The following is a 243,793-nucleotide window of genomic DNA, read 5'->3' as shown; positions in this document are numbered from 1 at the left end:
TCGGATTCAGGTTTTGAGAAATTAAAATTTCAGTTCGAACCCATCGCTAGTTTCCACTGTCGGAACTTTTGAACTGTATCGACTACTGGTAGTTGAACGTGACGAGAAAGCAGACATTTCCTCTTGTATTTTGCACATTTTAAAGGACGTTTTTGTGTGCCTAAAACATCAATGGGCATTTATAATTATGAGGGCACAGTATGTAAATTCACAGTCGCAAACGTTGGTAATTACTTTTTGATTCTGGATATTTGAAATTTCTATTTCTAAACTTCTAAATGTAGAAGTATGTTTTTAAATATATTTCTATATTTCCATAATCTTGCATTTAATTCATTTTCAATCTTTTGCGAATATAAAAATATAATATCTTGGCTTTTTAAATTGAAAATTTGGGAACGTGAAAATTAACAAATATTTTAAATTAATTAGTTTGAAAATTTAAAAAATTTCATTTTTCTGTTTAAAGAAAAGTTTGTGTAATAACAATCTATAGTGAAAGTTCTTTTGATTGATTTATGAGAACATTCTATTGCACAGTGGCTGCGTTATCGTAAATATGTAAAGACGCAAATATATAAAGATGCCTGGTTAGAACTATTATTAACAATTTTTTTCGAAGTTGAACTTACACTGCCTTTAAGGACATCGGCGATTTTGTCCATTTTCTAACTATCCAACTTTGTTAATTTGTGAATTTGTAAATTTGTAAATTTCTAGATGTACAGATTTGTGGATTTGTGGATTTGTGATTTTGTGGATTTATGAATTTGAGAGTTTGAGGATTTGATAATTTGGGGATTTGAGAAGTTGGAAATTTGAGAATTTGAGGATTTGAGAATTTGAGAGTTTGTGAATTTGTGAATTTGAGAATTTGAGAATTTGAGAATTTGAGAATTTGAAAAATTGAGAATTTGAGAATTTAAGAATTTGGGAATTTGGAAATTTGAGAATTTGAGAATTTGAGAATTTGAGAATTTGAGAATTTGAGAATTTGAGAATTTGAGAATTTGAGAATTTGAGAATTTGAGAATTTGAGAATTTGAAAATTTGAGAATTTGAGAATTTGGGAATTTGAGAATTTGGGAATTTGGGAATTTGAGAATTTGGGGATTTGAGAATTTGGGAATTTGAGAACTTGGGAATTTGAGAATTTGGGGATTTGAGAATTTGGGAATTTGAGAACTTGGGAATTTGAGAATTTGGGGATTTGAAAACTTGGGAATATGAGAATTTGAGCAGAAATTTTAGAATTAGAAAATTTTAAAATGTGGGAAGTTGGAAATTTGGAAACTTGGAGATTTGGAAATTTGAAATTTAGGTATTTGAGAATTTGGGAAATTGATAACCTGAAAATTTGTAAATTTGTAAATTGAAAATTTGGTGATTTGTTGTTTTGTAAATTTATTATTTCTGAATTTCAAAATTATAAAATTTCTTCATTTCTATATTTTTCATTTCTAAATCTCTAAATATAAATTCAAAAACTCCACACTCCATTTTCTCAATTTCTGAATTATCTTATTCCGAACATCTACACACATATATCTTTTACATTTTTTCTTTTATTAATCATCCATATACAAAAATGTGAAGGTGTAAGGTCTAGTGGCATGGGAGGCCAAGGAACTGGTCTCCCTCAATCAATCTATCATTGGAGATAGTATTCGTTAAGCCAATTTTTTACCTGTCATACGTAAACCGTTAGCAAAATGCATATCTGAGCATTCTTCGTACTGAAAATATTTTTGGCATTTTAAACGTCCTGTACTGTTACTTTACAAGAGAGAACGTAGGTGAAATTAACATAGTATCTGCAGTTATACTGACACGCAAAAAAAAAGTAAACATACCTTGGATCAACGAGTGGTATAAATATCACGTACTTTATATGAACTAAGAGAAAGCGTATGACTTTTCTATAAATTAACCATTTGCACTCGAAGATAATTTTATTGTTTGCAAACAATAACTTTAAAATATTAATTAAGATGTTAAATGAGTTCTTTTGAGGTTATTATTTCTCTACTAATAATTTCCACTATTGCCAATTTTGCTATGTTTATACATCACATGAGCACTATTATAGAATTAATTAAATAAGGTGAAGTGGGGTAAGATCGTAAACGGGGCAAGTGCGTATACAGACAATATGTATTTTGTTACAATATGAGCGAAATTTCTCCATTTGGTATGTTTGTTTCCTTGTTTTGTTTCACTATATCCGCTTTTATATTTCAGCTAAGAGTACTTGTTTGCAGTATAGAGTACTTGCATAATGCAGCAAAAAGCATTTCATAGCAGATTTGTTAATAATTCTGCTCTTGCCCCATTGCACATGAAATAAAGTTTCAAAGTATTTAACTTCAAGTTACGCTCTTACCCCATTTTCGGGGAAAGTGTAGAGTAGTTGACATTTTAAACAATTTCCTATCAAAATCAAAATGTACAAGGAAAATTAAGGTCCTAATTAATATTAATTAAATAGTAGTAATTGTGCAAAGCGTTCGATATCGACAGTGTTAAGTATTTACATGGCAAAGTGAAAATACTTACGTTTAAATACCAACTTTACAAAAACCAGTCTGCACTTATTCCACTTCACCTTAATGCATATTTCAAATTATTGTATTAAATCGAATGGCGCCTGAGAGACGCCTCTTGAGCGCAAAGGATTAATAATAAAGGACACAGTTTTGTAACAAATTAATTTTATTTTTAGTTGTTGAATAACTAACAGAATTTATACGTAAAGTTTCGAAGCATCCTATACCGTCTTTATTATATACATTGAGTATGGAAAATGTGCAGGAAATAAATTAGTACCAAGAATTTAAGTCAATTATCGTGATAAAATCTTGAATTGCATTTAATCAAATAATTAAAGAACGGGAAGAAGCAGGGAAGTCCTAAATATGTACTATTATTTCTGCAGCAGTGATCCTCAATTGTTGCATGAGTGCGCACGAACAAATAAAAATGCAAAAATTACTGTCAAGTAAACTACATGTACATAAGAATTTAATTGTTATTTATTAAACTGCGGTTGCTTATGCATCTGTACCCACAAGAAGCAAATAAATTAGATGTATTACGAGATGTCTATTAATTAACACTAAAATTATGGAACCCGTCGATATGACGGATTTTAGATTTTTCATTTCCAATTGCGAAAAATTTCGCTATCGCAAAATCTTGAGAGAAATGTACTAATAATCAAAACTTTGGGTAAAAATAAATCGTAGAGTGATCAGTGCTTGCACGAAATGTGACAGAAATATATTTAAGAAATTTAAACAAGTTAGGAAATTTGGGAAATTTAAGAAATTTAAAAGATTTGACAAATTTAAGAATTGCAGGAATTTGAAAAATTTTAGTAACTTGAGTAATTTGAGTAATTTGAAGAACTAGAGGAATTTGAAAAATTCAAGTTATTTAAGAAACTTAGGAATAAAAGAAATTTGAAAAACTTTGGTAACTTGAGAAATTTGAAAAATTTAAGAAATTTAAGAAATATAAAAAATTTTAGGAAATTTAAAAGATTTGAAAAATTTAAGAATTAGAGAAATTTAAAAAGGTTTTGCGATTTGAGAAATTTGAGTAGTTGGAGTAATTTGAAAAATTTTAAAGCTAGAAAAGTTGATAATATATAAGTTTTATAATCTAAAAACTTGTAATGTGAAGAATTAAATGTTTGAGAATTTAAAAAGTTTAAGTTCAAAAAATTAAAAAATTTACATATTTATTGAATTTGATAATGTCAAAATTAGAAAATTTACAAATTTGGAATTTTTCAAATGTAAAGATTTCAAAATTTGTAAATGTAAACATTCGATAATCAGAAATTTTTTTACATTTTAAATTTGTGTTAGGAAAATTTAGAATTTAAATCATTTTTAAGCTTCTCTGATTGAGAATCATTACTGCATACTAATAATATAAGATAAGAAATTAAAATATCAAATACTTGAATTTTTAATAGTGCCGTAGTCATTGTATTAAACGCAATAAAAAACAAATGCTTCAAAGAATAAATCAGATAAATGAAGTAAATTAGTCGAGAAACTATCATTTCAATGTATAATAATAAATAACGAACTAATTGTCTACACATTTCATTGTTACATAATGAATTTTATCTTTCTGTAAATTAAATGATTTCGTGTATTTGATTGCTATTGTATAACCGATTAGATATTGCAATTAAATAAGTTGTGACTCTTTAATCTAAAATATATTATGAACTTGTAACAAAAAGAGGCATGCGAAACGTTCCGCAAATCCACAGATTAAATTATTTTGTGTGAAATTTCATAATACAACTCATTATACAAAAATGTTTAGATGAAAAAAAGTTCAATGACTTATCGCACGCATATATGAATTTATAAATACGTGCTACTTCAGTTACTGAAATGATACAGCGATAAAGTTACAAAATAATTTCATACAAATAGTTATTATGTTTCGTTATGTGAGTAAAAATCCTTTCATTTGATATTAAATGTCTTATTAACGCAACAAGAATTTGTTTGAAATTCTTTTAAGTGGGTCACATATGTTCTTCATGTGTATTTTTACCGATTAATATAACATTAATTACTTATTGTGGTCTAACAAAATTATCATTATTTTTTTGTAATATCAGTAATAATTCCTAGTTTTAATTTAATTAATTTTATAATACAAAATTACTAGGGTGGATAAAAAAAATTTCTTCCTCACTCTTACCTTCTAAAAAGTTAATATACGATCAGGTTAGATGTAAGAAGAATTTCTCTCAAAGTTTGAACTAAAAAATTTTAATTTAAGAGGCCGTACAAAGCAATTTAAAAATTTGTAAAATAAAATTATAAATAGAATTTTTTAATCATTTGTTTATTTATTTAAAACTATTTATTTGTCGACAATTATCCTTTACATTAACCAACTACAAGTATTCTGTCGAATTTATAATCTTAATATATTTTTATGCACTTAATTTATCCCAGAAATTGACCTAGAATTTTTTTTTTACAAATAATCATTTTTGTTACGTGATAAATATTCTTCTCAGTGTTGTTGCACTACTTTTAATAAATATTGCAACTGATCCTCACTTTTTATTAAACATTTATTAAATTCTTCTATTGATGTTACTCCTCGCTATAACCAAACCTCACCTAACAACTTGCAAGCTTTTAAATATTTTTTGACAATTCTTCTAACTTTCATTTAAAATCTATAAATCAAGAAGTAAATCGAACAAATCATGTGGTAATTCAAACAGTTCAAATAAAATTAATGATTTCTTTGTCACAAAATCTTTTGTAAAAAGAACTTAACCTAACCTGATATAAGAACTTGCAAACTTTTTAATATTTGTTGACAATTTTTATAAGTTTCATTTAAAATCCATAAATCTAGATACAAATCGAAGAGACCGTGTAGTAATTCAAACAATTCAAATAAAATTAATGATTTCTTTGTCCTAAAGTCGTTAAAATCTTTTGTAGACAATGAATGAGTACTATTTGGCAGCAAGTAATATCAAAATTTTGAACAATTATCAAGATCACTATTTTCAAACACTATTCTTAATTAATTAACCTTACATATTATTTATTGATTTCTCAACTATACATATAAACATGGTTAAATCAGCTGATTCACATTACTCTCAAACTTAACACTAGTATTTGATATTGTACAATTTTATCGTAACATTTGTAATCGCTTAACTTGCAATTAAAAGTCAATATGATAAAAATAAAAAAAAAACGATAGAAAATTGCTGTGAACTACATCTTAAATTAAAATTGTTGAATTCAAATTTTTATAGGATTTTTTACATTATAATAAATCTTTAGAGGGTGTGGGGATGAAAACACTTTTTTGTGCTAACAGTCAAATAATATTTAAATATCTTAAAAATCTAGTAGTATACTACATACAACATTAGAGTCCTCACTGGTCCCAAACTAAAACATAAATCATAAAAAAGCAATATTCTCGATGAATTGGCAACATTAATATTTATTACAAAAAGCATAAATTTGTAATTTCAAACAAAATATATCGACCACAAGTTCGTTGATATTTCGTTGTCGCATCGTTCAAAGAATGTTTTATAAAGCCTGAAATTTTATATGCGCATGATCGAAGATGAAATTTAATTCTAAAAAGATCGCGGTCAACCAAAACCGGTTTCGAACTAGATTGTCCATTTCAAAACGACCCATCCCAGTTATTTCGCTAAATATTTCAATGATTCGCATTGAATGGCACTTCAGCGAATAAATAAAACGGTGGTCACAAGATTTCATCTTCCCACGTGGGCGAGATAAAAGTCCTTCCGCTGTTTCATCTGTCTTTCTGGAAGAAGCACAGTATAAAATTTGCATACACGATCAAGATAAATACGTTTGGAAAGGAACAGTACTGAAACGGGTGAAATATGAAGTACTTAATAAAGAGAAGTAATAAATTAGAAATAATTTTTGTGCGTTTTTTCTTCTGCGATAATTTCATTACTTTTTCAGTTTATATTTTTTATAACTGAAAGAAAAATTTTGACTCGAAATTTAACTCAACACGATTTATAAGAATTTTATATTAGGTGAACAACTCATATTTTATGAATACAAGGTAAATAATATTCATAGATAACCAGTTTTTTAATTAATTATTAATTCCATAAACTAAATTAACTAGGGTTATTTATATTGAAACTAGTTTTATGGAGAACAAATGAAGAATGATGCCAAATTAAATTGTTATAATATTTGATCATCTTATTCTAGGTGTTTGACAAGTTTTGCTATTAGCGTTTAATAACAAGTTTTATTATTAAGTTTTAATGATAAGATTTACTATTCACTCTTAATAACACGTTTCTTTATTTAAGTTTTGATAATAAGTTTTATTATGAAGTTTTAATATTAAGTATTATTATTCAGTCTTAACATTAAATTTTACTTATTACTATTATTTTAACAATAATGAATTGATTACTTATAAAATAAGCGTAGTATCACCTAATTCAAGAAAAGAGCAGTAACCGCTCTCTATCGGCCATATTGCGAAGATAAGCGAATGCAATTTTCATAATTGACAGAGATACTCCACAATATTCTCATCGTGACTACTCGAGAAATGCATTTTTTGAATTGTGTCATTTTTAAAATACAAGCGTAATAGACACTTCCATATAACATCGCCAATGAAAAGTTGTCGTCCTTACGTGAAACACGAAACTGCTTGCAAAACTATCGCCCGGTATTTCTGTACCAGCGAAACTAGACCCTGGCTTGAATTACACCAGACATCGTGTCGTACGATTTCTGGTATCGTAATGCACGATGAATACTGACCTGATAAAATACGCTTCCTATATTTGTTTCGAATTGTACGATTATCAAACGCCATATACTTTTCATTTACGAAAGTTTTAACTTTGTTCAAAGATTTAGTTTCACTAAAATTGCTGTTGTCGAAGTTTTAAATTCTATTAGAATTACAATTTTATGTTTATTGCTATATTTTGGCTATTTATATAGCGTAAAGTTTTAACTTTGTTCAAAAATTTAATTATATTATGTACCCCTGAAATTACTATTGTCAAAGATTTAAATTCTATTAAAATTATAATTTTATGGTTATAAATAGCGTAAAGTTTTGAATTTGTTCAAAAAATTAATTTTGTTATGTATTCCTAAAATTACTATTGTCTGACGTTTTATATTCTATTAGAATTACAATTTTATGTTTATAAATAGCGTGCCGGTTTTGAAGATTAAATGAGACGAACAATAAATTCATAAATCATAAATATCATTTACTGTCAAATTTATTTCATAAATAATTTTCATATGTATAATAATTTTCTTATTATAAATTTTCTTTTCTTAATATTATAATTTTCATATATATGAAAGTTATGAAATAATTTCTATAAATATATACATTCATAAATATTATGTTACATTATCAATAAAAATTATGTTACAATGAAGCGACACTTAACAATTCTATATAATGCTTAATGCTAAAACTAAAAGTAGTCATTACATCTACATAACACTCAACAAAAATGCTACTTATACTAATAAATGTGTTTGTAACGCGATCAGTGAATTTTACAATAAAAGTATTATTCCGATCATTTTGAAATGGAATTTCGAATAACTGAAGCTCAAATTTTCTTCACACGCACGTGTAGACTTCTGTGCGAACCGAAAATGCAAAGACAGCTTTCCTTGTTCGAGTCTGACATTAACATGAAATTTTGCAATCATTTCCGCATTCTTGAATCATGTACCACGGTGTAAGATTACAACAGAAAAAAATGCAAGTTTTACTATAATTAATTGAAAGTAATGAAGACGTGAGTGTGATCAACCATCTTGAAAACATAATTATATCAGAATAACACGTCACTCAATAAGTCTCCGGTCTAACTAAGAAAAACAAATTTTTTTTTAGAAATTCCACTTTAATCATCAATATACGTTTCTTCCAATGTGATACATTGATTCCAACGCTCCTCTAACTTCAATTCCCTTTATATTAAACGATTTGTCTTTGCCCCCAAAATAAGCTTCAATTTCCGCAATCACTTCTTCATTTGAGCCAAATTTCTTTCCCTGGAGCATTTTTTTCATATCTGCAAAGAGCCAGTAGTCGCTGGGGTCCAAATCTGGGGAGTACGGTGTGTGGGGAAACAATTCAAAACGTAATTCATTCAATTGAACCATCGTGTTCATCGACTTGTGACACGGCGCATTGCCTTCGTGAAACAGTAAACGCGGCATCCACTTTGAAAGCAATTTGCACATGCCCAAATTTTCATGCAAAATTGTGAAGACACTACCTTCTGATATCTTCAAGGCATCAGCTATCTCACACAACATAAGTTTACGGCCCTTTAAAACTATTTTGTGACATTTTTTATGTTTTCCGGAACGACTGCTGATTTTGGGCAACCAGAGCGTTCAGCATCATCGGTGCTTGTATGACCGCGTTTAAATTCAGCATACCAGTCAATGATAGTTGATTTCCCTGGTGCAGAGTCCCTATAATGCTTATGAAGTCACTTTTTGGCTTCAACAGTATTTTTTCCGATTAAAAAACAGTGTTTAATCAACACACGAAATACCTTTCTATCCATTGTCTTCAAAATTACGAAACTGGGGGTACTAAAGTGACTGTAACTTCTAAACTATTGGTCAGAATACCATGAAATTTTGACACGTACTGTTTGAAGGTTAGTATTATTTGAAAATAACGTGGGTCTGTCACCAGTGTCGCCATATATGTGTCAGACCGGGGACTTATTGAGTGACGTGTTATATTGCATTTATTGTAAGAAATTATTGATTTCTATGGGTATCTGCCATAATCCCCACAGCTAAAATCCCAACACCCATAATCTCGGTACCAATATGGCTACCTCTATGACTACTATCGTGGATTACCACTGCGGTATTGCCATAATGTTTCTTTCTAAATATTTTAAAACTATGACATTATTTTGATACTTTAACTATGTGCTTTTTGTGATAATTAAGTTAAATGTTAAATATATGTAATATGTACTACATCCTTTTAAAAATTAAGTATTTGTTTAGCTTTCAAATTTAATTCACTTTTGTAAATATTAAAAAGGCTAATAAAATATTAGAATAATGTCGGAACTATAGATATCGGAATTTTAATTATCAGAATTTTGGAGTGGACCAGATTTATAAACATGCGATATTACAAAAAATTTTTTTTAAACAGTAATCATGTATTAGTCTAACGTGAATTTTAAAAATGTAGATTTTAATGTTTTTTTCCAAAATATTGAATTTAATTCAGCATAAAATTTAAATATTTTAAACAACTATTTTAGACAAATATTTTACAAATATATTGAACTCTGTTACAATATCGTAATATTTTGAAGAAGAAATATAAATTACAATAAGTATCAGACAAATTATTCTATCAGAATATTCACACATTTAATTGAGAATAATTTTATCACAAATACGTATTCCTATGAATTTTAAATGAATCTAGTAAAATTGTTCGAACTACTTATTTCGAGAAATGTTTGACTGAGAAAATTGCAGTATGAAGTTTCGAAAAATAAACTGTTTATGTTATGACATTAAAATTGTTCAACTTCCCGAAGTACGTTTACCTCAGCGTCATAAATATACATCCTATAAATCAACTGCATCATCTTCCTCTTTTAAGCTACTTTTTGCTACGATTTGTTCCCTATGCTTTTCAATTGGTAGCAGAAATACGGAAATGCATTCTGCTACTTCCAATAAACAAAATTTTTAAAGCATCGTTTCCAAATTTCTCCTTCCCAATTTCAAGTTCCTAAATTGTCAAATGACTAAATTTCTAAATCTCCAAAATTTACAATTTTTGAAGTTCTAACTCTTTAGATTCCTAAATCCATAAATCTATAAATTTCTAAATTGTTAAATCTCTGAATGAATAATAAAAATTATTATTGATAATAAGAATAAAGATTTATTAATTTTAAATACAATGATAGTGTTCGAATATGTATTTGTTACCATAGACTATAGTCTTTCGCAGCGTACGCAAATTAACGATGGGAACAATAAAAGCCTTCCCTACAAATGTCGACTATGTTCTCAAGAAAACTTCGAAATTCGATTCAGCATGATACAATTTCACTTTCAAACACAAGTCAGAAAGTAATTCTAGTATACGACATTGTATAGGCTCGTTTGCGTGTTCGATAACAAAAAAGTTGCTTTCTGATCGAAATGTGATGAAATGTAATACTACACGTTTTCGATAAATAATTTATTTCCTGATGATACAAATTAATAACGATGAGAAAATTACTGACTAGACACTGTGCTCATCGAATGATGGATTGTCCATGTTTACGTTCACTTTAAACGATCTGCGCGCTAAATTACGCGTTCCATTTACTAAATGATTGATATCATTTAACAAATGTCTATGATTTATAGAAATCACGGTTGGAAATTACATTTTATTTTATATAAGTGAAAGGTAATAGTTGATACAAAAAGTAATAAGTACAAAATGAATACGAAATGATAAATCAATGTCCAGTTAAACCACATAGAGAAAAATAAGAATTGAAGGAATAATTTAAATAATTCTGTTATTTCGAATATTCGTTTAAACAGAATACATTGCAAGCTTTATTTGTATTCGTGAAGAAATACTTTTTCGAATAGTAGAAACTAGTTAATATATCAAACCTACTGATGTATTGGAAACATAAATATTACGGTGACTTTCTGCCCTGAATCACAAGAGTACTGAATCAAATTAACCCACTCAATATAACTGTGAGATCACAGTTGCAGTGTCATTGAACTTTCACATGAACTAAAAAATTATTCCGTTAAGCAATAAAAATAGCAGAAACAAATTAAATATTCAGTCATCATCATAAACTTCATAAGGAACTTATCCTTCTATTAGGATATTTCATTAATAAAATATGTTATATAAACCTATCATTTAAACATTCAACAATTTAATTAAGAATAGTAAACACGAACGTGCAGTTATGCAGTTTTTTCAAGAAAATATACTGTTACTAAAATAGTAACAAATTATTGAATATAAACATGAAGGCTGAACAATTTGTACTTAATATTCCTCCATATTTAGTTTCATTCACATCTTATTTCTAGTACCGTTTTTAAAATCTATATTATTTCGTCAATGTATAACTGAAAAGTATTAAGCTTATTCTATGCGTAAAATAACAATAAAGCCTTATCTATACTGCCTTATTACAACTCTTTTTATTGTTGAATATTTATGCCTTATTACATTTTCATAAAATGGCCTTACATAATTCAATTGAAAGACAATTGTTTATTATCTTGTTTATGTAATTTCTATAATCATGTAAACATTTTCTTAAAAATATATTTAATATATTATTTAATCAAAAGAACAATATCAATGTTATATAATAATTATATACATAAGTTTTATAATAAAATCCAAAATAAAATTTATATCAATATGATAAAGACATTAACAAACATTACAAAGTTTCTCATTCATTGATACATTCTCACTGATGAAAAGAACTTATGTTAAAATTCATACAATTAATTTGTGCTTGGTTGCACATCAAATTACAGTTGGATGAAAATTGAGATAACATATGGAATGTTTTCTTCTTGTATAAAACATCAATCAATATTCTAATGTTACTATCACAGAATTCTGTGATCCTGATGGATGGAAATACTGTATAACATTAGCCATTGATAGCAAGTCAGCACAAAGTGCTACGCTACAAACATATCAACTACAGCAAGATAAGTATTCATGGAGGTTGAGAATCAAGTCTGTTATTTTCATCAGGTAATACTAAATTAGATACTGGTTCATCTTCGAATATACCCTCATCTATTTCATCATCAGAAATGGTAAGTTCCTCTGGATATTTATAAATATTACTTATTTGACTGGATGGTACAACTTGTTCCTACAAATGAACATAAAATAATTTAAGTCAATACAGTGCAACCAGATTAAACGAGTTTCAATGAAAGCAATCCGAGATATTGTAAACCTAAAAGCATAATAATTGTGTCATATTTATCAATTTACCTCAGATTCTGTGCTTATATCTTGAATCAATGCATCTGCATCATAATCAAACATATCTTCTTCCAATTCTTCCAATGGATGAAGCGGTAATTCTGATGAACCAACGTTTAAACTCATAGTTACTTCTGGTCGACCTGTAAATGTATACAGCTAAACATAGCTTATTATTCATTATGATTATACAAATTACTTTTCTTGTATTTTTGCTTACTGAGAGGATCGTCCCTACGATTATCCAAAGTAACATATTCTCTTAATCTGTTGTTATTATTACTATTATCATATCTACAGTGAAATAGTTCATGATTATTCTGATTCTGTAACGCATCCATATTTCTTGCCTACTTCAGCCAACAATATATTCAGACTGGATGGTCTACGAAATATCTATATGCACTAAAACATTAATACAATTAATGAGCATATGCAAGAACTACATATACACTGGTATTGAATGATGCATGACAAAATATGATCATGTAAAAATTGTTTAAACACGAATTAGGGAAATTTACTTTGAACTGTTATATCTAGCTGTTGCGAGACAACAACAAATATTTCGTGATGAGGATCTCATAGATCCTTTTTCTTCTTCGAAATTCATCATCTCGAGTGGATGACTCCGATTAGATTGACGATATCAGAATTCTCCGTCCTTTGCTCTGTTATTGTTAAAACTTATTAATCTACCAAACTTTGTTTTAAATACATAGAACTATGAAAATCTAAGAATGTGCTACGTCACGACGATCGTCGGCACGACGAATTCTCCAAACATGAAGCTCACCTGTGACGTGACGAAAGTCGTATCCGTAATATCAGTAACGTGGAACAATATGAACTCTACCTAACACTTGTCCACTTCGTTATAAACAAAAATAATAATATTAATATTAAGAACAAACAGCAACAGCATTCCACGTTCGAATGCTATGAGCAGCTATGAGCTGACAGGTTATGCGCATGCTCTTTTTAAATTTACCATCATGAACCACTGAATGATGTCATGTTCAATATTACAATTCAAAGATAGCTAAGCTCTCTTCAGAGCACAATTTCATCATTCCAGAAATGATTACGTACGATCGTAATGGGGTTGAAATATTCTTAAATTATTAAGATCTTTTGTAATATAGATCTTTATACAATTATAATGAAAATTATTTATTTCCTAAGTTCGGTGTTGAATTCCAATTGTTTCTATCATGTGCAATTTTAGGATAGTACACATGACACTAAATATAGGTTCATGATTATACTGGTTTATAATTTATACCTGCTAAAAATAGAACATTTTTAAAAAAGGTAGAGTCCTATTATTTGCATGTTTCCCTTAATCAAATTTTACCGTCTTACTCCATTTCTCGTTCAGAGTAATTTAAAGTTCAATGAATAAAGCTTAATGCATGAAACAGACTTTAATTTGCTCCTACTACTGCTTGAAACGCTGATGTCGTTGATTTTTGTATTGTTGACTTTACAGGCAAGGTGACAAGATGAAACATTGTGATGTCTTGTTCCCGCGAAAATTTTTGCTACCGGCTTCGGCATGTTGAATTAAACGGACGAATTTTTAACGATTTTGAGGAAAATCGAAGAAAGTACAGTTTTGGCAGAAGAAAACTGCAGAAATGAATAGTCGCGAAAAAATAGAAGAGATGAGGCAGCAGCAGGCTGACATGAAAATGAAGAAGTAATTATTTTATCCAAAACTTGTAAGAAATTATAGGCAGCATTTTCTCGTAATGAAAAGAAATTATTTATAATTATAATTTTATTGTACTTATTCGATTTAAAGATTATACTTTGAGTATAATGAACTAATTACTAAAATTTGATTGTAGGATATAATGCTTCCTGAATAATTTTTGTAAGCTTAACATGTAACATGTGCTCATGAGTCTATGAAAATATAGGTATAACTTCATAGATCTTTGACTAGTATTCAGTATTATGTATGAATTATTTATAAAATATTTTAATCAATTATCTTTTACAATTACAGATAATGCTATCAGAAGAGATGAACACAAAAATGTACACACCGGACCATGTGGCTATTGGAAGATATACATTTTATAAAGGTATTAGTTTTTCGTAGAATATTATCTGCGTTATAAAATAATAAATTTACCATGCATTTAGAGTTGATACTAAACTTTTTGCAATAGTTCATGATTATGAAAGAACAAATCATAAAGCAATACAATGTTTAATATTTGAAAAGGAATGCCTTTCAGGGATCAAAAATCATTACAGCATAATATTGTTGTTATGGATGGAATCATACTGTATTTCATCTGTTTCATTTAGTAAAGTATATACAGAACAATTTGTTGTAGAAAGACTTCAAATTTATTTTTATGGATAATATTCTACAAGCAAGTAAATTATGAATTACCAAAAAAATTTTTTAAAATTGAAAGTTAAATTTGTACTCAAGTCTTTAGTTAATTCACTGGTTTTGTGATGACATGAGTCCCAATGAAGTTAAAGATATATGCAATCATGTATAATTAAAAGATTAGGCATCGTTCAATACATTCATCTTGTGAATGATATTTTTGACAGTGTTAATAGTAGTAAAGCAACCTCAGGAAAGGTAATAGCTACAGATTGTGAAATACTTCACGACATAAGATACATCAAAAGAGAAATCTGTAAATAAAGAGTGTACAAAGGTACCGCAAAATTGGATTAGAATTCTTAAAAATTTTTCGTTTCTGAAAGAAGTACATGACTTCAGTTTTTTAATTTTTATTATACGTAGCTATAGGCAAAGTGCATTTAGAAAACTTTTTCGGTCAAATGAGACAACACGGCGATAGAAATACTAATCCAACTTGCAGTGCCTTTCATGGATAGTAAGGGACGTTGTTCTTACATTCATAATCGCTGTTTGTATGTACACATACGATTTGCGAATGTGAAAAATTCGTCGGCTTACTGTTTGAAAAAATATTCATTCTGCATGTACTGATAAACAAAAACTGTTCTATTTCCTTGAATTGTAATGATACAGTAGTGTTCAGAATCAATTGTACATACATAAATTATTTAGGAAAAGATTATTTGTAAATTTTGTATTACTGCAATATATGAAATTGATAGAAATAAATTGTTAATATATTGTTGAATCAATTTGTGTCTGAAATATTCCAAATGCGATACTTACTCCTACCCTCACAACAACTTTTGAATAATTAATTTCGCAATATTTAAATTTGAATTATTCGCATAATTCATATATTTCTAATATAAAATATATATGCATGATATATGAAGGGACATATACATTGTCAAAAATTATATGAAAGAAATAAATCATATTATAATTGAATTTGAGAAGCTAATAGATTTAGATTCATTTTTAATCTTTGTTTTTCAAATATTTAAGAAGTAACATATGTATACTGTAATTTATAATGATTGTTTTTAAATTGTACTGTTTAGTAAATGAAAAGTAAATAATGTAAAAGATATTTTTAAAGTGAAATACATATTCTTGCCAACTGTAAATTGTTGTGAATAAATTTACAGATTTTTTCAATAAACATTCTTGAAACTCCCGAAAATATATATTTATATACTTCTGTTTTTTGAAAGCTAAATTATACAATCGGCCTTTTTAAGATGCTAAATAATTATACAAATAATATTTAGAAGTGCCTTTTTCATACTTAACGTGAGATAAATTATACATGAAATTTGTTTTAGCAGCTTGAGTGTGTTCAAAGCGTTTCACATCATGTCACAGGGCTTAGGAGTAAATGAATTAAAATATTTTATTTTTCTCAAATAATGCTTTTATTAATGCAATTATGAATTTTTTCTGTTTAAAAAAAATCCAAACAATATAATATACGTTGAATGATATTTATTTATTTAGTACTCGCAAAGTAGTGTATAAATTTTTATGAATAAATATGATCGAAATTACATCGCGTTTAGGTTTATTCCAATCAGAAAAATTTCACTAGCATATTAGTAAGTTTCGTTCAGTAAAAATATTTTACCGTACTGTTTTTCGAAATATGTTTTTTTTTAATTATTTGACTCCCTCATCTTTTTCCCTTTTACTTGCTGTCTCTTTTTATGTTTGCCACATTTCGAAATTCGCTAACTGCTTTAGAGGGAGGGGAAGGAAGAAGGAGATTAGGAAAAAATATATAAATTTATCATTTTCTAATAATAAATTTGAAATGAAATAATTGATACACACTATGTTAAAAAAAAAAACAATTTTTAAATATTACTTTATTATCTCAAAATATTCGCAAGTGAAGTTACAATTTTTATATTGTGATATAGCTATTCCATCTCTCCTTTAGAGTCCATATTGGAGAAATAAGGAGCGTTAATCCCTGTTTAGTGTTTCTCAGTTTCGCCGCGTGAGACCTCTAAAGTCGATTGAGTCTTGAATTTGACAACAATTGACTGTTCTTGTTTGTTTTGAGAATTATTGTATGAAAAGTGGGTCAAGATGACAAAAAGGTGCATCATATGTAGAAAAGAAGCATCGCGAGGTTATACGTTTAGCTGCAGTTTTCATACGTTAGTGTATTTATACGTTATAACCTATTTATATACTTTTCAATCTTTAATCCTTTAATCCTTGTTACAAATGTAGGTTTCCGAAAGATGAAATAAGACGGAAAAAGTGGATAGAAGCATTAAACTTATCAGATGTTTCATTCCTCAGTACTAAAATTATATGCAGCGATCATTTTGATAGAAAATCATTTTATTATTCCGATGAATTAAGAAGAAGACAACGACTACGTCCAGAAGCTGTTCCTCAAATAAGAAATTTTAATGAGTCTATTTTAGCTCAAAGTAACCATTGCAGACTATCATTAACCTCTCTTAGTAATCTTGAAAATATAAATTATAAATCACAAGAGCCAGATGTAATGTTAAATGAAAATTGTGGTAATGAAGAAACTGATGTTGATATTGAAATAGAAACTGAAATAAGTATTAAAGAAGAATCTGTAACAAGTACAGAAAATTCTGTTGATGAATGTTCTTCATCTGCGATCATGATTGATATTTCTAATCAAAGTAATAATGCTGTACCTGAACAGCATTTTTTGACTGAAAATGCAAGTAACAAAAGTGTGAATAGTGATTTAATTAGGAATGAAAGGTAACTGATATTTATTTTTAGCATAATTAAACTACATTAATATTATATGTTTTAATTATGTTAATATTATATGTTTTAGTAGGAAGTTCTTATTCCCCAGTGACAAACAACCGCAACAAGTTCGTTTTAAGGATGGTTATGAAACAAAATATATGTTTCGACAGGATTTTGTTTCCAATGAAGCTTGGGATCGATTTCTGCGATTGATGACTTATGAACGATCCAAACTAGCAATAGCTCATAACAAGAATTCACGTAAAGAGAAGGAAGTAAGAAGTTTGAAATTGTTGATAAAAGAGTTGGAGAAAATTATTAGTAATATAAGTCCTGTAAGAAATCTAGAAATGAATGCTACCGAAATTTGAAAACAAAGAAATATTTCTTAACAATATTGATATAAACTCTACTACTCAATGCAAGTCAGTCAGTCAGTTACAGTGATTTTGTTAGTACAAAGTTCAGAAATTTTATTATTTCTTTAAAAATCGTATTTAGTCTTATTAATCATGTAATACAGAATAATTTATTGCAGAATACTGCTAACCCACAAATGATCACAAAATCATATTAAAACGTTTTATTTATTTGTAAGAAAAACGAATGAACATTATAATAATCCGATCATTACTCAATATAAGACTGCATATAAAAATTATTACTTAAGAAAATAAGTATTATGATTTATATTATGATTTTGAAGTATTACTTATTCTGAATCATTAAATTCATAATTGGTTGTATTGCTCATGTACTAAAAAGTAAAATCTACTATAAAGTATTAGAACATATTGGATAGAGATAATAATAATTTCAAATCAAAATTAATAATTAATCGTGGTGTTGTTAGTTTGTGATTTGTGATTTATACAGTAAATGTCATATTTGTTTATGATATTAATAGTACGTATATTAATTACAGAAGTATAAATTGTATCAATTATAATTCTAAATGTTAATAAACATTGTGTCGTGTAATAGCCTTCTATGGATCATAGCAATAAGTTTATTTTACTTAATGTACAGAGATATATTGATATCAGTTTAAAATATCGTAATATTGTAAAAAATCAGTGCATGAGAATAAGGATGCAAAATGAATATCAATTATATTAGTTGATATTATTATTATCTAAAAAGCAGTAATAATATTTCGTACCTTTTTAATAATATTTAAGTTCTCCGATAAGTATAAATGGAAATTGCCAAATGTGCATTTAATAAATAAACATTTGTTAGTTTTAGAATGTACGACTAAGCTCTCGTATATGTATAATATACAGAGTAGAGCTACAATTTAAAATGTGCTATGTTCCTTTTCCTTCTAGACTACTCTAAGTATAATTAGTAATTACTTATAGAAAATAAAGAAAATGTAAAATAAAATTATTTAATATACAATTGTGTTTTCGAGAAAAGCATGTGAATGTAAAGCTTGACTTACCAGATTTTGTAACGTATATTTTTGTGTCTCTGTTTGTGTTTTAGGTAACAAGAATATATAATGAACTAAAATTTGCAGTGTTCTAATAAAATGTATACTCATTTGAATATTAATATCAAATAAATTGGCAAAAACATTAGATAACGGTGGTGGTCATTTTTAACATTTGTAGTTATAAACGTATTATATCAATTTATTTTTTGTTTATAATATTTATTCAATTATATGCTAATAAATGGTGTATACATTTTTTTGGTACATACAGGGTGAGTATTTTAAAGTGACATTTTTAAATAACTCATCATTCATTTTTCGAAACAAATTTCTTAACAAAAGTTGTATGATTTCCAAAGTCAAATATACCCTGTTGTAATCACTTTGTTATTACTTTTTTCTTTTATCCAAATATGAAGTTCTTCAGTTTTTTAAATAATATTTTTTGAATTTGGATCTAACATAATATGTAAAAGGACATTATTAGAGTTTATATAAAAAAGTATTAGTAAAGATGTAACTTAATACTTACCAAGAAACTATACAAACAAGTTTCAATTAAAAAAACTGATAGTATGTTGTCCAATACTATCAACACAGTTTCTGATTGTGAGTGAATGGTTAAATATTTCCGTACTCGAGTCACGTTCACAAATATTTCGTTGTCGCATAGAAACACCTTTACAGTTTCTTCTTAAATGCTTGTAAGCAGAAGATGTAAAGCCTTGCATTATTTGAGGAAGAATAGATTTATGTATGTGAAAGACTGGTTTTATTTAAATGGTTGACACTCGTTCAGTAATTTGAATTTTAAGTTCGTCTTCGGTTTAAAATGCGTATTTTAATGTCTCTATTTAGACAAATCGATTTTTTGAAGTTATGAAAGATACTTTTGTTATTTAAGCAATATTCCAATTTTCAAGAAAGTGCGAATTAATAATTTTTCATCTACATGTCTCGACTAGTCGCAATTTGTTTTTAAAGAACAAATATGTAATATTTAGTAAATTAATCCATTTGGTTTCTTAAAGGCTAAAATCGTTTATTTAAATTTTAAAAACGTTATTTTATTGTAAACATCATACGGATATTTTTCTACCGAGTATGGAAAGGTAGGACCTGAAACAAACTTGACTGTTTTCGTACATTTTAAAGAAAAGTAGCTCGCTGAAGATTACATTCTTCCTTCAAATGTTAATTATATAAAATTTACAGTTACTGACATATTATCATTTATTAAATAAGCTAGTTGTAGGTAACCAATATATTTCTCATTGAACGATACAATCTAATGTTTCCTAAGAAAAAATAATAATATCTTAACAGATCATAAATGTAAATTTACGCATTAAATCTTTTAATGTACTAAAGCATATTCATAAAGTCCCACATGTTTTCATATTTATATTAAAAAAATACTATACGAGAAGCCTGCACAAAAAATATATGACGAACATTAATTATTTATGATTTATTACAATATTAAAACATTTGTCAGAATCCATTTTCAACTTCGTTACTATGTATAATAAAATTTGGTACTTTGCTAAACTACATTGAAAGCTTTATACTAAAACATGTCATCAAAATATCTGTTATTGTGCTTAAAATATCTTAAAACATAATTAATGTCGATAATTAAGAAATTAACTGAAAAGAACACGTTCACAGGATATTGAATCTAACCAATACTCTTATCGCTTTATTGTCATGAAAAGAAAATTATTCGTGTGTGTAAGTTGTACAGAAATAGAGAAGTGTCCATACCTTAAAATTTATCGTAAGTACAAAGTGAGGTTCAGAAGTTAGTCTGCAAAAGTATAGATCAGAATTATAATAATACACACACCAATCAGTTTGAACATTACAGAAGAGTCTTAAAACTTTATTTTAGTTTCTTCAACCTAAACATAGCGAGACGATTAGTTAATCGAGTTAAGGAATTGGAAATTTTTCTTGGCCATAATACAATGATCGTTGTGCATGTCTTTTATTCCAAAAATTAGAACTGTTTTACGAAAGAAACGATCACAGATTTCTCTCCTGTATAATAAATGTTACCGAAGAAATAACGACAAAGTTAATATCTCTGCCGGAGTTAGTTAAAAAAATATCACTTATATTGATGGATCACCTTATATGTTTTCTCTCGATACAAGTCTCTATATTCTACATAATCCTCCGCGCCACATATTTTTATTTTCAATTTATTTACTTCCAGCCTAAAAAGTGGCTTTGCTGTTTTACAGCGTGGTAATACAAACACAACGAAACGGTTCATTTGAAGCTCTTGTCCCATTGGGTCCTCTTCCATCAGTACCTGCTCATATGACCAAGGTTTATGAAAATGTAAAACTCGAAGGGAAAGATTCGTGTTAGAATTCTTTGAAAGATTTTTTCGGGTTAAAGGAACTTGTCAAACATGTTTCGAAATGTTTTTTTTGTCTTTTTTTGGAGGGAATGGATGTTCTCTTTAACCAGGGTATTACGGGACATTCGTGCGTTGAATGTAAAATTAACAAGCGCAATCACAAGCACAACGGCGTACGCGTTTCTCACGGCGGTGAGTGAAAGCCTCTGGGATGGAGCGCACCGAACGTGGTTGCACATCTGTAAACAATTAAACACGGCTTATGTAGAATATAATTAACTATTGTATATGTCAAATGCAAATCTTCCATAGGAAAAATAGCGGCCAAGGGAAACAGATGCAGTAGGCATAAGAGGCGACAAAGAAACTACTTTCAGAGGGAGATGGAATGATACAATCAATTTAAATGCACATGCAAAACGAGGTGGTATATACGATGTAGTGTCCATATATTACATAGGTATCATGTTAACCCATGTCAACTGACTCATGTCAACCCATGAGTTGGCGTGTGGAAGTCGACACAAAGCAAAAGCCATGTTTATACCCATCGTGAAAACTTTCAGTGTCACATTAAATAAGTCACGGTAAATAAAAATAACAGTGACAACCACATCACGCAATTCCCACTGTCTCAATCAATTTCGTGATGTTTGCTAACTGTCGATGTTTCTGGTTTAATTGGCATAATTATTAGAGCTAATTGTACTACCGGTGAAAATATATGAGTCTAGGTATCTATTTTTCTGTTTTGACCAATTGGAGATGTTGCGATTTGAGAATGTAGCGATATGGAGAAGTATTGATTTGGAGATGTATTGATTTGAGAACGTAGGGATTTGGGAATGTAATGATTTGGGGACGCAGCGATTTGGGGATGTAGCGAAAAGGGGACGCAGCGAAATGGGGACGTATCGATTTGGGGATGTAGGGATTTGGGAACGTAATAATTCGGGAATGTATTGATCGGAGGACGTTTGGGTATGTAAGAATTTGAGAATATAGAGATGTAGGAATGGAGGAATTAGGAAATGTAGGTATTTAGAAATGTATGGATTCGGGAATATAAGCACTCGAAAATGTAAATATTCGAGGATGTAGAAATTTCGAGATATAGAAACTCAAGAATATGAAAACTGGAGGATATAGGAATATGTAATCCCTAGATTTGGAAATAGTATAACGATTTCGATACGTGCTCTTCTAGCCAACTAATGGGTTAATCGTAGTGCGCAAGAATAGCGTTCGGCAAAGAATGTTTATATCTGCTTTTTAATCTAAGGGAGCCATAAACCGAGAATTTTCTATAATTTCCGCACCTACCTCATACAAATGTTAGATTAGGTTATACAATATTATGTCCTTTCCCTGTAACACGTTTAATATCTATAATTTATTTATAACTTATTTATAAAAAATACTTTGTTATTTATTTGCAATTTGTAATAAGTAAATATTTTGCCCTTCCTTATAACACGTGCACCAGTCATTTCTTTGTAATAAACTTGTCATTTTCCTGCAGCATTCATCTCTATTTTTTTGTAAAAGTTTCACATTTTTTGATAAGTTATTTGTAATCATCATTTCTGTAGTATATATTTTTAAATATATTTTGTAGAGTAATCATTTTATATGCCTTTCTTACTCAACTTTCTATGTTGTAAAATTGATGTGAGTACTTCGAAAGCCAATATTAGTTACATACAGAAAATTTATGACAGATTTGTAATTATTAGAGGTCGAAATTAAATTCACTTGATTTAAATTTCCCGCTTGTATGATCAAGTCAAAGGGATGCGCTTTGCCAAACATCAAAGATACCGCCCTGTGTCGCCTTTAGTACTTACCCTTTAACAGGTCCCTAGAACCGGTAATAATATCTATGCATTGGCAATTTATTATGCCTACTTTTCAAGACATTATCCAAATCAATAAATGATGCAATTCTTATAAGTGCATGTCTATTTTTGAAAGAAAGCTGTTTTATTGCGTACTCTACGTTTTAGAAAGCTGATTCTAAGAACTACATTGGAATGTAAATTGATTTTCTCTGTATAATCGAATTTTACGCTCAAGTTTATATTCATAACAGAAATATCACGGTGCCTTGGTAATAAGGTATTAAAGACAATAGTTTATTATAAAGTACTTAATTTGGAAAGCTGAAAGCATTTTGGAAGCCCCATTCCTACATTGCTATCGCCATTTAGTGATTGCTCGCAGAAATATCGAAACAAATATTTGTTAATGTTTATAAATTATTCTACAAACACGATAAAGTTAGAGAAATGACATTACAATAAACTCGAAGCATTTTAGTCACAAATTAAAAAAATTGCATTTCATGGACTTCAAAGTGCTTAGCCATCTAGTGGCGAAAATAAGAACTAATAGAAATAAATTTTGGAAACCATCTTTTTTCTAATTTATATTTTTTCGACTTATGATCGCATATAAAACACTTCAAAGTCGTTTAATATTGCTATTTGAAGCATTCTAATGTTTAATAAGTAATAAAGATCAACATTTCAGAAGGTATTTCAAATTTACTTTCAACAGTTTCAATCTCCTATCGCTAGATGGCTAAGCATTTTGAGAATAATAAACGTAATTTAAACATTTTCGAAAGTAACACTATAAAGCCACTCTTTTTGACTTTGTTGTAACTGCAGAACAATTCCCAAGCGCTTATAAAACGAAGTACTTTATTTGACAAGAAAACGTTTTTCCTTTTATTCTTGATAGGGAGGAAATTTAAGACGTAGAAATCTTGAAAGATGATTTGAAAATTTAATTTTGTGAATCTGAAATTTGGAAATCTAAAAATCCAGATACTTTGGGATTTTTGAAAATTTAAAAATTCACGAATTTAGAGAATTAAATTTACATTTTAACTTACACTTTACATTTCTAGTATAATATGCAGAGTGTCCTTATTTCTTACCACCAAGCTTCATTAACATATTCTATATGCAAAAATCAGATGTTATACAAACATCTTATACTAACCTAATGTTAAATTATACTAACCTAACCAACATACTCTATATACAAAAATAAGATGTTATACTAACCTATGGTTAGAAGGCTTTATTGAAAAGTTATAATAAAAAAATATGTGTAAAAAAATTCGGTCAGGTCATTGATTTTAGGTATCACCGTATATTTCAAGGTCATCGAAACCAGTCTTTACTGATTTTTATAATGATTATGATGACTCTGATGATTGTGATGATGTTTAGATGACTGTGATGATGATTATAATGATAATGATGACTCTGATGATTGTGGTGACGTTTAGATGACTGTGATGATGATTATAATGATTATGATAGTGATTGTGATAATGTTTACGATGGTTGTAATGATGATTATAATGATCGTGATAGTGATTATGAGGATTGTGATAATAATTATAATAATTAGAATTATTAAAAGCGTGTGCCCTTCTATAAATAATAACCGCATTGAAAATATTTTTCCGAATACCTCTGAAATTATAAGACCAAACTAATTATAACTAATTATAAGACCAAACAGTAATGATATGTATACAGAAAAGTTGTTTTGAAATTCCAAGGTTATTGAAGTCAGTGAGGTATGACCTTTCTATAATAATAACCTCAACCTCTCTTATCTTACTATTAAAGTAATTAGTTATTATCAAGTACGATGACCCAACTACTGAGAAAATCACAGGTTAAGATATTAAACGAAAACGAAAACTTAAGAAAAGTCTACAAAAATTAAAGCAATTCTTTACTTACAGTGCGGACGACTCTCCTCTTCTTGTTCCTGTTGTGGTTGCTGTTGCGCTTGTTGTTGTTGTTGATGCTGTTGTTGTATCATCATATGAGTCACGTGTTGCTGTTGCTCCGGTTGTCGCTCTTGATCTTGTTCGGGCATTTGACCATCAGAAACTTCAGCACGAGCTTCCACTGGTATTTCCAAGGATTCGACAGGTCTCAATGGCAGGGCAAATCTTGGTACCGGGAAAGCGTTGCCTTCTACGACCTGAAAATCAAAAATCAATCGATCTATACTACACATATAAATATGTACATACTATAAGGATATATAATAAAGAAAACTAAAGTTCACAACAGTTATGTTAATTCGATTAAGCTTCATCTTTTCCTATTTCGAGTAATTGTCCACTTATTTTTGTCCCCGACTGTATGTATAAAGTATAAACTGAACAAGCTTATGTGTGTTTGTCTGCCTTTTGTTTAATTTTTAAGTATTACCGTTACACATGTGAACACAGACTGACCATTGAATGCATTCCAATCAATTTTTATAATTTTGGAAATCAATAAATCATTATTGTATTAATGTATAAGTAAACTAAATAAAATTATTAGATTAATATTCTAATCACAGAATTATACTTTTTTATAAACTAATTTCATTTACGCAATACCTTCAACCTAGTATTAGCAACTTATCTTTTTATAATAGAAATAAAGGTACATCCACGGCGTTTCTGACCTCATAAGACAAGCGAAAAGAATTTATAAACAAAAATAAGTTAAGAATATAGAATAACATTGATTCATATGTAGCTTTCTTTTTAAACAAAACTAAATTTAAACAATCTTGATGGATATAACAAAATTTGTTTGTAACATATAAAATGGCGAATGCAAGCACCTACGTGATCAGAGTTAAAAATTACATTTATTGATATGTATTTGCTAACAGTAGAATTAAAAAACAATTTATGCATTTTGTTATTTTCTAAATAAACTGTTTTATAAATACTTGAAATATGTTTAAATTCAATTTTGTTGAAAATGAAGAAGCATAGAAAAGAATTTTATTTTATATTTCTGACTTATTTTTTCATGTATATTTAACTTAAATTGTAAATATTTAGGTGTGCTATTATATGAGAAATTCTTTGTATGATTAAAAGAATAGATAGTAAATAAAAATGAATTTAAAAAAAATTTGGCAGCGGTGGGATTCGAACCCACGCCTCCGAAGAGACTGGTGCCTTAAACCAGCGCCTTAGACCGCTCGGCCACGCTACCTCTTGATGTACTCCTAAAAAATTGCTGATGCAGCGGTTCTCATTTAAACTTACACAATACTATACATGGATGTGCTTGACGACCATATCCGTCATGGAGATGTGGCAGAATTTCGGGTCATGACAACTATATCCATCATGCGTAAAATTTTGTTACAAATTTGATATTTAAATTGTAATTTTGGCGAAAATTAAATTATATTCGTAAATTGTAATATGTTTAAAATGTTTAGAGGTCAACACGAAATGAAATAAACAAATAAAAAGTGTAAATGATTTGAGATGGATTCATAAATTTTTGAGAGCTAACTCGTCATCGCTTGATTATCGTGACACACACTGGTGCGCGCTTTGCAAAAAGATTGCCACAGTTAACTGGTTAAAGATAAAATGTAGATAATGTGCTCTCACCTGGTGAATTATGTTTCGAATTTCAGCCGGTACTGGGAAGTTTCTTTCCTCTTCACTATCCTCGTCCGATCCAGAGTAAGATTTGGCTTCCTGTTGTTCGCTAGAACTATCCTGTCGTTGACGACTCTCCATGCTTCCATGCTCCAACAAATTTCGGACTTCTACTGGAAGTGGAAGTCCGAGAGGAATGGGTTGTGCTCCTTCCGGGAACGGTTTGAATTCTTGAACGTTCTACAAATAATTTAAGACATTTTTATAACATTACTTCTATAAAAATAATGATTAACTTCCAATAATGTTAAATTTAATCACTGTCTTCTATATTCAGTTGAATACTAGATATTTTAAATTAAAAATTGTAGAATGTTAATTAAATGCTTAATTTTATGAGAATACCTTTAACAAATTCTATTAAAAAATATCGTTAAAGAATAAACATACAGGGTATTTTATTTTGAAATTTTTATGAAGCCTCATTAAAACTGTAAAACGCGCTATGCCTATTGTAAATATGATTTCTGTATTTTCTCAATTATGAAAACGTAAAAATTTCGTATGTAATGTCAATGGTATTAAATTATAAATACCTGTAAAATATTTAAAGTCGAAAAGTGTGTTCTTTTATCAAAGCTTTGCCTAATTTTATCAGTAATTTTGCCACTCCGTGTTATTGCAAAACAGAGAATATTAGTACCACTGAGTACTACAACTAAATTCAATTAGTACCACTGAGTAATACCACTGAAATTACGTGTGAAACATCCTATATATTTTCATATTTAAACAAGATACTCGGTGTCCACATTTAATCCTTGGTCTACACTCTACACTCTACAATAACGTGTCACACTCGTGACGCACACCAAGTTGGAATACAATAAACCGACCTCATATTTTCACTGCAGTTGACTTTTTGGGTCAATCCTAATTAAAATCTGCATAATCAAGATTCACTGAAGACAAAATGCGCTTAACATTTTAACATTCTTTAGTTGCTTTCCCATTTTAGCAATAATTATGTGACTTTAAATGACGCAACTGCCTAAAAAATTGTAAGTTAACCCTTTGCCGTATGATTAATTTGTCAGGTGCGTCAGTCTGAAGTAACTAAAAAGTCTGAAGTAACTAGAAAGTCAAAATGTTATGCTATTTCGTATTCAACGGTCTTTGACTATACAACTTATAATTAGACTTGAACTTCAAATTGAAATGTATTAAATGTTGCGTCACGAGCTCGTCAAAATACTGTAAAGGGTTAAAGAGTTAAACGAGACACCCCGTATAGTCCTTGCTCCATACAATTTTCAAACGAAACATTGGAATTGAATTAAGAAGTAAGAAAAGCAAAATACAAGTGTTCATTGTAGTATTAATGAACAATTGTAATTTTCTTTTCTTACTTCTTAATTTGTATTTACTTCTGTATAATTTACATACATATGAATGTAACCTAACTTTTATACGTAACCTAACTGCTGTACTGATGCGTTGTAGTACATGTACTATTGTACTATACCTACTGTAAACTAACTGTAATGTATTAAATCTCATACGATTTAAGGCAATAATAATAAATAAATTTGAATTGAATTACCTCGCGGCGAGCACCTTCAGGTACTTGTACAGGGATGGGTCTCCCTTCGCCAGTGATATGTTGAATGATATTCTTGATCTCGACAGGCACTTGTTGAATGATTCTTCGAATTTCAAATGGAATGCCTTGGAAGGGAGAGCGCTGTCTGTCAGCAACCTGAGACTGTGGTTGCGGTTCAGGTTGAGGCTGAGCTTGAGGTTGGGGTTGCATCTGAGGTTGTACTTGAGGCGGTACTTGCGCTGGTCGCTGCTCGGTTTGCGGTATCAGCATGTGGGGAATCACTCTCTGTTCGTGAATTTGAGCTTCTGCTTGTGGTGCTGGAGGCGGCATCATTGCTGGACCCTGTTCTTGATTATATGCTCCGGGTGCTTGCTCGACTTGGTGATACATCATGGGCATTTGTTGTTGCTCCTGGGGCATTGGTGGTCGCATTCCTCTGATTGGGTTCACTGGGTAGTGATGCAGTTCGATGGGAATTCGACGGATCTCAACCTGAACCAGTTATATTATTTTAATATTGATTATTTTAACATTAAGGTGGTTTTTAAGCAAATTTCAACATTCAAGTTTCGACCGAAATTAATTTGGGGGGCAAGAAACTCTTTTGTATAATTTGGAATAAAATTTAATTTGAAATTAGCAATAGGTTTATAGATGTGCAGTTACTTTTCAAATGAAAATAAAATACAATAATAAATATACGAGGGACGAAATATAAATTCATTCGTACAATTACTCTTCGTCTCAACACAAGTTAACATACAGATCGGCAAAGGTATATTAATCATTTCTCTAATTTAAAGTGAGGAGAAACTAAGATGTTTTGACATGTTTCGTAAACTGTTTTGTTCAATTAAATGAATTATCTACATGGAAGTAAATTCCCAAAGGATGTCAAGAAGTTGTCACATTCCATGAAAATAAATAAATTTTAATTTTTCAGAAATTCTGTATATAAAAAGCAATCTAAAAAATAATATATATGCCATATAATTCTTATATAGATAAACAAAATCACTTATTGCGATGGCAAAGCTTCAGTGCTTTAAACGTGGCGCCATTTCAAAAAGTCTGTATCAGTAGATTAAAACAAGTTTCAAATTAACACAAAAGTCTTAAAATTCATTCTTAACATTCAATGATAATTCTGCTTTAACCTCGCCATTTTATTCTACTAATTTTGTATAAACTCATGTTTTATGTTTTTTGAACAAATTACTCTGTAAGAGCAAAGATAAGAGCATATGCAATTTTAATAATATTAACTCACTTGTGGTCCCATTGCAGGGTTCTGTGGTCCCATCGCAGGGTTCTGCGGTCCCATCATCGGATTTTGTGGTCCCATCATGGGGGCCTGTGGTCCCATTCGTGGTGGTCTCATTTCCATGGTAACTTGAGGAAGGTTTCGTAATTCCGGTGGAAGAACACCAGGTGGAATGTGATTCAGTCCACGTGGGTCACTAAGGGGCAACTGTTGCATGTCAGGAACTTGATATTGAGTGTGTATTTGATATTGATGATAACCTGGATTTGGCTCCTGAGATTGAAGAGGTACTTGAACGGTTCCCAAAGGAATAATGATCGGTGTAAGCATTTCCTGGTCCTGCTGTCTGCAATTCAAATAAACTTTTTAGCTTTATATTTTTTGATAATCCTTTAAATTAAATGTTAGGATGTTTTGAATTTTTATGACGAAAGGATGATAATCATTTTAGTTAATTTTATTGTAGTAAAAGTAGACTGATATTGAGAAATACTTGTATCAAGTTTGCAAAGATCAAATGTAAAGCAATTCGCAAATTTAACTTTCAGGCATTTATATGTATCTTGCAAAAGAAGTTACAGATTGCAAAACGATGAAAAACTTATATTATGCATTGCTTAACAGAATTTACAACTTTCACTATACCATTTATAAAATAACCTATTTAAGAACTTTAGCTTTAATTTAAGAAGCTAGTAGCTCATACATTACAGTTACATTAATAACTTTCATGAAACGAATACATGGAATAATTTTAATAAAATAGTTAAATGAAGGTAATTAACCCTTTGCACTCGAAAGATGACACACTCATTCGATTTAATACAACACTTTGAAATAAATATTATCTAATTGAATTTACTTAGCGTAATGTGGTCTACAAATATACTAAAACAATAACTACAATAAATAATAAAGAAATAACTTTAAAAGAACACATCAAACTTCTCATCTACAAAGTCATAGAGATCTGTCGACAGAAAAAATACTTTCTTATGCAAAAGATTAATAAAAATTAATCTTTTATTAAAAGATAAAATTTTTTAAATCGGTTATGGAATATTATACGTACTCTTGATGAGGATTGCCAGATTCACACAAAATGGCGACGCGCTCTCCGCTCAGTCTCTGGTAACGAGAGTCAGTGTTGTTCTCCACACTGTTATTAGCACCGTCCATCACTTGGTCAGCCCTTCGTCTTTCAACCACGCAAGATACTCGGCTGCGTGCCTCCTGAATCAAAGTCTGAAACATTATAAACAAAATGATATTTTAGATAAGTAATAAGGGAATAAGTGATTTCATTTCTACATAAAAAAATGATATTAAATATTAAAGTCTAATATTAACTCCTTGGGGTACAGATTTCGGAAAATAAGACCTAGTATTTTATTATATAAATTAAACAAAGTTGGTATATTAATATGGTTCATTAACGAAGGAACATAATATGAAAACATAGAAAAATAATAATTTAGTTTAATTTGTTGTTGTAGAGTACAACTTTAAAGCACCACCAAACATGCAATATTGTGGATCTGAAAATGTCCTACCATGCACCATACACCAACAAAGTGGGACATTTTTAATCCCACCGTGCTCCAAAGAGTTAACTATTTGTGTTAAAAATTTTTGTGTCAAAAATCTTAAGATTTTTGTGCTTGAAAACAAATATTTAAATATTTATGTCTATTGTAATAAAAAATATTTATAGCTTGTCTATAGAATGTAATATCGATCAACTCACGCCTGCAATTTCGTCAAAATCGAATTGAAGGGGTAGCTTAATGTGAACAGGAGGGAACTCGTCGTCATCGTAGTCATCGTCGTCAACGTCATGATCGCTGTTTTCATTGTCTGACTTCGAATTATTTTCATCTTCTTTCTGGATTTTTATGTCCTTGGTGTCTGGTACTACCTCTTTCTTAACAGGTGTTTGCTCAGCGAGAGTTTGCTGCGCCTCCTTCGTCTCGCTGGTCTCCTGTAACAAAAATTCCCTTTAAGTACTTTCCAGGGAATATTCTACTGTCAATTATATAATTTCTATTATGTAATGAAATTACAATAAATATTAACACTAATAATAAATCGATATTAGCTCTAGATTTTACGGAAGATGACAGATCTTAAATTTCTTATTTTCAATTATGAAAATTCTTAAGGTATTATGAAAATGTATTAAACTTCGTTGAAATAAAGATTGTATTAACTGGTTTACTTAATATCATTTAATTATCTTTGTAATTTACTTTCAATTTAAATATTTAGTTATAGTTAATAATATAGTTGACCTTAAACGTCCATAAATCTAGGGACCCCTTGTTCTGTAATATCATATTACATTTTGACGCATACTGCAATTCAAATGTAATAAACTATATACGTATATTCATCGCAATTGAATTAATTATAATTTTATTCTAATTATTTCTGCATTGACTTCTTGTAAAAGAATGACTTTCTTCAACGACACCTTTACAATCCTTTCTATAATATACAGAATACAATATATTCATGATATTAATAATTGTAAATAAATAAATTAAAAATGATAATTAGATTATGAGTATTTTTACAGTAATTTTCTCCTGTGTTTCTATGTTTTATAGAAATATTGCATTTATTACCTAAAAAAGTTTATATATTTTAAACAAATACTATTGATTTTTGAAGTACATTAATTTTAGTATATTTCTTTTATATGATTTCTTCCTTAGTACATAATATAACTTTATATCAATAAACAATTATCAATTTTATCAATAAATTGTTATGTAAAATTTGTTCTTTTAAGAATGAAGTTCTAAGAATAAGCATACATTACGTTACACAATACACAGGATAAAAGTAAGAAAGGAAGTTTTATATTTCCAACTGAAATTTAATACGCCATTTTGAAGTTATGCGAGTGCATAGAAAGTTGACTGGAATATAAGAGTACACTCCGGTGCAACATGGACTTCCTTTAAATAAGAATACATGCAACATTGTCAATTTTAAATTTACGTTTTCAAATTTCCAAATTTTTAAATGTTAAAATTTGTAATATTCAAATTTAAAAATGTTTAAATTGTCAAGTTTTCAAATGTTCAAATTATCAGCTTTTCAAATTTACAGATTACTAAATTTCCAAATTTCTAGATTCTCAAATTTCCGGATCTCTATGCTCCTAAATTCCTAAATTCTGAAGTTTTCTAAATGTTCAAATTTCCAAGTTTTTAAATCTTTGTTTTCCTACATTTTCAAATGTTTTGAAATCACGAATGTTCAAATCTCGACATTTCTAAGTTTCCTAAATTTCCAACATTTACCTAAATTTCCACATTTCTAAGTTAGCAAATTTTTATATTTATAAATTTCCCAGTCCCCAAATTTTCAAATTCCCAAATTTAGAAATTCTCCAATTCATACAATTCTAAATATCCAATTCCCAAATTTACCTACTAACAAATTCCTAAATTTCTTAATTTTCATGTTCTTAAAATCTCCCCAAATGTCAACGTCCGCAAATCTCGAAATTTCTAGCATCACAAATTCCGATGTTCCGAAATCTCTAGCATTACAGATCCATACACCCTAAAATTTTTAGGTCCCCAAATTCCTTCACTACAAAATCCCTACTTTTCCATACCTTTAATTTCCAAAATCTCAAAATCTCCAAACTCCGACATCTCCAAATTCCTATTCCCCAAAATTCCATTCCCAAAAATCCCTAAAAATCAATCAGTGACAATACTCCTTTCGTGGTCGCCATATTTTTATTATACATCAAAGTCAAATTTGTCCTAGACTCTACATATCGTGTGCTCAGCGAATTATTGAAGTCTCGTTTTGCGTGACGTTTAAAACACAAGTAAGTTTATAATAGATAACCCACGCCGGTTTGCCCGCTTCCCATTATGGAAATTCACATGTTTCATTCTTGAACAAGAGATAATATCAATAATGAGATTTACTTCTTGTAACGACTGGAATATTTAAATAACTGTTGTCTTTGGTAACTGTTGTCACAGTTAATTCTTGAAGTCTGACTCGTTGAATAACTTGTTTGTTCTGACGTCATGTTTTGTTGCCAAAACGCACGTGAAATTGAGGTGAAGGTTTTGTTGCTTCTCCAATTTTGATCAGCGCAAAACCAGTTCTAAAACCATCTACGTCATCAGATTTATCTCTCTGGAAAATTTTATGAAAAAATATTCAGTCGTTTTTGCATGGTGACACGACGTACATAAAACTGAACTAATAAGATTTATACATATACTAACAATAAGGTGAAGTGGGGTAAGTGGAAACTGTTTTTTGTAAAGTTGGTATTTAAACGTAAGTAATTTCAGTCTGCTTTGTAAATACTTAACGCTGTCGATATCGAACGCTTTGCACAATTACTACTATTTAATTAATATTAACTAAGACCTTAATTTTCCTTGTACATTTTGATTTTGATAGGAAATTGTTTAAAATGTCAACTACTCTACACTTTCCCCGAAACTGCACACTTTTACTGCATTATGCAAGTACTCTATACTGCAAACAAGTACTCTTAGCTGAAATATAAAAGGGGATATAGTGAAACAAAACAAGGAAACAAACATACTAAATGGAGAAATTTCGCTTATATTGTAATAAAAATAATCTGTATACGCACTTGCCCCGTTTACGAACTTACCCCATTTCACCTTATATGAAAGATAGCCTGGTTCAAGTGAATTGCTCATAAAATATGATCTCTTCATATCGCGACATTTTTCTATCGGATATCGCGATAGTTAATCGAACGTCTCATCATTGCCTGCGTTCGATTTCCATCTCTACCTCCGCAAATTTTATAGTGCGATAACACGAAGAGAGTTCACTTTCACTTACGACCCGATGTCGCGACCAGGAAGAAGAGTTGCATCAACAGATGATTACCGTGGCGATATTTATCCAGCTTTCAAAGGCTTAAGGAATACTGTTAGCTTGTTTTCGCTATGGTTGCTTCCCCGGATCTTCTTCGATTTCTCTTACTAGGAAGAGGTCGTTCTAAAGATGCGATCTAAATCGTCCCACGGTTATTATTAGGGATGGGTTCGAACTGAATTCTTAAATCCTTCAAACCTTTTTTATTAAGTTTCGAAACTTTAGAAACATGAATGATGCACTATAATAGATACATCACCAAAAAAGGACTATGTGGGTATATCTTTTTATAACTATTTCTCACAGTTTTCAAATCTTTACAAGTCTGTAACTCGATTTTGTAATAATTATTACTGTGTACTGTTTTCGATCACATTATTGAAGTTTAGATAAATTTATATTATTTATATCGTTATTACAGAACATAACTTCTATTCAGTACATTTCTCGTTCCTCGCAAAGTAACGTTGATGCAGTTGTAGTAATTTTCAGGGTACTCTTCGAATCTTTCTAGGAAAATGATAGAATTCATCGCTTTCACAGTTCCGGGTACTGGTAAAAGTTGCTTTATAGTTTTTCTTAGGACTCTGTGCGAATGAATCCTTCATACTTTTAACAGCAATGCTATTATCGTGGAATCTTGTGAATGTTCGAACAACCGGTGAAGAAGTTCTACGGTGTCGCGATAAGCCGTCTCGTTATACATTGGACACTCTAATAGCAAGTAGTGATGGGTTCGAACCGAATTTTCAATTTCTCGAAACTCGAATACGAAGCGTTATAAAATTTCGAAACTCTCACGACTCGAAACTCTCGAAACTTGCGGTGATTTTGTTTCGCAGGAGGTATATCTTGTTTCAAGAACCGATTTTTCGTTGATTTTTCACATTTTCTTATTTAGGTTTCGAGAGTTTCGAATAGTGAAAAAGATGCGAAGTTCCAAATTCTCACAACTCGAAATTTTCTTGTATTTCGAGGTTTCAATGTTTCGAGGAACTCATCGTTAGTCATGATTATCGGCCAGCTTTTAATTACATTTAATTAACGATGCTGATAATGGTAATAGTCAGGCAAGGCAATATATATGCGATATGCCCCAGTTAACAGAGATTATAAATTAATTAAATGATTTGAATGAATTAAATGTTCTATTGACCTTTGATACCCCGGTTATCTCTTGATACTTTTTATTAGAATATTTGCTCTATTTTCAATGATTATTTCTATGATTCATAACACAAGACCTATATACTGTGTTAAGACGGTTCTCTCGAAGTTTGTGCTGACTTTTATCGAGATCAAAAATTAATGTGTTTTATTACTATAAATTTTTGCTTCTTTCATTCGTCTATTTATTTTTCACTTTATTTTTAATTTAGGATTTAATATATATGATATTATACAGCGATAAATACAGAATTAAAAACTTGCAAATAACTATTTTTACCAAAATTAAAATTTACGTAAAACACTTAACAATTTCCATGAATTTTTCTTTTTATCACATCCAGCACTATCTAAAATTTGTTGTACAGTTTCTAATAATCCAAAATAATTTTGACAAAAAATTATCATATGCTACCTAATTTAAAAGGCATAATACTATTTCTAAACTCCTATTTTTGATCTCAATTTAAAATAAAAATAAGTCTTACAAAACGTCGAACACCAATTTTTTTAACGGTAAGAAAAATCGAATCAGGGTTTCTCTACCGTACACCCATTGTATTGCAATGCAAAACTCAGAAACACGCTAACTCCGTTCCACGGTAAATTAATCGTGTGTTGGTCGTTAGCTAGCTAGATTATCGTTTCACGAGGCAGTAAATCAGGAAACGATGCAAGATACGTATTTGGCGGATGGCGATAGGAAGGAAGTTGCCGTTTAATACTTTCGAGAAGCTAATTTGTGATCGGTCAGCAGGAAACCATTATAGTGCAAGAAACGTTAGTTGCATCAGGTTCTGGCTAGCAAAGACGTTTCGACCGGTTCTGTTTGGTGGCTCGAAAGAGAGGTTTCGCTTCACGTGAAGTGACAACTTTCTAGAATATCAGTGAACGTAATGAAAGGTAGCCAGAATGGTTCAGCTACCGATCTGCTTCTGGTTTTCGCAATTCCAGATATGCTGAAACAAACTTCGATCTTTTCACTATCGTTCAGAAAACGATCTTCTGTTTACCATTTTATCGTGAGTTTGGTTTACGAGAAAGTTTTACGTTCTTGTGTTTATGTAGCTAAAAAGAAAGTGCATATTCCAAGTCTTATTTTGTGGTTATTCATAGTCGTTTCTATTATGAATAAAATTTTGATTGTAAATAAAATTTCTTTATATAAAAAATTAACATTGTCGAGTATTAAAAAGTTAAGCCCTTATTGTTAGTAAAAATTGACATTTTTAACTAAATTTTAGAGTGACGTTGAATTGTGGTAAATTATTACTGTTATGTTAAATTGTTTATTTTTATTTTGACATTTCTATTGATTTTTATTTTACCTCAAGATTAAAATAAAAAATTACAATAGGTTAACACTTTGCTGTGTTTAGTTTCTTTTTATAAATTCAACAACAAATTCTCATGTCAGAACACTGTCTTTCTTCCATTTTATTTGTGTCCTTGTTATTATTTTGTTTAACGTTATTTCTTCAAAATAAACAAATTTGATGTGTCTTTTTATAACCTTGAACAAGTTAACCCTAAAGACATCATTTCATCTTCCCCTATTTTTAATAATAAAATCCCTTCGACTTTTTATCATGAAAAGTTTTGAACGAGAAAATGGCTACCCCGTATATTATATAAAGTACCAGCTGCAAATGGATGAAAAATGGCGCGTCGTGTCAATACCTTGTACAGTAAGCCTTACATAACTGTAACGAGTTTGAAAGAATGTTGAAAAAACTCTCAGATTTTGTACTAGTAAACTGTGTGTAATTATTACATACTTCGAATGATAATCAGATGTACACATCATATTATCTGTTCTTGAAATATAGCTGTTACGTCAACTGGGTTGTTGCCACTATTTCGTAAATAGCGATAGTAATGTTTGTATTCTCAGATCATTAAACTTGAACTGAAATTACAGTAATTATGTAATATTAAAGAATGTTATCTCTAATGATACAAATGAGGATGCAATACCACCTTGAATGAAACAGGTGCCTGATAAAACTTAATCGTTTTAGTGTCAACTTTGTATACTCAGAAATATAATTCTCAAGAAAAAACCAAAGTTTCATAACGTAATCTTATATCAAACAAGCAAATTAAAGAAAAGTTTACTTTGAACATTGTAAGAAATGTTTCACTGATTTGAAAGTTTCAATGTATTTTACCTAACAGGTTATGTGAGCGATTCGAGTAGTTTAATATTTTCGATCAGCCATGTACAATGTGTACAAGTAATATTTTATAATTTTGTAAATTTATATAAACTGCATTGTTTATGTTGGTAAATCTTATTTATTAAATCAGAGGAATACATTTTTAAGGAAAAGAATTTTAATTAAACAAGAGAAGAACATCAAACGTTAATTAAACGAAAGGAGTACATCAAACATTGTGTGCATGGATGAAATAGTCCTTTACTCATATATTATAATAAATATTGAGATCCTGAGAAAATTAGCAAATAAACATTGTTACTTAAATAAGAGAAAATATTTCTAAATTAAGTAACATCATAAATTGTAGAAAATTGTATAAAGTTTGCATGGATGAAATAGTACTTTGGTCATATATTATAATAAATATTGAGATCCTGAGAAAATTAGCAAATAAACATTGTTACTTAAATAAGAGAAAATATTTGCAAATTAACTAACATAAATTATAGAAAATTGTGTAAAGTGTGCAAGGATGAAATAGTCCTTCAGTGATATATTAATAAATATCCCGAGAAAATTTGAACGAAACAGGTTTCACATCCAATAGGTTAATCATATTACAATCCGTGTAACATCTATTTACATAATTTGAAAGAAGAGAGAGAAATCTAGTTATGATTTCAAGTAACTATATGCAAGCAGTACCATAACACAACTTTCCACTCGGAAAATTGCTTAGGATGTAGAAACAATTTTGCGGCGCTCGAGCGACAACCTGCATAATCGTCAAGCTAGAACGAGAAGAAATAGGTGAAACTTCTTAATGCTCAAAGTATAAGTGTTCGTGATTAACTGCCGTTTTCGTGTCACAGTATTTTCTACACTTTTTCTGAAAAAAATGTTCACGTAAGAAAACAACAGTAAAATTCATCAAGCGTAAAGATTCTGTTCCATGTAAAATCAGCTCTTACGAGTAGACAATAGCATGTGGTAGTTGCGTAATAACTATCAGTTTTGTAACGTGATTTCCAATTTCAATTACACCTGTACAATCGCGTGCTTGATCAAAAGATTTCGAGCATTGAACATTCGGTGTTGTGAACTGTATCGAATGCAGAATTAAAATTTTTTAGTTACGATATTTAAGATTGATTGTATTTTACTTCGCTCGATTAAATTCTATTTATTTTATTTGATTAAATTTCGATTGAATCTTGTTTATTTTATTTGATTAAAACTCGATTAAATTCCATTTATTTCGTTTGATTAAAATTTGATTAAATTCTGTTTACTTCATTTGATTAAAATTCGATGAAATTCTATTTATTTCATTTGATTAAATTTCATTTTACTTCATATCATAAAATTCAATTAAATTCTATTTTTTTTTTATTAAAATTCGATTAAATTCTACTTATTTTACTTGATAAAAATTTGAGTAAATTTTATTTATTTTATTTTATTAAAATTCACAATATTATATACTTATTTTTTGTTCGGTTGTAACATTAGAAATTCTATAAAATAATATCAAATTAATTTTGTGTTAATTTATTTAATTCTCCACTTGACTGAAAATTCACTTACACTAAAATCATAATAACATTACAAAATAAATTACAACTGATAATATTCAGAACTATTAAATTTTTAAAACTCAATATTTAATCCTTTCAAGATACACAAAAACATAATTTCGAATTATCACAATCAAACATGCATGAAACATCGAATAAATTTTTTCAAAATTACCTTTCTGCACCCTAATTTAAATACTTCCACGTTAATTAAATGCACGTCCGTTTCCCGCCTACGGTGATTATTTAGCGTGAACTCGTGAATTTATAATTATTTCGTATCATGGTTTCATGCAACGCTTTCTTAAAACGCGAGGCTCGTTTAAATTTTACTTTCGAGTTATTCAGAGAACTTGGTCATGTTGCTGAAAGAACCGGAAGGATTTCACGAGGAAAAGGAAATCGGCAGATTTCGCGTAGCGTGCAATACAGAATAACGAATCGCTATTGCAATTTGTCGTAGTGACGAGCTCACGAACGTACGTTCCCACAGGCTTTCTATAGAAATCCCTTTCTGCTGGCTGTCTATCAATTAGCGGGCCATTATGACGGGTAATCATCGTTGTCAAACGACCTGGCACGCTGTTAGCCTCGCGTTACAAGATACAATGTGTTCTCAATGATGTCGGGATGCACTTGCGTGCCTTCTCGCCAGATGGAAATCGACGACACACTTTTCCTCCTGGAGCATCGTTCCAATACGAGCAACCATATTTCAATGTTTTTATTTCGACCCTCATCAGATAAAAGCGTTTTACGCCGACGCGAAAGTAGCTGATCATCGAACACTTGAGTAGAGTCTCAAGTAACTGAGAGAAAATGCTCGCATTTATGATTTTATTGTATAGCTTTTATAATACCGTAAATTATTGAACGAGGTAAAAGTACCGTGACAGTTATTTCTGCGTACGTAAATGTCTACGTATCATTTGCATGTTTTCTTTTTTTATGTGAAATTATGAGATGTAGAAAATAATTTTTGTGACGTGAAATGAGGGATGATGATTATGGTTAGGTTAGGTGTGAATAATAGATTATTGTTCCATTTTTGTTTATAAAAAGTATGTTAAGAAAAATAAATTGACTTAATTATTTTTCAAGTTAAATGTTTAAAGAAATGAAATTTTGTAAAAGAATAAATATTGATTATTTTGTGACTAATTTTATATTGTAGGTGGTTATATAATGCATTATGGTATACCATTCTATTTAAAACTCTATGTTAATATTTTTCCCTATTTTTCTATTAAAATATTTTTTATTTGTCCACATAGAATATGTAGGTAAAGTTTGACAACAGAAAGCTGTCTGCATAATACGAAAATGATATTTGTCTTTCGGTAATTATTAGAAAGGTACTTGATTTGAGATTCGTGACACGTTAAAGAAAAGTGAAATTTAGAAAATTCCTGTGAGAGCGAGGACATTTTCTAATCTAAACAAGAGTCTCTATCACCACGCAGACGTAACGCGTGGAACGGATGGAAATCGTTCTTGATAATTGATAAGAAGTGGTTTCTGTCGTCAAGGTAATTCAGCATGTGAACAACGTCTCAGAATGGAGCAGGTAACAATACAGTTACTTTACGGAGAGAAAATCTTTTTAGAGAACGTTCACCTTAATGCTGGTTCGTGCAATGTGCAACCCACTTTCTGTTGTGCTACGTACCTTTCCATCGAGAGATATAAAAATGCAACATCCTCATCAATGCTCTTTAATCCCTTCGTGATCGTATTAACATTTTTAATGAATTTACACAATAGCTCATCTGCTGATTCTTGAGATGATTGTATTACAAACACTTCTTATTATGAAATTTCTTTAGAATTTTACTCAATGTAAGTAATGTTTATTTGTCATATTTCGAAAAAGTTAACTACGTTGATCTAAAAATAATTGCATTAGAAATTGTAATATTTAATGAAAAGCTTTTAATATAAAAAATAGATTTGTTGCAGATATATTTTCAATTATAACGTTAGAATATTTTATATTTTTTTTTAAGTCCAAATTTTACAAAGGTAAAGACTAAAAATTAGAAGAGGAATGGGAAAATAAGAATTCTACTGTCTGCAAAAAGGAAATTGTCTTTACGCAGAGTTTTTTATTTAGAAAAATAATGAAGTATAGAAAAATATATTTAATTATTTAAAACGAAAATAAAGATAAACTGCACAAATTTATAAATAAAGCAGTATGAAATATACAAGTGTTCTTTTTTTTAATATAATATATTATTGTACACCCAACAATTGATAAGAAAAATTCAATAAGTAGAATGTAAATGAAAGTGTAAGGTCCGAGGTAAATAAATTATTACTTGAGGTATTTTCAATTTCTATAAAATTGATTTGTAATACAATTTTTCGAAACAGAAATGAACGCGTAAAGTCTCGCAATGGCTGCATATTACTCTGCTTGCGTTTCTTTGCTTTCATGACCTTTCCCACGCATGTATCTAATACTTTCAATAGTTTTACCTTTTAGAAATGCAAAATGAGCGGATCTCTTAAGGTGGTTGTTTCACAAACACACTTTACCAAATAATATTAATATTTAAACACCAGTAATTGTTTATAAAATTTAACTATAAATTTTTAACCTTAAAATATTAAGATTTAGCTGGAAATATTTAGCTATATTAGACCAAACATGATTGTATTAAAAATCATAATATGTAGCATGTATACAATGTAAAAATCTTTAGTTTTTAGATTTTATAGATTTTATGACGGTGTATTTATAATTATATTACAAGAACGCTATTTGAAATTTTTGTTAAAAGCTAAAGGACTTTAAAACGTCACGAGTTATTTAAAAACAAAGTAATTATTGTTTACAAAGTGCAAGTTTTAAGAAAAAGGTAAGTACTTCTCGGGAACAGCCGGTATTAAATGATTCTGACAAGGTTATACATATAGGGTGTTAGGTCAATAGAAAGTTTGTAAGAGATGATAGAAAAAGTCATTTGGAACATATTTAGCTATCCATACCTTTATGCAAAGTATCATGGTTTTTGAAATATTGGCCACTTTGTTAATTTTACGTATTACCAGACATTTCTGAAGTAAACAATTGTAGAAAGTTTATTATGATTATTATAAACTCCAAATATGTAACAGGACAAAATGAAGAAGTTTTTAAAAACATTTTAATTTGATAGGAACTAGCTGTCTTTGAGGAAAGAGCGATTAAAAATTTACTTTAATTACAAGACACAGTATGCAGGTAGCTTCATTCGCTTACCAAATATTTAGAATCACATTCAGAAATATTTTATTGGCTGATTTAGATAAAACAAGTTCTGAAGGTGAGAAAAAATACAAAGGAGTTTATAATAATCATAATAAACTTTCTACAATCGTTACTTTCGGAAATGTTCGGTAATAAGCAAAATTAACAAAGTGGCCAATATCTTAAAAACCATGAAACTTTGCATAAAGGTACAGCTAAATATGTTGCAAATGACTTCTTCTCTCATCCCTTGCAAACTTTCTATCGACCTACCTAACCCTGTATATACGAGTGCATTAAATATTTTATTGCCAAACTTAGTGATACTTTTTAAACAACTTGATCATCATTACTTTGTCTGTACCATGCTATAATTTTGGATCTTTTGACTTGAAATTTTGAGAGTAAACACCTTTTTATTGTATATGTAGATTTTTATGGGGATCTAACAACAGAAACTTGTTGTCATCAAAGTCGATTGACGTCAAATCGATAAAAAAACGTGTTTTAGTATCGTTTTCAATTATTTTTGATGCATAGAATAAACTGGAACCACGTTAAAAACTCTATAACTCATCGTGACGGCAATGCTTGGTTGTCATTGACGTCAATCGTTGTGAAATTGAGAATAGTCATGTTTGGTAGCGTTTTTGATAGTTTCAGACACGTTTTATTGTTCGGAACGACTTTAAAATCTCTTCATCTCATTCTTGTTCTACTTATATTGCAGTAGGTAATTTTGAATACACATTCGAATTCGGGTAAGGCACCAAGGCTGCAATCCCTTGTACGCAATATAGGCAACTGTTGTTTGGAATTATTTCTTTGAGTAAGAACCATATAGCTTACTTATTTTCAATTTTGGTGCAGCAAATACATGTAAGTTTTAAGGCTTTCAAATCCCAAAATTTTCAAATCTCTATATTTCAAAATTTGTAAGTTTTCAATTCCTCGTATTTCCATATTGCCATTTTTTTGCATTTCTAAATTTCTAAGTTTTCAATTTTCAAGTCTTAAAATTCTTATCTTCTAAATTTACAAATTTGCAAATGTCTAAATATCAAAATTCTCAAATTTTTAAAATTCACAAATCTCCAAATTGGCAAATTTCCAGTTTCCAAATTCAACATGTTTCAAATTTGTGACTTGCAACTCTCCAAATCTTTAAATTGGTAAATTTCCAATTTTCAAATTTATAAATCTGCAAATTTACAAATTTCCAAGTCATATAATATATACTTAAATAAATTAATATAATACAAAGTATTCAATGTAAATATTCATATTATATAAAATATTCAACATAATTATTGATATCATATAAAATATTCAACATAAATGTGAATACAATATAAAATATAAAAATATAAATGAAATATTTTGATCTACTCTCAATTACTTGAATTATTTCTAATAAATAACAACTTCACTGATACACGAATTGGTATTCATAAACTAAATTTTACGTAACTATTCGAATGACCAAATTCGATAAAGGTAATTTCAGTTGGTTTCAAGCATTTTAAGTGTTCGATTAAGTGTGTTGTTAACTTTGAAGCAATCGTAAATGTTTGCGAAAGAAAGATGGCAGCGTGCGTTTAATAAAAAGGACAGTTGAGAGTGAACCGTGAAAGAGAGAGCTTGAGAAAATTGGCTGGCGAAATGCGGTCACACGAATTGTGAACAAGAAACCTCTGGAATATTCCACAAGTACATTTTTATCCACTTTTCGAATAAATAAAAAAGGTTTTTGAGTAGATCGAGTATGTACTTATCGAAATATTCAAGTTCGCCTTTGTTATTTTACTAACACTTCGTTACTTAATTGTGAATTGCAAATTATTGGAAACATCGTTAGATTAGTTACAAAATCCTATATTTAATGCAATTTTGTATAATAATTCAAATCTTATATTTAATATAACACTATATACCAGTGTATGTGCTAGTTAAACAAATGCTATGTTTGATATAATACTATTATATTAGTTCAAATCATACTCATATTCTATTCAAATCATATTCAAATTTTATACATTAGTTCAAATCCTACATTTGATATAAGGTGAAGTGGGATAAGTTCGTAAACGGGGCAAGTGCGTATACAGATTATTTTTATTACAATATGAGCGAAATTTCTCCATTTAGTATGTTTATTTCTTTGTTTTGTTTCACTATATCCCCTTTTATATTTCAGCTAAGAGTACTTGTTTGCAGTATAGAGTACTTGCATAATGCAGTAAAAAGTATTTTATAGCAGATTTGTTAATAATTTTGCTCTTGCCCCATTGCACATGAAATAAAGTTTCAAAGTATTTAACTTCAAGTTACGCTCTTACCCCATTTTCGGGGAAGTGCAAAGTAGTTGACAGTTTAAACAATTTCCTATCAAAATCAAAATGCACAAGGAAAATTGAGGTCCTAGTTAATATTAATTAAATAGTAGTAATTGTGCAAAGTGTTCGATATCGACAGCGTTAAGTATTTACATGGCAGAGTGAAAATACTTACGTTTAAATACCAACTTTACAAAAACCAGTCTCCACTTACCCCACTTCACCTTAATCTTATATATTAGTTCAAATTATTGTTGAATTAAAAACTCCAAATGTATGACTGAAGAATAGAGACTATGGGTTTGATGATCTAAACCCAAGTTAAATATCCAAACCTAGGTTTAAAATTCAAACCCAGATTAAATATCCAAGCCTAGATTTAATACTTGAACGTAGGATAAATGTCTAAACCTAGGTTATATATCTGTACGTAGGTTAAATGTTTAAGTCCAGGTTAAATATCCAAAAGTGTGTTGAATATTTGAACGTAGGTTAAATATGTAAACCTAGATAGTATGTATATCTGAACGTGAGTTAAATGTTTAAATCAAGGTTAAATATCCAAACCTATGTTGAATATTTGAATGTAAGTTAAATATCTACACCTAGGAAAAATATCTGAACCTCAGTTAAATATCTAAACCTAGATTAGCATCTAAAGCATGGAAAAATATTTGAACTTAGGTTAAATATCTGAACACAGATTAAATACCCACTCCTAGGCTAAATACCTAAATCAACGTATCATTTTTATTTGAACTTTGCTTAGTCAATCAACTACTATTTTGAACACCTCTGTACATAGTTTTGTTTGTCATCAAATAACTTTAATGGTATTTACGTATTCACCCAACTTTCAATAAATCAACAAAATTCTAAACACAAGGATGATTTACATCGTATCGATGATATTATACAACATGATTTTTACGTCTAGTTGCATCTATTCAGAAAGTGTTCTGCTTACTAAAGTATGACAGAATTGTATTCTCCGTGCAAGCATCCTTGCGAGGATAATAAGAATAGGAGTAATCAAAACCGAGAATACAATAGAAAGTAATGGAATCTTCGAAACGCCATTTTCCCCGACAAAAGGCTACGTAAACGCTAGATAATTTTCTTTCAACCGTTACGCAAAAATTAGTTCCAATCGAACGATTGGCGTGTAGCGGAACGTTTCACAATGTATTTCCCCCGAGAACTGGAAAAGGAAACGTGATATTGCATCGATTTATTAGAAATTTTTTCGTGGGTTCGTAATTCAATTAAAACTATAAAAACAAGCAGGAGATAGAATATAAGAATTAATTCATGAATTACTTTAAAAATATTGAATACTCAAAGTGAAAATAAATTATGCGTATCATGATTTCATCTTCGAAATTTCAGTTCCTTTTTGTTGTTGCGTAAATTGTGATGATTAATGTCAAGGCATATGACATCATTAGGTCGACAACTAAATTAGTAATCTTTTCACGTGCCTCGTTTCAAAACCATCCGAATTTTACCGGATGTGAATCGAGAAATAACGACAAACATAATAAAAATATTATCTGTTAAAATAGTATTTATTTAAATTAAAAGTCATTATTTATACTATTGTTTAACAGTATGAAAGCAGTTAACAGAATATTAAAAATATTAGTTACAAGTTACTAAGTTCTTAGATTTTTTATTACGAACATAATTTTATTTTTATGAAGGTTTATAAACATTTATATTATACATGATATAAAAAGTTAAAAATAAAAATAAAATAAGTCATCAAGTTTTTATCGTAGTAAAATAATCATATTTGATTTAAAAACTTCCCAGACTAAGTTTTGAGTATTGCATTATTATTTATTACTTGTTTAAGAGTATTTGTAATTTAACCTTTTCTATTCTACTTAAAAATATTCTTAAAGATATTTAATATCGAAAAATATTCTATTTTGTTAGTAAAAATATTCTATTGTACAATCTAAATTAGGGAAGAATAAACAACTCACTCTCCTACACAACAGATCATGTGAGGTGATAAAAAAGTGAGGTTAGAAATTTTCTATAAAGTAAGTACTTTATAGTTTTGTAAAGTATTTAAAATATAAAATAAATTGTTTTACTAGATAGTTACTTCTAACATACTAACAGAGGATTGTTTAATAAAAATATATGACTGCTTTCAAAATTTTGGACGATAGTGTATTGAAATTTTATAAATAATTTTTTAGAAAATAACTATGAAAGTTCATTGGCAAATTTGTAAAAATAGTTGCACAATTGACTGTAAATAAATTGTATACTTGATTGTAAATAAATTATATAATTAATTGTAGCAACATTATATTATAATAATATAATAATTATATTTTTATGTAAATTTACATATGATAGAAACGAAATTTTCTTCGTAAAAACAATATTAAATAAGATATGATATATTCATCACTACAGTAATTATTTTCAGTTATCATAAGTTCATTAAGGGAGTAATAAATTGCTTTTTCAAATGAACTGTTAAAATATCGTAGTTAAACCCATCCTCGTTAATTAGCTATGAAAGAGAAGATTAAAATCAACGTTGATTATTGTTAGAAAGGTGAATGCATGGCCTTTTCTGACGAACTTTCACTTGTTAACAGAGAAAAGAGAATAAATTGCTAATGTTCGTGATGAGGCGCTTAACTTTCAACGTGTGACCGATTAATTAACAAATATAAACTGTTACCCTTCCTAATTACAGCTAAAAGGAAGCAAGCTTGAAACACAGGAAACTACATTTGAGACAAGTTTTTCTTTTTTATTGATTAATGAAACTTTAAATATTAACTTTGTCGGGGCTCTCGTATGGATTACATGCTCAAATAACGTGGATGTAATAGAGTTTCCGGTTTACTTAAGGCAGCCAATAGAAAGTAAGATCGGCTTGCGTGATTAGAATTTCAATCTAACAACAAATGTATTAGTATTTATCTTATGATTCTAATGCGATAATGAACATTGATTATGAACATTTCACGTGGAAAATTATTGAAATTATTTAACCGTTAAACAAATTGAATACAGATCAGCAATTAACGGTGAGGAATTGGAAGTGTTTAGCAAAAACTGAATTTTGTTAAGCCTTTAATTGTACTTTTTATAAGTTGTCTATGTTAAACTGTCGATCGAAAAAATTTTATAAATTGTCTATGTTAAGTTGTAAATCTTAAAAATTTCTCAAATTGTCCAAATTTATAAATGTAAATTAACTTAGAGTAAATTTTTAATTTAAATAAATTTTCAAATTAAACTAACCATCTTAAAGATCTTATAAATTAGCTATCTTAAAATGTAATCACATGTTTATATTAATCATCAATGTCCTTTACTCTTGGTTTCATAATTGTATCTATTTTACGCCAGACTAAAATGGTCACAAAATTAAAAGACAGTAAACAAAATTAAAAAATTAATATTTATTAATTTTTCATCAATTATCTAAATGATAGTGAACAGCAAAATACAATGCAGTTTGTTCTTATTTATACTGCACAAACATATTCTTCAATTAAGATATAACATATGTCATTTTGATATTTCTATATCATATAGTAACATTCCTAAATTATAAAAGTGATATTAAAATATTTGCGTAATAATAATTAAAGATTGTGAAATCTTGTATTTATTTATATTCTTCGTGTATTATAACTTAAATCTTTTGGTACCACAAATTTCACATGTCAGTTTTATGTCAGACGTAAAAACATAATGCAACAAATCCTCAAATTAATTCTATTATATAAACATTAAAAGATTACATATTATATAATATGCATCACAATGATTACAATAGGGAGCAGTATAACATCTCAAACATAGCAAGTATGCTACAAAATGTAAATTTGTGCAGGAAAATTCTTACCTTTTTGATAGATATCGGTCTTTATTATGAAATGGAATATTAATACGTTTATCACATAGTCCCAAATCAAATGTGGTCACTAATAACCTAAGAAGGTGTATGTGACCTTAAACATTCAATTAAAAAAAAAAAATAATCAGCAAAATCTTATCTCACAAAGCTAATATAAATAATAAAAATGTATTGTAACAAATTTTATTTCAAATACTATATTCCACGCTTTATTTTAAATAACACAAGCTGGCATAAATCAGAAAAATTAAAATCGTGTTACATGAAAACACACCTTGTTCTTTATGTTATGCACCATGACAATATTTATATAAAGAATTAACAGTTTGTTTCTCATATGCAATGAACAACTGAACAGTGTACACTGTGCAGAAAAAAATTGCTCTCTTTTCTGAAATCAGCGAAGTGTATCTGATTATTAAGAAATCATTCCGGTAATTAGGTTTCAGTAAACGAATGACTTCGCATGTTTCAAACGTGCAAATCTGCAACAAGGTACCATAAAAGTTTGACAGCAAAATTCTCAGTATTTCGGTTTTTACTTCCTTTTGTAGTGAACGACATGCCATAATTCACAGGTAATTGAATTTTAAATGAGATTTCTCCGATACGTTTTTGTATCAGCAGTGCAAATGAACTAAAAGAAAGTAACTAACCGATTGATTTGAAATTTTAATATGTTATTTTACGTACCAGTGGTTTTCATTAGTATTAGAGTTACATGTATACATTTCTATCATAAAAATTGTATATCATATAACTGCAAAACTTTAATAAAAATGAGAACATTGCATTACTTCAATTTTAGATAGGCGCCATTTTGTTGAACGACTTTTGAGGAAATGGTCGGACATTAATATTTTTGTGGCAATTTTCTCTTGCACTAACCAAAAGTTATATCAGTTTTATTTTATTTATTTATATTTTATATTGTTCAAATGTTTACAAAAATAATTCTAGCATCCATATTTTTTTTATTTAATAAATAAAATAATATAATATAATATAATATAATATAATCAAATTTTGAATTATCTACTTGTATATTCTTAGACAAAATAACTTATATTATCAATTTTTAAGTCTAAAACCCCAGTAAGAGCTATTAACTAGAGAATTAACCCTTATTGACCCCAGAATTGTTTACTTATTGATTCTTTTATTTCTTCATGTCCCTAAAAAAATAAATACTTTAAAGCACCTTGTGCTCAATCTCACTGTTTTTGCAGAGCTTAAAACCATATACAAACTTAGAAAAAAAGTATTTTTAGAACATGAACTCATCGTGTTTGTTTATTTTTAGGACTCTCAGCAAAACAACAATGGCACATGTACTTTTTTGTAGATAATCCTCAAATCGTGCCGTAATGGATTCTAGTCAGTCCAGTTTGATGGAATACTACTGATTCCTAGATGGAAATTTTCTACAAACTTTTATTCAAATCTACAACGATCGTCGTCCTTGTCCTATAAGAACGGTCGAGTACGTCCTCGTTTTATTACGGTAATACGCGTACCTTTTATCATGTGTTAGTAACAATCGCCTCCTTTTCGATATATGTAACCTCGAAGAATTATGACGACTCTGCGTTCAAAGATCAATTTACATGTAGTATTTTATACTTGACAGATTTTTATTGAAAATAAGTGTCACAGATCGTTGACAATATATCATAGATGTTCAAGTTGCAAATAAAGACCTTGGAAATAAGAAGTAAAAGATTTAAGTTGTAAATAAAAAGTGATAAATGTAATTTGTTAATAAAGACCTTGAACATAAAAAGTAAGAGATTTAAGTTGTGAATGAAAAATGATAGAGTTAAGTTGCAAATAAAGACCTTGAAAATAAAGAGTACGAGATTTAAGTTGCAAATAAAAAATGATAAATGTAATTTGCTAATAAAGACCTTGAACATAAACAGTAAGAGATTTAAGTTGAAAATAAAGAATGATGGGTTTAGGTTGCAAATGAAAACCTTGAAAATAAAAGGAAAGAGATTTCAGTTGGAAATAAAGAAATAATGGATTTAAACTGCAAGTAAAATATATGCAAACAAAAAGTAAAAGATTGAAGTCACAAATAAAAAATAGTAGAGTTAAATTGCAATTAAAGTATAAAAAAATAAATAGTAAGAAATTCAAGTTGAAAATACTGAAAAATACAAATAAATTATTAATAATGTACTCAAAAGAAAAAATCATGTATTGAAGTTGAAAATTAATCTTACATATTTTATACCTGTGTTACAAAATAATTTAATGTCAGTTATTACTCTAACATTGTGATACTTCATTTGAACGATATACGTGTTACATAATTAGAAGGTATGTCAAGTTGTTCTAATTATCTTGTAATATGTACGGTATTTATCTAGACATGTCACTCTATGTTCATCACAGGTGTTATTACATTCTCAAGAGCACCAATGAGTGATAAATTGCAATGATTATAACAAGTTAAATATGCTTTAAAAAATCAATTTAATTACTGTATTTTTAACACTAATTGCAACAGTGTATACACATAATATGAAATTAGAAACAAAGTAAAACAATAAATGATGAATTAATTCTTTATCTCCACAGAAGTCTACAGATTTTAGAAGAAGTATCTAAACAAATCTCCTAACTGAATGTAAGAGTCTTCTAAATAAATTAAATGACTGATTCAGTAATTCTATTATTAATTTCTATATATATATATAATATTTGTAACTTTCCAGAAACCTTGAACTGCATTGACAACTAAATTCAACAATTTCACACTGTTTTTCTCTCTCAATTGATCAAGGTCCACCATTCAAATCAACTGTGGTCTACTAAAGTAGACTTTTACTTCCCCCACAACAGAACTCAAATTACAAAATAAAATAAGCAGTGACCACAAATTCAGCCAGCCTAAGTTTCCAAGAATCCCAGACAGAAAATAAAGTACAATATCTATTATATTTATATTACCACATCTACATTAGATCTTTTGAATTCATATTACTTTCTTAGATCTAGTGTATTTATATTACTGCATCTGCATTAAATCTATTGAATTCATATTACTGCGTTACCTATTGTACTTATATTACTGCGTCTTTATTATATCTAGTGCATTTGTATTACTACACCTGCGTTAGATCTACTGTATTTATATTACTGCGTTTTTATTATACCTAGTGCATTTGTATTACTACACCTGCATTAGACTTATTGAATTCATATTATTGCGTTAGATGTAGTGTATTTATATTACTGCCTCTTTATTAAATCTAGCACATTTGTATTATTGCATCTACATTAGAACTATTGAATTCATATTAATGCGTTAGATGTAGTGTATTTATTTTACTGCATCTATATTAGATCTAGTGCATTTGTATTATTGCATCTGCATTAGATCTATTGAATTCATATTACTGTGTTAGATCTATATTATATTACTGCATCTTTATTAGATCTAGTGCATTTGTATTACTGCATCTGCATTAGATCTATTGAATTCATATTACTGCATCAGATCTATTACACCGATATTGCATTTGCATCAAAGTGAAAGATGGTAAAATTTCATTCTATTCTTCTAACGCGCAATTAAGAATGGATTCGAAGTCGGTAATGGTAAATGTATTCATTGTTTAAACATTACAATCGCGTTAATGTTCGTATGATTTCCCATAGGTTCTAAAAACGAAACAGTGACACGATTCGTAGATGGAAAGAAGTAAAAAGGTGATTTCCTGTTTCACGTTAAGATCGTACGTCCATCGAGGAACGTAACCTGAATTACGTAAGTCACTGTTGCGGTTCTCCTTGAACGCAGCTCCTAGCACCGGTGCGCACCGTTTCTTGCGTTTCGTTCTACGGGTTTTATTCCCTGTTCATGGTACACGCTTCTTCTTCTTCTGTATTTCACCGTGCCACTAAATGCGGCATTAACCATCCTTCTCTTCCTACTGATAAGTCTTAGCGAACTGTCTATACTTTGCATTCAAAGGAGTTCTCCTCGAAAGCCGGCGATTTACGAACGGGGAAAGCGTTCAGGCTGAATGCGAGTCGGCTGAATACTCGTCCTTCGAACGATTAATCGATACTAGGATGGAAATCAACGACGAAACGTTCGAACGCGTGATGCTGAATAATTGAATCTGTAGCTGCTCTATCGATTCTCACGGTATTTCTCGTTTCCTCGAGATTAATTGCGTTTAGATTAGATCTTATATTTTATTTAATCGTGTTTATCATTTAATCGGATGTCGAACGAGGATCGTTTGAAGTTTATTTTGGTTGTGTTTTCTTTCTTCTTTTTTTCTTCTTTGAAGACTTTTTTGTTTTATTTGAATTTCGAGAATTTTATGCGATAAGAGGTTTTAATATTTAAACGAAAAGCTGCATTACAATTTAGTAATAAAATAAATCGAACCTTGCATATTATGTTTTAGGTTATTCCACCTTTAATTCTTTATAAAGAAGAACATAAAACGACTCGAACACTTACATCCATTTTAATGGCAATTAAATACCGAGCGAAGATATACGTCGAAAGTTAATAATTGGCTAGAGATTGTAAAGGTAATGCGAGACAAGAATTTAAACCTAACACACATTGCTCGAACGTTATGTGCAAATGAAATTTCTCGGAACTATACACCGTTCGTGATACTTTCTACAACATTTTCTCAACAATAAAGTTACTTTTATGCATTACGAGAGCAGAATCTAAAATTTGCGTGCTCAATTTTGATTCGCGATCTTTTCTGTCTCCTTTTCTTGCTCGCAAAAGTGCACAAGTGTAAGCGTCTTGTCTTGATCGTAATTCTACGCTTTCTAAGTTTCAGCCTTTTAATGTCTAATTCACTCGTTAACAACCCCCTTCGGCTATTATTTTCATAGATACTGGAACAGCGTGAAAAATCTAACGCATACTTTCTTTGTGTAACGTATCCTTTTTAATTGTTCTCTTATTTCAATGTCTCTATTAAATCACACCGACATTGAACATTTCTCTTTGAACTGAAACCTTCATGCTGTATTTATTTTAGTATTTATTTATGTGCTTTCGAATTATTTTAAATTATTTTAAAATTATTTAAAATTGTTTTATAATATAAGAGAATTTTTATTTCAAGTATTACAAGAAATTAAATATCAATTTTAAAGAATTACTTAAAATAAAAAAATGCAAATTGAAGTATTAAATAGAATTAATTATTAATTGTAAAGAATTAATTAAAATAACAGAAATTCAATTGGAAATATTAAATACAATAAATTATTAATTATAAAGATTTAATAAGAATAGAAGGAATGCAATTAGTATTATTAAAAGGAATTAATTACTAATTATACAAAATGAATTGAAATAAAAGAAATGCAATTTCAAGTACAAAGTGAAACTAATTAATAAGTATAAAGAATTAATAAAAATAAAGGAAATCATATTTCAATTATCAAAGGAATTAATTTTAGTTATGAAGAATTAATTAATATAAACAATGCCCAATTTAAAGAGTTAAAAGTTGTCAATTATTAATTATAAAAAATTGATTAAAATAGAGGAAATACAATTTTAAGTATTAATAGAAAATTAATTACTACTTATAAAGAATTAGAACTTCACGTATTAAAAAGAATTAGTTATTATCTAATTTTCAACTATCAAAATAACCAAAACAAATAATGTAAAATGCGAATTAATTTCATTTTATTGAAAATATTTAATACATCCGAAGAATTGAATTTCTGTCTTCTCTTTTCAAATATTTACTTCTATTTAATAGACACATGTAATTTATGTTCTATATATTGTAATAGAAAGTGTACCAATATTCTCAAGTGGTAAACTTTCTCGTGTTCAAGCAGAAGATATTACAACCTCTTAGCAACAGACATTTTAATTATAATAAATATTCGATAACAACTATATCGTGCAAAATCGATTCTTGTAAAAGTTCTCAGTTACACCATGAAATTGGTTTTGCGGCTTCACAAATGAAGAACTTCGCGATAAATCATCGTAAATCTCAGCAATCCGTTATTGCCAATAATATCGAGGCAAATACCACAAAGAAGGGCGTGATCGTAGATCGAGCACGATCCTTTCTTTTCATCGAGTGCCGTGAGAAGCGATTATTCTTTGTTGTCTCATCGCAACAAAAATGTTTCCAAGCTACTATTAAGATTCGCATTGACCCACGAATTGTTAGAATGGCAAATATTAATGATGTCAAGATACTTGAAATATTTCTGTTTCAAAATTCATTTTAAAAATATTTTTGGAATTTTTGTTCCAAGATAGTACTCTAAAAATATTTTTAGTGTTTTGTTTGAAGATTCTATGTATTCTAAAAGCACTTCTAAAAATTTTTGCTTCAAGATTCTATTCTAAAATTATTTTTAATATTTTTAACATTCTACTCTGGTAACACTTCTATTTCTGTTTCAAGATTTTACTCTAAAAATATTTTTAAAGAAGAAAGTAATGACTTACAAAAGTAGAGAGTATAATTACTTCATTAAGAGTATAATTATAGCAGAGCATTCATAAAGACATTAGAAGATTTCTAAAATGATCTCTGAATCTAATTACAAATTATATTTTCAAAATATAGAATTTAAAACTTCTCTTCAAAGCCTACAATTTAAAAAATATAAAACATTTAAAAAATCTTTTCAAACTCTTATGATTTGAAAAACATTTGTAATTACCATATGAAGCTTCCTACATCCAGAAACAGATAAATAAAAAAATTAATGTGAAACCCAGTTGAGTGCACCACAAAATTTACATTTTGAATAAATTACTCTATTCCTTTCACTTGATGCAAAATTAATTTACCTATTAAAAAATTGTAATAGTTATGAAGATTTTCATTCTACTTTCAATTTTATGTAAGGTGATCTATGAAGGATTACCTTTCGAATCTTTTTGTGCGTTTTAATCGCGCTGAAAAACGTCGTGATAGCAAAGGAAAAGCTATTCCGCTTTCTCGTTATGCTTTCACTTTCATTTTTGAACATAGATATACTTATGTTTTGTATTTGTTTTCGATCAAGAAACTGATATTCGAGTCCATTACTTTCTAACGACGTTTTGTATAAATTTTCAAGCTCTCAGATAACAGATTAGATTCGAATGCATTTGAATTGCGTGTAATTACTGTTTCTTGATCATTTGTGAACGTTGATGATGTATTAACTCCTCGTGTTATTTTGACGAATCTGACTCGTGATGCACTCATACTTTAGCTGTGACCAATTTTACTCGAATTTTTAATAAGGTGAAGTGTGGTAAGTGCAGACTGGTTTTTGTAAAATTGGTATTTAAACCTAAGTATTTTCAGTCTGCTATGTAAATACTTAACGCTGTCGATATCGAACGCTTTGCACAATTTCTACTATTTAATTAATATTAATTAAGACCTTAATTTTCCTTGTACATTTTGATTTTGATAGGAAATTGTTTAAAATGTCAACTACCCTGCATTTTCTCCGAAAATGGGGTAAGAGCGTAACTTGAAGTTAAATACTTTGAAACTTTATTTCATGTGCAATGGGGCAAGAGCAGAATTATTAACAAATCTGCTATAAAATACTTTTTACTGCATTATGCAAGTACTCTATACTGCAAACAAGTACTCTTAGCTGAAATATAAAATGGGATATAGTGAAACAAAACAAGGAAACAAACATACTAAATGGAGAAATTTCGCCCATATTGTAATAAAAATAGCTTGCATACGTACTTGTCCCGTTTACAAACTTACCCCACTTCACCTTACGTTTCAATTTAGAGTTTAAGTCCGATCATTTGCATAGTCGATTGATACCAAATTGACGTAATATCCCAACTTTCTTTCTTTGTTTTAATATTGTAGCAATAATTAGTTCTGACTAACGCAACTGACAAATCATAATGCAAGGAGTCAGACATTACATTGGCAAAACAAGTTTTGTCGTTTTTTCAAGGAAATATTAAATTACAAATCTAATTTGTGTAACTAAAATTTTCTTATAAAATATTAATTGTTTCTTTAACGTGTAATGAGAACTATTGATTAGAATCTTCATTTCTGATGAAACTGACACTTCTAACCATTACTGCAATTTCTATAGTTAGGCTACACATACATTTTACAAGTTTAAACAACCTTCTTATCTTTATGAAAATGTTATATAGTATTATGTATGTAAAAATTAGTCTTCGTTTATTTCATTTTTAACCATTTATAATTAATGAATTTATATTTGATAAAATATTTGTTGAATTTATATTTGGTTTTCTACTTTATAAATTTATATTTGCTACATTTATATATTATACTTGATACGTCTAATAAATTACTCTAAAATGTAAGCCTCACATACGTAATTGTATAACTAAAAAAACGTCAGCATACAGATTAAATAAAAATTATAAATTTGATCATAAAAGACATAACTTTTTACCAACTCAAACACGAAAATTTGCATAAAAGATGCAAACACGTGTGACATACGTCCGTGCATCTCAATGTCACTCGATTGTTTGGATGATTACTTAATACTTCCTCACCTTTAAACAATTAACACTTTTCGAGCCTTTCTTGACCGCGAGAGACGAATCGGTTTCTACGTTCAGCATGTAACTGCTAATCACATTAACACTATACTCACGGCGTTTTGCTTCCTCACTTTCCACCATAAACCTCAATAGCTCCATTCGTCTGGAAACGATCTTTAATAACCGATCGATCGATTACTATCTGTCGAGGATCGATCTTTTACGATCGGTTAAAATCAAGGCGAACATTTAGAAATCTTGAAAGCTGGCACCGCCTTGAACGAGCGAAACAAGTTACACGGAGGCAAGTTATCTTTTTTTTTAGAAATTTAACAGGGTGAATGCTTTTCTAGACTTGTACGCAGTGAATCAATATACTACTATTTTTCTCGAAAGATAGAATTACAAAATGGTTATCCGATAGTTTGCTAACCACACTTTGAAAGCATATTTCGTGATCAAAAGTGAGAGAGTCATTTTATGTAGTGTCGAACAGGTTTGCATGCAAAAGTTTATTATTATTGCTTTATTATTATTTATATTTCAAACAAATTTGGTGTAACTAATTTCTTATTAGCATGTTAATTGTTAATACCAGTTATTAGATTGTCTACTTTTTTCAATAAAATTTTCAGTTTAATACTGCGAGTGTAATATTAATATAATATAACATTAATATCATAATATTATAACATTATTAATATTATTAATAATCTAAACAGTCAAAATAAGAATTGATAGTAATATTTTTGGTTTATTGTTTAATTTACTCCACTTTTTTTATAATAAATGTTGTGTTCTATATTTATTTTCTTTTGCTATTATTATTATTGGAAAAATTAAACTCATCAACTGCTACTATTTTTATGGAACAAACAAAACTCATCAATTGTTACTATTTTTATGCAACAGATGAATAATAAACAATAATTATCATAATAATTTTTAACAAATCTTTTTCACTGAACTTACCTGGATCAGAGCTTCCGGCTGCAGATGCTTCAAAAATTCACCTTGCTGATAAGAGACTGAGGGTTGTTGCTGTTGTTGTTGGAACCTTAATTCTGCCTGCATCGCGGCAATAGATTCGGGGGTGCAGGATGCTCGAGCTTGAACCCAGGACGCTGCAAGTATGAAGCTTCCAAGGACCACAGACATAGTCACTAAGGTGACAGCCGCGATCCTTGCAATTTGGACCGCCGTGCTTTTTGGCCTCATGTATGCCTACAAATAAATAAACAAAATATTAATATTACGAAAGAATATTACAGACTGTAAATTGAGGTAAATATTTAGAATAAGAAAGCCGCATTCGATTTCTAAACATCAAGGTGCGTTTTTCAAAATTATGATAATTATGTATCCTTTGAATGAAAGTCTAAATGAAAACATGATTAATGTGTGTTTCATTTAGTATTCGACTGTATTAAGCTCATGCCTATGTACATGTAGAATGCGTTCATTAATTCCCACATATATTTTCGAAGTACTTAAAGAGTCTGTCTTAAAGGGATTTAGGGATTTTGGAATTTAAGAACTTAGGAGTTTTAGAATTTTGGAATTTTGGATTTTAGGATTTTAGGAACTTAAGATTTTAAGGATTTGGCATTTTAGGAATTTGGGAATCTTGGAATGTGGGAACCTTGGAATTTAGGAATGTAGGAAGCAAATTTAGGAATTTAGGAATTTAGGAATTTAGGAATTTAGGAATTTAGGAATTTAGGAATTTAGGATTTTAAGATTTTAGAAATTTGGAAATTTGGAAATTGAGGAATTTAGGAATTTAGAAATTTTTGAATTTTGGAATTTAGAAATGTAGGAATTTAGTCATTTAGTAATCTAGGGATTTAAATTTGGGAATTTGGAAACTAAATTGGGAATTAAGTATCAAAAGAACGATAATACTATTGTAATTAATAAAATTATAGCAAACTTTTTCCTTTAAAACTATTACGAATAAACTGAAAACTAATTTATTACGATGACTCTACTGACAAAACAGGAAGTAACAATAAATTTTTCGCCTCGTAATTATCATACATCCTCATTTTTATTTTGCTTCGTACAAAAAGTTACCTTGAATTTTGAACCTACTACGCACCTTCCAGCATACTTTCTACAAGATCACAGAACTAACAGTTTCACAAAATGTTATTGTCTTTGTTCGCAAAATTGCATGCCCTGTTTCCGGTTTAATTAAACAATATAACGCGTATGAATTACAGTTTTCGCAGTGCGAAATAGTTTCGTTTTAACGAGTGCCGGAACAAGTGTGCCTCTTATAATTAGATTCTAATTATCCGAGATTTTCAGTCGCCATTATTGTCCTTTCTATTTTATGTTAATCAAACGTGATTATATTGTCTATAGCAATCGGTCCCCACAGACGAAGAAAGGAATAGTTCAACTTCCGTGATGATCTCACTATGCAGAAATAAACTTACAGCGTTTCAACTACATTCCTATTCAGGTTTTTTAATTTATTCCTGCTCGGCTGATTTATCTTTCTTCTGTTTCTTTATTCGGTTTCTAATATTATTCGAGAGAGTTTCTGTTTTAAAGTCATTTTTACTCATTCAGTTTCTACAATTGTGTTTCACAAGTTGAAATAACGAAATCAATTTTATGCAATAAGAGGTTTGTGGACTGATATATGAAATCAAAAATTAACATCTTAAATACGAAATGGAGTTTAAGCAAAATAAACTTTTTTCGATAGGCTTTTATTATACTTGAAAATCTTTTCTTTGAAGGTCTTTTTATTTGAATTATGTTTCATAATGTCAAAGAAATAAATTGTATGCAATAATAGCTTTTGTTATTAATATTTGATAATTAGGGTTTTTTAAAATTTATACATAAAATGAAGTGGGGTAAGTTCGTAAACGGGGCAAGTGCGTATACAGGCTATTTATTACAATATGAGCGAAATCTCTCCAACTTTACAAAAATCAGTCTGCACTTACCCCACTTTACCTTAATTTGTAAGATGAATTTTACTTATACAATTATGTACAGGGTGTTTCATAAGTGGTGTAATTCCTGGATAGGGTAGTTGAGACGATTCTGAGGTGAGTCATTAATAATTTAAAAACGAAGCTTCGAACGCCATTTTTGCAAAGGGAGATCTTGTTCAAAATGGCGTCCTTTACCACCCATTTTTGGGAGTTGCACTAATTATGAAACATTCAGTATAAGAGGGTATATTACTATACAGGGTGTATGTATGCTTTATATTTATATGTAATGTTGCATATGTAATTACTAGTGTACATATACTATAAGCTAGTACGTATACTAGTAGTGAATAACACCTGTATATTACTATACCGGGTGTATGTAATGCTTTATATGAATATGTAATGCTGTATATGTAATTACTAGTAAATAAACTAGTACGTATACTACTAGTGAATAACTACTTAATTTTTATCTACGAATATTTCTCATCTTATTAGATCAAATCACCATATGTATGTAGTAACTTTTACCATATGTATGTAATAATCTCCCTGTTATTAACACGCACGTACTAATTATAACCTTGTTACTATCTACACTAAATACCAAAAAATACTGTTCAAATTCCTAACTTGACAATTTTTACCAATTTCCTTCAAGTAACACTTGCCGTTCTTTCCATTCGAACGTCGACTAGAATCTGCAATAAAGGTTGCACACATTCCTGCAAACGAGACAGCTGCAAGTAGCACCGAGACACGTGCAAGAATCATTATAGGATAATGAAGTCGATTTAAAGTATGCACGCAGAGTGCAATCACATGAATATGTGGAACTTCATGCTAGCTAACCACAAAGTCGAGGTCTTCTGTCGTTTCACGCTCTCCTTTCGCGTGTTCTCGTCCATTCCGATTTCACGGATTGAAGCTAATCGCGGGAAAAAAGTGAAAAATAAAATTGGATAACCTCACTATATCTCTAATACGTGTTTCTTAACACGCAAACTATCAAATTACCGTTTTACAAGCTACTTATTTTAAATTACATTTGCGAAGATGATTTTCTTCAAATCTGTGTCAATCTTCGGGACTGTAGAATTCATTTGTGTATTAAAAGGTTTTTTAACGTTTACTTATTTTTTAACTCAATTTATTATTTTAGAATGTGCATTATTAGGTAGATTTAGTTGATTGATAAAATATTTATGCTGTTTTTAAAATGTAGTCAATTATTATGTACGGACTGATTCTAGTACCCAGGTCAAACTATAATATTGTGCTACTACTCTGACCACCCAGTATAATTATAAATATTATATATATAATTTAAAAAATTGTTATTATAATGTATAATTGTAACTATATATTTTTATGTATAATTTGAAACTAAATTGAACTGCTTTTTCATGTAATCTGAAACTGAATTGAACTACATTTCCATAAAACTTAAAACTAAATTTCATATTTCAGTAGTCAGATGCCAATATCCTATTAAACCTGTATGGAAATCTATATTCCTCATAAAAATACGATAATAGTGTAATTCGATATTAATCCACTGATTTATCTAAAATCATTTTTATTACGAATCGAAGCGTCAGCTGTTAGTCTTGAAACGGAAATATGGCCTATAAAGTAAGTCCGATTCTCAGTAACTGTACCTTGACACTATTAATTCGAACTCGTTCTGTTACTTCAAAACCTTGAAACTCATAAAAATTCGTAGTTCTTGTAAATGCATCTCTGATTTTGTTCTTACGCTCCAATGGTCTGGATACGATCTGGTTCTGAACATCATTCGATATTCATAATAAAACAGGTATGGTATAACGTAATTAATAAAGTACGAAAAAGTACTTCGATTAATTTCATGTCAGGTTTATTAGATAGATAAACACGTGTAAATCTAATTAAAGATATAAATTATGTGTCAATTGACTAATTACGAGTGACAAAAATGATAAGGTCGGAATTTCCGTGGCAGATTAAATATCGTACCGTTACGAAACACGGAAAAAAGTGGACGGAGGAAATTTCTGGAAAAGCTTAATTTGAAGGCATGATCGCCGTCATTATTTCGGTATCCCGTAATTTACGAATAATAAGGAAGAATCTCGTTGAAGACAAAACGAGGTATCAGTTAAGATAAATTTGTATGAGATAAAAGTTGTAACCATAAATCCTCATGCGAATCGTGCATCAATATGCAAATAAGTTTGCACTTCTGCCACGTTCATTAACTGCGAATTCTTATAAGCACATATATGTATTTGAGTTTTTAAATTATTTGGTTATGAATGAAACTTTTTGTGCATTAGTAATACAAAATACAGATATGTATAATTTTATAAAGTTTACGAAAAAATGAGTAACTGAAACATACTTTTGTGAACATTATAAAAAATCAGTACTTTAAGAAGATTATAAAAAAGTCAGTAATCAAAATGTAATTTCATGATGTTTGTGAAAAAATCAATAATTGAAGCATAATCTTATGAACATTATGAAACAAGTAAATAATTGAAGTATAATCTTTTGAAGATTATGAAGAAGTCAATAGTTGAAATGTAATTTTCTAAAAACTATAAAAAAATACGTGACTGAAACAAAATCGTACAAAGTTTACGAAGAAATCAGTAACTGAAACATAATTTTATGAAGACTATAAAAAATCAGAAATCAGAATATAACCTCATCTTGAATAACTGAATTGACCTTGTCTTAAATTTCATTCTAAAACTTGTTGTTTTAACCTGGCCATCAATTTTACCTTAACATAACCTCATTATTCAAATTCAATATTGTTTATATTTCTGGATCAAAAAGGTATCGTAAATTCATATTATTATACATTACTCTTCCTACCAACTTTAAATTAAACTTCGTTAATATCTATAGTAACCAACAGATTAATAAATACAAATTTATTTTCACGAAAAAACCCACACGATTCCGATAAATGCAAATATAAACTTGAACATCCGCTTCCTCTAGAAAAGGTCAAATTCTTTTGTTGAATCATTATCATAATCTTAACAGCATATAGTAGATCCAAAAAGTGTTATACACCTTTTTGCAATAACTTTTTACAAACAAATAATACTCGAACAAAAACTACTATCAGCCTGTATACTCTGTTTTTATAAACAGAGAAATTATCAATTTCCAATAATTCCTTTCTCAAAAATAATCCGACTACTATTTAATTAATATTAACTAGGACCTTAATTTTCCCTGTACATTTTGATTTTGATAGGAAATTGTTTAAAATGTCAACTACTCTGCACTTTCCTCGAAAATGGTGTAAGAGCGTAACTTGAAGTTAAATAGTTTGAAACTTTATTTCATGTGCAATGGGGCAAGAGCAGAATTATTAACAAATCTGCTATAAAATGCTTTTTACTGCATTATGCAACTACTCTATACTGCAAATAAGTACTCTTAGCTGAAATGTAAAAGAGAATATAGTGAAACAAAACAAGGAGACAAACATACTAAATGGAGAAATTTCGCTCATATTGTAATAAAAATAGCCTGTATACGCACTTGTCCCGTTTACGAACTTACTCTGCTTCGCTTTATTAAAAATTTGTGTAAAATTTATCATGGCCCAAAAAATGAGTTGCTCCGATGTAAGACGACTTCAACATTTCCCAATTTATCAAGCGAAAAGGATACCACGTTTCACGCATCAGTTAACACGTGCTGCTTTAATTGGCAAATTAATTGAAAAGGGCAAACGCTTGTGACACAGACTGTACTTGTACATATTCGTAATGACCTCGATGTGGATGGACGACTCTAAGGTAAGAGGCCTCGAGGAGATAGTAGGCCATCCGAGGCTGCCTTTATGCTGCTCGATCTGCCAGACAAAAGTAAAGAGGCACTGTTGCCAGGCACTTCAGATGAAAGGATTATTATACATATATACAACATGACCAAATTTTTAAGCGTGTTTCCTTCAATACACTCTGACTCATTGTATTCCGTTAACATAACAACATGTCTCAAAAAGCCTGGATCAACGAATCTTGTTGGTGATTTTGCACATTCTTTGTTGTGGATGTACCGGCAGGATTGTAATTCTTTTTTATGCCTTTTAATGTTTTGCGACCTTCTGGTTGCTCTCAATTTTTGAGGAGTTGGAGAAAGAGTCAAATTTTTAGGTTTGAGGATTTTTGTATCGGAACACTGTTGGTGATACGAACTCTTTTTGGAGAGAAGGATTATTTAGATTTCAATTTATTTAACGTGTTACCTGGGGAATTTAGTTTTGAAAATTGGAATTTTAACATTTTTTTATTCTAAAATATTTGAATACCAAAGTTCCAAAATTCCTGTGTTCCTGAATGTCTGGATACTGAAATTTCTAAATACCATACTTGCTTTCACAAATTTCTAAATTTTGAAATTCCTAAACTTCCAAGTTTCTAAATTCATAAATTTTTAATTTGCTAGATCCTTGAGTAGATCTTTAAATTCCTAGATTTTGGGATTTTTTAATTCCTAGAATCTCAAGTTCCTAGTATCCTCAATTCCTAGATTCCCAAATTCATTGACTTCCAAATTCCAAAATTCCTAAATTCGTAGATTTCCAAATTCATAGACTTCCAAATTCCAAAATTCCTAAATTCGTAGATCTCCAAATGCCTAGATTCCTAAATTCCTAAGATCCCAAATTCCTCAAATACAGAATTCCTAAAATACCAAATTCCTAGATTCCCAAATTCCTAAAATCTCAAATTCCTCAAATACCGAATTCCTAAAATCCCTAAATCCCTAAATCCCCAAATCCTTAAATTTCTAAATTTCCAAAATTCTTAAACACCTATATCTTCAATATCTAAACTTCTAAATTCTTAAATGTAGAATTTCTAAATTTCTAAATCTGAAAATTAGAAATCTTAAAAAGGAAGGAAGATTCATCATACAGTACAGAACAGTGCTCACCGCGGCGGATATTTGATCCGTCCATCACTATTCCACGATATCTACTTATGTAGTCATGAAATACCGTTATCGGTGACTAGTCTCACTAATTATGCGAGGATCTCTTCGCTCAATTATTATAATTACTTTAATGTCCCAATAATTCTGCACAATTATTACAAAAATTTCTATTTCTTTTCTTTTCTAAATACAGCTTCATAAAGGTTGTCTATAAAATAAACTTTAATATACACTCATACAAAACTGTATATATTTATAATCTTTTATAAATTTGTATGTTATTTAGCATAATATATAATGTGTTAGGTAAGTCGATAGAAAGTTTGCAAAGGATGATAGAAGAAGTCATTTGCAACATATTTAGCTGTACCTTTATGCAAAGTTTCATGGTTTTTAAGATATTGGCCACTTTGTTAATTTTGCTTATTACCGAACATTTCCGAAAGAAACGATTGTAGAAAATTTATTATGATTATTATAAGCGCCTTTGTATTTTTTCTCACCTTCAGAACTTGCTTTATCTAAATCAGCCAATAAAATATTTCTGAATGTGATCCTAAATATTTGGTAAGCGAATGAAGCTACCTGCATACTGTGTCTTGTAATTAAAGTAAATTTTTAATCGCTCTTTTCTCAAAAACAGCTAGTTTCTATCAAATTAAAATGTTTTTAAAAACTTCTTCATTTTGTCCTGTTACATATTTGGAGTTTATAATAGTCATAATAAACTTTCTACAATTGTTTACTTCAGAAATGTCCGGTAATGCGCAAAATTAACAAAGTGGCCAATATCACAAAAACCATGGTACTTCGTATAAAGGTATAACTAAATATGTTCCAAATGCCTTCTTCTATCATCCCTTGCAAACTTTCTATCTAGGCCATGTATAAGTGTAAATTTAATATACACATGTACAAAAATTTATAAAGAAATTCTAATTTTATTGAATATTTTGATACACAATTATATTTTGAATATTTTGATTTAACAATTATTAGCAAAGAACTCTTCATAAGAGGTTAATTTCCTTCTACCATATTTATAACATAACTTCACGTAGCAGGAACTAAAGTAAATTTATATCTCTATAAATCATGATATCGTGTTATAAATAAATTGCTCTTGCTAAGGCGTTGTTAACGAGCGTTTTTACAGTTTATAATATGTTTCAACATACTTAAAATTTTTTCGTAAAATTCTCGTAACAGCGTTTCCTGATTGGAGAAACGTGATATTATTCCCGCTGTACTGTGGAAACTTTGTAATAAGTCTCTGCAACTGTTCACTGATCGTGAGGATATGTAACTAACCATTGTTTGGTGAAGCATGATAATAATCGTTTGTTATAATACGTCTGTATAAAATCAGAGCACAACGGATACTCCATTGTTTTCATATCACAAACGAGCTGAAGAGTGCCGAGATCGAGCAAGTCATTTACTTTGAATAAAACGCTACGTATTAACCCTTAACACTTCATCAGAATAACATACCTGTCATAGTGCGACGTTTAAGATCCACTAAAAATATTTTTACAAAGAAGCTACTTATTATTTTAGCTTGAACAAAATTATAAATAATCTTTGAAAGTTTTAACATAATTCACAACTGATTTCAGTAAATTTATAGGGTGAATATGAAACAAAATTCAGAAACGTGAAAACATTGAAGAATGTGGCTTTCACAGAAAAAATTCAAAACTTTTTTTGATTTTAACATAAAGAGCTAAAATTTTAGCTGAACACTATTGAGTTTATACTATAGTAGTTTAAGGAAAAATAGTAATTGTGTGTAATTAAGATGAAGAAAGAATGTTAGACTCGACCTCTGCAATTAAAATGTTACGTGATTTGATGTGGATGGATAATTAAAGATGCTAAGAAAAATCGTGACAATTATAGTAATTACTTGATACAGAATAATCCTGACCACTTGTCAATTAATGTCTTCCTGAAAATTTTGAAATGGATTTAATAAATATCCAAATTATCAAGTGAATTTCACCCTTTGCACTCCTTAATTTCTTTTATCTAACGACTCCTTAATTTACAAAGTAGATGAAAAAAAGGGTGCTCAGTGAAATGTATTGCAACAGGGTGGAGTATGTGACAAATACATTTTTCTTTTATTACAAGTAGTGAAGAGGTGATAATATACGTATTCAACCAATCTATTTATCTGAATTATTTGTAGGATCCAAGGAAATGTGATATTGAGTCACATTCGACATAGGAGTGCAAAGGGTTAAAAAATATATGAATTAAATTACCAAGTGGATTTAGTTAATATCCGAATTGAACTACCAAGTGGATTTAATAAATATCCGAATTAAATTATCAAGTGGATTTATTAAATACCCAAATTACCAACTGGATTTAAGAAATATCCTAATTAAACTACCAAGTGCATTTAATAAATATCTGAATTAAACTACCAAGTGGATTTATTAAATATCCGAATTAAATTATCAAGTGGATTTAACAAATACCCAAATTACCAATTGGATTTAGTAAATATCTTAATTAAACTATCAAATGGATTTAATAAATATCCGAATTAAACTACCAAGTGGATTTACTCAATATCCGAACTAATAAACTACTCAATAAATTTAACAAATAACCAAGCCACTACAAACTAAAAATAGTACTGTTACTACGATTATTTTTGCTGCAGCTATCTGCATTTTAACCGTCTCCTTCATAAAATTGCTTAAGAGGAGTAATTAAAATGGCGGAAGAGCTCTTAACTTCTACGCTTCCGCGAAGCGAGTGCTAAAGTTTATTTACACTTACATAATGAATGCTAATTCACAAAGTGTGAAACTAAAAATAAACAGTTGTCACGAACAGAGAAAATGTGATAATAGTTGCATACAAATAATTTTACCTTGTGACAGTTCTTTTATTTAAACGGTAGAGATTAATCGACAGAATTATAAATAAAAAAAGTCATTACGAATCTCAATACTACTTATTTCAGTATTTAAAGAAAAGTTCCGAATATTTTTTTACATCTTATTGACTTTCGTCCTGAAACATACAATCAAATATTTAAAATTTGTTTGTAATATTCATATCTGAATTGTGCTTTCGAAAAAAGTGTTTGCAACCAAATATTTGCGAACAGTTTTTATATTATGTTTATATAACATTTTTGTATTGCCTTTGAACGATTTTTAAACATATATTTGCGTATTTGCGAGATACGTGGATCCAGAGCACGAGATTATGCGATACATTTTATTAAAAACCAAACAAACAGAAAGATTAGACCTAAGGATTGAGTAAAAAAAAACTAATTGGCTGAAAGGTAGAATATATGCAAGAAATATTGCAACCGAATATTGTAACTCGCATTGAGTAACATCTTAAAATTTCTATTAAAACGCTAATGAAAATGTGAATATAATGAACGGATCATATTATGTAATAATACAGGAAATTTTAGTTTCAATTACTTATTCAAATAATAATAGGATAAAATGATTATGAAATGATTGCTGGCTATGCGTGTGTGTCGCTAACTTTATGCTTTATGCAGACCGCGCATTAAACTCACTGAGCCGACGTATTTTGCATGCAGTTATTTAGTGAAAGTGCCATATACACTGAAATTTCAAAATTTTAAATTTTTGAATTTTTGTGTATTGTAATTTTTGACGTACTGAAGCTGATTTACTTAAAGAATTTGAAGTGCATTTTTTTATATTAATCAGATGGTTTAGGCAGATTTTGTGAAAAAATCTGTTTAAAAAATTTGGAAATTTGGGGATTTGAGGAATTGGAAATTTGGGAATATTGGAATTTGAGAATTTGGGGACTTGAGGATTTAGAAATTTCGGAATATTGGAATTAAAGGGTTTGGGAATTTTAGAAATTCTGGAAATTTAGGAATTTTGGAATTTAGGGATTTGGGGATTTAGGGATTTAGGGATTTAGGGATTTAGGGATTTAGGGATTTGGGGATTTAGGGATTTGGGGATTTAGGGATTTGGGGATTTTGGTATTTGGGAATTTGGAAATTTGAGAATTTGGAGATTTAAAAATGTGGGAATTTTGGAATTTTGATATTTGGGGATTTAAGAATTGTGGAATTTGAGGATTTGGGAATTTTGTAATTTTTGAGAATTTGAAGATTTGTATTATGAAATACAGTAATTTTACAATCACATAAAAATATTAATAGTAATGTCAAGAATGAAAATGACAAATATACATATAAATTCGTCGAAAAAGTGTACCAAAAATATTAACATTGCAGTAATAATTTAATTATAACTTTAACGTTTTCAAAATCTAACTAAACTATTTCCTAGATAACTTGTGGTTTATTTATGTATTTTATTCAATCCATTCACAAGTTTTAAACGCTATATGAAAGTCAAATGGTGATTTCTACGAAAAGGTAATTGTCGAGATGCGACTGCGTTAACGCCGATCGGCGATATGCAAAACCGTAACTTGTGCATTCTGTTCAGTCTGAATAAAACGATTCTAGTCACGCTTCGATTGAAAAAGAAACGCAGTTTAAATTGTTGCAGGTGAAATCTATCACTCGTACAAAAGTTTTCAGTTTGCTGGAATTTATTTCACGTTGAACACTGTGCTTGCTAGTAAAAAATATATTACTTACTAAATTCGTAATCTTGTGTGTTACAAAAACAAACGGAATTTATATTAACTTTCTATAAAATAAACTAAGTAAATTTTTCAACTAAAAATAAATAAATAAACTCTATATAATATATAATAAACTATATTTTCAATTTTGTATTTTTATAACAAAGAATTTTTATAGATTAGCACTGTCACTGCTGATGTACGATGCATATTCATTTTCAAATTGACAATAAAATAGAATAATAAATAAATTATGGGATATAAATTAATATAAGGTGAAGTGGGGTAAGTGCAGACTGGTTTTTGTAAAGTTGATATTTAAATTACTAGTTGATATTTAAAGTACTTCCAGCTTGCTATGTAAATACTTAACGCTGTCAATATGGGACGCTTTGCACAATTACTACTATTTAATTAATATTAACTAGGACCTTAATCTTCCTTGTACATTTTGATTTTGATAGAAAATTGTTTAAAATGTCAACTATTCTGCACTTTCCCCGAAAATGGGATAAGAGCGTAACTTGAAGTTAAATACTTTGAAACTTTATTTCATGTGCAATGGGGTAAGAGCAGAATTATTAACAAATCAGCTATAAAATGCTTTTTACTACATTATGCAAGTACTCTATACTGCAAATAAGTACTCTTAGCTGAAATGTAAAAGAGGATATAGTGAAACAAAACAAGGAAACAAACATTACAAATGGAGAAATTTCGCTCATATTGTAATAAAAATAGCCTGTATACACACTTGCCCCGTTTACGAACTTACCCCACTTCACCTTGAACAATAATTCTTTATCTCGAAAGAAAACATGTTTTTTACAATGCGGTTCAAACAATTACGAGGTTGTTTTTATACCATAATGGGTTAGTAAGAGTGTTATATGAATGAGGTTAGTAAGAGTGCTGAGTGAGTAAAGTTGGTATGAGCGAGATATTTTATAGATTGGTATGAATCCTAAAAAAAAGAGAGAATCGGGGATTGCCGGGGTTCAGAGTGTGATTTGAATGTGAAAAATGTCCCATTGATATATTGAAAACGAATTAAATATTGATATTATATCTGTTAATTATTAAATATATATTAAATATTATATAAAAAGAAGTCATCAATATTTTTGCCCCACAGCAATATGTTTTATGAAATGTCAATTATTAATTTGTAATTTTTAAATAATTTTTTGTATTTATTTTCAAGTCTTATTATTTTTAAATATTATTATTTTCAAGTCTTATCGACTTCAAAAGATTCAGAATCTACTTTAATGAATGCAACATTCAGCTACATATAAGTCATATTAGTCATTTATTTTCTTTGAAGTAGCATGTCGATTGACCTTCATTCAAATCAAAATAATAAAAATAAAAATCCTTTTTTTTTAAAGTCATTTAACGTCGCATTAACTACTGGGTTATTAGCGACAAAAATGTTTTGATTATAGCAAACTAATTCGTATTTCCTTGTTTTTAATAAGGGAAGCATCATAACAAGATCTTCAATTTAAAATGAGACGGCTGAAGACCGGTTATTTGACCGGTTTGATGGCTTCAGTGTTAAATGGAAACGTAGAAAAATACAGTGGCCAGAAGATGTCCTTGTTCTTTATTCAACGTTTGAGCCGCTTATTTTGAAAGGCAAATTTATTATTCTGAGGCAAGTTCGTTGTTATTACGAGATATTTATGCATTTGTATTTCGATAAATTTAACAATATTGCTAAGCACTAATAAATAATATAGTATATTATGTTGACTTGAAGCGATTTCTAATAAACGAGTCTCACCGTTTATGGTCTGTAGAAACTCTGATTTTAATGAGATGATCGAATAACAAAGAGTGTGAACGTTCAAAATGAAACTATGATGTGGATGATTTTCGTGTAGAATGCGTCACGTTACGTTGGCAGAATGTGAAGGTTTAATTCGTTAAATAATTTGAATAAAATAGAATGTTCGGATCATCTACATGTATTTCTATTTCTGCTAAGCTCTGAAATTACGATTAATAATATGATATTGAGCTGTTTTCTGAATTAATATTAGTAATTAATAATTGGAAATGAAATTATTAACTGGAAGGATTTTTTGTAACTTTTGTGTAGTGAATGCTTTATTAAATATTAATACTTAAAATAATAAACTAAAATTATAAAATATTTACAACTTTTAGATGTTCAGAAAATAAGTATTTCTAATATTTCGCCAGCATTATAGCTAGTTTCAAGGATCTAAGAAAAGGTCATCAATCTTTAATTTTATTGAACTCTTGTTAGATGATTGCATACTTTCTAATAATTTCTGTAAAATATTAAGGCTTGTCACTAGACAATATTAAGATTAAATATACATTTATAAACTCCGTTTTAATGCATAAAGCTAAAAATTACTCAAGTTACATTAATAAAGTGTAGAGGTTTTATTAATATTTATAATGTACAATGATAAGTATTTCATCGAAATTATTCTTCTTTATTTTAAAATTTCATTTCAACATGAAAAAATATAATGGAAGAATCTTGTATCCATATTCTAATTATTTACAAAAGTTTAGTACTATATGAATAATATTTTTTGTAAACTTAAAGCAGCTAAATGTAACTAAATGTATCTTTACTTTATTCACTAAATAAAGTCTATTTATTGTTACTGTTAACCCCTTGTTATGTCTGTCTTTGTTGTACACATAACAATTATCATACAGCAGTAAATTCGTTGTTATGGAAATAAGATAGAAACATTTCCGCGAATTGAAATTGTTCATTATAGTTCCATACTACGTCTTCATTGCGTACCTTGAAAATGTAGATTTTTAATTAAACAGTAAAAATAAATAAGGCTGTAAATGCCAAAACTAACAAATTTTTTATTCATTTCAATGTTATTTACTGGGAGAAACATTTAAAATTTTTGGCTCATAAAAACTAAGTAATTATTATAATAAATATAGTAATTAATTTTTAGAATAATGCTTGCATCCATATTTCTTAAGATTGATTTCATATAGACACCCTCTATACAAAACAAAAATTAATGTTTTAAAAACTGAGGATTACACCTTTTTTTATTTCCATTCTTCAATTATTTCGTTATATATCTTCAGAATTAACAAATGTCTACACCTAATATTTCAATTACAACATTAAGAAACTGTATAATATCCTTTACAATCAAATTTTAAAATGAAAATGTGATAAGTAAGCTTATTTAATAAGTAAGGTTGTTGTGCATTTATTATTTCAGAATACAGATCTCCATTCATTAAGTCCAATATTTGCCAGATCTTTTTTATTAACAAAATGATTCGATGTTCATTAAAAAATACATTTTTCATTGCTAAAGTGTACTGTACGTTTATTCAAGACCCACAACGTCTGCCTAATTACGAATACACACAGTAGCACTTGCTATTATAATAATATTGTCCTTCATTATGAATGCATAATTCTCTTTGTTCCAGTCCATTAGGCAGCACAAATAATCGCACGAATTCTTAGAAATAAATTTACATAAATTTGTTTTTTTGCACGACACCTGTTGCGCTAAAAGGTATTTCCTGAAATTCTTTTCATTTTGCGTCGCCACAAATACGAAGTTAAAATAGTGTAAAGTTTTATTAATTTTAATAATTTTAAGCGTCTTGTTGTGTCCTTAATAAAAGATAAAATTAACACTTAAACTGTGAATAATAAATGTAACAAAATATTATTAAAATGTATGTTAAAGTTAGTTAAAAAAAAAATATTACCTAATAAAATTTTCTATCTTTACAGTTAGTCAACCTATTGAATATAAATTCTATATAAGGTTCATTTTTTCTTTTCGAGTTAATTTTTATCAAATGCAAGAAAAATACTAAATTATTGTAGATGAGTAAGAATTGTCATATTATCAATAAAAATATTACTTGTATAATATCTAAACTGAAATATAACAAAATCTAAGAAAATATTTGGCAAGATTTGTTAAAAATAAAAATACTACCTAATAAAATTTTCTACCATTCTAGTCAATCAATGTGTTAAATATTATAATATAATAATATTAAATATTATATTTAAGTTATTTTTCTTTCCTAGTTCAAATTTACCGAATGCAACAAAAATACCAAGTGCTATTGTAGATGATAAAAAGTTGTAATATCATTAATAAAAAGAAAATATTTGTATAATATCTAAGTTAAAATGCTTTTTCATAGCAGTAAGAACTACTGAATGAAAATGTAAATAGAAACTCATGCTTCCTGAGTACATTTATTTACGTATTTCTCTTTGAAGTTGATAAATACATCGAAAGTTTGATTAATGGTTCTGCCATTTTGTGCAGCGTATTTCCTTGCATTTTTATATTCAAGACTGAGAACCACTTCTTTTATTAGTATCGTACGTTCTTCAGGAACGGATTGACGGATGTACAGAAACCCCATTGTATTTTTGTTGCATAGGAAACAAAGTTATCATTGATGAAGTACTTACAGTTTATCAGTACTTTCTAAGAATTTTACTGAGTTTCAACAATTATACCAATTGTAATAATTATACCAATCGGCGTGTGAAGTCACATTAGCTACTTTCATTTTATGTCCTCTCATAAACATTCATATTTCATAAGGAAATATTTCTAATTGTATTACAAATTATTGAATAATTTTTTTGTAATGTATAAAAATCTTGTAAAACTTTATTTAAATTAATCAAGAAATTTAAATTCATCGATGTAATTTGTAACTACTTAACTGTGAACTTACATATTTTATTTAAAATATCTTTTTAATTAGCATTTGATACAAATTCAATTTTATTTAATAATTTATAGATGTCATTTTTATTTAATGATTTACAGATATCATTTTTACTTAATAATTTACAAATATAATTTTTGTTTCATAATTTACAGATGTCATTTTTATTTAATAATTTATAGATGTCGTTTTTATTTAATAATTTATAGATGTCATTTTTATTTAATGATTTACAGATGTCATTTTTCTTTAATAATTTATAGATGTCATTTTTCTTTAATAATTTATAGATGTCGTTTTTATTTAATGATTTACAGATGTCATTTTTCTTTAATAATTTATAGATGTCGTTTTTATATAATAATTTATAGATGTCATTTTTATTTGATGATTTACAGACGTCATTTTTATTTAATAATTTACAAATATCATTTTTATTTAATAATTTACAAATATCATTTTTATTTAATAATTTGCAAACATTATTTTTATTTAACAATTTATTAATAATTGTTAGATGTATTTGATAACCTCTAAGAACAGCCGCTAACATTTCCTCCCACAAAAATACCAAAACAAATTTTCAGTTTGCAACAAAATATATATCCCAACTTGAATTTTCTTTCATTATTACAGAAGAATGCACATATTTTGTCAGCAACAATTTAAACCTTCGTGTTCTAGATTGTTAGATAATGAGTTTTAAACTAGGCAACTAATTCGTGCTCACAAAGTGTCTCCGGTTAGTTTAAAAACAGTATTAGCTTTAATCACAACATGCGTAGTTTGTCTTATTTTTCGCAGACCAAACTCAAAGAAGATTCTCGCAGAATTTTTCCCAGAAAAGTCAACTGTTTCCTCGACTCCTTGTTAAGAAATTACTCGTCACTGACAATGCATTTATTTACAAGGAACGGATGTGCATACAAGCATCCACTGTAAATGTGAATTACAAATCATTTACGTCCACTGCAATCTTCATCCATAAAATAATTAAAAGTAAATAATGCGTGTTTTAAAATTAAAAACGCGAACTATTTTTTATTTTAAAACACGCATTATTTGTATCACTCTATTAGGAAACCTTACGCAAATGCTTTCCACTTAAATTGCACCTGTTTCTATCACACTTTCTAAGGTCAAGGAATTTGCAAATTCCAAGAAAAGACGCAAATTAAAATAACAAAAGTTATATGCAGAGAAAGTGTAGCACTGTTTAAATTGCGGTTTATTTTCGCAGTACCGGTTATTTTATTTTGTAGAAAAATTTATCTTGTCATTGAAACGAGTTCCAAGCTCGTTATCCTTATTCAAGTTAATGGAGAACATCACGATCACGGAACTCACAAAATGTAAAACGCGACAAGTACTTTTACCCGAAGTTGTCCGACTTCTTTCGTTTTTGCGCGCGCGATTTAATCAATCAAGCAAATAAACGAGCAGCCGTATGTGCACGTGATTTGCACAATTAAATTTATCCAGAAACTTTCACGGAAGTGCACCGCACGGATTTCCGCACTCTTTTATGAAAGACCCTCGAATAACGCTCTCGATTGGAAACATTTCGAAGGTAACACGATTTTGTCATGCAATAATTTATTACTTCCGTTGCGCTATGAAATATCTTGATCTACCCGTTCTGCTGTAATTCATAAAATGCACTTGATATGTAGATTAAACTTCACTTTAACCTTTTTTCGATACGATTACGACTCAATTTTTACCCTTCGAATATTTCGTAACTTTTGTGTAAGTTTTTGTTTTAATTTTTTCGATGTTTAGTTTTTAATAATAGATTTTTATGTACACATTTTTATTATTATGGAATTTCTTGAACTTTTTAATGTTACTATCATTAGATTCATTCATAGTGAAATTATTAATAAATTATAAAATTGCTTTTGAAAATTATTATTGAATCTACAATATAACCTTTGATTGACAAATTAAATGTAATATTATGAACTATTATTTAAACTGATATCATAAACGTCCTTGTAGCACTTTGAGCAAACTATTAATTTAATTGATTTTATTTTGTAAAATATATTTAATTTTCATTATCCTATAAATATATGAAATGTATTTATTATTTACTATTTTATAAATATATAAAATGTATTTATAATTTACTATTTTATAAAAATATAAAATGTATTTCTTCTTTATTACTTTAAAAATATATTCAAAATAATTATTGTTTATTATTTTGTAAATATATGAAATACATTTATTATCCACTATTTATAAATATACAAGATATATTTATTTTTTATCATAATTCACAGGTGATTTTAAATTAGTCATTTGCGTCACTGTTCAAAATCTTCTATGCAGTTCTATTTTCTCTCAAACCAAACAACAAATAGAATCGTATTCAAATTTTTATGCCAGCTCATTTTATTCTGCTAATTGTGGTTTGCACGACGGTAAACGTATCAACCGCGAACTCTTGCCTGAAGATCAGAATACAATCTACAAAGCAATAATAGTAAGATTTACATTATATAACATGACCTATGTACTATGTAAATACAAGAAAAATAGAGATTGCCAGTTACACGCAGTATCCTATATCCTTTGTTAAAATTTTCCCACTAATTAGCTCGGAATTATTTATGAAACATCTTCATCGAATATTTGAAATAACTTTCCGTAACTTTGTTTACCGACCTTGACACGCAATGGTCCTTTTTAAAAAGAGGTAATACTGTTATCGGAATAATAAAACGTTGTAGTCAAAAGAAACTAGAACGTAATAGATTATACAGTTAATTATTAACGATTCTGATCGTTGCAGCATGGTTATGTGTTAGCGGTACGATCCTTATCGATGCTTAAACAATACCATGTCTCGAAGTCACGCACCATGTTGAATTATTTTCAAACTGTGAACGCTATCTGGCACGTTTTCAACATCAAGTTGGCGTCTCTTGTCTCGTTGTCAAACACATTCATTGCGGGATCAAACTAACAACTGTTTCCAAATGACAACTTTGAACAATTAACTGATGAACAAAAATTTAGGTTACTTTGAAAGTATGCTAATAATGCTTTTTAGATATAGTGTATATTGTTTATTATATTTGAAAGTTAAAATTTGTTCAAGCAAATTTGACATATTCTACTGTTTAGATATTTTAGATATTTAATTATTATATTGTGTATAATTATTATTATTTCCAGATAATAAATTGATGTAAAACAATTTCACTATGAATTAATATTATCTCCAGATAATAAGTAGATATTAAATAATGCAACTTCAAAGGGTAATATTATTATTTCCAAATGATAAATGAGATGACAAATATTGTCATTTCTAAAAGTAATATTATCTCCAGATAATAAGTAGATATTAAATAATGCAACTTCAAAGAGTAATATTATTATTTCCAAATGATAAATGAGATGACAAATATTGCCATTTCTAAAAGTAATATTATCTTCAGGCAATAAGTAGATGTTAAATAATGCAACTTTAAAGAGTAATTGATTTCCAGATAATAAATAAGATAACAAATATTGTTATTTCTAAACGTAATATTATCTTCAGACAATAAGTAGCCATTAAATAATGCAACTTCAAAAGTAATATTATTTCCAGATAATAAATTAGATATCAAACAATGTCACTCTGAAGGTAATGTTATTCTCAGCTAATAAATATCAAACAATGCTACCTAAAGTATTAACAAACCCAGGTAATAAATTAGAATTTATCAAATAATGCTATTAAAAAGAACCATATTACCCCCAGAAATAATTCTACTCAAAAAACTTCAGGGGCCAATGATCCTAGCAGTCGAGGTCCTTATAAAATCAATCAATCGAAATTTCAACTTATAAAAAGAAATGAAGGATATTTTCCTCACCATCTGTGAAATTGCACTTCCCTATTCACATATCAATCCAAGTGACAATACACAAGATTAGCCTACTTTAAAAGCATATATACCGAAATCTAGTGTCAAATAGGTCCAAAGCTAGACAGTAAAATGCATCGGTCAGTTTCCGATCAGACCAAAAACTTTTCCAACAGACCAAAATTTTTCCAACAACAAATCCCTCCAGTTGCCTTTCATGAAAACAGATTCGTTTCCCCAATTTGTCCAGGTAACGGTAATATCTCAGATTTGATGCTTACCGGTGGTGGTTCGGCAGAGGAGTAGACCTCGCTGGGGGCGTAATTGCTGTGAGGCGGATGAGGCATCTTCTCCGAGACAACGGCTACCGTGGCCAAAGAATCCGGTTGTTCTTTCTCCATCTTCTGTACCTGTATCGGACACTGATTGACAACCGGTGTTCTTTCGTGCAAGGACCCTTCAATGACGATAAATCCTCTTTTTCTCGATCGACGAGTACACTCGATGTCGATCGCTCGGCGAATCGACGAGCAGTGAGTGCCCGGCACCGTCTGACACCGCTAGCTTACCGTTACCCCCACCAGCTGTGAAGCTAGTGAACCTTCTGGTACACCTTTCTGATGGGTATGTCTTCTGGTACCAAGGTGTACCTCACCGTGTTCTCGTTGTCGGACTTTCTAAACACCGACCACGGCCTGTGCTTGTGTGTCCGTGGGCGAGACCGAAATGTGTACACGTGAATCCGCTGCCGCTAACCAACCTCGTGTGGGGATCAACGTTCAAACACGAGTTTTGCAATGTTTTTCTTCTCCTCTGTCCTCTTCAGCCATGCCATCCTTCCTCGCTGTATTCCATTTTTCCCCTTCTTTGGCAAAATTGCAGCAACGAACCCTGCAACGAAGACGAACTTGTTTTTGAATGTACAACTCTCGCCGATCGACTTTTATAGGACATATGGTTGTTTAACGTATATGCACACGGAATTGTGAATGTACGTGGATAGATTTGTGGCAAGAGTGGCAGAGGTTCAGTACGTGTAGCCGGTGAGGCATTTAAAAGTTTTCACCTCGATCGAAGTGGCTAAGTTCTATCTTTATTTATGATAAAAACGTGCGTTTTCGAAACAATGACATCTTTGAATGTTTGTGGAAGATCTATGGAACGGATTTGACTTGTTGGAGGTTTATAGGAATGAGGTAATTAGTTCTGTATGACGAATATTGGAAGTAGAGACTTTGTCTTGCAAAATTTAGTAATTATACAAATATTGTGAATATACAATAAATTTACGTTTAATTTATTTATAAAAATGTTCTTGAATGGATAGTGCAACTACATGCGATGATTCTTTATAAGAATATGAGTGAAAAGTATTAAGTGACTTATTCGCAGCTTCGTTTTTAAAAAAATTTTTGGGAACTCTTCAAAATTTTTGTTATCTTATTAATTTAATAATTGATGACTGTTATAAATTAATACATATTGTTATTAATACCGTCGAAATATCTTATTAGTTAATGTCTTTCGTATTTTTATTCATGCGTGTGTATATTAAATACTTTCTAATATTTACCCTTGCTTCCCTTGCTAGGGAGCTCTTCAACCCCCAAACCCTAGCCATCTTTCGATACTTTTGACAATTTTTCTCGAGGTTTTGACCCATTTTAAGAAAATTTAATTCTGTGATAAAAAGTCGTATCTGTCATAGTTCGACCTGTACATTTTTACACGTGTGTGAAAGGTTAGATATAGTTTTATAGTATTTTGATTTCTTAATTTTCAACCAAATTCATTTTGATTTCAAGAGCAGTACATTTTAGCAGTATTTAGTAATTTATACTATCCATCAATTATTAACAGTAATCCATTAAATACTTAATTATGAATTATAAACAAATTTCTATCGAAAAATGTTCAAATTTAATTTTCTCGAAAACAAAGCAATTATAGAAGAAAATCGTTATGCCGTGTTCTCCACTTATTAATTTATTATGTTAATTCAGCACTATCAGAATGCAATTATCACTCATTTTGTACAAAAGTGTAGGTGATTATGAAAGCAGAATAAATTAAAATTCTTGTTAGAAAAATTGAACTTTCCTCTTACTTTGTATTATATCGATTAACTTCACTATGTTATGGAAGAATTTTTGAAAAATTTTTGTAAATAAAATTTTTAATAATGTTGGTCATTGTATGGTTGATATTTAGGTTGCATGTATTTTTGCAATGGTCATTTACTAATTGTTTAAGTTATTTTTATGTAATATAAATGTAGTATGTCAATATCCAAAATATCTACTTTTAGACGTATAAGTTTTCTAAATCTTGGTAAGGTTATTTTTATTTAAAGAAAATATTTTCAAAAGTATTTAATAATAAATTACTACAATATTACATAAATATTCTTATGCTTTTCTTATTTAAAACATATCGTTCAAATGTTATGTTTACAAAAATCTTCTACTTTTCAAAAATAACTTATGTTATCATTTACCATACAGAAATAACTTAAACAATCGTAATATCTTTTAACATTTCCAACAGATCAACTTTAACCCAAGAATTATCTAATAAAATATGAATCAAATACGTAGGATTTAGAAGCAAATGAAATCCATATATCTAAGTCATATTTAGTACATGATGCGTAAAGTCGATTATAATGTTCAACAGCCGTCAGAACATAATTTAAAGTAAAAAAATTAGAAATTGTGTAAGAAAGGCGGTCGAATCTGCACTTTTCATTCACTGACTTGCAACTCGTAATTTGTAACTCGTAGTGCGTAAAGTGCATCTCGCAACAATTCATATCTTTTTTTTGTGTACAAACCAATGAAAGCTACAGGCAGGCATGCCAACGTTTAAGAAACATTGAATTCATGAATAATACAGTGGTTTCTTTACATTTTTATTGCACGAAACATGCGGACAATAGGATATCTTAAAAGATAACGTTCGAAGTTTACAATTAATCTGACAGTTTAGATTGATTTATTTATCTGAGAATGTATTACTGGTTGAACAAAGTGAACTGGCATTGGATAAAAATCGATATTTTGTCATCAATTTTTCTCGACAATCGACGCAAATTTTTTGTGAATTTCAGTAAAAAATTATGCAGAAATAATTAGATAAACACTGTGTACATTTTATTCTTGCTTCTACTTTTCTGTTTTTCTCTTTTTAACATAAAATTTTGATTTTTACTTCTTTTATCAAAATTAAATTTAATTAGACTTCTTTTATCAAACTTAAGTATTTAATTATTATTTTGATTAAATTTATCAACTTGTATGTCTTTTGATTTTTCCAAAACTAGTGACAAATATAAAACTAAAATTTTACTGAATTTTGTCTTTTTTTTTTTAATTACGAGAATATAATTTTGGTATTTAGAAAACTTGTAAATATAGAAAAATAATTTTTGTAAATTTTGTTTTGTTTTCTTAATATGAAAAAATTGCATCTTTTGTAAGCCATTTTCGTAAACTTTGTTTGCTGTCAACAATAAGAAAGTTTGCTGATCAGACAATTGTTGGCGCCGTAATTATTCCGTGAAACAAAAATAAAAACACATTTCTTGCGACACTGCTTTTTTATATTGAATTATATTTTGTATTGAAGTTATTTTGTTTTTTGAATACAATCTCTGATCGCCAAGTGAGTTACTTAAGGTCTGTTAAACTAGCTGGTTGCTAGATAATCTTTAATAATTGAATAATATATGTATCTCTGTAATTATACTAAACTACGCTATTTATCAAATATTTTTATTTGTTACATTTAATACACTCTTTTTATTAATTTTCACCCGAAAATGCGAATCTATAAATCGTATTTTCCTAGCATTGTTTTTTAAAAGTTTGTTTGGAAGAGACATTTTCGGACTTTAAATACGTCTTCTATTTTAACAAAAATATTTAACAATACTATTTTAATAATAATAATTTAGTTGTATCTTACCTGAAATAATGTTATGGATTTTCCTAAATAAAATTACGTAAATCACTGTTAGATTATAAAAACACAAACTATATGTGCTCCAATAATAGCAAAAATAAACAGACTATCCAAAATCAATTTTCACAAATTGTCACGTAAGTTTTTACGATTATTTTTTAATACATGAGGATCTTAGAAAAAATCTTACAAACTTTCACAATAGAATATACACTTTTCTTATTGGAAACATCGATAAAAGTTTTTGTTGATTATTTTTATCAATTAATTAAGTAAACATTTATAACTTTGTCATATTAAATAAGTACATTTCATACTACATTTTATTATTTTACAAATGTATTTATCTTTCAAAAATATGTACATTAATAACAGGATTTAAAGTTATGAATTTAGTAATTCTAAAAAGCGATATAAAAAAGATCGACGACGGCCGAATGAAAGTATTTATCGTTTGTTATTATATAAATTAATCTTGATAATTTTGAGCCACCAGATCGAATCTTTCGATCTATCATGTAGTAGTAAAAAAAAGACGAATCTACAATGCTCGACAAGAAAAATAGTTATAAAGTGATTTTTTTACGTTGAACGTGGTTCGCAGTCAAGCAGCGTTACCTGTATACAGGAAATGCTGACCAGAGGAACCGCGGAAGTTCATATTACAGCGTTCGTTAATGGTGGAAAGGCATGTGTGCGTGACAATGACCAGAGAGACATTGGGAGAAATGATACAAGGAAGCGATATAAGTCCTTTATTTATCGACATCGTTTGAATGTATACAATACTTTCGAAATGTCACGTGCAATAAATTTTTAACTAAGTATGAAAGTTTTGTAATTTCACGTGCCGTTTATTTTGGAAGCGGACTAAGTCCATTTGTCAGTTACTTGTTGTTAACTATAGTAACATGTACCACTGGATATTACTCATAAAATTATCATAAAAACATTTTATGGTTAAGTATATTTCGAGTATACGATAATTTTTTACATATTTTTGCAGTTATTTTTATAGCTGAAAAATTAACTTTGAAAGTGGTCTAAATTCGATCTACTTTTGATAGAAACGGCGGATTTTTAAATGTTCAAAGGCAATGACGGTGGTAATTGCAATGAATTATTAATTAGTTAATATAATAATTAATTACTGTAGTATTAATGCGATATATGTATACCACTGAAGCACCATGGCTTCTTCAAATCCCTCCCGTACACTTAAAATGTAGATGAGCAGTAAATTATTATGTAATTTGTATAAGGTGAAGTGGGGTAAGTTCGTAAACGGGGCAAGTGCGTATACAAACTATTTTTATTACAATATGAGCGAAATTTCTCCGTTTAGTATGTTTGTTTCCTTGTTTTGTTTCACTATATCCCTTTTTATATTTCAGCTAAGTGTACTTGCTTGCAGTATAGAGTACTTGCATAATGCAGTAAAAAGCATTTATAGCAGATTTTTTAATAATTCTGCTCTTGCCTCATTGCACATGAAATAAAGTTTCAAAGTATTTAACTTCAAGTTACGCTCTTACTCCATTTTCGGGGAAAGTGCAGAGTAGTTGACATTTTAAACAATTTCCTATCAAAATCAAAATGTAGAAGGAAAATTAAGGTCCTAGTTAATATTAATTAAATAGTAGTAATTGTGCAAAACGTTCGATATCGACAACGTTGAGTATTTGCATAGCAGACTGAAAATACTTACGTTTAAATACCAACTTTACAAAAACCAGTCTTTATTTACCCCACTTCACCTTTAGTTAAAAGATTTCTTAATTAGGTAGCACTTTTGTGATTAGTAAATCTTACTAAACATATTTATCATAATATTATTTATATTTCGAAGTAATTAATACGAGTATTTTCAATTAGATAAATTAACAAATCCTTAATAATATAGATGACTGATGCTCATATGTGAATGACCTGGCCAGTCAAAGTACCTAGCCTAAAAGTCCCGAAGAACCACGAAGTGCTTCTCCGTCTGCTGTCCCTTACTTCTGGAGATGTTAAATATGTATGTCCCTCTCAGCGTTATACCGTTCTCAAGACGATACATACAGTAATCGTGATTTGATCAACACCAGTTCGCCGTAGCACTCCTGTGCACGGAAGAAGATTGCCATCCGGGTATCGTTTCTTCGAATTTTATAAACGCCATCTTGCTCGCACTTTCTCCGTTCGATGAACTTTACCGCTACCCTCACAATATCAAAACAATCGCACACAATTTTCATGACATAATAAATAATCATATTTATTTTACACTTAAATCAGACATAACTCAAACTTATACAATTTTAACTTATATCTAAATAAACTAGATAATTACGCTGGGAGTATTTAACAACTTTCGCGAATTTATCAGCTGCTTTGTATATTAGCAGGTTTTTTATCGATTACGCTTAACTCATTAGCTTAGAAGCTAATTAACAAGAGCTAATTATTGACATAGTAATCATTTTATGATTTTAACTTTTTGGACCTCCGATCTTAATTTAAAGTGTAAACTTAAAATACTTATTGAATGAATGAGATGATTGTTATGCATTGCTAGAAAACCTTGTTACGTACTGTTAAATTGAGAATCGAATTTTTATTTAAGATATTAGGTATTTTATTACAAAGTTTGTTAATTTTATTTTGAAACTCTGCTAAACATTTTGGGACACATCATTTCACATAACATGAAGACATTTTGTTTTAAATATTAATTAATACTAAATATAAATATTATTTTATTTATAATAAACAAATTAAATAAATAAATAAAATAAATATTATTTTTCAGCTATGCTTCTTTAAAATATTCGTCAAAAATGTTTAATATTATCTTGTTGATATATCTTGCTGATTTTATCTTGTTCTTGCAACTTTATGAAGTCAAGCTACACAGATTTCACAAATTTAAAACTCAAATCTACCGATATTTATTAACAAGACTATTCTCCTATAAGTTCCGCGTAAAATCAGAAATACGCGACGCTAGCATGCGATATTAAATTAAGTTATCATTTAGCGTGAAAATTATGCCCGCACGTTAAAGCAACATGTTCAACGATAAGTAGCAAGAATATAAATAACTGAAACAAAGGAATATTTTGTACCTAGAATTATAAACGAGCTGCAACTTGTTAAAACGTCAATCATGTGATAATAGCTTGTAATAATAAATATTCTGATGAAAAAAAAATTTATGTGAAAATAGATTATCTTAATAATTTATGAACAATTTTGTATTTTAGATTAATATTTAATACGAATCCAGTATAACTTATTCGCTTAATTATATTTTTATTCATTAATTCTTCGAGCGAGATATGAATTCTTATAAATATAAAGTACTTTCGCTTTTGAAAAAAATAACTGAATAATTTGGAAACGCATAAAGTGTTTAACTCATAATGAATTATTTGCTTTATTAAGTAGCCATAAAGTAGGGAAATGTTGAAAATTAAGACGGAACAATAATTAACGTCTGAAAGAAAAAATTATACTATATAAGGAGCTAATAATAAGACAGATGTGCTTCAAAAATAAATTGATTTGATCAATTTGCAGTGATAACTATAAATAACTTATCGCTGTAACTTCAAAATTAACAGTTTGCGAATTAGCACAAAAATGTTTTTCTCGGTTAACATGTCTATATATTTTCAAAATTCATCTTTACACAGCGTTATGAGAAAATGGCAGTTGCTTTTAAATTTTGCAATTTAACAGAAGTGTTATTTAAAGTGCAATAAAATATCGCTACAAGTAAATAAGTATAAAATATCATAAAAATGTAGTATTTTCATAGTACATACACTTAGGATTTAGTAAAACATCGTTACATTAAACATGAAATATTTGAAACTCAATATTTTATTTACTTTGTTTAAAGCAAATAAAATTGATTTGTTTAAAAGAAATATTACTTTTTAGTAAATTACTAATTATAATGTAATTATAATGTAATATATATTATTACACTAACATAATAATCGACTTGAAAGCATGTAATCTTTTTGCAGCAAAATGGTAAATATTCATATTTATTAAATAAATAAATAAATAAATACATATTAATAACTATGACTAATCAATATAATTTATTATATAATACATAATTATTCCTTCTTGTTATTGTTACATAATAGTCATATAATTATACTGTATGTACATATAATATGTGAAAATTTGTCAACTTTGCTACGAGCACGATTATTTAATAATTATTTATTACTGATTATGGTTATATACTATGTAAATATTTTAATAATCATGATCACTATTATTATATAATAGTTACATAATTATACAATATTATAATATTATAATTTTTATTATCAATTAATTATAATGAGCAGTAACTATTTATTCACTTATTGAATTATTATATGATCATAATTACATATATGTATTATAATTATAACTTGTAGCGAATAATTACAAAATTATTAGTGGCGCTCCTAGCAACATTGACAAGTTCTTGTAGTACTACCTATCCACAAAATATTTGATAAAAATCTACACGTACGTGGATATACGTGCAACGAGTACTTATGTCAGACAGCATTCATGGTCGTATTCATTGTGCAACTGCGTATCCAAAACAACGAATACTTTTTCGGCTGTTCTTTCTCGATTTTGAAGGTTGTTAATCATCCTGTACACGAAAGTTTACGGACTTCTTGTTAGCATAGTTTTCACGTAAAGGGTACTTATGCTGATAGTATGCACACTCTGGACAACGCGAAAATGCATTATCCTTTCAATGTCTTCAAACTGACGTAAGTACTTATTTGTTCGCACTATAAAATATTTATTAGATATTCGCTAGAAAATTCTGATAAAATAACATTTTTGAAATTTTTGTACGACGACCAATATCTTATTTAATTTTTTTCTCAAAAAATGAGAAAACTGAGATGATTAGGTTATTTAGATTAGAAAGTTTGCTTTATATATAAAAGAAATATTTATTATTTAAATATGTTACCGTAGATGTCCATAAAATTGTTAATAATAACAATAAATATTTCAGTTAAAGCTAACTAATTATTGCACTGTTAATATTATATTCTACTATATTATACAATTATTAAATTTAAGAGAATTCCATAAAATAATAAAATTAAAAAATTAATTATCTTACCTCTAGATAAATTTATAATATACATATAATATTTTGAGACCACACAACAAATAATTATAGACCCAGAAAATAAAAAAAATTTTCAATAATTCTTTAATTATGAAATTTGCTATTTATTGATGTTTAATAAAATACAAGAATTTCATCGTATTATGTAACATATTTTGCAACATATGTCCCTCAACATTATTAATCCTTCCTTGCATTATGTTATTTTCTTCATTACGGAAAATATGAAGCTTGACCTTTTTTTGAATGAAATTATTTAATACATTTGTGTCCGTTTTAAAACAAGAAATATACGAAAAATCAAAGGCATCGTATGCATACAAACATATCTATAACAAATGTGTTATTTTGTCATTGTTGATGACAGGAACGCGAAATATTTCATTTTAGTTGATAATTATCGGCATTTTTTAGTTTGCCGCGATTTGGTGTTATATATGAATAATTTGAGTTGTGAGGACGTTTGTAAAGAATGCAAGGGGGTAACGAGTGGAAATGTGAGGCATCAAAATTGTTAATTATTAATTGTTTATAATTTATTGTTATGTTATGGATTGGTAGGTGATCTCTTTGCGGCGCGGGGGCGCTTTATGTGTCTCTGTGGTCGAGAAACCGTGGCTGGGGGGGGGGGGGGGGGGGGGGGGGCGCGTTCTACGCTCCTCTGAGGCCTCCATGAAGCCCCGTGAGGGATGATGCTTTGCATCTCCTGTTGTGAGGGTCGACGGACGGAAATTACTTCGGTAATTTTCCGAGACGTACAGGCTAACCTAAGAGCAAAGCCACTAGGATTTTGAATCGTTCTCGGATCGATATCGTCCGTAGTGGGGGTAGGACCACGTGACTCGGCGGGGTCCGTGCCGCTACGTAACGATACGCGCTTATCATTCGCTCGATAGACGCCTCGCAATTCGATCGTACTTACGCCCTTGCCTCGCCTCATTGAAATTATTATTAGAATCATTTTTCAAAATTAATTTCTTTGTTAATTAGTTTATTGCGATTTCACGTTCCTTATACTTGTCGATTATTATTTATTTCCAAATTAATTCGTATTATTTAACATATATATTATTCGAAATTGTTTATTAGTGTTCGTACATTTAGTATATTATTGTACATATTATTCCTGTTGTTATTTTGTTTCGAATTGTATACTTTGTGTTTGTGAATAAATATGTTTAATTAATCCCCGTTCAATTTGTGTTTCTTTTATTTCCCTTACGTTCTCAACAGTCATAAATTTTCTAAAATTGAAAATTGTGCCTTCAATAATGGCCGTAAAAATCTGCTCGTTATAACTAACCTAACCACTTGTTGTTTCATGATAGTGTTTACATTAATCGTACATGTATTAAGCTAAGAAAATTTTCCGTGTGTAACGTAACTGGTAATTATTTATAATTTCCCGGAAATTCGAAAACTCGGTACAAAAACGTCGATCATGTTAATTATTCATGTCCATCATGACTGGAAGAATGGAAAAACGTTTCTATGCGCTTTCTTAAATTTCTTTTTACCAATAAAATTGATCTGTAATTATTTTTTATTATACTCACTGTTACACTGAAATCATTAATTAAAAATAATTTATATTAAATATAGGTAATAGAAACACTGTACATTGTATAGCATTAATTATAAATAAAATTTAATTATTTAAAAATATTTTGTTGCTTCATATTATGTATTAGTATCGCTATTTATTTTCTCCCATCGAAAAGAAATGAACGAGTCGAAATCAAAACAAAGCAATTTGAAACCACAATTTCACACGAGAGAAGAAAACATGTAATTCCTGCATTCTCTGACTTCACAGGAATTATGACATTATATAACTGAATTATACATAGAGCGTATTTTTTACTCTAATGCCCGATGTTTTTCACTTTCGTTGATCATTGACCATTTCGACGCTAACGATAATTGGCCAAAGGTGCAAAAACGTATCGAACCACGACAATCTTTACACTTTCTGCTTTCTTTCACTCGAAACAGTGATGCACGACGATCTGCTTGACGTATCATAGAACGCATTGTGATCTTAATAAATTTATTATGCTGGCTAAGTTCTAGCAACTTTGCTAGCAACGATTAATCAAGCGATGTTATCACTATGCACTTTATTATCCAGTTAGTGAATGAATGCATGCTTTACATTATGATCGTTTGAATACAAAATTTACATCTTATCTACGGAGCATTTCATAAAAGTTTTTAGAAGAATTAGAAAGCTCATTTGTTGAGGTTTAGTTACTTTCATAAACCGTGATCAGAATATAAGGAATTAAATAAATATGCTTAATGAGTATAAATTACTAGATTTTTAACACAAAATTTTGTCAACATATTCCGTACGCAAGAATAAGAAGATGTCCTCTTCATACAAGGTTTTATGTACATAATTAATATAGGTTAAAAACTATTATATTTTTGAAATTCTCAACTTCCATACATGGTACATCTCGTTTATTATAAAACATACTGACACATAAAAGGTTAATAATTTAATAAAAATATTATTTAATATATTAGATTAATAACACACGATTTAATTAAAAAACTCCAATAATTTAATTAAAGAATTATAATATTTAACATCGTTAACAACACACAATTTACAATTATTAATTTACCGATATAATTGTTATAAATAATAACCGTCTGAGTATTAAAAACTCATTGTTTTACATAGATGTACTTTTTCTGGTGTTCAACTTTTCACTCGGTAAAAGTATGACCGTCGACATGCAACATTTGTCGACTATCATTGAACAAAATTGGCGGTAACATTCATTTATTATAAAGAGTATAGTGCTTTCACTCCACTTCCCAATGCGTTGTCGGGGCTCATCCAATCAGAACCAGACTGTTTAGGATCGAGAAGACGAGCTAGAGTTATAAATACTCGAACTCTGAGGAACGAATCAGGGAGAAAGTGGGAAACGTACACCCGGCTGTCGTAAATTTTCGCTTTGTCTTCCTACATGATTCTTGCTTACTCCAGAAAGAGCATCTTGAATTATCGATACAACGTGTAATTCAAAAATGAAAACATTGCCACTTATTTCGGATAATGATCGAGATCCAAAATGACGACTTTGATACTTTGTTTTTGCTTGACACGAATCGAATTGATCGCATGTGAATGAAACTTTCACCGATTATACTGTCATATCTATACAGGTATACATTGAGATATTGCATAGAAACTTTGTTTGCTTTTTACGATTTATTTCTTTTATAAGTTTTGCGAAGTTTTTTCTATTGCCATTTTGGTAATTATGATACTATTTTTTAAATAAAAATCTTTAATATAGAAATTAATTACTAATATTGTTAACAGGTTTTAAAGTATTTTAAATTTTTTGGAAATTGTATGCAGAATATTGAACAATCTTTTCAGGTGTGTACTATTGAAAGGTAAATATTGGTGGGTATTTACTAAACTTATAATTAATAAATATTTCTGGCTTAAAATAATATATATTTAAAAAATATTTAATATTAGAAAACATAAACATTAAAAATATCAAAATTATTCTTTTTAACTTTACCATAATTAATATATTTAAGTGCTTTCCGCTTAAATAAAAATCAGATGTTTAATGATAAATTACTTTAGTAAACTTCTTTATTTTTTTGAATTGTTATATAACATGAATTATTATATTTGTTCGTTGGACTTAATTATTTTAAACCATTAAATATTACATGTGTTAGCAATTAATTTTTGATAAAAAATAAGTAAAAAGTAATTGAATCTACAATCTGAATGCACCAGGCAGCTTATGCAATGAATAATATAATTACAATTAATTATATTTGTATTGCATAATGTATTAGAAAGTATTAATATCTACCAATTAATATCACAATACTTACTATAATTGAACAGTTAGTACCATAATACTTCTAATAATAGAACAATTAATATAATTAATTTTCTATAAATGAATATAATTATTATTGCAACGTTCATTTTACAAATACCCAGTAAACAATGTATAATGTATGTAAAAGTGATCAATAAACACTCATAAAACAATAATGTTTTAAATACAATTACAAGTATAGCGTAGCAAATTTATAATGAAGAGTTAGTACTATATCAATCAATCAATGAATCAATGTCATTGCAACTTCAGCATTCTTCTTCAGCAAATTCTTCACAGTCACTCAAAATCCAGTAAGACTTCATTCCTCAAATTAAATAACAACAATACACTTTCAATGATGAAGTGAACGACAGATTTATTATGAGTAGCTTCTTCTTCCAGCATATAAAATGCCTCAAAATGGTTACTATATTGTGAAAGTCGTAGGCTCCATAACAAAATAAATCAAAATGTCTTTCACCATCCATCTCTAGCTAGCTTTTTAAAAGAGAAGAGGCTCCACTGAAGTTTATGTGTACACATCTGTTGATTGTCATTTTTATAATGTAACTACATTTCAGTTATTAATAACAAGGTTCAACGCATACTAGAATCATTAATATTCAACAGATGTTTCCTGTAGATTTTTATTTACTGAATATATACTTATAAATCAATCCTCATTAATAATTCTAATCCTTAGAAAACTTAATTTTGAATGAAATACAAAGTTTCAGCTTTGAAAATCTTCTGTGTGTAAACAGTAACTGTTAATATTAATTACTTTATGAATTTTTTCAATTGAAATGGAAAATGTATATGATAACATTACTTGTTCTTATATTAAAAAAGTGTAGTTACGTTTAAATAATATTCAAAGAAGTAACTGTCGAGATAGATTAATTCTTGCAAGTATTTCTGAATATATCTTAATCTTGTTAATGTCAAATATTGTTGTTAGCAACACTTTGTATAGAAACTGGATTCATATAATTACACTTGGTTTTCATTTATTCTCCCTATATTTTGTAATATGTCTCTTTTTGTAAATATGCTTACAATTTTTTTTATGATGTTTTTCTCAAACCTTACTGAATTTTGTTAGTGCCTTTTAGGCAAGGTATTCTTTGCTCAGGTACAATTATTTCGGTCGACACTAAAAGGGTTAAATAATTCCAGCTGTAAAAGGAAATCTAATTACATACATCGCGCGATAGAACAGACATTTTTAGATCCTCCTTTGGAAGATGGATGTAGTGTCTAGAATACGTAAAATGGTGGCATAACTCTTGCACTAAATACCGAACAGTTAGTTCACCTAATAGTCAACTAAGATGGCTGATTAATTTACAAATTAGTTTTTAATTTTAAATCAAAGAAAACGACAAAATTATATTTCTTATACATATTTCTGTTTCTAAAGTGGGTAAAATTGTTTCGCTAAAGTATTGTTTCTTTTTTAGACAAGAAATAAAACGTTTACAACCATCTTATCCTGCATAATACTTTTCGAAACGATATTTACATTCTGTAAATATTTACAACATGTATTTACATTTTGTAACTAACGAACCAAACGATAAAGTTCACTCGCTTAGGTTCTTTCTTATTTACATTTGACTGAATTTCTACTGTATATAGTTAGAAGATTAACTCGATGAAAAGCAATTACCGAGAAATACGGTGATTGTTTAAATACTGATACAATCTGTCGTGGATTTACAGCCGCAATTGCACGATTGCTTCATTATTGCTCATGTGATCACATCGCAGTGTTATTTAAAAAAACTTAAAAAATATGTTTCAAGGTGTACAGTAAAATAGGTAATACTATTTACAACTAAACTATGTTTAATTTCAATTTCAAGAATCAGCGTTAACACATATTATAATTACTGATAGATAAATTATATTGATAGATATTAAATAAACTCGGTACAATGCAATTATAATATTTATTTCTTTTTAATTTTAAGTTGTTTTAAATTTGAACATCATATTACTTTATTTTTCCTTCAACGTATCAGCACATTCGAATTACACTGTCCAACAAATTTTAACTTTTTTTCGACGTTTCTATTTTCGTTCAGTGATTCTTATAGCATTTTTCGTGCTGCTTACGAATCTGCAGTCCGTTTTTCTCCAGTAGGTACAGTTTTTGAGAAATTTGAGTTTGAAAAAAAAACACATCTTTAAAATTTGAACCAATTTTGTGAGGTAACTATAAAATATACTAAGATTCTGTTTACATCAAAAGATTTTATAGACTTTCCCGAATACAACGATATGTGCGTTTTATGCATTCTGAATGTTAAAACATGTTTAAATGGCCATTGAACGCCGAGAGACACGGATTATGCACCAATTTTTACGTATATTTTTCAATTTATTTTAAAAAGTAAGGGTGTAGTGGAAAATTGAACTATACCACGCGATAGAGCAGACTTTTACCTTTAAGAAGGATCCATAGAAAGTTGCAACGTCGTTTTTTTACGATGCCAGAAAGCAAAATAGCAACGCACGAGGCGAAGCAAGCAACCTTGGTGACGTGAGTGATGAACACGTTGAAAGATTCCATTAAAATATTTCCGTTATGGAGAACAGATATTGTGGCAAAGATAATGCTACAATGATATTAGATTACTAAATATACGTCACAAACGTCAGTCCAGAAGAAAACAATTCTAGGTAAGTTCGCAAGTTATAAATATCTGTTTTGTATCACTTTTACTTGAAAAATTTGTTTTTTTTTTTAAACTCAAATTTCTCAAAAACTGTAGGTGCTGGAGAAAAACGGATTGCAGATTCGCAATCAGCGCGATAAATACTATAAGAATCACTGAACGAAAATAGGAACGCCTATTGGCTGTTGAACAGTGTTATCTGTCTAACATAAAAAGTCAACAAAAAAGTTTATTAATTGAAAATTTAAACGTTGAAGAATTTAACATATTCAAACAAAATGAATAAAATTATATGTAAACGCAGTCAAAATATTAAATGATTTATATTAAGTAAAAAACAATATCATAAATTTCTTTTTTGTTAAATTACTAACATTCGTGGACATTTTCAATTTTTCTATCGACAGTCTTTTACATCTACACTGAAATTTTTTAACGTTCCAGGCTTTTAAAGATCTCAAAAAATTCGAAGTGTTTATTAAACAAGCTCCATCTAGTACATTGTACAATTGTTTCAACTAATTTCCAGAAAATTTTTCAGAAAAAATAAAAATTGAGGAGTAGCTAAAAAATAGAAATAGTTACAGAACGTTGCTACAGTATTTTTATTATTATTTATACTTTATAAATGGCTATTATTAAGGTACTAAATATGTTAATGTGAATATCGTAATATCTTACGCACAGTTTTATTCAGTGTAACATAAAGCATGCTCTATTAAGCCTACACATGAACCACTTTTCTTTAATGCAAAAAACACGATTATACTTTTAAACGAGGACTGCAAGAGTTGCTTATTTTTTCATTGTGTTCCATGATTTATAATTTTGCATTCATCTTTATACATTTATTGAATAATTCAAAAATTTGTCAACCTTCCCTAAATCCATTATTTGTTATTAATTCAAAAATTTGTCAACCTCTCCTAAATCCATTATTTGTAATTATTTAATATTTATTATTTATTATGAAAGTTGTTAATATTCATTGTGGAATATTATTTTTTCGAAAGTACAGAATTCCGTATTAATAGAATTTTGAAAGAAACAATTTGAATGAAGAATCTACAAAATTTACATATTTCGATATCTGCTGATTTACCAACATTTCGTAGGAAAAATATTTATATAATACTATTATATTTATTGTATTATTCTTTTGTAACATAATATTAGAAATGGTTAATGTACATATTATTTCTTCTTGTAAGAGGATATTAGTAGAAGCAATTATTGTTTACTTATTACTTATATAAATAAAGTTATTACAAAAGAAACTACTTGTACGAATACTTTTTGGACCCACTGTAAATAACGTGGACTACTTCTTAAACAAAGAAGCAAATCTAATTGTCAGAAAATATATGGTTATACCACACGTGAATACAGGTCGATGCATCAAACGCATAATGGTACTCGCTCAGAATCCTTTGATCTCCACTTATGCATAATGTATGATAAGTAAATGTTTGTATCACTGTTCGTAAATACTCGCTTTCTCCGACAGTAACGTATCCATGACCTTTCTCATGAAAGAGCCGGCTGTAGCAGAACATTAACTTATTTCAAATTACGAGCAAAAAGAATATGAAGTAACATTTTATCTATATTGATATTATGTTTCCATCATGATCCAAAAATTTATTAAATTAATCAGTAAAAAATTATTTTTTTCCTACATTCTTGGTGTGATATATTATTGTATATTTTTATAAATATACATATAGCTCTATTAAATAATTTTTTAATAAGGTGTTTTTTAAACAAAGTATAATTTTACATATTTACTGAAGCTTAATTTTTAAGACATACACTGAATAATTTAACATTATTATAATATTATGACTTGAAACTGTATCTTTTTTAAACAGTTGCAATTACTAAAAATCGTGTTAAATATTATTACTGCTGTTAATATTGCACAGTTGAGTGAAAGAAGAAACAAACTACAGTTTCATACGTAGGTATGTAATTTAAAGCAGGTAAATTGTTACAATTATTAAAAAATGTTGATTTGTATATTATTTAGTCTTAGGATATATGTATCTACAAAGACATCAGAAAAAAAAACAAATAAAACAAAAAATAAGAACAAAAGAAATGAAATACTTAAAATTTACATGCTTCTACATAATAATTTATTTATTTATTCCTTTCCTTTATTTTCTTTCTTTTTTTTATGAGAATAGATGTTATGTCTTTTTAGCGTTAAATTATTTGGAGCTAAAGTGTTGCATCTTTACGTAGAAAGTTGATCTTGTTTTTAAAAATGCATTAATGGAAATATACTTATGTTTGTATTAAGTCGTATGAGTATACTTGAAAACAAATGTATTTCTTTTTAAAAATTTAAGCTATGACACGTTAAGTAGAATAAATTATTATTCTCGTACAATTAGACTGAACTTGGTAAGTACATTCAATTGTAAATCTGGCTCCTTTGGGAAAAATGGCGACCAAGGAGAACAACTTTCGGAGAAACTTCGGAAAACCGTCATGCACCGATATGGACCATATTTTGCAAATAAGCTCTATTTTGCAAAAGAAGATATCTGTGAGAATAATATTTGGCGACTAGAAAGAAAATTTTTTATCATTCTTATGTCAATCCCTGTATCATCGACAAACTGTTCTGAACACAAAATTCGCATCTTCGGATCCACGGAATATATTGCATACAGCATAAAATCAATATTAAGAAATATATAATGAATTCATAGCATATTAATCAATAAAATCAATATTAATTGAATTTTTACGAAAATGGAACAAGTAGCGCCATCTCCCCGGCGAATTAGGTGAACTACACACTTTTGAAACGATAGTTTAATTAGTTCTTCTCTTCCACCCCCAGATGGCGACACAAGACAAAAATATAGGAATTCCTATATTTTATAATCAATTAATAACTTTACAAAAATAACTAATTTTATTGGAATTGATTCTGAATTTAATTTTAATACGTGTACTTAAATTAACCTCTGATTACAGAATGAATGAATAGCAAAACGATTTTGTTTTTAAAATAAAATTAAATACGATCAAACGACGATTACTTCATTTGTTCATAAATACAAATAGAACTCTTCTTGATCGACGGCTTTGATAGTAGAACTCTTCTTGACAACAATTTGAAAACAATTTGAATTTAATTGGTCTTGCACTTTGATGTAATTCGATTCATATTACAGCCAATTAAGCTAATAAAATCAACTATATTATTTTTTTTGCTTTACATTCTTTATTGTAAAAGAAGGTAGAGTAAAATTACATATTTTCGTTCAATTATAATAACATTCAATATTGTTTCGCCTTGTCTTTTTTTTAATAATATTGATGTAAGGCAACGTGGTGATATTTTTTGTATATAAAATATCGGGAATGACAAAAGTAAAAAAGGATTAATCTTTTTTCTTAATACTCAACTGCTATCAAGGATCTTAAAAAAGTACTCCACCTCCAGCATTCCATCTTCTGGTAAATCAGAACAATGTATAGCATTTTGTACTTTGTTTTTTCCATATTTTGCACGAAGAGTATCTGGTCTCACTTGTCTTGCAATATCTGGATCCATAGGACCACAAAGCTTTCTAAATTCTTCTTGAACATCAAACTTCTTGTCTTGATGCTTTATTTCCATAACAATGCATGGTCCTGATTGCAATTCTCCTACCATAGCCGCATAATCAGGAAGGACTCCTTTGTAAACTTCTAAAAATTCCTCTGCATCAAATGGATTCACATGAAATTGTTGCACTGCAGAAATAAGATAACCAGCTTTCTGTATATCGTCAATAATATCTCCAACTAATTTAGCTTGAACAGCATGAGGTTTAATAATGCAACAAGTACAATTCTCTAATGTTGCTGTATTAGGTGGTCCCTTCTTTCCACTTTTTGGACTAGGAAAGAAAAATTGCAATTCTTTTTCTGCAGCTTCCTCGTTTTCAGAGCCATGTATCGCGTTATGAATTTTATCTTTACCATAACATGCTCTAAGCGAAGATGGAGCTTTCGACCGAGCTTCTTCACTATCTTCAGGTCCTATTACTTCTATCCAACGTGTAATCGCGTTATCACCTAATAATTCTAAAGCCACAATTGGACCAGAAGTGAGATAATTTACAATGTACGTTATATTAGTACTATCTTCATCTTTGCAAAGGTCTGATGCTTCTTCTTTAGTTAGCTTAATCATTTTAATGTTTGCAATGTGAAAATTGCAAGAAATTATTCGTTTCAATAATTCACCCACTTTATCAATAACATTTGGTTTTAACATAGCAAATGTTTTTTGCATTTTAGTTTGCAATTTTGTCCGTGTAACGCAGTCTGCATAATCTGTTATGCTTATATTTCGTGAAAATATTGTTACAGTAGCTCCTACATAAAAATCCTTTGCTTGTATTCCTTCGCATTTTGTTCTTCTTAAAAATGTTTTTCTGGCCTTAATATCAAACAACTCTACTGTGTTGTCATATGGATAATAATATAAATAAAATTTCTTTAGAACGGTAGCTATTTTATCATACCATTCAGCTTCAAAGATATACTTTTCATTGTGATCTACCGACATTTTTTAAATCAAATTTATTTCAAACGTAATCCACCATACAACACTGAAAACAATTTTTCTCAAATCTCGTTGGGTTATGTATCGCATCAAAATCATTTGTTATAAGTTATGAAAAATAGTTTTCAATTATTATCATGTACACAGCGTTGTTATTGTGTATAAATTCTGACATATTTAGTTTCTATGGAAACAATGTTCCAACTATATTAGTTGAATTGAACAGTTTCAAATACGTGTAGTTCACCATGTTCGCCGGAAAGATGGCGCTACTTGTTCCATTTCGATGAAAATTCAATAAATATTGATTTTAACTCCGGAATGTTTTGACTTTACCAATTCATTATCAATTTGGACTTTCTTCAGAAAACTAAAATTTCCCTAAATCATATCAAATTTTGCAAAGAAGGAATCATCTGTGAGAATTGTTTTTAGCGACTTCAACAGAAATATTTTACTATTTTCATATTACTCCCTACATTACCGATGACACAATGAAAATGATGTCGCGTATAATGAACGTATGTGTATGGATATGCACATGTACGTTATATATAAAATTCATGTAGTTTTATTCGTTCCAATCACCAAAAACCGTCATCATAGATGTTTCCTTGTGAAAATAGGAGCTTGTTTGCATCCCTTGACCAGAATCGAAAAGTTTTTCTATAACTTCAATTTAAGTAATTATAAAACTGTATACACTTACTATATACATCAAACTAAACTGAAATAACACACACTAAATCGAAACAGAAAAATAAAACGTGTATAGCGAACTGTGTAAGGCGAAAATTCGAATCAGAATGCCAGTCTAAAAAAGAAATATCGTCACGAACATTTTAATCACCGGAAATGCACATTTCGGCGGGACGGCTACCCGGAAGCAGAGGTCGCCACGTGTCCATAAAATATAATTTAAAAAATTTTTGAATGTAATACTTTTAGTCAATTGCAAAATTATATTTGTGACTTTGCTATGCTCGTTGGATAATTTAAATGTTTTATTTTATGTAGAAACGCAATTTTCTACTTTAATAATTCCGTTCTCGATAATATTGTTACTCTCGTTATCTGAGAGTTCTAAAATACTTTCATCTTTTTATATTTATTGCTTAATTATAAGCTATTATCTTTATACTGCTTTTACATATTAAATCGTCGCAATATTACTCTGTTATGAATGTAAACTTTATTGTAAAATTCAATTATAAAAGATATTAACTTATGTCCTCACGTAGTTCCTAAAATCACTTTTCTATAACGTAAAGTGCGCAGTAAAGCAGCTTGCTCTTAAAAGTAAGCATATACTTGCGAAAATTTTATTATTTATCAATTTTCAAGATGTCTTTAATTAGGCATAATACAGGCACATGTTTTGTAATTGATAAGGACCTGTTCTCCTTGGTGTGCCATTTTTGCACTTGAGTGTGTAGGTATGTATATTAAGTATGTATGTGTGTAAATACTGTTCTTAAACTGTGACCATGTGGTTTACAGTCTCCGCCAGTTCTAGTGATTGTTGTTTATAAATACTTATAAAATTTCTAAGCAATATCAGTTAATTACTATTCAGTCACAAATAGCAATCAATAAGTTTTGCTCCTATTATACGGATTGTTTATGTTGAAACTTCGTCATTAAGATCAAGAACATTAAAAAGATATGGTGGAAACATAACCTTTTACATAACCAGCACCAACAATGGTATTTCTTTCATATTTTTTATTATAAATGTAACATAGACACAAGAATAATATTAATTAGTTGTAAATTATAATTATAACTTTATAAATATGTATTTCTTATCTCTAATCGTACAATAATTAGTTCACAAAAGTGTACAATAAAAACAAACTTATTAAATTTGAATTAGAATTATATCACTTAATATTTATACGTGTACTGTTTAATTTAAGCATGTTTATTAATTAAAGTAAAAAGATCGAATATTTGCAATTTCCAATCGACAATATTGATATATATTATATGTACATATATTTATACAAATGTAAAACATATGCTGTGCCATTTATCAAGTGGCATTTTAGTATTTAATAATGGATGGTAACCAAGTAATGGGGAAAAAAACGATAAAACTGGTTATAAATATATTTTTATAGTGAATGTCAAATTAAGAGATTATTGTGTCCATTTTTGTCACATGAAATCTAACATTAACATCAAACTTTTACATAAATAAATTCATTTATTTATCAAGAATTATATCTAATTCTTATACCTATATTCTTATATAGAAATGTATTACATGTATTTCATGTTACACATAATAGAACAAATATTTTTTCATTATCTACAATATTCAGGTAATTGTAATTAAACATTTCTATTAATAATAGAATTAATTATATTAAATATGTATTCTATGTTGGTATTTTCATCAATGTTTCCATATCTTTACATCTTCCCCCATTTTTCTAGTTTCATTAGTTGTTTATTTTTACATTCATGGTTTTTGTTTTTATTCTCTTTCATTACTCAATCATTGTCTTACAGTATTGAGCCAAAACAAATTAAATACTTAAACATTTAAATCAAACAAATATGTATAATACAAGTTATTCATATTTTATGAATAACTCAATTTTAAATGTGTAATTCTTTTATTTTGAACATTAAATTATTTTCATATAATTCATGTTGTTAAACTTAATAAAATTTGATAAACTCTTAAACTTATAATGTTAATATAATATTTAGTATTTGTTTTAAATTGTACCTAATACATATAACTATTTTACATTTGATTATTCATTTCTTCAAAGGAGCATAAGTTTGATTTTCTTCAAAAAAAACAAACGGCCCAAATACCATGAAGAACTTAACATCAAAACAATTACAAAGAATAGAAAAAAAGAGAAAGAAAATGGCTGCCCTTTTAGAAATTACTAAATTAAATGATAAAGACAGAGAAGCAAAAATACTTGCTCTTAAAACAGCAGTTAGTATAATCAATAAAATTGTACTATTTTCTACAAATTTTATTTGATAAATATTATTCTAGTCCATAGGATCAGATCACTCTGATAACACAGATAGTGAAATTTCTATGGAAGAGAACTGTAAACGTAAACGACCCTGTAATGAAGATTTAAAAGAAACTTATTCTGAGGATTCTAGTAAAAAAGATGTTGAAATCATGGAAGAAATAGATCCACTTGCCAATAAAAAACCTAGGTTTGTAAATTATTTATGGGTGGTATAATTTTTAGAAATATATTCTAACTCTTTATATTGCAGATTAAGTGGAGACGAATACTTAAAATTAAAACAAGAATTAAGGGAACGTAAAAAGAGACTTAAATCAATTCCTAGGTTTCACCTAAAAGCAGTTGGTGAAAGTGCTAGTATAAGTATTAATGCTAAAAGTGATAATAGGATTCCTATTTTTCTTAGCGATGTACAACATTTGTTACTTTATTCATTACATGGCCATCATTCACCCTATCTACCAACAAGATGGTGTCATCTTGAAAAGTATAATAAGGTAATATTAAAATATTAGAAATGAATCTAACTAAAATTAATGGAAACTCTGTTTATTACTGATAATCTCTTTTAAAAGGTATCACATACAGTGGTTCTAGTAATAGAAGGCCTTTCTATATACCACTTTATGGCTTATGAAAGTATGTTTTCACATATAACATCAAAATTGGAACATCGTGTAGAAGTGGTAACACCTATGATATATGGAGGATCAGTGATAGAAGATCTTGCAGCCGTTCCCATAACTGGGGTACAAAGTGATAAATTGATTAAACGTATATATATATTTATAACTGTAAATTTTGTATTAGTATATTGTGCTTAAAACGGTAATTATAAAAATTCTTTTCAGAGTACGGATCATTAGAAGGTGCATTACATAGTACTGGAGATGTAATAAAATTATTACGAACTGTTTTCCCGATGTCTAAAACAACGGATATCGAAAGTTCTATGAGCATGTTTGAATTACCTATTACTGACAAATTTCCTAGAACACAATTACTTTTATCTTTATGTCAAATGGTAGAAGAACATTATCCTATTCCTTTAAGAGGCGAACTAGCCAAGAAGTTAGTATTGATAATAAAAATATTTTTAATTATATTTATATTAAATTAATAAACGTTTATTTTGTAGATATGAAAGTTATATAATGACAAAAGATATATATGTAGAAGCTACTGCAAAATCTCCAATGTTTGGTTTAGATTGTGAAATGTGTAGAACAGTCAGTGGAGAATTAGAATTGACAAGAATATCACTGGTTGATGAAAAACTGAATGTGAGTTTAAAATTAAATTTATCTGCATCAAAACCAGTATATAAATTTTATTTAATTCTTATCACAGATTATTTATGATAGTCTGGTAAAACCGGAAAATTCTATCACGGATTATCTAACCCGATTCAGTGGTATAACAAAAGAAATGTTGGAAAATGTTACTACTACATTATCTGATGTTCAAGAAATGTTGCGAAAATTACTTCCTCCAGATGCTATTCTTGTTGGACAGAGTTTAAACTCAGATCTGCATTCCTTAAGAATGATGCATCCTTATATTATTGATACATCTATAATTTATAATATTACAGGTGACAGGTAATTATATATCAAAATACTCTTATTTTTGGAACAAAATTTAATCACAGAAATATTTATATTAAGCAAATTTTAATGAATATAATTGATATAGATACAGGAAAACAAAATTACAAACACTAGTAAGGGAATTTCTTGGCGAACGAATACAAGAAAGCAAAGCTGGTCATTGTTCGACCGAAGATTCAAAAGCTTGCATGAAATTAGTACAATTAAAATTAGCAAATAGCCTAGACTACGGAGATGCTGTCTTACTTGGCCGATGTGATATCGAAATATTAAAGATGGAAGTAGAAAAACGCGATGCTAATCATAAATCACTAAAAAGTGAAATACGGAAATATGCTACTTCAATCTTTAAGCATGTAACTAAAGATAAAAAAACTGCTGCTATCGTGGGAAATACAGAAGTTATGGATGAATATTCGATGTATTTAACGTCATCCATTAATATCATGGATGACAAAAATTTTGATAAGGATGATCAGGTATATATTTTATTGTTAAATTATAAGTAATTTTAATAAAATTTATTCTTTAATTTTTATTGCAGGTGCGACTTGTAGTAGCAAATAGTAATAAGCATGCCGTAACTCGAGCTTCTCAAATAGCGATGGAACACGCTTTTACTTTGTGTCACATTAGAATAAAAGAAGAAAAATTAGAAAATGACCGAATGGAAGAAACGTTCTGTACAGTAAATAAATGGGTACATAAATTGTGGGAACATATGGCAATAAATGGATTAGCATGTGTTATATTTGCGGGAGAAAACAATGCAGCAAATGGTGTATGTTTCTTGAATATAAAAAGAGAAGTACCTGAAAACTGCGTAATACGCGCTTGAACAAATAAGCATTTATTTGTACATTAACTTCAACGAAAATAATAAAAATTATAATTCTGACAACATTAAAACAAATTGTAAAAAAATACAAAAATCTAGAAAACAGTCATGTGATGATCAATTTTTGTTTCGATGTTTATTTACTAGAAATGTACAGATATTGTATTATTAATAAACTTTTGTAATCTGTAAATTTCAATTTAATAGGACCACTTACAATATATTTAAATATCTGTTGCTCAGAGCATATGAATCTATAAGATGAAAGTTAAATTAAAAGAAACTTTGTATTCAATTAGACTGATTTAAATTATTTTTAATTATTTTTATACGTCTAACATATTTCTATTATAATACATTACTGATACAGGTACAATAATATTAGGATTTATTTCTAAAAATGAATATTTATGAGTTTCTTTTGTCATCATTTATTTGCATAAATCAAACTTATCCTATAAATGACAAAGTAAAAAACAGATGGATTAAAAATGTACATATGGTGTTATAGTTTGTATTCTGTTTTTAAATGAAAATGTAGTAACAATTCACTGAAATATAGTAAGGATTTTATAAAATTTCTATTTTATAATCATTATCCTCACTTATTCTCATCATAAAACATAATATCGCAGTGATTACAATTATATTTAAATGCTAAATGTTTAATTATTTACCCTTCAAATTTTAAAACAACAGTAAATATATAAGTAATAGAATAATAAATATCACTGAGTGATTTTATTTAAGGAGGTTGGAGGACATTTAGAACATTTATATTTGTTCCATTATACAAACATAATTTTTATATATAACATTTTAAACCTATATATTTTTAAAACCTGCAGATTATGTTACAATAAAAATAAATTAAATTTTAATATGGTTTACTACAGAAATTATCGTTACCTGATACTTTTTGTTTCTTTAAACACATTAAATATGCAGAAATAGGTTGTCGTGAATTTCTAGCAAGCATTTTTTGCTTAAAAGAACCTATGCCTGGAATTTTTTTCTTCTTTTTAATTTTTTGAATATTTGCAACAGCGAAATTTGTTGTAGCTCCACAGGAACTTAATGGCACGAAATCATCTTCATACGTATCCTCTGTCTTATCCTCTAAATTGAACATTGTACGAGATGGTAATATTTTTCCTTCTCTCTTTGATATATTCTTCATTCTTTTTACTGGAATGTCCGAAAGATTTTCAAGCAGATCATCAGGAAGCCGTTTAATACCCTTCTGCATACCTATTTCTTTAGCTTTTATTTCTTGTTTTCTTAATTTTTGTTTTTCATTCTTAAGTTCTTTGTCACGTTCCATTTCTTCCATTCTTTCTTTTCGTTTTTTCTTTTTCATTTCTTTGTTAGCTTTAATACTATCAGCAGTATGCTTTATAATTTTTAATGCTTCATCTCGAGCTTCAGCAAATGTAACTACTGTTGGACCTTCATCTGAATCTGATCCTGCATCATTAAATGTAGCTTTGGCAGATTTTGCTTTACTTTTTTTCTCGTCTTCTACTAATAATTTATGCTTCTTCTTTGCTGCTTTTTCGACTAAAATATTGTCACTTTCTGAAAAATCATTTGATGACCAATCCTTCTTCCTCTTCCTAGACGGAACTTCATGTTCCAAAACAACATCTTCCGATAATTTTTTCTTTCTTTTAGGCAATTTTTCAGTCGTCCTTTCATTGCCTGATAAAGTAATGTCTTCTGACAATGATTTTTGTTTTTTCTTAGATATTTGTGTAGTTATCTCTTCATTCCAGACAGGTGTACTTTCTTTCTTTTTCTTTTCTAATATTTGATTTTCCGATTGTGTATCTGAAACATTTTCAACTAATTTTATCTCCTGTTTCTTTTTTACCTTCTTAGGTACTAATTTTTTAGTACTTTCTGGCTCTATATTTTCGTCTATTTGTTCCGTAATATCAGAAGGTGTTAATTTTTGTTTCTTCTTCTTCTTCTTCCTCTTCTTTTTCTTCTCTCCTTCATTCAAAACTACTTCTTCAATTATTTCATTTTTATCGGTATTAGTGGCAGAAACAATATTTTCACTATCAATTAAAACTTGTGGAGCTGTATCTTCATGAAAATCATCGTCTGCAATTAATTTATCAGGATTACTGTTTTCTTCTTTTTGCTTCCGTTTCTTATGTTTTTTCCGGCGATCAGCCTCTAAAATATTGTCAGCTACTTTAAGCAACTTCTGTTTTAACGAGGTATTTATTTCTTCTGTATTAACATCTTCACTTTCTTCTTCGAGCTGATTTAACGTTTTATTTTGTTCATCATCATTTATTTTTGTCAACTTACTATCCAATTTCAATACTGGCGCAGTGTCATTTAATCTGTCTTTTTTCAAATATTTTGTTGTGGGTGTTTCACTATCTAGGACTGCAATTGTTTTATTTAATTCTGCTACTTTAGATGGCAGTGGTTTTGAAAGTTTCACATTTTCTACTAATTCGGCTAGTTCGGATGGAAGGTGCTTATCCACGAGATTTTCTTTACTTTTTTGTTTACTTAGTTTTGTAAAACTGCTTTCTGCTTTTGAATCCTCAATTTTTCTCTTATCAATAGAAGTATCTGTTTTACTATCACTTGCAGTTTTAGTTTTTTCATCTGCTTCTTCTGTCGTAGGTAAATAATGACTTTTAGGAGTACTGCATTTATTAAGTTTTTGCCTTCCCTTATTAAACGTTGAGTAAGAGTCATTTAATGGTTGTTCTATATCTTCAACTATAAATTCACTTACAGCCCGCTTTTGTTTTGCTTTCTTCATTTTAAGAGACTGTGAAAGCGACGCGTCAGACAAACTGTGTTCTTTTTCATTTTGAGATGTATCTATCTTTTTGGACTTTTGCTTCTTATTATCGCTTTTGGCGTCAGACGTGTTCAAATCATCAGACATTTTTAATTTACTTTTACGTTTAACAGAAGTATCTACTGACACATCCGCTTCATAATTTTCTTTTTCATTTTCACTTGTTTCTTTCTCGACTGCATCTTCTTTTTCATTTATCTCGATATTTTCTTCCTCGTTTCCAGACTCTTCACTCTCGTCTTCTTCTTCTTCAACGTCATCATAAACTACAAAATCTGCAAGATCTGATCCATTATCATCTGGATCTGATGATTCTGTTTCTGATGCTCTACATTCATCTCCAGGAACATCATCATCAGAAAACTTACATGTATCTTTACCATCAAGATTGTATTCTCTTTCAATATCTGAGTCTATACTTTTATCAGATTCATTATCACTGTCAGTATTAGATCCTTCACCTAACAAAAATTTAGGAAGCTCTATTGTTTCATTTTGTGAATCATCAGAATTACTTTCACTGTCAGAATCTATAACGTTTCTTGTTAGCGAACGATTTTTTTCGAACTTTTTCTTTTTACTTTTCCGTTTTTCAGGAAGACTAGATTCTTTACTATCATTATCAGATTCCTTTAAACAAGCCACTTGCTTCTTCGATGAAATATTTAAGGATCGTTTCTTTTTATTCTTTTTAGCTGATGTCATTATGTCACTTCCGCTATCTAGTTCAGCATCTGCTGTTTCTTTTTCTTCTTCAGATTTATTGGATTTATTCAAAGATTTTTTCTCTGTGGATTCAGTTTCATCTACTTCTCGAACAGACTTGTTAAGTGATTTTCGTTTTTTCGAAATACTCTCGGACAAATTATTTTTATCCGATGACAAATTCTCTTCTGTATCTATTGTTTTATGTGATTCATTTAAGTCTTTTCCTTCAGTTGATTTGCGGTTCGAAACATTATGTTTAGAAGTAGAATGTTTATTCTGTTTCTCTGTTATTGATTTATTCTGATTTACAGCTTCAGAATCAGTATTTGGTGTTTCGCTTTCAGAATCTTTCGTATTTTTCGTTAAATTTTCATTATCAATATTACTTTCATTTGTAGATGCTTCTTTACTGATATTTATTTTGTTATTGTCTGCTGATGTATCTATTTCCATTTGTTCAATCTTTTGTCCTTTCCTAGAATCCCTTTGCATCTTTAACACAACTGTATCATCCGAATCATAATCGGAGGCTTCTGCTTCCTTTTCTGCTTTTATATTTTCAGCAGCTAACCATGCTTCCTTATCAACTAAAACAAGATCACATTCAGCTTCCGTTTCATGTTCCAATCTTTCAGTTGACACCGAATGAATTGAATTCTTATCAATATCGACGTTCTTCTCCTTCCATTCATTGGCTGGGATATCTTGAAATAAAGTTGCTGCATTTTTATCGGAGTCATTATCATCAACGTCCATACTTTCTTGATTCTTAGTACATGTTTCTTGAATAGATTCAGATTTCTGTTCAACTGATTTCTCTATAGGTTGGTCCTTTGACATTGAAGAGCCGCGCGTAGACAGGTCTTCTTTTTCTGGCTTTCCTTCAGTAACTTCGGTTGGCGTCTCTGCAACAGTAGAAGATAGACTACTTTTAACCATATTAGTTACACTATCTTCATCTGCGTTAGTAGATATAGAATCTTCTGGACAGATACTATCATTTGAAGGTTGTAATACAGTATTTGTATTAGAAGAAGTAGTATTTGGTTTATTTATACTTTCAAACTCAGATGCGTCTTTATTCTCTGAATCAGTATTCGTAATTAATGTCTTCTCTGGAGAAGTAAGAGATGAAGTGTTTTTACAATTCACTTCATCATTACCTTGTACATTGTCTGATGTACCTGGTTTAACTTCCTCTTTTACATTATCCTTATCATTGATGCTTGTTTCTTGTTTAGTATCTTTTTCAGAATCTTCATTTACATTCGTAATTTTTTCTACACTTGAAGTTGCATCCGTTTCGATTTCATTCAATTCTTCGTCTTGTATTTCTGTAGCTTCTTCATTACTTTCTGTAAGTTTATCACTATTATCTGGAGATTTCACATCGTCTGTACACCTTATAAGTTCAATACTGTCACAGGAACTTGAATCCGTACATATTTTTACAGAAATATTCCTATCTGGACTTGTATTAAGTGTAGTTCCACTTAATGAATCTGATTCTATAGCTAATTTTGGCATATCAGAATTATCTGTATCTTCTGCATTTGGTGACGCAGTCAAATTTTCTACTACCGAATTATTAGTTACATCGTTATCAACTTCCTTTACAGGAGAATCATCCATTGATTCTGATGATTTTGAATGTCGACTCCTTGGTAATAAATTGCAAGGAGATTTACATTTTTCTTTTATTAACTTGTTTGAGTTACTTACAGATAAAGGTTTTGGGCTTTGTACCGGTGTATTAGAACCAGTATTTTCGATATTTGGTTCATCACTAATAATATTTGCTGCTAGATTCTCCTTATTACTAAAATCTTCATGTTTTTCTATTGAATTGGTTAATAAATTTTCAATTTTTAATCCTAATTCTTTAGATGTATTTTGATCAGCCTTTTGTGAAAATGGTTCAGATGAATTATGTATAGAAGAATCCATTTCTGTTACTGCCGGTGTAGATACGGTTTTATTTTCTTCTGGCACATTTTTATCATCTGTAATCTTTTGTGAAAATGTTTCAGATGAATTAATTTCTATTACAGTAGATGTAAGTACATTGTTAGTTTCTTCTGATACATCTTTATCATCATCTGCAATTTTTTGTGAAAGTGTTTGAGATGAATCAATTTCTGTTACACTAGATGTAAGTAAGTTTTTACTTTCTTCTGACACACTTTTATCATTTTCTGTTATCTTTTGTAAAAATGATTGAGATGAATTTATATCTGTTAATGTAGATGTTTCTTCTGACACATTTTTATCATCATCTGTCATCTTTTCTATAGATGATTGAGATGAATTCATTTCTGTTCCAGTAGATGCAACTAAGTTTTTACTTTCTTCTAACACATTTTTGTCATTGACTGGTGTTACATTTTTATCATCAGTAGATATATCCTTTTCAACACTCTCAACAGATTTTGGAGGAGGATTTTCTGCAAGATTATTGCATTGTTCTATAATTGTTGTAAATTTATATACATGTTAGTTAATAATAACTTTTTAATTAAAAATTTGTTAACATATTTTATAAAAATACAAAATAATATATAAAAACTTACCACTAGTATTATCTTTATCTTCTTCCTCATTTACATTTTGATGTTTTGTGTCAGGAGTATTTTCTGTATTTGGTACTGACTCATCTGAATCTAAAATATAAATAATATGCAAACCATAAGTAAAACTTTTTATAAATTTATACATGGAACCATTATCAAAATCTGATTGTAGAAAGCAATGTACCATTTTCTTTTGTTTCACTAACGTTAGGTAATGTACGGTCTAATGTCACCATTAGAATTTTTAGAGTTTCTTCTTTCTCCTCTAGAACAGTTGCTTCTGAAGGTATTATTGATGTTCGTCTTCTTGTCCTAACAGGTGTACGTGTTAATTCATGTTCGTCCCTCTGTATAAGATTATTTTCTGCATTAGTTTCAGGTTCCATGGATGTAGCTCTTGTATTACGTGTAACTCTTAGTGGTGGTGATTTTGACTCTGAACCAGCTCTCGTAAGTCGTTTACTGTAAAAGTGAAAAATAGTATAAAATTATCTCAATGAGAAAAATTGTTATAATGGTAAATAATGAGTATACATACATTCTTTGACTACCAGTCCTATTAAGCATATCATTAACAATGCTATGTCTATTTCTTTTTGTTGGTGTAGCTGTAGTAGTAGCATCAACTTCTGGGGTTTCGCTAACATCTGAGGATACAGAATTTCTCCTAGAACGCAAGACTCTCTGCTTTTCAGTTGCAGTAGTATTATCCATTGTACCTGTTCGTTTCCTTGTAACTCTTGTTTGTGTATTACTCACACTACTATCATTTGATTCGGGTGAAGAATCATTTTGTTTAACTAATTTAATTCGGGTACTACGACGGAGCGATGTGTCGGCTGACCCAACATCAGTAAGACGAGTCTTGCGACCTAATATTTCAAAATAGATATAAAAACATAAAAAGGAAACATTTAAACTGTATAAAATTTAAATTGCTGATTTCAAAACGATTCAACAAAAATATTGTTGCACTTTAACAATATATGAAAAACGAGTATAATGGTGAAACCGAGATGACCGTTACAATCGATGATCGAGTGAACCGCATGGGTGTAAAACCAAAAACGAAAAATACAAACCGGCAGTTTTTACATCTACCTCTTCTTCTGAATCTTTGACAGAACGCGGCATTTTCTTTATGTACTAAATCATGTATCACAAAACAAATTATATCAAAAAAACACTCGATACGAAATTAATTACGAACACGTGTTATAGCCTGAATTTAAACTAGCGATATTCTTCTCGATACATTGTGCGCAGAACATTCATCGTTGAAAAGCATGCAGAGACCTCAAGTGACGAGACAGGAGAATGTTCCGATTTCTGAAATAACGTTCGTTACAAGGTTTTATTTAAATTAAATTAAATAATTGAGCATCAATTGACATTTCATTTAACATAGAAAATTGTAAAAATCCTTACACATAATAACTGAAGTAACATATCGTACAGTTTTAGTACAATTACAATTGTGTTAGAGTAGCAACGAAAAACGCGGGAAAAATGTAAATGAAACCGTTGAATTGAAGGAAATAAAATTAAATAAAAATTACAAGCGATGTAGAATTATTAAAAGTACAAATATAACGTTTTTTATGTTATATTGAATGTTAGAAAGCTTAGAATTGTTTTCTTAAATATCAATAAACGTATAATCGGTCCATATAAAATATAGTCTTAATAAAACTTGTTTTATATATATGTATTTTATTATATGTATATTAATTTAAAGTTATGAACAGTTAAAACTTTTTATATCTAAAAAATGTTAGATATATTAATGTAAATAACATACTTTGTGCGGTATAAAATATAATTATTAAAGTCTGTACATCAAGCCCGGCTAGCTCAGTCGGTAGAGCATGAGACTCTTAATCTCAGGGTCGTGGGTTCGAGCCCCACGTTGGGCGGTTTCTTTTTTTCTTTTTACGTACAATATTCTTTATAACATATGCATTATATTCAATATCAAATTAATTATATTTAGTTTAATTAAAAAATATCTGTTTTACTCAGATATTTTACACGTTTTGGATTTTGGTATTTCAGTGTAAGTAATGCAAAATAAACATCGAGTAAGTTAAGGTTGTTTACTATTAAAAATAAATTACTGGAATGTTAATTTCTAACTTAAAAATATGCGTTGAAATGGATTTATTGATCAAAAAGTTGGATATACTTTTAAACAGGGAAAATATACATCATAAAGTCGTTTTGGTACAAATGGTTGTTTTTGGTAGAAATCATATGTGTTAACAATAAAGCGAAAGATAAAAATGTTTATAATTAAACGTACAGTGAACAATTATATTGTCTGCATATATTAAATTCTTTGATTTGTTAAATAACATCAAACTCTAGACAATATCAGATATTACTAAAAGTTTGTAAGCTTAATTAATAATAAAATAATAATAATAAAAAAGTGAAATGCAATATTTTGTATTAATGTACGTACCTGTACAGATATTAAATATTTAATATATATTTTATTTCACCATTATCTTTATATTTATTTTCCATATGATTTATATGTAGAATAAATTATTCACGAGAATTCTAATTGTAATTGCAAAATCATTTTTATTTCTAATTCAAATCACTTTTTTTCCAAAATAAGTGTTTCTGTTTGTATTTTTGAGGGTTAATGTATGTGGATGGTACAAAGTGTTAGTCATTTGTACACAGTTTATAATTAACGAAATCTCCGCGTCTGACCATTTTGAATGCTTCACTACTTACGCAGCACGATCATATTATATTAGGTTGGTGCGTATGAAATGTCGGATTTTTAGGTGAATATATAAAACCGCATATCTTTTTTTAAAAATTGTTTATTCAATCAAAATATGCGCCATTGGCTTCAATACACTTTTCCCAACGAGATTTTAATGCATAAATGCCTGTCTTAAAGAAATTCTGATCTTTACATTCGATAAATTCTGATACAGAATTTTTTAGATTGTCTTCAGTTTCATATTTTTTGCCCCGTACAAACTGTTCTAAATGTTTAAAAAAATGAAAATCAGTGGGCGAGAGATCTGGCGAATAAGGTGGGTGTTGCAAAATTTCATACTTTAATTCATTTAATTTCTGAATCGTTTTGTACGACGTATGTGGCCGAGCGTTGTCGTGGAGAAGTATCGGCCCATGCCGATTAATAAGTGATGGACGTAAAATTTTTAATTTCTCGTGCATTTCCTCAATGTACTGGCAATACTTGTCAGCTGTGATTGTTTCGCCAGTACGAAGGAATGAGTAATGAATTACCCCAGTGACATTCCACCAAACCGTAATCAAAATTTTTCGTGGATGAAGTGATGGTCTTGCGGCATGAGCACAAGCTTCATCCTTGTCCAGCCATCGTGCACACCTCTTCCTATTATCGTACAGAACCCATTTTTCATCACACGTAATAATTCGATCCAAAAATGGCTCTCGATTTAATCGGGTTAGCAACGATGAGCACACGTTCAATCGATTCAGCTTATGTCGCTCCGTGAGTTCGTGCGGTATCCACTTGTCCATTTTTTTCACCTTACCAATTTCATTCAGGTGTCGTAATATTGATGTATGGTCAACTTCCATTTTGGTGGCAAGTTCCCTTGTGGATACAGTTGGATCCGTTTCCACCAATGATTTTAACGTATCGTTGTTCACAGTCGTTTTGGGTCTACCGCGTGGCTTATTTTGTAAGGAAAAATCACCGGAAAAAAATTTTTCAAACCAACGCTGTACTTTACGGTCGTTAACGGTATTCTCCCCAAATGCCTGGTTTATATTGCGTGCAGCTTCTGCAGCATTATGACCGAGTTTATACTCGTATAAAAAAATTACACGAATATCGGTTGAATTCATATCGGTGTAAAATTCAAAATAAATAACGAAAGGAAACACTTTTGACAAAATCTTCTTCGTTGAAATGTGGTTCTGAGAATGGAGAATACGACTATAAACAAGGTTATGCAAAACAAAAAAGCATAATGAAAACAGGGAGACAACTTTAAGCACCTAAAAAAGAAACGACATTTCATATGCACCAACCTAATATTTCTTGTTGTCAAATACGAATTCACTCATATTACAAAGCAATGGCAATTTAAATTGCAAGCTCATGTTTCAAAATATTGGGATTTTCAATTACAAACTCCTCGTGCAGAATATTTAGACAGAAAGCCATCGACTCGTATTGCAGTATTACAGTTTGTGATTTGGGACTCGTGTTAAAAAATATTAGAATTAAAAATAGCGCATTCGAATTGCATAATAGTACAAATTTTAGTTATAAGATTTATTACTAATATAATAGCACAAATATACAAATTTGAATTGGATAATAGTATAAAACTTTGATGTTTTCAAGTTGATGTTATTTGCAAGGAGAGTATTAACTTTATATATTAATACAATATATATATATGTTAATATTATAAATATAATATAAGTCAATATTAATGTAATATTAATATAATAAGTGTAAGGTGAAGTGGGGCAAGTGCAGCCTGTTTTTCGTAAAGTTGCTATTTAAACGTAAGTATTTTCAGTCTGCTATGTAAATACTAAACACTGTCGATATCGAACGCTTTGCACAATTACTACTATTTATTTAATATTAACTAGGACCTTAATTTTCTTTCTACATTTTGATTTTGATAGGAAGTTGTTTAAAATGTCAACTACTCTGCACTTTCCACGAAAATGGGGTAAGAGTGTAATTTGAAGTTAAATACTTTGAAACTTTATTTCATGTGCAATGAGGCAACAGCAGAATTATTAACAAATTTGCTATAAAATGCTTTTTACTGCATTATGCAAGTACTCTATACTGCAAACAAGTATTCTTAGCTGAAATATAAAAGGGGATATAGTGAAACAAAACAAGGAAACAAACATACTAAATGGAGAAATGCTCATATTCTAATAAAAATGCCCTGTATACGCACTTGTCCCGTTTGCGAACTTACAACACTTCACCTTCCTAGCTTTTTTGTAAGAAACATTTTTAGTGACAGGGGTCTTAAACGTCCTAGTATTTCAGGTATTCTGATGAAATGTGATCATCGAGTGTTCAACGAATAGTCTAAAGTTTCAAGAATGAAAATGAAAAATGATCAGGATTTAAATGTCAAGTTTTAACGTCTCAGTTCTTCTTCCTGTCGTTAAAAGTTCTAAGATACTCTGAAATGAAAAAGAATAGAGGTAAATTTCTATACAGATTATTGCATTTAGGTCAAGGGTTCTAGAGTTCAAGGGAGAACCCTACGTTCTGTTGACCCATTTTTCCCCCTTGATTCGGTGCAGCTTGTATATCGACCCTAGACAACTTTTAAGCCTGGGATCCCATAACTTGCCCTAATTTCCTTAAGTCGTATGTTTACTTAACGTGTCCTTGACTCGATATATATTTCAAATTTTAGTACTATGTATTTTATGAACAATAAAAACGGAATTAGAGCATCTCTTTAAATTAATCGTTTTGAATCTTAACAACATGGAAACTCTAACCATCATTCTTTAACAACTCTAACTAATGCTCTAACTTTAACTCTAACTCTAATTTGGTTCTATTTGTGAATTGTCAACAATCGAATAACCTTTAAAACAATATTTACACGTTCACTTTTTCAAGAGTGATCAGTAAGTACTAGACTGTAATTATTAGACTGTATTACGTAATTAAAACATCTTTAACGAAGACATCTTATAAGATAAGGAAGATATTAAAATATCTTAAAAAAGAAAAGAGATATTTTGTTATTAAGAACTTGACATAATATGTACTAACAAAAAGTATAAAAAAAATTGAAGTAAAAATAAACACCTGGTATGAGGAAATCTTAAAACAAAATTATAACAAAAATTAGATTTTGTTTTATTGATCATAAGAGATGTCGAGATGACTTCTAGCATAATATCAAAAACATGAGTATTAAATTAAAAAAATAAATGATTCGCATGTAAACTATAGTTTACTTTATACACTAGTAAACATTGTTTAACATTTTTTTATTTTTAATATAATATTAACAATTTATGCTATATATTTGAATATATATTTACGTATTAATAATTAGTATTATAATTAATAATTACTAAAGTAATTATAATATGTATAAGTGACTAGTAATATAAGTAATATAAGTAACTAGTATTATAATTATTAATTAATAATTAGTATTATACTTTTCACTATATTCTTTTTTAATATTGTATTGTTGCAATTTATTTTTTCAGGTTGGAAGAATGATTTAGTATCCTTCGAAGACTTTATTGGACTCTTTTAACTTCATAACTGCTGAACGAGACGTAATAATCGAAGTTGTGTAACAGCCACGTGTTCTGAAACCCGTTACTATAGTGACACGTACCATAGGGCCATAGGGGTTGCTGGCGAATAGAGGGATACCTTCGATATCAGCGGACGATCTAATTTTATTTAGCATTAAAGAAATATAATGATTTATCTCTTCAAACATAAATCAATGAAAAGCAGTTTATTTAATAACATTATGTTATGGTTATAACGTTATTATTAAGTGATTTCAAAGGTCTTGACAAGATTATAGACAGCAATTAATTCTTTGTTATACGATCCTTACTTTTTAATGTAAAGAAGGATCTTTATTTTTTTTAGCAATCTATTAAATTAAGAGTTCATTCTGGTGTAAATGTTTTTCAAAATTTTTTCTTCTATATTTTTAAAGGAAAATTATGTTGAATAACTGCATGTATGTAATAATTAAAAAATTATATTACATAACTGCACTTATGTGTTAATTAAGAAATTTTGTTAAATAGCTGCGCTTATGTATTAATTAATTTTAGAAAAATTTACATAAATTGAAAATTGTAAGTAGGGGTAAACTTGTACCACTTGCCTTTAATTTTGGAGGTTTGAAACATGTCAACTTAATGATCCTCATTTTTCCAAATTTTCAAAATAAATTTTTGAGGTTGCCATTTTTCTAACTATTACACTTAATTCCATTTCGATTTTAAATTCATTTCTAATTCTTAATTACTATATATCAATCAAATTTATTCTCAATTATTCCATAACATTATTTATAATCCACATGAAAATGTTGTACAAGATATTTCAAATAGAAAATTGAGCTATAATGATAAAATCATCTTCTAGTCATATTTTCCAAGATTTTATGACTACATTACTTTGTTTTTAATAGTACTATAAGACTTACATTTGATAATTTACATTTCTGTTACGATGGTCGTTACAAAACTACTTTGATGCTGCAGCGTTGATTCATGAATAAATCATTAGATACTATGATGCAACATAGTACTTATAAATAATATATGGTGCACTTATATAGCTCTATTACAGTTTATTATGGTACTGTAGTTGTTGTTTATAAAATTCCTTGAAACTTTCTGTTCAAAAAGATCTTATATCTGAATTCAAAATATTTTACAAACAATGTCATAAAAACCTAACCTAACATCAGGGTACAAAACATTTGGATGCTGCTTTCGACCATTTTTAATATTTGTATTAAAAGTATGTAAAAGAACAAAAATGTGTATAAAAAGAAAATTTATTCAGAAGAAGAAAGAATTAAAGAAAAAATTATATTAAGGGGTAACACCGTTCTAGGATTTTCAAAAAGACGATTTTTCTTTTTTTTGCTTAAACGATACTTTAGGGTCTTAAGAACGGAATGCCGTTTGATTTATAGTAGAAAACAAATTTTAAATGGTTCAATTATCAATTTTGCCGCAGCGCCTCAGAGCGCGCACTGAGTACTCGCGCGGTATGCTGCAATTCATCGCTTTCATATTATTGTTATCATTCAAAATAATAAGTTTACTTGTTACCTACAAAACAAACAGAAGCATCCAGAAAGCTGGAGAAGGTGGCAAACACTGATCTGGATAGCCAAATGTATGGCACAGACATTGCAGATTAGCGGTGAATTTGAGGATTAAAATGTTCATAAAACTTCAAACGCGTTTTTCTCGAAACCAGTTTCTTCATACTGGGAGGACGGATTTCTCGGTGGCTATTGCATGAATCGAATTAAAATTTTTACAGTAGTTGCACAACAATTATCCTTGGAAGTACGTAGCCGTTTTTTGATTGAATGTAAACTTTTCTTTTTATAAATAATTTAGTGCTCATTTTTCATGCAAAAAGTCGATTCATTCTTTAAAAAACGCATAACTTCCACAAAAATTGATTAATCAAAAAACCCCTACGTACTTCCAAAGCCAATTGTATATAGATTATAAATTCTTTTGATTTTTTATCCTACGACTTAAACATAACGAGAAATCCGTCCTCCCGTGGCGGTGTTTTTCCAAAATATGTTTCCGACGATGGGCTCTGTCGTCACCATTTTGTACGAAAATGACAATAAAAAAATATTTTTTTGTAGTTCAATATGTGTTAAATAAATCCTCTGAAAATAAATTCTTTTCCGTTTGTCGTTCTTCCAAAATAAATTGTCAAAGTTAGACCTCTTTTTCGGGCTTTAGAGGGGTGTTCCCCTTAATAGAGAATTATATTAATATTAAATATTAATAGAGGGTGCTGCAGTACTTATGTGTCAACCGCCATTGTTTATAAAACACCTTATTTTATTTTCGCAAATAAAACTACTTCACAAATAATGAAATAAGAAATGACAAAGTTAGGTCCACTCTGTACAAATTCTTTCCTCCTCTTTTCTAGGTATGAACACGTATTTAAACGTGTTTACTGACGCATTACACAGCATGAATCATGAAGAAATTCGAGAAGTTGATCATTCTTATCAGTTTCTTCGCACGGAACTATCTGTGTCTTGACTTCCGTCTCTTCTTTCACATTCTCTATTCGTGTTTTGCTTCGATCTGTCACTAGTTTCAAGATACGCTAAATTCTCCGAAATAGTGTCTATTCATACGAGTAAAATATGTTTGATAAACTGACTATATCTATCGTCATATTTAAACTTAATTTGAAATTAAAAATAAAAAAGGACAAAGCATAAATTAGTACATACATTGATATTTTTTATCTTGATGAAAAGTCGAATAACAAACAAACGACAAAGCACAAATTAGTACATACACTAATATTTTTTATCTTGATGAAAATTAATATTTCAGTCATTAACAAATTTTATAATTTTTAAAATTCTTTATCTCAGAATATTTTGTCATAAGTTTCTTAATTTTTCATAAGGTGAAGTGGGGTAAGTGTAGACTGGTTTTTGTAAAGTTGCTATTTAAACGTAAGTATTTTCAGTCTGCTATGTAAATACTTAACGCTGTCGATATCGAACGCTTTGCACAATTACTACTATTTAATTAATATTAACTAGGACCTTAATTTTCCTTGTACATTTTGATTTTGATAGGAAATTGTTTAACATGTCAACTACTCTGCACTTTCCCTGAAAATGGGGTAAGAGCGTAACTTGAAGTTAAATACTTTGAAACTTTATTTCATGTGCAATGGGGCAAGAGCAGAATTATTAACAAATCTGCTATAAAATGCTTTTTACTGCATTATGCAAGTACTTTATACTGCAAACAAATACTCTTAGCTGAAATATAAAAGGGGATATAGTGAAACACAACAAGGAAACAAACATACTAAATGGAGAAATTTCGCTCATATTGTAATAAAAATAGCCTGTATACGCACTTGCCCCGTTTACGAACTTACGCCACTTCAACTTAATTGAAAATAAAAAATTGGAGATTCTTTTAAAACTTGATTCTTTACAAAATTTTCAGATCCATTGTTGAAAACTGGTAAAATAACAAACTTATGTTTCATTTTCTAACAAACTCTCCCTACTTCATTGAGAAAAGTGCATTGACTCTAATCATAGGTGCGTTAGCGCAACGTTGAAGGCCAGCAGCGCGAAGAATCTATTGAACGCAAATTTTCTTTCCATTTTCGGCGAAACAATTGATTTGCACCTATTTGCGAATATAATGTAATCGACCAGCTGTCGTAATAGAAAAACAGGTTCTGTGCGTACGAAAGTGCTCTTTTATGCCGTTTGAAAAATATTAGGCAGGTCAGTCAGAAGGCTACGATAGAAATTCTATTTCTACGTGCTCTCTATCGTCACGAAGTCATTCGCATTTATCTGGGTCATTGACACGTCGAAAAAGAAACGAACTTCCCTTACCTCACTCTGGTGACTGTCATGTTTGTAAGAAATGAGTCAACTCATACTTGTGCAGGATTTGAAAAATGTGGATGTTTTTATTGATACACTGATTGCTTTCGTCAATCATTGGTACATTTCTTTTTAACAACTTCGTTTATTAGATCTGTGAAGGTCTTTGTTATATATTTCAGTTTTGAAGTTTTTTGAACTCTCACGAGGAGCTCGAATGAGAAAATTGTAATAAATGTATATATTTTAATGGAGAGAAATTATTTAAGGGAAAATGATATAATATTTGACATCATCTTTTACACCTGAAAAATAACATTCATTACATTTTTTCATTTAATTTCTCATTACATAATTTACGTATCAAAAAACGTAAGACTAACGAGTTGAATAAAAAACAGGTTATTGGAAGATGATAAAAATCACTATAATAGAAATATATTTATCCTATTAAAATTCTCTACACGAATCGTGAACAAAGTAATACAAGATACGAAAATGTGTAAACTTGTGGAGAAAACTAATCTACACAATAATTCATTGCCTTTTCTTAATTAATCGTATTAGACTTATGAACATGTCAGTAAACACCTTGATCAAAGTTAAATGTATGTGTAATAGTTAGTGCAAGCATGAATACATTTTTCTGAGTAGTTGCTGTTGTTTTTCTTCAATTAATCCATTAATATTCTCTTCAATATTATTACGTTAATATTATTACTGACTTCAATAAAATTAACCAATTGCTACTCTCTTTTTCTAATTTGTGCTATGAAATATTTCTAAAAAGTCCTCTTTCTATACAAAATTTAAACACGCGTATTCGCTAATATCTCGAAAACAAATGAGTATGTTATAATCATTGCTTGTTATTTATTATATTGCATTCTCTAATGAAGTGAATATTCTCATTTCAATATTCTCTCAACTACGTGGACGTAGACACGTACGCAACCTCTAAAACAAAATGCGGGAAAAGATCACCCTCTGACTCTGTTTCATTATTTCCACATCTTAAACTTTACATATCCCCTGATTCAATATACTTCAACTCTATATGTATAACTAGAATGACACCAGATTCTTTTCGATTAGAAACATCAACGCTAAAGTTATCGATGTATAAGTTACCCTTGAAATTTCAACTTGGAATTGCAAATAAAGGATAAATATAAATTAATAAATGGTAAAACATAAAGTCCTATATACATTAGTTTTTTATTCTTCACACAACATTCTTTATTTGTTACATACCAATTTTGTGTACTTATTAAGTTCTTTACATATCAATTTTTTATTTTATACATATCAATTCTTTATTCATCAATGCTCCGCGTATTTTTATTTTTTACACATTAATTGCTTAATTTTTACATATCGATTCTTTATTTTGCACACATCAATACTTTTACATATCAATTTTATGTACTTATCAAGTTCTTTACATATCAATTTTTTATTTTATACATATCAACTCTTTATTCATCAATGCCTTTTTCTTTATACATCAATTCTTTGTTCTTTATGTATAAATTTTTTATTTTTCATACATCAATTGCTTTTCCTTTATACATCAAGCCTTTGTTCTTCATACATCAATTCTTTATTCATAACATATTAATTCTTCACTCTTTACACATCAATTCTTTATTCTTCACGTATCAATGCTTCATTCTTTATACATTAATTCTTTGTTCTTTACACATACATTTTTTATTTTTCATATATCAACTGTTTATTCTTTATACATCAAGTCTTTGTTCTTCATACATCAAGTCTTTGTTCTCCATATATCAAATCTTTATTCCTCACACATCAATTCTCTATTCCTTACATACCAATGTACTCATCAATTTTTCCACAGCAAAAATCATCCCATCCACGCCTCATAACAAAGACTTCATCAATTTGACTCGTTAGATTTTTTTACCTCTGTGATACCTCTTTTGATTTTGATTTTACCTTAACGATACGATGTTCCATAATCACGGCTTATTTCTCCAGGCGCAATCTAAATCTTCCCAACTAATTCCTTCACCGTTAAGATAAAGAAAATTCGCCTTTCTCATTAGAAAGATTAGGGAGGTAGGAGTAAAATTGTTTATCAGACTATAGCAAAAGGGCAGCGATGCCCGGCGTCTGCGCGTCGCGACGCGTGCTATGTATAGCCAATGATACCGCTGGTGCCCGGAGCATCGGTTTCGTGCGAATTCTATGTTCATTGCAAGCCTGGTCATCGGCCAAGGCACACGGCTATGTTTACACCTCAAGGGGTGAAGTTGCACGATCAAATATTTTTCAACCGCGAACTCTCGCGAGTGGATGTCCTCATCTTTAATTCGACCTGTCGAACGATTCGAGCCATGGATCCTCGAAACTCGCGAAAGTGAATGAAAGTTCGTTTGTTGTACTCTAAATTATTCAAAGTAAACGAGTTGAATGAACACTGAAAGGAACAGTATTATAGGTCATTTACTAGAAGTGCAAAGTCAATGACGTAGGGGTTAAAAGTAGTGTTTGAATATAGGGGTGTGAATTTTGGACGTTAAACAATTTGAGGATAAATCTCGGTTGTGCCTTTTAGGAGCATTCTTTGGAGTTAGACGTGTGGACGATAAGGGAGAGTGGACGTCGTAGTTGCTGTTTGTACGAGAAGGTAATTAAAACAGAAGATGTGATTTCTTATATATTTGAACGTTTTTGGATTTTGTAGGAATGTTTTGTTTGAGGTTGTTAAGTATCCTTAATTGGAAGTATACTGATAGGAAATGATGGAGATACTATGTTTATTCCATAATATAATTCATTTATAAATTATATATGAATTTCGGTTTACGAATCAATTAAGAAGTTATTAAAATAAATTAATTTATAAATCATTGGTATTTGGAATTTTTTGAAGTCAAGAAACCTAATTCTGAGATTGAGTATGTACAACACAGCGGTACAAAAATAGCGAAAAACTTTTTAAGTTATATTTTTGTTAAGATTGTTTTGAATTACTAAAAATTAAATTTGAATTCAAAATTTAAGACTTAAAGTAGCTGAGATGATAAGAAGGAAAATATATGGAAATTTTTGTGTTTTATTTAAAGTAGTGTTATTTTGACAAAAATAAGTTGTTTATGAGTGTTTAATAATATTTGACAATGATTACAGATATTTAATAATATTTAATAATACTTATAAGTATTTAAATGATAAAGTTTATTATTACTTATCTTTATCTTTTATAATATATTAGTGTTTGTTTCTAATGTTTATTATAAACATTTTAAAAACTAATTAATCCCTACATGTTGAAAGCTTTGAATTTAAAGTGGTTTTTCATACGTTGCATAAAAGGAGCTTGATTTATTTGTTTATTTATTTATTTGAACAAAACATTAAATATAAGCTATTTGTAGTGACAAAACAAAATTTTAAAAATTATTGAATTTTAACTGGTTGGCGTAGATTGCTGTCTGAAATATTGTAATTAAAAAATGAGAAGGACATTTTTGTGTTGAATAGTATATAAATCGAGTAAATTTTTATTTCTATCAAAATCTATTTCTAAAGTTCATGTAGAACTTTATTTTCATAAAACTTACATCTTTGTCATAATATTCTTGCAAACATTAAATAAAATATGTAAAAATTAATCAAATATTCTATATAATATAATAGACTGTGTTCAAAATACTGTATACAAACTTATACGATTTATACGTTCAGTACAACTTAACATACATATTGTATACAACTTATATGTATGCAAAACATTTAACATCAACTTTAGAAGATTGTCAAATTGATAATGATTTGTTTATTAAAAAGCATTGAACCTTACGTGGTTCTAACTCAAATGAAGTACTTGTTTCCTTTTGATCTATATTAGCTCCAAAATAAAGGCTCTTAGTGCACTGGGTACCTACTTTGTACTTTGATCTATCATAATCAAAAATAACGTAATAATTCATGTTTTAATAAATTTAATATTTAACTATAGAGCAGTTAATATGTTAAACTATTCATGACAGAATCGATGTCTTCAGCGTCAAGTGCAATATAACTTATATGCACTTCCGATTTTGTTGAATGTACTGTTTAACAGCACGCGACTAACAGATAAATTTCGATAACATGAATGAAATTTGCTTTAGATAGCCATTTTTCCAAGTAACAGTTTTACGCGAACTTTGCGGAATATTCGTTACAACGCGGTGGCGTTTGCTGCGATTTAAAAATTTAAGATAGGCGCCACTGATAATGGATAGTAAGGTAAATAACCCTATATTCCGTTATACTGGAACACGGTTGTTTCAAAGTAGTTATTTTTTAATACCATTTAATTTGCGTAAACTATTAAATGATTTTTGCGTATGTTGTATATTTAGAAACTATTGGGTTTCTAATTAAAAAGAGTGCTAGTTTTTAAGTGTTACATAAAATATCTATACAAAAATTATTAATGGAAATTAACATTAAGTGTCACATGATCAATTCTAAACTAATCAATTAGTAGTTTAGAAGACATTTTCATTTTAGTATTGCAATGTAATTAATACGAGTTGCATCCCATACTTTATGCTCATGTGGATATTTTTTATTACCCAATGTAAAAATAATATTTTTTAAACGAATTACTTTAAACTTTTATTATAAAATTCACAATATTCACAAATTTCTAAATTTCTAAATCTCTATATCAGTAAACTTTTGAATCTCTTAATATCTAAATCTCTGAACTTCTAAATTCACCAAGTTCCTAAATTTCCAAAACCCTAGATCCCCATGCTCCTAAATTTCCAAATACCTAAGTATCCAAATGTCTAAATTTTTAAATTCCAAAATTTCCATTTCCAAATTATTAGTAGTGTTAGTAAAATATTTTCTTTAAATCCAAGATATTTTGACACACTAAATTATTAACACGTTGATTATGACATTAAAACAGTTGAAAACTTTTTAAAGTAAAAATTAATGAATTTTAACAAATCTTACCAAATATTTTTACAATGTTTTTTCACACAAGTTCTTAAACTGTGGCTCGCGGATTCCTAAGGGTCAGCGAAACAACATTGATATTAACTTTACATCCCCTAACTTTTCGCTTTTATTCAAATAAATTTAATCATTTAATAAAGACCCTACATGGTCAAGACTTTCTGTGTTTTTGATTACTTAACTAGTTATTAACATAACTAAAGAATAATTGGTACAAATTTAATTATGGGGCGAGGTCTACAAAAAAAGTGTTGTTCTAGATATTTATTAGTCATAGTTCTAAGTAATTAGTAAGTAAGTACTTTCAATTAGATAAGTAAATAAATTTTTAATAATATAGTCTACGTATTATTTTTATATGTATTTATTATATTACACATTATATTTATTATAGTATATTTATATATAGTTTATAGTTTATTTATAGTTAATTCTTAATAAAATTTAGGCATCATCCATATATGAGTTGACACATATTTTCTACATTAATTAGTTACATTAAAAAATTTAATAATAATCGATGCAAATTCGATTTTAAGTACCACTCGCCTTTAAAAATAAAACTAATTGAGATCCTCTCATACCATCACTACACATTCGCAACATTATTTATAAAGCGTCTGCAGCTTAAAGAAGAGATTATTTTTGAGCACGAGTCGATCATAAATTTCGGTTCACATGAAACAAAAATCGTAGCCTGCAGAAGAAGCCGATTGCGAGAGTAAACATTTGTTTCTCGCACGATTATCTTTGTCTCCCGATTATAAGCCGCTAAACACTGTTTAATCATCAATAATTACTCCTCCGACTATTTTAATCGCTAGAACGTGTTTTGTTTTTGGCTAGACGTCATCTCACGAGATTACAACATTAAATCGCTGCTTCTACATGTTTGCTCTTTGCATTTTTAATGTTTGATCGTTAAACAACTTGTTAAAAGAAATTGCAGTTCTAAATTTTATTGTGAAATATTTTGAGCTCTGAACGATATAACTGCAAAAATTTTATGGAGATTGTTGGAGAATTTTATGAGTTTTTAAATGTGAGGATCGTTAAATTAATTGTTATAAAGGAACATAATATTTTAATGAGATGTAAGTCAGGTATATTTATACAGTTATGATATGTATTTTCGTGTTTTGTAACACATATAATTTTGGTAACGAAATTTTTCTTTAATAGAATTAATTCTAACTTTAGATATTCATATAATTTGCAATAGCAAACAGTAAAGTCGGTCATTTATGCAATTTTTTTAAAAACTACAAAATAAACCCTAACACGCGTTTCTTAACATGCAAACTATCAAATTACTGTTTTATAAGCTTTCTATTTTAAATTACATTTAACAAAATGATTTTCTTCAAATTTGTGTCAATCTTCAAGATATAGAATTCGTTTGTATATTAAAAGGTTTTTTAACGTTTACTTATTTTTTAACTCAATTTATTATTTTAGAATGTGCGTCATTAGATAGACTTACTCGATTGATAAAATTTTCATGCTGTTTTTAGAATGTAGTGAATTATTATGTCTAGACTGATTCGAGTAACTGGGTCAAATTATAAAATTGTGCTAATACCCTGCTAATATCGAAAATAGAACAAAGTTGTAGAGAAAAATTTTGTGTCAATAGGTTCTACATTTCTGTAGAACTATTTTTTACAGAATTACATTTGTGCAGTTGTAAAGTGCTTTAACCCTTAAAGATCACATTGTGCCATAAAACAACCCTTAGCTTCAATTTTAGCCACTTTCTATGTATACTGAAAATTTCAGTAAATTTTTTGAAACTCCAGTATTTTTACTACTTTTTCCCTCAGACTATTATATCTCAAGAGTGTTCAGCTAAAATTTCAGCTCTATATACTAAAATCAATAAAAGTTTTGAATTTTCCTGTAAAAACCATCATTCTTCATTTTTTTCATGTTTCTGAATTTTCTTTCATATTCAAACTTTAAATTTACCGAAATATGTTGTATTTAAATAACTTTAAAATATTACTTATACTTTTGTTCAAGTTAAAATAATGAGTAATTACTTACTTTGAAAAGAGATTTTTAGTGGCTGAGATCTTAACCATTCCAGTGTCTCAGATTTTCTGACGAAGTGTGACCTTTAAGGTTTATGTACTTCTTAAATTAACTGTGCGAATTTTTTGCATAAATTGATTCCCCATGCAAGTTTGTAAAAATAAAGTTAAACATTGCTAATAAAAATATTATATAATTACGTAAATTATGTAAGTATTATGCACTTTTAAACAAATTTTGATCATAGCGTAGGTTCTTTGTAACAAATTTTTTAGTAGCTGGGGTCTTGAACGTTCGAGTGTAACATGTATGTTTTCTGATGAAATGTGACCGTTAAGTGTTAAGTCTTCATTGATTTTGATAGTTTACTTAGAATAATTTCTTAGAAAGCACCGTATGAAATCATCGTAAAGATTGATAACGCGAAAGAAACTCGATATAGCGAATAAGAATACCTACAACAGCGGGAATAATCGATACATGTTTCCAAATACTGGGAAAATTGTCAGGAAATGGATACCGGTTTCTTGTGTCTAAGATTCCATCATAGAATTGTTCCGCAAGAACCACATTCTTTGTATCGCAATAAATATGCAAACTTAACAAATTTGAAGTTTCTTGTATAAAAAATCTTTTCTAAAAATAGTCTTTTAACGTTATTATTCACTCATTGTATAATTCTATGTTATATTTGCATTTTGTAGAACTCTTTTGAATTTTGTGAAAAATTTGTAAAACACTTGTTAGTTATATTAGTTTTATTAGTATGGACAGTACATTGGGGAGCAAAGTTGATTTCCTTTGAACAAATGTGAAAACTTCAGAAATTTAGGTGTTTGAAGATTTTTAAAGTACGAGATCTGTAAATTTGGGAATGTGGGAATATGCGAATATGAAAATTTGAAAATGTAGGGATTTGGTAATGTAGAAATTTGAAAAGTTGAATGTATAGGAATTTGAGAAATTGGAAATGTAGGAATTTAGCAGTGAAGGTATTTGAGAGCGTGGGAATTTAGGAATGCAAGAATTGAGGAGTGTAGAGATCTGGAAACGTAGGAATTTGAGAATTTAGAAATTTAAAAATTTGAACATTAGGGAATGTAAAATAAAGAAATTAGGAATGTGAAAATATAAAGATTTGATTGTGGGAATTTGGAAATGTAAGGATTTGAGAATTTAGATATTTAGAAATTTGGAAATGTAGAAGTTCGAGAATGCAAGGATTTGTGATTGTCAAAGTTTGCAAACTTGAAAATTTTACAACATAGGTACTTGGAGGTGTGAGAATTTGCGAATGTAAATATTTAAACGTGAGGGAGTTCTTAAATGTGGCAATATAGCATTTCAGATACTTAAGAATTAAAAAATTTAGGAATTTGCAAGTTTGCAATTTCCAAACTTAGATATTTTGTCCTCTGTCAGTAGAATTTTATATTGCATCCCAGTGAACATAAGAAAATTCCTTATATGCAATAATCTATTATGCAAAAAGAGATGCTCTAATTATATGTATAGTATTATTTTTATCTTACATACATATGTATTAGTACGATTATACAGTTTTGATAAATGCTTGTCTGATCATTGTAGGTATATACTACTTAGCGCGGTACATGTTCATTTTATTTATAATTCAATAAGTTATTGTAAATAAATTTTCATGACGTTACATTGGAATGTATTTATATATAATTACTACATTTCAGTAATAATAAATTGTACAATGAATATAAATATACGAATAATAGACATATTAGTGGAATGTAACTACATATGCATATTTAATAGGGAAGTTACAAAAGAATGTTCTTATAACACCTACTTATATAAAAGCTGAAAACATATAAATTCTTTTACTTAATCATACAATCTTAAGAAATTATTACAATCCTGATAATGAATGTTAAGAAGGACCATACAGAGAAGACGACTGAAATAAATCTGTTTTATGAAATTTTTAAGGAAATAGTATTACATCCACTTATTTTCTGCATTTCATATTATAATGCAAATTTTTTCTTACAATTTTTCAATATAGCCAAAAATCTTTGTGAAATAATCGGATTTACGACACTAATTTTTGGTAACAATTTGCGGTGCTAATTGATAGTTTCATGGAACTAAAATTAATTTATAACAAAATGGTGGCCGTTTAAATTTAAAATATCCATTTTTCGTTAAAGAAATTCATTTTTGATAATGAAATCTGAAATAGCAATTTTTGTTTTTCCTATATTTCCATTTTTTTCAGCGAAATTTGCACGCATTTGAAATAAAGTAACTACATAAAAAATTCATGAATTTAATGAATTAATTCATTAATCCATTTATTCCAATAAAAGCAATTTTTGCTAAATTTCACTGCACTGAAAGGTTATGAATTTAATGGATTAAGTATTTTCCATTTTCAAACAAAAATTTGTTTTTTATTTTGCAAAAAAAGTCCATACTTGTTGCTAACTTATCAAATTCGTAACCTTGCAGTGAAAAAAAACTATTAAACTGAAAGTTTCCCAAAAATTTCACTTACAAAACTAAATGAATGGTTCAGTCTATTAAATTCATGACAGTTCCCTGTTTTTTGTTGCGCAATCATCCAAATTCTATCGCAAGGAAACCTCACACATGGCAAAAGAAATAGATTATTGATCTAAACAGTGCTTACTTCGATCAAAAATTGCTGCATCTTAAGTTCTAATAAGTAATGACATAAGAAAAAATTTAAAAGCTGTGAGTTCGATATTGAAACTGACACTTTTATCGACCACAAAAAATCTCGTCTACCAAAAAGTAATGGAGAGACGTCGAAAGCGATAAAATCGTTACTAGTTTAGTATCAACGGTGGATTTTGCGCACCGGAGCACACACCCTCTTTCCTCCTCCGTCGGAGGGTGAGGGATTGGCAGAGAATGTAGATCTTTGCGGCAAACTGTACACCAACCAGACAGTATTGATCACACACGTTGGTAGCAACGGTGAACTTTAAAGGGGTTATTTCAAAGATTTCACGCGGAAATTCAATTTTCTTTTGATTTTCATTCATTTTGTACCCGTATTCTACTGCATATAAATCACTCGTTCTGCTAATTACTGTAATTGTAGTAATATAATGTAATTTTACTAATTTTATCTTTTTTATTTTTAGAGGATCAATCCTCTAACGCGATTGCATTAATCTGTCATTTGTGAAGATACAAGAAAGTTTATTCGACAAAGTTGTATTGAAAGGTTTATAACATGGTAACAAGCTTTTTGTTGGCGAGGAACTTCTTAGGTTTCAAGGTCACCTCTGGTTTCTTAGTAGATGAGTAATTGCTTCCGCATTGTATGAAATATATATTACTGCTCAAAGAATTTGTGAAATATTTGACAAATATTTGAAATTCTTGAAATTCTGTGATGATAAATAATTTCATTTAGATGATTTTTTGACATTGTCCTGATACTTTTTACGCAGAATTTTCCGAGCAATCGATCTGTGAAAGAAATATGTGGATGGCAATATCACGTTTTGCTTACGATTACTGCGGGTCATAATTTGGTGGAAGATACAATAATTAATATAATGATTAAGATACAGTGATTGAATATACAATTTAATTTTAACAGGGACTTACAGCAACTTCTTGTTATGTTAACAATTCGGTACTTAAACAGAATAAAAATCATTTGATTTAATTTCTTATTTAGTTCGTCGATATTTATTTAGATTATTTCAAAAGTAAATCATATGTTATGTAATTAATTTTTTATGTGATATTTTACAATTTTCATCTTATATTAATGATGAACTAAAATTTTGTCCTTCTTTTGTTTCTTAAGTTGACTTACGTAGTCTTATGAACACAGGAATATTTTTATATTTAACTAAAATAATATTGTTGAAATATACTACAGATGAAAAATAATGTTCTCGAAATTTAACGTGGATGAAAAATAATATTCATTTGATTTTACTGTATTAAAATAGCCACAAATTAGTTTTCCATTTTCTTTCTGTTAGAATTTATTATAGGCTTTTACGAAGAAACATTGTCTTTCGATACAATTTCATAGATGATATACATGGTTCATTTTTATTTTAATCACAATGCTCTGGAGTTTAAAAATAACTACTATTTTTGTAACATCTTCAAGAATTTAAAAAATTTAATGTTTAAGATAAAAGTTATTCAGTCTCTATTTGCTTTCAAATTCTCTACAAGAATAAGATTTTTCGAAAATTTACTTTTTCAATAAAAAATCAAGTGTAAACATATTTTCCTTTTATTAGGAAAGTATTTTTTGACTTGGTAGAGTATCAATTAATATCAAGATAAACAACGTACTGTACTATGACCAATACGTGACCTTGAATTAAAAAATTAGAATGTAATTGTTAATTTGAATATAGAATATAACACAACTTGCTAATTTAATTTATTTCTCTTATGTTTGACAGACTTGTTACGTAATTTCATACTAATAGCATAATTTCTAATATGTAGTTCAGTTAAAGCAAAATATTTATCCATGTTAATAATCGAATCAAAATCCTGAGATCATGTGAAGGTTATAATGTAATAATTCATAGAATTTATTCCGAAATTAACTACAACTCTGTCGAGAAGAAAAATGTTCTCAACTTTTTATCGAAAAAGTATTTTTTTTAGAAATAATTGCATTTCAGTTTACGGACGGAAATATTAAATGCTTTTTGTTTCAAATGTTCTTTCCTATTGATCATTAAAAATGTCATGAAAATAGTGGATACTTTTAGGCTATACATGCTGTACAAGAATTCGACATTTTGGGGTAGTTTTATGGTTACAACATGCGGCGTATTTAGGTCAATGCACATTGGGGGGTATGGGGTATCACACTATTGGAAAACTTATGGTGTCTAACCAGAGTGGGTGCACTCACCCATCATGCAATTTACAAACTTTATCACAATTTAGAGTACGGTCAAAAAATAATTCTTTTTACTTGTTTAAGTATATTAAAAAATCTGATATTGTTAGTTTATTGTGGATTATTGTTAGTTTATAATTGTAATATAACGTAAAAACGTAATTTTCCTTATTTTTGTATTAATGATTAATTTTGTATTGTAGTAAATGTTACTAACTTTTGTATTGAAGAGAAAACTTTTATAAATAAGTTCAAGTATTACTTTATAGCAATAGATATGGTCTTATTTTCCTCTTATAGTTTAAGCAGTATAACTGAAATACAATTTAAAAATTAATTAAAACAGTACAATTATATAATATACTAATGTAATTAGTAACAAAATCAATTAATAACAAAGTCACAATCTTTTCTGATTGTACTTTCATAAAATTGGAGAAATCAGTAAAAAAATAGAATAGAGAGATTAAGGTACATGAATAATTGATGGAATATAGGAGGTTATTATATTTTAAATAACACAAAAACACAATAACTTTTAAAAGACTAAATGAAGGACCTCTTGGAAGGACCTCTTTAAAATTTGTTAATTACGCTTGATTTATGAATATTGAAAATGCAATTCTAAATAACCCACTATATTTTATACGTGTTAAAAATTATAATAACAGAGAAACAATAGCAAAATATGTAGATTATATTTTATTAATATACGAAGATCCGATCGAAATCGAGTGGTACCTTACAAGTAATCGATAAATGCACAAACTTGATTACCGACTTCTCAATACATTTATTTTTGCTAATTTCATTGAAATAAAAATTCAACAATAATTTTCGATACAAGTTTGCCGAAAAGATGTTTCATTTCCACCGAAACCTTACATGTGTAACTTGTTCATCTTACACAAAATAATCGTCTATGAAGGACTCTTCTTTCAACTCGTCTTTGTGAATCTTCTTTCAATTTAAATGGCCTAAACCATCTATTGATACTAACTAGTTAGGTTAAAATTTCTCTAACAATAAGAAGTTTTCTACACATAAAGAATGTGAAAGCAGCGACACTTCATGGGGTTCTCAACACGTGCGACGGGACGGGTTGCAGACTTGCAGTCCTCGCATTTGGGACCCTTTGAAAATGCAAGATTTACGACACACTCGAACACTATTGAAACTTTCAACAAAATTTCAAGGATCGAGTACATTGTTCAACCTAAATTAGTAAAACTGACGAGGAACAGTTTTCTCAAAAGTAGCTTCGCTATTATACGCGTGATTCATAAATTTTGCTAGCCGTTCGTAGACGAATGCTTTTCTTTTGTGCACGTTGCTAGCTCAATGTTATTACTTTTATACGTTTTAATTGTGTGGACAGTTGTTCTGCAATATGTTTCGTCTGACAGTTTGGACAGTAAACTGATTCTTAACAAGCATTTTATCTCTCTGTGTTCGTCGTTAACACTAAAACTACCAAGCCGGTCAAATGACCGCTTTATAAATTTCTTATTATAAGTTGCACAATTTGTTAAAGGAGTTTTCTTGAAATCTGCATTGTTTTCATCAAAATAAAGAATTAATGTGTGTACTAATTTATGTTTTGTCATTTGTCTATTTATTTTTTAACTTCATTTTCCATTTCAAGTTAAGTGCATATTATACGACGGTAAGTTTAGTGTTAAGCTACCTTTCAGAAGCATCTTAACGCATCACAAAATAGACTGGGCTTTTTAATTTCATTTGAAGAATGTCACTAACTCTTTAAAAATGCTATGTTGTCAACTACTGAGTCTGTACATAATTATTGTGACTCCTTTTCTTTAAAAATTGACGTTGTGTTTCATTTCTTTTCACAGAAATAATCCTCTTTTTTTTAGTTAGCAAAACTGTGTATTGAAAATGATATCCACATTTGATACATTATACCCTACCATTAGTGAAAACTTGAAACACAGTAATTTCGTGATTTCAACGAACTTTAGTCTTTTTCTAAAAACTCTTTTTCGTTCTCTTTAACCTCTTCCCGCACTATGACGAGTCTCACTCGTGACGCACTTACAGTTCAAATGTGACAAACCTTACTCAAATTTTGAATACTCTTCAACTTGAAATTTAGATCCAACTATAAGTTGCATTATCAAGGATTCCTGAATACAAAATACAACATTTTAATTTTCCTTGTTCGTTTTAATTTTATAGCCCTCAATAAGTTAGTCTTGACTGACGCTGATAAATAAATGGCACGGGAAAGTGTTAAAAAACAATAAGTTTATTTATATTTCGCCCCAAGTCAAGGTTTAGAAATCTGTGTAATGATATTATAATCCTTTTGCACAAATATAAATTGTATTCAAACGTTCAAACACTAAGTTTATTTATACTTTGTCCCAAGAGTATCAAGGTTTACAAATCTATGTAATAACATAATTCTTTTGCACAAATATAAATTGTACCCAAACGATTAAACACCAACTCCACGTGAAATAAAGAAAACCGAGCTGTTTTGACTACACTCGAATATCATCGATCATCTTTGTTTGGAGCCGTATTTTCTTCGAAGAGAAACAACACGCAATTCTCGTATACTGTCGCGCGCAATTCGACAGGTGTACCAAGAATAATAAAACGATCATGTTGTTTCGTGAGTAAACGACTGTTTTCTAGTAACAGCGTGAAATTACCAGCATTGTTCGCGAAAATGTGAAACGTTGGACGCTTGCTTCGAAGAGCTTCCAGTAAACCGAGCCGCGAGTTTACAAGTTTACAAATGGCGACCATTTTTCCGCCGCATCGTGTACGATCTCATCTTATGACTCAGATCGTGGAAATGTTAACCTGAGAGTCAGTTAACGAAGCTACACCGAATCGATGGCGATTAAAGCAAATCTGATTGTTGAGGCGATTACATCGATCGCACGAATTTGTATGTCTTCGATACGTGCTTGAGTCTTTCTTGTGTTTGTTGGGGATTTTAATGACGAAACACTTTTTTTAGTATTGATTATTTTTGTTGTTCTTTTTCTTTATAACATTCTAAGTGAGATGTTTTGAAAATTAAGTATTCTAAAGGTTAATTTATTGTACGAATAATAAATTTTCTAATTTTTCAAGTTTTAAATTTGAAAATTTGAATATTATTCAATGCATAACTACCGAAATTATTCGATTTTCAAGTTGTTTAATAGGAAAATTTCTAAATAGCTTAATTTTGAAATTTTCAGACCTCTTAATTTTCAGATCTCCAGATTCTTGACTTCAAATTTTCAAATTTGCTAAATTCTGGAATCTTGCAATTTTTAAATTTACAAGATCTTAGATCTTCAAAATTCTCAAATTTTTAGATTACCAATATCTCAGATACCTGCATTTTTAAATTTCTAGCAAAAGTTTATAAATATCCAAATCTCTTAATTTCAAAGTTCGAAAATTAATAGATTGCTCAAATTTTCATATTCTCAATTTTCCAAATTCCAAAACTCCTAAGTTTCCAAATTCCAAAATCCTCAAATTCCAAAATTCCAAAATTCCAAAATTCCAAAATTCCAAAATTCCAAAATCCTCAAATTCCAAAATTCCAAAAATCTAATATTAAAAAATTCCCAAATTTCCAAAATTCATAAAATTCTCCAGATTTCAAATTCCCAAATTTCCAAATCCCCAAATCCTCAAATTCCAATATTCCCAAATTTCTACATTCCCAAATACCAAAATCTCTAAATCCCCAAATTCCCAAATACTAGAATCCTTAAATCCCCAAATCACCAAATTTCAAAATTCCAAAATTCCCAAATTTCCAAATTTTCAAATTCTAAAATACCCAAATTTCAAACTTCCCAAATTACTAAATTCCCAAATTCCCAAATTTTTAAATTCTAGAATATCCAAATTCGAAACTTCCCAAATTACTAAATTTCCAAATTTCCAAATTTCCAAATTCCCAAATTCCCAAATCCCCAAATTTTCAAATTTTCAAATTTCCGAATTCCCAAATTTTCAAATTTCTAAATTTCCATATTTCCACATCCTAGTTTCCTAAATGTCTAAATTCATAAATCCCTTTATTTCCAAATTCTTAACTACAAATTTTCAACAATTCTAATTTCTTAATTTTCAAATGTCGTTATTCGATAAATAGCATTAGATAGTATTCAATACTTGCAGACGAAATTTAACTATTCTTTATAGAGTCTCGATATCAAACGCTTGTTGAAATACATAATTTAAATATAAAAAATTCGGGTAGTAGCTTAGCTAATATTCAGTTACGTTAATAATGTGCCACAAATCAATTTTTATTTTGTCAAATCGGTTGTAATCAGAACTAAAGCCTCTAAAAAATTTGTTTTGATTCGATCAATAGTTACAATACCTGACCATCAAATTATTATAGAACCTCGTACGAAAATTTCAAAGCAAAGGAAATACAAGATTATTTAAGATTAACATGTGTTAATAATGTTATGTACAATAGTAGTTGTATTAGTAGCTAATAAATATTATTAGAAGTTGAACAGGCCTTTTAATTTTACGGAAAACGTGAAAAATGGTGAAAATTTATAGTGGTAATTCGATGGCCAGGAACTGTACTTTCTCTTTGCGGAAGTGACCTCTTCGCAGTAAAACACTTTGCTTTCGTATCAGCGAAATAGGATATTTTAAAGGAATTGCATATTAATATCAAGGCCATTTGAAATGTCTGATGGTAGCCGGAACACATGTGTAATATTACTCCTAGTCATGTTGCTCTAAACACGATTTTATTCGATACCTAACAAGTATACGAGGTGTGACACAAAAGTAACGAGACTAGGTCTGTAGCTTGAAAAAACAATGGAATTGGCAGCAATTGTTTTTTGTGGGATCATCCCACATACCTCCCCTATCCATGTTACCAATTTCGATTGAATCGGTCATACCATTTGGAAGTATTGTGTTATTTAGTGAACACATGCAACTGCATTCTGCTGGAAAAATGTCTAACGTAAAAATCGAACAGCATATAAACATCAAGTTTTTTGTAAAATTTGTTGAAATCTTTTGTATCATGTGATGAGACTTGGATTTTTACCTATGACCCAGAGTGTAAGCGCCAGTCAATGGAGTGGAAGTCTCCAGGATCCCTAAAACCCAAAAAAGCACGCATGTCAAAATCAAAATTCCACATTAATGGAATTGTAATGATTGAGTGGTTTCCCAGTGGTCAGACTGTTAACCAACACTACTACATTAAAGTCCTAAAAAGATTTAGTGAAAAAATTTGGAAAGAAAGGCCACAGTTATGAAGCGATGGATGATCGTTGCACCAGGACAATGCATCCGCTCACACGGCACTGTCTACCAAGTAGTTTCTGACCAGTAAAAATATTACTGTGATGGGGCATCCTCCTTATTCACCTGATTTGGCTCCATGAGACTTTTCTTTATTTCCTAAAGTTAAATTTTGCTTAATGGGAACCCATTTCACCTCAGTTAAAGAGGTTCAGGCAGAAACGGAGAATCTCCTAAAGGGACTTCCAAAAACCTCGTTCCAGAATTGTTACCAGCAATGGCAGCACCAAATGCAAAAGTGTGTGAATGCTGAAGGGGACTACTTTGAAGGTGATAATGTCACGGAGAACTGATTCTGCAGGTACAATGATTTATTGGACTAGTCTCGTTACTTTTGTGTCACACCTCGTAAGTGGGATGCGTGCTGTCATGGCGCATGCTTATTGTGGCAATTTAATTTGCAAGTTCGTTGCCACGTAATATTTTCTACAATGTTTTGCAAAATTTCATATTCTGCATACATATCTGTCGGCACGTTTGGCAGCAAGACATGTGCCACTCATGCCATTCAAACATGACAGTAATTTAAACTGAAGATATCGAGTATACTGTAACATTAAAACAACTGGGGATTGTATCAATTAGGTAATGTTACAAAATTTGCTTTTGATATAAGCCAGAAATATTAGACGTATTAAGACGTTATCGTTTCAGAGTTATGTCAGATTGATGGTCATAATTTTATTTAAATATATTTCTGGAATTATTTGCTGGTACTTACAAGATTATCAAATGATAAGAATGAAAATTTGTGGATAAATTATTTCCTGTTTTCCGAATTTAAATTTATCTCCTTGTGAAGTTGATCACCTTATGAAATTAGAATATGGACTTCCATTAAATATTAATTATTTTGTAATGAATTTTATCATTGTAATTTTATTCTTGAAAATCTTGTAATTACTCTCTGATTGAAGTTAATGAAAGAAATTAGGAAAAGATTTTAAATGATTTTGAATATTTCAAAATCTAAAAATATTTGGATATTAATTAATTAAAAATGTATAATTTTACTTTATGAATTTTACTTTATGAACAGAAACGAAAGAGAAGTAATGAAATTATTAGTTTAAATAATTGAAGAGATAGAAGTTTCACAGTGATTAAATTATAATATTGCTATTCGATGCATTGAAGTAATCAAGTGATCAGTATCAGATAACATGATATCGTTTACAATATTCAATTAACATTGCATGTTAAATATTTTTATTTCGTAGAGATTCTTCCTGATTCTTTTTTAAATAAAAACATTATACAATTGGGAATATTAAAAATCGTTAAAATTGTTAATATTTTAATACTTAATATTTAATAATTACAATAACATTACAAACAAAAGAGCAGTATTTCTTTTAAAGCTAAAAAAATTGGAAGAAGTTTAATAGCGAATAAATCATTTTTAAATAAACTAGAATTATTATAATAATAATAAAGAATGAATATCAGTACCAATCGCAATGGAAAAAAATAGAAAAATTTGTAATTTTGTGTCTATAATTTAGTACCTTTAAACATATTTCGTAATTTTAATGCATATAATAATTCTTTCAATTGCATGTATGAAAATAAACTGTTATTGCATTTTTGACTCATTAAAGCGATCATTTAAGAACTTTCTATTATTCAATTTTATAATCTAAATATGTTCTATTATTAAATTTCACAACTTACTAATCTTCTATTAATTAATTTAATTAAACCTAATAACCTCTGTACAAATTCTAAGTATTCAAGTCACTAATTTACTAAAGCTCTCTTCACACAATATTTTTCTTTATTCTACAACAAGTAAATTAAAAAATTTACTTTCTTCTTTGAACTTTCAAGAAGAAAAAACAATAAATCACATGAACATATAAAACTAAACAAAGTAAAGAATTTGTAAAAGACAAGATTAACAAATAATTTGTTTCTCATTATGTACTTAAAATACACGATAAACTATTTTTGTGAACGTCATTTTGAATTGATAAAGAATTAATTTTATTAATAAAGCAATATTATTAGTGTTCATAAAAAAATGGTCCATTTACCAAAAAGGTATAAGTGCCTCTCAATTTTTAAACGACATACTATATAATATAACCTAATATAATATTGCCTATAACCTATATGAATTAATACTACACTATGTTACTATAATCTAATGTATAATAAATTAATACACCAACAAAATGATTTTAGATATTTCTTAAATAATATGAAACGTTTTAAAAATAGTCAACTTACATCTGAATATCAGTTTATAATATTTTTGGAAGAGTTATTTTCCACTTATATGCTACTTCAATAGCTGTAGATTGGAAAGTTTTCTAGAAAAGGAAGAAACAGTAGCAATTATTCATTAGATCAAGTTTGAGATATTTTTAGGATTTGTAGGTCAAGAAACGAGATTTAAATTATCTTGTAGATACATACATAAAACATGTTGCTACAAGCAGTCGTCCATAGAGTTTACATTGCCCGGGGCAGATACTGACGTTATACATATATTTTCCACGCTGCGTTAGGTCAGTAACGGCCACCGATGCGAAACGGGAATATTGCAACTGGCAATATAGCAAGAGGTTTTTCAATGCGGCGTTTAAAAGCTTACCAACTTAGAAATTTCTATGCAGATTTACACATTTAAGATTTTTAATATCTTCAAATTTGTAAATTTGAGGATTTCTGCCTTTTAAAATTTTTAAACTTGCGAATCAAAATATTTCTAATTTCTAATTAAAATTTTTCAATTTTTATATTTCCGAATTTCTAAATTTTCCTATTCCTAATTTTTCGAATCTCTAAATTTCCGAATTTCTAAAATTCCGAATCTCTAAATTTCCGAATTTCTAAATTTCTGAGTCTCTAAATTTCCAAATTTCTAAAATTCCGAATCTCTAAATTTCCGAATTTCTAAACTTCCGAATCTCTAAATTTTCGAATTTCTAAATTTCTGTATCCCTAATTTTTTAAATTTCTAATTCCCCTTTCTATATTTCCAAATTTTTAAGTTTATGGATTTCTTAATACGTTAATCATCCAATCTTCTAATTCTCAATTTTCCAAGCTTTAAAATAACTAGATATCTACATTTTCCAAGTACAAATTGCTAGATCTCCCAAATTTCCAAATTCCTATATTTACTAACGTCAAACTTCTTTAATATCAAAGCTAAAAAATTCGCAAATTTTCCAAATTTCCGAATATCCAAATTCTTAAATTCTTATGTTCCGATATTCCTAGTTTTCTAAACTCCCAAATTCCTAAATTTCTACTTATTTCCGAATTGTTAACTTCATAAATATTCAAATCCACTAACTTCCTAATTCCCAAACTGTTAAATTCCCACAGTCTCCAATTTCCAAATTTCTACTTCCCTTTGTCAAACTCATAAATTTCCACATTTCATTTCTAAAATCCAGAAATGTGCCCAAAACATACGACTCTACAGAAATACAAAAGTGTATTGTACTACACATTTTCCCTAAGATATCTCACTCTAAATTACACTTCCCGAAGACCCAAAGATTTCTCTTCCGATTCCGGGTTTATTCCATCTTCCATCTCTCTTCAGTTCCTCTCCGCGCTCTTTCTTCCGCTCCATCTGTTTCACTCCCTCTCTCTCCCTCCGTAAGTGGCACTTTTCCAGGATTCTCGTAAGCGTGTATCGTCTTTCGATAATCGAGCAATAGGAAAAAAGAAGTCGATCGGTAAGCGAGGTTTATTCCATTCTCGCCTCATTCAATGGTATGACACATGCATCACACCTACATATGTGCTTCACGCTCCTTTACGCATGTATGTATACATACTCACACACATATGTATACGTGTACACATTCTTATTAATACATATATACGTGTGTGTACACACTCATACACATATGATATATACGTGTGCACACACGCGTATGAACACATATATACGTATGTGTACACACTCGTACAAATATGATATATACGTATGTATACACGCTGATAAACATATGATATATACGAATGTATACGCTCATACATATGCGTATACGTATGTACACATGTGCGGACATATTCGTACATGTACGGACATATTCGTGCGTGTACAAAAGATTAATCACGTGATTTCTTGTAGACAGGATGCTGGCGGTCGCTTTTGAAACCACAAAAGCGCATCGACTTACTGCTAGTCGGTTCATTCTTCGAGTGTCTTTCGTGCGACACGTGTTTTGGAAGCAGTATCAGTTTTATTGTCGTACAAATTTTCGCGCCAGTAAAAGGATGAATCAGTTCATGCATTTTGTCTCGAAGTGACAGTAAACGTGTGGCTCTTCAGTTCAGCTGCTAACACTTTTTATCAACAAATCCGTAGCTAAATATTATTTTTATATTTTTGACCATACACCAAATTTTTAACATTTTAGAAATTATTAAAGTTTACAAGGTATTTGTGGTAAACAAAGAAGCTGAGCATCTTGTTTTAGTTCACTGGTTAATTTTATTAGTACAAAGTGCCGTATACTTAAAGATCTAAGAATTAATCACCGATAAGACATCGGTCAAGTGCAGTTATTGATATTGAATCAAATATTGCGAGCTCAAAGGAAGTGATTCATTCTCTGACGGGTTAAACGCTCGTTAAAAAGCAAGTTTTTCGTAATTCCGATGGTTTTCTCGCTGCAACGAAGCTCGAACGAGTGAGTTAATGATACATGAACTGTTTTCTTACCGGGCCTTGATGACATCGGAACTTCTCGACTGTTTTGCGTGCAGTGTGTTGTGGGTTGCCAGCGAATGGATCGTTTCCCTTGTATTCGCGCACTGCAGTCACTTGGTAAACATGCGTTTGCTTGCTTTTACGAATAAACGATCGACCGAGGAAGCTGGAATGAGAGGTAAGAGAATTATTTAAAAAGAGAAACGATTTTATGTTGAAATTCGTCTTTTGTGTGGTATATTTTGTGGTGCGGTAAAATGGAGTTGGGTGAACACCGAAATGTTTTGTTCTTCTGTGGTTTTTTGTATAATATATTAGGAGACCGAAAAGTATTTAAAATTTTTTCGATGATTTCAAAATTTTTCAATAAAACATAGAAGGACTTTTTTAAAAAGGCTACAATTGCCTTAACGCTGGCAAAAAGCGTTAGAAAATGATGGAAATTATTTTGATGAACAGCATTTAAGATTTCTTTAATAAATAAATGTTTTTCGAAGGCAAACAAAATTTTGATTACTTTTCAGTACCCCTAATATTTTATATTTTGTATAAAATCTTAAATTTGTTCAAGTAATATTTTACGCCAATCAAGCGACGATATTGGTTAAATAATTTTATTCTTCGATCGTTTTGACAGTTTGAGAGTAGTCATTATTTACTTACGAGTAAAGATTTTTGGATGGATGTTTATCATTTAATGTTATTCTTTTTAAGTTAAATACAGTGGGTTTCAAGTCCAATATTGAATGTTTATTAAAAAATTTGGTGATAAAGATAATTTAGTCTGTTACTTTTATAGACCACATTATTTTAGAATTGTATAAATAGAAACTGTTAGTTACTTGTTGTTGTAATGTTAATTGCATCCATTTTGTTAATTTGACTAAATTATATAAATCTGACTTCCATGGGAAAGTTGAAGAACTTTGAGATTAGGGATTTTAGAAAATTGGGAAGTTGGAAATTTAACAAGTTGGGAATTTGGAAAGTTTAAGAATATGGAGAGATGAAAAGGGGATAGTCATGAGATTGAAAATGTGGAAAGTGCATGTTTGCAAATTTTTAAATTTAGAATTTTAGTAATATGGAAAGGGGAAATTTAAAAATTGAAAACTATAGAAATTTAGAAAATGAGGGATTGGGAAATTTTAGAAATCTAGAAATTGTGGAATTGGGAAATTTGAAAATTTGGAAATGTAGAAATTTAGAACTTCAGATATTCGAAATGTACAAATTTAAAAATTAAAAATTTTGAAATTTTGAAAATTAAAAATTTTGGAATTTTAGAAATTTAAAAATCCAGAAATTGGGAAGTTTGGAAATTAAGAAATTAGAAATGTAGAAATTTAGAACTTCAGATATTAGAAATGTAAAAATTTAAAAATTTAAAAATTCAGAAATTTTGAAATTTTGAAAATTAAAAATTTTGGAATTTTAGAAATTTAAAAATCCAGAAATTTGGAAGTTTGGAGTAAGTTAATAAGTTTTACAATAAATTAATAACTTCATAAATACATACGTATTCAGTAATACATTTGATAATAATCTGTGTTTGTTCTCGTTAACAAACACCTTAACTAGATAACAATGTTTAAAATAACAAAATACTTATAACTACGATGTTTCCAGATTATAGTCAGCAGATTGTTGTAATTATTAGTTCGAATAAAATGAAGTAAATTGGTCACTAACGAGGATGTGGTCATTAAGTGTAATAAGTATATGTACCTTAAGCAATTTTACTTGTGTTTTATAGAATCAATATTCGGAAACTGCAGAGAAATAGTCAGACACTTTGGTGCATTTTATGCAAGTTTATGCAGCTTAAAAATATAAGATGTTATAAGTTTCGACCGTTATAAGTTATAAGTTATAAGTTATTAACTTTCGATAAGTTTTAGTATTAAATACTTTTTATTTCGAAACTAACTAGTATTTATGACACTTTTCACATTTTTTTATTATTTAGAGAATTTCTAAATGCTTTAGTGACAGACATACTAAAAATAATATCTTATTTATTTTTTCTCTGAAATAATTTTGATATTGTAATTCGACATATATTATTGTATGTAACATACATTTATGTTTCACATATGCCACATATTCCACATATTATAATCATTAATTACAGAAATTCAATATTTATACAGTTTTATGTGATATTTAAAATATTACACTTCGAACATATATTTAATTTTCTTTTTAAACTTATCTTTTGATCTTTTCACAAATTCATCTGTTTTTTCTTGTTTAAATATAAATATTTTAATCTTTAAAAAATGAACAGTTATGTTTTAACATCTTTTATTTGTTATGAAATGATACAGAAGTGCAGGATTTTCTTTATATTTCTTTTAATAACCCTTCCTGTAATATTTCTCTTTACAATCTTTTCCATTCTTACGTACTTTCACAAATATTTATCCTATGGTTTCATTCAATAGCGTTTTTCATCATTTTGTCAAGTGATCCAATAATATTTGCAACAATATATTAATAATTCAAATGTTGTATATTATAATACATATTACAAATTATTGTAAAATGATTTGCAAAATTTTTAAAAACTTGATAAACTAAACTGTATTTAAATAAATAAAATTACACATATTTGGCATGCATTTATACAATACATGGAGAATATAGCATTCGGTACATTTCTTCGATTTTATATTTTATTACTTAAATTTTAACTTGGAATGAAACATGTTATTTCAAAATCACAAAAATTTAAAAAATAATTTGAATTATAATTAAAACTTGCTGTAATATAATTTAAAATCACTGTATTATAAACGAAGCAATACAAGATAATATATGTATATAGAAGTTTCATTGTTGTCCATTTTTAATTGATTTAACAATTTCTACTTCAGTAAAATTAGTTAAATGCTATTCCATTTGAATAGTAGAGAGCAGGCATTATTTTGCAAATGTGCAGTCTAAAGAAATTGACACTATGAAATATTGAATGAATGAAAATCACTCTTACAATACTTGCTTATAACGGTAACAATGATCAAATAGTCAATTATCAAATGTCAAAAGACCTTATGGTAGAAATAGGTATATTTATGCACATTTTTAGATCTACGATGAGCTGTAAGAAAATGATATCGCTGAATTAATGTAACAACTATGAAGTGGGGTAAATGCAGACTGGTTTTTGTAAAGTTGGTATTTAAACGTAAGTATTTTCAGTCTGCTATGTAAATACTTAACGCTGTCGATATCGAACGCTTTGCACAATTATTACGATTTAATTAATATTAACTAGGACCTTAATTTTCCTTGTACATTTTGATTTTGATAGGAAATTGTTTAGAATGTCAACTATTCTGCACTTTCCCCGAAAATGGGGTAAGAGCGTAACTTGAAGTTATATACTTTGAAACTTTATTTCATGTGCAATGGGACAAGAGCAGAATTATTAACAAATTTGCTATAAAATGCTTTTTACTGCATTATGCAAGTACTCTATACTGCAAACAAGTACTCTTAGCTGAAATATAAAAGGGGATATAGTGAAACAAAACAAGGAAACAAACATACTAAATGGAGAAATTTCGCTCATATTGTAATAAAAATAGCCTGTATACGCACTTGCCTCGTTTACAAACTTACCCCACTTCACCATATATGAAAAGTCAAAAAATTAATCGTGGAGAAGTGATTCAACTTCAAGAATAATTTTAAGTTCAAATTTGAAAGATATCTTTTGACGCCTCATGGTAGAAATAGTGTTAAAAAGTTCCTTTCATAAATAATTACGACATCTAAAAATATACTACTAAACAATCTTGTTCAGAACACTAATATCATTTTAAAATAAGTTTCTTAATTGCTCACCAATTTTCATATACTTGAAAAAGTATGTCGGAGGTTGGTACAAAACGAAAGACCAAAATAACCGTCGGTTTTTTTAAGAAAAATACAATTATGAGCTTGTTAGTATAATAAGTAGTTCTTCCGCGATTCTGGAAACAAAAACTACGTTGTTTGACCAGAGACTGTACATCCTGGTACGTTTGATTCGACATTGCAGACCTTGGAGAAAAGCATGGCCTCTTCAAGGTTTTACCGATACTCTGCAATCCCATTAACAACTAATTTTCGCACATTTTGCATTGTGAGCGGACAGACATCGCATATGGCAACTTAATTCTCGTACTCTTCATTATGGTCTCGAACGTTCAGCTTTTATCATTTGTTGCATATGCGATCGATATTATCATTATTATCTTATTGAAGGCTACACATTGTTATCGATATGACTTTTTAATAGTTATTATATTCTTTAATAAGGTAAATATCATAGTGATTGAAGGATTCAGGAGGCAGTTAAGGTAATATTGTAATTTCTTTTACTTGCAGACAATGTAGAATTATTGTTAAATGTTATTTATACTAAATAAGTACTAGATAATTATTCAATAACTATTAAATAATTATTCAATAATTACTAAATAATTACTCAATGATTATTTAGTATAAATGTTATTTGTTTAGTTTAGTATAAATGTTTAATATGTTATTTATACTAAATAACATTAATTATAACTAAATTATCCAAAAGGGCAAAAGTTTTACTTTCACAAAAAAATAATAAGAATCACTTGTAAAAGAAAAAGTTTTAAATTAATCAAAATCTGCTTTGTACATGACCAAATAATTAAACGAACAATTAGATAAAAATATTTTGTGGAAAGAAAATATTTTTTTATAGTAAATTCATTTAACGAATTGCAATGAGATTTCCTCCTGAGTTAATTTTGGACCATGAAACCTCTCACCGGCAATGTGTAACGAAGTTTAAAGGTTTCCTACTGCACAAACATCTTTTTGTGGGTAGTTTTTACTTTTCTTTTCCTTTAGTATTTTGGAGAATTTATGCCACTTTATAATGTAAGAAAAGTGATTAAAAGTACATTATAAAATGTTAGGTTATGTTGATATTATGGCGGGTGTCGAAATAAGCAGAACCATATTTTTGTATGGTTATTATCAACATATTTATATTTTATATACTTATGATGGACATATTATTTAAATTTTATATAGTTATGATGGACATATTATTTACATTTCATATAGTTATAATTACCATATTATTTACACTTCATGTAGTTATTATTAACGTATTACTTACATTTTGTATAATTACTATTAACATGTATATTATTAAATATATAGAATGAAAAACATAATTAAATTCGTTTAATATTAAAATCACTGATGTATAGTACTTCGTATCCTTTAAATTCCTAATTTATATAGTAACTTACATATACGACATATAAATTACATTTATTTTCATTTTTATAACATTTAACACTTTTACCTGTACCATTTAATTTTATAGTTTAAACTAAACGCGCAACAGTCTTTGTTCTTCAAAGAAAAAAGTCTATGTGTCACATACTGTAACTTATATGTATCATCCACTTTCTCTTATTGTCTTCTATATGTACATATTTGACATGCTTGGTCATTATCAACAATCGATTCAGCTGAGAAAACCTGATATAGATAAAACTGGACTTGAGCTTTACTCCTCCATAAATTACGTTCTCGTTGTGTATCTGTCGCAAAAAAAAATTGTCATACATTTTTCACTACTAAAAAATTATACTCATTTTACCTTACGTTATATTTAATAAGCGCAATAAGAAGTAAACTAAACAATTTATTTTTTAAATAAAATTTATCAAAATTTTCTCCATACCTATACACCAGTAATAACATTTGATTTGTCTCTCATTTTAAATCCCATAAACGTTCAACACAAATACCTCAGGTTTCCTCAGAAACAATTTAGTCAATTTTAATAAAAAGATCATATCAGATAAAAAGTTTCTAAGACCTGATATTTTACCGTGTTTTGTAATCCTGCACAGCAAACTTTTTACGATAATAATTGGGTTCGCCTAAATAATTCTATCGCAGATAAACTTCTCTTTTTTCGTCTAAAAAATATAAACAACAAGTTCTTATTCTTGACGAAAAACATTGCGTCAATTATGATTTCATGATTTTTAACATTGGTACACATTTGTTTCAATTAGCTGTTTTTTCTGCTTGGCCTTTTATTCGTTTCTTGCTTATATTTGTTGTTTTTTCGTTATTCTATTTGACTTTTACCGTCGAATCTACTAGAGCATGACCAACGAACACGAACAAAAAGAGGATTCCGAAAGCTGCATGACGTATATCAAGATCATAGTATAATCTGTTGTACCGTTTTACTTTTTCACGTTGAAGCGATCGTAAGTAATGAATAACCTGGAATTTTTATTGTTCTACGCTTGTTTGCATAACGATACTTTCGTGTTTAAAATTAAATGGCTGTCGTTAATCTCTTGGAATGCGTGCTGTCTTTACTTTTATGCGTTTCTGAACGCAATTTAAAACTAAACGTAATGACATAGTGTTTTATACGCATATTGCGCGTTCAAGTCTCTGTAAAACATTCGTTGCATTATAGTTCATAAATTAAACATGAACAAGAGATTTTCATTGTACGTTAAAAAACGAAATTGTATTTTCGTGTAGGTACCTTCAATCTGTTTTAGCGATGCATTTATTTCTATAGAAATTTTTAGAATTATTTTAAGTATTTTTAGAATTTTGGGGATTTTGTAGAACTTGGAATTTTGGGATTTTTTAAAATTTTCAGAATGTTGGGATTTTTTAGAACTTTTGGAATTTTTAGAATTTTAGAACTTTTTAGAATGTTTAGAATGTTTAGAATGTTTAGAATTTTAGAATTTTAGGTTTTTGTAGAATTTCGGGATTTTTTAGAATTTTTAGAATTCTTAGAAATTTTTGAAACTGGGTTTTTGTAGAATTTTTAGACTTTTGGGATTTTTTAGAATTCTGAGTTTTTGTAGAATTTTTAGACTTTTAGGATTTTCTAGATTTTTTAGAATTTGCAGAATTTGTAGAATTTGAATTTGAATTTCAATAGAATTAAATTTGAATAAAAAAATATTCTCCGTTTGAATGATTGTTTGAATCGTCTGATCGATTGAAATTAGAATTAAAATTAAAGTACGCAATTTTAGTACAATCATTTCTATATTGGAATTGAAAAAAAAATTTTTCTAAACAATATATGATCATAAAATGTACAATTAGTTAATAACTACAATTAATAAATATATTTGCAATAATTGATACTTGCAAGTTGGAGATTATTATCTTGACCATAGACTGTGAAGCATAAAGGACCGACATATGCGGGCGAGGTAAATTAAATTCTAGCCCTTCGACTGCTTTCCATTCAATTGATTCAATTGACGGAAAAAACCTTAAACAAATATACATTAAAGAATTCCCACGATCAATATAACGTACGACACAATAGAAAGCTTGCAAATCTAATGGAGATTGCTTTAATTTTAAATTAATTGCGCGGGAAAAGTGGTTTCATGATCGTATTAAATTTTGTTCTGATTTTATATGTGTAAAAATATCAGTGGTTGCTGAAAGTATATTACTTTATTATCAGAAAGGTTAAATTTATTTTACAAAATTGTTTAGGATAAAACTACATATTATACGTTCTTACATTTTAATTTCTAAATAACGGTTTTTAATTTTTCAAATAATAGCTTTTTACTGGGAAAGACATTTGTATGAAATTCTAGGTATATTTTGAGTGTTATAAGTATTAATATTTTAGTTCGTAACTTAATTTATTGCTTCAATTTTAAGATAAGAATTGCGCGGGAAAATGATATTTTTATGATTTGTATTTAATTTTGTACTGATTTTACGTAAAAACAGTGTTTTCTAAAATTATGATGACTTTATCTATTGAATAATTATTTAATGAAAAACTACTTGGATTACTGTAAAACTACGTTTTATACATTCTTACATACATTAATTTCTAAATGATGCTTTCTAATGTTTAAAACAATAATTTTTTATTAATGAATACGTTATTCAATGTAAATTCTAGTTATTATATAAATTTAACAAATATTAATACTTCAATTTCTGTTTTTTTTTTTTTTTCATATACCAGCAAAACCTAACCTAACCTAAATTCATTATCTAATCCCATTTTCAACCATAATACACTAAAAATATAAAAAATAAGAATTTGGCAGTTTGTAGGTTAATAGATATATTTACAATAATTGATACTTGTAAGTTGGAGATTATTATTTTGATTATAGACTGCGTAAAGTAGACATAGTTTGTAACTGAAATATTAATATTTTAATATTTTTAATATTCCATATTAATATTTTAATATTTTTAATATTTCATATTAATGTTTTAGTATTTCACGAAATATTAATATTTTAACAATTTAGCAATCTATTCCATAAGATATAAAATTAACACAGAATTTAATATTGTTCAAGAAAATTGTTCTTATATTCATCTTTAATTTTGTACCAATTTTATCAGTATTTTAATACACCAGTACTTTTGCAAATTATATTAACTTTATTATATAACATAAAAGGTTAAGTTTATTTGAAAAGATTGTGCAGAATAATACAAGACATAATTTGATACATTCTCATACTATTATTACTAAATGCTCTCTAATTTTCGAGACGATAATTTTCTTTCACTACAGAAGACATTATTATAAATACAGATTCTAACAAATATTAACATTTTCCTTTATAATTACTGATTTTTTATTATTACTAAACACTAAGTAATAATAATGCAGTAAATTAGTCAAAAATTATTTTATCGCACATCTATAGAATTTTGTTAAAATTACGTCACTAATATCTTACAATCATTTTTCTTATCGTAATAAACTTGATAGACGATACAGATCTTGTTATACTAAAGTACATACGTTGTTACATAAGTAAATAGACTATTACTTCAACTAGTTGTCGTATTTGACGTTCATTTTTGCTAGTTTTCTACGTAAACTTGTCAATATTTGCCGCAAGTGGACTATTGTGTACTTTATTTGAAGGATTTATTGTCTGTAACTCGTTCATTTCAGGCCATGGATATTCATTAATTATTTACTGCATATTTGTAACTATTATACTGTCAGTTACTGTTATGCTGTCATGTATTATTATATTAATAACAATATCATTGACTATCAGATTATTTTATAAATAATAATGTTTCATATTTCACATATCTGACGTCGAACTTTTGAAACTTTAGGAATTTAACATTTTCAAATTTTTGAACTTTATAACTTTGTATCTCTTGCAATTTTCTAAATTTAGAACTTCGAAATATTCTAAATTGGAATATTTGAAATTTTGAAATTTTGAGTTTTCAATATTTTTTGTATTTTAGAAGTTTAAAACTTTGGAATTTCGGAACTTTTAGCTTTTTATGTTTCTAAAGTTTTAGAAATTTAGAGCTTCGAGTTTTTGGAATGTTAAATCTTAAAAATTCTGGAAGGTCAAATCTACAAAATTTTTTAAATTTTAGAAGTTTGGAACTTTGTAATTTCAGAATTTTTAGTCTTTGAGATTTTTGAAAGTTCAAAATTTTTCAACTCCAGGGTTTAAGAGTTTTGGGATTTTTGAATAATTTATAAATATTAAGACTTGGTGTCTCGAGATTTTTGAAATTTCAGATGTTTAAATCTTTGAAATTTTCAAGTTTCGAAACATTGCGACTTCTGAATTTCTGAATTTTGAGCATGAGATCTTTGGAATTTATGAATTTAAGAATTCTACAATTCTAGAAACCTTGAATTTTTGGAGCATCTTGAAATTGGTACTTTGTGAATTTAGATATTTGCTATTTAAAAGTTTGTTGAACTTTGGGACGTTGGCACATTAGAATTTCATGATTCTGAAACGCTGGAACTTTGCAGGTTTGGAGGCTGCAAATTTTAAGACTTTTAGAACCTTGTACTTTTTAGATTTCTTAACTTTAGAACTCTGCAAATTTCGAATTTCAATATTTGTTGAAGTTTGCAAGTTTGGCATTTTAGAACCTTATAAGTTTGAAATGTGGGAATATCGTAATCTTGGAACCTAAAGATTTTAGAACTTTTGATATCTTAGGTTTTAGAGCTTTTAAAATTCAGAATTGCAGCTTTGGGAGATATGATCCATGGTAATTTTTCCAATGAAAAATTTCCGTACCCTGTTTTTTTAATACCTTCCAGCTTATTTTATTTGACACTATATTTAATCTGTCACTATAACAATATATGAAAATTACGGATTTTAGATTTCGTATATTCAGTTACAAAAATTATCAAAAAGCTTTTCTCCAAATGTATGTCAATCATCATCAAGATAAAAAATCATAGTATAAACTAGTTTTCTATTAATCATTTATTTATTTATTTTTATAGTTTCAATTTAAATATGTAGTCATTAAAAGAAAATCTAAGATTAATGATTAATGTAGCCTTGGTTGCATAGATACAGCTGATGGAACATTGTATCTACCTTCTACCACAGACAAAAATAGACATTAAAGCCAATTCCGATTTTATGTGGGATAACGAGCAAAATCCTACTGACAACGACAAAAAAATCATATCTTACATAATGCACCAAAATGACTGAATATTTCTCCACAATTTTCAAATATTGGTCCTATAAAACGCATGTAAAATTGCTGGAGGTAAATATACTTATTATATTTAATGATCACATTCTTGAAAAATAATCTTGAAAAAAAATTCTTGAAAAAAAAACTTGAAAAATAGTCTGGAAAGTGATCAACTGCAACTTTGGAAATTGTTAACTTTTCAAATTTGTAAACGTTAAATTTTAAAGTTCTAAAATTTCTTCACTTTTAAATTCTCAAGTTATCCAGTTTCTCAGATTCTTCAATTTTCACCTCTCTACATTCCTGACACAAAAAAAACATAATCAATAAATATACAAAATTTTACAAAATATAATCTGTAACGTAATTTATACTTTTTGTTTGTACTTTATACAATAGCGAAATAATATATTATTTCAAAATATTTTTATTATAATAAAAGTATTAATTTAAAAGTATTAATATAAAATATTTTATTATTTATTAATATAAAATATTTTATATTTTATTATAATAAAATATTTTATATTTTATATTTTTATATTTTATATTTTATATTTTTATAATAAAATATTTTATTATAATAAAAGTATTTTGAATTAAATTATCGAATGGGGATAAAATGACCTAAAGTTAATTTAAACAATCGTTCCGATTAGAAACCAGGTCAAAATACGCAAAAACTCAGTATTGATTTTTACTATATAAATATTGCATGACAGCTGCTTTTTCTTTAGGATACAATGGTCATCGACCACTAGAGATACGAAAGAGCAAACAAGCGACAGAGCCTCGAAATCAGTGAAGAAATGAGTCCAATAAGCATGTCCGTTTCCTTTGTTAAATGCTTCGAGTTACTAAATTATTACATCTTTTATATCATTCGTATACAGTACAATCAAACTTTTATTCAATTTCTATAACTTTTCTTGTAAACAGTCATTTTTACATATAATTACAATTATGTTTCTTGCATTAATGGTAACGTATAAAAATTACATTTTTGTAGTGGATTTATTTTATTTGGATTTACTCGATTTATTGCAAATTTGAATAAAGAATAGTAAATTCTCCTGTTACAAAATTTGTAAATTCTCAAAAGTTATAATTTTCAAATTTAAAGGTTATCAATTTAAAAATGATTGAATTTAAAACTTTTCAAATTATTAAATTTCTGTAATTCCTAAATTTCCAAATTTATTAATTCCCAAATTCCCTAGTTTTCGCATTCCCAAATTTTAAAATTTTTAAGTTCCTAAATTGCTTAGTTCTTTAATTCCCAAGTTTTCAAACTCCCAAATTTCCATATCTCAAAATTTTTAAATCTTCTTCTTCCAAAATTCCCTAGTTCTTTAATTCTCAAATTTCAAAATTGCCAAATTCCCGAATTCTTAAATTTCCATATCTACAAATTTCAAAATTCACTAATTCCTAAATTTCTCAGTTCCTTATTTCCCGAATTCCCAAATCTCCAAATTCCCAAATTCTCAAATACTCAAACTCCTAAATTTCCATATCACCAAATTTAAAAATTCTCTTCATCCAAAATTCCCTAGTTCTTTAATTCCCAAATTTCAAAACTGCCAAGTTCCCGAATTCCAAAATTTCCATGTCTCCAAATTTCAAAATCCACTAATTAATAAATTTCTCTATTCCTTAATTCCCGAATTCCCAAATTCCCAAACTCCCAAATTTCCATATCTCAACATTTTTAAATTCTCTTCTTCCAAAATTCCCTAGTTCTTTAATTCTCTAATTTCAAAATTACCAAGCCCCCGAATTCATAAATTACCATATCTCCAAATTTCAAAACTCTGTTCTTCCTGAATTCCCTAGTTCTCTCATTCCCAAATTTCAAAATTTCTCTCAAATGCTCAAATTCTTAAATTCCCAAATTTTTCTTAAAACATGAAAAAAGTTTCTCAGAAAATGCAAAAGAATAATATGGCATAGTTCAATAGTCATCATTTAGGCTACACTTTTTCTTTCAGTTTTTCTCCTACAATCATTCGCATACTTCACGCTATTCTTCTCTTCGTACGTTCAATTATTCCGCCAACTTTTTACCATTTTTCTTCTATTCAATGCACTGTATAACATGTTGTAACACGCCTTTTTTATCACACAAATCCACACGCCGCTTTTTGTCGTTTTCTGTGATACGCTGCTTGACGAGAGCGCAAGACACGTAATAATACGAGACAATATATTGTACACCGCCACAGACTTCAAGGACACGTTCGTTGCATACGCCCACGAAGAACAATGTCGAAATGCTTGTGACGAGATATACACAAGTTCAAAAATTCAGAAAATCCAAATTCTTAAAGTTTCAAAACTCAAAACTCTGAAGTTTAAAGGTTTAAAAATTCTCAAGATACAAAATCTCAAAGTTCAACAAATTCCAAAAATGAAAAATTCTAGGGATCCTAATTCTTAAATATCCAAAATTCAAAAAAAAACCATCCAAATCTTAAAGTCCAAAAATGAGGAAAAAAATAAAATTCCTAAAGTTTCATAATTTCAAACAAAATTCTATAGATAAAATATTATTAATGATGTGTGCAAATATTTCTACATTAAAATGAAGTTTAAGAAAGTCTCGCCAAAATCAACAGGTTGATATTATACTGATTAAACATTATATCCTTCAATGTTTTTTAATTAAATACATATAATATAATTTGCAATATAAATCAAATTTATGTATTATGTGCTTGATTTCTCAGATATAAGCATTAAATAGGCAAAATTAATATATGCTTTTTATACTTATTTAGCTGTTATACTATCTTAGGCTTTTTTACTTTATTAAACAAGTAATAAAGCACTTTATAATTCCATGAAAAAGTGTGTTGATTAATTATTAATGAAAGTAACAAAAAACCTAAATGCAATATTGCATATTCGTAAAAATATGAATAGAATATTGCACATATTTAACATTCAAACTTAGCAAAAATTTGAAGCTTTTAGTACAAATTTTGCATAAACATAAAAATTGATTTTTTCATTATGCAATTCCTTAATAATTAAGCATTTCTGTTATTTAAATTGTAATAGTACTTTATATGTGTGATATTATAAACTTTACATTGTGATAAATGTAAAATAAAATTGTTTAACATTACATCTTTCTAAAAATGAAATTTCTTTTCTCCTCCATTGAAACTGCAACAAACGAACCGGATAAGATTGCAGATAATTACCTTGCTACTGTGTCTATGTTAATAAACTGCAAGAACTGATAGTTGTAGAAAGTGATACGATCAGTGCAAAAATAAATCACGGCTGGGAAACATAAGTAGTACTCATTATTATTCGTAATATATGTACACTAACCGAGACGTATATGAATCTGACAAATGCGACCGTGAGAAATTAACACAAAGGTTTAAATAGAGACATTGAGAAAATGGCGAATTTAGAAAAACAATTTATACTACTGTCACAAGAATTTAACGAAAATTATTGTGAATAAAATGTATAATATTTTTTATTTACTTTCATATTATCATTACACATAATTTCTTGTCAAAAGTTTAATATTTTACTATTATTTGCTTTTTTATTTTATTTTTAGTTTATTTTTATTTTATTTTATGATATAAATCTTTAAATTTCAAGGAGTACTTATTTTATTCTTTAATCCTTCCTCTGAAAATTAGTATAACATTTAATTCAACTTCTTGTAGAAGTAGCAAAATAAATCATTACAAAACAAAAATGAATGCTGTTTATTGACACTCCCGAAAATCTTATTATCTAATTGATGAATAAACAGTAGTTGTTCCAAAAATTTAAAGTGTGCCTTTGTTTGCAATCTTTTATTCTTTACATACACTTATTATCATTATCTTCACATACGTCTTGTTAAATACATTTCCAAACAAACTTAAAATAGCTTTCCACAAAGTTACTTTCCACAAATTTATTATAGAGAAACAATTGTATAAATAAAAAATTAATTAAACAATGTACCTAAATAATACGTAAATTATTTATACATAATGAATAATAATACATAAATAATTCATATCATACAACAATTAATGTATACATATACATACAGTACATTCTTATGTACTGTATAAATAATGTATTATTTACTATATAAATAATCTCTACAATAAATATATGTATACATAATATACATATATTATTTATACAGTAAATAGTAACGTATTGTAACAATACATTACCCGAAATACAAATTAAGTAACCTATCCTAAACACATACAGCAACAGAAGTACACAAAGAAAGAAGTACTGAAAGATTTCTATTCATCCATAACCGTTGGTACTTCAATTTTGTAATATTCATCATTTAATGTTATCAAAGCAAATGTGTTTATCTTATAAAAACGCGGTTACATCTAGAACGAAGATATTAGACTCAATTGAATTAAAAGAGCACACTGATGCTCGTTTAACTTAATTATCTTCGCACAGTCATATCGCGTTAAAGTCAACATCGTTAGGGTATCAAATTTTGCTAAATTAATTGACCCTGTGCACATTTTTGTAACAGAATGAATACAATGATACATGTATTTTTATTATAGTTTGTAGCTTTCATTTATTTTTTAATTCGACGAATTTTAGGTTGTCTTTGTTAATGTTAGGTTAGGTTTGGTTGGACTAAATATAACTACCGCGTAATTTGATCGTAATTTTTAAAGATTTTAAGTTTATATGTTTAATTTTTTGAAACTTTCATTATTTAATTATATATTTTTTTATCTAAATTGTATATTTTGGTAGAATTATTTCTGCAATGCTAAAAGTATGTACTCTTCTTGTACTGTTTGAAATTTTGTTTTTTAAAAGATATTGTTATAAAAAACACCTTTATTAAAAATTAAAGACGACATTAATACTTTTTGTATATTTCACCCCTTTTTGTACAATTTTACACATTTTTAAACTTCCAAAAAAAAATAATAAGAAAATAATAAATGAATTCCTTCCTACATTACAAATTCATTACAAGAAAAGACATATTTTCAATACAATACAAAAATAATACAAAATTACAATTTTGGACGACAAAATCATCTTTTGCTGATAAAATACACTATCTCATTCATAATGAAATACACATATTAGTTATTAAATTTTATTATATAAGGTGAAGTGGGGAAACGCGGCAAGTGCGTATACAGGCTATTTTTATTACAATATGAGCGAAATTTCTCCATTTAGTATGTTTGTTGCCTTGTTTTGTTTCACTATATCTCCTTTTGTATTTCAGATATGAGTACTTGATTGCAGTATAGAGTACTTGCATAATGCAGTAAAAAGCATTTTATAGCAGATTTGTTAATAATTCTGCTTTTGCCCCATTGCACATGAAATAAAGTTTCAAAGTATTTAACTTCAAGTTACGCTCTTACCCCATTTTCAGGGGAAGTGCAGAGTAGTTGACATTTTAAACAATTTCCTATCAAAATCAAAATGTACAAGGAAAATTAAGGTACTAGTTAATATTAATTAAATCGTAATAATTGTGCAAAGCGCTCGATATCGACAGCGTTAAGTACATATTTACATAGCAGATTGAAAATACTTACGTTTAAATACCAACTTTACAAAAATCAGTCTGCACTTACCCCACTTCACCTTACTATTTTACGTGACATTTGCAGCAGAATACAACAAAGGATTAACAATTAAACAAACTTTTAACTTTTTGACAGCAATCTTTTTCGTATACACAGAATAATAGAAAAGGCTTCCTGCTAAAAATCTTCTGTTGATCCACTTCTTAGTGTTTCCAGATTAAACTTAGCACGGATAATTTAAGGGTTCATTGGCGTTAGATTCTCAAGGTTAGACCTGCCCTCCAGTGGTATTTTTAAGGGAAGAGAAATTTTTGCTAAAATTAATTGACCCTGGTGGCATCCACTCCTCTAATTTCTTACGCCCAGAGATCTAATTTTAACAAAGCGGTGATTCACAAGGAATAACGAATTCTAACACGCGTTCGCCTGTTACTGGAATTATTTGCGCACTTCACGGGACTCTGTTTGTCTTGCAAGAACACAAACAAAACTAATGACTGGCCTTTGTATGCGAAAGAAATCTATTAAAACGAAATATCTGAGGAAGCTGTTCTCGATGGCACCTGATTAGCTGCACAAACAAAATGATAGCATTTCATGATGGAGTTTTTGGACTGTTCTCTTTTTTAGAAGTATACAATGGGTAATAAAACAAAATCAATCAAGAAAACAGGTGGACCAACAAAGTAGAATAACAAAGATATTTAGTATTAATCTATTGTAGTTATTAATTTACGAATTAATGTAAACTTACAAAGTTAAAAAAATACTATTATAAATTATTTTTGCAGAAATAAGTATGTGCATTTTGTATTAATTATAAACAATGTTCTTTTGTGCATTGAGTACAAGATATTCGTATAAATAATTTTGAAAAATAATGTGATAATTGTTGGACAAATTTTAAACTATTTTTGGTGAAATGTAAGAGTCACCATTTTGCAAAGAAAGGGATCTAAATATTGTTATAATGAATTTTAAAAGTGAAAATGTTTTTGAATAAAGTAATCTCTATGATTAAGAGAAACACAATTCAATATCAGATGAATAAAAAATAAATATATTCGAAATTTGTGAATTTTAAATTTCAAAATAGTTGAATGTGTTCAATGTAAAACTGAATGGAAGAAATATTTCGTAAACTATACAATTTTTGTTGCGTTTCTTATAAATATTTTTGCCTTTTTTAATAATAATAGAAGACTAAAAAGTTCTGTTGTATAATATAAACAAACGAAATTATAGATACTACAAAAATAAAGAAACGAAAAATGAATTCGTAAACGTATCACTTCAACGTCTCCCCTATAACGACGATTTTCTATTTTTTATTTTACGTAAGTGACTGTATGTAACCTTGGTTGTGGCCTCTAAAATGGACTCATTCACCCATCTCTTGGAAATTGTATTCGATTAACGCTTGCTAATTACTCGCTCGAAATGCAAAACCGTGTTAACACTACCCAACGTTTTTGTCGATTACTTCCGTGTTCGATGTGCAGAGTAGAAATAAAATCAAGACGAACTGAAGAAATAAAACAGACGCTTGAATTAAAACGTTGAAATTGAACAGTGGACCGATTGTGCTTATTTTCGGGTTAGGTTCGTTCCTATCTTATAAACAAAAATAATTAATGACAAAAGCCGATAATGAGGACAATTTTGTCTTATGTGGAGAGAAGTATAGTTTGTGGATCATAAATGTTGGCTTTGGATCTTTGTGGCTCATGAGATTGTATTTAAGTCTCGTATAAAATTATTATTCTGTGCTTTTTTAAAATTTACTTTCTGTTTTTTATAAATTTCAATTTTATAACAACAAATTATAGTTATTCTTAAAACTACATTTTATTACATATAGAATTTGTAATATTTTAATAAATATATAAAATATTTATGGATATTTAATGTGGACTGTGAAATATATAAATATATATGGACTGAGAAATAAATTATTATTACAAAATAAAAATATTACTTTTCTTAATGAACATATTATTTATAGCCATAATCCTATAAAAACAAATTGTTTCTTTTCTCATTAAAAGTCTCATTAGTTAATTATTTGATTCTGCTCAACACTTGAATTTACCTTTAGCTGTAACTAATAAATCTTAAGATGTAAACGTAAAAGCTTAAAATTGTTACTTTCTGAACACTATGTAATCTCTGAAATATATGTTTAACAAACATGCATACATTAGATAATGATTCTAAGAATAATACGATATTCAAAGTATAAAAATGTATATATGAACTGAGTACTTTGAGATGTTTAGCGATTAGCATCAGTGAATAAACAGCAAATGTTAGAATGAAATTTGATATCAAGCCACGTACGTGTAAATAGTATTAAATACCGTTGCACCACGTTGTGATTGAACGTCAAGTATGTAGGTGTATCGTATTTAGAGGATAACAAGATTGCACTTCAATGCAGTATTAATTGCTTTTAAGTGCGAGTATCAATATAGTCTTTTTATTTTCTATATATGTTATCGATCCTCGGCTTTTGTTTTCCAGACATTCGCAAAAAAAACTAAGTTTAATTTTATTATTTCTTGTAATTATACTTCTTACTGACATAGGTCATGATTGTTTCATATAGCATAGGTGACGATCGTGTCATATAGCATAATTTAACCTAACAAATTATTTGTGTTATCTGCTTATTGATTAAGTTAGGTTAGATCAGATGATTATACTTTTCGTTGCAATTATACTTCTTCTGAAAATATGCAGGTCGCATATTTATCTCATATGATATAATATAACCTAACAATTTAATAACATACTTATTTATATTTAGTTATATACTTATTTATTAAGATAGATTAGAGTAGATAATTATACTATATAACCTGAAATCTTGTTTCTACAAAATTACAATGGAGTAAATACAATAAATAAAGTATTACATGACACTATCTTTTGTAAATAGCTGTAAGATATGTCACGAGTCCATTTGCCACTTATGATCATACTTTGGTAATTGTACTGACTTCAATGATTATGCACTTTATCAAAAGTACTTAAAGTGAAATTATATGAATTTTTGCACATATGCAATGATTATACCAAATTAATCAATTTCTGAACCCCACGAAAATCCACGGTACTACAAATTGCATTAACTGTGAGAACGAATTGAAATTTCACAGAGAAAATTAAATATTTTTACGTTATTCAACATTTTATGAAATCGAAATAAAAAACATATTGAAGCACAGTGCAATTTAAAAATTAAACAAAAATTCTGAATCTCAACAAACGTAGTTTTCTATTTAAAATGTCTGCCATTTTACTGTGTGTATTTAATGCTCAGACCTCACAAATTTATCTAGAAAATAGAAATCTTATACATTTCATGGATGGAAAAAATCTAAACCCAGGTTGGAGATGAAAATGTAATAATTGAAATTAATGAAACAAAAATCGGAAAACGTAAATATACTAAAGTTTTAATGGACAATGAATTTTTGGCGAAATTGAACAAGCAAACGTTTATTCATGGAACCAGTATAATTATCCAGTATATGCTCTTGGTATAATTAAAAATTGGAGTAAACCGGGTTCTGCAGTTATATCAGATCGATGGAAATCTCGTATATCCCCGAGTGAAAGATATAAACATTAACTGTGAACCACAGAAGGAATTTCATCGATCCAGATAGTGGCATATATTCGAAACATCGAACGTTGTTGACGATTGCAATTTATTCTTCCTTTATTCCATAACATGTTTTCGAATTTTGTAAATTTTTACTATTTTACATTATTTTTCAAACCTTATTCACTCTAGATTTACAGACGTTTAATGATCACTTATAATTAAATTAAAGTTAGAAAAATAAATAATGGATAATACATAAATTAGTTTATATAATGATTCTTTATGGAGGTTAATATATATTTTAACAAAAGCTTATCAATACTTTTCATAACTGATAAAAGTTCTAACATCCGTCATTTTGTCATATAAATCTAACAACTAACAATTTTAACAAAAGCTTCTCAATACTTTTCACAATTAATAAAATCTAAAATCCACTATTTTGACATGTAAATCCAGCGCGAGATTAAGATTACTCTTATCAGATTTTTGTAAAATCACCGAATCTTGACAGACCGTAAATACTAAGCAAAAGACGACTGACTTTTCCCATCTTATCCCTCTGAAACGTCCCGGGACAGTTCGAGGTATCGATAACGAAGAAGTCTCTTATGAGAGACATTCCACGGTGTCTTGGCCCAGGACCTTTACCCGTTGTTTACAAATAATTGTCATCGCAGTCGATAAAATGCGTCCGCATACATTTACATTAAGACGAATCCCTCGAAGTCTGACTCATTCAGTGCAGTCGCTGCGACTCCAATCGATCTGTCAGTCGAGCGAGGTTGCTCGCTTTGAAAGGGTTGCTCCGTTTACTACGTTTCATTCCGTACTGTTACCAGTTTCTATAAATGATATTCTTTATTGTGCGCTGAAAGAATGTAATCGTAATTTGTAAACGCAACCCAGTGTGAATAGCGTTGAAACCTGTTTAAAGAGAATTCCGCAACATTTGTTGTTTACCGAAATAATGTGACCGCGGATGAAACTCGAAAGATTAAAATCTGTTTAAGTGAAAAAAAATGAAAAGATTTGTAGCTGGGGAACTTGTTTTTTAAATGGAACTCGTTTTTGGAATTGTTGATGGTTTGGGTAATCTTATGTTGCTGTCGAGACCTGTTGCTTTTGAAAGGAGTTTCTGATTTTTATAGCATGTGACATAGAAAGTGATTTTATAACTGAAATTTGTTGATTTTTCGTTTTTTCTTGAAAAATTCGTGAATCTTGTTTTGTGATCTGAAATTGTGTAATGACAAAACGAAATTGAATTATATTTAAGTGAAAAAAGTGAAAAGCAAGAATTGTGTAGGAAAGATGTTCTTTTTTGAGTTTTTCTAAGAATGTTATCAAAGAATATTGTTTATGAAATTAGCGATTTGTTTTTGATTTCATTTGAAAGTTTTTGATTATTTGTTTACAAAATTACCAAATTGTTTTTCATTTGGCTTCACAATTATTTTTAAATAATTTTCAATTTTTGACAACTGTTCCTAAATTGTTTTTGTTTCTTGACAATTATATTTAAATTATTTTTGATTTTCTTACAAAATTAGCAACTTGTTTTTAATCTTGTATTGACAGAAAGCAAACTTCCTGTCATTAAAACATTTTTAGCATATGCAGTCACAATGTGATAAAGAAATTCGAATGAAATTTAATTACAAATATAATAAAAAATAAGTAGTTTCCTTGTACTTGTTCCAGAAAAAAGAATTGTTCTCATGGTTTGTGATAAATTTCTTATTTTTCAAATTAACATAATATAAATGTCAAATTATTTCAAAATATGAATTTCTAAAGTAAAAGCAAATTAATATAATATTAAATGAAACATTTATCAAAATAATATAAGATTCACATGCACTAAAAATTTTATTTTTTGTAAATAAATACCAAATTGGTGCTTTAAAACTGTTCAATAAATAAATTTTAATTACCAAACCATCACAATCTTGAAACATTTAATAGAAATAGAAGAAATATTTGAAGTGAATATTTAAAAAGTTTGTAAATTCATACCTTTAATGAACAAATTACTGGTTAATAACAATAGTGTGACGTGCATTATCAAAATGACGATTGCGTATAATGACGGTAAGATACATATTTCAAGATAGTAGTTTAATGAATATATTCTAATACTATTTCTAATTCTAAGAGTATTTTTAGACTATTATATCACGTAATAAATATCTTATCACTAGTAGGATGTAATATTATGAGAAGAATAGAACAGTTTTTTTCTACTGTGGGGTTAATGAAAGTTTTAAGCTTGAAGTGTTTAACATTTTGGTATTTAGTAATCTAAGAATTTGAGAACCTAACAATTTGGAAGAAGAGCTTGGAAATTTGTGCTTTCAGAAATGAGATTTAGAAATTGAGAAATGTGAAGATTTGAGAATTTAAGAATTTAAATTTGAGTATTTAAGTATTTGAGTGTTTGTGTATTGGAGTATTTGAGTATTTGAGTATTTGAGTATTTGAATATTTGAGTATTTGGGTATTTGAATATTTGAGTATTTGGGTATTTGAATATTTGAGTATTTGAATATTTGAGTATTTGAGTATTTGAGTATTTGAGTATTTGAGTATTTGAGTATTTGAGTATTTGAGTATTTGAGTATTTGAGTATTTGAAAAATACTTCAGTATTTAAGAGTTTAAAGATTTGAAAATTTGAGAATTTGAAGATGTGAATATTTGAAGATTTGAAGATTGGAAGATTGGAAGATTTAAGGATTTTGGAATTTTGGAATTTTGAAATTTTTAATGTAGGAATACTTAGATTTTGAATATTTAAAGATGTGAAGATTTAACCATTTGAACATTTAAGAATTTTACAATTTTGAAACTCCATAATTTGAAAATTTGAGAATTTTGGAATTTGGCAGTCTAAAAATTTGAGAATTTGAAAGTCAAAAAATTTAGAAATTTAGAAATGTAAGAATATCAAATTTTCAAGTTTCCAAATTATTAATTTTCGTAATTTCAAATTTGCAAGCTTACATAATTTCAGATTATATGGACCAAACTGATACACCCTGTAAATTACGCTGAACAACAAAGCAGTCCATTGTCATTTCACATTTTTATCACAACTTTTGTTGTTTTATTTTTACGAATAGAATATTTTAATAAAGTTTGACAATGAAAGACTGGTCAATCTGTATCTACGGTTTAAAGTTCCTGGGTATAAACCGGATGTTATCCCTGCAAGCACATTCCTACTGGTTTACATCCTGAAATCTCAAACCATAAGCACAAATGCGAGTATTGTAACAAACCGAATTATGTAACCGCAAAATTAACGTTTCCAATTCAATTATTTAAAAGTAGTTTTTAATATTTTAATTAAAGTATTATTAGTACAGGAATATATTTCCTATTACATGTATCAGAAACATGAGGTACTTTTCTTGTTCTAGAACAATAATTTCCTAACAGCAGAATAATTTTGTGTAATACGTTAAAAATAATAAATATAAACAATATTTTATTGATCTTTGCATCTTACTCAATTCTCAAAACTATGAAAATAGAAACATTATAATATAAATATAGTCTAAAAATGAATATAAATATAATATAAGTATTATAACATACATATAATGCATATAAATATTATAATATGAATAATAATATAACTATTAATTTATAAAAATACAGTAGGTAAATATTTACTGACTATATTACATTGCTCCGCTGCATATAATTTTAAATATAAACAATAATTAAAACAATGAGTAATAAATTAGTCAAATTGATCGACAACACTGATATGTATGTATTACTGACCCATCAACTACCAAGTTTTTATTTTAATTTTACCGAATAGTTTGCAATTATATCAAATACCTTTACAAGTTTGGTAATATTGAAATAAAAATAATTTTCGAAACAAAAATGTATATGTTTGCCAAATACATGTTTTATTTAATATAATTGTACTACAAATGATAAATAGAAATATTTATTCAATCACCATTTGCGGACCACGGTAGCAATGGTTAAAATAATTTTCATTGTACGAACTAACTATATCGTTTACTGCCAAACGTTCTTAATAAAAGATAGTCAATAAGTTATCAAAAATAAGGTAGTATCGATGTTAAACATAGCCAAACCCTTGTATAGCTTAGATACCACAGTTGTGGTATTTGCAGAACTCTATCAGGATTGTCGATAAAAATGCGCAAAAATAAAGTCATTAATTCCTATCATTCGATATGAAATATTGATTTGAAGAAATGGTGTACAAGGTGTTCTAGAATTGGTGGTACAACAGAAAAGAGGGTAAAATTAAAAGAAAAAATTAAATAAAAATATAGAATACAATTTTCTTATATGGCGCTTCATTTTAAAAAAAAACTGAATTTGTATTGAACGAATATTATTAAATAATTAAATAATTAAATCTAATCATTAGTACTACTAAAGTTTGATACCAGTCATTCTTTATAAGATTATTAATATATGTAGATACTAATATTTAATGCTGAATTTAATGATAATTTACTACATGATAAGAACACACATTTGTAACAAACCTAATAAACTAATATAAAGCAATAAACCTATTTTAGTGAAATTAATAATATCTGTTGATTTATGATATTCATTTACTGTAGAATTAAGCAACAATTTGTTGATTTTATCTACACTGCGATTGTATCTACATCATTTTCTACACTGTGAACAAACTTTTTTACAAGTTTTATATTTTATATTATACAAGTTTTTTTTACAAAAAAAAAATAAGTAAATAAGCAAATTTTCAAACAATTTTTTTAAACAATTGTGTATTTTCTTTACGCCAGTCAATTTATCTCATTATTCTGTGCATAAAAGTATTAGAGTAAGATTATTGAAAAATGAATATTTTGTAAGATATTTTGTAATTTGTCAAAATTATTGGAAATTTCAAACCTTAATAACTCAAAAAGTTTTTAATCAGAAAATACTTTATCATAGTGTTTTATCAATACTTTATCAAAGCTCTCGAGGTAAGCTACAAGAATATGCAAAAATATATAGGGTGTTCCATTTAAAAAAATTGAAGTGACCTTCACGTGACCTTCCAGTAACTCTTCAAGGTCAAAATGATATTGCCAGTAAATAGAACTTTTTAAACCCTACAACTTTTGTCTGAAACATTTTTTGATAAAACTTATATTTTTCGAAATATTCAAGGGTTTCGACCTTTTTTATACACCCTGTATAATAAAAATAGCCTGCATACGCACTTGCCCCGTTTACGAACCCCACTTCACCTTACTTAAAAAAGTGCAAATTCAATTTTCTTGAAAATAAAGTCATTTAAAAAAATTTTTACTTATTTCTCCATGTGCCACCATCTTGAAAAGAGTAAATAAACCTGTTTAGATGGTAAATGTAATAATTTTTGTTTGTTTTGTTACAGGTAACAGCTCACGATGCACCCGCACCGAGTCTGAAAAACTGCGGCAAAGGACTCGACAAGGTGTGCGGCATCGAGTATATTCAAAAACAATAATCCTTCCCATGTTCCTGCGGCATCGTTCGAAGGAAACAGAAATATTTCAAAAGTCATTACAAGACATGTCACAAGTTCCTCTGATTACAAATGGAGAAACCGCCACAACAGAGTCCTCAGCCTCCAACATGGTGATTCTTGAGGTATGAAAAATAGAAACTTGCTGTTTTCTTGATTTATTTTACTTTATACAAGGTGTTCTTTTTGTTATAATTATTAGGACACAATAGTCAACGTTGTTATACTAGAGGTGTAAATGTCGATAAAGTTTTATAAGTAAATGTCGACAATATCGAAAAGTTATTCATATTTTAATATATTGATAATATTGTTAAAATATCGGTAAGGTAAATAGAGACAGTGATAACTCAAATATGTAGCAGTAAATTTTCAGACCTTTCAATTTCTAAATTCTGAAATTTCACGAAGTTTCTAATCCTTACATTCTAAAATTATTAAATTACTGTTTTCAAATCGTTTAGGAAATTTCCAAATTTCCTAAACTCCCAATTTTTAAATTGTCAGATTTAAGACTTTATAAACTTTCAAAGATCCGAATTTGTATATCCAAATCTCTAAGCACTCGAATCCTCAAATTTTTAGAAACCACATTCCTAAATATCAAAATTCTAAATAGTTATGTTTCCGGATTTCTAAGTTTCATTGTATGCTCCAATGATATGCTCCAATGTTTTGGTCACAAACAAACGAAATGTAAAATTTTTGTTCTTAATTTTTACGTTATTTTATCTATTATTAGATTAGGAATTAGTTTATAATTATCCATAGAAATACATTTATCAATATTAACAAATTATGTAATTACATATTGATTAATGCGTATTAACTCTTGCATTCGAAGGCATTTTTACTGTTACAAGAAAACTACTTAAAAACTTCCTAATTGAAGAATTTAATGAATTCTTTTGAAGTTTACCTATTAAACTACTTTATCTACTGCCATTATAGTCAGTTTCATTGTGTTTATGTATCGCATATATGATACTATAAAGTTAGTTAAAAAGTACCTGAAAAAGTCTTAAATTGTCATGTTAAAGCAGCTGGCGAGTGTGAGTCACCTTTTGAATGCAAAGGATTAACTGATGCGGCGCAGATTCGTTTATTCGCATTTACTGTCAATATCAGTGCATCACTTTTATAGCCAACACTTCTGTAGTTAAACTATACGCTGTACTTTTGTTGGTACATATCTTTCATTAATAATTTAAACATTAAGTCTTAACGAACGTTCTGATAAAAGAGAAACTTGTTCATTATTAGGACCAATACCATCCCAGACACCATCCCCTGTAATTATGCGTATTAGTACCCGAACACCCTATACAATGTAGCAGTATATTGTATATGTATATTGTAGCAGTGTTACGATAAAGAAAACAATAACACAATTAAATTTAATATAAATATAACATGCTTGGAAATAATCTTCTTCGATACAATATGATGTTTATGAACATACGAGGTCTGTCCCAAAAGTATCCGACTTTCCTTTATATTTCCCTGCTGGTGTCATTCTGCGTCATCAGGCTGGTGGCATCCTTCGAAGTAGTCCCCATTTGATTGTAGAATACTCTGCCAATGACCTTTCCACTTATGAAAACAGTCCTGGAACTCGTTTTTCAGAATAGCCTTTAGAGCGTTCGTCGTATTACTTCCGACCGTTTCTTTATCATCGAATCGGTGTTCTTTCAGTGGCATTTTCAATCTTGGAAACAACCAAAAATCGCAGGAAGCTACATCAGGACTGTACGGAGACTGACGGAGCTGTATGACTTTGTGCTTCGTCAAATATTGCTGCACAAGATTCGATGCATGCGTTGGCGCGTTATCGTGATGAAGAAGCCAATCACCGCTTGACCAAAACTGAGGCCAAAACTAGTTTTCTGTATTCCAAGATCACATTCTAGTTCTCGCACAGTCAATTGACGAGTTTCGTTGATCGCAAATCGCACACGTTCGATATTATTAGGTCTTGTTGTCGTGGAAGGCCGCCAGAGCCTTACTATCAACAGTGTTGCTCATACACTCGTCCCCAAATGCCTTCTTCATCATATCGATGGTTTCCGCACAACTCTTTTCGAGTTTTAAGGAAAATTTGATGCAAATTCGTTGCTTCGATCCTTCCCTCATTTTTCACAACAGCAGAATCCGACGAACGTAAAAAACACTTCGTAAACAAATGCACGTTGCACGTAAACTAAGGCGTCCCGACGAAAACTACGATATCGTGGGAGTTTGTAAAGCTTTACAGTTGATACTCATACACGGCAAATGACGCTAAAATTGTCAGCAATGAAGAAATTAAAGAAGGTCGGATACTTTTGGGACAGACCTCGTATGTGTATGAACTTTTCATGTAAAATGTTTATGATTCGTTTTCCTATCAATCATATCTTTAAAGCTACGACGACATGTACTACATTCATATTTTGCTACATTCACACTATCATTCAGTTTCCTATATTTACTCTTACAGCAGTCTGTACGTGTACAGTCATTGTGGCAGATGCACGAATTCGCTCTCGAATATCTCCGACTGCCGTCGCGTCGGTGGTATGCGATAAACTTCATTTTTTAGTGTTCCCCAAAGAAAAGAAAATAATCAAGCTATGTTAAATCTGGCGAGCTGGCCAAGTTGTGCACTACCCAGTCCGATTAAGCAATTGGGAAACATTCTGTTTAATACTTTCCATGCTCATTAAACATTATGCGCAAGAAAGTTGGTGTTACACTCTCAATGCTTATCCTACTGATATGTATTTATAATGCACACTTATTTTGAAATTAAAAATGGAGTTCTAAAGTGAATAATAAATAAATAAACCATAAATTGATGTACAAGTTAATTTCTTATTTTCAAATTAAAATTATTGTGAAATTCAGAAATTTGAAAACTCAAAAGCTGAAACATTTAGAAGTTCAGAATTATGAAAATTTTAGGACTGAAAAATTGTCACGTTTATATACGTTTCTTTATTCACAGGAAACCTACGGTTGAATCTGGCGTATCTTAATAGCAATATTAACAGCATTTAAAATTTGTCAAAAGCTGTATTCAAGAACTGTGATATTAACTGTCATAAATAAAGCAGCATAACAGTCACGTTGACTGAATCTAATTTTTTAAAACAAGATTATTGATTCATATATGCAGAACCATTAATTTTAAACTCTATCTCCTCCAGTACTTCATTACGCAAAATTTCATACAGCATCCAAATTCAAGAAAAAATATTAGGTATTACATTGAAAACCCCGAAGGTGGCCATACATCGATAAAAAAGCAATTACAGTACTGTATATTGCAACTACAGTATCTGTGGAAACTACACAATTTTTATATTTGAAACATTCTTTTAAAACATCTGTAATATGCGTTACAGAATCTTCAATGTTTAAAAATATTTTCAAGACCTTTATACATCATTAAATTGAAAAAATGGAGCAAAATCTGCAATTTTTATTTCTCTATTTTACAAAATCCTTAGTTAAAGAGGTTGAAACTTGGTGTGAAATTTTCTTTTGATATCAAGCGACGTTTTGCAAATTTCATTTGACTTACAGACACCTGATTTAAGCTTGTTTGGCTGTACCCTTTTACTAACTCTGAATGAATACAGGCCGGTCTACCTGGAGACACATGGAGATACTGCGTCGAAAGGGAGCGACTTGCTGAAAAGTCGGAGCTGTTTCGTGCGATGCTCATCGGACCTCTTGCGCCTGCACCAAGCGACCCTCCACCTCTCCTTCAGCTGAAGTATGTGGAAAAACGTGCTTTCGATTATCTACTCAGGTAATTCGCTAACAACCAACTGATTGATTAATCGTGTCACGTAAACGTGTCTTTGTCGAAACTCAAATCAAGAGTAATTGCTGTATTTCATAATATCTGCACCAATGTAGGATTTATCATAAGTAGACTGCACAAGTTATATTATGTTTTTGCTACTATTATATATTACTTATGTTGTTGTTTATTAGTTACTACAATACTTGCGATTCCCTAAAATTTTACAAATCTGCAATATTACATGAGTTTTCTTTAACTTTTTTAATAATGATGTATCGATTACTTCTTTATTATCATTTTTACAAAACCATTCCTCTTTCGAAAATTTAAAAAAACATGAAATAGAACGTTAAAACTGAATCAGATTCGATCAATGATATGAAACTGCCGACCAAACCGAAAAAAAATATTTAAAATTCTTTTACTCTCTGAAAACCCTTACAGAAATAGTAAAGGGGGAGACGAAGGTCGTCTATAGAAATCAAAATAAACGTCGCAAACCCTCAGAACATAAAAGCAGGGTTTCAAGAACTACTTTGGAGATGAATGAAGTAACATAGTATACGAGATTCCGAAGCCTAAAAAAAAAGAATACAAACATGGCACAGAACACATTACACTTACATTATCAAACGAAATTTGTAGTTCTTAGACAAATGTAAAAGAACATCTTCGGAAAAACAAACCTTAAAAACAACTAGATGTCATTATGACAACCGTGTCTTTATATTCGCTAATAGTAGTTGGAATCATCGCATATTTTTGGATTATTCTTTTAATCACCTTGCCATTGGTAGTTTCCTGCAAGCGGAAATTGAACGAGCCTCGATGCTACCGAAGGAGGTGTTGCAAATGTAAATCATGGATGCCTTGAAACTTGAAGAATTAGAAACGATTAATGTAAATTTCAAGCAGATTACGAAAAATTGTAACGTTAAGTCTCAATAAGTATTCGAGTTAAAAAATAAAGGCGTTACAAAAATTGGGATACGTAATTATTTTGTGATAAAGACATTTTCAAAGGTTAAAAATTCGAGTTGGATGTTAAGCAATTGTCTCGACTTGTATGAAACGGAAGACGCCATTTTCTGTGCAGACATCTTCTCGACGAGCCCATCAACTTTCAATCGGTGTCCACGGCTAGAGCGACCCTTGACACAGCTCATCAGTACCTTTATCCGGATTTGGCACGCCTTGCCGTCGAGTATCTCGAAAATAACCTAAATTCGAATACCGTGCTGGAAATTTATCAGGGTATCAGTCTTTATGCGAATAATGTAATTTCTGGGCTCAACAAAACGTCGTTCGATTCACCAACGGCTCCTCCAACCCCTGGAGACGACGCTGGGGAAATAGGTTTGTTCCTAATTTCTTATTTTTGGAGTATAGTTATTCTAACCCTTTGCACTTGAAAGGTAACTTGCAGTACTCGGTTTAATAGAAGAAATTGAAATAGGTATTTTTAAACTAAATTTAGTGTTATACGTGTGATAGTAACATAGTGAAAATAATAGAAAAATTATAATTTTAAAAGAATTTATGAAACTTTATAGAGTTTGAATGAAGCTTGATGAGAAGTGTAGAGTTTCTGTTTTTAAACAGCGAAAATGTCTTCGAGTGCAAAAGGTTAGATATTATTAAAGTAAAATTTATATGAACGCGATTTAAGGAGTTAGTCACATTAACAAGAATTATTTGCACAAATTTTGTTCTCGGATTTTTGTATTTTTATTATTTTTGCTGTGCTACACATAATTCTTGCGATCAAATAGTTATTTCGTATAGATTTGTCGTGAAAGTTTTATTATAATTGAAATTCAAGTTACAAGTGTTTGTGAAAATTTTGTATAATAAAATAATCAAATGTTTAAATATATTTTTTATTACGGTAGAATTTTCTGAAATTTTTCAATTTTTTCTTTTCAATGTTCAATCACAAAATTTTCTTTGCATATTTTCAAATTTTTAAATTCCATAAATTCAAAAATTTTTTAATTAAAAATTTTGTTAATTTTCACAATTTCAACTAAGTTAAATTTACAAATTTACAAATCCGCGAAAATTTTCTAGCTACAGAAAAATTATTACTGTTCTGTTACAACCTGTTCAGTAGCATGTTATATCTTCTTAACAAAAAAATATATTAAATTATAAAATAATTATAAAAAGGAGGTAGTGTTTTGTTAAAACAATATTATAAAAATATGTAGTATTTGTGGTTAAAAGAACATTTTAAATCTCTACAAATGAGGAAAATAAATCCGCCAGTATATTAGTGATTCACTTCCTACATCGAGTAATATTTTATCTTCTTATCTACATTTTATCTTTCTCATCTTGTTATCGTATGTATGTTTACATACAGTACGTTAAAATATGGGTTCAAGGTTTCAGAGATTGGTAATAGTCTTAAAATGAAAGAAAAGAGTTTTTTGAATTATATACGTTCTATTTGTAATTTCGGAAATTTATAAATTTTATAATATACTAATTAGAAAATTCAAAATGTTAGGATTGTAGAGATATGAGAATTTGGAAATTTGGGGACCAGATAATTTAGTAATTTGAAGATTTGGAAATTTTGGTATATCAAAATTTAGGATTTTTTAACTTCGAAACACTAAAATTTGAAGTTTTCTGTATTTGGTAATTTGATCATTTGGAAGTTTGAATATTAAAAAATTTGATAGTCTGAATGTTTTATCATGTATGTTATAATTTATATATTTCTGAATTTAGAAATTAAAAAATTCAGAATTCTAGAAATTCTAGAAATTCAGAAATTTAAGAATTTAAAAATGCGGAAATTCAAAAATTCAACAGGTCAGAAGTCTAGAAAATAAGTTTAGAAATTTGACAATATAGAAATTGTTAAATAATAAAAATTTCCAAATTTAAGAATAGAAGATATAAAAATGTTTTCCCAATTTTCAAATATCAAATTCCACGCACAGTAAAGTTTCATATATGGAATACTCTACATGATCCAATTCCCGTTGTCCCCTAAAATTTCCGCTTAAAAATTCAAACGAATAATTTAAAAGCTTTTTTAAATTTTAGCTGCAGTGTGTACGCGACTTCTTCTCGCCTGCCTGGAGGTAATCGACTCAGATCCAGAGGTCGTATTAAATCAGGAACGTTTCGAAGAGTTAACCGCCGCTGAAGTTGAACAATTAGCATGTCGGGACACTTTGAGGTTGGCGAACGAGTCTACGCTTTTCTTCGCATTGGACAGGTGGGCTGCATCCGAATGTAGAAAACAGGGGATGGAACTATTAGCCAGTAATAAAAGAACCACACTGTCCGATGAAGTTTGGTATAGTGTTCGATATCCTCTTATGACCGATAAGGAGTTCATCGAGGGTCCAATGGCAAGCGGTATTCTCTCCAGCGAGGAATCTGCATTTATTCTTGCAAGAATTCTGGGACATTCTGAAAATCAGGAGGAAAAGGTACGTCTACTTATGAAAGTTTCATTGCTTTATTACAATTTGTTACTTCTAATACAATGAAGGTTGCCACTCACTTGACAGTACATCTTTCGAATAGCAACGAATCGATTTCAATATAGTTTTTTAATCGTACAAGAAAAAGGGTTAGAAAAAATCATTCAATACTTACTGCACTAGTATTCTTATTACTATACTACTAATCAATATTTACTATACTCTGCAATATTTACCTGATCAGTAAATAGTACTCTGCAATATTTACTTGATCAGTAGATAGTAAGATTTGGCTTTTTACTTGTCCATTGAAGATCATATTTTTCTTTTAGAATGGTAACACTGACATCTGTCAAAAAACTTCATGTTACTTGCTTTGTTAGGTTCAAAGAGTAGGGATACAAGAGGTGACACTCCAGGCGGCACCTTTGGTGTTTGAAAAATACTGTCCCTTTAAATTGGTCGTGCGTGCGAGCGGGAAATTTAAATCAAGTGAATCTAATTTCATGTCCAACTCTAATAACTAGAAATCTATTTGTCGTAAATTTTCTCTATATTACTAATATTAGCTTTTGAAGTGTTTATATAAATTTTACAACATTGAAAAGTTGAAGAAAGGACACACTAAAATGATAATTCTACACAGTATATTTTAAGCATACTAATGAAATGATTATTACAAATAATTTATAAAGAAATGACAAACTATCACAAGAAAATACAGATGAATGTGTTAGAGAGAAATGACAAAATATTTATTACAAATAAATTACTGGCACTAGTTTATTTGGCTTGGACATTTAAATTGTTTGTGTCCTGTCTCTCTCTAAATAGTAGTTTCATTGTCGAGTGTTACCTCTTGCTGCATCCCTACTCTTTGGTTAGGTTGTTAAAAAGACGTGTATGAATCGAAAGAAGTAGTTTTTAATTAGGCGATTTTTTTAAATACTTAAAAATATCGAACTAAAGATTTCCACTGAATTTTTATCTAAAAATAGAATCTCTACTACGAAAATGTTAGAAATATTGCAGGAAAGAATAAAATGTCAAGAGCAAACATGTTTGACTGATATAAGTCGTTTAAAGAGGGTAAAGAGTTGATGATAAACGACCCAGAAGGCCATCTACCGCGAAAGCGGAAGACAATATCAATAAATCAAAAATTTAACGCTGGATAATCGTCAAAGTTATCACTAAACTCACTGAATTATCATTTGTTTCGATTGATTTTGAAAGAATTTTCGTAACAAATCGTGTTGAATCTTTTATCATAAACACTGAATTTTTACGAAAAGGTATGAAAAAGAAATGATTACAAAAAATGCGCATTAGGACGCATCATTACCGATGACACATGAATTTATGCAAATGACGTTGAAACTTTAGCAATCGAGTGAATATTTTTTTAAAAGTGCGGCAAACCCGAAAATAGCTGTATTTTTTATGTAAAAGTAACAATATTAGAAAGAATAAATGATAAAAAAGACTGTTGCTCGCATTCACTACAAATGATCAAATATCCACAAAAGAATTGTCAAATGCTGAAATATCTAAACAAAATTAATAAAAACTTTCGTTAATATTAAACAAGAATATAATTTTTATTAAATAAATAACGTAACATAAATACTTGAAATTTGTCAAGTAATAAAATAATTCATGTTCACATTAATTCGTACAATATCACATTTCACAATATCACCAATACGTACATTAATAATACGATTGTGTCAATGTCGAGCCGATGTTGCTTCTGTGCTGTGCCGTTAAGTGAGCCATAATATTTATTCGTATCGTGTTGTTTAAGTGTTGTGTTTCGAAAATAACGAGTGTGTAGTCTGTAACGAGATAGGTAATAAGATCAGGACAAAATAATTGGTGCTATTAGTTATCGAAAAGTTATCGATATTTTATACTTGTTACAGAATACAAAATCGATCGATTGGTAAATAGACTTTACCGACAGGAATTCGAGTGAGTTTATACACTTTTTTTGCGTTTGTCTACGATCGTAAACGACCACTTCTCAGTTCCAAACCGCCTCTCGATGCGTTAAAATCAAAATTTATTTATAAAATAAATTGATCAATTTAAATTCGTTTTAGTGTTTCTTATTTTTAATCCAACAATGCTTTTTTAGTCTAACAATGCTTAATAGTATTTCGATAATATCGTTAAGGTTGATAATAGTGAATTTGAATCTAACCTGTCATTCTGTTATTTATCATTAAAACCAAAGCGGTCATATTACCACTTTACAAATTTTTTATTTTAAGTTCCAAAATTTTTTTAAAGTGATTTTTTTGAAATGTGTGTTGATCTTCACGAAGATAAAGAATTAATGTGTATATTAATTTATGTTTTATCATTTATTTATTCATGTTTCAACTTCATTTTTCAAGTGAGTTGAATTGAATGAAAATGAATTTGATGAGTTTCAAAGTGAGTATGGATTATACGCCGGTAGGTTTAGTGTTAAATCTGTTTATCCTTGTTCAAAATTGAAACTGTTTTGTTGTATGGAAGAAATATATCAAAGACGTCCCTATATTTCTTAATAAAAGAAGAAAGAGGGTAATTTGAGATTTATACTCACTTGAACATGTATGGGGGTTTACACGGATTGCTATGGGGTTATACATACTATGTATAGCTATGTATACACTCTGTATATACGAGATACTATGGGATACTATACTATAACGAATACTCATTAACCTCCCCATGCTGCGTATACCGGCAATTACATTAGATTTCCCTAGAGAAAATTGCAATATAGGGGGAGCATATCGCATTACTCATTCTAATATACCCACTGCTGACAGAATTATGAATATTTGCAGAGTAAACGATGTCAATTTATAGTCTTTCAACTTTATAAATCTATTATATGTAATAAGTGTTTACAAACCTAACATTATTTCACATACATAAAAACAAGATAACGTGAAGAATTAAACATACATATTTCCGAAAATACATTTATAGTTTATAGTTGTTTATAACTGCATTTATAGTTGTTTCTTGTGCTCAGTTGTATATAAAACGCCATCTTTAACATATCGAATGTTGTACAGTATTTAAGACGTGCAATAAATATTTGAATATAGGTTAGAAAACGAAATTGTAACTCTTAATTATACTAATCATTGTATATTTATTATATTAACATTCAAATCTTTATTTTTATTTTATTTCATTTTATCCTTTGTGATATTATCCTTCTGATATTTTTTATGTTATAACAATTATTATTATTTGAGCCAATGATCATAGCAATCGAGGCCTTTATAAAATCAATCAATCAATTATTATTATTATAAATAAATTATAACAAAAAATGATAAATAATAATAAAATTATTATATGATCTTTTTGAATAAAATTGTGATAAATTTATATTTTTTATCGTTTTGCCGTACGAGTGATCAGTACATACATATCTTATCAAGAATCACTTTATTACAGAGAACAGTGTCCGTGATGATTATCAGCCAGTGCTCTTTTATCTATCGTCCGACCTATTGGTTTAGCAGTTTAACTAAATCCCATTTATACCAAATCCATTTATCGTATTACCTATTTCAGTCTTTGACTATTTCGGGTGTAACGTATAAACGTGAAACTGATCCCACGCGGACTATATTTTACTTTAGTACTAAAAAGAAAAAAGATTTTATATCTGCACATTCTTTGCAACTGTGTAAAAATTCAACGTTAACAAAGTGTTTGGTAATAAGTGCTATATTTTTACGTGTCGAGGAATACAATATTGACGAAAAACATGACATGTCAAAAATATAAAGTAAATTTCGAGTCAGATGGCAAAATCAACGCACGATCAAGCAGACGCAGAAAAATGGTACTATCATTAACTTGTGAGATAAATTGACATTTTCAGATATAGGGTATATATAAAGTTTATCCTTTTTTTTTAGTAGAATTTCAAGGGTAAAGTTAAAGTATAGTATTAACCTTTATTAAGAACACTGGGATGTTTAAGACCCATACATTAAAAATTTTTCTTGCAAACAAGCTACTCATTACTTTAACTTAAAAAAAAATTATAAATAGTCTTTGAAAGTTGTTTAAACATATTACGTATTATTTAATCGGTTTTCTACAAAATTCATTTAAGTAGGTTAATAATTTAACGAAGTAGTACGTATATCAACAAACTTTTTATTTAAATAATTTATTGAGAAATAGTGAAGCAAATTTTTAGGTTTTAAAATTTGGGGATTTTGAGATTTAGAAATCTAGAAAATCGAAATGGGAAATTTGAGATTTGAAGATGTGAAGATATGGAAATTTAGGGATATGGAGATTTAGAGATTTGGGGATTTTGAAATTTGGTAATGTAATAATTTGAATATTTCATTGAACATTTTTCTTTTTTTTTTTTCGATAAAAATTTGTTAGAAATATGGAAATTTGAGAATTTAAGTATTTGCGAATTTAAGAAATTGAGAATTTGGAAATTTGCGAATTTGAGAAATTGGAAATTTGGGAATTTAGGAATTTGAGAATTTGAGAAATTGGAAATTTGAGAATATGGAAATTTGGGAATTTGAGAATTTGAAAATTTCAGAATTTGGGAATTTGGGAATTTGAGAAATTGGAAATTTGAGAATTTGGGAATTTGGAAATTTGAGAAATTGAGAATTTGGAAATTTAGAAATACGAAAATTTTAAATTTATATTTTAAAATGCCAAATTAAAATTCCACGCACTGTCGCAAGCATAAAATAACACACATATCCCACAAAATTTATATCGCCCGCGTTTTTTGTATGTACTAAAATTCAAGAGATATTTGATTATTTATTGATACAATTCGAACAACTAATATTTTGGCAAAATATACGTAAAGTTTACAATTTATACATGAATTTAATTGTTAACTTATTATAATCCTTGAATACGTTAAAAAAATCAACATTTGTTTCTTTACAGTTTCGAAATTCTGTCAGTGGTCCATTATCCAGGCTATCGAGTACACCAAGGATTGGTGTCAGAACGTACAAGGATCAAAGTTGCAAAATGTCGAAACCCGGGAAGAAGGAGTGCCAGGATAATCGAAAGAACAGGAGAAAAGAGTGCGCAAGTCAAGGACAAAGGACTTGTGCAAGAATAGGAAATTGTCTCGTACGTGTTCTCGCCTGTATTTTCGATTGAACGTTGAAGAGCTACGAAAGAAAACATCGAAGAAATCTACACATTGAATCTCCCACCGAAAATGAACATTTCTCTAACAGTTTGCTGAATCTACAATACCGTTACACCCAAAAGCTATATGTTTATTTATGAAACGAAGCGGCTCACGGTTAAATCCAGGATAATTGTCTATTAAATATTAAAACGCATGGAGTGTTATTCAGAATTCGTGTTATAGAACTGCTTTGGTTTTCGTGTCGTTCCTTTTGTGTTATTTTTATCAGCAATCGACGCTTTGCAGCAGAAAAGCTGAAAGAGGCTGAAATTTTATTGTACTTTTTTTCGCTACCTCCACGAGCTTTCAGATAAAATGTTCCTCCTTATGAAATATTTCTTAAGAGAGACGAAAGGCTTTTAGACGATTGAAATGGTTTTATGCTCTACGAAAATAATTGTGTCGCTTTTATTGCATCCGATTATTCCTGTAAGTAGAGTAGTATCGTGTTTTTATAATCGATACATTTTCAATATTTTCGCGATGAAGCCAAAGAAATTTACTTAGAACCATTGAGCACGATAAAAATATTTTTATAATTGCGTTTTTAATGTCGATAGATTTTTTAGAAATTTCGGAAAGTCCGTTTTAAAATATGTGTATTATTTATGAGGCCAAATGCGTTGAAAATCGACTTGAAATTAGGCTACCTTCGTTGTTCAAAATTTTAACCTTTGCGTATAAGTCCCACGAAAATGTTCATAGCGTTTATCTTATGTAACGATCGAAGACTGAAAATTCCAAACACGAATTCTCCGTACGGAGGATAGTTAATATATTTGGAATTTGCAGTTTTCCATTGCCACTATTAACGTTAATTGAGGCATACTCGCTACGTTTGTTGTGTTCATAGTTGCTGTTCAGAGTATAATAGCGTTTAAATTTATGAGTTATAGAGTGAAACCATGGCTGGTCCGTGTGAATGTGAGATGTACAACACAGACTTGATTTTTTACGAAACTTTTCTATCGCTATTCAGTACTTTATGCGAAACCTTTGAAAATGGTCACAAATTGCTATTTGTGATCCGAACACTTTCACGTATCTTTGATAGCACGTTTTTTAAGATTTTCTAGTTCTTTCGCGTAACGAATCATACGAATCATTGCATGACTCCAAATGATTTTCCTTTTCTTAATGAAAAATTTTAGATAATTCAAAAGAAAAGTCAATTTGGAGATGGCATGTTTTAACGTGTTCGATTTAGATTTATACATTCAGGAAGCCTAGAAATAAAAGTAAAACGAATCAGTTTTATTTCATTCTATAATATAATTAATATTTTACAAACATTGATTCATTTTTCAATCATTTTTATTTATTCTAGTTTTAGGAAGATTAGTCATTTCTTAGCCATTAAAAATACAAGAAAATTGCTTTACAGTAAATTACAATTATTAATAAATAATAAATTGCAATCAAATTATTTCATCATAATTTTAGAATTTTTCAAAATCAGCTTTTACAATGGAATTAAATATATTTAATTGTATTAAAAATATATTTAATTCCATTGTACATCCATTTATTGTTTCAAATCTATTTTTTTTTAATGTGATGTGATGACTTCAATGTATAATTAATTTAATCACAATATGCATTTTCAAGTAAAACATAAAATACCTTTAACAAATAACAGTAAAGAAATGATTTTTTCTGGAATTTATTCCTTCTTTTTTAAAGTAGTTTTAGGGAAATCTTTTTCTCGTCTTTCAAAATATCAGAAAAAACATTTTGGTATTGAAAAAAGAAAAAACATGTTTTCTTATCATAGATTTAAAAATCATGATTCTAAATATTATTTTATATTGTAAAGAATATTGTGATTCCATAAAAATGCTGAAATATGACTACAAAATACTTCTGTACAATATTTTAAAATTTGTCACATTTTTTGATTGACAAATAGGACAATGTTTTTGTATACGACTGTTTCAAAAGTAATGAGACTATACATTGTATATGTAAAAGACTTTCTGTGTACAATTTTAAACATCAAAAGAACATTAGAAGTTCTTTAACTTTGATCGGTCACAAACACTTCAATAATTATGTGAAAATGATAACGTTTGAGATAATTTTTAGTTTTAGGAAATAAAACAAAAATTGTAGGACTAAGATTTAGTATAAAGCAATCAAAGAATGTTATTATATTTTGCAATTAACTATTCATTAATATTTTCTATAGTAATTAAATTAATTAACACATTTATAATTTCAATCATTTTAAAAAAATCAGTAATTTTATTGCATTGTATCAAAGATCGCAATTTGAGTAGTAGTCTCATTATTTTTTAAACAAATCATATATTTTTAACAATGAACGTATAAATTTAAACGAAATACGGCATAAAATGTTAACATCGAATTATACTAACACGATTGTATGAAAAGTCGCACTGACGTGTGGAAACGACGACCATCGTTTTTACGTAAATATTCCTAACCTTTTAACTTGCATCTCGCGCGAAATAATATGGTGAATAGCCATGTAAGCATCTGCTGTCGTTACTATTTATATGTTAAACATTAAAACATGTTGCTATTTGATCAGTTAAATTTTATTCGTCGTGACGTTGTGCTCTAATTGCGTTAAGCTCGAATGTTACCTTAACGAACGTCACTAAGTCTATTCTGTGTTGATAGTTATTTATAAATTGACAGATTATTGTAACGTGATTATCTATTAGAATTGGTTAATTACATACCGATTAAAAGTAAGAGAATTCATTTTAAAATATAACGCGATCAATTGAAACAGCTTCTTTGTACATGCGTGTTGTAAATCTGTTTTGTATTTTTCATAACAGACTACTTACTGTTTCTGTAATAAACCAAAAAGTATTAAAAACAGGAAATGAAGCTTACAAATATAACTAGGTCTGTTTGATTTTAGTAAATTTCACGTTAAAGCAAAAATAATCAACCGTGTCATCCGCACTCTTCATTAGCTGTTACTTATGCAGCTGGCTTATTCGTCAGGTTAAAATTCATGCTGGTAACAAATATTCCAAGCGCGAGTAAATTCAATTTTTACATTGAAGTCTATGAAGATCAATTTTTTCAGTGATTATTCCTCCGTGGCAAGTCTGATTTAAAAAATTCTTTTTTTATGTCCATGTGGATGTACATACGCATGTGCGTGCAAAATTTGATGAGAATTGGTTGAGTGGTGCAAAAGAAAAGCGCGGACAAAGAAGTTGCAAAGTCAAGTAGAAGAGCTTCGCTCGCTCGCTCAATAATAAATTGTGCATAAAACATTCGTTGGTGTTGAATTATACATATTTGTAATTCAATCCCTTTTCATACCTTGAAATTAAAAATAATAGAAATAATGTGAAAATTATAAGAAGTAGATAAATAATTTCAACTATTTTACTGATTTTAAATCATTTTTAACATTAATCGTTTATAACAAAATTACACTGATAAAATAACAAAATGTATGTAATATCTGCTGCAATATTTTCAAGTTAGAAAAATCCTTCATTAGTGATCTTAAAATTTTACATTTGACAATTTCAAAAATTGTATTTTATGGACCTCAAAATACTTAACCTAACCATCTAGCGGTAAAAAGTGAGAACTAACAAAAACAAATTGAATTTGATTGCTCTATAAAATATTAACTGTCTCTATTTATTAGACACTAAAATACTTAAAGTAGCAATATTAAGAAACTTTATAGTGTTTTATATATATTAGTTAGTCGAGAACAATAAGTAAAGATCAAAATCGTTTTCAAAATTTAGTTCAATTAGTTTTACCTTTTACTGGTAAATGGTTAAACATTTTTTGGTCTCATAGAATAAAACATTTTTCAATTTTTTCTCTAACGCTTTTAGCCTGTTATGATGACATTTCTTTAGTTTTAATAAGGTTCTAAAATAATCTACTTATCTGAGAAAAGTGTAAAAATCGCGAATTTGAGAGGATAATGAATTTTCTGCTCTGTTAATTCCGCCGTTCACTGCTAGATAACACTAGTCGTACCATGTTTATGGTGATCGTCAGAATTGTCGGTCAAGAAGAATTCTATTTTCAAGCCGTCGATCATGAAGAATTTTATTTGTACTTGATATCCAATTTTATTTGCATTCAATTTTATTTTAAAAAGCAAATCGTTCGTTATTCATTCCTTAATCGAATCTGAATTCAAAAGCACATATTTAAAACAAATCCAAAATCAATTTCAATAAATCAGTTATTTTTGAAAAGTTATTATTTATTGACTATTTAAAATATAGGAAAACATACCCTATATTTATTGGTGACCCCGCCGTGATCAAATTTGCAACGAGAAATTATAATTATTATCAGAAATTATCAAAATGTTTCATACTCCGGAACCAGAACGTAACAGACCTCAAATAAATATCGAAGAGCCACAAAATCAACCAGCCAACAATAATATGCAACAAAATTTTAATACAAATATCCAAGATTCCATTGAAACAGCACGCTTAGTCAAACTGCCCCCTTTCTGGAAAGAAAATCCTGTCCTATGGTTCAAACAAGTTGAAGCGGCATTTCCTGTTGCAAGAATCACCAGCGACGATTTAAAGTTTCGATACGTCATTTTAAATTTGGAGCAAACAATACTTCCGATCGTGTCAGATATTTTAGAAACGCCGCCAGATTTTGGAAAATATGAAGCGTTGAAGAATAGAATAACAGGTGTATTTGCAGAAACCAACGAATCAAAATTGAGGAAACTTTAGCACGGGCATAATATAGGTGATGAGAAGCCTTCAGTTTTTCTGCAAAGAATGAGACGCCTAGCAGCAGATCAGTGCTCAGATACAGTTTTACGCAGTTTGTTTTTAGAACAGATGCCGTTGAATATAAGAACAATATTACTTATTTCCGAAACATCAGATCTTTCTAGATTAGCATTACAAGCAGATAAAATAATAGAAATGACGCGAGGAAACAATATTTCGTCAGTCGATTCTACAGATTCCTTTTCTAATTCAGACGACAGAGATTCGTTAGCAAAACAGGTTTCTGAATTGAGAAGTTTAGTTGAAACTCTTTCTGTCGATATACAGTAAAGACTGGATAATTGCAACAAACGATGGACTGGATAACTGCAACGTTACTATCCCCACCATTTAGGGGGTTCCCCCTTGAATCTTGACACTTGACGAGCGAGCAGCGTATGTAATGTAATTCGAACCGGCGTATCGGTGAAACAATGCTAATGTAACAGTAAAACTTTTTTATTTCTTAATTGTTTCTAATGAAATTTTTTTTAATAAATTTGCGAGATTTTTCTGATTAAAATGAGACCAAACATGATATAGTTTGAATTATATTTACTTGTTGCTAAGGATTAAATAAGTGCCACTAATTACAAAAACGTGTTGTGCTCATTAAAATAATAATAGAATTATAATTTAAAGCAATAATATACATTATAATAAATATAGTCATATATTGCAAAAGATATAATAAAATATTAAAATAAATAATAATATTTATAGGATAGAATCATATATAGAAATATACATACATAGAATTATTTCAAATAATTAGTGTACAATAAAGATTTTAATGGAAAATGATTACAATAAGCGTTGAATTACTTCATTGGGAAAATAATTTGAAATAATTAATTTTCTGTGTATCTGCTAATCTTCTCGCATCTTCTAAGTGGAGGTCAGTAATTTATCTTTTTCCTTTTATGTATTAGGGCCTAAAAAAGAGGAATTAATTATTAAAATGAAAATTATATTTATAATTTCTATAAAATGATATAATTTTATTTATAATTAATATTAAAATTACCTAAAAAATGATTCTCGAACACCTGAAATATATTTTTGACGAAAGGTGGTTCGTCAGATACGTGGTCCTGGAGCCGTTGAAATAAATATTTTAATTCGTTCATTTTATTCTCTTGTTGTTCTGTTTCTTCCGCATTTTCATCTTCGTCTGTGCTTTCATCTTCGTCACTTTCATCTTTGGATCTTTTTGATTCCTCTTCTTCACAGTCTGTTATAAAATGTGCAACATCTTCTTCCGTGAACGTTTCTCCCGTTATGGTACTTAAGTCTCTCTGCATGGAAGAATGGTATAAATCCATTTCACTTCGAATGATTTTCTTCCATGCATTGAAAATATTTTCCGGCGATACTTCCATCCAAGACTGGTGCAATGTTTCTATGCAATGTTTTAATGTGTATTGTTTCTGAAAAACATTTATTCCGCCTACGTATTGTGTCGCTTGTCGAAGGGATTTCTGACGATACACTATTTTTAATTTCGCTATTATCCCTTGATTCATTGGTTGTATTAGACTGGTTGTATTTGGTGGGAGGTATATAATTTGAAAATGTCCATCATCCAATAATTCGGATGCTACTGTATATCCTCTGCACTTATCAACCAACAAAATCACTTTGCCAATCAATGAATTTCTCAGTTGGTATGTTCGTACACTTGGCTTGAAATGATTTTGATACCAATCTATAAACAATGTCTGGGTCATCCAAGCGTTCTTCTGTGATTTAAAAACTACGGGCAGACTATTTTTACAATGCTCCAATGCTCTAGGATTTTCATATTTATTAATAATAAGCGGCATTAACTTGTGCGTCCCGGATGCATTTGCACATAAACCTACCGTAATACGCTCTTTACGGCTTTTGAAATCTTGTATATTCTTTTCTCTTCTGTCCGCTAATGTTTTCGGCGGTAAGGCTTTCCAGAGAAGTCCAGTCTCGTCCATATTATAAATATTTTCCATATTTATATTATCTTCTTCTAACAATTTTGTGAAATCTTCGGTGAATTTTGTCGCCGCATCCTCATCGGCACTCGTGCTTTCTCCATACACCTGAACTAGGCGTATGTTGTGTCGTTTTTTGAAACCTGTTAACCATCCTTTGCTGACTTTAAATGTCGATGGTAATCCCATGTTGTTCTTTAGTTCAACTGCTTTCTCCAAAAGCGCAGCATTCGATATAAAGTCGCCAAGGGTTCTCCTCTCTGTGAACCATGTCAGCAAATTTTGCTCTAATGCACTGTGTGCAGATGCACGTATCCTTCGGCGTTTCCGTTGCACCTTGCTTTTGTCGACAAATTGCATAATTTTTGGAGCATTATTCTTGATCCTACAAATTGTTGATTTATGGACATTGAATTTTCTAGCAACACTAGAAATACTAAATGTTTTTAATTCATTCAACACTTTCAAACGGTCCTCCATGGTCAGTGTCGTTGTGTTCTTCTTGCTTGCCATACTGAACACTTTAAACAATACTTTGAACAAAAATATATATAAAAATACTTGTCGCGCACGAAAGGATTTCCGTCCAGGTAGGTCTTCGAAGGTCAGGTGAAGTGAGGGGAGACCGTTGGGGAAGTGAGCGGTGAAGTTTCGTGAAAATCGGAGGTGAAATAATGAATTTATAAGTAAAAAACGAAATTTCGGTAATGGCGACTTCCACGCGACGCGAGGGAAAGCATGATGTGCAAACCCATGAGTAAACGAAAGCGAGGAAACGAGTGTTCGGGCCGACCGCGGAATAACATAAATATGTGCGCGACTTAAACACGATTATTTTTATATATGGCGAGTGAAAATAGTGCAATTTAAGGGTGAAATTTGCCTTCGAAGAAGGACTTGCGTGAACACGTGGTCATGCGACATGTCGAAGTTGCGAGAGAAAGTCGCAGAAATTAAATTAATTTATTAATAAAGTGAATGTCATTAGGGATTTAGAGTGCGGGGAAAGGGCGAATGAGGCATATTGAATGCACGCGGTGATCAGTTTTGGCTATTTTCGTATCTTCGCGATTTGATAGTAAATAAATAATAGCGTCGGTCGAGCAAACTTCGATATATCGAACGAACACGTGGGCATCTCTGCGCGAGGGAAAGCGTAGAACGTAAAGGCTGGTTCGCAAACATCCAACATGGCGGAGGAAGAATCACCGCAAGCACATGGAGAGCTGCCCTTAAGGACGAAGCCTAAGGGTGAAGCGGAGGCACGCGGCAACAAGTAAGATGGCGGAGACATGGCGCGTTTTTCAAATGGCAAGCGGATAGGTTGAAGCAAGAAGACAGCGAGGAGGAGAAGAGGAAGAGGCGAGACGACACGGAACGAAGTGAAGGAAGGAAGTAATTAATTAATAAATAAACGAAGTGAATGAGATTAGTAATAATAATATTAATTATTTAATTAATTAATAATTAACTAATAAATTATTTATAAATAGTGAAATGATTAGTAGATTAATAAATAAATAAATAAGAAACAATTAACAGATAGGCAATTAATTCGGTGTAGTGTTGGGAAAGTGTTATGGGAGTGCAGTGAAGTGCTGTGAGTGTTGCGGGTACAGGGGAATATACGTGACCACGTGCGCGAGTGCAGAGGAAGCAGTGCGAAGCGGGAAAATGGCGGAAAAGTGTCGGAAGGACAGCGGAAAACGCTCCAGCACCCTGGAAACTCCGAAGTCACAACGACGGTGGAGTAAAGGGGCCGGATCGAGAATATCCAGCATGGCGGATGAAGGAACACTGCAAGCGCTTGGAGAGCGGTCCTAAAGGGTGAAGCGAAAGGATGCGGCAGCAAGCAAGATGGCGGAGGCATGGCGCGCTTTTCAAACGGCAAGAGAAGGGGAAGAAGCGAGAAGACAGCGAGAGAAAGAAGAAGAAGAGCAGGAGTGGAAGAGACGGAGAAACAAAACATATACACGACCGATCAAACGACTCAAACCTGCAAGGGAAGAAACCGATGTCAGCCTGGTCATAGCACCATTAGGGGGCACGCAACGGGGACCGACGGAGCGGGGGAGAGAAGGGAGAAAGGTCAACTGTGTCAACTACCCTTCTGATCAATTGTCGGTTCAGAGGGAAGAGAAACTACATCGTTCGGGGAAATAGAGACTGAAGTAAAAGGTTAAGGGCCATATTAGTAAAACATAGAGACGCGAATAGTTGCGTAAAGCAACGGGAAGTTTTTAATTTTTGAGGGGGGGAATTAGGCGCGATATCGAGTATTAGCAATTTAGTAGGTGTGATGTGGTGGGGAGAGGTCGCGGTTTTAGGACCGTATGTTCGGACGCAGTGGAAGGCGGCAGCGGGTGGCGTTACAGGATGAAGTTGGAAGCTGGAACGCTTCTACGAGGAACTTGACGAAACCACTTGGGCCAAGAGCCACCGCGTAGTGCCTAGTGCGAGTGGAACATATCCAAGGTATTTACAGCACTTACGAAGCAAAGAGTGGCTTTTGCCTATTATGCGACTCGTTTTTACTATAACTAATCTAAAAGAATGTGGGATCGTGGTGGCGTGTTGTTAAAGAGTGAAATCTACAGGTTGATACCTTTCATTAATTAGGTTTATTCAAGTAATGATGAGGAAGAGAGTTATAATTAACAATGTCTTTAGCAAATATAAAAATATATGTACGACTGAATTCTATTAGCAAGATGGAGTATACTAGACTTGTAGATATCGCAAATCGCAAGACGGTAGCTAACTTACTTCAGTTACGCGGTTTTATAATGATGTACGCAACGCAAGAAAATAACGTAATTTTATAATGGATCTAGATCCTAACAAAACTAACAGAACAATATGTGATTAATTACAAAAACTCTAAAATTTGTATTGGACGTGGAACAGTTACTCCTTGTTTGACTCTAAACTAATTAGTTTCATGGCCCTTTTTGTCAGAGCACAAATTGGCACCCAAAACCTGATCGCTTAATTGGGGAGCCTGCGTTAGCTGGCTACTAGAACTACCCAACGATCGAGTATCCAAATGGCTGATACCCGGTGTCCAGTCAAAACTAAGAATCTTGTAGTCTCTTACCAGTTAAAACTGCTCCAGTTCGTCGCTTCCTAAGAGATCCGGCACGTACTACTTCAAAGATTGTTCTGCTCTCGCAGCCTCTGCTGCACGCCCTTTTATACCCAGAGAATCATGGGTTTTTCCCGTTCAAAAAGTAGTTATTGTTTTATTACGCTTTATTTAGTAGCAAATATATATTAGTTTAATTAATAAAAATACGCTTTGATTTATTATTAATTAGTTTTTCACGAGTTTTCCCGTTAAATCGCAGTTTTAATAATTTTTAAATACGCGAATTATAAGTGTTTCAATAGAAGAAATAATTAATTGCAAACAATACATAAAATAATACCTAAAAATATAACGCAATTTATAATAGGTTAATAATTAATAATACACTGCTCAAAAGAAATATGGCATAGAAAAATTTTAGGTAAAAATTGGTCAAATTTGACTGATGATAACTCCGTGAAAAATCATCGCAAAGTTATGCTCTTTTTTTCAAATTAAAGCTTGAGATCTCTACTTTAAGACCCTGTAGTTTGATTTTAGATTTGATGCATCACTACCACAATAACACCGTAAATGTGAGGTCATGTTTGCTATATTGAAAATTACGAAGTTTGACGAAATGCATGGACTTGCCACATTTTTTTTTGGTGATACTGTTTACAGCAGCATAAAGTACAAACCTTCATCTTTAATTTCCAGCATGTGAAAAACCGCTACCATTTTTTCCCGCAAAGATACAGAACTTTAAAGAAACCCTTGCATTTATGGCATATACCACCGGCATTAGCATTACCCGATATGCATCTCGGAGAGGTTGCTGGACAGATTTTGCACATCATATGACTCTAACAAGAACCTACTTTTTCATATATTTGTGTGTGAGTATCTGTGTGTGTGTATGTTTGAATTCTAATAACGCGTGTTTCCTCCGCGTTGTTGAATTATCCCTTGCAGCCTATTATTCATGTTAATGCAAGCCCTAATTTCTTTTTGTGGAATGTCATTCCAAAATTGAGTTAAGACTTGCGACAAGTCTTATAGATTGGTAGGTTGTCTTGTTAAATTTCTGTAGGGTTCAAATCTGGACTTACTGCAGGATGTGGAAGCAATCGAATTGAATTGGGACTACAAAATTCGAGAATGATTCTCAACGAGGTTTCTCGACGATAATTCATACACACACACAGACACTCACACATAAATACACAAAAAAAGGCTCTTGTCAGAGCCATATGATGTGCAAAATTTGTCTAGCAACCTCTCCGAGGTGCATATCGGGTAATGCTAATGCCGGCGATATATGCCATAAATGCAAGGGTTTCTTTAAAGTTCTGTATCTTTGCGGGAAAAAATGGTAGCGGTTTTTCACATACTGGAAATTAAAGATGAAGGTTTGTACTTTATGCTGCTGTAAACAGTATCACCAAAAAAAATGTGGCAAGTCCATGCATTTCGTCAAACTTTGTAATTTTCAATATAGCAAACATGACCTCACATTTACGGTGTTATTGTGGTAGTGATGCATCAAATCTAAAATCAAACTACAGGGTCTTAAAGTAGAGATCTGAAGCTTTAATTTAAAACAAAAGAGCATAACTTTGCGATGATTTTTAACGGAGTTATCATCAGTCAAATTTGGCCAATTTTTGCCTAAAATTTTTCTATGCCATATTTCTTTTGAGCAGTGTATATATAATATAAATATTTAAATAATAATTTATAATAACTTCGTTTCGAAGTATATCTGCTGTCTCTTTCTAACTAACGCGCGCGCCATCGATCGGTGATCTAAGTAGATGGTGACTAGTCAGCAGACCCCTTCCGCTGTGGGTGTGTTTGCATCAAGGACATACATGGTGTTGAAAACGTAAGGGAAATAACAGAAAAACAAATCGAATTGGGATTGATTAAATATATTTATTCATAAACACAAATATACAATTCGTAACACACTAACGATAGGAATAATATGTACAATAATATACAATAACATCGAACACTATAAACAATTTCGAATAATATGTGTTAAATAATACGAATTAATTTGGAAAACGAATAATAATTGACAAAATAAGGAACGTGAAATCACAATAAACTAATTAACGAAGGAATCAATCTTGGAAAATGATTTTAACGATAGTTTCAATGAGGCGAGGCAAGGGCGTAAGTACGATCGAATTGCGAGGCGTCTATCGAGCGAACGAACGAACGAACGAATGATAAGAGCGACTCGATCCGTAGCGGCACGGACCCCGCTGAGTCACGTGGTCCTACCCCCACTACGGACGATATCGATCCGAGAACGATTCAAAATCCTGGTGGCTTTGCTCTTAGGTTAGCCTGTACGTCTCGGAAAATTACCGAAGTAATTTCCGTCCGTCGACCCTCACAACAGGAGATGCAAAGCATCATCCCTCACGGGGCTTCATGGAGGCCTCAGAGGGACGTAGAACGCCCCCCCTAGCCACGGCTTGTCGACCACAGGGACACATAAAGCGCCCCCGCGCCGCAAAGAGATCACCTACCAGTCCATAACATAACAATAAATTATAAGCAATCAATAATTAACAATTTTGATGCCTCACATTTCTACTCGTTACCCCTTTGCATTCTTTTCAAATGTCCTCATAACTCAAAATTATTACATGTACAACACCAAATCGCGGCAAACTAAAAAATGCCGATAATTATCAACTAAAATGAAATATTTCACGTTCCTGTCATCAACACATGGTGTGTTCCGAAAGTAATGCGAACGAAATTCCTGCGCCGCTCCTGTTGGTCGGAGGGGGATCGGACCACTTGTGCTAGATGCGGGGGGCCCTAAGCTTTCCAACGAACCCGGTCCCAGGGCTCTCCGAGCCGTGAAAGGGACAGGATATGAATTTTTCTGAACCCCTGTTTGGTGACCGTGTCACGGAAAAAGTGAAGTCGACGATCCGAACAATGATACGCGATAAAGCTTTTGTGCTAAACTAAACAAATCTCTTGAGGAGACAAATAAAATGATTCGTGAGGCTTATGGGGACTCTGTTCTGTCGTACTCACAAGTTTCGAGGTGGTTAAAGGCCTTTAAGGAAGGGCGGGAGGAGGTTCACGACGATCAACGCTCCGGGCGGCCACAAACCAGCAAAGCAGTCCGTCAAACAGTCCATAAAGAATTTCTTCTTGAAGGACAGACAGTTAACACCGCCTACTAGGTGAATATGCTGGAAAGAAAAAGGGTCGCCAGGACGAGAAAACACATCTCCGGTACCTGGATACTGCATCACGACAACGCGCTTTGCCACAACGCGCTGCGAGTACGTGAGTTTCTGACCCAAAACCAGATGTTGACGCTGCCCCAACCCCCTATAGTCCTGACCTGGCATCGATAGACTTTTTTTTGTTCCCTCGGATCAAGACACCCCTAAAATGAACTCGTTTTTCGTCGATACAAGACATCCAAGCGGCCGTGTCCGACCCCCTAAAAGAGGTTCCGGAAAACGCATTCCAGGATGCGTACCGTTCATGGCAGAGTAGCTGGCAAAAATATGTAGAAGCCCAAGGGCAGTACTTTGAAGAATTTTGAGTATTTGTAAGAATTGGTTCAATAAATTCCTTTAAAAAAAATCATTCGCATTACTTTCGGAACACACCATTGGACTGGTACTTAATCTTGCAGTTTTCTGGAGCTTTTTGAAATCTGCTTATAATAATACGTAATTTATATTTGAAATAAGTTCATTTGAACAATTCTTCAATGTGCAATTAAAACTGCAGGTAATTGTTACGAAACAAATTTTGAAGATTTAAATGAAAGTGATAATTGTATAAAATAATTGCGAGAGAAAAAATAAAGATTTGAACAACTAAATTTGCTCGAAATTAATCATTTCTAAATCTGCTTGGAATCAATAATTATTTTAATAATTGTCACGAGGTTTTAATCTTTAATTGCAAATACTAGTATGGAAATTTCAAATTTACACACTTTAAAACTTAAAGATTGAAAAATTTCATATTCCTTAATTTCTAATCGTTTTTTCTTCATTTTAATTTTCTTCACATGCAGATTTTAAGTCCACAAATTTTCAAATTTAAAAATTGAGGAATTTCGAATTTGTCAATTTAAAAGTTCACGAATTTCAAGCTAGGAATATGAATATGTAGATTCAGTAGTTACAGATTTTCAAATATCCACATTTATCAATTTAGAAATTTACAAATTAAAAGTCTTCCATTTTACATATCCCTAAATTCGCAAATTTCGAAAACTTGTAATTTTCAACGCGCATTTCATTATAAACATATAATTAAAAATGAATTCGTTATTGTATTCGTAATATTTACTTTTGTTGTGCATGTACAGATCTTATGCTTGAATAATATCATTTATATAATTTAATAATACAAACATTAACAAATCATAATAAAATGTGATGTGAACTATTTATAATCGCAGTTCTCCGTTGCTATTCCTCCTGATCAAGACCAAATCCACCGGTTCAAAACTAAAATATACAATATTTAGTGAAAATCATACAATTATAGTGCAAGTGTGTTATTAAAAGTCGAACAAGATAAGTAACATTCATTGTTAATCGGTGAAAAATAATACAATCTTCGAAATATAAATTTTTGCGCTCGTAAATTTATTTCTGTCGACAAATCAAAACATTTTTACAAATTGTTTTTACAATTTATAATCACTGTTTGGTACTGTTACATTTATTTTATGCTTACTATAAATACAACATTGTTCAAAATATTTATTTTTAATTAATATTGTACATGTAACGCGGGTAGATATAATGATTATATTAACTTCAAGTTTTTGAATTCTCATCTTTGAAAATGTTCCGGAACGTCCGAATATCGTTGAGAGTCTCCGTGGAAACCTTAAATGCCGCGCTATCAGCCATAACGAGACGAATTTGCGAATCACAAATATCCTCGCGAACGAGGCATCGCGCATTACCGATCCTTTTCACGCGTAATTGTATTTACTATTCGCGGTTCTTGTTTTCCTGCGTAACTGCGCCTTATGTCGATTAGTATCTGTCGCGCATCCCCGTTTTCGCTGATCGATGCCGACATATCTTTCCGTCTTCCTTGTCTTGTTTCGGCTCTTGGGATACCCACACGCACCCGAGTTTTCTACAATGCGAATTCCGCGTAATTGTGGTAATTCGCCGAGCTACTTTCGTTATTCCGATCCGCCGAAGATAGACAAAATTAAAGGAACATCGTGCCCGTGATATTTTCCTTTTCGTTCCGTTAATTCGTGCGAGTTTCGCAAATTACCGCTGCCGTCGTTACAACACGTGCCCTCACGTGTTACACCATTGTGCTCTCCAGAGACTCTCATCATTTCTCTCGCGACCGGTATTTCGCGCCTCCGCGGTCGGACCTTGATCGCTGCGAATCGTTATTATCGTCGCGTCAAGATTTCCGTCGTGCTCGGAGCTAAAACAGTTCCGCCCAAGATTTCCGTCGCGCTCGCACGCAGCGACCAGATCAAGGGCAAGATTTCCGTTCGTTTCCGTCGTGTTTTCGTCTACTGGTCGTTATGTTAAGTCAAGTGTTCTTTGTCCAGTATCGAGTAGTGCAATAGTCAATAAAGTAATTGTGACTGTTCCAAAAAAAAGGGTGTTAACAGTGTATCGTCGAAATCTGTCCAACATGGAGAAATTTCGTGTTTCAAGGAATATATGAATTCGATTGAGGAAGAGGGTAAATAAAAATTGTTTAGACACAATTGAGCCTGAAAAGTCGTGATCGTTTATTGGCTCTAGCGATTCGAATTAGGGGAAAAAGCCTTGCGGCATAAAAAACCCCTTACAAAAATATGTTTCGTTAATGATTCTACGGTGAAAATGTGTACGAGTATGTGTACGTTGTGTTGGTGGCGTATTGAAGGTGAATCGTTTTGAGGAGAACAAGGTCTCGCTCAATGTCGTTCGATTTGAGGAGAACAGAGTCTCGCTCAGCGTTGTTCGTTTTGAGTGATAATTCACGTTACGTGAGATTATTCACGATGATCGAGTTGAGAATGTAGGACTCACTCGGATCATGTTGATGTGTACGTTTAACCACCCTACCGTGGCCTGTTCGAGGGTGTAGGGCTCGCCCGAACAGTGTACAGTGTGTGTACGTTAACCACCCTACCGTGGCCCGTTCGAGGGTGTAGGACTCGCACGAACAGTATACAGTGTGTGACTTAACCACCCTACCGTGGCCCATTCGAGGAGTGCAGGGTCTCACTCGAATGGCGTCGTGAATGATTTCCGAACCACCCTGCATTGGCTATGCTACGTCGCGTTACGCGGAAACTTCTAAGTCACGATTGACGTCTTCGACTCTCGATCCGAACCGTGTAAGCTTCAACGTTCGACTGTGTTTTTCGTTGTACGAAAGATCGCCTAAATACCCTCGCGTTTCCGAAGGTAACGGTTAGGAAGAACTCTATACTTTCGTTCGTTAAAATTGTTTAAAAAGAGAGGTACAGCTGTTAGCTGATTTATGACACGCACGTGTTTACAGTAAGACTAGTTCGGACAGGATTTGAGAGACAAAAGGGTCCTCGGTGACCCGTATTTCGAGGTATGAACGGTTCACGGCGGTCCGCGCGCCGAACCACTTGAACCCTGTTGTAAATTCCTTAATCGCGACAAAGGCTTCGGTTCGCGGCCGAACAAACAGTTAATTTCCCTCCTCTACTCCCGATTCAAAAAAATCGAATAAAATGCAGTCCATTACCCAACAGAAAATATCCAAATTCTTAAATATCTGAATGTCTAAATTTCTAAATTTCTAAATTTCTAAATTTCTAAATTTCTAAATTTCTAAATTTCTAAATTCCCGAATTCAAGGTTTTGAAATTTATCAATTCCCAAAGATTAATTTCCGAATTTTCAGAATTTCTTCTTTTCCAGATTCTGAAATCTACAAATGTTTAACTTCATATTTCCAAATACTCAAAACGATCAGTATATAATTACCGCGGATTAAGAATGTAACATATCTACAAGATGTATATGTTACTTCTGAAATGTATAAATCTTTTAAAATTTTTAAATCTTTTGTAATGTTTTTTACCATATTTCTTAGATTTACTATTCTGTGTACATTTGCTGAAGTGTTTCGTATATAAAACAATAGTAAACTGTTTGTCGAGCAATGTTCGCCATTACTGGTCCTAGGAAACCAGATATAATTCCAAAAAGTGTAGTAACGACATATAAAGATTAAGAAGACATTCATATATCATCAATTCAAGTCAAATACTAATTACTGCAAGTCTTACTTTGCTATTTATGATTTCTGCAAATGCTACGAATTTTCTAATAAATTGAAAAAAGTGTTATGATCTGCATGGACTTTATACACAGATATGTGTATAGTAACGGATTCTCGCATATTTAAAATTTTGTATTAATCTAGAAATTACTAGATATTACTACATATTACTAAGCAATATAAATAACAATCAGGAGCATCTCAACTAACAGAATTGCAATGTCTAAAACCGAAAGCAGCGACGCTGAAACTGGACTACAAACACCGATGTTCCTTAGAAAAGGATATCGATGCAGCTGTGGAACACCAGGTATATACTTTAATACATTTTATAGGGTGTTTTATTAAATCTCTAACAGTTAATATTTACCAACACATATTTCTAACTTTTCATGTTTGGAAAATTGGTAATTCTTTATTGAGAAACATTCTCAATATTGAAAGAAATTCTCGTATTCAGAAAATCTGATCCCCAATTTTTCAAATTTAGATATTTAGAAATTTGATAATTCGGAAATTCGTTTCTGAACTTACATTCTTAATTTTCAAATTTTTAAGTAAAGTTTCTAAATTTTTAATTTCTAATATCCAGATTTTTTCATTCTAACTTTTCGTATTCAGAATTTTTTAATTTCTAAATTTCTCTACTTTCAACTATCAAAGGACATCAATTTTAAATTTCAATAAGTCATTATCTCTAAATTTCAGAATTCCTCAATTTTCAATTTCTCAAATCACATTTCTCAATTAAAAATTTTGATTATCGGAGAATCTGAAAATATAAAAATATAATTTAAAATTTCTAAATTTCTAAATTCTTCAGAAGTCAAAATCTCTATGTTCCAAAATTCTTAAATTTTCTAAATTTCCACGTTCCTATATTCCTATATTCCTACAACCCTAAATATTTGTGCAATATTGCAATTTAATCTGTCGCATCAAGATTTATCCATCTTTCTGTAGGAACTCCATCATTTATAGCCAGTTCAGTAATATTTGGTCAAATTCCGGAAGAGGTGCTCCGTGTTTGGAATCAATTACCGAAAGCGACACGTCTGGATCCCAGTTTGGCAGTTTTTCAAAGGGAATATGATCGAGTTCACCATAATGAAGAAGAATGGTTTGTATCTCCTTCAAACAACTACATACTTAATACTAGAACTACTGACATTAAAAATGAAATGAAATGAAATTAAAACTGAAGTAGCAAAATGATGAAATAAAAATAAAACGTGAAGAATCTATACGCAATACTGTTATCCATTGTTTATTTTTATAAATGACACATATTTCCATAAAAGAAACTACACAAAATTGTATAATTTGAAAAATGAGACCTGAAGCATTTTTGACCTTCCTGGTAGTTCTAGTGTTAATAAACATAGTTTATCATGTAGGTTAAATTATAGGTGTATTATGTAATTATTCATGTAAGTTGTTAAATTAGATCAAATTGAATATCAATAATTATCCGATCATATTGAATGCAAATGTAACTATCACAATGACCTTGAAATACATTATTCAGGACATCATCCTGACTTTTATCTTACGATCTAACTTACCGACTGTTGATGTTATTTTTGCAAATATTTGCAATTATTTTCAAAAGTAATTTAGTAAATTATTGACAGTAGTAATTATTACATAAAAAGGTACGATTTTTATGGTTCTGATTTTTGTTATATTCCGGATAGATTTTTAAAGATTAGGATGAATTTTCTGTTTCGAAATTGTAGTCTAATGTAGTCAAATTACATTTTTCAGGATCATGACAATGTATTTCAAGATTAATTTAGTCTGTGTTGAAACTATACAGTAATTTGCGTATGTACCGATCTTTGTTTGGAAATATTTGTGTATTTTACATTTGTGCATTTGATTATGATACATATAATATCTGATTTACGGTTTTTTAATCATATTATATACGTTGATTTAATTCGCTAAGTTATTAACTTCTAAGTTTAACTGCTAAGTATTAACTTCTAACTTTTTACAGAATTGCTTCTAATAGTAGTTTTCATTTTTATTGTTTAGAACTGCCGATGGTGTAAAGAAAGACTGCCTAGTTATGGACATGTCTCTTGGAACACAGAGTGCATTACAACCAAGTAACTTAAAAAATTGAATGTTTGAAATTTATTTATTTTTATTATTTTAACCCCAAATCTTTTAAACCCTCTTTCTATGGTTATGGAATACGTTACAGAGTAAAGAAGTTCTATTTATAAATAACTGCTAATTTTTGCCTCAAAGGTAAAACCATATTTACAAATAAACCGCTTATTTTTCCGTTCATTTTTGTTAAAACAGTAAATGAACCGATATTACTTCCAGTTATTAAACAGGTAATATTCACTTCATTCCATAAATTCACTGTATACAATTCTCTTTATATTTCGAAATCAATATCTTGTAAAATGTAGACAGGAAAATACGACGATAAATAATTCAGCCTATTGTTATTTTATCTTCAACTTGTTATCGCGTCGAATATTAATTACAAATATACTGTGATTGACAATAAATGAAATATGAATTTTATTGTACTCGATTCTCCAATTAATTTTTCTGTTAATTTGTCATATCGGAAAGAATCGATTCTTTGTAGCTTCAAACATCTCGGTTAAAATGTTATTATTTATTTATTATTAGAACAAATACTTAATTTCATTGAAAAAAAATACAAATACAAATTCAAATAAATATAAATTGATTTGTTACGTTCCGAACAGGAATCTTTTTCAAAATTTCCTTTGTAGTTTTGACCGACCGGATGTGTATCGATAATGCGTATTGCATTCTGGGAACACCCTGATCGAACGCAGTAACGGTCTTTCAATGTTTATTAGATAGACTATCTTTTGGCGACTAAACTATGATTGTTAATATAACACATTTCCTTCCTTGAAATCAACGTGGTCCCACGGCTAAAATCTTAGATCATTTTATTTCTCCGAACCGCTGAATATAAACGGAAGTCACACTCGTGTGGTCCGATAACGCCAAGCGTTCTGGAATGTTCCTCAAGGGTCCACGACGCAATATAAAATTGTAATAGAAATTGTCTTTGTTGTAAAATTGTAATAGAAAACACTACAATATTATATAAATTGCCCATAGTATTTCATTGTACCGTTATCATAAATACGCACACGTCAATCAGTCGTACAATAATCACAGTACCGAGCGCAATTTGACTTTAATAATTGTAAAGCGAAATAGATAATGTTTCATTCTAAATTTTTATAATGTGTACAGATTAACGTTTTATACTGTATTGGTTATATATGTAAAATTATTCAATAGCTAATTAACAATCCATAGCTCAAGGGTAGAGGAAAGAACTATACAATAGAAAAAGAGAAAGATAAGAGCTGGACAAGGGAAGAACACATGCACCCACCATCACCACCTAATTAACGAATCACGGTCTCTTACGCATTGGCCTCGCAGCCTAATTCGTTAGGCGCATATCAATGCAACATAAACAATTTCGGACTAGGCCCACTCTGGTCTTCTCCGAGGGGTGCAAGTTGCGACACTCTTCGGTGTATAATCGCGAGGTGCGTGTCGAGGGTCCGTGAAGTGGTTTAGAGACGAGTTTGTTCTTGAATTTGTTAAAGTGCAAAATTCAGACAAAGACCCTATCTTCACGTAAAGCTTTCGCGTTAAATAATCACGTTAATTATCACATTAAATTTTCAATTCAATTAATTATTCTATTTTTCTATTTAATTATATTCAATTCTATCCCTTTAATTTTTAAAGTATAATTTTATTTTATAGTTTAATTGAATTTCACAACTGGTCAGTTCAAAATTCTCATTGGTGGAGCGTTTTCATATGTGTGTGTTCTTCCCAGGAACCAGGCGTAGTTGGCATTTCACGTTTTGCAAGAGGTTGATTAATTCTAAATTCATGCAAGTACAGATATTTGGTGAGTTGTTTCCTTTATTCTTCCAGCTATTTTATGAATTTTTCGGCAAGTAAAGCAGTAGTTAATTTGTAACGAGGCATCTTTTGATTCAGTTGATCACCTTCTTTTTTTTTGGTTATGCCTCGTTACGAGGATCCCCCTGAATGGCCGGCCCCACTCCTCCGCCCAAGCGGACCCCCTCGCCGCTGGGGCAAGTATGAGTGAGTGTGTGTGTGTGTTTTTCTTTTCTTTTTCGTGTGTTTTTTTTATTTTCTATTTATTTCGGAAGCCACGCTTTTCTTTCCCCCCCTTTGCTGCCTCCAACCACCACCGGAGCCACCGTTGTCCCTGGTCGCGGATGAACCTCTCCCTGAGTGACGGAGGCGCGGGATGGGCCCACCAAAGAAGACCCCGGCTGTCCGGTCGCGGTGCCGCCCCGTCACCCTCCGCGGGGGCGACCGGCAGCCCACCACCGGGAAACGCCAGGCCTGAGGACGAGCCACCCCCGACTGCCACCTCGAGAGGGCCCCAGGACCTGGCCACCAGACGTCGCAGTGGAATGGCCCATCCTCGACGCCGAAATCCTCGGGGTGGGGCAATACCGCGAACCAGGGAAGAAGAGGATGGAAGAGAGAAGCCAGCGAGCAGCCGCGAGATAACGTGACGTTTCGCAAAAGTCCCGCTAAAGCCCGGTTCTTTTTCTTTCCTGTGTGTTGCGTATCGAGTTTGTTTTTTTGTTGCGTTCTTGAACTTTGTAGTGCGTTCCGTTCTTCTGTTATTGTGTGTGTGCCTGCGTGGAGTGTTTGTCGCCGCCGCCCTAGTGGGGAGTATTTTGGAGTACACCAGCGCAAAAGGGTAGGAGTCATCTCCTTATCCTTCTTCTTGTTATTCATTTGCGCGTGGGCGAGGGCGATAGGACCCCTGGCCCCAGTGACGAGGACCCTAGAGGCCGCGAACGGTTTACTACGACACCGTTCCCTCTAATCGCTTTCTCTTTTGTTCCGCTGTATTTGGTATTTAGGACCAACGTCCCCTTACTGTCCACGACCCCTAAGAGGGCGTGTTCCTTCGCGGACGAATATCTCAGCGTCTTTGTACCTTTCTATTTTCTCTATCTTTGTACTCGCGCGTACCGTGTGCCCCCGCGCCGCGGAAGCCTCCCTCGCAATTGGCGAGCCGACCCCCTTATTCCTCGACCGTTGCTTGTAACGCGTGGGGCCCACGCGAATTCATTTTTCTGTTCTGCTTACGTGGCCTACTTGGAGGCCCGAATAAAAGCATTTTCTATTGGATACGAACTCGCGGGTCTTTTACTAGTTTTCTTTCTGACCCCCTCTGATTCCCGCTCCCGACAGAGCAGCTGGAAGGGCGATTACTACGGACGGGTGCATTAGCACTGGCGCCCCGTTAAATAAATCGGCCGTGGGTGTGAGCATCGGTGCGTGGAGGGCCGTTTTCCCTAACTGCCCCCACTCTAGGGAACTCCCTTCGGGCTTTCCCCCACCGATCCGTCACAAATTATTTAACATTGGGATTTCACTGGATTATAAATTTATTTTGCATTTAAGTAATTGTTTCTCCTTCAAATCTTCGAATTGCGCGTCTCGGATATTTACAATATTTTTGTTCAGTTCATTGTAATTCACATTATATTATATACGCTACCATTCAAACCATTTCATATTTTATTATACAAAATATAATCTTTTGTATCTTTTAATTATTTTGAATTACATTTCTTTAATTGCCTCCGTCATATCCTCTAATCGTTGCGATCTTGTGAAAGGGCCCGTATGGGACTAGCGTATCTCCGGATTCACAAAACATTAAGTCCCGTTAACAATTAATATTGTTAGGGCAAACAAATCTTCGAGGCTTTATACGCGCGCTTCCCGCACGTAACAGATTTTTTCTTAAAAATTGAATTTATTGCCTGATCCAGTTATTAGAATCGTCCTATTTAAAATCTTTCATAATACCATATTGATTTAATATTTCATATGGATATTTAGAATGCAAAAAATGGATTCGAAAGATGAAGATGGACATGATGTTACACAAGAGCCCCATGAAGCTAAACAGAAACCATTTCATCGTTACACGAAGCTGATTTTACTGACTTGTTGTTGGATTATATTTACTGTAAGTTTATTGCATAAATTTTATTGGACCATACTTAAATTAAACTTATTAATATGTACATTTCTAAAATTCAAATGTGTGCATATATTAGGCGTACAAAAGTTTCACTACTTTTTTAATTCTTATGTTGGCAACACAATATCTGTTGAAACTTTAATATTACAAATTTTTATCAAAATAAAAAAAGTTAAAAGATACTGTGTGGTAATTTTATGATATTTTTTAAAAACAGAAAGAATCTTGAGAAGAAATACATTTTCAACTTAATAAAAAGAAGTATAGTGTTAGAAAATTCCCAGTGACCCACCCTAATAAAGCAGGGACGACGGGCACATGGCCGTCCTACGACGACCATCACGGGGTAAAGGCCTGACGCTGTGACGTCCGGGCCGTAAAACAACCCTGGGGCCTCAAGTTTCGCGGGAACTAGGAAACCTCGCGGAACAGGAAGAGGGCATTCTTCTACAGACCTTTGAAAGACATCCTTCTCTCGAGGACACTACTTCGCCCACGGAATCGGCTTATAGAAAATATACATATAGTATTTTTGAAATCGAACTTAGTTAGCGTTTCAATCATTTTCTACCTCGTCTTACAATAGTAAATTTTTCCTCTGGTTAATTAATCATTTCAACTATTTTATAATTTCAGTTAATTCTGACAATTAAAAGCGAAAGAGTTGAATCAATGCACCAGATTTCGAAACTAAAGGGGCTAATGAAAAGTATCCTTTTTTATTTTTAATCAATTATATCAGTATAACTGGAGTGCTCAGGTGGTATACAATATTAATTTTGCAATTAATAAACTTGAGCATGTATTTCAAAGTCAACTTTGATGTATAAAATGTGTGTCAAGCAAATAATAATGTAGACTGAAAAAAGGTTCCAAGTAAGAATTTATTAAACATTGATGTGATACCAGATTAATTTCATTACCTTAATTTATATATTAAAGAGAATATTTTCATTCATTATTTAAATTTGTAATGTTGTGCATTAAAATGAATATCAATCAATTCTTTTCAAAACAACCTGTAATGAAGGTAAATTGGTTTTGGGAAAAAGTTAATCTAATTTTTATAAATCATAATGATGAATTACTGACAGAATAGTACTTATAGTTTGGCATAATAATTGTATCACAACAAATTTAATTTTACGACGGCGAAAAAACGCACAAATGTATTTAATGTATTAAACGCACAATTACTTATAACGAATGTATTACAATCAAGTAGACAAAAAAGTTTGTTCAAGCAATTTGACTGATAGCATGAATGTATCTCTGCGCAATGACAAATACAGTACTGTTCTTGGTCGGTATGTTCTCCCCATTGGCCAAGGCGGTCACCAGGTTATGCTGACGTCTTCTCCACCCGGCCTCACGGCAGATCTGTGCGGTGTGCTGGTCGATGTACGAGGAGACCGCTCCGGTATCCAGGAGCGCAGGCACGGTTATTGCCCCGATTTGTACGTCTAGTATTAGTCGGTCCTTCCGGTCAGTCGGTTTAGCTGGATCTGGTCAGTGCTGGTGGTGGTCGCTGGTTTCCGCTGGCTGGTTCTGGTTGGACGGTTCCTTGGTTATTGGTCGGTTCTGGTGGTGATCGCTGGTCTCTGGTGTTTGGTTCTGGTCGGACGGTTTTTCGGTTACTGGTCGGTTCTGGTTGTGGTCGCCGATTTCTGGTGTCTGGTTCTGGTCGGACGATTTTTTCCAATCGTGTCGATTGACTGTGACGGGCCATGGCGACAGCGGATTTCTCCTGCTGTCCTACCGTTGGGGCAGGCTCCCCCGGCCCTTTTGGCGTTTCCCGGCTTATCGCAGGGGCAGTCGCGGCTCAAGGTGTCTTCTTTTCCGCAACGGGCACAGAAGCGGATGGGATTGTTCCGACATTGCAGTCGGTTGTGTCCCCGTTGGCCGCAACGCCAGCAATGGGTGTCCCGATGGTAGTCGCTGGCGATGTGAGCCCCTGGTGTTTCGGGCTGGCTGCTGCTTCGTGCGGTTAACCCTTTCTTTCTGGTGGTTCTGGCGTTCTTCGTGGCCAGAAGGGCGGTCACTTCGTCGGCTTGGACTATCAAGTCGTCCACGTCCTTGACTCCAGTCCTCCGTATGTAGAGACGCAGGTCTTCGGTCAAGTTACTATAGATGACGTCGAGCTCCTCTTCCTCCGTGTATCCTCCACGTAGGCGCATCAAAGCGGTGATTGCGATGATATATGCGCGGAGGGGCTCGTCCGGTGCTTGACGACGGTTGGCGATATGCAGATCCAGGCGGGTCCTCTCGGCGGCTGGTACGAAGAATCTTCGGAGTCGGTTACGGAGTTCGTCCCAGGAAGTAACCTTGCGGGACACGTTGCGATACCAAAGTTGGGCATCCCCTCGCAGGAGCTCGGGGAATACCCTCAACATTTGGTCGCCGGTTAACTGGTGGGATTCCTGTAATTCCTTTAGCCGCTTCAGGAATTCTTGAGCGTCTCGCCCGTCGAACTGGCAGTTCCACCGTCGCACCATTTCCATGAATCGTATGGGGTCATAGGCCAGTGGAGCGGAGTGGATAGGCGCAGGTGGAGCCGCCTGGTTTGTCGATGAGACGAGTTGTCCCGTTTGAGTCGGGTTTGCTGGAGCTGCCGTAGAAGCAGGCAGCGGGCCTTCCTCTGGACGGGTCGGGGTGGAGGTATTTCCGACCCCTGTCTGGGTGGCCTGGATGTTCTGTGGCCACATCTGGGCAATTTCGGCGTGGAATTCCTCGTAGTCTCTGGTTCGGTCCACTTCTTCTTTGTACCCCGGTTCGTCGGCTGGTCTGTCCAGAAACTCTCCCGGGTGGCTGCGCACATAGGATGCCAGCCGTTGTCTTAGCTGTACCCAAGTACCGCCCGTTGGAAGTTGGAGTTTCTCCAGCTCTCGGAATACCTCCGGTTTTCGTAGCCGGTATACCCAGGCTATGCCAACCATTCTCTTCTCAGGTTCTGGTATCGGTGCTTCCTCACGATGTGGTTCCTTCGGCTGCCTCTGAGTGAAAGCCACTCTCTGGTAAAGGTATCCTGCCCTTATATCCTCCGGCCTGGCGTCGCCAGTTGGCGCTGGCTCCGCGGAACATCCGGGTCGGGTCGGTGGGGGCCAGTTGAACTGCCTCGTTCTTTCTGGCCCTTGGCTGGTATTGGTTTCTTCTGGTCGCTCTGGATCGCTTCGGGGTGGCCATATAAATGACCGCTGGCTGGTGTTGTCCGCTTTTATTCCGCCAGGCGGAAGATTGGCAGGTGGAGTCGCTCCTGGTCGATCTGACAGGCTGGATGGCGGCTGTAAAGTCTCGCCCTGGTGCGGTTCCTGGTCCCTGGTGTCGACGGGTCCAGTCGGTTCGGAGTTGGCGGGAAGATCAGACACTCCTGTGCTCTCTGGCCAAACGAGGTGATGTATTTGGCCGGGCCGCCGGTTCAGGCCATCGTTAGATGGGCTGGTGGCGCTTGGCGACTTCGCTGTCCCTGGCGAGCCGCGTGGGTCCCGGGGAACTGGAGTTCCCGGTCGTCGCCCTTTTGCACCTCGCGGAGTGTCGAATGTCTCCTTCCTGGCTCGATATTCCATCGCTTGATGTCGTTGGGATTGATTCTGCTGGCTCGGTCTTCTCTCTACGGTGGTTTGGTTTCTTCTGTCCTCTTCCTCGTTCTCGCACGCGTACTTAAAACTAATTTCCACCGCCGTCAGTGTCGCGGTCCCCTTCCACAGGTCTCTGTTCGCGCGCCATGTATCGATGTCGCTCTGTGTCTGTCGCGTTGCTAGGCTCCGGGGCCGACGCGAGGGGGCCGATCGCGCATGGAAGGGGACTGATCGGTGGTAAAGAATAACACTGGGTTAACTATAACTACGTTTTATTCTCCGAGTTCGTCGGGGCCAGGCCCGGAGTCGGTTACCCTTCCACGGTCTTTGGCTTCTACAAGACAATTAAACGGTGTTATTATTGTCGTCGTTACAATATTGCGGCGGTGGCGGCGCGGTATCTTACATACTATCGGCTTATACACTATCTTACTCGCTAATGGTGATCCTATCCTTACATGCTAACTTACAGACTACGGTCGACGGAACGTCCGGCGCGGTATTCGCGGGTCGGTCGGGGGAACTTCTCGCGGTGTTCGCGGTTCGGTCGGAGGGAACATCTCGCGGAGTTCGCAGTATGGTCGGTCGAACGTGTTCGCGGGTTTCGCGGTACCTATTCCTACGGTTCGGCGCGATTGAGAGGAGGAGGGAAGGAGAGTAAAGTACACGGGGTAAGTGGCCACTTCTGGCCTTACCTTTCTCTTATTAAGCCCGAGAGTGTTCCTGGAGTTGGCTCTTCCCTCCACGTTCTGGCAGGCGTCACGCTGTAGGCTACCCTCCAACGTGACGACTACCCACGGCTTACCTTCCCCGAGGGCTATCCACGAGGTCGGATAAGTCGGTTGACCGTTGGCGCGGTCAGCCTCGACGCGTGGGCTACCCTCCACGTCAATGCTGGCCTCCAGTCCACCCAGCCCGAGGCTATCATCGGACTAGGAAGACCTTACTGCCTTGGAGAGGACCTCCGAGGAGATCCTTTCGGGGCTAAAGCCCCGGGCCAACTCAATCGATCACGCGATCGATCGCTAACTAAGTAGTATCGGGCCTCGGTGGGTGGTCTCGGTGGGGGGTCCCCACCTCGCGGTGCGCGGCCGACGGTGCGCGGTCGACGGAGCGCGGCTGACGGAGCGCGGCTGACGGAACGGCTCGTGACGTAATCGTCACAGATTGAATGAAATAGAAATGACTTCATTAGGAAATAGAAATTATTTTATACATTTTTTAATGCATTTCGAAGTCGGTGTATTTTTTTTCTGAAAATTATTTTATTTCACGCTTTTTAGTGAAATGGGGAGAATTGTATAGGATACTGTGAGACAGTTCTTCCGGGATTTTTTTTTGTCTGCGTAAATGCCATCAGCATAATTAAGTAAAAGACAACATGGATATTCGTTTTTCAATTTTTTTTGCAACAATAATCCTTTGCAACTAAAAATTGAAAAAATTTTTGGTAATGGTACCAATGGGGAGTCAGACTCTACAAGATGCGAAAGGCTTTGTTCCGATCGGACCACTCACCTAGGAAAGAACTAGGCGAACATGCATAGAAAAAAAAATAAGGGACACTCTTTCAGGGACAAGTACAAACTAATTACAACATGATTGAGGGTTCTTCATCCATTTGTTCTTTGTTAACTTTCTTTGCTAAAATTTACTGCTCATGTGTATCTCTTACGGTTTAGGACTGCGCAAGGGTCAAAGTATCCGTAAAATTTTAGCAGATCCTGCGCAACGAATTTTCTAACAAATCAAATTGATGCATTTTTAGAACGATACGGAGACTGTACCAAGCAATGGGAATAATACACCAACGTCAACGTGAACTTATCTTGCTGTATAAGTCGCGTTTCAGAGCGGTAAAGCTTAGTTAGTGTTTTGGTACAGAGCATTGTAATTGCCCTTTTTTGTCTTTCCCGTGCATAGCACGGGGCGTTCCACTAATATTAATAACAATAGTTTTTCGCTACTATCACGAAAACTAGAGTTTTCCGTCAATTATGCACAAGGAAAAACTCGTTCAGAATCATGCCACTAATAACGTATTAGAAGGACATTAAAATCGTTCGAAGTTGGTTTTAAAAGTTAACAACAATTTTCGCTAATATATCGAAAACAAAAGCTTTCCGTCAATTATGCAAGAGGAAAAAGTTGTCCAGAACCACGCCCCTAACAACATATTCGAAGGATATTAAAATCGTTCGAAGTTGATTTCAAAAGTTAATAACAATTTTTCGCTAATATCTCGAAAACAAAAGCTTTCCGCGAAATTTGTATATGAACAAAATTGTTCAGAATCATGTCCGTGATAAGATATAAAAAAAAAAAAAAAAAAATATACTGATCGAATTGAGTAACCTCCTCCTTTTTCGAAGTCGGTTAAAAAATGTGATGAGCCACTCTGTATAACCATTTACTTTAAACAATTACTACCTCATGGATTTCAACCTGACCTTTTTCATTACTTTACTGTATTGTGTGCATAATACAATAAATAATTGCAGGGAACATTTCAACTCTAGTAAGTTTGAAAAAAGATGTCATCGTACGGTATCTGTCCGTGATCAAAGAAAGGTTTACACGAGCCACTTTTACAACATAGTGTAAAAGAAATATATTTACAGCATGCTGCCATTTTATAAAAAATTGTAGGGGTTAAATTTTTCTAAAACATTAAGCGTATGTATCTTTTAAATATTGATTTATTCTTTGACAATTAAAACTATAATTTTTATCTTAATAGTATTTTTATTAATCGCTAAAGATAATTCTTGCTTACAAAATATACAGATTAACATAATTTTCAAGCGACAAGGTAATAATATTCCGGATAAAATATTTTTAATGTATATTAGCCATTAGCGGTAGCTTTATCACGTTTACGATGGCGAAAGGGAACATCGATAGTTGATATTATAATTTTCTATCTTATTTATCCTCTTATTATTAATAAGTACTGGAATGATTTTTCTTACGATAATTTGTTCTTTTGCTGCATATTTAAAAAAGGAGTGGGAGTTAGATCTCATATATGCGCATACTAAAAACTAAGAATTAAACCATGTAATTAATCAGTATTTCTTGAAAGCGTTCAAAGTAATTGATCACTGTATACATTTTTATCTATACTGTAGGAAATCTACGTTCCTTCTCAAATACTCTGGCAGTGATAAAATAGACTAAACTTTTCGTTTGAAAAGTTTCCATCATCCAGTTGGTTCTTGAGAGCCGCTTTTATAAAATGAGTATAAGCATTCGACTACACTAATAAATAGAAAATTAATGGTCAGATTAATGTACGTATTCTTGAAATTTACTAGATTTGTAATTTATGATTACGTGACAGGGTGTACTAATTGCTGCGTCATGAAAACAATGTTGAATGAATTATAACGATGAAAAATTACGCCATCGTGAACGTTTCATTATTATTCTGTAAATGTTATTGTGATATTTCTAGTTCTAAGCTTATCCATAGAACTTTCTCAATTTCGTGTACTAACCGGCAATGCGTCAGTGCATTCTCGTGCCGTTACAAAATTTTTTTGCATTAAGCCGTTTTTCTTAAATTCCTGTGTAACGTACAAGTGTCTCATTAACTCGTGTCTGATAAACTTTGATTTTCGTGTATAATTTCGATTATGAATTACAAGTAGTATTTAAATAACACCACCAAAATTTTAATCAACATAATATTGTTCATTTAATTTGAAATAATTGACATTAGCAGAGAAACATTTTAGTTAAACAAGAACCATATCAATTTATTGAATTCAGTAGTTACCTTTATCAGACTCGAATTAAAATCCACCCTTCTCTAACTCTAACTGATAGTTCGTCTCAATGATTTCAACGTGACATCTCGATTGGTCATTAAAACGGCTATCTGTTTAACAATAAGAATAGTAACAGTGGTAATCATCTATACAGTCATCGAATGTCCTCAATGACTAACGAAAAGTTATTGTATTCTATTGAATTCAACATATCTTTGTTGTTTATTACTTTTTATCTACAACATACAGGGTGTCATTGCTCTTCACCACCAACTTTTATTAACATATTCTATTCTTTATTAACACAATTATAATTTATTAGTATATTCTGTAAATAAAAATAAAAAATAATTTTCAGGCTCTTGAATACATTGTTAAGAGTCATTTAAAAAAGTATGAAGGTCGACAATTATTTATATGTAGAAATAGAATCATCATTCTGTCCTTCATAATCTTTCAATAAAATATCTGAGAACCTACGTTTAGATTACATTTTTAATCTTTTAAACATTTTGGTAAAATTTTACCAGATGTGCGTTAAAATATTTGACTTGTTTTCACATATGGTATATGTTGATAAAGTTTGCCGATAAGTTCTGGACACCCTGTATGGTCTTTGGTTGTTGCAAAATATTTGGTGTGTACTCATGCGTACCATAGACTTCCTTCATTTATGGGAAAATTTAATGAACGAAACCTTTTACTATCTGCTTCCGATCTTAAAAGTGCTATTTGGAAGAGATCTTCCACATCATAGTAAAGTCGAGTTTGCATTGGTATAGTTACATGTACTGGTTAGCGATCAATTAGTAGATTTGGTTAGTGATGAATTAGTTGATCTAGTTAGTCCACTAACAGAGTTGGAAGAATGTCCAGTTAGAAAATATATTTACATTACCGTTTATGTACGTTCATATTACTCATCTTAGCTAATAGAATCAAAAAGGTAAAATTTATATGCATGTTCATTTGCTGAATTCGATTTACTAACTTCCTGCAGCATCGCGTAGCGAAGAAAGTGAACCAAGAACATCACATTGAGTGGAATAGAATGATAATGACAATTATGTTTTCGTGTAGTTACTTGCACAACATGTACATATTTGGATAACGAAAGTAGTCGTGCAGAAATACCTTTCATACTCCGATATCATCCTTCTGGACTTCTGCCCAATTGCGCGTATTGCTTATGGTACACATTCAATGAGCGATAAATCGATAATTTATCAAGCAACTAAATAGATGTTTATTTTTTCCGCAATTCGATTGTTCACTTTCTTACTAGCATGGGCTAGTAACATTAACTTCTTGCCTTGTGATTGATTTATAAGATACGTCAGTCGAAACTAACTAATCACAGCTACAATATTAAAGTAGAGAAAAGAAGTTAAAATTTTATGTCAATTTTGTATTCAGTTTGACAATGCAAATTATAATTGAAAGCAAATTCAACAAATTATAGTATTAAAAATTCAAGTAAGATTGTTCACAGCTGAAACATGAGTGGCGTGATGTGTGATATTGTAAGACAAGGGTTTAATCACCTTAATCGTCTTCGTTGCGTGCAGTGTTATAGTACACACAACACTGTATATATGGTCAGTTCTTAGCTGAATGAGAGGGATCAAAGAATGTTTCTAACCTAACCTATCTGGCACCTACTTATCTAACGTTCATACATTGTCAAATTCAAGACATATACTGTAACTTGAAAGAAGTCGATTAAGATGGCACAAGGGTAAGAGGAATATCTCCTTCAAAATTTAAAAAGGCTATAATTTATAACTTTGTTCAGCAACACATTATGCAATTGAAGCACTTAGGATGCTGCGTTTTACCTTGTTTAAAAATAAACAGCGTAATTCATCTAGAGGTAGTTATCTAACTATAACCTATAGTTATAATAATATCAAAAGTATATTCTATGCAATTTGAATGGTATCAAATACGTTCTAATTGAACATTTTTGTCACAAATTTATTTTTTCAGAGTTTTCAAGATTATTGATGTTTTTTACATACAAAGAGAGTTAATAAAATTATGCTAATTGTTTTTTAAATATAAATTGTATTCTTTGAAAAAAGAAAGAATGATTGTAAACGCTTCTTTTTTCAGGTGAATTTGGACAACTTTATCTCCAGCTTTCATAATTTTAGATAGATAATTGTTACTGATTCATTCTGTGTATGATTTGTTTCCTTGCATACGTATTTTGATACAAACTGTAATATAGTTTTAATATAAACTAGTCTAATGTAATATAAACTGCAATATACTTTTAATATAAATTGCACCATAATTTAAGATAATGTATAGTATACTTTATATTAAAATACCTTCAAAGATGTTTGACATGATCTTGCAATGATCTCCGACTTATAAAATTAAAATGAGGTACAAAGTTTTTCATAGAAAAAAACTTGTATGCGAAAGAAACAGTGATCTTGAAAATCATAACAAACATATTTTTTACAGCGTATTTATTCTACGATACAATTCAAATTCCATAAAAATACTACTTGTCTTATCACTGCTGAAGGAAATCTGTAGGATCTTTAAATGAATCATCTTGTACAGAGCAGTGGTTTTGAACCGATGTCCGACGAAACATCAATATTTTATGAACTTGTAACTATTGGTTCACGAAATTATCATAAGCAAACAAGTTTTTGAAAGAATTATTGTAGTTACAGTTTTTACGACTATAAAATTGTTTGTAATTACTACCTCCATTTTTTATTTTTATGTAGTTTGTAATTTATAGTAGCTAATCAAAATGTGTTTACGCATTTTTTAATTGAAGGTGAATATTTTTAATAAATATTTTCATTTAATATTGAATCACGGCTTTAGAAAGATTCAGGTCAACTACCGAGCATATTTCTCTATAAACTCATACGATCCTGCCCCAAGTTCCAGGTCCTTGATTCTGAAATACTTCTGCGATAAAATTTGATATATTTTGGCTTTTAAAGAGTTTTATGACCTGCCTATATCATGACGAAGACTGTAATAATGCGGTGTTCATGTTTTATCAGCATTTGATCGAAAAAACAGAATATTTTCCGTGACCACGCTTCTGGTTATTCCACAAGTAATTATCGGGAAAAGAAGTTTCTGTTATTTCGAATATTCAATTGCAATTGTCAACAAGATTGACAAGACACAAATTCTAGAGTAATTATGAGCCTCGGAATAAAAGCTGAGAATAAGAACTGTTCTATTAATATTTCAATATTATGGCAGTAATAATAGTAGTATTTTACTTTCTTAATGATCATGCGTTGTGCAACATTAAACAATGTGTTAAATGTTTTGCAAATAAAAAATTTTGATTACCGACAGATGATATATACCTATGTTGGAAGTAACGGACAAAACAGATGAACTGCGCTATGCGCGTCCGAACACGCATCACGATGCTTTGTCCTACAGTTACAGTTTTACCTTCGTCTACGAAGCACCGCGCATTTTGTAAAGACATTTTTATATTATTAAAGTATTTTCCGTTCACCTCAGCACTGCAGTTTATTTTCCTGAAGCTAATCCTAACAGGTTATGGGCCCAGACACATTCTGGTCGCGTGTGGAAAATTAAACGAACATTTTTCAATACGACGAATTTAATTCGCGATAGTGCAGTGAGTGTGAAAGTTGTGAAAAGTTAAAGTTTTTTGTCAAGATGAGTTCCTCAACTTCAGTGCGCATCGAACCACTCGGAAAAGACAATTACGACACGTGGAAAATTCAAGTGGAAGCTCTACTGATAAAAAACGACAACTGGAAGTACGTTAATGGCAATAAAATACGACCCGACGTAACTCAGGGCGAAGCGGCAACACAATGGGACGAAGCGGACGCAAAGGCAAGATCCGATTTGATATTAGCAATTAGCCCGTCCGAAATTAAACAAATTAAAAATTGCAAGACATCGAACGAGATCTGGAAGAAATTAGAAGGTATTTACCAGTCGAAAGGTCCGGCGCGAAAAGCGACGCTATTGAAGCAGCTTGCTTTGCGAAAAATGGCAGAAGGCGACGACGTGAGATCGCATATGAACTCTTTCTTTGACGCGGTCGACAAATTAGAAGACATGGAGGTTAAAATCAACCCGGATATGCTCGCCGTTCTTCTGCTGTACAGTTTACCCGGTTCGTTCGAAAATTTTCGGGTGGCCATCGAATCCCGAGATGAATATCCGACGCCCGAAGCGCTTAAAATAAAAATTTTAGAAGAGAGCGCTGCGCGAACCGATAAAGCAAAAGAGTCGAGTGATAGCGCGATGTGGGTAAGAAAATCGACCAAGCCGGACAGGTCAAACACAGCGCAATGGAAGCGCCATGATACCGCAACAGAAGAGCCGAATAAAAACGCGAAGGAAAAACTACGTTGTTTCCGCTGTAAAAAGATAGGACATCGAGTTTCGGAATGCCGCGGACTGTTCCGCGGGCAACGGCAGTCAACTGCAGGAATGGCTAAAGAAGATTTTTCCAGTAGCAGTGCACCAGGAGCGAAGGAAGTCGCTTTCCAGGCCGACCAACGCATTCGCGAAAAGGGTACAGAAGGGAAATGGTGTCTCGACAGCGGCTGTTCATCCCATATGAGCGGCGACGCGTCTTCTTTCGTCGAGATGAAAACGTCAACGTGCGATACGTTAAACCTCGCTAGCAGCGCATCAACACAGGTGGAAGGTCAAGGTACAGTGCGATTATCCATAAAAGACTCGAATTCGCGAAAAACTATAGAACTCCGCGACGCGTTGTTCGTTCCCGACCTTCGCATGAACCTTATGTCGGTCGCGAAAATTACCGATAAGGGATGCAGTGTTCTGTTTAGAAAGCATAACGCCACCGTGTTTGCGCCCGACGGGGAAACAGTTTTCACCGCTGACCGACGCGATAATTTATATTATGCACAATCCGCGTTTTTTGTGAGCGATGCAAATTTAAAAACGGTAAATGATATGGAATTGTGGCATCGGCGACTCGGTCACGTTAACGAGGAAAGTTTGCGAAAAATAAATCGCGATAAAAGTATACGCGGCGTTTCCTTCGGAAAAGACGAAAAACTACCTACTTGCGAAATCTGTTTGCGATCAAAAATGACAAGATTACCGTTCCCAAAAAGTTCGAACCGTGCCGTAGGTGTTCTCGAGATAGTTCATACCGATATATGCGGACCGATGAGCGTCGAATCGATCGGCGGCGCGAGGTATTTTATATTGTTCATCGATGATTATACGCGATGGTGCGAAGTCTTTTTCTTGAAACAAAAGAGCGAAGCGTTATCTGTTTTTAAAAAGTTTAAAAATTTCGCTGAAAATCAAACAGGCGCGCGAATAAAGTATTTGCAGTCTGATAATGGTCGCGAGTTTCTCAGTAATGAGTTTAACGAATACCTAAATTCGTGCGGCATTAAAAGACGACTGACCGTAACGCACACGCCTCAACAAAACGGTGTAGCCGAGCGTAAAAATCGAACATTAGTTGAAACGGCGCGATGTTTACTTCTCCAGGCGGGACTGTCGAAGCGATTTTGGGCTGAGGCGATAGCGAACGCGAATTATACGCGTAATAGATTACCGTCTCGCGCTCTCGACGGCGACAACGCTTATTATCGATGGACACGTAAAGTACCGGACGCGTCGTATTTCAAGGTTTTTGGTTCGAAGGTCATAACCCGAGTTCGAGACCGTCAAAAGTCGAAATTCGAACCGCGCGCGCAAGAGGGAATATTCCTCGGTTATTCGGATGAAACAAAGGGTTTTAGAATATGGCTTCCCGACGAGAACCGCGTCGATATATCTCGAGATGTAAAATCGGCAGACGAGACGTTAAAAGGGCCACTGAAAATAAATTGCGAAGAGCGAGCGAGAAACGAGAATTCGTATTCCGACAATAATGTAGAGATAGATATTCAAAATGATAAAACAACCTCGAAAGTCATGGAAAGCAGGGATCAGTTGAGAAACGATAGTCAAACAATCGATCGGGAGAATAGTATCGTTGAAGTGCCCATAAATCCTTCGCAACAGTCCGATTCTATTCCGACACGCGTGAACGAAGTCAGGTACCGGGTAGGTAGGCCACGAATTATCCGGACCGGGAGCCGTGGTAGGCCGAGAAAAGTACGCGGTACGGTCGAAACTCAAAACGATATTCAAAGTGATTCTCAATCTGAAGGAGAGAACGAATTATTCGAAGACGCCGTATCTTCGCATCCGACGGAATCAGCTGGTATGGCCGAGATACCGCTGCAAACCGCGCTTTCCGGCCCGGATAAAACGGAGTGGCGTGTCGCGATTCGGGAAGAAATAGCGGCGATGTTAAAGAACGACGTATGGGAGATCGTTGAACGCCCTCGTGATCGCGAAGTCATTGGGTGTCGCATGGTTCTCCGCGACAAAATAAACACCGACGGACAGGTGACGCGGAGGAAGGCGCGTTTAGTCGCACGCGGTTTTGCTCAGCGCCCGGGTTTAGATTACGAAGAAACGCACGCGCCCGTTACGAGATTGAGCTCGATACGATTGATAATAGCTCTAGCCGTCGAATACGATATGCAAGTCCATCAATTGGACGTGTCAACTGCGTACTTGAATGGAGAAGTCGATAAAGATATTTTCATGACGATTCCGGACATTCTCCCTGACGCGTTGCGCGACATCATATCGGACGGACCCGTAGAATATAGTGATAAGGCGCGAAAAATGCTAAACGAATTATCGAGCGGCGATAAAGTATGTAAAATAAAAAAGGCTTTATACGGTTTGAAACAAGCGGGTAGGCAATGGAATAAACGCCTCGACGAAGAATTGCGAAACATGGATTTCGTCCCCCTCCATGCTGATCCATGCGTGTATATATTGCGAAAGGGGGAGCAATTTCTCGTTCTTGCCGTATATGTAGACGATATAGTAATAGCCGCGAAAGATTTTAAATGGTTAGAACGCATTAAGAAACAACTCATGCAAAAATTCGAAATGACGGATTTAGGGAAGATCGGACATTGTTTGGGTATCGAATTTGAGCACAACGGTACGGAAATAAAAATGCGGCAAAGCGCGTACACGAAAAGAGTTTTAGAAAAATTCGGCATGTTAAATTCGAATCCCGTGACGTCTTTTATGTATAACGATCGACATTGTAAATAAATGCGTTGTAGTAATTAATTAGCGAAACATTGTATACATCAGCGATAAGCGTACATCCTTGTTTTGAGGGGGAGTGTTGGAAGTAACGGACAAAACAGATGAACTGCGCTATGCGCGTCCGAACACGCATCACGATGCTTTGTCCTACAGTTACAGTTTTACCTTCGTCTACGAAGCACCGCGCATTTTGTAAAGACATTTTTATATTATTAAAGTATTTTCCGTTCACCTCAGCACTGCAGTTTATTTTCCTGAAGCTAATCCTAACAACCTAGATAACCTGGTAAATTATTTATATCGTTTTTACACAATTGCTATGATATTCAATTTATAAAAATAACTGTCCTGCAAATTAGCGGTACAAGTAACTAGCAACAAGTAGTTACAAACGTGTTTACTATACCAATGCAAACGTGATTGAAGAAGCGAGGCGAAGGAAGTCCAGTTTACGTGATTTGTTCCAAAAGTAATGCGATCTTCTATCTCAAAGTAATAGCTATGCTAAACTTACTACGATCTATAAGCAATGTATATACTTTAATTAGTTAAATTAATATAATAGATAAAAAACATTTTTTGAAGCGTATGAATAGTATACCGAAATAAATATTTCTTAGCTTTAAATAAAAGTGTAATAGTACAGCCACAGTATGTTCTGAATATCACTGTTTTTTTCCGCAATTAAAAATCATTTTAAAGCTCGTTTTATACAGTTTTCAAGTATCATAAGGTAGATTCGACTAACGAGGAAATGTCACCAAGTGTTACGGTCACTGATTTATGAAACTTTGCTATCTTATAGCGTGCAGGTTCTTAAACTGTGTTTTGCAAAACATCTTTGATATTAAGTTTATGTCGCTCAACTTTTCATTTTTATACAAATAAAAATCCTACATAGTCAAGACTGCTTGTACTTGTTACTTAACTAGTCAGTAAAAATTGAATTATTTTTATTCGACTGCAAATACGAAAAAATAAGTAAAACAATGTTATGTTTTTTATTTTAGATATTTTATATGTGAATTTTCGCACATTTGGTGAATTTCTTCAGTTAACTTATTACTAATGTCAGCATCTTAATACAAATTATCAGTTTGACGTTTTCTATAAAATGACATAGTTTCATAAATATAAGCGTAACATTTGGAGAGTTTCTCTGGAAATGATAGCTTGCGATTTATATTATATTTTGACTGCAGAACCTACTCCTTCATATCATAGAGTACGATTCAGATGAATTCTTGACTTTGTTGAGTTTCTGTCGATCACATTTCCCTGTTATATTTCAATATGATGCGTGAATTTGCTAGTTGCTTTATGGAGATATGAGTAGACTGATAGTGACAGACTATCTTATATTACAGTGAGTACATAATTACCAGCGGGGAGCTTATGCTTTTTAAATTAGTTTTCAATACTTCAAAACTGCAAAAAAATTATTTTTATCGACATCGTTTCTTATGCAAACTGATAAGCATTCGCTAAGACGAATTTAATTCTTAAAAATAGAATAAACAAAACTGTGTTAAGGAGAGTGTCCCGCGGCGGCCATCTTGCTTGTTTACATCAGCGTCTGTCTCACTCATGCACCTTCGAAAATTCGACTTTATTCAGTATAGAGTATTTATTGCTGTCTAAAGCGACCAGAGCACCCTGTAATGAAGTCCACTGATGGGTGCTGTAGTCGTAAAAACTTCATTTTCGCAATATTCGAGCGTCAAAGTCGAATATTGCGAAAATGAGATTTTTACGAGAACAGCACCCATCAGTGGACTTCACTATAGGGTGAAGTCTGCTGTCACTTTAGACAGCAATAAGTACTCTACACTGAATAAAGTCGAATTTTTGAAGGTGCATGAGTGAGACAGACACTGATGTAAAGAAGCAAGATGGCCGCCGCGGGACACTCTCCTTAAGTATAGTGCACCATTAGTTGGAACAGATCACGTGTACGCAACCGTACCATTAAAGACTAATTAAAAAAAAATCACGGATGTACGCGAAATATATTCTCCAATTTTCTGGTATTAATAAGCAACAAAGAGATAATCTCTGATATTAAAAGAGGACGAATTTGTGATGATATCGGCATTCGACGATACAGACGATCTCGTAGAGCACCATTATAAAAACCCTTACAACTATGTGTGTGCGTTGACCGACTTAACATTAAATTGGATACCAACATGCAACAAGGAATTTCATGCTAATTACAGTATCATATATTACTACAATTCATATAAGATCATAGAAGTCACAATTTGCGTTCATTTAAAAATGAAACAATTATGAAATAATTACTTATGAAAAGATACAGAATCCGAAGGTGTTTCGCGGAAAAAAATGTCTTGTTTTTCCTTGTTGCACCTTATCCAGGATCCGCTTTGTATTAAACATTACTATAGGAGTAATATCTTGGGGAGAAATACTTATTTTAAAAAACAAGATATTTGATAAGAGCGAAACCATAATTGCAGCGGTATTTACGTTTCTACGATCGTACGTACAAAACACATGAATGAAATGAACCGGAATAATAATTTGAATCTCATGCAATTTCCCCCAAAAATATTTCCGTCGCATACCTTATCTATTATAAATTACGTTACGTTCGAAAATAATTGTTTGCTTGCCTAAAAACATATTCATATTTATTCCTCGCCGAAACTATTCATTTTCGCTAATTCTTCCTAAGATGTACACATTATCGTCCTAGTTCTTAACTGTTTCATCTTCCAGAAAAATGTAAATAATCCCATTTTGTTGATGTAAAGAATAAAAATTCGTAATGTAATGGAAATATGAAGCAATAAATATTTGAATATTTGCCATCTATAATGTTGAACTTCATAAATTTTAAACATAGTGTCCTCAGTTTGCAAATGAACGGAGATAGAGCAGTCAAAGACCAGGGCGATGATATGTAAAGGAAGCAAACATTTTACAAATTAAGGCAAATGTCTCTCACTGTAGAAGTAAATCTCAGCGAACGTGATGTTAGAGAACAAACGAATTACTTGACAGTGGCATGTTTGACATCGTTTCTTTCCCGTTTACTTCTCTCAGCCGTATATACGAATAGCAATGAAAAAATAGTTATCTACGTATCGCTTGCTCGATAGATATGTTTCCTTCGAAATTTTTTGCTCGTTGCAAAAAAGAACAAACGCACACGTTAGTAAATGACATGTCCAACATTATTATGCAACGAAATATGTGCTTCTATGGACGATTAACGCTACGTTAATGTACTATGAAAATGTAAATCTCGCTTTAAAAAGTTGCTAACGCATGGTACGTTTGGATAAGATATTTTAAAAGAACGACGTGGTACATTTTGATCTTATCTCGTCAATTAAGGATTAAAAAGGGATTTTATTTTGAAACCATTGTCGTTAGTGTACCGAATGGAAAATATTACGGGACATTCAAAAATTACACGAAACAAATGCTACGATGTATGCGTCTATCCAAGGTATATGTTTCCTTATTTAAGTTATCTAATGTTATTGTTTATGTTTACATTTAACTTTATGCTTTATCCTTACCATTACTAGTGACCATTGAAAATGAAACCGAATTGTTTTGTAATTTTCATAACAAACGTGGTTAATTAAGCTCTCCATTTATCTCGTTCTCGTTCTAATAAGGGAAGAGACAGTGTTACTTAAAGTTTCATTCTGTAATCGTGAATTAGTCGTTTCTGCTACAGGAGAGAACACTATAATTATCATTACTTATCGATGAGATAATTGGTAAAAATTTTGAACGATAGACCTTTACGATGACAGTATGGCTGGATTCACTCTGTACCCCCAAATGATAATAGTCAATTGTGAACATTAAAGAAATAAAATATTTAACAATGACTTTCGATATCATTCATTTTTTATGCATTATTATATATGTTTTATGCATCAAAGCTAAACGAATATTATTACTTCCAATCTTTTTTCTTATATGAGTATTCAGTATTAAATAACATATATTTATACTAAATTTTCATGACATTTTCAGTATATTCATACAGAGATTTTCTGAATTTGAATTATAAAAATCACACCTAAACATACAACAAATAATTATGCTAAAATATCACATTTAATATAATATGATATTAAAATATACTAAAATATATTTATATGAATAGATATAAATAAATTATAACGAAAAAGCTTAAAGTCCTATAGAGGTTTTTCAGGTCCAAATTACTGCAGTTTAACACTATTATAATCAGACAGCGAATGTTTATGCAATTATACCAATATGTACAAAATATTAAATTGGTAACTGAATTAACGACGTTGAAATTTATTAAATATAATTACTTATTAAAATTTTCAGAAGTAAGTTTAGACAGTAATCGAATGCCATATTTATAATTTTTCAAGTTTTTATAATAGAATAGTTTTTAAGTAAAATGTCTGGAAATTTTGCGAATTTTGTTCACACAGACATAGATGGACATTTATACAAATATAAAAAGATGTGCGAGTGTGACACGAAAAATAAAAAACTAGCGTGAAATTATTAGTAATTCATCTATAAATTGTTTTACAATTCTAAATCTGATAATTCGTCAAATATGTATGCAGTATGATATGCACACGTGATGCATGATGCCGGCAATATACCGAAAACGCAAAATTTATAAATTACATACGTATTGCGCAAGATATTTAAAACTAACATGATATAAAAATTCTTATTTTTATTTATTCATTTTACAAACTGAGAGTGATATTAGGACCATGTAAGGACAAAATAAATATATCTAGATTATATTTTCTTATATGTATGTATAAACATTCGCAACCTGGTTATGAATTTCTGTTTTCGTTATTTTTTACGCCCTCGTCAAATTTTTCTCATTTACATTAATGTAAATGTTCATCGATAAATATTCACTAAATATTTTATTACTAAATCATATCGACATACATACAGAACGCCAGCTTTAATCCATCTACGCAATTATTTAATTTATTTATGATTTGAAAAAAAATCTTGTTACACAAATCATGATTAGACGCAACAATTAATTTTGAATTTTAAGGTGACCTTTGTTTTTTTAAATAATATTTCATGTTTATTTTACGCAGATTGATTCTCAGAAATATTCTGTATAAAAATTATTAAGAAATGTTAAAAGAATTAATTGTGAAGTATTTAAAAAAAATTCGTGTACTTCATACATAAATTTGTAGTATCTTTTGAATATTGTTGATATTATTATCGGTTAATATTTATTTGATATTATATCTAACATTTTAATATTAGAGTGTTAGAATCAACTTATGTAACATGTATCCGATTTCAATAACAAAAACAGAAATTTAATTGCACATTTTTTATGCAATGCACAACTTGCTTTTACTATAAATCAACTTTGTTGGACAATTCCCCATAAAGAAGTATTAATTAATATTAATAGTAATATAAATATTAGGTATTATTAAACTAGTATTATTAAAAGTATTATGAATAAACCTAAAATTTGTGTGATATTTCAAAGTTTTGTATAAAGTGTTTAAATTTTACAATTAAAACTTTGTCGAGTTGCTAATTATTTGCGTACGACAATCTAATATATATCTTTCATGCAGAATATTTCAAAGAATCGATCTTTTTGTTAGTACAAAATTATTTATTAAATTAATCAATAAATTTAATTTCAATTGCAGCGCTCTTAGACCCATTTTGTCTAAAATATTGAAATATCGAAAAAATTTACTTTAATAATATTTCTCATTATTTATTAAATATTTACATAAAATCTGACAAAAATTAAATACATTATTTTAATCTTTATCAAGGACTTAAACCTTTCTCTAATATTAAATAAATAAAATAACGCTGTCTGTGTCTGTTTTGCGTTGTTGTTTATAAATACCGTAAAAAATGAGTAACACTATTAACACAAAGTATCGGTCAATCAATATTGACGTACAAAATATAATTCCATCAATTTCAAAAATGTAACAGTAAAATTGATAACATATTTGTAGAAATTTATAAGAAATTTAATTATATGTTTTCTTCCTGTCAATCAACAGCATAACTGTAATCAGAATGATTCAAAACAAACTGCATCTTTATATTTTTATTTCGTTTCTTTCTAATTATATTTACCTAAGATATGTTTTCTTCTACCATTCTCTAAAATTTATTTTTATGTAAAAATAAACGGGTGTCAATGTTATTCTCAATTATATACAACTTGCAAAACGCATTAAAGATTAATAAAGAATTTGCTAAGTGCATCGTTTAATATCTTACTTGTTCATTATCAAACGATTGTTATACTATCATCCGGGCGTATAAAGTGAATCGCATTCATGCACACTGTGAACTATTTAATTATATTACGCGTGAAATAGAAAATGTCATATGATTCTAACAGCCTTTCTGGGATCGATACGATCATTTCTTCGAGCAATTATCCTTAAATTTGACAATATTTAATCCCCCGCCGAGAATCTTGTTTTTCTGCTCAATTCAATTTTAACACACGAACGAGCAACCTTAACGCCTATGGACTAAGCCTAAACACCTATTTATGTTTCGTAATGTGAAGCACATCATTTATAATATTCGTCTCCTCGGTATGTTTGAGCGTTCGCCGCCTCCAAACCGTGATCAGTTCGAATCACTTGTTTCATCACTGTCGAACGATCAATGGATAAATGTTTTCCCTTTTTAGTAATTACTCACAGATCGGGGCTCAGGATTCTCATATTCAACGTCGTCTTATTTTTAGGGCTACTTTACAAAACGTTACATTCGTCTTCGTCATTTCTTATGATATTTTTCACTGATATTTCTCGTGAATTTGATGTACTACGAGTTCCGCATGAAGAATGAAAATATAGAAACACCTATTACGAAGAAATATAATTTTTTAAACGGAATTATAATACATTATTTTTGTAAAATATATTAAATAGAATAATGCGTTTATATCCTCAAAATTTTAGTTTTTCTTTAAATCTGTCGGCCATAAAGATATTTCATGAAACATGATCTTAAAATGTCTAAATATCCATCAAACTCTAATTCTCTTCAGTATATATCCTTTTTTCAATATGTTTCGATATATGTTTCAGATGCTTAAAAACAAGTGTTTCGCATATATCTTTATGGTACATTCATGACAAAGTGACAAGTAAAAATGATTGTGAGGAAACATGATTACTAACAATCCATAATAATAGATGTTAACGTTGTCATTATTGAAGATAGTTCTCTGAAACAATTTCTAATTCATTTACATATCCTTCTCGCCTTTAAACGTTCTATCCCTGTAGAGAAGTTTTCTCAAGTATCGATTTTCGTGTATCGAAATTGTTTACAGCTAAGATTTAATCCTCGAAGATATGTGCAGTGCATTATGCCATGATACATATTCAGTATGAAAGTATTTACTTAAGTGTATTACTGGCAAGTGAAGGGGCACCAAGGCCTGACTAAAAATATTATGCAAGTGTCCGTTGGGTGTTTGTTGACTCTAACAAGGCCGCTCCAAACTACGTTATCCGTTTGATTATTTCCAAATCGCGTTTCAAACATTATTCACTGACGAGGTATAAATTTCCTTTCTTTCCTCCTCCGCTGCTGAAGAATCGTTCGAATATTCGAGAACGATTAATCTAAACTTCATGCAGAAGATTTTATGCTACTTCCCATCACATCAATACCGATCTGTTAACATACTTAAGTCAGACTTATATCTTGGCGATTTGAACACAATAAAGTCTTCTAAAAAGAAATTGCTTCTCTCTTTTTGCTTTCTTATAAATGATAAGCGAAAACTTTCAATTGTTAAGGTATTTTGGACAATATCGATTTACTTTGATTTCTATCCTTTTAAACAAAAATTCTTAGAATTTTTCAGTGATAAGTTATTCAAGTAAAAGATTTTTCTTTTCAACAATCTGTCGATTTCCTAGTGTTGTAACGATAAATAGCGTAAGGATAAAATCTGCAAGTGCAGTCAACGATTTTCGAGTTAAATTATAATAATGACAGAAGGACGTTTATTTACCAAGTTTGCTCATAGAAGAACTCAGACTAGATTTTTAGAATATAAATTAATTTGGAAAAGAAATACCTCTGCAAATTTAATAAAACATCCTAAAATGGGGAATTGAACGACGATAAACGACCAAAATTTCACTTTAACTCGAAATTCGTTACAAACGTGTTCACAATTAAGTTAATTTAAGACTACTCAAAAAAAAGAACAATTATTCCGATCACCCATTACCATAGAATTTTACGGTCGAAATTTCAACGTTTGGTCAACAAGTTTCTCTGGTCGAAAATTCTTCGAGTCACGTTGACATAATATCATTTCGAACAATACGACCTTTTCACAACACCTAACCCCACGAAAGAATAGTCAATAAATCGAGAGAAGTCCGCGCACTGCTAGCAGGCAATTCGATCTTGGGTGTTCACCAAGTAAAAATACAACTCCATTGTTCTTTACACCCCGTGACGATTTCACTCGATCGCTTTAGGGATACGCTTGCACAAAACTAACGGCAGCGTGCAAACTTCGTAGAAAGAAACAGCATCTGCTGCGTGCACAATATTCGGAACTGATTCTCTAAAGTGGAAGCTGACGGTGCGCCAGATTTTAAACCAGACTGTGTTCACGAGAGTCGTAACGATGCGTGTAGAGAATGGATGAATTAGTTCCTGGCGACGTCGATGATGATGGCGTGTTCGAGCACGGTGGTGATGATGGATGGGCCTTCTTCGAGGCCGACAATACCTAGGTATTGTGACACTGCTTGCGGATTTTATTCTCTAGGTTGGAAGTTGGTCGGCCAACAAGGTCCTCCAGTTCGTCGGGCGTCAAAACTGTGAAGTCTCTGTACAACAAATTCGTATAATGTTATTATATTCTGTTTTTTATCGCCTCTTATTATATCATTTTATACTTTAACACAATTCACTGCCATCTACGAGATATTTCGTAATAAACGCGTGTACTAAAACCGCTATCTATGTCTCGTATTTTTTTTTTTATTATTGTAAATCCATTTTAGTACTACATCTTAGTATTATTATATTTTGTGAACATCTACGTGTCTTTTTTAAATAAAATCTGCAAACTCTCTAAATTTGACTGGCAGTGAATGAGTTAATTGTTACTAAGTAATTTGAACTACGAATAAATATTAACGAAACAAGTGGTAGACATTCATTGCCACGACGAGTCTGACTCGTGATGCACTCGTAGTTCAAACGCGATAAATCTCGTTAGAATTTTTAATACGTTTTAGTTAGAAGTTCAAAACTAATCATCATTTGTTATAGTCAAAGATTGCAGAATACAAAATTGATTTAACAATTTAGGTTTCTTCGTTTGTTTTAATATTGTAGCAATGGATGGTTAGTGCTAACTGATGCATTTGATACGTACATCGTACACTAAATACATTTTACGGTTTGGTCAAAATAGATAGATAAGAACATTTTGTTTTGAAATCTGATTACTTGGAATTTATTCAAAAAGAAAAGACAAAACATAAAAATTGGAAATAACGTTTCTACTTGCATTGTTTACTGTCTGAAAGTTTTGTAAAAATGAAGCTGTCGTGTGAGAAATTTTCAAATTTAACTAGGTTAGTTATTACAGATAAAACTTATTTTTGAATGCAAACTTTTAGATCTTCAGTCTGAGTTGTCAGCCCCAGAAAGGCTATTAATTTAAAGATTCATATTTAGAGCTGCATTTTCAAGGTGCTCTAGTTACTTATGTATTTTTCTTGATAAACATAACGCAGAAAAGTTGTCGAAATTCATAAAGAATTGACTTCATTTGTAGAGAGTTTGTTTGGGTCACAGAAAAAGTTCGAGCCTGTGAAAGAACAATGAGTTTAAAAATCAGAATTGTCATTGTATACAATAGAAGAATGAAGCGGAATTAATGTCTTAAAGCTCGACGTCACAATCACCAGATAATAATACAATTGAAAGTGGCTGGATTTAGAATAACTGCATCAGAGTTGACACTTTCATCATTATTCATATAAAGCTGTTCCTAATAAAAGAAAGATTGTGCGTTTCCAAAATGTCAAAATTTGTTAATAATAATTTACGTTTTATAGTTTCTTTTTAATGCGTGTATGTATGACTCCTCTTTGCATTTCGTATACAATGTTAAATAATTCGTAAGATAGTCCAAATTATTATACAAAATTTTGAAGTGCAAACTATTTGATCAATTATTGAATTTTTCTACTTTATATTTTTTACGTAAAATATTCTGATAAATCGAGTGACGTAAAACGAAAACGCAATTTCATTACAAAAACAGAGTTGACCTTTCCACCTACAAAGAATCAACACTGCTGCGTTGAACTGTGGGATATTATTTAACTTCTGTAAATAAACTTTCTTCATATTTCAAAAAAGAACGAAATCAATCGAGGTGATTACAATTATTTATACACTCTGCACTACGACAAATATATAGCACGTACAAAAAATATGTTTCATAGTCATTTTGTTTAGATAGTTATCGTTATCAGTTCCATTAATAACTAATACTGAAATTGTCATTGAAATGTGATTAATTTTAATTATATGTTAGGCAAAGATAGTACATAAGACATACTAGAAAAGTATTCTTGTTTAAGACCGACTGAAAATTTGTTATGAAAACTGAAATTTAATTACACCTATTTGTAAATTTGTTAATAATTGTAACAATATACTTGATTTTTTTGGAAGCTCCAAATTAGTTAGTTCTTAGATTTTGTTTCATTGAAGTTTACTTTCTATTATATATTCGCTCTTGGTGCAAAAACGAATTGAATTAAGAAACACTGAATATTTATTTTAAATAGAGCAATAGTAAAAACAGTATACATATGTGTATACATATATAATTCATATGTATACTGCATATTGAATGCCGAATTTTTCTACGTGCGTTAAATGCAGCTTCACTTCGTGTGTGCATTCTGCATAGTAACAGTCTATTAGCATATTATGATATGCTAATATATGTATAATTAATATTATCATTTACATCGTATATACATATATAACTGACTCTATTATTTCTTTTGCATATACATATTAGTAGCCTATCCTAGCCAATTTTTTAATAATAAAATTTGTTTAAAAATCAAATCAAAATTTCATTTAATTATAATCCATTTACAATGTTTTCTCAGTACTTTATTTCATCTCCATTTACCGGTTTATAAAATACATTATTTCTATGAATTTTAGTCATTAAAAAATTGGGACAATGTAAGAATTATTCTCACCTGTGTTGAGCCAGAAGCATGTCTATGCTAGTGACACTTCTTTGATGTGTTCCATCCTTCTGGGCAGCCTTTTGTTTCTTTATGCATAAAGCTCTGAGTGGCGCAAGGAGCACACCAACCACTAGTAAACTGCATCCGACAGCGATAAGGGCGGTCGAGTTTTGTGCAGCTTCAGCTCCAGGAGCAAGCTGCACTAAGCCTACCACCAGCACCACGGCGCCCAGCAGCAATGACCCAACTACCACGTGTAACGAATTGACCTTCGAAAATATTGAAAAACCCCAATCAATAATGAGCTTCGTTCGTGTCTTGTATTGTACGTACTTTATACAAATTTAATTATTTGCACAGGATGTTCATGTTCTTTACTGCCTAACTTTACCAACATATTCTATATACGAAACAAGATGTTATATTGACAGAGGGTTTTAATCACTTTATTACAAAGTTGTAAAAAAAGTACAAAATGACTTTGAACTGTTTTGTTTGTCGATGTCCCAGTTTTGTGCATAAAACTTTACCAGCGTGTTCTGTAAATAAAAATGATAAACAAATGTTCTGTGAACATAGGGTCTTGAATGTTTTTGAAAGGTTATGAGAAATATAATGATAATGGACGATTTTCTACTAATTGACTTTCGTAAATTTTTTAACCTTGGATAAAATCGAGAGCGTTCATATCTTTCTTATTTTTATTTATGGAATATTCTAATAATACACGGATAAAGCTTTGAAACACTTGTATGTCATCAAACAACAAATTTTGATTTTTTTATAAAAACATTTCGTATTTTTTATATTTTTTTTTTATATATTTTTATCATTTTTTTTAATAAAGTGAAAGCCTCTGTTGAAATAAGATTTATTTTCATTTGTTCAAGTAGAATATGTTGATAAAGCTTGGGGGTGAGAAATTGGGACACGTTGTGTGAAACATTTATTTTAATTATTTTTATCAGCTTCCTTATATAAAAAACATATAAGGAAGAATGAAACATACGAGAAGATTTAACATGTTATACGTTTTCAATTACTTATAACAAACATTACACAAATTGAAGTTTGCAAATAAAAAACAGCGATGAAGAGAGGAAACACAATGTTACACAATATAAAACATATAAGAACTCACATATCGCATGTCAGTACAAAAATATAATATAATCAAAAATTGAAGAAGGTCGGCTAACAAATGGAGTTTCTGAATCAATATGATAAACTTAGTTAACATAATTTCCGATTCGATTTATGCAACTGAAATCAAAGTCGTGTGAACGTCATCTTCAGTTTCTTAACTCCTTGCACTTGAAAGGCAACTCATTCTCGCCATTTAGCTTAATACTACAAATTAAAATAAATATTTTTTAATTGAATATGTAGTTTTATACACGTGATATTTAATAGTTGAATTAATTAATAAATTAATAGTTGAAAAATAATAACCTCAAAAGCGTTCATTTAACTTTGTAAACAGTAAAAATATCTTCGAGTGCAAAGGGTTAAACAGAACCTACTTTATTGCGTATTTTTGCTGCTCTCGATGAAACGTTTTGAAAACACCACCATGTTTGTTTTTTGTACAAGTCATTTTCAAAATACGAAGTTTCAAAGTTTTCAGAGATTTTAACAAACGTTACAAAAAAAAGTTGTTAAAAATGTTGAATTTTACAACGTAAGGTGAAGTGGGGTAAGTTTGTAAATGGGGCAAGTGCGTATACAGGCTATTTTTATTACAATATGAGCGAAATTTCTCCATTTAGTATGTTGGTTTCCTTGTTTAGTTTCACTATATCCCCTTTTATATTTCAGCTAAGAGTACTTGTTTGCAGTATAGAGTACTTGTATAATGCAGTAAAAAACATTTTATAGCAAATTTGTTAATAATTCTGCTCTTGTCCCATTGCACATGAAATAAAGTTTCAAAGTATTTAACTTCAAGTTACGTTCTTACACCATTTTCGGGGAAAGTGCAGAGTAGTTGACATTTCAAACAATTTCCTATCAAAATCAAAATGTACAAGGAAAATTAAGGTCCTAGTTAATATTAATTAAATAGTAGTAATTGTGCAAAGCGTTCGATATCGACAGCGTTAAGTATTTACATAGCAGACTGAAAATGTACTTACGTTTAAATACCAACTTTACAAAAATCAGTCTGCACTTACCCCACTTCACGTTATTTAAGTTTTAGTGAAATTAATAAAGTAAACTTATTTTTATATTTTACAATATCGAAGATTAGTAAAATGATGAAAGAATTGTTACTACGTTATCACTCTATACGTGAAGATGTAGAGCAAAGAATCAGTTGAGCAGCAACGATAGCGTACCTGTGATTAATTGCTCGATAATATTCAACCCATTCTTAGAAAATTTCATCGCTATCGGTATATCGACTAAATGACCCATAAGGAAGATTATTTATGAAATATGAGCTCCACGCTTTGGGAGGATCATTCGGTAAATCACCCTACACTTTTCGTTAAATCCCGGGAAAATACGAAATCAGAAATTCTTGGTGGTGCTAGCAATTGGAGTAAGTTATTTCTTCCAAATAATTATAGGAACAGAAAGCTGAATGATATGAAATGATCAATATTTTTGTAATTACAAATCTTTATTAATGTTACGATGCATGTAACAAAATTCAAATGCATCATTTTTTAATGAAACTGTATATAAAATTTTATGTAGACAAATTTTTGGGAATATTTTGTATAGGAAAATGTATTGAGACTTAATATTAGAAAATTGATAGCTTACGACAATTTTCACTTAATATTAAGAAAATCAATGATTCGTGAAATACTTTTAGTCTACAAATGAGATGTTTCAGTAAATTAAAACAGCTCACAAATTGTTTATTTTTTTTATATTATGTATTAACTTTTTCTGTACATAGAATGATTCAAAGATTTTGGTGTACGTTTATTAGAAATATGCAGTTTCAATTTTTAGAAACGTGCATTTATATTTCTTCCATCTCAGAAATTTGTATGTCCTAATATAGATCGATTCTTCAGATCCCTTTCTGTAACAATGTGTTGGACACAATATTTAAAAAATTGTACATTTTTGCATAAAATATCTTATTTTTAAATATAAAATATTTCACAAAATGTTCATCTTCTTTGTTACTCAGTGCTAATTTTTGTGTGTGCAATGTTTCGAAGATTTGATTTACATAAAAAGTAATTTTAGCGGAAAAAGCATTTGCATTGTGAGGGTACATCATAGTATATCCCCTAGTGTGCATCTCCTAGATGCATTGCAGTGTGCTATCCCCTAATGTACACAATGCTTTATTTATACGATTCTGTTTTTTATATAGCTTTTAAAATAACGAATAAAAAGAAATGGTAAACGTCGACGTTTTAACGATACCAATGCAAGTATAGAACTTTTATATTTTAAGTTTTTTACAAACATATACAATTTTATTTTTTAAAATATAAACAATTTTTTACCAACGGACTTGTTTACATTTTTCTGATTACGATGTGATCAGTCCACATTTAATTTGGACCATATTTACTGGTTTACTTGAAAATAACTTTGATTTACATGGTTTCCTGAGGAATTTATCTGGAGGACAATTTGAGAATACGTGTATTTACAAACAGGTTGTAGTTGTAGACAACTAACTTTTCCTGTAACACTCAAATTTTTCCTGTGTAACCTTTCTCTCTTCCTGACATCGTTAAATTCCGTTTATTAAAATCACTTATAGAGAAAAGTAATTCACGTTTTATTTTAATCATTCTAAAAATGCTACACTAAAAATTGTGGAAGTACAGTAGAAATTATACAAGGTGTTTCACAGCTCGTGTAATTCTCGGAAAGGGGTGGTAGAGGACGTGATTCTGAACAAGATTTCCCTTTGCAAAAATGGGGTTTGAAGCTTCGTTTTTGAATTATTAAGGAAAAACACGGACCAATCAGAGCGTGCGGATTACGCGCAGACGCGAGAGCGACAGCTTCCAGCCTAGTGGCTGAGCACGCGGACCAATCAGAGCGCGAGGATTACGCGCGCTCAGCCACTAGGTTCGAAGCTGTCGCTCTCGTGTCTGCGCATGCGCAATCCTCGCGCTCTGTTTGGTCCGTGTTTTTTTTTAATAATTCAGAAACTTTAAACCCCATTTTTGCAAAGGGAAATCTTATTCAAAATTACGTTCTCTACCACCCCTTATCGGGAGTTACACGAGTTGTAAGACATCCTGTATATCACAACATTTTTTAGTAAAGTACAAATAATATAAAATTTGCAACATTTGTGAAGTTCGTTAAAAAATCTTTCATATTTTGAGAGTCTCTATGCTTGTTTCCTTTTGTCTCCAAGGATTCTTCAGATTTCTTTGAAATTTTCAAGGCGAACATGCTTAAGTACGATAAGGATTTTTAACGCTGAAGTAACGTGTGTTTTCTTATTTCACTCAGCTTGATACACTGCGCTGTTTGTTCAAAAATTTTGTTGAAACCGTGAATCATAATTATTGATTCCCCAAAAATTCATATTATTTTCACACGAAATATTAATTTCTCCAAGCAATCTGTTTAAACCTAGCTTTCATCTCATTTTTCTTACCACGGTGATTATTTAGTATCGAAACAGTTTTATAGTATTTTACCAATGCAATATTTTGTTACGACAGAAAAGTAAACTATTTAAAAACTATTCATTTCTTTTATAAACAAAACCATTCAAACTTATTTGTATTCTTTTGTTTCAATAGGTGTCTGTAAATCGCAGAAAGAAAATAGTCGATGAAAGTATACCTTTGCCCTGTAGATGATAATTACTATCACTAAGTCTCAAGCTATTATACATCAACAAACAGTTTTAATCGCTTCGCTTTAATACAATAAATTCATTATTAAAAAATATCCGCGGAATAACCTTATACCGCGTTAATCTATAATTATCCGCCAGCAAGAAAAGGATAGTTTAATTATAAAAAAATAACAACTAAATTTAGTTTTTATTGTTGGTGAAGAATGTTTATGACTTGGTGTTGGTATAGGGAACGGCTAGAAACGTGAGGAGGGTAAATTCCAAACAAGACTACGCGCTTCATCATATACATAGTTACTCGCTGCTTGTACTAAACGCCCACGGGTTTTAAATGACGTCATTCTACACCCCGGTCCGCCGGCAGAAATATTCCATTTTCATTGAGGCAATTTGCAAAGCAACTACGACGATACGCGGTGCATTTTAAAGAGAACAATTATACGAATGAAGATTCCCAGGTAATTCAGTTGTCACCATCCAAACACAGCCTACACATCTTTCATCAAATTATAACATTATTATGCTGTAACAACTAATTAACGAATGTGGACATCTACATTTTTATACACATCACGTTTTAATAAACTTTCGTACAAACTTTAGTTTATCTAGCAATTTGATGGATGTGTACGATGTTACTTATTTTTCCTTTTAGTCAACAAAAATAATTTTCAGTTACAAGGATTTTTAATATGTCATGTTTATTTTGTTCCTTATAAACAAGGTCCATGCTGAATAATTTGTGAAGTGTACGTTCTAGGGGAAAATTGTTCACGCACAAGTTTCATGGCTCAGAAGGGTACATTACGTAAAACAGGTACTTCTCTTATAGGTCGAGAATTTCTGACTCCAAGGTCGCCTTCGTTATTCTAAACGGAATGGCACATTTCATATAATACCGAGATATAGAAATGCATAGAGTTTGAATTAAAGACAATTGACGTTTCGCTTAAGCTAATTTCGTTTTATTCCTCGAAAATGAACTTCGCTTAAAATCAAGTCGATGATTCAGTGTCAGCAAGGATTTCTGTATAACAACGGTATTCACATGACAAATGTTTATTAGTACTATTGTCTATAATATCCGTGATTCAGTGCTGATATTATTGGTTCTTGCATGTAGTTACCAAAGTCACGAAAACAAAAGTAAAGACAAGAGTAAGAGTGAAATTTGGAAACATCGGAACATATGTTTTTATCTTAAGTTGCGTACTCTTCCAGAAAAAAAATTCTTTAAGCAATGAATTAAAAATCCTCTAAATCGTATTGAGAACTTGAACTTAATTTTAATATCATGCACGGCGTCACTTGGAACGCTGACGTCGCTCTTTTGTATATTTTGTATATCCATTGTACGCAAGAAAAATATCGTGATGTCACACCCCTATGAAAATACCCGCAATTTTCACAGTGTTAAGGGAAATAGCAGAGCGAATTTTTTTTCCTTCAGGTGAAAAGGTTAACGATGCGATGTGACTGAAACAGAGATTAATTAGGTTGTCTTTCTGAGGACGACTGTAAGCGGTGAGAGCACTCTCCGTTTACGACTAACCCTTTGTCTTACAATATCACCTCCCACGCGTGACGTATTCGTGTTTCAGCTGTGATAAACCTTATTCGAATATTTAATACTTTAATTTGGATTCGCTTTCAATTATAATTTACATTGTCAAGCTGAATACAAAATAGACATACAATTTTAACTTCTTTTGTTTATTTTAATATTGTAGCTGTGATTAGTTAGTTCTGACTGACGTATTTGATAAATAAATTACAAGGCAAAAGTTAAAGTTACGAGCTCATCCTCGTAAAACAGTGAACAATCGAATTGCGGAAAAACAAACGTCTATTTAGCTGCTTGGTAAATTATTAGTTTATTGTTTATGGAATGTATACCTTAAACAATATGGGCAATTGGGCAGAAGTCCAGAAGGATGATATTGGAGTATGAAAAGTATTTCTGCACGACTACTTTCGTTATCCAAATATGTAGATGTTATGCAAGTAACTGCACGAAAACATAATTGTCATTATCATTCTATTCCACTCAATGTGATGCTCTTGGTTCACTTTCTTCGGTACGCGATGCTGCACGAGGTTAGTAAATCGAATTCAGCAAATGAACGTATGTATAAGTTTTACGTTTTTGATTCTATTAGCAGAGATGAGTAATACGAACGTACATAAACAGTACTGTAAACATATTCTTTAACTGGACATCCTTCTAACTCTGTTAGTGGGCTAACCAGATTAACTAATTCATCACTAACCAAATCTATTAATTAATCACTAACCAGTACATGTAGCTATACCAATGCAAACTCAACCTTACTTTAATGTAGATAGGAAGATCTCTCTTCCAAACACGAAATGGACATAATATTTCAATCTTTTTCCTCTGCTTTAATACTGTAGCTATGATTAGCTAGTTCCGTTTTATGCATCTGACAAATAAATCATAAGGTAAGGGGTAAGGTAAGGTTAGGTAAGGTAAAATTAACCTTTTGCACTCCATAATTTCTTTTACCTACTTCCTAATTTACAAAATAGATTATGAATGGGATTTTCAATAAATTGTACTGCAACAGTGCAAAGTGTGTGGCAAATGTATTTCAATATATAATATTATAAGTAGTATACATAAATGTATATATAGATATAAGTACTGTAAATGACAATGTACACATATTCAACCAATCTATGTATCCACATTATTCATAAGATCTAAGAAAAATGTGATGTCGAGTGTAGCTCGACATAGAAGTGATAAGAACTAAGCTCAGTGACCCAAGCTCAATACCCTTATTATCCTATATTGTATGTTTGTATATCTTTATTTTTGTATTACGTTATAAATGTTAGCTTTTTCCTTATAACCTGTGGTATAAATTTCTTTCTTATAATGTATAAAGTTTGTATAATAAGGGTATAACTATATTGTATATTATTTAGAATATTATACTTCTTTCCAGTGTAAATTTTAATGAATTGGTTTACTATACTTAACTCCATTCCTAAGTATTTATTTCTCTTCCACCTTATTAAAATAAATTTGGAAGTAAACATAAAGTCGTATGAATATACACACATACGGACCACATTATTGCGTGCGTATCTCACTTATATCATGTATATGCCGTAGTAGCTACACCAACGCTCCAATTAGCTTCTCTCAGGTACTATTTTGAACTACAAGACGAAATATGGCACTTTGTTAGGCTTAATTAAGCGTGATGGAACATATCTGCTGCCACCATGTTTCCCCAATCTAAGATGCCAGTACATTCCTTTCTGTTGGGTTTTCAACGCGTCGACTATCACACCGTGGCAGTTGAAATTTGGTAAGATTTGTTAAAAACGAAAATACCTACTGAATATTTTCACACTGTTTTGTTATATTTATTATCGTCATTTATTTAAGGTGAAGTGGGGTAAGTGCAGACTGGTTTTTGTAAAGTTGGTATTTAAACGTAAGTATTTTCAGTCTGCTATGTAAATACCTAACACTGTCGATATCGAACGATTTGCACAATTACTACTATTTAATTAATATTAACTAGGACCTTAATTTTCTTTGTACATTTTGATTTTGATAGGAAATTGTTTAAAATGTCAACTGCTCTGCGCTTTCCCCGAAAATGGGGTAAGAGCGTAACTTGAAGTTAAGTGCTTTGAAAGTTTATTTCATGTACAATGGGGCAAGAGCAGAATTATTAACAAATCTGCTATAAAATGCTTTTTACTGCATTATGCAAGTACTCTATACTGCAAACATGTACTCTTAGCTGAAATATAAAAGGGTATATAGTGAAACAAAACAAGGAAACAAACATACTAAATGGAGAAATTTCAATCATATTGTAATAAAACTAGCCTGTATACGCACTTGCCCCGTTTACGGACTTACCCCACTTCACCTTATTTATTTATTATTATATTTATTTTTTTGTACTATTCTTTCTGAGTTAATATGAGTACCTTCACTTAAGTGAACAAAGTCTTAATGTTAAATTATTAGTGTGACAAATAATTGAAAAACTGAATCTAGCCATAAGAACTCTATTATCCGCATAAGCAAACCGCACTGGTACCATCAGTTCTGAGTTCCTGAGAATATCACTGGAGACCAGGGTAATATAAATGCGGTACAGGTATAGTTTCTCTTTTCTTTAAGTGGGCGTTAAATTTCCTTTTTGGAGAGCTGAGCGCCGCCTCACTTCTCATGAAGTTTTAAAATAGGCAAGATGTTCTTCTGAGTCGTAAAAAGAAGTTCTAATAATAAAAATTGTAAAAGAGTACTGTTTTTTTCATCTATTTCTAATATTTAATAATTAGATGGTCATATGAAAATTTAAGCGTCGTGGTAGATAAAATATTTAGCATGGTTTCTCTTGATTTTTCAGAATCAGAGGATATAAAAGAATGAATTCGTGAATCATGCATTACGTTTGGTACGATTCATACAGCAGATTCTTCCTCAATTAATAGATTGCAGTACTGTATTAATGCCAATGAATCTCTTTGAACACCCACGTTAGTGAATGGAAATAGACGGCTGCAGTAAAGTGAAATCTTTGGTGTTGATAAACATTCAAAACTTTCTCGAGCTCCATCTTGATATTAAGCTATTTTCAAGCGAAATTGCTAATTAACACTAAGAATATCAAACTGGTCAAATAACCCGTTCACACGTATCTTATTTTAAATTACAAAATTTGATTAGATGTTTTTTTGAAATATATTGCTTTTCATGAAGATAAGAATTAATGTGTATATTCAATTATATTTTATCTGTTTGTTTCTCTAATTTATTTTTAAATTCAAATTATGCATTACATTATTGTATATTATACAACGGTATGGTTAATCATTAAGTTTAGGAGTAATAAAGATCTAATCGGTTTTTTAAGAGTATATATCCATATTCTGACATAAGAAATATATTATTCTCTTTCAAATCTTTAACAAGTGGCCAACCATAAAAAAAATATGCCCCAAGTTACACTGCAGATACTTACATTGCAGATCTCGGAAAATGATGTAAATCGAAATTATCTACAATTAAACTAGTATAGTACAGATTAAATGACATTTGCATTAGAAAAATGTAAAAAATCTGTTGGTAATAGTCCCGCCACTAAAAATTAACAATATAAATGTCATATCCTTGCATTGATATAAATTATTCACTGTTACCAGTTTTCCTTTTATATTTACTTCAAAAACCGCGTAGCGGAATCGGGTAAATAAGGTACCATGTAGATCAGGAGATATGTAGGTGTATATACACTACACAATGTCGCTCCTGAACCATGAAATGTTTGTATACAAAATGTTGTCTTACAACGTTTGCCAATTATTCAAGAAATGCAAATTCAGTGGATCACTATGTATACAAATAAATATCGTACTAAATTATAGTGCACGTTCGTTATACTTGCAAGAAAATCACCCAAAATGTTCCCCTCACATTTTGATAAACATTTTCATTATTAATTTTTTTTTATTTATAAAATTATTATTTGTTATATTTTTCTTTATTAATTTTTTTTTATTTATAAAATTATTATTTGTTATATTTTTCTTTATTAATTATTTGTTATTTATAAAATTATTATTTATTATATAATTGTTATTTATTATGTAATTATTATTTATTATTTTATAATTTATAGGTTATTAAATGCTGAAATTTTAATAACATGACTGTTTGCTGTTGTTAAACAAACTTTTAACCATTCAGCTATTTTTTACTAGCACATTCATAATGAAGAAATAGCAATTGCTGAAATGAAACAGCTAACTGGTTAAGAAAATCGTTCAGGAGTTGATTATACAGAAAGCTGCAGCTCTTCATCGAGCAATTTCAATTGATCATTTCTGAAACTTGTATATCTATAGTGCAGTAATAAGTTTACAATTGACATTACTGGAATATAACAACAAATAATATTATATTTGATTTAGTTCTACTGAATTACTTTCCAATACACCTTGCAAATAATAAGTGTATAAACTGCTTATAGAGAATATATGCTGTAACTTTCTATGAATCTGATATGCAACCGTGTTTACTTAGAAAATGTAAGAAAATTGTTGAATTTGTATCTGTCACAGTAATGTTCATCAATGTATCTGATATTTTGTTATATTTATTATTTGTTACTTAATATTTATTATTTGTGGAATTTAAAGCTCTCTCACTACAAACATCAACTGTGAACTTGTGACATTGCACGATAAAAAATATGTAAATTTACAAGATAATTAAATGTTAACTTATAGAAATAATTGTGTAACAAAAAAGTAATCAATATTGGTTTGAACTAGCTGTAACATCCCTGAAGAATTTGCAAACTTTTATCCCGGTGTCATTTCTTCAATTATCGACTGTATTTCTCTCTTACCAACCGCGACATTAGACAAATCAAGTATCATAAGAATTCAGTAAACTGTCGGTAATAAATGTATAGTTCTATATGGAAAATTCCGTAATGCTATGTGCCTACGTGCCGCGATGCTCGCCCCGAATTTCCTAGTATTCTCGCGTTATCTTAGAGAAGGATAGGAATACATTTTACAATTAAGACATTATTAATTATTAAAACCTATTAAGTGAACAAACCAGTCCATACATATCGAGCCTACTGATATTATATTATTCGAAATCAAAGTCAAATGTTAGTTTATTGCAATATATATTGTAAATTATAATATTATTCAATGGAATGTTCTAGAAGCATCGTATGCTTATACATTTAGCTCCGATTCGTATAGAAGTCATGCGCAATATAGAAAATGCAATTTTCATTAAAACACTATTAAATTACTACTTTTATATCAGGAACATAAACTATTATGTAGAGTGCGATATTAATAATGTAATTAATCGTTCGTTTTCATAAATAATGTCTAATTACAAATTTATATGAAAATTATATATTTCGACGTTATGGGAGTTTTCTAAGAAATTGCCAGGCTGGCGAGTATAAAAAGCCGAGCGAAACTCGCCTAAATCGCAGAACAGTTTTCGAAGTCGAGCCAGCTAGAAGTCTACAGATAAGTATAACCGGAACAGTTTTCGCTGTGAAGAGCCGCAACGATTCTTAATACTTGACTGGTAAAGCGGGTATACGCCATTTGGATACTTGATCGTGGGTCGTTCTAGTAGCCAGCGAACAGCAGGCTCCCCATTCAAACGGTTTCGTATCTGAAACTCCTTTAGGAGAGTGCTATACTTAGCGCCAAGAAAGGCTAAAATATCGAAACGATAGCTCTCAGCTACTCAAATTTGATTTTTCGCCGGATTGCTAACGCGCCGTCAGATTCTCGGAGTTCGCTCTGGGTAGTTTCGTAGCCAGATAACGCAGGCTCTCCATTTGAGCGGCTTGGTCTCTGAAGCCCGTATCTTTTGAGTGGCAATTCAGCAATCACGATTTTATAATTAGAATCAATTGATTTGCTACCCTGTCAGACTTATACCGTTCACCCTTTTCCTGTATCGTTGGGTCGTTCTAGTAGCCAGTGAACAACAGGCTCCCCAATTAAGCGATCTGGTTTTGGCTGTCAGTGTTCGTTTTGACAAAAAGGGCCATGGACAATTAGTTGTCGAGACAAGTTAAAAGAGTAACTGTTCCGGGGAAATAATTCATTTAGATTAAAACAAATTTTGAACTTGAATTAGTAAAAGAATATTGTTCTGTCATCAACGTAATCTCAGTAGTCGACTACACTGCGTTAGATAATATATAAAATCGTTAATCTGTCTAACTTTGCGAAAGCGTATCTAGATACACTTAGAAAATCACACTTAGGTCGGATTCCTCGCTGCGGTAGACTATCACGTGCTAAGATTATTACAAGAGAATTCATTATATAAATTACAAACGTATTAATCAAGATAAATTTTGTCATTGCGATAGCGTTCGAAACGAGAATCAAATCTTATAGAATATCGAATTCAGTTAATTTTATAGAAACGAAGTTAGCTTTATACGAAATCGGACTTAGGTACGATTTAATATAAAGTATTAACTAGCGCGAGTTATTTTGTTAGACTCACAATTATCTATTACGTATTTGTTTAATTTGCCAAGTTCTATTATTTCTATTATTAATATTATATCAAAATCTATTTAGTTTCTTTTGATCAAACCAGTATACTTTTCATATTTTGTTGTTATTTGTTACTTGTTATTTGTTAAATTCATCATCTTCATTGTTTCATTGAATAAACCTTATTGTTGAAAGATATTGACCTGTGGATTTCACTCCTTAACCGCACGCCACACGAATCCCACAATCTTTACATTTAGTTATTTTTCAAAACGAGTCGTTCAGTTGGTAAAAGCCGCTCTTTACCTTACTAGCGCTAGTAACGATCTGAACCTAGGTTCCAGAGTCGTTACATAGCTAAAATAACACTGCCATAGCTTTCCGGGGTCTGATCGACTACCTTACAGTTCTCATGTTGAAAGAAATTTATAACATGATTTATTAAATTGTAAAAGCTCATTATGATTTGAAGAGACAGTTGGGATAGTTCCCTCGTCGAAAAATCGATTGCACGTGGTCGTTAGTATGAATACGACAGAATAGTTCAAATTATTTAGTTGATGAAAAGCAAACTAACACACAAAATTGTACTTTTATTCCGATATGAGACAACGTATACTTCAAAAGAGTATTTTAATCATTTTTGGAGCGTTAACACGTTGACTGGCATATTTAAACGGTTGAAGAAATTAAGTACAATTTTTATTTTTAACAAAACTTTCAAAACATGTTCACAATATTTTTTATATTTATTATTCACAGCCCCAACTCGTATTATCGATCAAAATAATACAAGTAATATCAATCAATTAAGTGAATAAACTTTTAATAATATAAAGTGTTAAATCAAAAATTTCTGTAATATTTATTTTAACGGGTTTCGTTGCTTTATTATTATGTAGAAGTAATAGAGTAGCATTGCAAGCTTCTTAAAAGCAAATTTGAAAAACTGTCTTTTAAAACGTGATATTTTTATTGATATTTTTATTGAACGTAAAATTGTTTATATTTGATATTATCTTTTCTTATTACCATGGAATTTAATAATCCATCTGTTTACAAAGTGATATATACTTCTGTAAAATGTAAACTAAAATCCACGAATAAAAAATTTTAACATTGAAATTCAACATAAGTAGCATAACATAAGTAAAATTTAACATGGGTTCTTTTTGAATATTGTTGATATATGTTCTTTGATTCTTAGTAAAGCGCACAATATTCATTTCAGGAATTTTATTCTTCCGAGTTTAATTAGCCAAGAAAAAATGACGAAATTTGGAGTTTTTGTTATTTTTCAATTACGAACTTCTATCGCGATAATTTATAATTATGAAGTTCTTTTATTGTTAATTATCAAATTTTTTCTATTGAAAAATGGGACTTTGCTGACTATACAATTCGAATCAGAAAACGCTAAAAATATTATTTTAGTTGCTCCTAATTATTTTAAAAAGTTGATCATTTTCTTCATCCTAATAAAGTTAAGCTCGTATGAATAATCTGTTCTCAAAGAGTTCTAAATTTTATGAAATTTTAATTGTATAAAATCAATACATTTAAATTGTAT

At 30.4% G+C, this 243,793-nt stretch overlaps 10 protein-coding genes, 4 long non-coding RNA genes and 2 other non-coding genes across 32 annotated transcripts in view; 6 read left to right on the top strand and 10 right to left on the bottom strand.

The window, feature by feature from the left end:
* Positions 1-10,800: 10,800 nt before the first annotated feature.
* Positions 10,801-13,571, bottom strand: LOC100878460 (uncharacterized). Of its 3 annotated transcripts, XM_012290949.2 has the most exons (5): positions 13,412-13,571; positions 13,140-13,286; positions 12,836-13,020; positions 12,625-12,758; positions 10,801-12,499 (listed from the first exon to the last, which is right to left on the bottom strand). In XM_012290949.2, exons 3-5 carry the CDS (start codon positions 12,954-12,956, stop codon positions 12,338-12,340), a joined length of 417 nt encoding a protein of 138 aa, XP_012146339.2. In that variant the 5' UTR covers positions 12,957-13,020; positions 13,140-13,286; positions 13,412-13,571; the 3' UTR covers positions 10,801-12,337. The 3 variants fall into 3 exon arrangements, with proteins under 3 accessions (XP_012146339.2, XP_003705718.2, XP_012146340.1); XM_003705670.3 differs by lacking the exon at positions 13,140-13,286; XM_012290950.2 differs by lacking the exons at positions 13,140-13,286; positions 13,412-13,571 and having other exon boundaries at positions 12,625-12,774; positions 12,836-13,016.
* Positions 13,572-13,792: 221 nt separating this feature from the next.
* LOC105663245 (uncharacterized) lies at positions 13,793-15,190 on the top strand. The gene is made up of 4 exons (XR_001096691.2): positions 13,793-13,929; positions 14,108-14,317; positions 14,469-14,540; positions 14,630-15,190. It is a non-coding gene; the product is annotated as an uncharacterized LOC105663245 (long non-coding RNA).
* Positions 15,191-16,946: 1,756 nt separating this feature from the next.
* Positions 16,947-19,352, top strand: LOC105663246 (uncharacterized). 2 transcript variants are annotated; one of them, XM_012290952.2, is made up of 3 exons: positions 16,947-17,178; positions 17,255-17,773; positions 17,856-19,352. In XM_012290952.2, exons 1-3 carry the CDS (start codon positions 17,108-17,110, stop codon positions 18,136-18,138), a joined length of 873 nt encoding a protein of 290 aa, XP_012146342.1. In that variant the 5' UTR covers positions 16,947-17,107; the 3' UTR covers positions 18,139-19,352. The 2 variants fall into 2 exon arrangements, with proteins under 2 accessions (XP_012146342.1, XP_012146341.1); XM_012290951.2 differs by having other exon boundaries at positions 16,951-17,178; positions 17,853-19,352.
* A 1,531-nt stretch (positions 19,353-20,883) lies between these two features.
* On the bottom strand, positions 20,884-79,378 carry LOC100878568 (uncharacterized). The gene is made up of 9 exons (XM_012290954.2): positions 79,114-79,378; positions 58,663-58,914; positions 31,631-31,864; positions 30,956-31,128; positions 29,890-30,229; positions 28,620-29,111; positions 27,026-27,256; positions 25,347-25,593; positions 20,884-21,818 (listed from the first exon to the last, which is right to left on the bottom strand). Exons 1-9 carry the CDS (start codon positions 79,231-79,233, stop codon positions 21,724-21,726), a joined length of 2,184 nt encoding a protein of 727 aa, XP_012146344.2. The 5' UTR covers positions 79,234-79,378; the 3' UTR covers positions 20,884-21,723.
* TRNAL-AAG (transfer RNA leucine (anticodon AAG)) lies at positions 26,534-26,615 on the bottom strand. The gene has a single exon. It is a non-coding gene; the product is annotated as a tRNA-Leu (tRNA).
* Positions 79,379-97,701: 18,323 nt separating the features above from the next.
* On the bottom strand, positions 97,702-99,883 carry LOC100878680 (nucleoside diphosphate kinase homolog 7-like). Its single transcript, XM_003705672.3, has one exon. The coding sequence runs from the start codon at positions 99,080-99,082 to the stop codon at positions 97,928-97,930; it is 1,155 nt and encodes a 384-aa protein (XP_003705720.1). The 5' UTR covers positions 99,083-99,883; the 3' UTR covers positions 97,702-97,927.
* A 491-nt stretch (positions 99,884-100,374) lies between these two features.
* Rexo5 (RNA exonuclease 5) lies at positions 100,375-104,731 on the top strand. 4 transcript variants are annotated; one of them, XM_012290956.2, is made up of 10 exons: positions 100,375-100,515; positions 101,866-102,041; positions 102,105-102,277; positions 102,341-102,587; positions 102,666-102,864; positions 102,942-103,161; positions 103,229-103,373; positions 103,441-103,691; positions 103,786-104,179; positions 104,245-104,731. In XM_012290956.2, the coding sequence occupies exons 2-10, from the start codon at positions 101,913-101,915 to the stop codon at positions 104,536-104,538; spliced, it is 2,052 nt and encodes a 683-aa protein (XP_012146346.1). In that variant the 5' UTR covers positions 100,375-100,515; positions 101,866-101,912; the 3' UTR covers positions 104,539-104,731. The 4 variants fall into 4 exon arrangements, with proteins under 4 accessions (XP_012146346.1, XP_003705722.1, XP_012146347.1 ...); XM_003705674.3 differs by lacking the exon at positions 100,375-100,515 and adding an exon at positions 100,539-100,786; XM_076530132.1 differs by lacking the exon at positions 100,375-100,515 and adding an exon at positions 101,385-101,406.
* On the bottom strand, positions 104,207-111,947 carry LOC100879015 (uncharacterized). Of its 5 annotated transcripts, none has more exons than XM_012290962.2 (6): positions 111,732-111,947; positions 111,188-111,521; positions 110,834-111,111; positions 110,650-110,739; positions 109,243-110,544; positions 104,207-108,984 (listed from the first exon to the last, which is right to left on the bottom strand). In XM_012290962.2, exons 1-6 carry the CDS (start codon positions 111,781-111,783, stop codon positions 105,416-105,418), a joined length of 5,625 nt encoding a protein of 1,874 aa, XP_012146352.2. In that variant the 5' UTR covers positions 111,784-111,947; the 3' UTR covers positions 104,207-105,415. The 5 variants fall into 5 exon arrangements, with proteins under 5 accessions (XP_012146352.2, XP_076386246.1, XP_012146351.2 ...); XM_076530131.1 differs by having other exon boundaries at positions 109,264-110,544; XM_012290961.2 differs by having other exon boundaries at positions 104,207-110,544; positions 111,188-111,296; positions 111,369-111,521.
* A 545-nt stretch (positions 111,948-112,492) lies between these two features.
* On the top strand, positions 112,493-112,565 carry TRNAK-CUU (transfer RNA lysine (anticodon CUU)). Its single transcript has one exon. It is a non-coding gene; the product is annotated as a tRNA-Lys (tRNA).
* Positions 112,566-113,493: 928 nt separating this feature from the next.
* Positions 113,494-114,513, bottom strand: LOC100879580 (histone-lysine N-methyltransferase SETMAR-like). Its single transcript, XM_076530034.1, has one exon. It carries the CDS (start codon positions 114,511-114,513, stop codon positions 113,494-113,496), a length of 1,020 nt encoding a protein of 339 aa, XP_076386149.1.
* Positions 114,514-123,014: 8,501 nt separating this feature from the next.
* Positions 123,015-183,280, top strand: axed (BTB/POZ domain-containing protein axundead). Of its 4 annotated transcripts, none has more exons than XM_012290965.2 (6): positions 123,015-123,453; positions 167,843-168,078; positions 171,577-171,749; positions 172,843-173,102; positions 174,807-175,198; positions 180,149-183,280. In XM_012290965.2, exons 2-6 carry the CDS (start codon positions 167,944-167,946, stop codon positions 180,368-180,370), a joined length of 1,182 nt encoding a protein of 393 aa, XP_012146355.1. In that variant the 5' UTR covers positions 123,015-123,453; positions 167,843-167,943; the 3' UTR covers positions 180,371-183,280. The 4 variants fall into 4 exon arrangements, with proteins under 4 accessions (XP_012146355.1, XP_012146354.2, XP_012146353.2 ...); XM_012290964.2 differs by lacking the exon at positions 123,015-123,453 and adding an exon at positions 142,227-142,901 and having other exon boundaries at positions 171,577-171,713; XM_012290963.2 differs by lacking the exon at positions 123,015-123,453 and adding an exon at positions 142,229-142,901.
* Positions 137,296-142,819, bottom strand: LOC143264205 (uncharacterized). The gene is made up of 3 exons (XR_013037752.1): positions 142,736-142,819; positions 137,783-137,834; positions 137,296-137,675 (listed from the first exon to the last, which is right to left on the bottom strand). It is a non-coding gene; the product is annotated as an uncharacterized LOC143264205 (long non-coding RNA).
* Positions 174,780-178,082, bottom strand: LOC143264204 (uncharacterized). 2 transcript variants are annotated; one of them, XR_013037751.1, is made up of 4 exons: positions 177,789-178,082; positions 176,905-177,030; positions 175,429-175,541; positions 174,780-175,178 (listed from the first exon to the last, which is right to left on the bottom strand). It is a non-coding gene; the product is annotated as an uncharacterized LOC143264204 (long non-coding RNA). The 2 variants fall into 2 exon arrangements; XR_013037750.1 differs by lacking the exon at positions 175,429-175,541 and having other exon boundaries at positions 177,789-178,071.
* An 11,177-nt stretch (positions 183,281-194,457) lies between the features above and the next one.
* Positions 194,458-203,148, top strand: LOC143264203 (uncharacterized). Its single transcript, XR_013037748.1, has 3 exons — positions 194,458-197,816; positions 198,470-198,626; positions 199,547-203,148. It is a non-coding gene; the product is annotated as an uncharacterized LOC143264203 (long non-coding RNA).
* Positions 203,149-204,450: 1,302 nt separating this feature from the next.
* LOC143264201 (uncharacterized) lies at positions 204,451-208,185 on the bottom strand. Its single transcript, XM_076530214.1, has 2 exons — positions 207,856-208,185; positions 204,451-207,494 (listed from the first exon to the last, which is right to left on the bottom strand). The coding sequence occupies exon 2, from the start codon at positions 207,146-207,148 to the stop codon at positions 205,220-205,222; it is 1,929 nt and encodes a 642-aa protein (XP_076386329.1). The 5' UTR covers positions 207,149-207,494; positions 207,856-208,185; the 3' UTR covers positions 204,451-205,219.
* A 1,656-nt stretch (positions 208,186-209,841) lies between these two features.
* LOC100879238 (uncharacterized) overlaps positions 209,842-243,793 on the bottom strand; it is an 84,471-nt gene continuing 50,519 nt past the window's right edge. For 2 of the 3 annotated variants that reach the window (XM_076530276.1, XM_003705677.3), the window contains exons 3-4: positions 229,377-229,636; positions 225,297-226,964 (exon numbers count right to left, since the gene is read on the bottom strand). In XM_076530276.1, coding sequence (XP_076386391.1) covers positions 226,865-226,964; positions 229,377-229,636 — 360 coding nt within the window. In that variant the 3' untranslated portion in view covers positions 225,297-226,864. Of the gene's footprint in view, positions 214,290-218,356; positions 226,965-229,376; positions 229,637-243,793 lie in introns of those variants that run through there. The other variant, XR_013037767.1, reaches the window with a different exon arrangement.

This window comes from Megachile rotundata, chromosome 3 (assembly GCF_050947335.1).
Source record: "Megachile rotundata isolate GNS110a chromosome 3, iyMegRotu1, whole genome shotgun sequence".
In the NCBI taxonomy this organism is placed as follows: Eukaryota; Metazoa; Arthropoda; class Insecta; order Hymenoptera; family Megachilidae; genus Megachile; species Megachile rotundata.
Note: the sequence above shows the minus strand (reverse complement) of the source record. Positions and strands in the feature narration are given on the sequence as shown.

Bases quoted from the DNA above. Each gene is read 5' to 3' on its own strand.
- LOC100879580 (XM_076530034.1), bottom strand. From the start codon at position 114,513: ATGAATTCAACCGATATTCGTGTAATTTTTTTATACGAGTATAAACTC.
- LOC100878568 (XM_012290954.2), bottom strand. From the start codon at position 79,233: ATGGAGAAAGAACAACCGGATTCTTTGGCCACGGTAGCCGTTGTCTCG. The intron at 30,230-30,955 runs GTACGTATAATA...TTTGAATTGCAG, and splicing joins TCTGGCAATCCTCATCAAGA to ACAGCAGGACCAGGAAATGC. The intron at 29,112-29,889 runs GTGAGTTAATAT...TAACTGGTTCAG, and splicing joins ACCCTGCAATGGGACCACAA to GTTGAGATCCGTCGAATTCC.
- LOC105663246 (XM_012290951.2), top strand. From the start codon at position 17,108: ATGACAAAAAGGTGCATCATATGTAGAAAAGAAGCATCGCGAGGTTAT. The intron at 17,179-17,254 runs GTTAGTGTATTT...TTACAAATGTAG, and splicing joins TTTAGCTGCAGTTTTCATAC to GTTTCCGAAAGATGAAATAA. The intron at 17,774-17,852 runs GTAACTGATATT...TATATGTTTTAG, and splicing joins GATTTAATTAGGAATGAAAG to TAGGAAGTTCTTATTCCCCA.
- LOC143264201 (XM_076530214.1), bottom strand. From the start codon at position 207,148: ATGGAATATCGAGCCAGGAAGGAGACATTCGACACTCCGCGAGGTGCA.
- LOC100879015 (XM_012290959.2), bottom strand. From the start codon at position 111,783: ATGCCGCGTTCTGTCAAAGATTCAGAAGAAGAGGTAGATGTAAAAACT. The intron at 111,522-111,731 runs GTTTGTATTTTT...TTGAAATATTAG, and splicing joins GGTAGATGTAAAAACTGCCG to GTCGCAAGACTCGTCTTACT. The intron at 111,112-111,187 runs GTATGTATACTC...TCACTTTTACAG, and splicing joins AGGACTGGTAGTCAAAGAAT to TAAACGACTTACGAGAGCTG.
- LOC100878680 (XM_003705672.3), bottom strand. From the start codon at position 99,082: ATGTCGGTAGATCACAATGAAAAGTATATCTTTGAAGCTGAATGGTAT.
- Rexo5 (XM_012290956.2), top strand. From the start codon at position 101,913: ATGAAGAACTTAACATCAAAACAATTACAAAGAATAGAAAAAAAGAGA. The intron at 102,278-102,340 runs GTTTGTAAATTA...TTTATATTGCAG, and splicing joins CTTGCCAATAAAAAACCTAG to ATTAAGTGGAGACGAATACT. The intron at 103,162-103,228 runs GTTAGTATTGAT...TTTATTTTGTAG, and splicing joins AGAGGCGAACTAGCCAAGAA to ATATGAAAGTTATATAATGA.
- axed (XM_012290963.2), top strand. From the start codon at position 142,712: ATGATACATGAACTGTTTTCTTACCGGGCCTTGATGACATCGGAACTT. The intron at 168,079-171,576 runs GTATGAAAAATA...GAATGAATACAG, and splicing joins CCAACATGGTGATTCTTGAG to GCCGGTCTACCTGGAGACAC. The intron at 173,103-174,806 runs GTTTGTTCCTAA...TTTAAATTTTAG, and splicing joins AGACGACGCTGGGGAAATAG to CTGCAGTGTGTACGCGACTT.
- LOC100878460 (XM_012290949.2), bottom strand. From the start codon at position 12,956: ATGGATGCGTTACAGAATCAGAATAATCATGAACTATTTCACTGTAGA. The intron at 12,759-12,835 runs GTAAGCAAAAAT...ATACATTTACAG, and splicing joins TCGTAGGGACGATCCTCTCA to GTCGACCAGAAGTAACTATG. The intron at 12,500-12,624 runs GTAAATTGATAA...GTTCATTTGTAG, and splicing joins ATATAAGCACAGAATCTGAG to GAACAAGTTGTACCATCCAG.